This window comes from Perna viridis, chromosome 3 (genome assembly GCF_037379345.1).
Source record: "Perna viridis isolate PV_CMFRI_1.1 ecotype Kerala chromosome 3, ASM3737934v1, whole genome shotgun sequence".
NCBI lineage: Eukaryota > Metazoa > Mollusca > Bivalvia > Mytilida > Mytilidae > Perna > Perna viridis.
The window spans coordinates 2,019,191-2,307,548 of record NC_142447.1 but is presented as its reverse complement, the minus strand read 5'-3'; the positions used below and the strand labels follow the sequence as shown (position 1 = coordinate 2,307,548).

The following is a 288,358-nucleotide window of genomic DNA, read 5'->3' as shown; positions in this document are numbered from 1 at the left end:
TATATTTCGCGGTTGATAAAAGTACACATTAATGCGGTTATCATTGTAACGTATATTTATCTCATTAACAGCAGGTAAACAAAAGTAATGACTTATTATTGTTGAGACTCAAGGGCAGATCTGATCAAGAAAATTGTGAAGGGGGATATACAGTTTAACATTTGTTCATGTCTGCAAAGATAAATATTTTGCACAATATTAACGGAATATTTCATCTAAGGGATTGATGTGGTCGGGTGTAAACACCGGAACCTGCACATGTACAGAACTACACTGTATGTAATATGTTTGTCATGAAAATGGTGCTTTCCCCATGTCTTTGTTATACTATAATAAAGGGTCATGTTGATACAACATTGAAGTCAACAATACCGAGTTTTAAGATCGTCATCATGAACTGATGTATCGTTATGCTGTACCCATCTGCACCATGAAACTGATCTGTGCAACGTGTCATAGTTTTCCTTTCCTATTTCGTCTACCCATGACTTGACTTTTTATGAGCAATTCAGAGTGTTTCTAGAAAAAAAAACAGGGGATTCTCACCCTACCGATGCACCTGGTCCAAGTTTTTAGTGGAGTACGAGTTGCTCATATACTTTTGTTACTGTGTATGTATTACTTTAGTGTGTGTCTGTTTTTGCATGTCTGGTCTTTGTCCCTGGATTACATTCTTTCTATTTCTGCTAGAATCTTGGTTCCTTCGATTACTCTCCCAATACTCCAAAACCTCCTTCCCAACATCCAGTTGCCTGATTTCCTCATCACCTCATTTTCTATACTTATTTTTACATTCATATTAAATTTTAATTGTAAGTAGAGGCTCTAAGGAACTTGAATTGCTCACCTGATTCATCGTTCGTCTTTCAAGGACAATAACTCAAACAAGGAATCTGCCTAAAACTTCACATTTTTTAGGCTTAACCAAAAGTATCATTTCATCAATTGAAAATTACTCACTATGTATTATACTTTTTACGATATTGGCTTACACAAATGATGCCAAAAAAAAAAAAGACGTTTTTAGTCTTTTCAGAGAAATTCTCACAAGAGGGCATCCTACAACTTTGAATTTAAAGGGGAATCGAAGGTCTCTTGTAAAGATTATCACATCAATTGATTTTTTTTTATATCTAGTATGGTTTTCAAGATATTGGCTGAAGGCAGTAAAAATCGCAATTCTTTTCCTTTCAATGGCAACAACTCTTACAAACGTTCCACCAACTTCTAATATATTTTTATAGGCCTTTTCATAGAGGTCGTTTCATCATTCATTGAAATATTTTTATATCTACTATAGTCTTCAAAGAATTGACTACAAACTGCAAAGTGTGTCGTTTATTTTGCTGTTCAAGGGCAATAACTCTAACAATGAGTCATCCTCCAACTTTGATCCAATTGAAACTTTTGTAGAGCACCTTCAAAATGATGACCAAATTTGGTAATAATCCACAGAGTGGTTCAAATAAGAACAGTGAATCACGACAGACGACGGACGTCAAGTGATGGCAGTGGTTTAAATGTCCTTTGGTCAGGTGAGACACTAAACACGGGTAATACATATACAGAAACTATTTTATTCCATCATTGGTTATTAAACCAATATTTTACTCTGAAAATTTAATTTTAAAAATGTTTTTCATCAATATCCTTTAATTCAATACCGATTTCCAATCTCCCGTGTCCGATTCTCCATTCCATATGTCCTCCTGCGGCAATTAGCAATGAGTAATAGAGGATATCTATGTAATAAATAGGATAATCAATTGGTTATCGTGAATAACCAAAATATGATCACTCGTGCCGAGATATGAAGTGATTAATCGGAAATTATTGGTCTCGATCTGTTGAAATTGTAGATTGGTTCCCGATCGCAATATTCAGTATGTTACACATATACAAATATCCTCGTGAGAGTGTATTGCTAGTAGCTAATACCTGCAACGTAGTCCCGGGAACCAGGATATTGAAATTGATATTTTGAAAAGCCACGAGTTTCTAACAGTTATAGCATGTTTTGCACAAAATGTCGTAAGTGTAATAATTGTCGCAAATGCTGTTGTAAGTCCCCCGGCTAGAGGACAATATAAGTGTTAGCCGTACCCTTTATGATCGAACACAAACTGTTTATGTTTGATACCTACATGGTTTATACTGAAAGGTGTAAACAATTCTTTCATTTCAAGTACAAACAGGTTTAAGTTGAACAGTTAGATTAATTAAGTGCAGTACATCAAATTAATCATAAAAACTGTTGAAGCCGTAACGTGTTTCACCAACAACAAAATAAACAACAAAACATTAAAAAGTGAAAATTTTGAAAAAAAATTGTGTGGCTCTGAAAAGAGCCGTTTTTTGGAAGTTCATCTTCATATTTTTAATCGTACATCTCGATGTCTGTTTCCTCCGAGGCGATATCGACGACTTCACCAAACAGCTCTTGGCGTAGTTCAGCAATGATCTCTGCTTTGTTGTGGGCATAGTCGTAGTACATGTTGCGCATGCCGTCAACAACCATGATGAAGGTGGCTAGCAAAATGCTCCAAAATTTTATAAACTGTGTTCTTACTATGTATGATCGTAGCAGACAAATAACAATCATCCATCGGAAAATAAAAAGTTTTTTTTTCTGGTGTAAGCCCATATGGCTTTATCAAAGAAAATCTAGAACTTTTTGGGCATAATTGACCATATATATAAGCATGAAGATGTTGAATGGATGCTAAATCCATGTTTAACTTTTTATGAGATATTTATTATAAGCTTATCATTGTAATGTATTGGCGTCACCTAGACTTTTTGCGTTATAATGCAAAACTAAATTCTCTAAATGCTGAAGCTTAGATTCTAGGGGATTAGGGAGTTCGGATTCTATAGCAGAAATTAAGGCTTGTACTATGTAATATTTTCTAGTGGAGTCCGAGTTGCTCATTTGCTTTTGTTACTTTGTATGTATGATTTTAGTTACTTTATGTTCTTTGTTGTGTATGTCTGTTTTCCATGTCTGGTCTTTGTTCCTGGATTACATTCTTTTAATTACCGCTATAACCTTGGTTCCATTGATTACTCTTTCATCTTAAGACAAAACAGCTTTTTACCACTAGTCCCAAGTCAGAATTTTTTTACCTCTATATGCCCTGGTTCGTTTTCACCTTTAGTTTATTTTTTTATGTCGCTTGAGTATATAGGGGTAACTCTTTCGCTGTACCTGTGTATGATGATATTTTAGGGCCGGCTGTATCAACATTAATCTATCAATCGTAGATAACAAGGGAATTCTGTAAGAAAAATTACAACTGAAATAGACAATAGTCATATAAAGTACTATCACTCCTACATTGGTTGTTTTTTGTTTTGTTTTTGTTTTTGTTTTTGTTTTTTTGTATATTGTTTTTGTTTTTTGTTTTTGTTTTGTTTTTGTTTGTTTTGTTTTGTTTTATTTGTATTCGTTCGTTTGTTTGTTTTTTGTAACACCGTTGTATTGTGCAGGTTTAATTATATTTTCATTCGATGGAAACCCACTTACAACAGTGGAGATGAATTATAGGAATAAAAACCATGATACGGGGTATTTTGCACATGCAAATTCACTCAATATTCTTAATTATAAGATTCTCGTTAAAATAAGTCATTGTAAAACTATTTTTATTAAAGTCCTTTTTATCTCACCTGCATGACTTAAACTGTCATATGAGCTTTTGCTTTTCCTCGTATCCGTCGTAGTCATCCATTGTAACAAATTAACTTCAGGTTCATTTAAGAATTACGAATAATAAAAGAAAAATGATGACAAGTAACAATTTAAAATATTTTAGAAAGTCACATTGTTATAAAAAAAAATATATTATTCATTTTTACGCGATTATTTTTTTTCTGTTTTCTGATGTGCTTAAAGTTATTTTTGTCCGCTTGTACTATGACGTGGTAAGAATAGACCAACAGTTATTATGCGGTATTTAATAAAACAATAAGATATCTTGTATCAAACCGTTACATTCAGACGTACCACCATTGCTAATTGGAGATAGATTAGTATTCGACGACGTCGACAGAGCAAATAGTCTTAATGACTACTTTGCTTTGCAGACACAATTAGACGACACAAGAGCTACACTATCTGACATTACAATCAATCGAGAATATAAATTAGAAAATATCGTCTTAGATGAAAGTGATGTCGAATATGTACTTTCTATTTTGAATATTAATAAAGCCTCTGGACCAGACTCCATAAATCTATCTTAAAATACCCCTTTTGTAAACTATTTAATATGTCGTTATCTTCGTCTTACTTCCCAAATGAATGGAAGAGGGCGAACGTAACACCAGTTTTTAAAAATGGTTCTCCGGGCGAAGTCAAAAACTCTAGACCTATCGCATTAGTTAACGTTATTTCAAAATATATGGAGAGATGTGTATACAAACATGTACATAACTGTTTAATACAAAATGAAATAATTACTCCCAGCCAGTTGGGGTCTACCAGTGGCGACTCTGCCATTAACCACTTAATATATATGTCCGACGATATCGGGAAAGCTCTAGATATTGGGAAAAAAATTAGAGTTGTCTTTTGTGACATAAGTAAGGCATTCGACCGCGTATGGCATAGAGGTCTCTTATTTAAACTCCAAAACTACGGTATTTGTGGGGTTAACCGTTAAGCCAGTACATCCGCCTATTTCTATGAATGGCCATAACATTCAAGAGGTTGCTTCTCATATACACCTGGGCATTTATTTTTAAAGTAATGGTTCTTGGCATGATCACATTGAATATATTGTTAAGAAAGCTTTTATAAGAGTAAATATTTTGCGTAGGGTGCGTTTTGTCCTTGATAGGTACGTCTTGGAGAAAATGTACCGTTCTTATATCAGACCTATCCTTGAATATGGCGACGTCATTTGGCAAAACCACACCCAATATCTAGTTAGCAAGTTAGAGAGTGTTCAGTTAGAACCTGTGCGCATCATCACGGGAGGGATAAAATTAACGTCATTAGAAAAACTTTATCAAGACACGGGTTGGGAGACACTTTCGTCCAGAAGCGACAAACATAGACTTATTTTGTTGTATAAGATTATAAACAAGGAGTCCCCAAGTTATTTATGTGACCTTTTTCGTAGTTCAGTTGGTGATCGACGCGGTCATTTCACTCGTAAAGTTTATAACTTTGTTAATTTTCGTACACGCACAAACTTGTACTCAGAATACTTTCTCCCCTCTACAATCCGCTTGTGAAATAGTTTGCCATTGGAAACACGAATGTCTGGTTCATTAAGCATATTTAAGAGAAAACTAGAAACACATAAAAATACATGTCCAAAATATTATTATACCGGGACAAGGCAAGGAGAGATTCTACATGCAAGGCTTCGCATGAACAGCAGCTCCCTTTACGAGCATTAGTTCATGTGAAATCTTGTAGTCTCTCCAAACTGTTCATGTGGTCAGGTCGAATCAGCCTATCATTTTCTTATTCAGTGTCATAAGTATGACCAGCTTCGTACTTTAACTTTAAATACACTTAATTATCCATAGATATTATCTTAATATCAAACATATGTACAAAATAGATCAATTAAAGTTTGACAGACAGGATTCGGAAACAAGCACTAAGCTTTTATTAATCCGTCTCCTTATCAATACTGACAATTTATACATTTTAAACATACAACAAGCATGCTTAGGAAATAAGAAAGATCATGTACATGTACTACTATGTAATGCAATATAAATATTAATAATGAAGAGAAATTAATTTTAAAAAATAATTATTATATATGTAATCATGTTGGGAAGAATGAAAGGAGTATTGAAATGCAGTTCAACAGAAGCTTTTGCTCTGAACGATGTATTTTTGAACAAGTTTAAATACATAAATATTTTCATCAAATGTTAGAATACCTGACCCATACAATAACAATAAATAATAAAACATGTTTAAACTAATAGAATAATAAACAAGAAAACAAAATTAAACTAACACGAGCAGAAGAAAGCAGATTGTGATATGCTGTTCACGTGTTTCGAGGAGTAACCGCTCATCAGCAACATTAGAATCAAATATATATAGGAAGCTCTAAATCCAAATTTTAATTGTATACAAGTAGTACTGAAAAACAATCCTATCAAAATAGGAAGACAAATGCATCTCAGAGAAGTTCTATAATGTGCAATTCAAGGAATGAAGCCTCAGTGTTTTATGTATTACTGCAAATTTTGATAAATAAAATCTGATATTATCCGGTGTCAGACAAGTCTGACTACTAGGTTAGTTGATACCCTCAGTCACCCAGCAGTTGCATCGACCCACTTATTATGGATTACAAAAAATACCAATCAAATACATGTATATAGGTCATTTTGAAATGCAATTTACTTTCAAGGAGTAACCGCTCATTAGCAGCATTAGATTCAAATGTATAAAATCTAACTTGTCAAAAATAGTAATGATAGAAAAACATGAAAAAGAAACAGATATGGTAAAACGAAATAAATGCACCATCGCATAACCCCTATAAAAATAGTAAATTATTACAGAGACCACTAAAAGGTAATCAATAAATGTAAACACATCTTTAAATTATCTTTGAAATGCCCCAACAACAAAGATAACAAAACGATGACATTCCTTCAGAACAATTAACAGTAACAAAACTATGAAACACATAATATCCTTTAAACGAGTAATCCGACTCCGACAGATAATTTGTTGAATACATGTTGAACTAGCCCCTTATCCATCCTCCCAAGTCAGGGTTTTGAGTCCACTCTCGCTCCCTCAAACGTTTGAGGGAGCGAGAGTGGACTCAAAACCCTGACTTGGGAGGATGTCCCTTATCCAACTCCTTCATAAAATTTTGTGATTGCATGTCATCTAGGTTACTAATCTGACCCATACAAACAGTATTTTGAATGCAACTAGGCATGTTCTCCCTTTTTTTAATGCGAATCTAATAACTGATATTTTGGTACATTTGTCTACCAAGCCTTCTATTCAACTCAAACAGACAATTCAGAACATGAATATCGGCAAGGCCATCATACAAAGCCCACGTGTAAATGTATATTGATCAGTGCAAGGAAAGGATGTATATTCTTATGTGTTTTAGAAGTATCATCCGAAATTCTATTTTCAATACAAATTGGAAGGAAGGCTTTCAAATGGGTAAATGATAAAATAAAAATGTTTATGAGATGTTGAACCTAAATACTAGCACGTTTTCGGTTGATATATTTATGTTGATAATTTAAACATGTAAACATATTTTCTTCATAAATTTGTTAACACAAAAAAAAAAAAAAAAAAAAAAAAAAACGAAGTTTTTGTTTTTATCACGTGACTTTCTAAGATTATATGCGTATTTAATTTTAAGATTGAAATGGTTGGTTAATCTAGGTTTAATGGCTAGCCAAACATTCCTCTTCCATAATGGCCATAAAAGTTCCGGTGTAGTTTGTGTTGTGCGATCTAAACAAAATAAATGGGTAAACATTTACACACTAGTTATTGTCTACTAGATTTACTGGTTTTTACCATTTGTTGCCGTTGGGCTTATTGTTGTTCATAGAAAAGCAGAGGACGTTTACCCTACTGGTGCATCTCGTCCATGCTCCCAATATTTGTTTTTTGTTTTGTTTTTGTTTTTGTTTTTGTTTTTTTGCTGTTTCATGTTCCTTGTTATGTGTATCTGTTTCATATGACTGATCCTTATGCTCGGTTCATATTCGTTTGATTTCTGCTCGAAATCATGGTTCACTTGATTACTCTTTTATTTTGTGTGTTTAAGCTTTTGTTCAAGAAAAAAAAATGGAAGCTTCTCCTACCCATGTTTAAAATGTCAATTTCGCGGGTACTATGTTTTACTCTTGTAAAAATAACAAACATTAGTATAGAGCAATAATTTCAACGTTTAAAGTATTATTTTTCTTCTGTTATTTTACTGCATTTATATTTATGTAGTCATTGTCCTGTTATAAAACAAATTTCATTTCATAAAATAAAATGTACAAGTTCCGAATGTATGTTGTGTTTTATCGATAATATCATTGAACGAAATTATACAGTTTGACAATCAATTAAATTAGCAGATAAATAATCTGTGTCAAAATGCGTGGAAAACACTGTTTATATTGACACTACTTTTTCAAAAAAAAAACTCCTACGTGAATTTTTTTAAAAATGAACGACTAAGATTACAAATTTCACAACAATGCCATAATCAGAAAAGGTTGTATCTAATCGGTTATGAATATCATAATTATCATAAATTTCATAATTAATTGAGGATAATTAGGTGACTCTATAATCATTTTTTTAAATCTTTTTGATAATAAAAAAAGGATTTCTGGGCAAAATATATAATATCAATCGTGTCTTAAAGTATTATTATCAATCGCTGTACATTTTTAAAGTTTTTTTTTATTTTGTAAGTCAAAATGAAATGATAAAACTAGATAAAAATGTTCCTGAATTTCAATTTTTTTTAAGTTTGTCTATAAATGTTTACATTTGGTTAAAGATTAATCAAGAGAACAAAGATTTTAGCCGAAATCAAAAGAATGTAATCAAGGGAAAAGGCTAGAAAATGGAAAACAGACAAACACAACAAAGAACATAAAATAACCAAAACAATACATACAAAGGAACAAAAGTAAATGGGCAACACGGACTCCACTAAAAACTGGGAGCATTGGCCAGTTCAAAACGTCAATAAAGAATCATATGATGAAAAACGTAAGTACATATCGTATATTGATACATACAATATCATGCAGAATATCTCAATGGACACGTCTGCGTTATTAGGGATATATTCCATGTGATATTGTCAGTATTAAAATTAAAAGTCACATTTTTATTTCTTTATATCGGTAATCCAATTTTGGAATTATTATTCATTTTTCAAAATTATTCAAAACATCTAGTAGTGGAAGTTCACACTCTAAGATATGAAATGACGTCATAATCACTCCCAATGTTTTGACGGAAAAATTCGAATATATATATAAACAAGAATGTACGTAAAATAGATGAAGTGTCTGTCAACAAGATCAAAGGAAAAAAGTAAAGATTACCGATAACCATTTCTTTTATGGTGATGACTTACACTTAGAAATCGATGGTAAAGGAAAACTATTGACCAAACTTTACGACAAACGTGATGACTTTTCGTTCAGAATTGTCAACTTTCCTTTCATCTGTGGCAACATCCCTTCAGCACCTGCATATGGAGTGTTCATATCACAACTCATACGTTATGCCAGAGCTTGGTCGTCATCATGAACTCGTGGATCGTTATGGTGTATCCATTTGCACCATGAAAACTGATTTATTCAACGGGTCATAGTTTTCATTTCCTCGTTTGTCTACCCTGGACTTGACTTTTTATGAGCAACTCGGCGGGTGTTTCTAGAAAAGCAGAGGACGCTTACCCTACCGGTGCACCTGGTCCATGCTCCCAGTTTTTAGTGGAGTCCGAGTTGCTCGTTTGCCTTTGTTACTTTGTATGTATGATTTTAGTTACTTTATGTTCTTTGTTGAGTATGTCTGTTTTCCATGTCTGGTCTTTATACCTGGATTACATTCTTTTGATTACCGCTATAACCTTGGTTCCCTTGATTATTCTTTTAAGACATACTATATACTCTAAACTTCATATATTACAGAGTTGTAATGAAATACTTGGTACTTAATGAGGTTAGAATACCTATCAAATTTGTCTATAAGTTTATCAATTACTTGGTTATTTTTATGGCTTCTCTGAATTTGGTCGATCTTGTTTAGATAAAATGTATAGATAAAATTCTTTTTCTGTACTTTAATTCTCTTGATTTTGGCTAGAAGCTTGGTTCCCTTATTTACCCTTTCATAATCCCGTAATAACATCGCTTTCCTTTTCTGGCAATGATAATTACAAAATTTTAACCTCTTGCTGTATCCTGGACTCAAACCATTGTTTTCATATTTCAGGTGTTCTTCCAATTTTCTCGTTTCCATGTTTTTATCGGGCATTCCTGCACTACCAAATTTTTGGAGAATTCAAATACCTTACATTGAAATGAAATCAGTGGTTCTTTTCAAACGCAGGAGCAATATATCAGAAAATTATGTTCAAGACTTTTTAATACATTCAGTAAGGTTCCATTCGCATTTTTGTAGTTTTTTGTCTACTGTAGCTTTCAACTAAGGATAAAATTATTGCTTAAGATTCGTTAGAACGTAAAATTATATAACCTTTTATGTTCTTTCTCTCTTTGGAACGCAACAGAAGATGTGTTAGTCGTGATAGTGTTTACCATATCAATTTCATCACACGACTCAAACAGTAACAATAATATACTGGTAATCATAGATGTTCTTCCCTGCGTTTCGATTACTATATATTGAACCAAGAATCATCTTGCAGCCATCATGGAATGCGTGTTCTTTTTCAACTTAAATGTATTTGCCGTATTGATGCTGCCAGAAATGTTCTAGCCTTTTTTTCTAAACCTATGGGCAAGGTTTAATCTGTTCAATGTCATTTCTCTAGGTACCAAGTTTTATTGAAACATATATAAATATTATGAATCACAAAGGGCAGAAGTTATGAGATGAAAACATATAAGTGATTTAGACTTTTAAAATGATAACTCAAAACCATTCTATAGTAAGAAAGACAACTCGAGTCTTTCGTTGTGAGAAGTATGGGAAACCCTCAATGAGTAAAGTTATAGAATTTCTTACCTGGGACGGACAACTTCAGTATTAATAATTTGTTTGGTCTACACGATGTTACATTTTTGGTTCGAACATCTCTTATTATCATGTGAGGCTTACTATTTTGAACATTGTGTAAGGATAGCGTGATCGCCTCGAATTTTCTTAATTCAAAACTCATACAAAATATTTTGGGGAAGGAGAGAAGTAGTGCACGAATACCATCATGATATCATCAGTTACCTGTGATTTGGTTATGGTTGTGCAAAAAATCCTTCACGTGGCATGGGGCATCAAATTTAAGTCATCAAAACTGCAGACAATTGAAAAAAATTCTTTTGGTTCCCTTAAGTGCAAAGACAACTTTTTTTATCAGTGGAAATTTCAGTGATTTTGCTGTATAAAAAAATATTTATAATACAACGATATTTGAAAGATAGTGTATTATAATAAAACATAAGCACAAACTTATTTTTTCAATATAGAGAATAGTAAATTTACAGACAAAATATAAATTATTTCATCTACACTGGACCAAAGTTGGACATGAAATAACAAAGTTATTAAGTTTTGAATATTGGTATGATTATCCTAATATTGGTATGATTATCTAATATTGTTAATTATTTATTATGCTGTTTATTTACCAACGAATTTGACACTAAATGTCATGCAAAGTAGTGAATGGGACATCACAATGAGATTTGCCAATTCGGTCACCCTTCATTTTTTATGATAAAACCACGATTAGTCAGCAATCAGTCACTTTTTTAACCTGTTTGTTTTATCTGTTTCTCTTCTCTGAACAATTGAATTAGTTTTCTGATTTTCCCCCCTTCAAAGTATATTTTTATCCAAATAGCATACACAAAAAAAAATAATCCGTGTAGATTTGATTTACATACGTAAAACACTAAACCTATAAATTAACTCCCATCCATCGAAAGGCCTACCAAGAAGTACATGTACATATTCCATACACGTTGCATTTATAGGTCTATTGATTAATCCACATAAAGAAGGAATATGGTAAAACGTAATAAATGCATCAGTGTATAACCCAAACATGAAATAGTAAATACTTTCCGAGATCACCAAAAGGTCTTCACCAAGTGTAAAACTTCAAAGTCAACTCTGAAAAGCCCCAAAAACAAAAGTAATAAAATTCATAACAGAGTGATGCTAATCTTAAAAATCAAAATCTAAAGTAATATGATGACACAAACAAAGATTTATAACCAACATCTCCTGCCTGTGGACAGGGCATGACATCTGTGGTGGGGTTTCACTAGTTTTATAATGCTTTAACCATCTCCCTTGTATGCAAGGTCAAAAATGAACTGAAACAACAAACAAACACACAATAAAAAATCAAATTCATTCTCTAATGGAATACCTTAACATACATTGTATAGACAAAATTAGAACGTTTGCAGTTTCTGAAAGCTAGATCAGAACATAACAAGGACAGTTCTCTGCAAGGACAAAATATTAAGGAAAAATTCGAAAACAGAAGAGTCCAGTATTGCTTGTTTACTGCATGAAGTCAACCTGGCATGTAGACATCGAAATTAATTAGTTTTTATTTCATTAACCCCATTGCAAAGCAACTATAAAAGAAAATTAGCTCTACTGCTAGACAGGTCATTCCATGTCATTTTTAATTATTCTATTTCCATGGAAACCATTACTGAATTTACCCAATAACTTAGTTCTGCATTTATCAATACCTACATTTTAAAATAATATACACTAATTTTTCATAGTAGTGTTTTGAGGTAAAAAAAAGTCTAAAAGTGCCTTTCAGAACGGCCATTTTTGCATGATAATTTTTTTTTTTGGTGAATATAGATTAGCAACTAGAAAGAAATGCAACCATAGAGAGGGAATTCCTTTAAATGTTACAAAATATAATCTTTACTTAATAATATAAGAGAAAAGAATACAAGTGTTATCTATTTAGAGAAAAATGACCTTGAGTATGATTATAATGGCAAAAAAGGCATAAATATTAATTAATTTTCAAATTATACTCCAAACTTTCGATCTTCAAATATTATGTTATTTCCATCAAGTGATTAAATAGTATCATATAGACAGGATTTATCTTTAAAAACAAGACAAATGTATTTCATGGTGAAAATAAAGGTCATGGCCATGAGAAAAAAGCATGTTCATAAAACAGAAATTATGAAGATGACCTTTTAAAGGACTTTGAAATGAGAAAAGTTGACATTGAAGTTTAAAATCTTGCTTGTTTTAAATTGTTTTGAATTATTTTGTGGTAACTTTTATTTACTTGCTAACTTAAAATCATTTACAGTAATAGTGAAAACCCATGTTGAAAAAAAAACTATTAAAAATTGCTATTTTCTTAAAAAAAAACAAAATAACATAACACTAGCTTTCTATAACATTATTGTCCACTTCTGAAAATATACCCATATCTACGGGTACAATTTTGTACTGTTTGGTATTGAAAATTATATTAACAGAAATTTTAAAATGAAAAAAAGTGACTGCTCTTAAAAACCACTGTAGAGACTTTTAATGCCCTTGTAAAAGTTAAAACTATGGATTTGAAAACTGACTGTATTGTTTTCATGAAGTTGTCAAACTATCTTAAGCATTACATTATAATGCCTGTATAAATGGCTTCCATGGTAACAAGTAGATTGAAAACAGCAAAATTTCCCTTTTGGTTGTTAAGGTAAAATACTAAGTAATGGTTTCTATGGTAATGGGTGTACAAAAACAAAACTTTCTGCAAATTTAGCTGTCAATATGTCATCTACACTTATTTAAGTACCTTAAAAGACATTTGAAAGTATGAGGTTTCCACCTGATCTTGATTCACACAGAAAATGGCTCTTAAAGAATGACAATACCATTAAAACTTACAGCAACAGGCATAATGGGTCATTACAATTCACTACAAGTATGTTAAATATATATATTGTGAATATATTTTTCTGAGTTTATTGTTTACATATAATTATTATTCATTTTAATAACAAAACAATACCCATCCTAATGATTAACATACAGACAGAGACAGGTTAAAAATTATGAAAAAAAAACAATACCTAATTATTTGACCTACAAAATGAAAATAAAAAGTATGTTATTAAATGATTTGCATAATAATTGTTATAAAACGAATTGTCCATTAGCTTTCCCTTTTCTATACCGTTTTGCCTAAAACATATATTCATATCCTCTCTGGACCATTAAATATATGTCCATATTTTTACTTTTCTGTTTACATATAAATAACCCTATCCAAACATTGGCACAAAAAACCAAAAAAACAATGTGCCAAAATCTAAAAACATTGCCTAAACTTCCAAGCAGTTATTTTGGTCATTCATTTATTCCGCCTAAGATTTGACAATATTTAACTATTATTTGAGACAAAATAATGTTGGGCACCTTCCTTTAACATGTATGCTTGACAATTTTTAAATGAATGACTTGCAGCATAAACCAAGCAAAACAAAATTTCCATTTAAAGTAATATAAATTTGAAAATGAACCCTCTTTTAAAGTAAATTATTGCAACAATCCCTTAACCCTAGTTTTTAGCACATTCAATCATAACTTTGATACCCTCGCCCTTAAATGTAGTTTCAAAGGCTTTTAATGTCTCTTCCAGTTTGAATCTGTGCGTAATCAAAGGTTTGACATCAACCCTTCCTGAGGCAACCATAGCTAAGGCAGTAGGATAACTGAAAGAAAACATAAAAAAATAAAGATTGATTGATTAATTGAAGTTTAAATGTCCTATAGCAGATACTACATACTTTTCAGGAGGAGAGCATTTGATCTTTCATACAGACCCTAATCTGAAACTGAACCACAATTTTATGTACTAGCATACAGAGGAAACAAACCATCTAAAGGCATGCAAACGCACTCAGACATATTATTCTGACTAATCTGAGGCATCACCCAATCTCATATATGCCGCAATAAGAAGCAGTGACTATCAAGTGTATGACACAGTCAGGGATTTAAACCATGACAACCTACACTCAAGGCCAGCTAGTTAACATGAGGCCACTGAGACAATAAAATCCAAAAAAAGCATTAAGTATTGACATGGGAATCTAGTGTTAGGACTGAACTGATATAATTACAGATCTGTGGTACTGTTGCAAGTTTTTTATAGCATTTAATTTTAAAATACACAATTTTCTTCCATAATATTATAATTAAAATGTATCATTTTATCATTTTTTCATAGCAGCATAAAAAAAGTTATACTAGAATAATGTACACATTTTTATACCCCTGACTTGAAAATGATAATCAAGGGAACCAAGGTTATAGCGGTAATCAAAAGAATGTAATCCAGGGACAAAGATCAGACATGGAAAACAGACATACACAACAAAGAACATAAAGTAACTAAAATCATACACACAAAGTAACAAAAGCAAATGAGCAACTCGGACTCCACTAAAAACCGGGAGCATGGACCGGGTGCACCGGTAGGGTAAGTGTCCTCTACTTTTCTAGAAATACTAGCAAAGTGTGAATTATATAGTAATACTGGGGTGTCTGTCCTTCCGTCCCTACTTCCTTCCGTTACACAGAAAGTTACGCTTGCAAAGTGTGGGTATATAGGAATAGGGGTGTCTGTTCCTCAGTCTGTACTTCTTCTATTACTTTGGTTACACAGACAGTACTAATTTCTTATCTGTTACTCCTCCATACATCACTGAATTAGTTAAATGAATCTTTGTTACATATTCCCACTGTGCACTGCCCACTGAAGATTTTGATTGAAATCTCAATTTGGAGGTTTGTGTTGCAGAACAACTTAATAAGCATTGCTCACAGTTTTTGTAGATTTTACTTGCATTTACATAAGAGAAAGACCGTTTTATATGGGCAGGTGTCAGATCGAAGACAAAATACAAGTAAGACATAGAAAAAACATGAAACAAATAATTAGGATTAAGAACCAGAGTTGGGGAAAATGGCAGAAATGTAACAGTCATAAATTTCAGGTCTTCCTGGATAAAAAAAATTTCATCATGCTCAAGTAGACTAAAGAAGTCGGAATCAATATCCCCTACAACTAATAAATTCAAACTGTAAGTTCCAAATATTTATCAAAGTCTCCCCTCCTATTTAAAAAAATACATTGATACATACCAATTCACATATCTGAAGATTCCTCTGATATCTACCTCTCTAACAGAGGCATTAACAATAGGTAATGTAACGTCTGATTGTCCAAGACCAACTAACACCACACAACCTCCTGATCTAGTAGCCTGTAACATATCATTCATATAAAATGAAAATATCATAGGTCCTAATATATAGACCCTTTGGTATGATCATTTGTAGTATAACATCTAATTGTTTTAATATACAGACACAACACAAATTCCTGATCTTCAACTCTGTTACAAAATATAATGTAAATAACTTTAAATCACTATATGCCCATATTAACACCATGAGATGTCATTAACAGTAACTACATATGAAGATGATATGATGTGAAAATTAGTTTTACAAAACTTAAGGGATATATAAAATACTTTAAGGCCAAAAAAAATAATATGCCCATTTCCTGCTACCCTACCTACCCATTTTTTGTGCCTACCCTAACATTTTATGGACATTTTGGCTACAGCACCATTAAAGTCTAAATTGTTTCTCCATTAACTCAATGTAAAATGTTTTTGAAAACAAAATAATTTCCCTAGTACATACCTACCCTATATTTTTCTTGTGGGAAGCAAGAAACATTTTTTTGCCAAACTATGTAGTTTTGATATTGGTAAGTATTTGTAAGAATCAGGCAAAATGGGAAAAATCAGAAAGATGCATGTCAAAACCCAACCGATCTTATAACATAATTTCACTCAAAGGATGCTTTCTCTATTTAAAAGGCCATTACTTTTTTTTCTCTGCATCATTCGATTTGCTTGTAATTTTTCCCATAGAATGTTAGAAAAATGAAGTTTTTGACAGTTACCTGCCCTTTAAATGGTCATTTACAGTGAATTTGAATGAAATTATATCTCAATGCACAAAAATGGAAAACCTTTCCCTTGATTCTGATCGTGCAAATAGTCAAATTAAACTGAAAATGATGGTTTTTTTTTTTTATACCATGTTTCACCCACTGCCTGATTCTTACAAAGACTGACACTTAATGAAAGAATACAGGGAAATTACACATGTGAAAATTTTAACAGGCACCATTTCCAAAATTTCACAAATATATCATAAAAAGTATCCTAATACAACTAATACTGCAGTTTAAAAATTCACATTATTCAAAAGTAAAGTTTTATCTTACAAAAAAATGAAGAGTATTTGACAGGACTAGTACTACCGAGAAAGCCATAATAATAATTAGTATTAATTTTATTTTATTTCTTATTCAGAATCAGATATAGACCACATAACTGGTCTTGGTACTTCATTTGGGTGTTGTGTTTTGAGATGAATTTTATATAGATTGTACCTGAAATTAGCACTTTGCAAGAGTAATCGTTCTTGATTTGCTTTGATTTGGTTGGTTTTAGTGAAAGATAAATGTATGATATTCTCAAAAGTACAGATCTGAATACAAAAAGACTTATGTTCCCTAAAAATATAGCATCTGACGATCGAAAAAATATTGTTTGTTCTGTGGGTTTTTCTGCACCATGAATCCCCTGAACCATAGGCAGTGTCTAAATTTTATATGGACTGGTACTTTTAATATGACGAAGCACACGTTATGTAACAAATAATGAATGTTGTCATAAAAATTTAAAAACTTGAAATTTCACATTTACCTATTTTGGTAAAAATCTTCAAGTTAAATATATGGAAGAATTCAGCATATCAAAGAAAACCAAAAAATGAATTTTATTGTAGAAATAAAACAAAGTTTAATTCTGAACCCTCTGAATCTAAGTGTGGACAAATGTGAAAAAAAAATCAGCATATCAAAGAAATCCTAAAAATGACTTATAAAAAGTCTTTAAGACTTATTTTAAACCAAAATATCTCCCACTTACATGAAACATCTAATAATAATATTAGATAAACATAAAAAAGAATCAAGTTGTTGATTTCTTGTTGAAATCAAATTAATCTCATTTTGAATCCTTTAAAATTAAATAAAAGTAGCAAACAAAAGCTATATCAGATTTTTATTTTACATCTGTTTTCACATTTATGTCTGTTTTTACCTCTCTCTATTTCCTTTCGAGCATCTGTTTTCACGTTTATGTCTGTTTTTACCTTCTCTATTTCCTTTCGAGCATGTGTTTGAACATTTATTTGGTGCAAAGCCTGGTTTGTAAAATTTTGTAAATTTTTGCCCAAATGGCTGCTTATGTTTCCATTAATCAAATGGCTTACAACTGCAGAAAGATCTTTAATTTTTCTTAAACGTGATGTTGTTTGAAAATTGAAAAACTTCCCGTTTAAATAATTCACTTTTCCTGATATTGTAAAAAACTTCCGCAATTTCTGTGTGGGATGTGTGAAAAACTTCCCGTTTAAATAATTCACTATTTCTGATATTGTAAAAGACTTTTGCAATTTCTGTGTGTGAAGCATCTAGAGTGAGTAGCAATCATCAGAGGTTTACCATTGTGAGCAGCACATGATTTTTTAAGTCACATGTGGTATTATGAAACACAAAAATCAAGAACTACAGAATATACATGACTCATACTTACATATATAGCAGTTTGAATACTAGGTGTAGCTCCACTACATTCTATAGTAATTTCTGGCATAACGTCCATTAATTCTTCAATCTTTTGGGCCATTTCCATTGGATCACGACTGGTCACCTTCAATGTATATGTAGCTCCCATCTTCTTTGCCATATCTAAACGACCTTGGTCAATATCTTGTTAAAAAGACATAACAAATCATACACACAACAAAGTCATTGTATTAACACTAACTGTTTCGCTAGCCATGAATTTGTATAAAAATCATTTTAAAATTTAATCATTAAAATTATGAAATTTGTTTAAATTGAGAAAAAGAAACCACAAATAAATAAATGTAGAATAGATTAAATGATTGATTGTGAAACTGAATAAAAGATTTTATTTTCATTTACTATGTTGAATATGAATTCTTTTATCAAGAAACTCATGAAAAAAGTTTTAATTCAGTAAATTATAGAGACCATTTTATGTACATGTACTAAAAAAATAAAAATATTATCAATTTCAGGTTTACTTTCACAGATTTAGTGTTAACTTTTTTCCACAAGCACACAACACAAAAACACAAACAATTACGTAGAACTATTTCTGAGAATGTTACCATTCATTGGTTAAATCAGTGATGTGTAACAGATATAACCTGAAAAAATGGTTATGCAGCTATGTAATAACAGTCTTCACATTTAAGCAATAGTCTGAGGCCCAAGGCTTGTCAAAATGGAGGTTGGCCTGTAAAAACTACAGGCCAACAGTCTCTATTTAAAATTTTCTAAAAAAATGTGTATTTTGGGCCTGTAAACTGGGAAGTTAGTTGTGAAGCATGTTAATAAAGAAATATAGTTAGGATTTTGATTTCATAAAAACAAGGAAAGAGTGAGACTCCTCAAAACAGGATTTTCACTTCAAAGTTGGAAGTTGCACACTTTGTTGTGCTAACTTTACCCAATTTTAAGTCCCACAAAACGAAAGATATCTGGCAGCATCCAAAAATTGTCTACAACATATGCCACATCTATATACAGCTAAATACAAAATTTGAAATTAACTCAATCATTTGGAGTCAAGATCAGACAGAGGGATGGACAGATGGAAGTACATGGTGACTTCAATATACCACCAACCACCCACTCTTCAGGTAAACCCAGAATATATGAAAGCATAATACATGTATTTCTAACTTGACTTCTAATACAGTTCTTAACTATTTCATTTGTACTAATAAGTAACAAACAAGCTAATTTGACACCAGCACAATCTAAGACAATGAATAGCTAAAGCATGCTGACTTGATAATTTGAATTTCACAGGAACATCACCCACACAGTCCTTCATATGTCAGTCCCACACAAAACATTAGAACATAGTCTATTGACTGTCTTCCTTTTATTTGCTAATTATGTTGTTCTGGATATTTGTTTGCACTGATCCAGATAGTCACCTGTTTTTGTGTTAAGTAGCAGTCTTTGAAAGAGTCATGCAAATTCTGTAAAATGTGATACACCTAAAAAAAGGCTACATATTTTTATTTTATTTTTGGTTAAGTTGCTTTATAGGTCTATATGATGAAATGTATAATTATTCATTCCAATCTGTCTGATCTTATGAGATAATCCACATGGAAATCCAATAGCTTCTTTTGTATTTCAGTGCTATTTACAGAGTTATCTCCATTAATTTGAATTCTACAGAACATTCTATTTAATTTTTTTCTCCTAAGAGCACCGGTTATATGAAAAGCCATATGTTAATTTCTGTTTACTGAAACATTTTAAACAAAATATCAAAAATAAATATATGTAGGCTTTCCGACCATGTATCACATTTTGCATGATTGTTATCTGGAAGGGTACTTAAAAACAGGATGAATAAAAAAAAAATGTTAAATAAAACTTTCCATTTAGTAAACCTGACACATAACTACATTTTTCAATAAACAATAAAATACTCTGCAAGGCACAATTTGAAAGGCCTAAAGAGGTTGAACCCTAAACAATTGAAGAAAGTATGGACACCCCATTCGAGGTCTGAAGTTTGATTGCTATAAATATTTGACACAGGAAAAGAATTTGACCAGAATCAAAATGGCACTTTTTGGTCCCTTATAACTACATGGTTAAATTCAATACCTAATTATCAATCCAAGCCTTCCTTGGAGGTATATTTAGCATTTATGACTCAAATTCAAAGCGATCCATTCAATGCCTGTACCAAGTCAGGAACATTGAGGTGGTTTCTAACTTCCTGATTTTTATCCTGATATTGCTATTTGTAAAACAAACTTCTAATGCCTACATTTTATCAGTTCAGTAATTTTGTTATAACCCTTCTTCTAGCCAATTCATTATCCAGACTAAAGTAAAATATTTGTTTCTGGTTCCTTTTTGGCCCTAACTCCAAAAAAGTACAAGTCACAAACCCTACATACTTTCCCAGCCTTCCTTTCACAACATGGCACCTTGTGGTACAATTTCATTAAAGTCAATGCAATACACCCAATTTACTGTTCACCCAATGTCTATGGATGATGAGGACCAAGACATTAAGACACAATTATACCAACATTTTTTTTTGTAGTCATATAAAATTGAAATTTGAAACTAAGTAAATGTACATGTATCTGCAAATTCATCACTATTACATGTACTTATAAAAGTCTTGAAATAAGAATAGTTATATAAACAAGGTCTTATTTCAATTTGGATTTTAGAAAATAAGAGAAAAATATATTCATAAAACTTACCCCTACTAAGGGGGTTAGTCTTGCCATCATGACTAAGGGGGTTTAGTAAAATTCCTTGACTTTTATTATCCTACAAACCCTACCCCTTAGCCATTTCTGATGACTTACCCCCTCAGTAAGGGTTAGTTTTACAAATTTATATTTGGTTATTTTGTTAATTCCAAAATAATTCCAAACTCATACAATACTTTGTTTATAAGATTATAGCATTGATAATATTCATGTAAAACATTGTCAAATTTATATTACAATAAGCTGATGTATGCAATATACAATATAAGTACAACAGAAAAGATTATGACTTTGTGTTTTGAATACATCAAACATTTGAAGTATATGTTATGTTATTGGCTTACAAAGAACAAAAGAATATTTTTAATGAAAGAATACCATATACCGGTTGTGGGTAATTTGAGCAAGGTGCTAATTTTAACGTATTTTAGCCGCCTGCCAGAAAATGCCAAAATGAATTCTGCAAAATATCAACCATGAGCTTAGATATTTAATGCACCACTTAGCATCAGCCAAAATAAGATTCAGCAAAAGTTTTTAGCAGAGTTTTTGGCATAAAAAATTGGCAAATTTTACACCTACCAAAATGACCCAGTACATGGTATATTGGGCATGTGCAAAGACTACCTCATTGTTAAGTCAAATGATTTAACTCAAAATATTACTCAGTTAGTACACAGAAACCTTGGAGGTTACAACTTTTTATTTGAACATTTTCAGAAGGAAGCCTACTTAATCCTTTAAACTAATATTGTGTCACCAACCTGTAATGCAGATTACCGAAGCACCATTTGCTCTGGCTGTCAGTAGATTAACAAGACCAATGGGACCTAAAGAAAAAAAAGAAAATAACACAATGGAAGTCCAAAACCCAGCATTGTCTGATCAGACCAGTAAAATAAATAAGATACCGTTTAATGTAGGTCATAGCATTATTTTTTTATTTTATTAATTATAATTATAGTATTAAATTTTAAAGTCCAGAATATTTTTTGGTTGATCATAAGAATGTGTAATTGACAACTATTTTTTTGGTGTTTTAGGGTATCAGTTCAATTTTGCCTATAATGAATTTCTCAACTTATATGCTCTCAAACATGTGTTTTGAATACAGAATCTTATTCTCAGTGAATTATTTTCATGACGTTTTTAATCCTAACAAAATTTTTTTTTTGATAATGAGTTGTTTACAGTAGTTAATAAAAAGCTTCGGGGAGCACAGAATGATACGACTGCAGTTGTAAAACCCTGAACAGTTGGGGCAAGTGCAGACACACTAGTAGTTTTTGACACTCTTAAGCATAGGGACTTACAATTCATTATGGACACAACAACTGGTTTAGACCCTATATTGCACAAAATTTGAAATTCAAATAAAAATTTTCAAAATCAGACCAAAAAATAAATTAGTCCATTATTTGGGTGTGGCCCCTTTGATCCATATTTTACGCAAACTATCCTTTAAATCCTATGATTTGAGAATTTTCAACACATTTACTTTGGAGAGATTCACAACCTGGCCCCCAGCACCACAAAATTGGAAAAAACAGTTTGAGAAAATTCTTAATTGTTTATGATGTCATCAAGCTGAAATACTTTGATCGGAGTTACCAAAGAAGTTAAAAATTCTCTCAGGCTAAAGAATTTTTCAACTTTTGTTGCACAGCGGCCCTTACAGCTATGGATGATCTATAAAAGTAAACTCCCTAAAGTTATCCCTGCTCTCTTAAAAGAAGAAAGGTGCTCTAAAAGAGCATTCTGAAAATATTTGTAAATATCATTTCTCCGCAAATGAGAACTTTACTGCCAAAAGTGACCCCTGCCCTCTTAAAAGCAGAGGGGTGCTCTAAAAGAACACTGGACAAATAATACAAACCTGCTCCACAGATAAGAAATTTACTCCCTGGGGTAACCCCAGCTCCCTTAAAAGCAGAGTACAAATAAATTATACATACCTGCTCCATAAATGAGAACTTTACTCCCAAAGGTGACCCAAAGTCTCTTAAGAGCAGAAAGGTGCTCCAAAAGAGCACTCTGAATAAATAATACATACCTGCTCCACAGATGAGAACTTTACTCCCTAAGGTGACTCCAGCTCTCTTACAAGCATGCACACCAACCGAGAGGGGCTCCAAAAGGGCTCCTTCTTCTGTACTCACATTATCTGGCAATCTGAAAGTTCAAAATCAAAATGGATTATTTATTGTGTTTACACCTCCAGAAAGATCAAACAATCATACCAAAAACATTGTTAAAAAAATAAAATTTGAAGGCACACACACAATGTACAGTAAAAGATCTGCTCACATACCAGTACACATTCAACAGTTTACAATTAAGAGACTGTCCATGTACATGTAAAAACCAGGCAGTTCCTGGTATGAATGGCACATTGAAATTTTATCCCACGAATTTTTTTTGTTCCAATCTAATGTTGATATCGTATGAATGTCAAATAGTACAAAGATTTTTTTAAATCAACAATGGCTGGCTCAGAAAAAGATTTTAAAGTTACCTAAGAAAGCAACCAAATTTTGCTCAAAATGAAAGACTTATCTCTCTTTTTCAATGAATTTCAATACTTTCTATGCAATTTATTTCTCTTTAACTATTACAGTCATTCAAAAACCAACATTAAACTTTAAGAAAGGATGCATTTGCAATATGTAATGGATGAAATTTTTTTGGAAAACAAAATTTATTATGTGCAATTCACTGCCTGGATTTTTGTGGATGTATTGTACAAAACTGCTGAAAATATATCAAAAGAATCTCTCATGTGGATCAGAGGAGTGGCATCCACAAACCTTACAGATAAATGGATGCCTACCATTAACATGCCATTCTGTCACTTCACTATCATTCAGCAAAACTTTCTCTAACCATGTGAATCACTGTCTCTTAAATTTTCATGTGTCACTTCATGTAGCACTTTTCTATGGATCATTTCTAATATACATTTTATTTATACAGTGAAACCTGTCTAAAATGAACCCTGAGCAACTCCGTAGGTGTTTCTAGAAAAGCTCAAGTTATCCTACCAGTGCACCTGGTCCATGTTCTCAGTTTTAAGTGGAGTCCAAGTTGCTCATTTGCTTTTGTTACTTTGTATGTATGATTTTAGTAACTTCATGTTTTTTGTTGTGTATGTCTGTTTTCCATGGCTGGTCTTTGTCTCTGGATTACATTCTTCTGATTACCGCTAGAACCTTGGTTCCTTTGATTAGTCTACCAAAATCTTGTCTCTACCTACAACTTGATATAGTCCCTTAATGTCATTTTTAATTCATTTCAAAACAGAGTAAAGCATAAACCTGTCTAAACCGAAAATACACATATTCTACAGTCCGAATAGGTTTTTTTTTAAAACAGATTTCACTGTACATGAATTTAATACAATAATTTGTTTCTCACACATAAAAATTGTTATAAAATTGTAAAATGTGTATTGTATACCATGTGGTGGGTTATTCAAGCAAGTGTAAAATATAGCAATTTTGAGGCAAAATGGATCAGGAAAAAATTTGGTGTTTCTTAATTTGGCGGATGATAATTGGTGCTCTAAGCACTGAAGACCAGACTTAATATTTTGCACAATTTATTTTGGCATATTTAGCCAGACTACTAAAATAAGCACCCCACAAAAATTACCTGCCTTACAGTATTATATGTACGAAATTAAACAAGAATGAGGTATTTACATTAGTTAATATATAGCACAAAACATATAGCAAAGTAATGTTAGATGAATGGACGATGAATGAGGCAGGAATGCAGATTGGGATGCCACAATCCATGCATCCCTTGATTAGAATTATTTACATCCAAGGGTTGAGACAAACAGGTAAGGTGGACAAAAAGGCAAGCAGTCCCACAAAACCTCATTGATTGAGGGGTACTAAATTTATAAGGGCTTAGATTGTAGAACCCCCTGAAAATAAACCAGTCATGGGATACACATCTGGCGTGTTGACCTCTTGATTGTTTTGAATTTATATGTAAATGTACTAATTTTCGCTGTGTACCAATTTTCGCTTTTTTCAATGTGGAAAGAAAAGTGTGAAATATAATACAAGTTGTTTGTATCACTTTATAACACATTTAATTTCGCAGTTTATACTGTAAACATATTATACTTCACAGATTGTCAAGTGAACATATTCACAGGTATCAATTTTCACAGTTTTTTAATTTATTAAAAATAAATAAATGTAGGCTTTCCAACCATGAATCACATTTTGTATGATTCTTAGCTCGAGTACTACTTAACTGAAAAGGGTATAACTGCTGGAGCTGCCTGTAACATTAAAATGAAAATTTGAGAATATTGAACCTTATTGAGCTCCCTTCTGTAGGCAATGCACATACCTACAACATATCAAATACATATATGTGGACAGACAGACAGACAGGGTGGTTCTTATCAACATTCCAAAACTTTGTTTGCAGGGTACAATAACTAACTCACTTGAAACAGAAATCTGCAGCATGGACATAGAACCTGGCCAGATTACCATGAATGGGAGGTGTAGCACAGAACTTCATGTCAGGACAAAGGTTGTAACGCCCATGTTTACAATGAGAACACAGCCTGCAGGGCACACCTGGCTCTATGGCTACTCTATCACCTAACAATAAAATTAAGAGATTTATAGTTTTAAAACCGAAAGGAGAAAAGATCAAGTGTTAATTTTAGGGTCTAGCAGCTAATCTTGATAACAGTAATTATTCACCTCACAATAACATTCAGGAGATTTTAAAACTGCAAGGAAAATTTTTTTTTTCTTAATTTTACAGGTCTTGCAGCTTATCTTGATAACAGTAATTTCTACTGATCATTTTCTGGTATTTTTCAGTAGGGAATTAGTTGCCTAGCTAAATTTGCAATAGGAAATGCTGCATGAATCCTTTCAAAGCTTTTTTACTAAAAAGAAACCTAAGATATTAATAAAAAAACGGAAGAGACTAGTTCCAAAAGGTAACATGAAACCCAGCATTAAAAATGCTTTTTTTTGTTTTTGTTTTTGTTTTTTTTTATCAGTGAATACTAATACTTTCTTCATGAGAACAAGCCATTTTCTCTTATTTTTACAACCTCATCATATATTTTGTATTTTTACCACTATCAGTAACTTTTATCTAATGAAGTGGTTTCTTTAATTGCTTACCAACTTTAAGACTGGTGACACCTTGGCCCAGTTTACTGACAACACCACTGGCTTCATGTCCCAGTATCATGGGTTCTCGGACAATGAAGTCACCAATAGAACCATGTTTCCAGTAATGTACGTCTGACCCACAGATACCAACATGTTGCATACATAACTGTACCTCTGTAATAATCAACAATAAATAATTTACATTAAGTACAGTGAAACCTCACTAAAATAAACTTTAACTTGACAGAAAACTTTCTATTTATGTCCCAATCAGACATCTTCTGAAATCCTTTTACATTAGATTCATGACCTTGAACCTTTGTAAACTGAACATCTGTCTAAACTGAACAAAATCTTTAGTCAATACAAGGTTTGGTTGAAACAGGTTACACTGTACAAGAATTCATAAGAATAAAACTATAGTTAGAGTTCATGTACATACAGCATCAGTTTTGAATCTCAATAAAGGCTAGAAACCACTAATTCCACTTGCCATAGGCTTCTATGCTAATTTCACAATATTCAATGGCTTCTCTAGACTTTACCTTAACTTTAAGCAGCAGAGGACTATATATCAGCTTGATTCTACATATGTCAGCTCACAATCCTCAGAATGACATGTGGGGTTAGCAGACTTGCAGTGCAGTACTGGTCACCGGAAGTGAAGGGTCTATAAATAGCATGGGAAATCCCAGTGTTTTCACATGATAGTGGTATATTTAGAAATCATTATGGAGATTAGGCTTCACATCACAAGAAGCAAAATGCACCTATAAAATGTACAAAAATGTTTTTCCTTTCAGAAACTGTTTAAATTTTTAAAATAAAATGAGAACTTTTTTCACAGCAATATGAGGAACAGGGGTAATTTCTGCGTAGGACTATTTTTGCGTACGTTCCAAATGCTCATTGGTTGAATTGGTGGTCTGTAACCTAAACCTACTAAAAGAAAGATAACTCTGACACATTGTATTGTCCCCAACTATAAGCTATCCTTCCTGTATGAACAGTACTGTATATGATAATGTATCACCATCTTTATAAAAACAGAGAGTTTGTATTGGCAATTACCCACTATATCTCACTGTTTCTTCTTTAAATTGTTCTACAAGTCTCCAGATAAGGTGAGTAATTGAGTGATTACTAAATTAAAATAGGTAAAGTTCCTATTGTTTTGTTATTGAAAGAGTCTTGAAACCCAACAGCAAAAAAAAGGAACTCTATTAAGAAAAAGTTCAAGAGTGAAAAATATGGTCAAAGAATGCTTCATAACATGAACAACATAGTTGTATGAAATGCGTTTTGATTAATTACTCAATTCATATTATAATGGAATTGTGTTAATTTGCTAAACAAAGTTACATAATGTTCTCACCCAATACAAGTGTGAAATGTTTAGTGATTTCACATTTGATTAATTTTTATCTGGAGCTCTGGTTCTAGACAATACAAGTCGCAGAACCATTTAATGTAACCCTACTTATTGCCTCTTCATCCATATGGCAGATCCAGAGAGAGAAGCAGGGGGTTGGTGCCCTCCCTTCCCCCCCCCATTATTATTGGAAAATTTGTCATTTTCATGTGTAAAATAAACAAAAATTGGCAAATGTCCTAGAAACCCCCTCTATCTGAGGAACACACTTGCATCCCTCCTTTTTAAAGTGCCTGGATCCGCCCCAGGACCAGTATGAGTTTTCAATGTGAGGCATAGAAATGATCTAGTTTAATAATAAGAATTTATCAATACCTCCAGGACCAGGCTCTGGGATTGGTAAATCTTCCTGAAAATACAGAAATAAATATTTCGTAAAAATACCTGTAGGTAAATTGTAGATTTTTGTACAAAGATGGGAGACAAACAATAGCATACAGAAATACAATATCTAATGATATTCTATACAATATTATGTTGTTTTTTTTTTCAATTCTAATCATACATGTAACTTTAAAAAGAAAACCTCTCATTGATCTCAGGTGAGCATACCCGAGACTGCTGAAAGTGAAAGTCTAAGAAATTTCAGACTACAAATAGATTAGATTTCAATTTCTCTAAAGATGCTACTGAGTACAAGAATCTCCATGAGGTATCTGAGGTTTCCTATTAGTATTGCATTTTCTGACAGTGTTTTATTCTCTTTAAAAAATTTTGATAAGTATTCCCAAGCTTTTAAATAAAGCTAAGTATTAAAAAAAAATACTTGAAAGTTATGGCGATGATACATATCTCACAAGGAAATTTATTATCACAAAGTGAGAGAGTAATCAAGGGGAGCAAGGTTATAGCGGTAATCAAAAGAATGTAATCCAGGGACAAAGGTCAGACATAGAAAACAGACATACACAACAAAGAACATAAAGTAAGTAAAATCATACATACAAAGTAACAAAAGTAAAGAGCAACTCGGACTCCACTAAAAACTGGGAGCATGGACCAGGTGCACCGGTAGGGTAAGCGTCCTCTGCTTTTCTAGAAACACCCGCCGAGTTGCTCATAAAAAGTCAAGTCCTGGGTAGACAAACGAGGAAAGGAAAACTATGGCCCGTTGAATAAATCAGTTTTCATGGTGCAGAATGAATATGAATAAATCAGAATGCATGGTGAGAATAATGATTTTCAATAAGTACTTAATGTAATTAATTGCAAACAAATTTATGATATGGTTAAATTGTTGTTGATGATTGATTATAATTTAAATTCCTACAGCAGATATTCCATGCATTTCAGGACACAAATAAATGATCAATCAAACAGACCCTACTTTTTTTCTTTTTTTTTTAATTTCATTTTGAATATATCCAGGGTTTTACATCATCTCCCTACATCACTACCTGACTAGAATGTAATGGGGTCTTGTAAATATGTGTATATTTCTCACTATACTATATATTATATTAATTTGAAAAACTGCACTTTTCATGCTTATCTATTCTCACTCTCTCGTGCCCAAGAAACAATCATTCCATGGAACATACATTTCAATTTACAGACCCTACTTTGTGCTAGTCAGATACATTATTATGACTCCAAGTTTAAGCCAATCAATAATCAGCCTATCCTCTTAAAAACCACATGTTTTACAGAGAAGCAGCAATTTCCAATTTAAAAGTCTTTGGTATGCATGGAATCAAATTCTTTATTTGGATACTATGAGCCAATTTTGGATATATAGGGAAGATTCCACTAAGGAGCATAGCTTTGTTTTAGAGGTAATTCAGGGCAAACAATTTATACCAGACTGACTGGTATATATAACATGAGTTTCTAGTACATTGTACATGTGGAGTAACAGGCTGCTTCACTAAATTACAACTATGTGTACAATTTTTTATGCTAGCCTGAGACTTGTTTATTTGTATCAATTCTGTCCATGTCAACAACATGACTACCAATAATACATGTATGTACAAACTTGAAAAGCCAGAGTTTCAGTTCCAAAACTAGTTTAATTTCACTATAGTTAACTTCAGAACCAATTTGTTCACAGTGCCATGGTTTTCCTTTCCTCCTTCGTCTTTCCCAGACTTGACATTTTATGAGCAACTCAGCAGGTGTTTCTAGAAAAGCAGTGGATGCTTAACCCTACCAGTGCACCTGGTACATGCTCCCAATTTTTAGTGGAATGCAAGGTGCTTATTTACGGTAAATTACGTTTGTCTCTTCATACATGTACAAGTTCTTTTGGTTATATTCTTTGTTGTGTGGATTTGTTTTCCCTGTCTGGTCTTTATCCCTGGATTGCATTCTTTTGATTTCCACTAGAGTCTTGGTTCCCTTGATTACTCCTTCAAGAATAATTTCAAGCAAAATTCTTTACAGTGTAGAAATCATTTATCTTTTAATTTTTTTTGAAAATTTTTGTAATAAAGAGTATATATATAGCTCTTGAAAGCATATATATGATATGTCCTAAAAGTTTTTCTGAAATTTGGTACAGTAGTTTCCTAAGATTTGCACTCACAAAAGTGTGATCAGACAGAAAGACAGACAGACATGGCAAGTGCAATAATTCTCCCTACCAAAACTGAAAAGGGGAGGAAGGCATAATTACTGTCCATAAACTGGAAAATCACCTTTTATTTATATGGTTTTAGACTTTGTCTATAAGGGATGGTGATTGTACGCGATTTGAACTCCTGATGATAGTTACTTGGTAAATGTAAGTGGAGTCTAAAAATAATAAAATGAAAATTAAGGATCTGATATACATATACTATGGGTAAAAAAAATCTACATGAAATTTACTCAATCTCCTGCTATTCCATGACCTTGCAAAAAACAAGTGAAACATCAGACTAAGATTTGATGGGACTATTTCAGGGCTTATTGTACATAGGTTTCCTAAACAGCATTTCCGGTATCACCCATTTCATATTATAGCTATCATTTGAAATGCATAGAATTGTTTCATTTTATAGTTCTATAAGAGACTTCGCCAATCTAATAAGTAATGTCATATCATATCATGTACATATGTATTATTTTTTTACCTTATTTGAAAAATAAATATTTTACTGTAACCAATATATATTTCTATAAATTTGGTTCTCTTTTAGTCTTTGCATATCACAATAATGGTATTGGGTTTTGTTTGCTCACCAGGTTAAGGAAACCAAACAAAATTTTCATTTATCTAAAAAAAACAATGAAATATTTGTTGATGCCAATGTATGGATTTTTGTCAACAACAAAAAACAACAACGAAAAAAAAAAAAACAACAAAAAAAAACAGTGGTAATTGATTACACCACAAAGAACTCTTCTTTAAACAAATGGGAACAGAAATATTCTGGTCATCAGTAAATTTCTCAAAGACTGTTGAAATGTACCAGGCAGTGTATATAAGAGGGAGGAGTCACTTGTAATAATCTATATAGAACACTGCTGTTGCTATTTGGCTGTTTATTAACCAACTTTCTCGAATTTCTCTGTTGAAAATAGGGTAACTTTGCTAAGGGTTTTTGTACAAAACCACTGAATGGATTTTGATGAGTGATGTCCCAAATTAAAGATGAAAGATTGGAGAATGGCAACATATATTTTTTATTTATTTGAATTAAGAGGAATAAAAACATTTTTCATTTCAAAATTAAAACAAATAAGCAAAAAATTCACTTTTTAAAGGTTCATCAAGTATTATTTGTCATTGAATGTTTGTGAAAAATATCGCATTTATTATGTGGAATTAATATAAAATAAAAGATAAAAATCTGCTGAATAACATGCAATGTTTTTTTTAAATAAGTCAAGGTTCATGAAAAAACAATAAAATGATAACTAAATGAATGTATGTATGTCTAGAGAAAGAAATATCAAAATTTTAATTTTCCTTAACTATACCCCAGCTGTTAATCATTGTGTCTTTTTGTTTGTTTCATCATCTAAATTTTACTACCAACTAAAATATTCAAGGAACTTCTGTAAAATTATATAATTTTTATTACATAATAATGAGTTTGAAATACTTCATTAACAGTTAGAAGTGACCAATTTCACTCATTTTCCCTGATAAATAAAAAGTAACTGTTGATTTTTACAGATAATTTTGACATTTTTATTATATTTCAGAGTTTAGAGAACACACACTTCCTCAGTATTTCCATCATAACTTTGTCATTATTAATTTTATAATTTATATAGCTAAAATCCTGAATAATTTCTTTTCCCCCAGTATGCATATGTCAAATGTATATCTTATCGGCTTTCAGTTTAGCTAGTATAAAGACCAGGGAAGAACAGTTATTTTTACACATTATAACACTTTGTTAGGAATGACCAGTCCGGTAAATATAAAAGTCCCTGAATGTACTAACTATAATTGTGACAGTATATGTACACTTTTTATAGAAACAGGTCAGTGTCAACACATATTTACCAGTTGAATATCTCCCTGTTTCTTTAAGATAGCGGTCAAGTTCGTGTCCGACATTTTCTTGGGTGAAAAGATGGGTTAATCTTATCTTACTTAGCTTATCAGACCTATTTTATTTGACATTTCGAGTTGTCAACCCCTGTTTACTTTTAGGTTATTGGTTAATCCATTCTTTAAAATGTTACTAATTACCAAATCGAATATTTTGAAAGGCAAAGCACCAACTGTTCTTTTGAGTGCGCTTGAATAATGTATATAAGGAGTGAAAATCGATGCATTTTTATTGTAACAATTAGTATATGTTGTCTGCAACAACATGATTATAAACTTGAGTTCTAATTATTTGTTAAAGAGTAATCAAGGGAACCAAAAATCTTATTTCACACCAATTATAAACAATTGGGCCATTCTTTTGTTATTTAAAGCAAGGTCTATAAATTTATTACTTTTTTAGTAACGAAGAACAGGGGCCTGCGCGTGTGGATCATACGTCATTCATCAAGGTCAGGTCAGGTTAAGAGGTGTTTACTTCTAACATATTCAATTCAGCTCAACTTTTCAAATATTTTATATAATTTTTGTTTAACTTCGCCATTGTGATTTACTGTACTACATAAAAATCAACGTATGCATTCAAAATTAGATTAATATTTTAATATTGACCTAAACTACAATAAATAAACAGATCTGTTTAATGGTCTTTGGCTTTTCTCTGATTATTTTCTTAACATCAGTAGCTATTTGTCGGGTCCTGAAACTGACGTATGACAAAACTCTGGTATTTTAATTCATTATAATAAATAGAGAAATCATAATTGGTTGGGAATTTATGTGTGCCAAACTTTTGCCTTCAGAGACGAGTGTTAGTGCCATCAAATTCAAACCCCATGCCGCACGCAAAGGGATTATTATGCATCCCTTAGATCCCCCCCTTGCAGTCGATATTTGTCATTTAGAAAACATGCAACTTTTCCAGAACCGATTTAAAAACTATACGTAAGTATTGCTTCGGGACTAAGGGGACGACCATTGAATTCAAAGTGGAAGAGGCAGATTTTGTGGGGTTATCCCGGATCAGCATATTTATTTTTGAAATTTTGCAGGTCAGAAAAATTTATTTTCAACAACATTATATAATTAGGGCAAGATCATTTGTTTCCATTTCACTGTTTTAAATATCTGGACTGAGGTCAGAAAATTATTTATTTTCTATGAGGTCATCTTTTTCAGGGGCATAATTATGTATTTCCAAATATTGTCAGGCCCACCTTCAGGATCAAATGGTTGTCCTCTAACTCTGATGGTCTCAAGAAAGGGAGGGGATGATTTTTCGACGGGTGTTTCTAGAAAAGCAGAGGACGCTTACCCTACCGGTGCACCTGGTCCATGCTCCCAGTTTTTAGTGGAGTCCGAGTTGCTCATTTGCTTTTATTATTTTGTATGTATGATTTTAGTTACTGTATGTTCTTTGTTGTGTATGTCTGTTTTCCATGTCGGGTCTTTGTCCCTGGATTACATTCTTTTGATTACCGCTATAACCTTGGTTCCCTTGATTACTCTTTTGTTTACACCGGAATGGAATACAAACGAAAATATTTTACTGATTGGTTTCAAAAAAGTTTCTGAGTTCTTCAATGTTGTGTTTAAAAAGAAATCATTGTTAATAGAAAGATCTGACTACCAACCACGAGGTCTGAACAGTCTTAGAAAAATAGAAATGTGTGCAGACAAAGCTCACCTTTCCGGTGCACCGGCTAATCTGTCAGGGATGTGGGAAAACAACATAATTATCCTATTGGTGCACCTGGTCTTTCAAAGATGTTGGCGAGACAACACTCACCCTACCGGTGTATCTGGTTTATCAAAGATGGGGGAACAACACTCAACCTACCGATGCACCTATAGCTAATCCACCGTAGATGTGGGGAAAACATTCGCCGTATCAGTGCACCTGGTCTAATATGTTTTTATCTTGAATTTACTGCAGTATACTAGTATATGGAAATATGAAGATATGCTTCATTATTTGCACCCTACCGGTACACCTGGTCCATGCTCCCAGTTTTTAGTGGAGTCTGAGTTGCTCATTTGCTTTTGTTACTTTGCATGTATTATTTTAGTTCCTTTATGTTCTTTGTTGTGTATGTCTGTTTTCTATGTCTGACCTTTGTCCCTGGATTACATTCTTTTGATTACCGCTATAACCTTGCTCCCCTTGATTACTCTCTCACTTTTGAAATTTCTAAATGCGGCTAATTAAATCTCCCGCTTATGTGCCCGTGTCTAAGCGGGAGATTTAACATAGGCTCATTAGGTATTGAAATTCCTGTAGATGTTTGTTCATGAAATATTATCTGGCGACCTGTCATACAGATGCAGACAGACTTTTTCATTATCTGCACTTGGTGAACTGTCCAGGATAACACGCTTGTTTTAAAATGCAATTATGAAATTGCACTTTGTTTGAACAATTTAAAGTTTAAATGTAAATTGCTTGACCGATTTATGTACAACAAGCACAAACTGAGAGACATATCTGAAGTTATGAGATATATATCTCCTTCGATTTGTTGTAAGGTAACTATACCATTCGATTTTTATCGGGGGATAATATAGAAAGGCAGGACGGAAATTTTCAAGAAATAAAAAGCCAGGGAAGGTCAAAAGAACAAAAAGTAAAGGCAAGATTTATTATTCCCCTAATATTTTTTTTGCAGAAGGAAAAAAACGGCACCTATATGACTTAAATTTCTCAAAATAAAAAGGCTAGAACATTTTATTTCCTAGACCCCGCTGAAAATGAAATGGTTGCTCCCTACGAAATGGGTTCCGAAATCAGGGTGAGCTCGATTATTTAAATCCATTTACAATTAAATATCTATGTTGGACCGTACAGACAGGGTGTAATCGGTGCATGGATACGCATTCTGACGGTTCACCATGTGCGGGTCACGAAAAGGGTCGAACGTCTAACTGATGCATGGCAGGTAAACGAAAAGCTTCTATAAACTAGCAAATATGGATTATCATCAAAATATTTTATTTTCACCATGTTGACGGTTAATAATATTTTTTCTTGAAAAATATGTACATTGAATCAGATGACTTATTTTCATTATTAACATCAAACAGATCAAAACATTTCTTTTCAAAGAGATCCAGTCAAACACTCTGCCATCTAATCCCTTTTGGGATTCAGTGTTCTGGGCGGCCAAATCAGAAAATAGCTCCGAACACTGAATCCGAAAAGGGATTATCTTCCATCCACAAGGAATTTGTTCTATCAATGGCGGGTGACTAATTCAGATATGAATATCATACCAAGTCCTCCTAAAATCTAGTGGTTGTCATTTTCACCACCAGTCCAGTAACAATCTAGCTGCCACATAAAAGTCGTTTTTCATTATTTACGAAATGCAAGCCATTTTTGCAAGGTTTTCAAAGGGACATAATCCATCAACACAGACAACCTGGTTGGCAGTCTCATTGGGGAAAGAGAAATCAGTAAACATTTTTCATGGGAACTTTTTTTAAAATTTTTTATTTCTTTTTGAATACAGTCAGGGTTTTACACCATCTCCCTACATCACTACCAGACTAGAGTGTAATGGTGTTAACATGTATATATTTCTCACTATATTATATTATATATTGGAATAAAAGCCTTTGAAACTTGTATTTTTTCCACTTCGGTAAGTACCTGAATGGTTTGAAATGTGTTATATAAAAGTATCCAAGTACTTACCATGGCTCTAATAAAATGAATACTTGAATTTGAAGTCTGCTGCTGTCCATTGCTCCAATTTGACAGTAAACCAGTCTGTTGGATGACAAATTTGTAGAAAGTTACTCTCCTTTGCTAAAAATCTTGTAAAACGAAGCCAAAGTAGGGAATATGAAAAAGGTCTATTATTCAGAACTTTTTTTGTGCTATATTTGTTGGCTAAAGTAAATTTTTAATCACCTAAAAACATATTTTCTCCAAATGAAAAAAATTATCAGAAACCCTATTTTGGGTCAAAGCCAGAATAGTGTGTCAAACAGTCCAAGTGAAGTAACATTCATTCATGTAGGATATTGCTTCTGTGAGCTAGCACAATAAAAATCTGGCTCAACTTGTCAGATTAGTACAAAGCAAGGTTCGTTCATTTGTTGAAATGTAATCATGTCCTGAAATGTATGAAACATTGTCAAACGACCCAAATTCCTCTACTCCTTTTTTTCTGCAGTGGGTGCCACCTTTTTTCTTTTTTCTTTAAAAGTGTTTAGCATTACATATTATCTTGTATAATTTTGTTTCAAAATGAAGCCCAAGGAGGCAGTAGTATTTTATTTTCCTAAAGCTACCTATTTCTTTTCATATCCCGAAAAAAAATGATAAACATGATCCATACATTTTGATTTTTAAGAAATACCAAAATTTCACATATCTAGCCATTGTGTACGTGATACATGTATATGGTGCTTGTGTTTAAAAATTATTTTTACTTGAACAATTTCGTATAATAAAACTTTTCTTATAGAAGCACAAAATTTGGATTTATGCTGGGATCCATAAATGAAGCTTAAAGACTTGTTCTTGTTCAATTCTAATTTATAAACACGATGAATCCAGTGAATAAGATACTTATATGGCATAGCATTTACATTCTTTATTTTGGTTTCCAGATGAATGCGAATAAAAGGCAAGCAATAGATAACAAACAACAGACAGAATGTTGTCAATGTTCATTGATCTCATTGTACTGTATCTAAGTATAGAAGGTTTGTTGTTAAATTTATTATACCAATGTTAGAAACTTAATTTTGAGTCAACATAGACCCTTCATAATTTTATATAGACTGTACTGTACATTTCAAAGGAAATCGAGACAATTTCATTATAGACTTGCTCGATTTTACATAGACTCGGTCTGTAGGTCTACTGCTAATTTCTTTCACTGATTAAACCCCACTCAAAGAGTGGGTGGTACTACAATGTGTATTGCAATCACTTTGTCTGTACAATACACGTCCTATTGTGATTCAGAATTTTATCGCAATTAACTTGGCTCCAAATGGATGAATTGCCTTTAAATAGATGAGGCATATGCTGTAAGCGATTTGGGATGCTGTATGATATCAACTTACTGTTTATGGAACTTTTCCACTTTTCACTATATGAAATGATTTATTTTCAAATTTGTCCGTAAAATTCCAGCTACGAATCGATGGATTGATTTCAAATTCGATGTGCGGCTTTATATAGATGCGGTGTACTTTGAAGGAGGTTTTTGTTGCCTTCTGATTTCAATGTCATGTACAGGTTGGTTATAACTAGTACAACAACTCATGCAACTTCATATTTTGTCTTAAAAATGTACCTGAACAGTCATTATTTATAATGTAAAAGAGAACGGATATGGTGAAGCACAAAAAATGCGCTGGTCTATAAATTAAATCCAGAATAGTTAATTCTTTCCAAGATCACCAAAAAGTCTTCAGCAAGTGTAAACACACCTTAAATTAGACATAAAAAATAAAAGTAAAGTCTGAAATGCCAAAACAACAGAAGTAATAAAATCCATGGTAACAGAACAATGGCAATACATGTACTTGAAAATCAAAGTAAAAAGTAATATAAAGACACAAAGACATGTTAATGACCAACATCAGGCACATGAAATCTGCAATGGGGTTAAACTAGTTTAGTAAGGCTATAACCAGTCAGGTTAAATAGCATTGTGCAAAGTAGATTGATGCCTATTTGTTTTGTGTATTTTATTGCCCGTGTTACCTTAAGCGCTCAAAAAGCTTGTACTGGAAATTATGTCATTTAACTACCTCATGCTGTTTCCATCCTTCTGTCTTGTCATACTTGTGGACGCAACTTCTCTGAAACCAATTGACAGATTTTGTTCAAATTTTGTAGGATTGTTTGTCAGCATTTGTAGTTGATAATGTTGCTTCACCATTTTGATTTGACAAATTTGACTGGAGTTATGGGACTTTTGCGACAGTGAAGGACATATGTCTACGAGTTGCTAATGTTATACTGTAAAATGCATTGTTTACCTGTATTTAAATTTAATCCAGAAACTTATACTTCAAACAATTTAACACACCAATATTTTCTTTATATTTTGTAACTATAGCTGTGTACTGTTTTTATTCATTTATTTCAACACGATGAACATGTTAGATTTTAATGGGGAAAAAATTACAGTAACTGAAAAAAAAAAAATATTGTCATGTTCCTTAAGACCAAATTTAAAAGATAATTTCTTTTAGGCCACCCTATTTTTCCAGATGAAAATAGTGTACTGGAGGTTGGTTTGTGTTATTTATCATTATTTCTATAAGAACTGTTGACGGAACATTTTCCCCAATGTAAACAATAGAAAATCAAAGAAATCCCTACCTTATTGAGCCTGTCCCATTTCTTTGAAAGGTATAATAAGAAACACAGATATCACTTCTTGTGTCTAATTTACTATTGAAAATTGTAAAATATTTAGTTGCAGTGTTTGCTATTAACACAGCCATTCATCCAGATGCTTCATTTTCATATGGTAAGTATAATAAGGTTTTGTTAGTAGATTTATTAAATTTATTTACAGAAGCTCGAGAAGGTCACATTTTTTCTTGAAGTTACCTTTAACTTTATCTGAGTGTAGAAAGTGATGTCTAGGAGGAGTTGTTCTTCAGACAATCACCCTGTAACTACATGTATATTCAGATATATTATACTTCATACAAAATACTTGGTTTGCAACTGAAAATGAATTATTCTGGTACCGGTATACCACCCTCCTGTCTAGAAACCCACCCACTCCATCTGGAAATCTTGCTTATCCTTTTCATTCCATTCTACCAAAACACAAAAACACTAGAGACAATTTGTCAAAAATGGATTTTGCTAATGTAAAAAAGTAATTAAGGGAACCAAGATTTTAGTGGAAATCAAAAGAATGTAATCAAGAGATAAAGACCAGATATGGAAAATTGACACACACAGAACATAAAATAACGAAAGTATTACATACAATTTTAGCAACAAAAGTCAATGGGTGACTCGGACTACACTAAAAATTTGGGAGCATGGAACAGATGTACTGGTAGGTTAAGAGTCCTCTGCTTTTCTAGAAACACCCACTGAGCTGCTCATGAAAAGGAAATAACAGTAATTTATTGGCAAATGAGGATGCAATGAAATGTTCAAAAAAGGAATGGGATGGTTACGTTTTTATTGAAGAACAGTGCACAGGCCTTTCATTAAGAGGCGGTACCAGGTACTTTTATCCTTCTAAACTACTGAAACGTACCTCCAGAATTTTAAAATTTCGTACATTTTTATTAAACAAAATGAAGAAAAGTACCTCCTACAAAAGGTACCTGCATTGCAAAAAAATAATGAAACCCCTGAGTGCATCAGATCATTTTTGAGAATTTATCCAAACAATAAGTTAATTATATTCAGTAAAAAATAACACATACTGCCTGCAGGTTGAATACTAGATCACCTTATACAGAAAAGAATATCACCCTCGACTTTGTGTCGGGCGATATTTTTTCTTTGTCAGATAATCTATAGTATGCCACCCTCAACTGCAGGTAAATGTTAATAACAAGCAACAAAATAAATCATCTAGCTTACATGAAACAATAAGATCTGATCAGCCCCTGAATGAAGCAAATAACATATCATACATCATGTACATATATATAAAAACCTGATACCTTTTTGATACATTATGTCTTATGGAAGACATATGATTACCATTTGGTTTTTTATTAACTTTTCAATGAACTCTTTGTTAGTCGTAAGCATATGTTTTTCATGGTGGTCTTAAAATATGAAGAACATATGAGAAATATATGTTTTTCAGGTGTTTTCAAAACATATGAAAAACATATGTTGCAATATTTCCTGTGTATATGAAAATACATTAAAATTACATTGGTTATATGAGATCTCATCATTTATTTTCATGTCAGGTGATACCATTTTTAAATTAGTTCATAGCATTCAATTAAGTCAACACAAGAAAATAGGAACATTATTTACAAGTTAAAAACAAAAAAAACAAAAAAAATATCTAAGAACCTCTAACCAAGTTTCTGAGGTGCAACAGATATATGAAAATACATTAAAATGACATTTGTTATGAGATCTCATCATTTCCTTACATGTCTGATGGTATAACACACGCCAAAGATGAACAAGTACTATCTTTAAAAAAGATAACTGACGCATTTTCCCAAATTCGATTTAGATTTTATTTCGTATTTCAGTCATTTAATTGGATCAACAAGATATTTACAATTATTCTATAAAAGATATTAAATTCCAGACAACAATGCCCCTAATGAAGCCATGAACTTCATGGTTGCTATCTGGTTTGTCAAATGAAATGCAAGGTTGCAAGCTCCATGTGTTATGTTGCCATGGTTAAGCATCATGGGTGTCATGTGATGCCAAAGAGAATTCAATACCGACCAATGAAATGTGAGTTTGTAAGCTGCATTAGTTATGGTGCCATGGTTAAGCATCATTTATTTAGAGGGGCCATTTGATTTAGTTTTTTCCTAGAAATTTTCATCTCGACATTAAAATTTTCACTTTGGGCTTCAGTGAGACCAACAGTTCATCTTCGGATTTCATTAAGCGGTAAATTCTCGCCCTCCTTTTTCATTTACATTTGATTCTAATCACCTCTTCTTTAAAAATCACTGTTATCAGCCCTATTACAGATGGGAAATATTATGTAACAGTGATGGAGGAGCGGTCATGGGATAATGCTGAAGTTTACTGTAACAACCTGTGGGAAAATGGTCACTTGGTAGTTATTAAGGATCCCATTGTGCAAGGTATTATAAGTCTAGTATGGCTGATATATATTTTTGTATCCAGAAAAACATGCCATTTGTAGCACAGATATTAGCTCCTGCTATCAGAAATGAAGCCTGACTAGTATATTTTCTATGTTTAAAGACTTACACAAAATAGTTTAACTCTTACCCAAATCCAATGAGGTCATAAAATCAATTGCATGTTGTATCAATGATAGCCGAAAAGTTTTGTTCACATTCTGTTCTTTTTTTTTTTCTCCAAAACTTTTTATTTTATTGCTTGTGCCGTTCAAAGTTTATTTCTTGGTTGTCAATTCACTTGCCTGAACACAAATGAGGGAGGAAGGCATTTCTTTTACTTTTTTAGTGGCAAAAAAGTTATAAGGTGTTTTTTTTTTCATTTTTGACAGGGCTCACAGTATTTCTAGGTCTTCATGTAAATTCATTAAAATCATAAGGATAAGTTAAAAGGGCAACAGGCGTATCATGCTCTTAAAGCGCAGCCCTTTATTTAATTATGAGAGTCTTTTTATGCACCCCTCAAAGATGAGAGGTAGTATGGTATTGATGTACCTCCCTCATCAAGATGTCACACTGATACTTGAGCATTTTTTTAAATCTTAACACAGTTTTTGGGGGTTTTTTTGTGGTGTTATGATGGTCTGTATAGTTTTGGAGACAATTTTAGTTGAAGTTTGGTTTCAAAGTTCAGGGCTTTGAATTTTCTGACTTACTTGATGTACAGAAAAAAATTACAGAAATAGATTTATATCGTTACAAATGAGATTTATTAATAAAAAAAAATTAACTGTACTGATTTTGGAAGTCTATGAATTTCAGCATTGGTTATGAAAACCCTTGGAAATATTGTATTGGACATGCAGTTGACTAATATATGGATAGGCCTGTTTAGAAACAACACTAGACCTGAGCAGTTTCATTGGGTAGATGGTGGCAACCTGACCTATCAGAACTTTTACATGGAGCAGCATGCATTTGATCCTTATGGCGATGAACCTAATAATACTCAAGTATATTTTTTAAGGAAGTGACATCATTTTTGCAGGAGTTATTGGATTGAGTAACAGTTTCTGTAAGAATCAGGCAGTGGGTGAAACATGGTATGGAAAAACCCATCATTTTGAAAGTTTGAATTGACTATAATTTGCACGTTCAGAATTAAGGAAAAAGAACAGTATTTCCCATGTCATTTTGGTGAATTGAGTTATAATTTCATTGAAATACACTTAAAATGAGCATTTCAAGGGAGAATAACTCTTGTCAAAAAATCATCATTTCTAACATTTTACTGAAAAATTTCTGAGGAAATCCAGTGATGCTGAGATCATCCTTGAGTAAAATAATACTGTCAGATTGGTGGTTTTTTGATATGCATGTTTCTAATTTTACCCATTTTGTCTGATTCTTACAAAAAATTACACTTGAAACATTTCTCCTTAATAACTACAGTTTGGGGCTTCCTCTAATTAATGATTATTTGAAAGTATTTTTACTATAGATCTATAAATTATCCGACAACCTTATAAATGTATTTGTGAGACTAACTAAAATACAATTTCAAATCATGTTTATTAAATGTCCATCAAGGTTAATAACAACTTTTCAAAGTATTGCTATAGAATGCAAAATTTGAATTAAGGAAAAAAATATTGTACTCATCTTTGACAATGAACCACAAAAATTTTGTTCTGCAAAAGTTAATGTAGATAGGATACTATGCCTTCATTTACGTTCTTCAATGATAGTAGGAGTAGCTTTACACCACACTTCACCACCATTATGATTCAACAAATTTTGTAAGAGATAATAGTCTTAATTAATTACTTTATTTACTAAGTAAATATTCAATGTAAAAAGTCAAAGTGGGGTATACAGGGGTTGGAACTCCCTTTTTGTTGGAATATTTTGTAAATTTCTGTCTATATGTGGACAAAAATGAGCAAATTATAGCCTTGATACTCTCCCCTCCCCCATTTTTCTGTATCTCCCTTTTTCAAAATCTCGGTATCAATCCCCTGTTTAGGAATCCAATATGGTATTTCTTCTAAATTTGATAGATCTCACAACTCCTGGTGATTTGTTGGTATGAAGTGTAGATGTACATTCTTCACCATAATTTTTTGTGTTTTATAACATATGCAGTGATATGGTTATGTGTTGCAGTTTTGTGGTTTGTGACAATGATATGGTAATGTCTTGCAGTTTTGTGGTTTGTGACATATGCAGTGATATGGTTATGTGTTGAAGTTTCGTGTTTTATGACATATGCAGTGATATAATTATGTGTTGCAGTTTTGTGGTTTGTGACATATGCCGTGATATGGTTATGTGTTGAAGTTTTGTGGTTTATGACATATGCAGTGATATGGTTATGTGTTGAAGTTTTGTGGTTTGTGACATATGCCGTGATATGGTTATATGTATGTGTTGAAGTTTTGTGGTTTGTGACATATGCCATGATATGGTTATGTGTTGAAGTTTTGTGGTTTGTGACAGTGATATGGTTATGTGTTGCAGTTTTGTGGTTTGTGACAGTGATATGGTTATATGTTGCAGTTTTGTGGTTTATGACAGTGATATGGTTATGTGTTGCAGTTTTGTGGTTTGTGGCATATGCAGTGATATAATTATGTGTTGTAGTTTTGTGTTTTGTGACAGTGATATGGTTATGTGTTGTAGTTTTGTGGTTTGTGACATATGCAATGATATGGTTATGTGTTGAAGTTCTGTGGTTTGTGACATATGCAGTGATATGGTTTTGTGTTGATGTTCTGTGGTTTGTGACAGTGATATGGTTATGTGTTGTAGTTTTGTGGTTTGTGACATATGCCATGATATGGTTATGTGTTGAAGTTTTGCGGTTTGTGACATATGCAATGATATGTTTATGTGTTGAAGTTTTGTGGTTTGTGACATATGCCGTGATATGGTTACATGTATGTGTTGAAGTTTTGTGGTTTGTGACATATGCCATGATATGGTTATGTGTTGAAGTTTTGTGGTTTGTGACAGTGATATGGTTATGTGTTGCAGTTTTGTGGTTTGTGACAGTGATATGGTTATATGTTGCAGTTTTGTGGTTTATGACAGTGATATGGTAATGTCTTGCAGTTTTGTGGTTTGTGACAGTGATATGGTTATGTGTTGCAGTTTTGTGGTTTGTGACATATGCAGTGATATGGTTATGTGTTGAAGTTTTGTTATGTTTTAACTTTTCCATAGTAAGGTGAAAAAACATGTACATTAAAGTTGAAGTGAATAGTTATTTCTCCATTTAATTAGTGTGTAGTATATTGTCCTTTTGCACATTGGAATTTCATGGCAAAGCTAAATGGATTGATTAATTTCAAAGGTGTAGGGGCATCAAGCGTTAACCTACGAATATTGCCTAAAAATAACAAGTTTGTTGTCATAACATGAAAGTTGTTCATAACATAGTAAAATATATAAATATAAGGAAAAATAATATTTTGTGGCGTAAGTTCATTGTTATGACGAAATAATGGTGCCACAATTTTATGTTGTTCAGAAAAAATTTCTTTAGAATCATTAATTTTTGGGGCTTTTTTTTGGAGTGACAAAAAAGTTTGACAGAATATCTGAATATTGGTGAACTTCAAGCAATTTTTCTGTCCTTTCAATTATCAAAAGTCTATGTTTTCTCATTTGTGATGTATTCAAGTCTCCAAATGCACAATTAAATCATTCAACACTTTATGATTAATTTTCAGTTGAATTTGAAGCCAATAAGTCCCTTTATCGCCCCTTCTTTGGTACAACTGTATATATGGTTTTAATATAGAAAAGACATTATGTTGTAAGCAATTTTGATGCTGTCCAATATCATCTTTCTGTTTTGTTGGCATTTTCCATTTTCTTTGTATTAGATAAATGGTAGAGAAAACTTGTCTCAAAGCTGTAGGAGTCAGAATCATACTCAGAATTTTATTGGTATAATAATCCAAACAAATGGATTGTTGCCAGATAACATATATGCAATTTAACAATATAAATTACAATATTTAAAGTAAGTTGAACATAAAAGTATAATCAATATTTTATTAACTGCATGAGCATGGATATATATATGGCCTGACAATGTGGACAACTATGTGTTTTTTTTTTGTTTTGTTTTGTTTTTTTTTTCAGGCAGAATGTGTTAACCTCTTGGTCTATTCTGATCTTTGGGGTTACTGGAATGTTGATGACTGTACCAAAGGGTTCTTCTTCATGTGTGAACTACCAGGTACATTATGTTCCATTCTATACCTTAGAATTAAAACACTAATTTGCAGTAAAGCAATTGCAAAAAATACACCGTAAAATTTTAAATCAAAGGTAACCATGGTTATACTGTACAAAAACTCGTATCCCAAGGTATTAAGTACTTCTCCGTCTAATAATCAGGCAAAATGTGTGTAAGTTGTGGCACATGAAGGAAAGGAAACACAGAAATTGTATTGCTTTAACCAAGTATTTATACCCGATAACCTCCAAAAATAACCATCAAAGTGTTTGTAAAATTTGCCTTTTACAAAGTTAGGTCAAATTTAGTTGAAATGCACTATGGAAAAATGGCAGGAAAATTTTCCCATACTTTTTTCTAATATAACCAGGCAAAAAATATCTATGTCACAGATGCTTCAGGATAAATTTAAATAGCTTTTGTGGCAAAAAAGACCGAATTGAGAAATATGATGTGCCACCCATAACCTGCTTCTTTCTCAGAATGGTACTTAACTAGCCTATAAAATGGAGACTAGATGTGTGATACAATGCCCTCCATTCTTTATTGTACTACATGCTTGCAATACTGTACTTCCCTTATGGAGAAGACTACTGTTCCCTGATCCATTACATCTCCCAAAGCACCAAATGGAAGTTAATGAACTTTTCAGAGAAAATTTATTAACTATTGAAGATGTGCATCTCTTGTATGAGATTTTATCTATTTTTTGGGGGGGGGTTTCCATAGCAAAACTTTGCTTTTATAAGTATGGAATGAAACTTTCACAGAATATTTATTACATACCAAAGATGTTCAGCTCTTATTTTAGTTTTTGAACTTAAATTTTTTTGAGTTTCCATGCTAAAATATTTACTTTGCTTTTTAAGAATATATACCATCTCTTATTTGCTGAACAGAACTTGAGTAAGCCTTCAAACAATATTTAAATGTATGAATTATTGAAGATGTTCAATTTCTATTTATTTTAACTTTAGGTTTTTTAGCTCACCTGGCCAAAGGCCATGTGAGCTATTGCCATCACTTGGCGTCCGTCGTTGTCGTCCTCGTCAACAATTATACAAAACTCTTCTCCTCTGAAACTACTTGACTAATTAGAACCAAACTTAGTATGAATGTTCCTTGGGGTATCCTGCATAGAACTGGTGTGGGGATTTTTGATTCATCAAAAAACATGGCCGTCGTTACTAAAAATAGAACATAGGGGTCAGACAGAACCTTTTCCCATATATCTCCTGATATCTTCTGAATTCTGACGATGATGAGATCTATCTGGTCAAATTTTTGTTTTAATCTGTTTAGCCATGTTGGAGTTATTGCCCTTTTTCAATGATTTTTGCTATTTTTTATGTTATTTCTTTCCAAAATCTTCTCCTCTGACACTACTTGACCAATTGAAACCAAACTTGGTATGAATGTTCCTTTGGGTATACTGCATAGAACTGATTTGGAGATTTTTGATTCTTTCTAGTAATTGCCGCCATTACTAGAAATAGAACATAGGAGTCGGACAGTAGTTTTTCACATATATCTCCTAAACTGTTAGGTTTATCCAAATTCTTTCAATAGCTGAAATGATCCATATTATTATGACTACAAAAGTCTTCAGGTCTCACTAACCACTTCTAACGTTTCCATTACTTTACATGTTAAAAAAGTAATTTTCAAAGTCTCACTGTGAATTCCCAGGACAAATGACATCTTAAAGCTGCATACCGTTGCGAAGCTTGGAAAATAAGGCTTCCAAAATCATTATGCTAATGGTACGATGATAGTAGAAATTCTTCTCAAAATTTACTTGAATAAATAATACTGAAAATCCACATTTTTACCTGTTCTGCTAACTGACAGCATGGAGGCAAATTACTCACACATGTAAACAATATTCATACACTTTTGTAGTTAATTACATATATGATTTTAAAGTACACATTCTCAGCTTTATTTTGACTACTTTTAATCATAATACACACAAATAATGCACTTACAATGCATATGTCTAAGTTCAGTGTGTTTTTGGTACTACATAGGGGGGTGGCCATTTGACCCGGAAGTGGTTAGTGAGACCTTAAAAACATTTTATGAGTTTTTATGTTTTTCTTTTTTTACATTTTATGAAAGCTTGTGGTATTGTGAGTCTAATAAGACCAAAACTATCAAAATCAGACATAGGACTACAAAGAAATGGTCATTTTTATATCATGCCCCTCAGTGATATTTTCCTTAAATTACAATTTTAACTAACTTGTCACACCAAATTGATACCTATGATAATTCAAGAAGTTGTAATAGTAAATATCATTTATCATTTTGAAAAAAGAACAGATTTCAACAATTTATATCATACCTATTTCATTACTGTGTGATTCCAAGTCTGTGCTGTGTGACTATTTGAGTACATTGAATATCCCAAGCAGTGACGTTGTGTATTTCATGGATGACGTCAAGTTATGAGTCACTGTTACTGACTAAAATCTTGTTGCTATGTTGTTTTTTAAAATACCTTGCACAATGCACCTCTTAAAATATAGCCAGATTACCAATATCACTATACTGATTTTATGGGAAAATGGAAATAATGACCAGGAAAGGCAATTTTCCTCAAATTATGCATTTCTCTGAAATATGCCATAATTTAATTTATGGTCTCACTAACCACTTCTAACGTTTCCATTACTTTACATGTTAAAAAAGTAATTTTCAAAGTCTCACTGTGAATTCCCAGGACAAATGACATCTTAAAGCTGCATACCGTTGCGAAGCTTGGAAAATAAGGCTTCCAAAATCATTATGCTAATGGTACAATGATAGTAGAAATTCTTCACAAAATTTACTTGAATAAATAATACTGAAAATCCACATTTTTACCTGTTCTGCTAACTGATAGCATGGAGGCAAATTACTCACACATGTAAACAATATTCATACACTTTTGTAGTTAATTACATATATGATTTTAAAGTACACATTCTCAGCTTTATTTTGACTACTTTTAATCATAATACACACAAATAATGCACTTACAATGCATATGTCTAAGTTCAGTGTGTTTTAGGTACTACATAGGGGGGTGGCCATTTGACCTGGAAGTGGTTAGTGAGACCTCAGACTCCTTGTAAGAGTTATTGCTCTTGAAAGGGGAACATGACCTTTTTTTGAATAGTTTTCAGTCAATATCTTGAAAACTATGATAGATTAAAAGTAACTTTCAATTGTTGAAAAGATCTTGTGATAGTCCTATCAAAGACTTCTTTAGTCAAAATTGTTGGGAAACTTTTTGTTTAATTTATTGCCTTTGAGAGCCTCTTGTTTTTTTATGGTCTTTCACATAGCAAAACATGGACTAAGGCATTCCTACACACCAGGAAGTGGGGTATGAATTTACTTAGCATTGCTCACAGTTTTTATCTAGTAATGCCCCTACTCAAAGAGTGGTTGATATATTGGAATCACCCTGTTCCTCATTCCATCCATCCATCCAAATTTTTCATTGTAATTATCTCTGCTCCAAATTGATAGATTTACATCAAATTTGTTAAATAGCTTTATCTATAGTTAGAGCATATGTTGTTAGCAATTTTAGTTGCTCTCCTATATCAACTTCATGTACGAGTAGAAGTATGCGTAGCACAACAACATGTGCAACTTCATGTTGAAAGTAGTGAGGATGATATCTGTACATTATCAATAGAATGTTTATTATTCTGGAGCATTATGAATAAAGATTTTATGCTGTTTTCAATAGTTGTCATTTTAGCACTTGCATATTTTCAGCATGTCTTTTGTGCAAAGTTTCATTTTTTTCACTAAAAATGATATATGGACCTGCAAATCTGTACCAGACCAACAGTGATGAAATATGAATTGAAACCAGTATATGGGAAATAATGAAAAATGCTGGTGCTTTGAGGTATTTTCACACGAAAAATCTCATGCGTATTTCACTTGACCGTAATTGAACCACTGTGAGCTTTAATATTACAATCACTCAATCATAAATTGCACTATAAAAGTTATTTACCCTTGATTTTATATTATCTTTTTTCTAGCTATACCTTGTTTACCAGGCTTTATAAAAGTCAGTAAGTATACAGTTATAGTGTGAATTACCGTAAAAAAACTTTTTTTCTAGGCAAATCTGGGTTTTTCCTTATTATTTTGCCAGCAAGAAAAAAAAGGGAAAGTAAATAACTCTCTTTATGTAATAGAATGCATCTTTGAGAGGGTGTTGTATCTGGAAATAAAATCCTGAAAATGAGTATAAGTGAATATAAATTGATTTGTTCTGTAAAAATGATTAGTAGTATCTAGATGTTAAAATCAGCCTTTACATGTGATCATAATTTTGTTTCACCATTGTTTATTGTTAAATAGAGCCCTTTCAGAAGCAGTTGTGGAAGTGTTTTGTAAGAAAGACTTTTGTTAAAAATTGTATAAGATGTGGCTGTCTGTTAAAAAAATATCTTGGAAATAATGGTCTTAAAACCCACTTGAATCTATTCATAAAATTATCACATGGATAAAATCAAACATAGGTAGTGAAATGCTATGAAAAACTCTCACATGGTACAGTATCCAGGATGTGCAGAACATATATTATACTAGCTATACTATTCTGCAAAATGCACCGAAACATTTCATAAGATTCAAATTAAGATTTGAATGTTTAAATTTTTCTTCAGAATCAATGAAAATTTCCAAAGAATTCTTTTTGAGGATAGATCTGTATTAATTAATTCAAGTTGAACAAGCGTTTAAGTATTGTACTTCTAGGAAAGTCACTGCTTCTACTCCAAGCACACTGTTTTAGGTTGACTGATTGTAGGGGTATAACACCTGAGCAGCAATATTTCAGCTATATTCAGGCGATCACTATTTTAGGTTGACTGATTGTAGGGGTATAACACCTGAGCAGCAATATTTCAGCTATATTCAGGCGATCACTATTTTAGGTTGACTGATTGTAGGGGTATAACGCCTGAGCAGCAATATTTCAGCTATATTCAGGCGATCACTATTTTAGGTTGACTGATTGTAGGGGTATAACGCCTGAGCAGCAATATTTCAGCTATATCCAGGCAATCACTATTTTAGGTTGACTGATTGTAGGGGTTTAACGCCTGAGCAGCAACATTTCAGCTATATTCAGGCGATCACTATTTTAGGTTGACTGATTGTAGGGGTATAACGCCTGAGCAATAATATTTCAGCTATATTCAGGCGATCACTAATTTAGGAGATAGAGTGATGATTGGTTGGCTTCTTGTTGATATGTGGCCAACTTGAGGGACATGCATACCCACTGGCTTCTACTTCTGTGGGGTAGCACATTAAAAGTCTAGCTCGGCATCTTGTACTCTTCATCTCTGTCCTGATATGCATGAAATATCTGCAATTCCACACTGAAATGCAGTAAAAAATTTGTTCTTGTTTTTTTTGTTTTTTTTTTCAGTTTTAAAAGGGAGATTATCTGAAAACAATTAGTAATCTCAATGTACAATGGAAAAACTATCAATTTATTTGATCATTCATTGGTTTTAATTCTTTTATTCAGGAGATAATTGCTACAGTGTCATTAAAGAATATTATACCTGGTCAGATGCTGGCAACTATTGTCATTATGTTAACCAAGCTGTGGGGCTTGTGTCTGTAGCTTCTCCTGAAGAACAAGGTACCAGTATACAGAGTAACAGAAGTTTTGAAGTGGAGACTCAAACTTTTAAGTGTCAGTCCGTGTAAGAATTAGGCTGTAGATGAAACATGGTATAAAATAACCCGCCATTTTGAAAGTATAACTTGATTGTTTGTACCATCCTAAGCCAGGAATGAAGATTTTTTATGTTGGTAAAATGAGTTGTAATTTCAATTTTTAAACATTTAAATGAAGTATTTTCAAACATATTAAATGATGAAAAGAACAAACAGCAGTCATTCCAAATGAAAAAAAAAATGACATGACATTAGATTTGAGGGTTTTTCGCATGCATGTTACATATTTTTCCTGTATTGACAAGTACTCTGCTATATTGCAGTCACATTGTCTGTCAGTTGGTCTGTCTGCCCATAACAGTTTTGTAATGGATATCTCGGCTTCTGTAGGAGGGAATGCTTAGATATTTGGTAAATTGCTTTTGTTTGCTGACTTGTACTATATCTTCCTCACCCAGTTTTGACAGAAATGGTTGAATTGTGGCTGTCTTCACATGATGTTTCAAACTAAACAAATTATTTTTAATCTGCCATTGACTTCAAAATTTTGTAGTACTTACAGAAAGAGTAATCAAGGGAACCAAGGTTATAGCGGTAATCAAAAGAATGTAATCCAGGGACAAAGACCAGACATGGAAAACAGACATACACAACAAAGAACATAAAGTAACTAAAATTATTCTTACAAAGTAACAAAGCAAATGAGCAACTCAGACTCCACTAAAAACTGGGAGCATAGACCATGTGCATCAGTAGGGTAAGCGTCCTCTGCTTTTCTAGAAAACAAAGTTTGGGGATATATAAGAATCTTAAAGTCTGTATGTCTGTCCCCTGCCCACATATTTTGTAAGTGCAATTTATCTTTAACACACGATAAAGTTTGATGGAACTTTATGGGAAAGCCAAGCATCATATGAACTTAAAAGGAGACAATTATTTTTCAATGCTTTCAAAGGGAGATAATCCAACTGAAAGGTTTAAAATGTTAAAATCTTTTGAGTGCAAATTTTCAACAACTTGACATATTTTTATAAAATTTCATGGGGAGGATAGGTATCATATGTGCATGAACTAAGACAACAAAGAAAATAATCAAATTTTATATGTTTAAACCTTTTAAATCCAAATCCTGAAAAGCATAGCCTTGTTCTTAATGTAGAGTTCAAACATTTTTCTAGGTGTGACATGCAGACTATGGATCTGCAGATTACGGGTCATTTGGCAGACTTTCAAAATTGATTTTTTTCAAAGAAACTTTAAATACTACTCTTCTTTTCAGCTACTATTGAAAGTTTAGTGGCTGATATAAATGGTTCCGAGTCCAGTAAAATTTGGATTGGATTACAGAAACATCCAGACATAAGCAGTAGCTACATATGGCAGTATGGCTCAGTTGCTGAGTATACAAATTTTTACACAAAGCAGTCAGTCTCTGATCCCTTTGACAATGAGCCTAATAATGCATCTGTAAGTTCACATAACTAGACAGTCTCTGATCCCTTTGACAGTAAGCCTAATAATGTATCTGTAAATACATCTCGCCAGTCAGTCTCTGATCTCTCTGAGTAATATGTCTGTAATTATACATAACCTCTGAGTCTCAGATCCCTTTGGCTTTGACAAAGAGCGTAAACATGTATCTGTAAGTATATACAACTAGTCAGTTCTGATTCTGCAGCAATGAGACTTAATAACTTTAACTGTAAGTACAGATACATGATATAACCAGTCAGTCTCTGATCCCTTTGACAAAGATCCAAAAATGTATCTTTTAATATTTTTATATATGTAATTTCTGCCTTGCTTCTAGAATTTAAGATCAGTATTATTTATACTGATGGAAGCTTCCTTTTAATTTTTTAATTTGATTTCACAAGTTAGAGATATGGAATGTGATCAATAAACAATGGAGAATTTCGTAAGTTTTTGTCCCTTGTCACTGCCCAGAAAGGGACATAGAAATACCCATGTCCAGTCCGACTACCTGGAAACTGCTGGACAGATTTTATTCATATTTTGTAAGAGTGATAGTCATCATTTGTAGTTGATTATATTGCCCCGCTGTTTTGAATCGACAAATTTTACAGCAGATAAGGATTTTTTTTTTGCAGGAGCTTGACGCAACACCTTGAAAACTGGACAGATTTTATTTATTTTTTGTAGGTGTGATAGTCATTCTTTGTAGTTGATATTACCCTGCCATTTTGAATTCACAAATTTTATAGGAGATATAGGACTTTTTTTGCAGCAGCAGTCAGAAACATATGGCTACAAGTTGCTTGTTAGACTATTACTCAATAGTGCAGGGTTCATGCTACTGGGCGATTTGGGTGAAATAGTCATCCTGGAGTGGCTCACTTCTCCTTTAGACAACACCAAATGCGAAGTGAAGTCGCCCTCTCATTTTCAGACATCGCCCTTGATTGGGATGGTACTCTGTCTTTCAGTGGTATTTTGACCAGATTTATCTCTCTTGCGATAACAATTCAAACAAAAATTTTCAAACGTTTAAGACAGTATACGGAATGAACATTCTTCACTTCAGCTTACGATAATTAATGTTTTACTGTTCACATTTCGTTACAAAACATGCAACTTTGTTGTGTGGGTTCTTTGAATTTAGAAGTTAAGTTAAATTTATCTCAATTGATAATTCGGTAGAAAACCTGAAGCATTTCTTTCGATCTTCATGTTTCATGACAAAAAAAGGTTAATTCTCCATTTCGACAGAACATTTCTTGAGCTTGAGATGAGTTTGTACGCGACCACTACAATATGTGTCAATAAAGTTTCAGTCTTGATTTGTCAGTAATGAATTTTTAACATGATTATTGATACTTTTGGTCAACTTATATCAAGAGACTGTATATTTTGAACAGGAAATCATTATGGATTAGCCCCGTGCAGGTCCGGGTGTTAAAAGAATAGGCCTGCAGCAGCGCTAAGCTTGTTGTAAAAGGCGACTAAATAGTGCTCAGAACCCTAGCCAGGGCTAGGGCGCTCTGCCCACAGAGCAACTGGGATGTGTGCCCCAGGTGGCTGAATGGGGTACCCCTGGCGTGTTACATGCTGGGGTTGTCAGGCTATAATACGGAAAACCTGACCGCAAACCATAGTGGTGCCCCGTGTTGGGAAAGATGCCACGTTCCTCGCACGTTAAAGAACCCTGCTGTAGTATTCGATAGGAGTAGGAACCTTTGCGCTCCGCCACAGGAGGCTAAATTGCCCGACCTTACCCATCCCCCTTTTTCCAGTGGCAATAAAATTTGTCAACCCTATTATCCTTGTGACCCATCTTTTTTTTCATTTCATGTTCATTTCATCATCCATTTCATGTTCATTGTCTGAATATAGCTGAAATATTGCTGCTCGGACGTTAAAAATATTTAGTTACTTACATATGTAGCTTAAAGAAAAAGTAACATTTATCTCAATAAAAGAAAATCAATATATGGAAATGCTTGCTTATACTGTGTGCATATAAGTAACAAGTAACACATGATTTTAAAAAGCTTTAGTAAATGTTACACGTACGCATTCACTTCGTTCGGTTCATCCCCACTTCTCCCTGGTGTCTCTCTGAAAGAGAAGTCACTTCTCCCTGTTTTTCTCAATTAGCTTGAGCCCTGATAGTGGTTGCACTAATTTTCACTTCTGTGAGTTGTTTCTTTTGGTTGATGAGTGCTCCCTTTTATTTTTATAAGTTTTTGGATTTTTCATTTTTGAGTTAAGGGACTTTATTCATAAAAAAAGGGTAGAATTTGCACTATAACCTTAAAATGCTTCAAGCAATTTTCTTGAAACTTTGTTGAATTGTTTGTTTATATTAGTGTAAACTCTATTCTAATTTTTATTACCTGCTTTTGCCAAAGGCAGGAGCAGGTCTAGGAGTTGTGTCACTCCGTCCGTCAGTCCATCCATCCATAACACTTCAGCTTGTCTTCGCAACTCCCTGAAACTACTCATCAGAATTCCTAAAACTTGATATTGAGCAAGAACACCACATGTAGTTGTGCATATTATCAGAAATTTTGATTCTCTAATTGTTATAGGAGTTATGCCCCTTTGAACATAAATATTTACTGAAAATCATCATGTATCAGCTTGTCATTGCAATTCCTCTAAATCTACCAAACACAACTTACAGAACTTGATATGTAGCAAGAAAACCATTTGTTGTTGTGCATATTGTCAGGAAAGTTTGATTCTCTGATTTCTATGGGAATTATGTTCAGTAATTCTGTTCTGTCCATAACACTGTCGTCACATTTACCTCAGCAACTATAATTCAGCTGTATAATTCACAGCTGCAGTACAATGCAGGTCCAGACATTGATAGGTCTGTGTTGTATATATTAGATTTTACATTTTTGACTAAATTTATACATATAAGTGGTACCGGTAATTTCCCTTTTTTGGACTTTTCTCAAAAATGCTTCCACCAAGTGTCATGGCATTATTAATTGTTTGTTTCTTCTGATTTAGGCTTTTGATATTTTATCATGCCCTACAAATACAGAAACAAAATTCTTGTTTTCAGCTGTTTATAACTTCACTATTTCTGCCATACCAATAATATATCACTTATTTTGTTTCACCAATACTTATAGCATCACTGTATCAACATATTTAATGCTGACTCTAGGAAGGGTTACTGGAATGATGACGAATGTGAAGCGAGATTTTATTTCATCTGTGAAGGCCCAGGTAAAAATATTATAAAAATTATACTGCAAAGTTGGGTGTATATAGTTAATAGGGGTGTCCATCCTTCCTCCCTTCCTTCTGTTCTGCAGAGGGATACCCATCTCTTATCCATTACTTCTCCTAAACCACTAAATGGAATTCAATGAAACTTTCAGATAATTCACACTGTGAAATAGTAATTTCACTCTTGGACTTTCTGCCGCCAGAGCATCACAACAAGAATAACAATTCCTCAATCACAAAATTTTAAATTTTTGTTGAAAATAACAATAAGTTATGAAGAAATCTATATGATAAATAGGATAATCAATATCCTATCATGAGTATCCAAAATTTAATCATTCTTGCCAAAAAAGCATTAAGATTTAACTTTAGGCATTTTACAGCACGTGTGATCATATTTTGGTTATCCTCTCTTTCTAGTTAGTTATCCAATATTCCTACTGTGAACTTCATATTTTAGCATTTTTATCAAAAATAATTTGGAGATCAAAAGGTACATTTTATCAAATGGGGGATTATGGTTATCAATTTAGTGCGCATTGCTTATAGTTTTTTTTCTGGTTTTATTCTGGGCTTTAATTTACTCTCACTGTATTTGTTTTTTTGAATATTACATGTATTTCCAGTTTTGCAATCTTTTGACCCTCAATTCAAACTCTTGTATCAGTATCAATGATATTTTGTAGCCATTCCATCCTTAGAAGGTATATCCAGTTCAGTTATTGAAACCAGGGGAAACACAGTGACCTTGAGATGCAATTTGAGGTCAAAAAGGACTGATTACTACATTGTCTGGAATAAATGGATGGATGAGTTCGATAACTTTCAACCACTAATAACAAACGCATTCATTTCTTTTCCTGACCCTTTAACTATGGTAATAAGTAGTTCTGATTATGAAGATAGTGGAAATTACATTTGTTCCGTTGCTATGGAAATGGGGACGATATACACCTCACTGATCCATGTAGTTGTTGGCGGTGAGTTTGCCAAATTTTAACTTTTCCTTTCTATTGAAAATTGAATACTAAATATATTTAACTTATAGTGCTTAGAAATCTGTCAAAACAAAACAATTGAGGCACTATATATTGATTGGATAAGTTTACTGTGTGGAAAACATGGTTCCAAAGTATACGTCAAATTTTGCATTCCTTATTTGAAAAATTAAAGGGTATACCGTATAAGTGGTTATTTTCACTATAGTTGCGGTCAAAGTTGGAACGTGGAAATTAAATCACATGAAATATTTATGAAGATAAAATAAAGTTATTCATCCTTGTCTAATTCATTGAACTATTTGCCTGCCGCAAAAAATAACATTATGCAAAAAAAAAACTTGCCAAGTTTTTTAGAGAGAAAAAATGTGAAATTTTATACACAAAAAAATAAACCAAACTTATACAGTATTTACTCTAATAATAATCTAATAAATCTGGCTAATTTCATGACCTTTTGATCAGTGTTTAATGAATGTTTTTTCAGTGTTTTTTTTCAGTAAAATGATTTGGTTTTTAGGTATTTCACGAATTTGTTATTTGAAATGCAGTGAAACCCGTCTAAACCAGACACTTTTCAAAGTACCTTTACATCAATTTAAATGGATTTTGAACCTTGGTAAACTGAGCACTTCTCTAAACTGCACGCATTTCAAAATGCAAAAGGAGTTCATTTTAGACAGTAATCACTGTAGTATAGCAAAGAACTACTGGCACAAGATGCTTTGTTTTGTTTAAAACAGATCTCAAGAAAATTTTCAGATTCAAGTGGTAATTACCCCCTCCCCCTTTTTTTAGTAGGATTGGCATATTTCCTATGCAAGAGCTGTTGTAATCTATACTCTAGAAAAAATTGCTCACACCATGGTAGTATGATATGTAGACAGAAACTACAACGATTCATTGGTACTTGTTAATCATATCTATCTCCTATAGCCCTCCCATAGTTAGGTCACATAACTAATCTGCATGTTATTGGTAAAATCCCTGTTTGTCAGATCTGTGATGTGCAATTCTCTGCCAGGCACGATCGTAAGGTATTTCAGGAATAATGTGATGACTGTTCGGTTTCAAGTCAGAATAATATGTTCCAGTGGGGTGACATGCCTACCTAATGGCTTTTGATTCTGTGAGCTTGACAAGTACAAAGCAGGGTCTTCATGGGTCCAACACCTTCATCCTGAAGTGCATGAAATATCTGCTAAAGGAGGATTAATAACAATGTCACTAATCTATATCTAAATCATTGTGTTGACTATATTAGGAATAAATACTACATGAAAAATAATCATGTGATTGGATTTTATTATACACAGATTATCCTGTTGCTGTAGTTCCTGATGTTGTGAATGCAACCATTGGAGACAATGTTACTTTGAACTGCTCTATTACTGCCCAGCCTCCTCTAACAGAAGTCAATTGGATGAGGAATAATGTTGGTTTAGAATTTAGCTATGTCTTCACCACACACAACAGATATGGAGGATCAACCATTGAAAACCCATCATTGACCATTTATTCTGTCAATATGGATGATCAAGACTACTATGCATGTGCACCTGCCAATGCTGTTGGTGTTTCCCTAAGTAACTTATTGTCTCTTGTAATAAAGGGAGGTAAGTGAAGAGATTTGTTAATTCATAGTAGATCATTTCTGTACCATTCCAATGTTTGCTATTGTATTAGTGTGAGCAATCAGCTCCGTTTTTTTTTTTTTTTGTGGGGGGGGGGGGTAGTGGATGTAGGGGAGATAATAGAAGCAAGGTATGGAACTTTTGGGATGTCTATAAAGAATTTTTTTCCAGATTTAAGGGATGGTGTACACTTGGTTGGTTCTTCTTGAATCTGCTTGTTTTTGGATAATCAGAAAAAGTTCAACAGAACCTTAGAATAGGATTATGGGGAAATGCATGGACAAAATATAAGTTTGGAACATCAAAAAGATATGTTTCATCTTTCATATTAAAGAAAAATTTATATACAGTACAACAACCTCATTTTCTCTTTAAGGAATAGTGTTCTGTGTCAGGAAGAGTATCACAGCTGTGTCCACTAAAGGGAAACCTCCCTAAACTGAACCACTTTCAGACTAAAGAATTCGGTCAGCTTGGACAGATGTTCAGTTTATCCATGTTCAAAATACATTAAAATGCACACTATGGGATTTCAAAAATGTGTCTAGTATTGCCAGGTTTTTGGTTAACTCAGAGTCTGGTTTAGACAGATTTCACTGCGTTTTAATTTTGTTCTAGGATATCCTATTGTTGAGGTGCCAGCAACCATAAATGTGACTTATGGAAATGATGTGATCTTGAAATGTTCTGTTTCTGCTGATCCTCAACACACAGATGTCGTGTGGAAGAAATCACTAAATGGTTTACAGTATGAAAACATCCTAGTTTCACCTGATAAGTACTCAGGATCTACAGTGGAAACACCATCCCTTCTTGTACAGTCTACTGATTTTAGTGATCAAGGGTTTTATATATGCATTGCATGGAATTCTGCTGGTGAAGGACGCAGCAACTCGTTGCTTTTAACAGTGTTAGGGGGTATGTATGATTATTCAGTCTCACAACTATGAAAAAAGCTAAAGATTTTGTCAAGTCATAAGGTTGATTTTAAATGTATTCATTATTTTAAATTACAAGCAATTCAAGTTTGAAGTGATAAAATTACATGGTTATAGTTATCATAACTGATAGCCATTTATACTTATGTCCTAGATGTCATGCAGGCATTTATACCTATGTCCTAGATGTCATGCAGGCATTTATACCAATGTCCTAGATGTCATTCAGCCATTTATACCTATGTCCTAGATGTCATGCAGGCATTTATACCTATGTCCTAGATGTAATTCAGCCATTTATACCTATGTCCTAGATGTCATTCAGCCATTTATACCTATGTCCAAGATGTAATGCAGGCATTTATACCTATGTCCAAGATGTCATTCAGCCATTTATACCTATGTCCTAGATGTCATGCAGGCATTTATACCTATGTCCTAGATGTCATTCAGCCATTTATACCTATGTCCTAGATGTCATTCAGCCATTTATACCTATGTCCTAGATGTCATGCAGGCATTTATACCAATGTCCTAGATGTCATGCAGGCATTTATACCTATGTCCTAGATGTCATGCAGGCATTTATACCTATGTCCTAGATGTCATGCAGGCATTTATACCTATGTCCTAGATGTCATTCAGCCATTTATACCTATGTCCAAGATGTAATGCAGGCATTTATACCTATGTCCTAGATGTCATTCAGCCATTTATACCAATGTCCTAGATGTCATGCAGGCATTTATACCTATGTCCTAGATGTCATTCAGCCATTTATACCTATGTCCTAGATGTCATGCAGGCATTTATACCTATGTCCTAGATGTCATTCAGCCATTTATACCTATGTCCTAGATGTCATTCAGCCATTTATACCTATGTCCAAGATGTAATGCAGGCAATTATACCTATGTCCTAGATGTCATTCAGCCATTTATACCTATGTCCTAGATGTCATGCAGGCATTTATACCTATGTCCTAGATGTCATGCAGGCATTTATACCTATGTCCTAGATGTCATTCAGCCATTTATACCTATGTCCAAGATGTAATGCAGGCATTTATACTTATGTCCTAGATGTCATTCAGCCATTTATACCTATGTCCTAGATGTCATGCAGGCATTTATATCTATGTCCTAGATGTCATTCAGCCATTTATACCTATGTCCTAGATGTCATGCAGCCATTTATACCTATGTCCAAGATGTAATGCAGGCATTTATACTTATGTCCTAGATGTCATTCAGCCATTTATACCTATGTCCTAGATGTCATGCAGGCATGATTTTATTTCATATTTGTGGTGATGGGTATTGATAAGAAACTGTGAACTTTGAGCTGGTCCATCATTTCAGTTTCAAACCTACATTATAGATAATACCTAATTTCCATTATCTTGCAAAATCATAAATATATATACATATTTAAAATATACAAGTATATATTGAAACTATATATATGTTAGTTAATTGAAACTATATACATGTATATATAGTTTCAATTAACTAACAATTAACTAATTGTGTTTAAATGATGTAGAAACATTAATTGTAAAAAGACATGTTCAGGGGGAGATAATTGGCAAGAATGGTTCAATAGAAATGTAATGAGGTAAATTTTTTTTTTAATATAGCAGAAGAAAGAGTTTTGTGAACCCCAATTTTCTATTTTGAAATATAAAAGAAAACAATTTTATTTGTTCTGTATATAAATTTATAAGAATTGTTTTAAATAGTTTGCTATATAGTGAAAATTCTCCCTACAGAATATAGAGATTTCATTACTTTTTTGGCAATGCAGGTATTTTTTGTTTTGAAGGAGGTACTTTTCATCATTTTCTTTTATTAAAATGTATGAAATTTTGAAATTCAGGAAGTGCCTTTCATTAGCTTATTACCTGGTACCGCCTCTAAATGAAAGGCTTGAGAATCCATATAAAATGTTGTTATTAAGGCTCTATTATCACAAAATTTAATTTGGGGAGCTATGTGTTTTACATTAAAATTTTGAAGTATGTTTATTCAAGGTCATCATTGAGGAAAACTATGAAAATCTATTGACTAGAAATATTAGCTGTAATCGGCCTTAAAGTTTTTTTTTTTCAATATGGAAATATTGGGAACATGCTTTAACAATCTAAAGCCATTCCTTGACACAATTGCTAGGATTTGTATGGTTAAAATATCTTTAAAGTTGTTGACACATTTTATCAATATTGCCAACTTATAAAATGTGTCCTAAATTAAAGTGATCAACTTGTCAATTTTGACACATTTTGGCTCAATTTTGCACTTTAGTTTCCATGTTATTCATGCTTGAATTGCAAAAACAAATCTTTAGTTAATAAAGTAAGCGTACATTTTCTAAATATTTTGCACTATTCATGTTGGATTTAAGGGTCTGATTTCTTATCATGAACATGCTCCTTACTTGATGTGGTCCAAGATGTATTTTCATCTATGCATTCTCATACTCCTCCTATATTTTAAGGTTACCCAATTATAGATGTGCCAGATGATGCCAGTGTAGTGTATGGAGAAACTGTGACCTTGAACTGTACAATCCACTCATCTCCTCCTCACTTTGAGGTCAAGTGGCAACGGTCTACTGACTTTTCGCACTTCATCGACATTGACTTGACCCTGAACAAATACAGTGGTTCAACTTTGGATATGCCATCTTTAATAATCAATAATATTGATTGGGATGATGGAGGTTATTATCAGTGTACAGCTAGAAATGATGTTGGTTTGGGACAGAGTTCCCCATTAATTCTTACTCTCTTGGATAATATAAATATAGGTAAGTTTGCCTGACTTTTAAGGAGTCATGTTTGTCTTGATTTATGTTAAGTCTCTCTTGTTTGATACACAATTCAATGTTTATATCAAGGATCTAGAAGTCAACAGATGTCACTGAAATGTAAGTGTTTGTAAGAATCAGGCAAAATGGGAAAAATAAGCAACATGCGTGTCAAAACCCCACTGATTTGACAATGAAATATCACTCAAGGATGCTGTCTCTATTTGGAAAGACCATTATTTGTTCTCTGCATCATAGGATTTTCTCAGCAATTTTTCAATAGAATCTTTAGAAATAAATTTTTTACAGCGTTATCTGCCCTTGAAATGTTCATGTTCTGTTCATTTCAATGAAATTGTAACTCAGTGGTCCAGCATGATATGAAAAATCTTGTCTGTTTTCCTTGATTCTGATGGTGCAAATAGTCAAATTACACTATCAGAATGACCCTTTTTTTTCATACCATGTTTCACCTACTGTCTGATTCTTACAGGGACTGACATTTAATAAGTACAGCTCAGCCTTTAAATCAGACAGAAGCTTATAATTAGTGGTTTATCAATTTGTCCATCCTAAATTATTTTTTGATTGGTAATCCTTCTGTAGGCATCATTGAAACTCTATTCAAAAATAAAAGTGCAAAAGAAAGTTGCCCACTTGAGATATTGGTTATATTATACAGCAGATAAGTGTGGAAAAATCTCACACCAGAATCAGTCAAAAAATATTTCACCATATATAACAGGTCCAAGGAAATTAACATAAAAGTTGTTTTTGGGATGTAACAAATGTATTTGAATAGTTTCATTTATTACCTTGAGATCAATCACCCCCTGCCTGGATTTTAGACAGAACCATATCTAAGTAGGGTGTTCAATCATATTAAAGGTTCTCATAACAATGACCTGTTTGACCAGAGCAGGATGTCCATTTTCGATTTAATTTAAGGAGGTAGACCTAGGGTTAGGGACATAACTCTTGAAATCGGTGATAAGTTTTTATCATATTCAATTTCACCAAAGCCTTTCAAGCTTACATTTGAAACAGAATGAAATCAGTCCAAGATACTTTGATGCTTACATGTACATGAGATTGATGTAAAATGCTGAATACAAATGTTCCAATGATTTGTAAGAGTTGTGTCCCTTACCCTACGTCTACCTCCTTAATTATACAACACGCAACAAAGTTGTAATGGGTATAATGTTCTTGACCCGTCAGTCCATTAGTCCATCTTCAGTTTTCTGGACTTTTTTTTCTAAACGCTTGCAGATATTGACATGATATTTGGTAAATAAGTTCACCATGATAAGTTACAGGTCAAGTTTAACTTTTGTTCTGCTCCAATGATTTTTACCGAAATTACGAGCCTTGAACTTAGCAAATTCACAGAAAAAAAATGTTTTCCGAACTTTTTTTCTAAATGCTTGCAGATATTAACATGATTTTTGGTATATAAATTCACCATGATAAGTTACAGGTCAAGTTTAATTTTCATTCTATTCTGATGATTTTTATCGAAATTATGGGCCTTGAATCAATTAGAAATTAAGTTATAAGGTGTGTTTCTAAATCACGGTCAGGTTACATGAAATAATGTGGTCTGGGCAAGTTTACACTTTTCATGATCTGACCTCATCTACACTGTTGGTGGTTTTACCTGGAATACATTTTCTAGGTAAGACGACCAATATAAGATGAGGTCACATGGTCTGGGCAGCCAACATATGCATTGATGGTTGATCTGACTTCGGCATTTTTCTATAGTGCATCTCAACTAAATTTGATCTATGAATATCTTAAAAAGGCAAATTTTACAAACATTTTGATGGTAATTTCTGAAGGTTATTGGGCATAAATACTTGGTTAATGCCATAAAATCTCTGTGTATTTTTTCTTCATATGCCACACCTTATATATATTTTGCCTGATTCTTAGATGTAGAAGTACTTAAAAGTTCATTTATTCCCTATACATGTTGTTTTGTTATAATTTAAATTTTCAGAATTTAAAAGTATGTTTTGCTTTTTAATTATCAGGTTATCCACTAGTGGAAGTTTCAAATGACTCTAGTCTATATAGTGGAGAGATGGCTATTTTATATTGTTTTGTGAGGTCCAGTCCTCCCCACACTATCGTCAAGTGGCAGAAATCTACAAATAAATCTCAGTTCATTGACATTGATTTGACCTTGAACAAATATGGTGGTTCAACAGTACAGAGTCCCCATTTGATAATTAATTCGGTGGGACTTAATGACAAGGGTTATTACAGATGTGGTGCTAAAAATGATGTTGGTTGGGGTCATAGTTCTCCTATGTTTCTAAATGTAATATATAGTAAGTATGGTTTATGGGACATTTATGGGTGTAAAATTTTGCTTTTTAGCTCACCTGGCCAAAGGCCATGTGAGCTTTTGCCATCACTTGGCGTCCGTCGTCTGTCCGTCGTCTGTCGTCCGTCCATAAACTTTTACATTTCAATCTTCTTCTCTGAAACCACAGGGCCAAATAAAACCAAACTTGACACAAATGTTCACTGGTATGAGGGGATGAAAGTTTGTGATTTTGGTGCCGATCGGAAATTCAAGATGGCCACCACCGAGGATCTTAGTTTAACATTGGACCCTATGGGAGAAACATGTAAAAATCTTCTTCTCGGAAACCACTTGACCAAATTAAACAAAACTTGACACAAATGTTCACTGATATGAGCAAATGAAAGTTTGTGATTTTGGTGCCAATCGGAAATTCAAAATGGCCGCCACCGAGGATCTTAGTTTAACATTGGACCCTATGGGAAAAACATGTAAACATCTTCTTCTCGGAAACCACTTGACCAAATTAAACAAAACTTGACACTATTAAATGTTCACTGATATGAGGGGATGAAAGTTTGTGATTTTGGTGGCGATCAGAAATTCAAGATGGCCGCCACCGAGGATCTTAGTTTAACATTGGACCCTATGGGAAAAACATGTAAAAATCTTCTTCTCGGAAACCGCTTGACCAAATTAAACAAAACTTGACACAAATGTTCACTTTTATGAAGGGATGTAAGTTTGTTATTTTGGTGCCAATCAGAAATTCAAAATGGCCGCCACCGAGGATCTTACTTTAACATTGGACCTTATGAGAAAAACATGTAAAAATCTTCTTCTCGGAAACCGCTTGACCAAATGAAACAAAACTGGAAACAAATGATCGTTGGCATGAGGAGATGAAAGCTTGTGATTCTTTTGCCATTTCAAAATGGCTGCCACTGTGGATCTTAACTTAACCAAAGTTTCCGCTCGAGAAAATATACATCTAGAGGTCGCCACATGATCTTCAACAAGTGGGAAATTTCCTCCATGTAGCAAGCTCTAAATTGCCCCAATAAAAACAAAGTGGATAAATCAGTGAACACAATACTGAGGGGGGGCTGGAGGGGGTCTGATCCCGGAATCCCGACTTTATTTTTACTAAATCCCGAAATCCCGAACAACAAAGGAACTTAAAAACTGCTAAAATCCCGATTCCCGGTGGATTTATTTCCCGAAATCCCGGGTTTAATTCTCAGAAATCCCGAAATCCTGAGGTTAAAAACCTCTGATCCCAGCATCCCGAAAAAGGTCCGGCCCTTCCTCAATACTATATCAGTTTATCATTTATGGTAAGAAACTAAAATGTTTTTAAAAAAAGACAACTACATGCCAGTGACTATATTTCCTGCCTTGGGACAGGCGCAAACAATATGCAGCGGGGTTAAACTAGTTTTGTTGGATCCAAACCCTCCCCCTCTATACGGTCAAAGGCTAAAATAAATACAAAGTTAGACACACAGTAAAAATCAACCTGAAATACATCCAATTCATTAGAAAAGTACCTCAACAATTATTAACAATAACATAGAAGACAAACAAATGAGGTATAAACAATGAATGCTCGCAGTTACTGAAAGCAAGCTCAGGACACAAATAAGGATGACAAATCTTCAAGCCTCCCAACACAAAAAATATCAGTTACAAAACTTCCAAAGGATTTAGAACTGCAACATCATAGACTATGTTGGTCTAGCAAGAAGTTGTGCAATGACTAAAATGCTAAAATATGAATGATTTAGTTATAATGTAATGATCTAATAATTGTATCAATATTTTTTCCTACAAAGACAAGATTTAATGATCTGACAACAATGTTGAATTTATATCCTTTATGAATCAGTCTATTTAAATAATTCTTAAGATTTGATGACATTGTTTGCATTTATGTGCCTTGTAAACTATATTTCCATACAAAACTGGATGTGAAATGCCTAGTTTAATAAGATTAGTTTTTTAGCAAAGTAATCATGTTGGAGGCTAAGAAACGCTGTGTTTTGCAGAAATTTCATGGATTCCGCAAAACAATGGCAATTTCTGCATTTTTAAAGGCCTGGTTCCGGATTTTAGTATGTTGGGGTTGCAAACTATGCATTATGTCCCCTTTCCAACCTGTCCCATGCAATAATTCCTGTTTACCAATGCTTTAAATTGCAAGAAAATCTTCATCTAAGGAAAATTCCTTGTAAATTTACGCAAAATTATATGAAATATTTAGCAAGTAATTAAACCAGGTGAGCGATACAGGCTCACGTGAGCCTCTGGTTTCAATTGAAATTACTTTATGTTGTATATTTATGGGTGTATGTGTGTAGAATAATATCATAAAAGGCAAAAATGGGTAAAGTTAATTTAATGTTAAGTTCACATTTAATACAGGTTAACTTAACATTAATTTAGTGTAAGAGGAGCTTAACGTTAAATTAAGAAATAAATCATTGAATCTCCATTTTATCCTTGTTTTACCACAGGTTGGCCATTTATGTCGCATTGTTTTACCCTGAGTCAGTGATAAAATGGAGTTTGCATGATTTATTTCGATTCTAATATGACTAGTTTCTTCATAATTTTGAATAGACCCATCATGTGTGTTGTACGAAGTATTTGTCGTGTGTTTATCACTTTTTTACCATGACTGTGATCTAAAGAGTTTTGAAGCATGTCATAACAAAATTAACAATCAACAACTCAGTTATAATTAAAGTTAATTTAGTGTTTAGCTTATGTTAAGTTAATGTTGAATTCTAACAAAAACAATCAAGGATTTAATTATTGATTACTAATGTTATTTTTTACCATCAAGTTAGTACATGTATTAATTTACAGTTAAGTTAACCTGCCTCCATTTTGCCTTTGCACATGTTTTTCTTCTTCTTTAAATATTATACGGAATTCCACCTTTTCATATCTTGATTTTGCATTTCCATGTAGTTTTTTACTGTTTGTTTTTGCTAATTTCCACTTTTTTGTTTGCTTTGTATAATCACGTCTAAGAATTATTCTCTGAAAAATGGCATTGAGGAATTTTGTGGTTTAATCTTTGCTGTTTTTACACTATGACCTGTAACACAAAAATAAAGCTGTCATAAATATGACATTAGAGAAGATTATGATATGATGACTAACTAGGGGCCCACACATGAAACCATATTGGTATAAAATAAACACAAAGAAGTCCAAGAAAATTTCTACTAAATTTCACTTTGTTCAAATTGACATAGATAACATTTTCTGTAGTAATTCATTTCGCTATGGTATTTTATACATATTTCATAGAGTAACTTGCATGGTGTTCTATTGTAACTTACACATTCTTCCTATGGTAACTTACACACTGTTTTATGGTAACTTGCACATATTTCCTAGGGTAACTTGCATGGTGTTCTATGGTAACTTACACATTCTTCCTATGGTAACTTGCACGCAATGTTCTATGGTAACTAACTCATTCTTTCTGTTGTAACTTGGACATTCTTCCTAGGGTAACTTGCACACTGTTCTATGGTAACTTACACATATTTCCTATGGTAACTTACACACGCTGTTCTATGGTAACTTGCACATATTTCCTATGATAACTGTTGCACAGTGTTCTGTTGTAACTTACACATTCTTCCTATGATAACTCTTGCAACTTGTTCTAGTGTAATTTACACATTCTTCCTAGGGTAACTTATACTGTTTTATAATAAATTACTCATTCTTCCTATGGTAACTTACACAATGTTCTATGGTAACTTACTCATTCTTTCTGTGGTAACTTGCTCATTCTTCCTAGGGTAATTTGCACACAGTTCTATGGTAACTTACACATTCTTCCTATGGTAACTTACACATGCTGTTCTATGGTAACTTGCACATATTTCCTAGGGTAACTTGCATGGTGTTCTATGGTAACTTACACATTCTTCCTATGGTAACTTGCACACAATGTTCTATGGTAACTAACTCATTCTTTCTGTTGTAACTTGGACATTCTTCCTAGGGTTACTTGCACACTATTCTATGGTAACTTACACATATTTCCTATGATAACTCTTGCATACTGTTCTATTGTAACTTGCACATTCTTCCTATGATAACTCTTGCATGGTGTTCTATTGTAACTTACACATTCTTCCTAGGGTAACTTATACTGTTTTATAATGACTTACTCATTCTTCCTATGGTAACTTGCACATTCTTCCTAGGGTAACTTACACAATGTTCTATGGTAACTCTCTCATTCTTTCTGTGGTATCCTGCTCATTCCTCCTAGGGTAATTTGCTCTGTTCTATGGTGACTTACACATATTTCCTAGAATAACTTGCACACTGGTCTATGGTAATTTGCACACTGTTCTATGGTAACTTACACATATTTCCTAGGGTAACTTGCACACTGGTCTATGGTTACTAATACATATTTCCTAGGGTAACTTACACACTGTTCTATAGTATCTTACACATTTTCCTCGAGTAACTTGCACACTGTTCTATGGTATTATAATATCAAACTTTTTTGTATGGTAACTTACACATTTTTCAATTGCAACTTACACAGTATTGAGGAATTAACTTAGTGTAGTGTACTGACAAATAGAAGTTGGGAAAGAATTATATATTAAAGAATTTTTTTCTAATATTTCTTTTTCAATACTAATGTACTTCAAATTCTAAAGGATGATCTTCATTTATGATTTCCATGTACCAATGGGTTCAATGTTGTTAGGCTATAAAACATCAGAAAAATGCTGGTGTAGGGGTAATTATGTGCATTATAAAACTTAATTTCTATTCTTAGGCTTCCTTAATGTAACAGTACCACAGGAGATGTATAAAGTCACCTACAGTGAGTCTATCAGGCTCCAATGTTTAGTTGCTGCTGTACCTTCTCCTTTGTCTGTCACATGGCAAAAATTGATAAATGGTAGTTATAAAAACATCACTTGGGATCAGGAGAAGTACAGTGGATCTGCAGTACAGGAGGCATCTTTAATGATTTCCTCAACAAATTGGGATGATGGAGGATTCTACAGATGTACTGCTACAAGTTCACTTAAGGAGAATCAAAGTACACCATTAAAGCTGGCAGTATTTGTTAGTAAGTGTATTGCTGCTTTTTAATTGTCCCTGCCACAACACAATGATACAATATTTTCAATTCTGCAGCAGGGGACATATGGCTACCCCACTATGTATAGCAATCTTATTGTTTTTGAAGGGGTATATATAATCAGTGAGTATGTAGTAGATTTTAATAGCTTGTTGTATCAAAAATGTCATTGCACTCAGGGCCTTAAATCTAGATAGAGAGAAGGAGAAGTTTTAGTGAATTCCATTTGAAAAATAATGATATTGACATTTTTCTCTTTGTGTTCTATCACAAAAAACTTCTCCCTGTCAAGGAGGGGTGAACACAAACAAGGAGAAGTTTTTACTCATTTTTATATCTAGATTGAGCCCTGAACACTTCTACAAAATGTGTGAATTTATTCAGGAATCATAGAGGGTAAAATCATGTTGTATATTTTTATAATTACTAGTTTCATGGATTTTTTAAAAGTCATTTAAGAAATAATTCGTTGAGGGGGTAGATTTGTACTGTCCCTTTGTGTTAAATAATAGAATATTAAGGCCAAACCCATGTCAAATTGAGTATAAATCTATCCCCAGAAGGAATTATTTCTTTTCTAATATGACAAATACGGTAATTTTTGTGACGAAAATTTCCCTGGCGGTAGCCAAGATAACGGCTGTTCCATTTAACCTCCCCAGTATGGATTAAATTTGTATATTCATATCATCGTATGTGTTAAATGTATGTATTTATATAATTGATTTCAATTAGATAACCTTTCAGCCGTTAAATCATCCCATAAACGTTTTTAAATGAGTATATTATCTCTAAGTGACAGCGAAAGAAGAGAGACAGTGTGCAGGTGCTAAAGATGGGGTTGTACAGACACATACTGTTTGACGATATCAAGACGTCATATTAGAATGTTTTTAAGTTTGTGGGTTTACTTTGGTCATAACAGTTATAGTGGAAATTTAACTTTTCATTTAGAATTTTAATTTGTGGTCTGACCTAGCCACGAAAACTACAAAAATAATAACATATAAAAAAAAGGTTTGTCAACAGTTTTTTGTGTAAGGATAATAAAAAACCAAAAAGTTGAGGTTTTACAATATTAACTAATATAAGATGTATTTGGTAGAACCCTATGGCCCTTTAAGGAAAGGTCTTACCCAGCCAGAAATGCCATTTATGATAACCAAATTGTCTGATGCATATGATAACCATATTGTCTGATGCATATAACCATATTGTCTGATACATATGATAACCATATTGTTTGATGCATACAACCATATTGTCTTATTATATACAGTAAGCTTATTAATATAATCACATTTTCCAAATGGTTTCCATATGCATCACACAACATGATTATCATAAATGGCAGGAATTAAATAATGTGTAGATTGGCATCTTGTAATCCTCCATTCCAAAGAGTAGGTATTTTAAATTTTAAAAGGTGGAGGGTAGTCGTGGAAAAGGGTATTTTTTTATTCTCATACCTCCTACAAAGCTTTGAATAATTTTGATGAAATTTACCCCATCCACCAGAACTGCGGCCCCATTTTTAAAAATTTTTTTTAGAGGCTATAGGGAAAGAGAATCTACTAATTACATTTAATTGGTGTAAGGGGAGGAGATTATGATACATTGTTGATAAAACTACACAGCACATAGTAATCAAGTTTTTTTTCTCTGTATTTTGTTAGCTAGCCCATTGACAATGTGTCAGCAAATTTTCTGTGATTTACTACTATGTTCTTTTTCTTTTTTTCAGTGGCTCCAACTTTAGAAGTAAAAGTTGTAAACTACAAAACTCTTGTAATAAATTACTGGTACAACAAAATAACATATTACAATGAAACCCAGCATTTTATCCTTCACATTAATGGAACAACAAGAGAGCTTCCTGTCAATGAACAGAATTACTCAATCTCACTAGCAGAGAATACAGTCTATTCTCTATATATAAAGTCATATACAAGTTATGGAGTTGGTTCATCCCCCATCAAAATTGTCAAAACATTAGGTATGTTTATTAATCCACTATATACATTGTGTGGTTGAGTAGGAATTGCTCTGTGTATCTGTCCCTCCATTACCCTGTTCATCTGTATTCATATCTTGTTGAATGTTAGTCCTGTTGTAATGGTGTTTTTCAGAAGAATCCCCTGTACCTAATTTTCAGATCTATTGTCACATTAATGATTGAAATGACATATTAGGAAACTACAATGAGAAGTAGACACAATTGACCATACTTTTGTGGCTTCTCCAAAAACGGGAAAATAAATTCAGTGAAATATTACTTTGAGCCCAAGAACTTTGTGCACTACTGAGCATTGGCCAAGATAAAAAAACACTAAAATTTTGGGATTCCTTTTTTTCCTAAAATCGTGATCAAAATCCTACACCCACAAAAAAAACCTGCAAATATGGTAGTCTTGTTTACAGGATACACTAATTCACAGTACCTGAACTGATCCGCATAGCTATTTAAAGGATCAATGACATATGGTTGAATTATCGCTGATGGATCAAAAACCTATGACTGATCTGATTGTGGTGTTTGTGAAAAGATGGATAATTGGTTCATGTAAATTTCAGAATTTTTATTGGAATGAATCCAATAAAGTGACATACAGTATTTAATTTACTTTGAATTATAAATATGACTTCCACAATTTTGTATTTCATTACAAAAAAATGCAAATAAATAATAAAAAAAAAACTGAAGTGAACCATTCTGTAAAATTTATTAACCAATCAGCAGTCATGTGGTGTAAAATAGAAGCAATCACCTGTTTAATGGATTGATTTGATGGATTGATGACTGATCGGAAACTGATCAATGATCAATTATGGATAACAACATTTAAATTACTTCGGTTGGTTCAGGTATTGTCAGCCTTGTTCTGCTTATAGGAATATCATTGTAGATATGTGTAAAACATAACCCCTTTACTGTTTGGTGAAGTGCTATTAATTTTGTGGCAAAACAAAAACACAAGATGGAGTCAGGACTAACTAGCACATGAACAGCACAGTATTGTACATTTGATTCAGTTATGTCTATAGAAAAATAAAAAAAAGATTCAAAAGTTCAATATGGCAACTATCATAGTGATTTTCATATTAGTATACTGTGAAAATACTATTGTTTGTGGGGTTCCAATTTTTGTGGGTAAGCCAAACTACGAAATGTGGTTCCCAAGGGAAGGAGATTTCCATTGATGTGTATACCTATAACGTCAATACAATGAATTCAAGAATCCTGGAACTTGTGTTTCTTCCCTAGTCCACAAATTAGAGAACTTTCATTGTAGTAAGAACTGTCTTCTTCAAACTCCTTTTGCAATAGAAGTCAACAGACTGATTTTTTGTGCTTATGCTAAAAATCTGTATATCTAATATAAAATCCTTTGGGACTGAAGAGTTGATTAAGACAGGTTTGTGATTTATACCAGTTATGTAAGAACTTCAGTTAATATTTGTTTTCAAGAGTAATCAAGGGAACCAAGATTTTAGCAGAAATCTAAAGAATGTAATCCAGGGACAAAGACCAGACATGGGAAACGGACAAACACAACAAAGAACATAAAGTAACTAAAATAATATATACAAAGTAACAAAAGTAAATGAGAAGCTGTGTTGATTTTCACAAAAAGTCGTAAGTGTAAAGTTGATCATAAGTAATGATGGCACAACCTAAAATATCATTGTAACGTCATAATTAACGAGTAATTTCACACTTACAACTTTTTTTGAAATTGACACCTGGGACTCCACTAAAAACTGGGAGCATGGACCAGGTGCATCTGTTTCCTGTTTATTCAGGGTTTTGACATGTTTTACGTACTGCCACATTTGGTGTGAAGGTCTGAATTATTAATTTTTTTTTCACCACCTCGGAAAACTTAATGAATTATCTTAGGCCAAAAAAAGGAATATATCTGTTTCTAGGTACTGTGCCTACCCTATAAATTGTATGGCCATTTTGGATCAAGTGTGGTAAATGTTTCCTCATTAACTCAATGTAAAATGTTCTTGAAAAATAAAATAATTTTCCTACCTACCGCCCTATTTTTTCTTACTGGTAGTAGGAAACAAGTTTTTAATTATTTTTTTTTTTGCCTTATCATTTCTTTCACAGTTATTCCAGTGTTTTCCAAATGTATAGCATCCATTAAGATTACAAGTCTTTCATTTGATGACAGTTTGTTGGACACAGAATCCTATGGTTACAGAAGTCTTGTCATGAATGTCACAAATAGTGTAAGTTTCTGACAGTAGACAAAATAACATGACTGTTTTTGTTCAAATGTAGTCAAATTTGTTTCATTTATATAATGTAAACCAACTTATTTTCACATTTCAGGATATCAGTTCAATTTTGCGATGCAATTAAAAAAATATTGCTTGCATTAATTACTGCAAATTTGAGATTGAAGCCAAAAATGTGAATTTAATTTTTGCTGTCGTTAGAAATATCATTTATCATTTTAATATATATTTTTTAAATTCTATAATGCAAGTTATAATTATTGTGATTAAAGTCATTTATATTTTTTTGACAATAATATATCATCACAATTATTTCTGAACTTACAGTATATCACTGATGAACTTGTGGTTAATTTTCCAAAATTAAGGGATTTATTTTTGTGTCCTTTATTTTTTCTTAAAATAAGTTGGTTTTCAGGATATTAGAAATTAAACATATTGGGAATATTTCTGCTTTTATTTTTTTCTTTCAACCTGTTACTTTAACTCCACTTTAACAAATACTTGTATGCCTCCGTATGTTGTAGCTGACCAACATTTAATATTTTATCTAACACTTTTAACAGTACTTGCACATTTCTTTTAAAACAAGTTGTGGTAATGGATCTCCTGCATGATACCAATGTTTCCAGATAGAATTTTAACGTGACTTAGGGTGAGTATTGATTATTCCAAGCATAGATTTCACTTTTGCATACTTTAAGCTGTCTTTTTTTCACCATTACACAATTCTGCAACACCACCTCGGACAGTAGTAAATTCTAGATTTTTTCTAGAATGGTATGTCTGTGGTTTAAGAATTCTCTATTCAGTCCTGCCACATGTACTAAACAATGTTTGTGGGTATATAGGGCTGCCTATCTGTTTGCCTGTCCATTAGTCTGTACACATTTTATTAATGCTGTTACTCCTCTGCTCTGACTAAACCAAATGTTGTTTGATACTGGTTTTACTTAACATGTCCACAGAATCTTGATACAAACATAATTCTCTTGATTCCTATTTATTCCATCCGTCTGAAGTTTTTATGATAAAGAATTTGAATTTAATTTCTTGTTTAAAGGTGGAAAGTGCTATGATTGAAACACCAGGATTTGTGTCTACTGAAATTGTCACGATCAGGTTTGTGGTGTAGTAGTTGTCTCTTCAATTCTATCTCCTTGCCAAGAAAGTTGTAACAGGTATGACATAATTTTTCTATTGACATGGTAGGTCTGTTATGGATTTTTGTATCCTTATCATGTAGCCAAATCATGTTTATGTATTAAATTTTATTATAAATATTCAGTGTTTAAAGTTATGTCCATTTCATCATCTTTTCATGGAGTACATGTACCTTGTCATAAACTTGAATTATAATTGACAAAGTTCACCTATTGGTTTTTAGGGTTTTCTTTATTGTTTTTTGTTATTGTAAAAACATGGTATCATTTGTGAGTAAAGGCTACCCATACATGTCTTTTTTCTCCATTTTACTAGGTCAGGCAGTGTGATTGTTGATACTGTTATCACTAAGAATCAGTTCGCAAGTTTTCAGCAGATTTTTGATGCTTTAGAACCTGCCGTTAGAACAGGCAGTATTGGCAACCTGATTGTTGATCCAATTTACTATCGATTCCTCATTGGAGGTAATTTTGGTGTGAATTAAGTTCTACAGTAGAACCTGCTTATGATCAGACAATAGGGACTTGCTTGTGACTTTGTCCAGTGTGATTGGTCTGTAGTATGGATCAACTTCATATCTATGAAATTCTACAGTAGAACCTGCTTAAAGTAGATCATACCTAATATTTCTTGTATATAGATTTTCCTAGCTTTCTCAAAGATGTAATTGAACGAATATGATTAAGACTTTTAATGTAAAAAACATTGGTCACCAAACATGATTTCAGGATAGTTGAGCCTTAATAAAGGCAATTTTTTACAACATTTTATAAGGATTTTAAGAAAATTTTCAGTGTTTCATGAACTATTAAAATGCTGGTATGGAGAATTTCTTGTATATTTATATTAAGAACATTTGACTGACATATTTTCAAATTTCCAAAAAAATAGGGGTCACCAAACTCTTTTTCTTGTAACACTATTATAACTAAAATTCCAATTACATTTCCATAGATCATTTTCTTGCCAATTATCTCCCCGTGAAAGAGTCTTTTATGTCAAGGTATCAGTCTTGTATTACATATTCCTGAGTAGGTGTGTCAAAACATTGAGGCTAAAAAATATAGTGCGCTTCCTTTTTGCCTGTTCCTGTTTTTGTTTCTTGGCCAATGACTATCATTTTTCATCAAAAGTACAGGGTAAATATCAAGCTATGACACAAAAACTTGTTTTTGAGGAAAAACAGTATTTTCATGGAAAATAATATTTTATGAACTCAAAATAAAAGTGAAAGTAGAAAAAAGTCTTTTTTTAGTTTGACCTGTCCTGGTGTACCAAAGTTTGTGCCCTTTTTTTCTAAAATGGACCTAAAAATTATTTTTGACATTTCCGTAATTGAAAAACATGGTCGAAAGTTAGATTGAAACTCCTTGTCTATTTTTTTTTAAAAATCATGAAAATTTAAGGTATACTATAGAAACCTATGGGGCAAAGAATACAAGACTGAGACCTCAAATACGTCTAATAGTTAATTGAAAATATTTATGTCTGAATGATTTTGCAAGACAACAGAAAAGAAGGCTCTGTTTTAATACGTATGATCTACTTTAATTAGACCATATTGACTTGCTTGTAGCTTGTCTAGTATGATCTATTTATAATAGTAATCAGCTTCATATAAATGGAACATTTTTGTTTGAGTTAAGACAGCAATGGGATGCACATGTTCCGTTGACATATTTCTTTTAGTTCATTTAAGCCAATCCTCAAAAATGGATAAAAAAAATAATGTCACCATTGTGGAGTGTTCTAGAATTCCACTTTCACAAATGCAATTTTGGTATGAGAAAGTTGTTTATCCCTTTCCCTTTGGCAAGTAGAAAACCAAAATTTATTTTGACTGATATGTTAATTTTGGAAAGCAAACTTCAAGTGTGGGAAAATTAATCTTCAATTAGACTTTTCTTGTGCAAAAATCCCAGAACACTGATTGTGTCTAGACTGTATAGTGGTAAGCTTTTTTTAACTATACTATATTTTTCTTGGTCGTTAATGCATTTGAAAATCTTTCTTTATAGGATTTAACATTTTTTTTACTGGGATCCATTATAGCTAGTACAAACTAAACCATTTCACTAACAATTGATTTACATACAAAGGACTTATATTATCACTGCAGTTTAGTTTACATTGATAATGAAAGTAAAACATCAATGTTGTGCTTATCAAATAACAAGAACAATCAACTTGAAGAAACTTAACTGGAAGCTTCTCAGCCAATCATAAGACAGTATTCCCCATGTGATTATACTGTTGCTAGAGTTACAAGCTATATGACATACTGACTTGGGTGTCTTTTGCAAATAAGGACGGATTAATTTTATGGTATGCATAAGTATTGTAAATTGATTGTTTTAAACTGCTTTTTCAATTTTTTTTATTCAAGATGGAGGACTGAAGATAACACAGTTTTTTAGTCCTACACAACTTATAGAAGAAACACCAGCAACATTCATTTGTATAGCAGAAGCCATTGGTCTGACAGGGGAGATAATTGTTAATTGGAAATTTAACAATTTGTTGATCAGACCCACACTGACATCTAGGTGGAGCTACAAGACTGCATCTATCAATCCCATGATGCCTCAGTTTAAACAGTTTGAACTGATGAATTCGGGCTTGAAACTTAGAGATGAAGGTATATATATTAAACCTTCCTTTCATCGGTGGCAACATCCCTTCAGTACTTTTTGGTGGACTCTTGAGAGAGTTGACTACACTGATGATTTTGGTTTTTAAGATTACGATTGTTGTCAAATTTCTTATGTTTTTGCAAATTTTCCGATTTCAAGGTTTCAATTTTTTGGTTTTGTTTTGTCTTTTATATGACTCTGTAACTGTTGTACCAATAGTCATTTCCTGTTTGAAAACATTGAACAAAAACTATGTCCAAAAGTATTTCTGAAGAAATTAATAATGCGCTTTGCAAGAAATAACATAAAACAACATGATAAAGAGTACAATTGTATTCATTTTATTGATATATTCATCCATGGTATTTGGTGGTTTCTGTCAATAAAATCAGCTTTTTGCAACAATAAAAATGAAACTTACGATTTTTTTATCTCAAATTACTGTTTCTTTTGGTACACCTTACTATTTTCATTTGCTTTTGTTATTTTATGTTCTTTGTTGTCTGTTTTCCCTGTCTGGTATTTATTCTTTGTTACCTTGATTACTTTTCCATACCACACAGCTATTTGTTAGATAATATGTATATTTTCAAAAATATTTGTATAGTCCAACTGTACATGTATAGGATCTTGTATTCACAGGCAAGTATTGTTCACATGAAATTCATGTAAGTCTGGTTTCATGTTAAATTAAGTGAATGCTTTCACAAAGTACTAGGAACGATGAGGCCCACCTCATGACTGGAAATTAGAAATTTCTAGAATGTTGGAATAATGTTTATTAAATCACATTTATAAGCATATCATCTTTCAATGATTGAAAATGTGATAACCCAATTTTGTGAATCTCCAAACTTTCTGAAATACTGTTGTTTAAAATTTTACTCCAGAATTAAGAATTTGTTTGAGGAAAGTCAACATATCTCATACACCAACATAGATTTTTAATTTGTATAAGAAAGTTAGGCAGTACATGTACAATTGAAGGGAGATTAGTTATTGCCTAATTCTTGCAAATGGTAGTAATTAACTTATATATTTTACTTCTTAAATTTCTTAGGCACTATTCCTTAACTGCTTCATGAATTTTTATGACGTTTAAAGGGAAAGTTATGTAATTAAATATGTAGTTGTGTATATAAGAAAATAATGATTGTCTGTTGCCTGCAATGAGAGATAATCCAACTTTGGGTTTTGACAAGATAAGAAGTGGATATGGTTCTCTTTGTCAGCTTACTCATAGTATTTCTGTCTTACATATATCAGATAAAAACTGCAATCATTAATTCATTTGGCTGCTTCTAGTGATTTATTTTACTGTAGGAAACATTACATGTGAAGTTTACAATGACAAAGGGACCTTAAAACACAGCAAGACCATAAAAACAAGAGTGATTACCAAGCCAGTAGTTGAGATATTTCCACTGACTGCTACTGTTCGACAAGGAGGAAATGTAACCATTCGATGTGACATAAGTTCAGCAGTTCAAAGTGCAACGTTGTACTGGGTTAAGGATGGATCAGGTTTAGTTACATCACAAGGTATGTAACATTAGTTCTATAGTGAGTGGTGCGACAGACTGATATAAAGATGGATCAGGTTTAGTTACATCACAAGGTATGTAACATCAGTTCTATAGTGAGTGGTGTCGCAGAGTGGTATAAAGATGGATCATGTTTAGTTACATCACTAGGTATGTTACATCATTTCTATAGTGAGTGGTGTGACAGACTGGTATAAAGATGGATCATGTTTAGTTACATCACTAGGAATGTAATATCAGTTCCATAGTGAGTGGTGTGACAGACTGGTATAAAGATGGATCATGTTTAGTTACATCACTAGGAATGTAATATCGGTTCTATAGTGAGTGGTGCGACAGACTGGTATAAAGATGGATCATGTTTAGTTACATCACTAGATATGTAACATCAGTTCTATAGTTTTTTTTATTGACATTAGATTCACCTTACCATATAAACAGCTTCCTCGTTATTCATGTGACATTAGAAATGATGTATTAATAGACCTTATTATTAAAATGCTTCAAATGATATGCAAGTGAAATAATTTTCATGTTTATATCCCAAAATCACAATGTTACACACTCTTTTTCCCAATGATATGGATCCTTGGCCCTTTCTAAAAAAACACAGGGAAAAACACTGGGTCTCCTGGACTAAAACTTTGGTACTCATAGAGGTGTAGCAGCCCAAAATTGATTGGTACTGCAGAATATCTTTTTTTACAGAAATTTTACATACTGTATGCCGTATTAATGAAGTATTTGCACTAGCATTATCTGCCGTACTTTGCACTACACCCGGACAACATATAACGGGATGTTTCATGGTTGTGTTTTATGAGACTTGATTTGTTATAACTTAAATACATGTAATTCATTTAAGTTGCATGTTTTGTTTTTTTATTTTTATTTCTATTAATTCTGCATTACTTAGATTTTTTACATATCTAGATGAGTCCATAGAGGTTAGAAATAAAGGCATGACACAGATTTTGACAGCTAATGATATTCAAAGAAGTACTCTATATACATGTGTGGGGAGTAATATTGCAGGGGATAGAAATGTACTGTGTAATGTAACTGTCATCAGGGATGAAGGTTTGTTACAGATATTTTATTTATTCATTATTTATATAAATCAATATAAACACAAATTTAATTTAAAAAGTACCAAAGACTCAGTATTCTTGCAAGTAACAAGATTTATAATATCATTAAGTTTATTTACATAAAAGGACAACATTCAGTTTCTACAGGGCATGACATTTTCATTGCTGCCATGCAATTTTTGGAAATAAAAATCTTGGCCCTTACAGCTTTTTTATATATAAACTGATTTCTGCCTCTTAAAATAGCTACAAAGTTTTATTTTTAAGGGAATGTTAGATTTGAATAAAAAAAGTTCATGATTTACTTTATGTAAAATACCAAATTATGCAATATGACTTTTTACTTAAGATATTAAGTGTTTCTGAAATACAGACCTATTTTTTCTACTAAAAACAGAATTATGTTTTGTCTTATTCCATCTTCAATGCTTCTTGTAGTATTTTATATTTGTCTAAAATCTTCCGGACTAAAACTTGGGTACATTCTCACAGTATGCTTGCCTCATGAAAGTTCAATCCTGGACCAAATCAAATCACTGACGTAAATATTGGTAGTTACTGCTTCTTACCCCAGCATGTAGGACATTAAATGATATCTGGTTGGCTCTGAGTCAAAATGATATGTCTAAGTGGGGTTTCTACTTGGGTTTGATATACCTACCTGTAGGCTGTTGTACCTGTGAGCTAGCACAAAAAATCCAGCTCAGTGTCAGACTAGTACAAAACATCTTTTCAATAGGTAAAACATTGTCCTGAAATGTATGAAATATCTGCTATAGGATGTAAAATCTTACTACTAAATTTATATTCCGAGAACTCTGGTCTGGGTTGGTAAAAAAACTCAAATCTTTGATATATTTCTCAAATATTCAATTCAATCTGTTTAATGAAAATTTAAATTAAATTTATTTTTTGATACCGGACCATGAATTATTTGACAGATTTAGTGACATCTTGTCCAGAGACTACAGACAGTTATGGTACACTCTGGGAGGAATCAGTTGATGGTGTAGTTGTAATCAAACCTTGTACTGGTGGGCAAATAGGTAATCAAACCTTGTACTGGCGGGCAAATAGGTAATCAAACCTTGTACTGGCGGGCAAATAGGTAATCAAACCTTGTACTGGCAGGTAAATAGGTAATCAAACCTTGTACTGGCGGGCAAATAGGTAATCATACCTTTTACTGATAGGCTAAAATTAATCTAACCTTATACTGATGGGCAAATAGGTAATAAGATGAATATGAGGGATAAAAGTGTTAGATTTTAGCAATCCCACATGCCCAAAACTTGTTTGGTCTGTTTTTGTTTTTTGTTTTTTGTTTTTTTTAATTTTGTTTTTAACTTTTTCTTCAATACAAAGTGACAAAATAGATGAACATATGTATATATATATATATTGGTGCATAGCATTCATTTTAAGTAAGAAAATTCACTAACAATGATTTTTTGTGTGTTTTCTAGGTAATGTATCCAGATTGTGTGTTAAAGGTTTTGTTTTTATTTTGTGTTTTGTAAGCAATGGATCTTGGCTGTGTCTAATTAGTTTGTTTTTTACTTTGAGTAATGTAATTAGTTAACAAGACTATGTGTTAATGATTCTGTTCTTATTTTGTGTTTTGTAGGTTATATATCCAGATTATGCATTGAAGGTTTTGTTTTTATGTTGTGTTTTGTAGGTAATGTATCCAGATTATGTGTTAAAGGTGTATGGGAGGAACCAGATTACAGTAAATGTTTTAGGAAAGATCTACTTGATTTACAGAACCAGGTAAGAATTGTTTATGAATGTGTTTTTTATTTTAGTTCTTGGTTTAGACAAACATTTGATAGTCATTGTAATCTTTTGAAGATTGTGCTGTTAAGATATTTTTTTAAAATGTAAAAAATTAATGTGTATATAAAAGTTTCAGCTAAAATGTGTTGTAGAAAAACACTTGGTGTATGTTATTGCTGTCTTATAAATTTCAGTTAATTATCTCAAAAATACATGATATGAATATTTCTAATACCCCTGGGTAAGATATGACTGGTCTCAATTTTTTTTTAATCATTGTGTCATGTTTGTACTATCTGTTAATGTAAGCAGGATGTTAATAGTAATCATGCCGTCTGTCTGTCTGTTAGTTGTCCTTTTTCATTTCTATTTCACAGCTTCTTTGAGACCACTTAATGGAATTTGATGCAACTTTCACAAATTCTTTATCACATAATGCTATTTTGACTGGTGGCAACTTGATGCTTTCATTTGTGTTGAAATATACTGGAAATAATGAACTGTAATAAGTGGAAGATTTAGGGCACTATAACACCTTGTTTAACCCACCTGTCATTTTGAAATGCCTGTACCAAGTCAGGACAAATGCGGTGGTTTTTTAACTGTCTGGTTTTGCCCTGATGGTGCTATTAGTTACATAGAATTTCCTTTTGACTGTTGCCTGGATTTTATCAGTTTAGTAAATTAATTTGTTAATACCATTCATTGATATCATGTGTCAAATATTTAATTTTTCACAATCCAGATTAGGGTTTATTAAGCTTGAATGGTTTGCCCATTCTTGCCCCCACTGTTCAGGGTTAACTGTCTATGTCATATGAAGTTGCACCCAGCACCCAGGGGAATTTTTTTTTTAAAGGCATTTGTCACACCCCTTTTTACTTGTTCTATTTAGGCAGAAGATTTAAAACAAGGCATAGGAGTTGAGGAAGTTGATAAGATCCTGACAGATTTGAATAATTTAACAGCTATTAAGCGTGGAAAGTTGACCTCTGGTGACCTGACCACTACATCCACTACATTACTCAGTGTGGCAGAGCATGCATCAGGAAGGATTGATACAGTATCAACTAACCAACTGGATGTAAGTTAACTTTGACTGTTAAAAAACTGTTTGGACGTTCTGGGAAATAATGTTTCTTTTTCAGTAGAAATCGTTGTTCATTACTAATCTGAATCTGTTTTGTCTCTAGTGGCTACAATATCAGGGTGTCAAGTCCCTATAAATTGTCTCTAGTGGCTACAATATCAAGTCCCCATAAATTCCTATATTTTTCTGTAAATTTGAAGGTCCCTATATTTTTCCTATAATTCATTAAAATCCCTATAAAACCCTATATATATTCAGAAAAATCTGTGATATTTTTTCCGAAATGATTACAAACACTGATATATGAAGAATGTATGAATCATTAATATGCAATGTGTCTCATTACTATTTTGTATGCAATTAAGATACTCATATATATGTATTAAATAACTGTTTCTGGGAAAGTACCTTATAGGTATGATATTCTATCTAGTGTAATCAGGGCAGCAAAATTTAAGCCATGCTTATTGATCAACATATACTCATGTTAGTAAAAAGACTTTACAAAGAGATATATCGTCTTTGATTTGGCATATCCTTGTTGAAAAGTTAGTATTTAAGTCATTGAATCCTTTTGAAGAATTTAACTTTATCTTTAAGAATGACTTGCTTTAAAGATTTTAAAAATAGGAAATTTCATAAAGCCTGAACTAATTGAGGGCAAACCAGGCAAGAAATTGTTGAGCATTGATGTCATTAATGTAAAGAATTGCTTAAGTGATCAGAACATAGTAATAGGTTATAAAGTTAGACATCACATGGTTAAGTTTAGTTCTGAACAGCAGAGAAAGCAAATGCTAGGAATTTGTGCATTTGACCATAGATCAGTTGAGCAATTACAGAAGAGACTGCCACTAGGGAATGCCCTTATCATGAGTCTTAGTTGTTTTATTCCATTGAAAAAGACTGGAATAGTCAGTGAGTCTGTCAGACGTATTCAACAAATAACCAGACACCCAGAACCAACAATTGATCTTGTTTTGGTTAGTGATGAGTGGAAATGTTGTCAACAGGATAGTAGTCTGACTGTAGCAGTGGATGAGCAGAGATTTACCACTGCTGGCAAAACTAAGTACAGACTATTGGAGAAAGTAATTAAAACAGCTCAGGTATTGCCCAGTGGAAGTGCAGATGTAGAAATGAGTTTGTCAGTGAATATTGATGTGGTCACTGATGATAGGACTTCGCTTTCAGAGCAAGCCATTACTGGCATACAAATGGTGAAGGATGCAGTTGCATTTTATGATCCTCAACATAAACAGCCAAGAAACATATTTTTTAAAAAGGAATTGATCAAAGCTTTGAAAACTGCACATGCTTGTTACCAAGCAAGGCTTGAAGAAGGAAGAAACAAAAAAAGAACTGGAATTATCCAAAGCAAAGGAGAAAAGGGAAAATGAAGAAAAATAAAAGAGAAAACGAGAAGAAGAACTAGCAGTTACCAAAAAAATTGGACAAAGAAGGCTACATTTGTAGAACTGTCAGAAAGAGAAACACATGTTAAGATTGATACAGATGCAGGCAATGCCCTCCATAAAGAAGGAAAAATTAAACTAGAAAAGATAATGAAGTAAAGGACATAGATAGTTCATCTCTTCAGTTTACCCAAGTGATGATTGATACAGGTACCAAGCAAATCAGCAAAGGCATTGAAGAAGGGGAAAAGCTCGGTGTTATGAAAGGTCACGTCTCTTGGGGAAAAAGATGATACAACATAAGCAAAGCATGGTACAAAACAAGATGACAAGGGAAGCAGTTCTAAAGTAAGGGAGAAAAATCAACTAAGAGAAAGAGTGAAACTACTGCAGCACATGAAGAAGATAGAAAGAAACAAAAGCATTAATGACATTTTTATGTACTCATTAGACATTTTGAATATTTGTTTCTTTAATTTTAATGTGATTTTAAAAGTAACTTTATAATGGCATAATGTAAATTAGGAAAAATGATAAATGGGAGGAAAGGAAATGGCTGTAGAGGAGGGACCATAATACATGTATTTAGAATTGAGGGTTATATATAGGTATTGTATCAGAGATATAAGAGCTGGACAGGAAGCTAATCAAAGTCAAATGTCTTTTTATTTTACATTATTTTTGTCATAATATTCCAGTTTTTGTTAAATACCAAATTTTCTAGGTTCGTGGCTAAAACCATAGACTTTCAACACAAATCCTTCAATAAAAACCCTTTGAATTTATTTAAAAATCCATATTTTTACCCTATAAATTAGAAAAAAAATCTCTATATTCCTATAATTTTTAGGCCAAAAGTGGCTTGACACCCTGCAATATGCTTTAACAACTCAAAACTCAGGGGAAATACTTACTTTGCAACCCCTTGTTAACATAATTGTTCGAATTCTAATTCTAACACTGGAACCTGAGTCATTGTTGCTCAGGACTAAATGAGATAAAGTCAAAGAGTAATCAAGGGAACCAAGGTTATAGCAGTAATCAAAAGAATGTAATCCAGGGACAAAGACCAGACATGGAAAACAGATATACACAACAAAGAACATAAAGTAACTAAAATCATACATACAAAGTAACAAAAGTAAATGAGCAACTCGGACTCCTAAAAACTGGGAGCATGGACCAGGTGCACCGGTAGGGTAAGCGTAGTTTCAACATTATTAAAATTTAAATTTAAAATTAAAAATGAAGATAGCAGTCAGCCAGAGTAAAATAATTTCAAAGATGTCTGTTGAAGATATGTACAGAATTAGTGTGTCTGAAGGGACAATTTTGTAATGCAAATTAGGGTAGGTCTTTATAGACCTTTGTAGACCTTGGTGCCTCACGAGAAGTTGACTCTTGTGGTAAATGCACTGCATTTCTGTCTGAAAACACAAATTCCTAGACAGTAATGTATCATAGTAATTGTTAATCATAATGTAACATAATGTTTCCCACACTTTTTTTTCGTCATGCTTGCAGATAAACATTAGATATTTGGTACATTGCTTTACCATGACAAGTTCCAGATAAAGTTCAAATTTATTCCGGCCCATTGATTTGTTTTGTATGAGTTATGGCCCTTGGACTTTGAAAATTTATGAAGACTCAGCATTAAGTTTGCATTCTGTTCTCTTCAACAATACTCTCAGTATGTTTGCTTTTACTTGTGGTAAAAATGTTTAAGAGGTACTTCACTTTATTTCTAGTAATATTAAACTCATAATTTCTACTGGTAAAAGGAACAATTAGGTCCATGGATCACTACATTTTCTTCAAATGAAAAATGAGGAAAAAAGTGTTTGGTTTTTAAGTATAGTAGTAATAGCAAGTAGTTAAGAAAAATTGTCATCTTATTGTTTTTTATTTGTTTTGTAGGAATTTGTTTCATCAGCCAACAATGCATTAGAATCTGACAATGTTCAGGGATGGATACAGTTGAAAGGAAAGGTATGACATATTTTGTGAAAATTAGTGGCAGCAGTACTTTTATTTTGTGAGTATTAATTTTTATTTAACATTGCAGAATGGCAATTACAATTTCATGCAATAATTTTGGAACTTACAGATTTTCATTTGTTTTAAATATGCATGATTAATAGGAAATGTCTCTCCACTTTGGTAGAAACTATTATTAATCTTCTAGATAGGGCTAAGCAGCCAATGAAAAAACTGCTCGGACAGTATTTCGTCAATAGATTAGGGTCAGTATTCCAAAAATTCGTCATGATCCGATTGACAAATACAGAGGGTCTGTTTTCAATATGACAAATTATGTGCATTTGTCAAAGATATATAATTTAATTTGGTTTGTAACAAGCTTACTGATTTGTTGGTTCTCTTTGGGCAAACCAAGTTATTTTGTATAACCTGGCTTGGTACTATGATATTATTAATGTCATCTGGTCTGCACACTGTGATTCAAACAATCCTGAACAAAATAACACTTTGATTATGAATCAATTGATATTTTGACTCTCATCCATTAGAAATTAAATTGTAAGGAATGTTGCTAATTTTTAGATCCCTGGCTGAAGGCCATGTGAGCTATTGCCATCACTTTGCTTTCGTCGTCATCGTCCATTAACAATTTTTTCAAAAATCTTCTCCTTTGAAACTGCTAACAGGAATTATATGAAACTTTGCACAGATGTTCCTTAGGGTATCTTGCAAAAAATTTGTGTGTTTAGATTTTTGATCCTGTCAAAAAACATGACCACCATTACTAAAAATAGAACATATGGGTCAGACTGTCGTTTTTTGCATATATATCTCCAAAAGCATTATGTTAACCAAAATTCTGATTGGGTTAAAGTGTTCAGCATGATGAGATCTATCTGTGGTCAAATTTTCATTCTTATGTTAAGCCATGTATTGATCCTTATGATAAGTCCTACCAAAGTCTTCTTGAGTCAAAATTATTAGTAAACTTCTTGTTAAATTTATTGCCATTGAAAGACAAAATTTAACAAGGTATGCGATTCTGGGAGCCTCTTGTTTAAAATAGTTTATACTCAATAACCTTGTTTGGGCAAGTTTACATGTTTTATTTTAAGTGTAAATGGCCACATACCAAATATTTTCATAAGAAAAAATTAGATACATTCCTAAAATAGTTTCACTGAAATTAGCCACTGGATACAGCTTCTTGTCATTTTGTTTGTAGAATGAGGATAAAATTGGTAATCTGCTAAAAGCAGTTACTACCTATACCGAAGCTTACACTAAAACTGAAGATCGAGAATTCAAAAGAGCTGTTGAAAAAGACAACTTAGGTGAGCACATATGGTTTCCCCAACTTAGGTGGGTAAGCATAAAATAACACAGGACACTTGGTTTGCCCAACATCTTTATTATATTTCCTGCTTTGAAGGAAGGAGGTACTAAGTAATCATTGTCTCTCTGTTGGTCCTCACTTTTTCTGTTACAATTTTCTCTACAATTTTCTCAGCCACTTGATGTTTTAGAGAAGCTTTATTTAGGTATTGTGGGATTTGATTTCCGACTTGAGCAACATCAACTTCGAGTTTAACGACTATATTTTGTCCATGTGGGGAGCAGAGGTATCTTCAATTGAGCTTTGCTCACAATTTTTTTCTTGTTTTTTCCTGTTTTTTTTTTCTCTCATTTGAAGACTTGTCTTCATTATACCTTTTCAAAATTTGTGTAGGGCATATCTGAATCACTCCATCTGACTGTCTTTTATAGTTTTGTATAAGGACATCTCCTCTAAAAACATTCAACAGATTTTGATGAAATTCTGTAACAGTATTGTGAGTTGATTATCCTAAAGTCATGTGCATGTACATACAGCATTTAAAGTTTCTAATCTATAGAACTGCTCTAAAATATAATAATTACAGCTCTTGGAAATCCCAAAGTGGACAAAATTGAGTGTTTTCTAATATTAATTTTTGTCCATTTTGGCTTGCCGTAGAGATGACTATAACAACTGATGTATTCCTTGAATGAAAAATAATGAAATTAATTAAAACTTAACAAATGCAGTTCTCAAAACATTTGTAAACTTTTAATACCCCACTCCACAAGTGTGTGGTATATTGGAACCACCATGTCTGTGCGTCCTTCTGTCTGAATTTAATTATCTCAACTCTCATTGGATACGTTGATTCCAAATTTGTTATTTGGCTTTATATGAATAGGCATATATTAAGCAATTTTGGTGTCAGTCCCATGTCAACTTCCTGTACAAGTGGGAATTTATCTCAGAGTAATCAAGGGAACCAAGATTTTAGCGAAAATCAAAGGAATGCAATACAGGGACAAAGACCAGAATGAAAAACAGACACAAACAATAAAGAACATAAAGTAACTAAAATAATACATACAAAGTCACAAAAATAAGTGAGTAACTCAGACCTAACTACAAACTGGGAGGATGGACCTTGTGCACCGGTAGGGCATGTCATGACAATGCATGCAGCTTCATGTTGTAACTGACTTTCAGTGGTTGAAGTTGGGAAAGTACAGAATAAAGATGTAGTCTTCCCAGACAAAACAAGAATTTTGGCTGCCTGGATCAGAGACTTACAAACAGTTGTAAGACTCCCAAGGTCTTCTATTAAAGGTTAGTTGGTTTTTGGACACATATTGTTCATTTAATCAGTTTGCCACTCATCAGCTTAGATTGAAGCTTTTTCTCCAAAGATTTGGTAAATCCATCTGCAGTCTTTATTTGTACTCTGTTTTTAGATCATTTTTTATGTTTGGCCATCAGTTCATGACATAAGTGTCATGTTGACAGCCCACAATTTAATTGTTTTTACTAATCACAGATCATTTAGTTTAGCCTCAAAGCATTACAAACTTAAACTGTACTCTTGTTTAATTATGTATAGACAATCTACCTATTTATTCATTATACCCCTGCCCAGAAGGAGAGGGGTGTATGTACTGTTTTACCCTTGTCTATGTTTCCCTCCGTAACAATGTTTTCCATTACACTTTTCTTAGCAACTACTCGTGACAATTTTTTAAGCAATTTCTGTAATTGAATTTTTTTTTGAAAAATTTAAATATACCTATCCTGATTCAAATTGTTACATATCATGTGATACATATCATGTGATACATATTGTGGGAAAGAGTTGATAAGGAAAAACACTTCCCTCAAAGTATCATACTTGACATGAAATTGATGAAAATAAACTCTAACAAAAAACATTATTTTTATGGAGTTATCTCCCCTTCATAATGTTAATTTACATATGAAATATGAAATGCATATTTTGAGGTTTCCGCAAATTAGATTTTGTTTGATCTATTCTGTGTTTATTTGGGTCATTCTGCTGCATATTTTAATAAAAGCATTGTTTAAGTTCAAAATTTGTTTTGCCTGGACTTTATGTGTACTATATATATATCATTCCAATAACAGTCAAAATTCTTGTATCCTAGGCAATCAGAGAATTGGTTATGAAGGTGTTTACTACAGGAACATATCCCAACTGTTTCCATCTTATCTTGTTACTGATGGGTAAGTTATAGAGTACCAGTAGCATAAGTCATACTGACAGGGTACCAGCAATGTAAGTTATATGGAGAGAGCACCAGCCATGTAAGTTATAGGGACTGAGTACCAGCAATGTAAGTTATATGGACAGAGCACCAGTGACGTAAGTTATTGGGACAGGGTACCAGCCATGTAAGTTACAGGAACAGAGCACCAGCAGCGTAAGTTATAGGAACAGAGTACCAGTGACATAAGTTATAGGGACAGGGCACCAGTGACATAATTTATAGGGACAGGGCACCAGCGACATAAGTTATAGGGACAGAGCCAGCCATGTAAGTTATAGAGACAGGGCACCAGTGACATAAGTTATAGGGACAGGGCACCAACGACATAAGTTGTTGGGACAGGGTACCAGCCAAGTAAGTTATATGGACAGAGTACCAGTGATATAATTTATAGGGACGAGTACCAGCGATATTTCATATGGACAGCACACCAGTGATTTAAGTTATAGGGACAAAGTACCAGTGACATAAGTTATAGGGACAGGGCACCAGTGACATAAGTTATAGGAACAGGGTACCAGTGACGCAAATTATATGGGCAGGATACCAGCAACCTAAGTTATAGGGACAGGGTACCAGTGACATAATTTATCGGGACTGAGTACCAGTGATATAAGTTATATGGACAGACTACTTACGACATAAGTTAAAGGGACAGAGCACCAGCAATTTGAGTTATAAGGACAGAGTGCCAGCAATGTAAGTTATGGGGACATACTACTAACATAAGATATACGGACATTATATCAGGGACAGAGTACTAGTGACATAAGTTATAGGGACAGAGTACCAGTGACATAAGTTATAGGAAAAGAGTGCTTGCCACCTAATTTATAGGGACATAGTACCAGTCACTGAGTTAAAGTGACAGAGCACCAGTGATGTAAGTTATAGGGACAGAGCCCCAGTGATGTAAGTTATAGGGACAGAGCACCAGCGATGTAAGTTATAGGACAGAGCACCAGTGATGTAAGTTATAGGGACAGAGCACCAGTGATGTAAGTTATATAGACAGAGCCCCAGTGATGTAAGTTATAGAGACAGAGCCCCAGCCATGTAAGTTATAGGGACAGAGCCCCAGTGATGTAAGTTATAGGGACAGAGCCCCAGTGATGTAAGTTATAGGGACAGAGCACCAGCCATGTAAGTTATAGGGACAGAGCACCAGCCATGTAAGTTATAGGGACAGAGCACCAGTGATATAAGTTATAGGGACAGAGCACCAGTGATGTAAGTTATAGGGACAGAGCACCAGTGATGTAAGTTATAGGGACAGAGCACCAGTGATGTAAGTTATAGGGACAGAGCACCAGCCATGTAAGTTATAGAGACAGAACATTATCAACAAAGTTAAATGCTATTAACATACAAATAGCTCCATCCTTGATAGACAAAATAATTTGACATGATCAATGCTATAATCAAAATGATAACTCCAAATACTAGTACATGTACTTCTTTTACACATTTTCACTGTTCAGAATTACAATAAATACATTCATGTATCTGACATTCTTCCATATTCTTTTAAAAAAATGTTGGGTCATCAAACTTTTTGTGTGTGTTAATTTGAAAAAAAATAGTTTTAATTCCTATTACATTTTTGTATAACATTTTTCCATCAATTATCTCACCTTTCAAAAGGAGTCTTTGTAAGAATAATTGTGAATATATTTATTTGCCAAATTGAGTTTTATGTCAAATATACTTCTAAAGAGGTTTAAGGTACAATTTATATACATTATATCAAGCAGGTATTTGCTATTTGAAAATGCATATTTTGATATGACTTAGCAAGATGACTGAATCATAATTGCTTTTCTTTTTAAATGACCCTAGGAAGGTGGAGTCATTTGATGAGAGTTTAGATGTGAATTCTAACATAGTTGATTTCTCTGTTGTTCCTGCTCAAGAGCTGTTGGACCCACCACTCTCTATTACATTTGAGTATCTAAATGTAAGTGATAGCTGTTCATATAAAATATGTCAGGTTTTGAAAAACATTTAAAATTACTAATATATGTACATGTACATTTCAATCTGATTAAAGGGAGTGTAAGGCATTGTAGTATATCCTAACAGCTGATTTGAATCAGATTAATGTACATTGTAGTTTGATATATTCTTTGAGTATATTTTGTGGTAAATAATTTGTATACTTATTTACTTAACTTTTTTTATGCATGATTTCCTCTGTATAGTGGTACTGTAGCCAATGTTATAATCTACAACATTTTCCTTGGAAAGTATTTCTGATGGTTAAAGTTTCATTACAGAAAAATGAAAACAACTTTTTCTTACTATAGTAATTTGGAAAAAAAGGTCAAATTAAATACTGTATCAAGCAGAATAAGACAAAAGTGATTGGATTAATTTGATACAAGTCCATAGGGATTCAGGATTACATGCTTTTGGGTAAACTGGGCAATATGTTGCAAAACCATGTATAGTTATTAGTCCGAGTGGGTCATAACTTTACTGTCCTTAAACCTTGTCCAAAAATATTGGATGTAATAAATAGTATCTAAGTGTGTATATATTATAAACTTTGTCCTTGACCTTTTATCACATTATAGAGACTTAAACTTCTTATAACCAATGCGAAGTTGGATGTACGTCTGTTCCTTACTTCATTCATCCATCAGTCCTCCTCTTGTCGTTGCAACTTGTCTTAAACCACTGAATAGACTGTACTTGGCATTTATTAAGGACACACTGTGTAGTGCATATTGCTAGGTAATTTTGATCCCCTAACTTTGTGGGAGTAATGTCCCTTTGGACATAGTTTCCTGAAATGCATTACTGATGAATTGAGAGTAATTCCTGCCATTAAGTAAAATGTGGTCAAATTAATTTTATTTTCATCATCAAGGTTTGAAAATCCCAACCATAAACCAGCTGCTCCTTCTATATGGAGGTATGGGTATGTGAGAATGCTCACTAAGTTCTGTCACTTTAATTTGCTCCTGTTTTCAAAGAGAAAATTGCTTGTTATGTTATCAAGTTGATATGTTTCTTATTGTGTATGAAATGTTTGTATTAGAAATTAATTGAATTTTAGGGATGGTACTAGGTTTTCAAATGAGTTTGTGGCATTAGCAATATTATGTTATGTTTGCTTTCCATTTAGCAAATTTATCCTGTGTAAACTATTAATATTCATCAAGAAAAGTAATTTGTCAAACATACTCGAGGTATGCCCCCTGTCAATTCTGTTTTGTCATGTTTCTATGTTTTTTTTCTCACCAGACTGACAAATCCAGACCTCTCTGTGTGTTTTGGGACTATAATCCACTGTGAGTATTCTTTGAATTATGCATGGGGAAAACATACAAGTTGGGAAATTCCTTCTTTCCAACTTCTTATTTTGGATTTTAGAAATTGAGTAAAATTAGAAATTATTAAATATAACCCTAGACTAAGTGGTTATTCTTCCATGGAACAATTCCATCATATTTGCTGCATTTTTTAATTCCTAAGCACTCACAATCATATTATTGATCAATTTTATCAGAGATGCAAGAACTGGTGCCTGGTCAACTGTTGGAGCAAGACTACAAAGTTTTTCTAAGAATTCTTCAATCTGTGAATATGACCACACTACTAACTTTGCCATACTCATGAGTCCTATGGGGTCAAAGGTGAGAGCTTGTCTATGTTCATAAATTTATCTTCTTAATGTTAGTACTTATCAGAATAAGAGTCTGATGTATTGATAAAGCAAAAGAAGAAAAGGACCAATTAAACAAAATAAAGATAAAAACAAATAAAAGTCAATTTGAGCAAAAATAAAAACACAGATAAACTGAAAGACAATGTGCAAACTGATTACTTTCAAAATTTGGGGCTATGGACCAGGTGCACTGGAAGGGTAAAAACGGATCATTGACCTAAGGCACTGATAGAGTAAAAAATGGGATGATCAACTAGGTGCTCTGTTTGGGTAAAACTGGGGTCATGGACCAGATGCACTGATTGGGTTAAAACTGGCATACTGTGATCATTGACCAGGTGCTTCTCTTTTGAATTACACTACCCTTGTATGTATTTGTTGTAGTCTACTGGTCATGAATCTGGAGGAGGTATCTGAAGTCTTACCTTTGAGAATCTGTGATCTTGAATCATTGAATCAGGAGGTGGTACCCTAAGATTTGATTCTTGCCCATTTTATTGTATGTATTTGTTGTAGCCCACTGGTCATGAATCAACACTGAACATTATATCAGCTGTAGGGATTGGTATATCGCTTCTATTTCTCATCATTACAGTTCTGGTTTACATTGTCTTTTGGAAGTAAGTATATACATTGTGAAGTTAAATACTGTAAACATATTAATTTTCACGATTTCTAATTTTCAGTTTTCTCTCCAGTGAACATATTGTGGGTTTCGTTTTTTTGTGGTTTCAAAAAAAAAATGTTTAGCATAATACAGTGTAAAAAAAACTATTTTGCAGGTACTATTTTTTGTGGCTTTTTGTCCACCAATGATAAAATGAAGTTTCTGTGATTTATTTCTAGTATCTTCATATATTTAATAGATGCAGTCCACTTGTTGCAGGAAATGTTGGTCATGTGTTTAACACTTTTTTTTACCATGGCTGTGGTCTAAAATGCTTTGAAGCACATCATATTAGAATATGAAATAACTTAACTCATGAAACTTGAAGACGTTTTTCTGTGCAACATTTTCATTCCCCTTATATTAGTATTAGAAGAGTTTGAAATGGTTTTACAAAATGATGGTTGTACTGAGATGTTCGAAATACTTGATAGATGAAACAAACTTAATTGTTGCATACAGTAGTCATCTGTCCCCCACTTTAATTGGAAAACATATTGTTTTTTCCTTGTCTGTCTGTCTGTCACACTTTTATAAGCACAAGTCCTCAGAAAGTATTGCACCATGCTTAATTTAACTTTGTAGGCAGTTAGGACATGATATTTTGTTGTGCTCGTTGCCATCCACTGAATTTTGTGGGAGTTATTCCCCATTGAACTTTGGAATGGGGAAATCTACTTTTTTGTAGGCATGAACAGACTTTTAATTTTTTATGTCCTTGTTATCTGACAATTAGCAAAGTAGTTTTGATTGGAACTTTAGGGGGTGAATATTTTAGACTCTTCATGGTTATGATTTTTTAATTTGATTTGCAGTATTAGGATGATAGATTGTACTGAGTGTGTGACTTACGTCTTAGTCACAAGTCTACTTCCTGTTCACTAAACGAGACAATTATCGTGATAGGGTAGATCAGCTGCATGTATGTCATGTAGAGACTTTTTAGATCCCAACTTAAGTTTTATTTGTATCCTTTCTTTTTGTTTTAATTGATGGATTGTTGGGGTTTAACGTCCGAGCAGCAATATTTTAGCTATATTCAGACGAACTTTTTGTTTTAATCTTTTTTTAATCTTTTTTTTAATCAATACTTCATGGTCATCACACTTGGGTTTCATAAAAAGAAATTCTTAATTACAAATTTATTCAAATCATTCCCAACTCAAATTTCAACCAATCAGCTTACTTGACATTATAATTTGGTGAAAAACTCAAGGATTTGAGGAATCTCAATTCGAGATATTTTTTTATGAAACTGGGTCCAGACTTCTCTAGCTTCTCTGAAATTTTTAATACATTATGGTAATTTTTTTTCTCTTTTAGTCATGTGAGAAGTGATAGAGCCAAAATCCTGATTGTGTTATGTATAACTCTGATTGTTTCCTATATTATTTTCCTGTTTGGTGCACAGAGAACCAGTAGTAAGGTTTGTATAAAGTTGCAAAATTAAAAAAAATCAAAGTGGGAAAAAACTGGAAAAATACTTACTTGTTTGTGATGTAATAAAATGATACATTGAAACATGTCTATACCAAATGCCTTTTGGACTGAAGAGTTTGTGTGATTGAAACAGGTTCAGATACATTTGTAGAAGTTTAATTGTTTATTGCTTGAAATTTGGTGGTTACTGTCTCATTAGCAATCATACCACATCTCCTATTTTTATATTTAAATGGATAAGAAGAGACTTAAAAAAGTGTCTTATTTAGACAGGTGTTTGGTTTAGTCAGGGTTTGGTTTAGACAGGTGTTTGGTTTATTCAGGGATTGGTTTAGACAAGTATTTGGTTTTATTCAGGGTGGTTTAGACAGGTGTTTGGTTTATTCAGGGTTTAGACAGGTGTTTTGTTTATTCAGGGTTTGGTTTAGACAAGTATTTGGTTTTATTCAGTGTAGTTTAGACAGGTGTTCAGTTTATTCAGGGTAGTTTAGACAGGTGTTTTGTTTATTAAGGGTTTGGTTTAGACAGGTTTTTGGTTTGTTCAAGGTTGGTTTAGACAAGTTATCAGTTAATTTGGGGTTGGTATAGACTGGTGTTCTGTTTATTCAAGATTGGTTTAGACAGGATATTGGTTTATCCAGGGTTTGTTTAGACAGGATATTGGTTTATTAAGGCTTGGTTTAGACAGATAGTTGTAGGGTTTATTTACCTAACTGTTTTAGAATTAGAGACTCAGAGTGGACCAGAAATCAACGTGTGTTTAAACTTTATATGAATTGCTTATTTCATATGTCAAATTGCAAATTTAAAAGATTATTATTTTTATTACATATCATTTGTATAGCACACTGATAATACAATTATTCTAAGCACTTTACATGTTAAATAGGTATGAAATACATTCACAATATATCAATATATAAAAATGAAAAAAAACTTCAATTTGTGGATACCAATTTTAGTGGATCAGGGAAGATACATAAATTCGTGAATTCTTGAATTTGTGGTTTTTAGGTTTTCGGTACATACATCGAGGCTCACCCATGAAAACCATGAAAATTGGAACCCCACAAACAATATACTTTTACAGTAGCATTTACATATATAAAAATAATCAAATGAAAAACCACGATGAACAAAATATATACTGGAGTCCAGAAATAAATTAGTAAAAATACTAAAATGAACAGAATATTACCAACATGTCAATGAACATTACGTTAACTTAAAATGTTGAGAAATTAAAATAAGATTAAATTGACTAAGAACATTGAAATTAGATTTATATTTGACAAAAATAAAGAAGATGTTACAGATATAATAATAATCAATAAAAAGTAAGGTATAATAAAAGATTAAATTAAATACAACTTATATATTAATATACAAATTTATACATGTACAATGAAAATATTAAAATTATCACTTAAATATGATAGATGTAAGATTATATTGGGTTAGGAAAGTCCATTCAATGGCAAGAAAAAAAAGAGATCAGACCACATTTTCTATTTAAAATTTATGCTGGGTTAAACATTGAATAACAATCCAAATTGAGAGATTTATCAAGCTTGTCTATAATTGCTCAAACTTTTCTGGATTAGACCTTTGCATTTGTATCGCGATGCACTCTGTGAATCATTGTTGTCTCAGGCTACTGTCATTGCATTGAAAAATTGTGACAGCTAGTTAGACCACATTTCTTGAACTCAACTGTAATTTTGTACGTTTGATGTCAAGTTTTGAATATCTCAACAGGATATTAGATGGTAACTGCTTTTATAAAACCTTCTTAACTTCAAAATATTCTGATGAATGTCCTTTGTGAAGCAATACCAAAAATATTTCTTTATCTACTAAAGAATGCTTGCACTGCTTTAACTTCTTCCTGTATTTTATATATACTTGTAGAATTCTGCACTACTGGTTTTGTGTTGCTACATTATTTCTTCCTTTTGTATATTTGTAGAATGCCTGTACTGCTGTGTTGCTACATTATTTCCTGCCTTTTGTATATTTGTAGAATGCCTGTACTGCTGTGTTGCTATATTACTTCATCTTTTTATATACTTGTAGAATGCCTGTATTGCTGTTGCTGCATTGCTACATTATTTCTTCCTGGTTGACTTCTTCCTGATGTTATCCATGGCTATAGAAATAGCCTTCCAAGTACTATATGTGATACCTACTGGGGTTTCTAGAACTAAGAAATTTTTCTTACTTAGTTTTGGTAAGTAAATGTCCCTCAACTCCTGAAACCTCATAATGAAACTTGATGAAACTTTCGCACATTTTTTATCACTTGATACTATTGCGCACCTCATATTTTGAATTACCATCTGAATTAATTTTGGTATTGTATGATTCATATTGGTATTCATATACAAAATTGGAGGAGGGTGGTTTTAGTAAATGAACTATGCTCTAGTATTGTTTCATACAGTATGTACCATTGACATGATACCATGAATTGTTAGTCTGTTTTCAATTGTTGGAAAACTTGATCAGTATTTTTATGAGTGGGTACCACAAGCAGAACATTGTAATCTACCTTGTCTCTAATTTCTCAGGAGGTCCACTAATAATTGTTGGTGCATCAATGGGGGCTACACAACTTGAGGGATATGGAAATTCTTATTAGTAAGTAGGACAGAAGGTACATGTAGTAAGGAATGATTTTTTTGGAGAGATTTAATCATTGTGTTATTTATTGTTGGAGTTTGTTTATTTATGATTATTAATCGAGTGGTTTACAGAAATATAGTGGGTCAACTTGCTTCCACAATTAGTTGGATGAATTGCTATACAACTTCAATTTGAAGATGTGTAAATTGGCTCTGCTATTTTAATTCAGCAAGTTTTATAAGTTAACATTTTATTATGTAAGTTTCTTTTCATCTTTGATTTAATTGAATTGTCACCCTTATACATCAACATTTTTCAATATTACAGTTGCTGGTTAGCAGTGGATTCAGGTCTCATTTGGGCATTTGCAGGTCCAGCTTTACTTACTGTAACTGTGAGTGGGCTTTAATTTTATGATCACTTACTAAGCTCATTTTGCTCAAAGTTAAATTTGAGCTATAACATCAGTTTTCATACTGTTAACTAACTTTTAAGGTCTATGAATTCACAACAACTGTTCAAATTATTTTCCCTGCAATGTATGTAAATTTACAAGTAAAAGAAATTAGCTATTATCCATAACAGCACATTTTGAAGAATAAGAAATATTCCTAATATATTTTAAAATTGGTATATAGTTATTGTTCCTCAGCCATCAACTTTTTAAAAGGTGTTATCTGAAAGTTTACACTAAATGTGAACTATAATTATTAAAAAAGTGTTCAGGTTACATATTTTACAGGAGTATGGAGAGGGTCTTCTTAGTTTCTAACTTTTTTAACCATTTATATCTCATTTTATACCAAAATCTCTGTAGTTTCTATGTAACATGCATAGATGTAACCCTCATGCATTCAAAATATCATTACCATTCATTTTTTTTCTTCAATATAATTGCTTAATGATTTTGTAAATTTTTTTAAATGATGTTTTGCTGAATAATATAACAACAGAGCAGATGTAGCTATACAAATGTATGATTTTAAAAATTACAATAAATGTGCATATCTCTACATTGGTCATAGACCAATAATAAACTCTTGTTTGAATACTATTATGATTAGGGCAATTTTAAAACTTCTCAATTTCTACCATTTTATTTCAGATAAACCTTGTGATAATGGTACTTGTAATGAGGACCATGTATTTATCTATGACAAGTAAAATTGGATCTAAAAAGTCTACTAAAAAAGATATTGCCATGTAAGATTATGTGAACTGTAATTTATGGGTACCAGTTTTTGTGTATACAGTTGATGATCTCCAGTATAGAATAGGGTTTTGAACTTGTAGATTTCATTTATGCTGCATACCAGAGTTTTTTTTTCTGATTTCTGCTTACAGTTAACTAACTTTTTGCAAGGGTTTTATTGGGTTTCTGATCCTTTAGGATCAAAATACCTTCTGTCACTGGTTCATGCTAGGAAATTCCTTTTTGTTTCTAAACACGACATAAAAATATGGTCCAAATGTTCGTTTTATATGACATTCAATACATCTTTTATAACCTGTAAATATGTTTTTGGCAAATATTCAGCTCAGTGATATTCTATTATTTCTACAAGTAAAATTAAGATCTATATATAGTCTTCAAATGAACTGAAGGTTTCAGGGACTTACTTTTTGGCCTTGAAAGATGTTTAGTAGTAAATTTGCATTTAGAGATTGAAGTTCTTGCAAGTAATGCATCAAGATGTAGCATTAAATGTGCTGCTCCATTTGACACAATTAACACTCAAAATCACCATCCAATCATTAATATTTTATGATTAATAAACTGGTAGTGAAGAGGATTGATTTAAACTTAGTAAAATGGCGGGAAAATTCAAATTGATAAAAGATGTCTAGTTTTGGAAATTCTTATGTTCACCAAAGCAATTATTTTCTTCAGCTGAAATTGGTTTTATATGAGTTTAATTTCAGTGTATGATAACATTCTGTTGTATTATTGACATTCAGTTGATGTAAAAACCCCAGTGCCAACAGCACTTTGATATTTGCTAATTTAGCAAGCAAGAAAAAAATGCATAGATAAATCACTATAAATTTATTATGAAGTAAATGTTAGACAGAATGTCATAAAATAAATACCAGCAATATTGAATTGATTCCACTGAAATGTGAAAATAAGTTTGTGAACAGTATACATTTCCTGACAGGTGTGAGAAAAGTGTTCTCCCCTAATGATTTGGTTTGAATTCCATTGTCATCAAACATATTGTTTTGTTTTATAACACCCTGTGTAGGTGTTAAAAGAATAGGCCTGCAGCAGCGCTAAGCTTGTTGTAAAAGGCGACTAAATAGTGCTCAGAAACCTAGCCTGGGGCTAGGCACTCTGCCCACAGAGCAACTGGGATGTGTGCCTCAGGTGGTGGAATGGGGTACCCCTGGCATGTTACAGGCTGGGATTGTCAGGCTATAATACGGAAAACATGATAGCAAATCGTAGTGATGCACCGTGTTGGAAAAGATACCAATGTTCCTTGCATGTTAAAGAACCCTGCTATGGTATACGATAGGAGTAGGAACCTATGCGCTCTGCCACAGGAGGCTAAATTGCCCGATCTTACCCATCTCTCCTTTTTGTCTTGTGGCAATCAAAGTTTATTGACCCTATTATCCTTGTGTCCCATCCCTTTTTTCATTTCATCATCATTATTCATGTTCATCGCCTGAATATAGCTGAAATACTGCTGCTTGGGCGTTAAACCCCAACAATCAATCAATCATGTTTTATAACATTACACATTTATAGCACAACATTTTTGGACATTGTCAAGATGAGGACCATACATGTATGAAGATATAAAGTCATTAGAAAAACATTCATACAATGCATTTTATGTATTTCTTGAAAGTTAAATTTTCAACTTTTGTATGCTTGGCTTGCCTTTCTTTAAATTAGAACATTTTTAAATCTGGATTGTGAGTGAAGAAATATTGCTTTAATGAATTGGGCACAGTTTTAAGATTATACATTTCTCTTAAAATTTGACTTGCCAGGTACATTTGAATTTGTGACTTTTTTCTTTTTTGTCAAAATATCTAAAAATTTTGCTTCTTCAATTTCATATTATTTTCAGAAATATCCACAAGAAAATTGCTGAAAATAACGTAAATATGAAAATAAAGTTCAAGGATACCGTTATAAAACAATCAAGCATTAGAGTAATAAAACTAAATAGAAACAGCTAATGACAGATTAACTGTGGAAATGCACTGAAACTCATTGAAAAATGTATGATTTGGTGAGCTAATCAGACACAGATTTTAGATCTTATCAATTACAACACTAAGACATACAAAGGAAAAAAGATATTAAGTCCTATTCATTAATATTTGATGATAGCCATCGGTGATTGGAGGGACAGCATCTGTTTGTCTTTTTATGTTGTGGAATTGTAAGGATACCACAAAGGCTAAATTTTGATATCCTATCACTATCCAAATCTTTGATGTTTGATACTAGATATGGTTTTACTGCCTTAAATACATAATGTAATGAGAAAAGGTATGGTGTATATGTCAAAGCGACAACAACCCCAATGTGATTAAAATGTCAGCCCAAAGTCACCCATTGGTCTTCAATGAGGAAACCCTCATACCACAGGGTAGGCTGCAGCTGCCCTCAAAACATCATTATACACAGGTGCAGGGAAACCCTCATACCACAGGGCAGGCTGCAGCTGCCCTCAAAACATCTTTATACACAGTTACAGGGAAACCCTCAAACCACAGGGCAGGCTGCAGCTGCCCTCAAAACATCATTATACACAGGTGTAGGGAAAGAGTTGCCACTATATACTCACGTAACATAAAAAATAAACTTGAGGTGAAAACGAAACAAGACATACAGAGGCTGGAAATTCCTGACTTGGGACAGGCACATAAAATGTGGTTGGGGTAAAGTACTTTGGCATGATCACACCCCCCCACCTTAAAATCTGGCCACTGTGGAAAAAATGTTACACAATTAAACACACCTAAAATCAGTTCAAAAAGGTCCGAGTTCCTTTGGAAATAATGAAACTGAATATGAATTACACAAATGTACAAACTAAAGACTACTAGCAGTTCAATGACATGCCAGATCCAGACCAAATAGTCCCCATCATATGTAAAATCAATCCCAATTCTTCAATTCTTCCCGTGTGGGGTTGAGAATCACGGTATATCATGAGTCGTACAAAAAGGACACAAGTTTGTATGTATGTCTATTTTCTTTTCCCCATCATATGTAAAATCAATCCCAATTCTTCAATTCTTCCCGTGTGGGGTTGAGAATCACGGTATATCATGAGTCGTACAAAAAGGACACAAGTTTGTATGTATGTCTATTTTCTTTTCCCCATCATATGTAAAATCAATCCCAATTCTTCAATTCTTCCCGTGTGGGGTTGAGAATCACGGTATATCATGAGTCGTACAAAAAGGACACAAGTTTGTATGTATGTCTATTTTCTTTTCCCCATCATATGTAAAATCAATCCCAATTCTTCAATTCTTCCCGTGTGGGGTTGAGAATCACGGTATATCATGAGTCGTACAAAAAGGACACAAGTTTGTATGTATGTCTATTTTCTTTTCCCCATCATATGTAAAATCAATCCCAATTCTTCAATTCTTCCCGTGTGGGGTTGAGAATCACGGTATATCATGAGTCGTACAAAAAGGACACAAGTTTGTATGTATGTCTATTTTCTTTTCCCCATCATATGTAAAATCAATCCCAATTCTTCAATTCTTCCCGTGTGGGGTTGAGAATCACGGTATATCATGAGTCGTACAAAAAGGACACAAGTTTGTATGTATGTCTATTTTCTTTTCCCCATCATATGTAAAATCAATCCCAATTCTTCAATTCTTCCCGTGTGGGGTTGAGAATCACGGTATATCATGAGTCGTACAAAAAGGACACAAGTTTGTATGTATGTCTATTTTCTTTTCCCCATCATATGTAAAATCAATCCCAATTCTTCAATTCTTCCCGTGTGGGGTTGAGAATCACGGTATATCATGAGTCGTACAAAAAGGACACAAGTTTGTATGTATGTCTATTTTCTTTTCCCCATCATATGTAAAATCAATCCCAATTCTTCAATTCTTCCCGTGTGGGGTTGAGAATCACGGTATATCATGAGTCGTACAAAAAGGACACAAGTTTGTATGTATGTCTATTTTCTTTTCCCCATCATATGTAAAATCAATCCCAATTCTTCAATTCTTCCCGTGTGGGGTTGAGAATCACGGTATATCATGAGTCGTACAAAAAGGACACAAGTTTGTATGTATGTCTATTTTCTTTTCCCCATCATATGTAAAATCAATCCCAATTCTTCAATTCTTCCCGTGTGGGGTTGAGAATCACGGTATATCATGAGTCGTACAAAAAGGACACAAGTTTGTATGTATGTCTATTTTCTTTTCCCCATCATATGTAAAATCAATCCCAATTCTTCAATTCTTCCCGTGTGGGGTTGAGAATCACGGTATATCATGAGTCGTACAAAAAGGACACAAGTTTGTATGTATGTCTATTTTCTTTTCCCCATCATATGTAAAATCAATCCCAATTCTTCAATTCTTCCCGTGTGGGGTTGAGAATCACGGTATATCATGAGTCGTACAAAAAGGACACAAGTTTGTATGTATGTCTATTTTCTTTTCCCTACTTAAACAGATCTGGTGCCAGAAGTATCTGTGTACTAGCACCATTGTTTGGAGTAACATGGATATTTGGCGTACTCTCAGTCAACAAAGATTTACTGGTCTTTCAGTATCTGTTTGCCATTTTGAATTCTCTACAGGTAATTTAATCGTATATTCATATTCATGTAGATTGTATTAAGTGTGCACAATAGCAATTTCAGTCTCTCATCTTGATGCTTGAAGATAATAAAGTTATTAGTTCTTCTTAATTAAATAAAATATATATCAGTTATATAAATGGTAGTGTTGTGTGAAGAAATGCTTGGAGTAGAGTGACTACTTCTGGTAACAGTGGCATATTTTCCATTCAGTGAAAGAGTAATCAAGGGAACCAAGATTCTAATGGAAATCAAAAGAATATAATCCAGGGACAGACATGGAAAACAGACAAACACAACAAAGAACATAAAATAACCAAAATAATACAAACTAACAAAAGTAAATGAGCAACTCGGACTCCACTAAAAACTGGGAGCATGGACCAGGTGCACTGGTAGGGTTAGTGTCCTCTGCTTTTCTAGAAACACCCACCAAGCTGCTCATAAAAAATCAATTCCAGGGTATAGACGAAAGAGGAAAGGAAAATTATGACATGTTGAACAAATCAGTTTTCATTGTGCAGATAGATACACCATAACAATCCACAAGGTTCATGATGATGACCATAATACTTCAGTAGTGATGACTGCAATCTTGTAGCAACATAACCCTATCCCAGAACCCTAATTGTAAGAAGTCTGGCATGATACACAAAGTCTGCATGGTTACAGCAAGCTCTGGCTTAACGTATGACTTGTGATATGAAAACACTATACTCAGGTGCTGAAGAGATGTTGCCACAGATAAAAGGAAAGTTGATAATATGGAATGAAAATCACCATGTTTGTTGTATAGTTTGTATAATTTCTTAAATTACAGTGCTTTTTAACTGAAAATTATTTTTCAGGGATTCTTTTTGTTTCTGTTCCATTGTTTGCTTGATAGAAAGGTAGGACTATTTTTAGAATTTAAAGTTTGTTAAAAAAAGGTTAAACAAAATAAACTATTATTGTTTTATTGTCAGAAACTGAAAGACATTTGTAAAATAATCTTATCATATAGATAGCAGTTATTTATCATATTTTCCCATTGTAATGACTTCAATATTTCACATTTGAAACCACTTTTTTGTTTTCACTCCTGGTCTTTGTTGGTCAACATGTTTTTAAGCACAAAATCTGAAACACACCATACTTACTGGATTGAAATTTTGTTCATTTTATTTCCTAATAAAGATATTTTAAAATTGTCCTTTTATTTGGATGCTTCAATACCGGTATTTTTTGGAGATTTTTGGTGAGATTTGGATGAATATTTTATTTTTTTTTTAAATTTTACACAGATTTTAAAATTAGATTTTCCAATTAACTTAAATTTTGGGCATTGTTATTATATTTTCAGGTTAGAGAATCTTTTAAAAAGAGAGGTAAAAAAGGCACTCCTTTCACCTCCTCCTACTTTTCTCAGGTAGGTAGATAGTACAGGTCAATATTGTACTTATTACACGAAACAGATTTATTAAAAAATATGTATAGTATCAGCAAACAACTATTATTTTACTGATGAACCTTTAATTAGCTCATCTGGCCTGAACAATTAACATATTTTCAAAACTCTTCTCTGAAACTACTAGACGGATCGGAATCAATCAGAACTGAATTTGATATGAATGTTCCTTAACACTGATGTGTTGATTTTTTATTCAACGACAAACGTGGCAGCCGTTACATAAGCATATAACATAGGGTCAAAACTTAGGTATGACCTACCTTAGAAATCAAGAGACTGCAACCCAGATCTTCGGCGGATCAGTAATTTATGAAAGGTTGGGAAGTGGGGTCCAGGTAATAATATGCTTCTTTGTGCCAACATATTTCACAATTTTAACAATATTTTCTAACAAAACGGGGCACCCAGCCCCCAAAACCAGCTTCTGGATCCATCACTGCAGATTGTTAACATATATTCTTTTTATTGAAAAGTTCTGCTCTAAATATTGCTATACATGTAAGTTGCAAAAATAAAATGAATTGATATTCTGAAACACAAAAAATATCAGTTTACAGTACAAAAATGTACTAGTAAATATTTGACAGAAACTACAAAAACAATCTGCAGATTAATTTATTCATATGTACCAAAACCCAAAGAGAAATTAAAAAATGTTTATATTTTTTCCTACTTCCTATGTTTTAGAAGTCTCCGAAAACATCACAGAAAGATGTGTCTATCGACAAGAATAATAATGATCAGTCTAAAGGTAAAAACCAGGTGTAACTGTGCATACCTGTTAACCTTGGAACAGTTTGTGTGGGAGATTCTCCCCCATTGACACTGTCTCATGTGGGATATTTTTATATAAAAGCAATTTTTATGGTAAAATTTGATTACTTTGTATTTTCGAAGAGAAAGTAATGATTTTAACCAAACACCTCCCAAAATCTTACATTTTTAGGCTAGAGATTTTTCGTTGATTTTATCTCTCCCCTAAGGTATGTATGTGAAAACATAGTGCCTGTTCTATATAAAATAGTCAGAGATCTTTTAAAGGCAGTATGTTATTTCTGTTGTTTGTGTGTGTATATGTGACAGTTTGTATTGGCTGTTTTATGTAAAACTGTCGGAGATCTTTTGAATGACTATTTTAGTATCTGTGGGTTTTTTACCACATTTTTATTGTATTCATTTTGGAAAACTTCAGTGAATGATGGTATTGAAAGTAGTGCCTTCAAGGTCCCCCTATCCTTTTGACAGCCCTTACATATTACTTTTATTGAAATAGAAGTATTTTTATGTAAGTGGCATATAATGTATCATAAAAATCTGGTATTTTACAGTATGTAAAGTTAATGATTTTTATTTTACTGTTAATCTAAGTGATTATATACCTTGTAGCATTTTTTTTTAATGTAAGGAATCATAATACATGTGTAATGTGTTAGAGTGGGGTGACCTCTGTGTGCTAAGATAAGCGCAATAAAAACCTCAGGACAAAGCAGGGTTTGCCAAAGGACTTTTAAAACCACAATCAATCAATCAACCAATGCTTCAATTTCAGATTTGAACAAGAATAACCTCCAGATGTTGAATAATAAGGTAAGTTTTTCAGTAGAGGCATTATATAATTTAATACACTATAAATTCATAAAATTTCTGTAATTTTTCAAAAAATGTGATTAGATTTTTTTTTGGACATTGAGAAAAATCATGATTCAGTAATGGTAAAACTTTAATGTATGAGTTTCAATTTATGTGATAACAATATATTTGCATTATTGCAAATAATAAAAACATCCCAATAATATCAGAATTTACAGAATTTTAAATTAAGCCTTGGGGGAAATACTTTTTGATTTCTGTGTATGTTTGATAATGACATATGTGAACCCTCCCACATTATGTGAAAACTTACACATAAATATTTAAAAGGAGGATATTAGTAAAGGTTAACAGGTATGTAAGAGTAAAATTGGAATTACATTTGGAGAGCAAACATCTAGGACAGACAGCGAAGAAGCTTATAGTAGATACATAAAAACTGATATAGAAACCAAAGACTGTTCAGAATTACTGAAAACAGAATTCTTTTTACATGTATCAGCAGAAAATGATCTTCTCATGATGTAATACAAAATTCTGCTCCTTTTATCCCTGTTTCAGCCTGTAATAATGGATAACAGATTAGTTTAATTTAAAATGTCTTTAATCACAACCAAAATGTGAGTACATGTATAATAAAAAGACTATAATGATTTAGAATTATTACTACAAGCTAAGAGTTATGTTAAGTACTTCTGTGTCTAAGAATCAGGCATATGTGTACAAGATGTAGCACATGAATCTATAAAATGCAGATATTTTATTGCATTATCCAAGTATTTATAACTGATCATCGTCAAGGTGTAAAGTTTGCCTTTTTAAGATATTGATTGGTCAAATTTAGGTTAAATGCACTTTAGAAAAAAGGCCAGCAAAATTTTCCCGCACTTTTTCTGATATCAGCTGTCAAAAAACATCTTTGTCACAGATACTTCAGGATAAATTAAAAAAGCTTTCTGGTTGCTTTGTAGACATATTGAATATATTTGAGGTAAAAAAAATAAAGTGAGAAAAATTATATGCCTTTGTTCGATATTGGAAAATTGTCGTCGGTCATTAGCAAATTTTGTCAGTCAATGACCGGCATTTTTTACCGTTTCCGGATCCTTGATGCCATCAATTGCCTGCAGTTCTCTTCACAAAAAATCTTAAGTGTCAAATTAGCCATATGTTATGACGTCATAATAGAATGAAGTATAGTGATGTCGTAACTTACAACTAATTTTAGACTAAGATTTTTTGTGAAAAGGACTGCTGATCCTTACACAGAATGGTACTTCACCTCCAATATATTATAATATTAGTGGTCATATCTAGCTGCACTCTATGGAACGTTTCATTTATTTACTATCTGGTTTAATTGTAGACTGACAAAAACAACAATGAACCAGTAGGTTACAATCCATTTGGTGCTGACCCCAATAGACTGTCACCACGAAACTTATTCCAGACAACCTTGTCGCCCAGCAATAATCAGACAGGAGAGGTGTTCATGACTGCCCCTGATATAGGCACATTCTAATTTATGTCAAACTTCCAGTTTTTGGTTATTGAACATAATTAAATGCGGCTAAACCAAAGTTGTATTATTGGTTTTCCATACCTTGATTAACATCTCATTGTTTCTTTTTTCCATAGTTTTGAGTACTTCTTGTATACAATTAGTATTAGGATTTAGATCTTCCTACATATTTACTTTTAATGCTTTTGGTGAATAATGACTTCTTGAAACATGTGTACAGCATATCAAAATTCGCAATATTAATATGAATGGTATTTTTGTATTTGACCATGCTCATTTATTTACTTCCGAAGATCAATCAAAGAAAAGATTTCAAGAAAATGCTACTTGATATTATCCTTTTTACTACATATTAGCCCTTTTTCTACTTTTCATTTAAAGTCCCACAAATTGTGGAAAGGTAATAATTGATAGACTGATATGCAAGGTGTTAAAGATTCTTAGAAAAAATAAATATGGTAAAATACAACAAATGCTCCAGTGTATAACCTAAATACACAATAGTAAATACATTTAGAGGGCATTAAAAGGTCTTCAACAAGTTAAAACACACCTTTAAGTAAGCTGTGAACAAGTAATAAAATCCTCCTTTAAAGAACGTGAAAATTCGTCAATATCAAACTAAGAGGTAATATAACAATACAAAGATACGTTAATGTGCAATATTTCCTGACTACTGACAGGCACAGAAAAAATCTTTGGGTGGGGTTAAACTCCATAACCATCTCCTTTTAATGTAAGATCAACTGAAACAACTAACAAATACACCATAAATTCATCTAATTCTCTCCATGGAATACTTCAACATCACCATATAGACAACATGAGATATCCACGTAAACTGTATTTATCTATTAATATTTCCTTTGTTCAAAATGTTGCTACTGTAGACTATGGTTGTCATACTGTACTTGGCATCATAAACAAACTCCTTTAAAGCTAACTTGAAATGTTCTCACAAATCTCATTATAGTCACAAGTAGTCTGTGAGCTATAGTATGCTTTAAATTTCTTGTACGAACACACTTTACTTCCACATGCAGGGATATTGACAAGTTCTTCATTGACAAACATTTTTACGACAAAGTCTGTTTCATTACACTTGTACAGTCCGACTGCAAAATTAGCAGAAAATGGGCAAATTTTACTTATTTTGAAAGTTCGGTTTCCATTTAAGTGCATGTTGCTTGCAAGGAGTTGTCCAGAGTCCTTGAACAAACCAAACGCTGAGTAGATTGGAATTAATGTATAAGAGTGGGCAAACTGAATATCAGCTACATTTAACCTAAATAAAATTGAACTTTTTTATATAAACATTATTTTATTTATGTATCAATATAATAATTAATGTTAACATTTTCAACACCAGTTATCAGGTTTAGATGAAGTTCTCTAAGAATATTAATGATCTAATCTATTTTTAAATAATGAGCGTTAGTATCATTAATCTCATGTAAGATTCAAAGTAACTTGGACTGATTTCATTCTGTTTCTAATGATAAGCTTTGGTGAAATTGAATATGATCCAAACATATCACTGATTTCAAGAGTTATGTCCCTTACCATAGGTCTATCTCCTGAAGTATTTCTTTTATTGTGATTTCCCTTTCATTTCACATTCAGAATACTACAATATTGAAACAAGTACTTACTGTTTGGTATTGTTATTTTTAATGTTGTTTACCACTTCATCGAATGTTTTGAATAGATGACTTGTAAAAGGACATGACATGTGATAGTTCAGTTGATACCCATACCCTCTGTGCCAGTATGCCTACAAATGGAAATGGTAAAGGGTCTGTATCTATACCATTATGATTACAAAGTAAGTAAGGGTAACAATAAAACTACCGAACACTAATCCGATCCATTACCAAGTCAGGTCCAAAACTAATCTGGCAAAGTAGATAATATACTACCAGAGTAGCTGGTATTGCAATGGTCCTGAATTGGAACATGCATTTCACCTCTTCTATTGCAGCGTGAATGTACCGGTGATGATAAAATAGCATTTGCATGCTATTGCGTCATAATAGGTAAGAGTAATCAACGAAAACCAAGATTCTAACGGAAATCAAAAGAATGTAATCCAGGGACAAAGACCAGACAAAAACAGCAGAGCATAAAGTAACTAAAATAATACATACAAAGTAACAGAAGTAAATGAGCAATTCGGACTCCACTAAAAACTGGGAGCATGTACCGGGTGCACCGATAGGGTAAGCGTCCTCTGCTTTTCTAGAAACACTCGCCGAGTTGCTCATAAATCAGCGGTCACATCAACACAATGAACAATTTACAGTAATTAAAATAATCATTACTCATTAGTTTAGAAGAATCTTTAGTATATTTCAACCAAGGACAGATAATAAAAAAACAATTTGGTAAGAAACCTTTTTAGACGCATTTCCGCATACCTCTGATTCAGAGATGTTATGAAGTTGTTTTTGGCGTTCAAGGAAATCCGAGTAGTTAGTACTTGCTCTCGCGTAGCGAATCAATTGTGAAATATAAACACCGTATGTAGGAGACGAAGGTATATTGCCGCACAGGTAAGAATAATTTATAATATCAAATTTAAGTCTTCTCTTCTATCATAAATCTTTGTGCTGAGATGACCACTGTTGTCAAATTCGAGATGTAGGTCCTATAGAACAAGCTATAGTCTCCTTTTTTTCGAGCTCTGGTGGATATATTGAAGGTAACCATTTACCCTAGGAAGGGTTGTTGATGGACAATACATCATCAATATATCTGTGTGCCAATATTCTTACAAAAACGTATTGTATACCCAATGTGCCAGTATGCTTACGAAACGTAGATTGTATATTCTCTGCGAATATGCTTACAAAACGTAACACAATTTTTATGAAGATTTTACTGTCGGTGTTCTTGCATTGAGGAATCAAATGAGAACCAATTTTTGTTAGGGGGTTTCGGTCTGTTGGGGGTTTAACGTCCGAGCAGCAATATTTCAGCTATATTCAGACGATGAACATGAAATTGATGATAAAATGAACATGAAATGAAAAAGGGATGGGACACAAGGACAATGGGGTCGACAAATTTTGATTGCCACTGGAAATAGGGAGAGATGGGTACGGTCGGGCAATTTAGCCTCCTGTGGTGGAGCCCTATGGTTCCTACTCCGGGAGAATACCACAGTAGGGTTCTTTAACGTGCGAGGAACGTGGCATCTTTCCCAACACGGTGCACCGCTATGGTTTGCAGTCAGGTTTTCCGTATTATAGCCTGACAACCCAAGCATGTAACACGCCAGGGGTACCCCATTCTACCACCTGGGGCGCACATCCCAGTTACTTTGTGGGCAGAGCGCCCTAGCCCCCGGCCAGGGTTCTGAGCACTATTTAGTCGCCTTTTACGACAAGCTTAGCGCTGCTGCAGGCCTATTCTTTTAACACCCGGACCTGCACGGGGCAGGGGGTTTCGGAATGTTAAGAATTCTTCGAAAATATCTTATTTCAAAAATAGCCGAGCAATGTGTGCAGTAAAGGCTTTAGTCTACTGAAATTTAGTTTACCAATAACTATGTGGAAATCTACATGAGTAAATACCAAACGGCATACTCAATAGCAGGTGGAGACTTGCTTGAGCTTTGTGCAACCCATTCCAGTATCAGATAGTTAAAAGGCCTAAGTGAATTATAAATCTGAGAATTAATATACAGTTGATGGAACTTTATGTTGAAATTTATGATAGTCAAAATATATGTTCAGTTTTGGTTTTTGATCGATAAGAGTTTCAACAGATGATTGACTTCCTGATGGGCACCAATTGTTTACCTCTACTTTCTGGTCCTTTTCTACAGTTATCACCCATAACTTATTCAAGCAAAAGAAATACGAGTGTTGGCGGATTCCAAAAAATTCATCTCGCACTTATACGGTGATATTTCATCATTAAATTGTCTTTGATTACTGTCTTAACTTCAACTATCCCAAATCAAAGAACGTTACTGACACGCTGACGCCTGATTCTGATATTGACCTTCATTATTCAGCTTTCAATTACATTCAATAAAAAAAATCGAGGACTTTAACTTTTGAATTGTCAATTATCCCTCCTTATATAGTACTTGTAATATCCAAGTTTACGTTTACTGCGGTAGTGACCGTGATCTGAATGACTACTAGTATGGAGTTTCGGTTTCCAACGTTACGAATGGCGGCCTTCTGTCACGAGAGTTTCTTCCTCTTTCAGCGGGCGGGATCTTCAACCAGCAGCGCAGCAACTAGATGCAGGAATCGCTCACCCACCCTTGCAATGCAGCAACGCAGTTACGTCCCGCTTTTTAATGGTGTTTGTTCCATTGTGCGTGTATTTTTTAGATTCCCCATACTCAGTTAAAATCCCGACTTAAAAACATTATACGTCGTTGTTTTTCAAAAAATAATGTTACACCTAGATACAAATATATAGTTCTTGGTAGAGATTCCTCATACTGTGTGAGAAATAATTCCAAATCATCTTCCAAATATACAGAGGAAGATGTTTACAAAATGCTGGAATTTTTAATCGATAACATATTTGCCCGGTGTGGTGAACGTGTTTTTCAACAAACGGTCGGCATTCCAATGGGAACAAATTGTGCTCCTTTACTTGCCGACCTATTCCTTCACTTTTATGAGACTGACTTTATAGCTGATCTGATCCGAAAGAAAGAATATCATTTGGCTAGATCCAATTAATCTCGGTTTCCGCTATATACCCCAAAGAACTTGAGATAAAGGATACTACAGACACTGTGAAGTCAGCCTCATATCTTGACCTACACTTAAAAATGGATGGTAAAGGAAAACTATTGACCAAACTTTACGACAAACGTGATGACTTTTCATTCAGAATTGTCAACTTTCCTTTCATCTGTGGCAACATCCCTTCAGCACCTGCGTATGGAGTGTTCATGTTACAACGTTATGTCAGAGCTTGCCGAAACTACGCAGATTGTTTGTATCGCGCTAGAACTCAAGAAATAGGCTTCTGGAACGGGGTTTTGTTGCTACAAGATTGAAGTCATCACTACAGAAGTTTTATGGTCGTCATCATGAACTTGTGGATTGTTATGGTGTATCCATCTGCATCATGAAAACTGATTTATTCAACGGGTCATAGTTTTCCTTTCCTCGTTTGTCTACCCCAGACTTGACTTTTTATGAGCAACTCGGCGGGTGTTTCTGGAAGAGCAGAGGACGCTTACCCTACAGGTGCACCTGGTCCATGCTCCCAGTTTTTAGTGGAGTCCGAGTTGCTCATTTGCTTTTGTTACTTTGTATGTATGATTTTAGTTACTTTATGTTCTTTGTTGTGTAGGTTTTCCGTTTCTGGTCCTTGTCCTAGATTACATTCATTTGATTACCGCTATAACCTTGGTTCCCTTCATTACTCTTTTAATTCCTTGTGTTGTGTGACTTTTTTTCCTAGTTTGTTGTAAATTTGGTATTCCTAGTATTGCTTAATCCTCAATGTCTCCTCATTCGAACTTTTGGTGTTTCTACATCCGTCACGGGAAAATAATACATTTTTCGGGAGCATTTTAAGAATATATGCATGTAGTTTTATCATTATGACTGGGAAATGGTCATGTGATGTGTATATTACCCCGCAGACATGTACTAGTAATTAAACTAACTTAATTTCATCGCCAGATATATATCATAATAAATAAATGTTCTAGATTTACCATAATGTCAAGCATATAATCCACGACACGGAGATCATCCTCGGTGAAGAAACGACACCAGTCTGACTTGTTGAAGATACCAAGCTCAAATGCACAAATCTGGTGCATGGTTAAAATCTGTTCTGAAAAAGAAAGATGAAAAAGGAAGTTTGAACACGTGACAAAACCTTTTATTGCAAAAATAATGATAAATGGTGTAGGGGTCGACTCCAAAACCAATCAGTAAAAGCATGGCACAGGGGTCTACTCACAACCCAATCAGTAAAAACTCATTCGATTTCATAAAGTATATACAGCTGAGGAGTGAAAATGCACAACTTGTAGGTCACTGGCATGTACGGGTCGACCATCGTCCCAAGTTAGGATTTGGAGTCCAATATGCTCCGTTTCAGGGAGCGAAGGTTGACTCAGAGCCATGACATGGGAGGATTGGGTCGACTAAAAAATTATCACCAACTTAAGGGGATGTCCATGGAAGACCCAGAGAGTGGGTGGAACAGTCATGCCAAATTTTATTGGTTTGTTTAAATCATCCATTAGAGATAACTAACCCGTGTTTTCTTAGAAATGAATGTTAGTTTGTAATTTTCCGGAATAATTAATATAGAATGCACTAGAAAATTCGAATAAAGGGAAATAAACCTTTGTTCTGTTCATAATATAGTTGAACTTGTATTCCGAGTCATCCATTTCTGGTACAAAAATGTTCCGTTCTTTCTGATATCATATTGAGTTAAACATTTCATTCTGTTGGAACAGACAGAGTTGTAGGATAACCTCTGTCTGGTTTTTACATGGACAATCTCTTACACAATCTAAAAAAGTTTACGACTTGTGGTTTTCAGTTCACAAGCCTATGGCGATTAGGTTGCAACAAAATACACAATAGTGGTCAAAGTCTAAGACTTACATTACATGGAAACTGTTTTTCAGTGATAAATGAAAAAATAGTATGCTGATAGGATATGCAATGGAAGTACTTATGTTATTTGTTCGCACTCTACCCATGTGTTTTGCAGCTATTCTGATTTACCTGGATTTACATATTTGCCAAGGTTTAATCCTACTTTATTCATTAATTTCTTCATTTCTGATGACTTCTGAAATTGGTTGTATTCAAAGTCCAAAATGTTTGTCATTTTATTGTGTTTCTTGCATTTGGTAAAGTAATGGAGTCTCTTGTCGTCTATTTCAGGTTTAGCGTTTGTCAAATTACCGTTCACAGTTTGGTTTAAACCTCTGATAAACTCTTTATAACTTTCATATGTGATCTCCCTGTTGGTCACTGCAAATCGGACACGTTCATTGCTGTCTTGCATCAGTTGACTGAATCTCGTCCCAAAATTTGTTCCAAGAAGAAACATTTCCTCGTCTCCTTCTTTTGATTGTGAATACTCTTTCTCTTCAGGAAACGGAGAAGTCCAATTTTCTAATTGTGGATTTCTAATTCGCACAACTGGATTTCGAAAAACTCTCTTATGAAAGCTCTTCATTCGTTTTATCCAATACAAAGAGGGATACCGCGCGCCATGGCGCAACAAAACGTTCAATCTTTCAATCTTACAAGATGATCCCTCATGAGTGAAAAGACTTTGTTCATTATCCGTGACATTTCTATTCATGTCATTAACCCAGAAGTAGAGTGTCATTGTATTGAATTCTTTTCCATGATGAGTTAGGGTTTCACTGGACAGAATCACAATAAATAATATCAGCATTAAATGAACTCTTAATCCAGAAAACATGTCACAATTTTGAGCCACAAGTCATGCATCGCCTATATTTCTCCGAATTGGTGTAATCAATTATAATGTCTTTTAAACATAAAGGTCAGATATTAATGCATTCCTAGATTGTTGATACTTGTCATTTATAATCATTTTATATGTTACATAGACTTAATACCTTCCATCATGATGTAACTTTGACTAATTAGAACTTGATATATGTTAACCCCGGAAATATTAACTGAATCTTTCAACCAACATATTTTCAGGTAAATAAGTACATTAAAATATTGTCACATTCTGTAGAAGATTTTGAAGTGTATTTTGATGGACACATTTAACTTTAAAAGTTCCGGATTATACATATGCTATTCAGTTAATTAAAATGATTATAAATGACAAGTATTCAATTAACTGTATTATAAAGTTCATTATTGACCAATTAGAAGCAAACTTTGTATAAATGTTCCTATGGTATACCTAGGGATTTTTTATTCGTAAACTCAAATGTATAATCCGGAATTTTTAAAGTTAAATGTGTCCATCAAAATACACTTCAAAATCTTCTACACGACGCTTACCCTATAGCTACCGGTGCTCCTGGTCCATGCTGTCAGTTTTTAATGGAGTCCGAGTTGCTCATTTCCTTTTGTTACTTTGTATGTATTATTTTAGTTGCTAATTTTTTGTTGTTGTGTTTGTTTTCCATGTCTGGTCTTCGTTCCTGGATTACATTCTTTTTATTTCCGCTAGAAACTTGATTCCCTTGATTACTCTTTCACATAAATCCCCAAGACCGTTATGTTTATATTTGTCAATTTCGGACATTGGTGTAAAATTGTTCAGCATGAGCAGATCCATCTGTGGTCAAATTTTCGTGAAAATTCATTTATCCATGTTGGAATTAGTGCCTCTTTGAATGGTTATTACTTTCAAACATCCTTTATAGCCTCTCGTTTACCAAAGTATTATATGTGCAATTTGCTATACTTTTTGTGTGTGTGTGTGTGTGTGTGTGTGTGTGTGTGTGTGTGATGACTTAAGACAGACACAAAGGAAACGGACTATAACAACATTTATGTGTCACCAACAAACATCATTTATATGGAACGTTCTTTAATTTCAAGATTACGAAGTTTGGAGGTGATTTTCCGATCCGGATATTTAAGCCATAAGCCTCAACAAACTGGATATTGTGTCAAACGTTGTCTTAATACAATTGGCTTTTAAAGATTGAATATTAAAGCTGTCGAAGCATGTGGCCAAACTCACTGCTAACAAAAATGTGATCTCATTGCCTCTGTTTTGCACAAGGCTTCCGTGTAATATCTGGAAGAACTGCAATACAATTAGCAAAGTACACTTATTAAAGTTAATATTATGCAATATCCATACTGATTTTCAAGGCCGAATTTAATATTAACCATATAACATAGCCCTGTTTTTAGAGCTTTTTAAGGTTTTTCAGGTTTTAAAAATATGTTGACTAATTCTTGGACTTTTTAATTTCTACTAGTGGCAAAACAATCAACATACATTGACAATGTTATGATGTATTATCATATTGTTTTGTAACTGGTATTTCACTTCATACTGAATTATGATTTTGTCACAAACAAGGAAACATGAATGAAAATTGTTTCATATGTTTATGATTTATTATTTACAAACTTGCAATGTTGTCGATAAAGATAGAAATTGTGGCCACCTGAAATGCGATTAATAAATAAATGAAAAGCTCTATCGCGGTTTACAATGTTGCTCCAATAAACTTTGTGGAAGAGTAATCTAGGGAGCCAAGATTCTAGAAACAAATCAAAAGAATGTAATCCACGGACAAAGACCAGATATGGATAAGAGACACACACAACAAAGAACACAAAGTAAATAAATAATATATACAAAGTAACAAAGGTACATGAGCAACTTTGACTCCACTAAAAATGGGAGCATGGATCAGGTGCACCGGTAGGGTAAACGTCCTCTGCTATTCGAGAAATACCCGCCAAGTTGCATATAAAAAGTCAAGTCCGGGGTAGACGAAAGAGGAAAGGAAAACTATGATACGTTGAACAAATCAGTTTTCATGGTGCAAATGGATGCACTGTAATGATTTGCGAGTTCATGCGGACGACCATAACACTTCTGTAGTGATGACTTTAATCTTGAAGCAACATTACCTTGTCCAAGAGGCCTAATTGCAAATGCACCAGCAATGGCAAAAAACTAGTTTAGTTTTCTGCCTATCAAATACAGTCGATCAGGTGGAATAAAAAAATCTTTTTTTTTATTTGCGAGCTGCATTCAGCATCTAAGGTGTCAGTACCAAAAAGCGAGCGTAAATCATTGAATAAAAATACACATCCTGTGGTATTTGAAGCGAATACCCATTCAATTAATTAAAAACACGGATATTTAAATAGTGTGTCCTGTGCCGGAAGGTAAGCAGTGCCTGCTTTTTTTGCAAGACACCCATGGGGTATCTCGTAGAAGTTGAAAATGACATCAATCACATATCAATACAATGGAATATATTTACTGTATTTCAAATGAAGTTAAAGAATAATAGAAGGATAAATATAATGAAAGAACCTGAATTAACTGCTTATCTAGTGCATTTAACACATAAGGTATAACTCCAGCTTTGTATTGCCCCTTGTTTGGCCCGCCGTTTTCAGGCAAACACACTGATACCAGAGACGGTGTATTGGTCGTACTTCAACTATCAGAGATGTGCTAGTGTTGGGATTGAAGTGTGTGTAATCTTGAATTTATTAGACAATCATTTCTAAGGAGAGATCTTCCATCATGCATGCAGCACTATAAGTCTGTCAACAATGGCGCATAATTCAAAATAGTTGCGCACAGACACTTATCTGGCCAAATCTCGAAACTCTCATGAGAATTTTTGTTTAACTATAAAGATATAGAAGTTCCTGCTATCACCGGTCTTGTTGGTTGTCTGTATCAAGGATGGTTTCAATTATCACGAAATGGTGGACACATGGGGTTAAAAGCGGTTATTACGACTACAGTCACAGCTACGAAACAACATAGTTTGTGGGCGGGTCGGGTGAACATAAAATTGTAAATGCATTTTCTAATTTTGACCTATAAGTATAACAAATACCAGAATACACCCAGTGCATTCGTTACGTTCTCTGTTATGAATTGACTTATTAATTATGGAACTGGGTTTGTTTACATCTAATTAAAACTTACTTAAAGTGTAAATTAATGTAACAATTAGAACTGCCAATTTTTTCGTGAATTGTTAGATAAAATGCGTTTATAGTATGACTTTATTTTATATGAATGTGAAGGGCTATTGTTTTAAGTGTTAATGTGACAAAAGCGTTAACTAGCTATAAAGGGATTTTTATTCGTTAAAATTTTTTAGTGAATAGCGTTGATTTCTTATACGTTCAGAACGCACATGACGTGCTATTTTACAGCTAAATCTAAATAAAAAACATTGATGTTTTACACTTAAGTAATCGAATTGACAATAATGACACTTTTATACAAATAACTTTGAAGGACATATGATTTGATAGACCACAAGCCGTATAATAATTCAAAACTGCTTTGGCGATTTTTTCCCACGATGTTTTAAGGTCCCTTTTAATTGCATTGCTTTCCAATTTCATATTTGCGAGTTATTATAATTAAACAAAGAGTAAGAAGAAACGTGTTGTATGATGTGCTGCAGTGCAGATGTTTGATATCATAGAATTAAGAGAACGTTTGATAATTCCCTGATTTTTTTCATCTACATGGTTCTTTTGGGGAACTGTATTTGTTATATTGGTTCCGAAACATATTTATGGTATATCGTCGTTTATAGTTAATAAAGTAATAAGATTTGCAATTATAGTGATGTTTTTATTAGCATGCCATTGAAAGAGGTATTTGGAAATGAGAGTTATTTTTTTTTACGTCTGCAGTATAATAATGGTCCGGTCAATTCTCGAACAAAGTCTATATGAAATAATGATGTTGTTGGTTAAGTATCTTGATTGGTTTTCTTTCTAATGTTGGAGTGACCATAAGTTCTGATTCAAGTGATCTGTGTCATTGTTCAAAATTCCACTTCGAGGAAAAAGTTCTGGAAAAACTTGTCAGGTTGGAACACAAAATGATGTACACAAACAAAACGAGAAATTGAGAGTAGTTCAGGCATTGATGAAGTGGTGAATTTTTCTTGGTTCAGCATTTGTAAAACTAACCGAAAAGATTCAAGAACTTAATGATACTGTTCGGTTGTTGGTAAACGATTTTCTCAGCTCAGCATCTACAACACTTAGATCGGAAGTGATTAATTTCAATGAAATTGTCAAGACGAAGATAGAATTGTTTACCGTTACACTCTTTGCCATGAAAAATGAAGCTTGGTCTGTTTAAATTTAATTATAATGGAGTTAATTGGTGATGCCGCTACAGCTCTTGTGGGTTGGTTGAGTTAAACGTAAAACGCCAAGTGTCACAAATTATCATAACAAGGGCTTTTAAGGAAAAAAAACATTGCAAGCAAGTGGTTGCCAAGTCTGCATAAAGAATAAACACCAGATACCTTAAGTACAAGTATTCGTTACACTCTATGTCATGAAAAATGAAACTTGGTTTGTTTAAATTTAATCATAATTGAGTTAAACGACAAATTAATGCAACAGTTATATCTGCTCAGTGTATCTCCTAATCTTTTTCCCCTTTGCACGTGCTTGTAACACAGTATGTTTTTACAGTATGATCCGATTTTATATGAATGCAAATTCCATTCGTTTAAATTTTAGTGTGAAATTGCGTTTGCTATAGGATTAAGGATATGTCAGGTTTGTGAGTGAATAATCCGATTTTAGGCTAGAAACCACTTATTCCACTTCCCATAGGCTTCTATGCTAATTTCACAATATTCAATGGCTTCTCTGGACTTTACCTTAACTTTAACCTGCAGAGGACTACATATCAGCATGATTCTACATATGTCAGCTCACAATTCTCAGAATGGCATGTGGGGTTAGCAGACTTGCAGTGCAGTATTAGTCACCGGAAGTGAAGGGTCTATAAATAGCATGAGAAATCCCAGTGTTTTCACAAGATAGGGGTATATATAGAAATCATTATGGAGATTAGGCTTCACATCACAAGAAGCAAAATGCATCTATAAATTGTACAGAAATGTTTTTCCTTTCAGAAACTGTTTAATTTTTTTAAATAAGATGAGAACTTTTTTCACAACACTATGAGGAACAGGGGTAATTTCTGCGTAGGACTATTTTTGCGTACGTTCCAAATGCTCATTGGTTGAATTGGTGGTCTGTAACCTAAATTTACACATCGATATATAATTCTGGAAAAACAGTGTTTAATCCTTAAATATCCGAAATATAGTAGTATATAGGTTTTTTTCTTGTTGACTCTCATTCAGTGAAATTGACATTGCAAATGGCGGCATGGTTGTCAATTGCAATATCAAAAGTATTTACGGGCTACTGATAACTATGTTTTTAAAAGAATTTTTTCTTTTTAATATACCTTGTCGAAAATGAAAGGAATAAAGCAGATAATACTGATTTCTCCCATTCATAGGCTTCATTCACACAGCACGAGCGAGTGATTAAAAATTTGTAATTTCCCGCTAGGTGCCGGGAAATTAAAATGTCGCTTGAAGACTCCCACGCTTTCCATATTTACCATGTTTACAGTTGTTATTTATATTGTTGATCAATTAAATACTTGTTATTCTTATTTTAAAAGATTAGTTGGTAGTATATCAACAAATCATAATGATAGCGATATCGAAGACGCAATGACTTGATGACTGGAGGGGGTCATTGATGAAGTAGTTGATGTTGGGAGAACGTAGGGGTTGTTTAATTTATCTTTTAATGTTTTATTCAAGGGAGAAACATATTCTTCTTTATTTCTCTCGGGTATTAAAGGATTTCTCCACTCTCCGGAGTTAAATTTTAGATTTAACTATCTCGAGTGGAGAAATCCTGTAATCCCCTCGACACTGAAGGAGAATCTATATTTAAGTCTCTAAACTGCTCTATCTTTTGTCGAAGCGATGGTAGATACATGTTACATGGAATTTCACTGTTGTAAGAGAGTAATCAAGGGAACCAAGGTTATAGCGGTAATCAAAAGAATGTAATCCAGGGAAAAAGACCAGTCATGGAAAACAGAGAAACACAACAAAGATTATAAAGTAACTAAAATCATACATACAAAGTAACAAAAGAAAATGAGCAACTTGGACTCCACTAAAATCTGGAAGCATGGACTAGATGCACCGGTATGGTAAAATATTATATTTGTAAAATATGTCATCGCTGAGGTCAATTTCCCGATTGCGGATTATTGGACTTTAAACACTGAAACGAAAGGATTTGGTTGTATGATGTTCTCCAAACAGTGTAGCGGTTTGTAATTGTAGAATACAGAGAACAATCGACACTAATCACAAGAATCCTTAAACTGATACCTGGTTCTTTTGTGGATCTGTACTTGATTTATGTTATTATAGAAACAGTTCAGTTCTAATGAAGTAAATAACACCTACATTTGCAAAATATATAGTAATCTGGCATACGTTAATATTTTTATACCCACAAAACATTGAAACGTCATTTATTTTAACGAGTTTGTAGTATAAGTATATTACGATCGTTTCAAAAAACATCTTTAATCAAAGTCTGCATGAAATAACGATGCTGTTGGTTTGGAGCCTTATTATGGTTGTATTTTTACATCACAATGCTGGAGTGACCATTAATTTTGATTCAAGTGATCTGTGTCAATGTTCAAAGTTTCATTTCGAGGAAAAAGTTCTAGAAAAACTTGTGAAGTTGGAGCACAGAGTGGAGATGTATACGGACAAACTGAAACAACGGGAAATCGAATTCAGTTCAGGCATTAATAAAATGGACAATTTTCTTGGTTCAGCATCTGTAACACTCACTGAAAAGCAGCAAGAACTTAATGATACTGTTTGGTTGTTGGTAAAGGATTTTCTCAGCTCAGCATCTACAACACTTAGATCGGAAGTAATTAATTTCAATGAAATTGTCCAGACGAAGGTTGACGAAATTGGCGATAAAACTGCTGCCTATCATGTCTTAATGGAAATGTTAAACAAAACAATATCTGGACTGGATGAAGGTGAACGAAAGCGGAATGACCGTACAAGTAAGAAGGCTGTGAGAGCTACCATTTTGGATGTTGTGAAGAACCATAATACCAATCAGACAGGTACAGATCATGCAATGCAATAGGACATATAATAATTATTTGATAAACGTCGTCTTCTTCAAAAAGAAAAGAAAAATTCATCAAGGTTAGCATTTTGTAAACAACAAAAAAGCTAGCTCAGACTTCACATAAATTGTAAAAAAAAAATCCTCGTTTGCAATTTGCTAACAAGTCAAGAAAATTACTCGGTATTAAAAGTGATGCTAAGACTGCTAAAATGATCATATCCTCCCCTCAGGGGACTGTGATTGGAATAATGAAAATTTGAATTTGAATTTGGTATATATCTATAAAATCTTGGATGAGATTGATTTTCACAGAAATTTATCAAGGGAGACTTGGTAAAAAATAGTGGTTTAATATTGTCGCCTGGATAGCACCTCCATTTTTTTGGCTGATTTCCTTAAAACTTTGGTAAATAGTGATAAAATCTTGGATTTGATTGATTATCACAGAAATTGGTTGAGGGATCGTGTAAAGAGAGTACAGTTTTTTTTCGGAGTACAAATGTCTGCTCACGGGGTATTGAGAGTGTGTTCACTAAGTTTCTTTAACATTCCTCATCATTTGTAAAATGAAACGTTGAACTGCAATAGGCCTTTTCATATTAATTTTCTGAGCGGGCGCAGTTGATATTTCTGTGAGGTAAATGCTACACCTTCCCGTAAAAACTCAAACATTTTTTCATCATTTTTACTAGAAAATGTGGCACCTACCTCGCTGAAGTACCAAAACGAGTCTGCTAAAAAGTAACTAAAAATCATAAAAAAAACATTTAAAAGTATACAAGGACATATTTTTTTTTCTGGGTTAGGAGACATCACTACAGACGTTTTATGGTCGTCATCATGAACTCGTGGATCGTTACGGTGTATCCATCAGCACCATGAAAACTGTTTTATTCAACGGGTCATAGTTTTCCTTTCCTCGTTTGTCTACCCTGGACTTGACTTTTTATGAGCAACTCGGCGGGTGTTTCTAGAAAAGCAGATGACGCTTACCCTACCGGTGCACCTGGTCCATGCTCCCAGTTTTTAGTGGAGTCCGAGTTTCTCATTTACTTTTGTCACTTTGTATGTATGATTTTAGTTACTTAATGTTCTTTGTTGTGTAGGTTTTTCGTTTCTGGTCCTTGTCCTAGATTACATTCATTTGATTACCGCTATAACCTTGGTTCCCTGGATTACTCTCATTTAATCTTGAGGAGGACTACTAACAAATATGCTGTTTTATCGTTACATTGTACCAAAGGATGTGGGAAGTAGGATTAATGAATTTTTACGATGTTATCGCTAACCATTACGACAATGGAAGAAGAACTAAATATAATTTTATGAAAAGTTTATGAGACGACAGACTCCCAGGATACACATTCAATCCAATCTGGAAACATATTTGACACTAGATTTTTTGCTACTGTATTTCAATTTTTTTTCGTTGCAATTAACCAAAATTAAAATTTAATCAAAGACAAAAAACTAGGAAGCATGCGTACACCAATAAACAACAATATGTGACTATTATTAGATGGAATTTGTACCAGATATCAGACATACATCGAACTCACATTTTATTTCTGTGTATATTTCAGTTGCCTTTACTACCTGTGCAAACCAGAAAAAAATGAAGACAGGTGAACCAATATTGTTCGCCTCAACTATTGCGGTATATGGAGTTCGGAATCTTAATTTGGCTGATAAAGGTTATTTTAAATGTGAACGTCATGGATTGTACTTCGTTAGCGTTTCAGTATTAGCAAAGGCTCCTGACCCCTTGTTCTATATTTACAAAAATTCTAGAAAACTGGTGATTGTCTATCCAACAAATGTTGGTTCCAAACATTGGTACAGTGGTAGTGCATCGGTTGTGATTCAGCTTGATATTAATGATCAGATATCAGTAAAAGCTGGTAGAAATGTTGAGATCTATGGTGATGAAGGTTTGCGGGGTACTTATTTTTCACTGATTAAGATCGCTTAAATAAGATGACCAATAATAAAATTAACCCGAATAATTCATTCCCTGTCCGTTTCCGTTTCGCTTCTCTTAGTATAATGTAAAATTCCGGTTAGTAATTTCTTCTTTTATAAACCTTGTGCGTAAAATACCGCAAGTAAAAATACAAGTGGCTTGTCATCCTGGCCTTACTGGAATATTCCTTTCTTCACATTTTATAACAAAACGCAAACTCTTTATATTTGGCAATTTTGCTTTATTGTTTCGCCCATCAGACAATTAGTTCTACAAAATTGGAAAACATTTCTATTCAAAGCAACATCATATATATCTTATCAAAATAACGATGAAAATGAAAATCAATAATGGACAGCAAACGTTGAAATTATAAGAGGATGGTAACAATGAAGCATAGCAACGATATTGTTACAGAGTACTGCAGTGCTGCAACAGAATCAGTGTCACAAATATCATCAAAGTCGCACTCGACTAAGTCGTTATAGTACTTTTTGACATCAGAATAAGAGCACACCTTTTGACCGCATGCAGGTATCGCGATAGGTTCTTCGTTGACGTAAAATTTCACAAGAAACTCAACCATTTCTTCACATTTGTACAATCCAACCGCAATATTTGCTGAGAATGGAGCTATTTTGCTTGTGCTGAAAAGACGGTCGGCGTTTTTGGCATAGTTTTCTGCCGTGTAGGACTTCGAGTCTTTAAAGAGACCAAAGGCTGTATAGATAGGAACAATTGTCTCGCTGTGTCCAAAGAAAATATCAATGGAGGCAGGTCTGAAATAAAACGAAACAGAATAATTTTATTCTAGTGAAAAAGAATACAATACAAAGTAGAGTAATGTTTTCATTTTTTTTGTTTGCTTGCATAATTGCACCAAATACATGTATTAAAAAAATAAAAGGGTATCCCTTTAAAAAATGAGGTTTAGATTTGTGCATGCCATAGGCTTTTTAACAGTTTTTTTTCTTAGAATGTGTATACTAAAACAAAAGAGTTGTCGCATACCTGAGCATCTGATAGTCCATCTCCGTCGTTGTTCACTTTATTTGAGGTGCATACATGTATCATTATGGAAATGTGTGATCAGTAGAGTAATCAAGGGAACCCAGACCTGAGCAGAAATCAAAATAATATAATCCAGAGATACAGGCTAGACAGAGAACAGACACACACAACAAAGTACATGAAATAACCAGAATAACATGTACAAAGAGACAAAAGTAAATGATAAACTGGGACACCACTAAGAACTGAGAGTATGGGCCAGATACACAGGTAGGGAAAGCGTCCTTTGCTTTTCTAGAAACAAATCGGTTCTCATTGAAAATTAAGGCGCGGATTCAAAGGGGGGCGTACGCCGCATGAAATATTGGATTTTATTTTCGTCTGTGGGAAATTAGGATTTTTTCCCAAGTAATACCATAAAAAATCTCGCTTGGGTCCAAGTAAATCTGTTTACTCCCCTCTCAGGGATAGATCCAGACATTTGTAAAAGGGAATTCACTACAAAATATATAAAAGAGGATTCCAGGCTATCATTCGCTCACCTCATGCCAAACTTTTGCACAAAATAATTTTTTACCAAAAGTGGGGATTCGATTCCAACCCTCGACCCCACGGGCACCTGTCTCAGAAGAAAATTGATCCTTATACCTTAAATAATTTAAATTGACCCCAATACCTTACAATAACTTATTATAGAAAGGTATATGGGTCGACTTTTTTCTGAGACAAGTTCTATGTGATCGACTCTCGAATCAACCTCTTACCCATGCACCTGGGTTGACTCTTGTAATTTATACAATTTTGCAAAATCCACCTCATTCGTTGTACAATTAAAATAACAATATAGCCTACCTGGTAGTACCATCATCAATGACGTCATCAAATCTTTCAAATAAATACGAAGTATATGGGCAAGTCTGTTGGCTTGTTATTGGATATCCGTACCCACCTTCAACATAGTCCTGTAAAAAATACCAAAGGCGAGTTTACTCAGATGAATTGACAACCATTCCATTTTTTTTTTTCACTTTTAGTGCAAAGGCCCGAGAAGTCCTTTAAAAAATCTATGTACCTATCATTTCCCAACCAATCAATCAATCAATCAATTAATCAATCAATCAACATTTTAATTCCCCCTTTAGTATGTAATTCAATTTTGCAACACAATCTTTCTGATTGATTCGTTCTTTGTATTATTTTGTATTACCTGGCTTTGTACTATGACGTCATTAACGTCGACTGGTCCTAATACTGCGATTCAAATAATCCCAGACAAAATAAGTTAAACGTTTTGAATACAAATCAATTATCAACATTTGGACTTACACCCGTTAAGAAAAATGCAAGAAATGTTTCTAGTTTTTTAACAGGTTATACTCAATAACGTTTACACTTTAAAAAAAAAACGCTTCGCGGTTTATTAGTGTAAACTGCCACAAACCAAATTTTATCGTACATGTATATATAACTAAAATGAATATGGTGAATATGTCAAAGTGACCAGAACCCAACGGGATGAAAAGTGTCAACTCAAAGTTAAAAATTAAAAACATTTCTTGATATCTAAGTATATATATATTGTCCAATTGGTCACAAGTAGAATGTTACATTGGGATATATAGTCTATAGATACATGTAGGAAATGTGATAATCCGTTGAAACCTAGAAGATCGCAAAGTTTATATTAAGGAGATATACCTAGGGACACAACTCTTACAAATCATTGGAATGTTCGTATTCAGCATTTCACATCAATCTCTTGTCCGCATTAACGTAACTTGGACTGATTTCATTCTGTTTCAAATGAAAGCTTGATAGGCGTTGGTGAAATTGAATATGATACGAACATATCTCTGATTTCAAGAGTTATGTCCCTTACTCTGGTCTACCTCCTTGAAGAACATCGTCTGAACATAACAGACTGTTAGCATTTGTCTTCTGATTTCTTATGTTCGTTAGTTTGTTTGCTAGAGGTTATTGTATCCATTGTGAGGCATGCTAAAGAGGGGAAAACTACAAAAACCTAGTTCGGATTGTACAGTTGAGAATACTATGCAATCTATAACCTTGTGATACTGCAATCTGATTTTTAGTTTTCCTGTCTTCGTTTGACGTAATGTTAACAAAACCTTGGAACCTACCAGAATTAGTTCTGAATACAAGTTCACCCAAGAATCGTGCAAATTAAGTAACTTGCTAAAAGTCCATTTTTGTTCAACTCTCTAAATAACATAAAAACTTACAGAGAGTCATATTTATGATAAAAACAGCAATTAAAATTGCATCTAAGTTTGAGAAAGAAATTAAATTAAATAAGTCAGTTAAGTTCTAATGGAAAATATTATCCGCCACTTTTTTTCAATTCAGGTCACTACATTTATATAACCCGTCAAGTTTTTCTCCCTTCATTACTTTATGTGTATTAAAAGCCTTTATAGGACATACTGCATATATTTACACAATTAAGATTTTTTAATGTTGTCATCCTCTGCATGATACTTAGATATGTTGTTATTAGAAAGTTAAGTTGGTATGATTTATGGGAATACCTCCAAATCATTTAGGTATGCAATTATCCGTAAGTCATCCATTTCGAAAAACTTGCACCATTCAGATGCTCCTTCCAGTCCAAGCTCAAATGCACATAGCTGATGCATGACTTTAACTTTATCTGAAAACGAAAATTTGGTAAATTTGATTTTAAAGTTATTTGTAAGAGACAAAACCCTTCTTATACTTCTAAACGGTTGTCTTCAGGCTACAAACCACTAATGTCACTTCCCATAGGCTCAAATTCTAACTTCACCGAGTTTAATTTGTTAAGGAGTACCTACCTTAAGTTTAACCCGAAAATGACTATATATCAACTAAATGCCGCATGTTCAAACTAGTAGCTCTGAAAATAGCATGGAAGGTTTAGTACCGTGCAGAGCTACACTGGCTCCTAGACGTCAGTGAGGTAAAATAGAACGGGAATTCTCCTACATTTCACAAAAGGGGGGTCTTCATGAAGAACTAAAACAATTTTTAAAATCAGTCAGTTACAATGACCATTTTATGTCCAAATAAGAAAAATATGAATCTCTACTAAAACAGGTTCGCATGTGCAGATTTGATAGGCGCTTTTTCCACAGAGACATAACACACGTGCATTAAGATTTGTGTAAGACTAGACTATGATTGTATAGGTTCTAAAAGCTCATGGTTGAATTAATGATGTGTAACCTAAATATCAAGTTATTCAGAAAGATATAGTTCGTTGCTGCCAATTTTTTTTTTTTTTTTTTTTTTTATTTTGTTGGTGTAGAATTGCTTCACAAATATGCAGTATTCCCAGAGCCAGCGGACGGGGATCCTCTTTCAACGATCTAGGTACTTAGAGTAGAAGGAAAGGAGAATATGGCAAACCTTGAAAGTGAAAAATTATTTAAAAAGGGGGTGTGGTAATTTTGAAATCTTCTTTTTATATTTATTTTTCATCAGGTAACAGATATCATAGTCTGCACATCGAAAACATGCCAAGAAGTTGCAACATGTTGACGGAATCGACGCTGCTATAGTTATTTGATCTATAAATGATTGAACTCTCCCTGGCTGCAAACACACTGCATAGAATAGTTACCAAACACATATACGATTTAAATATATGCCTTCTTCCTGACAGACACAAGCAAATTTTCTATTCATTTTACATTATACTAATGCTGCATATATTTCATACAAAACATGGTAGCCTTGAACTTGTATTTACCTTAACATGTAATGTCTTACCAAAGTCAATAGAATTGTTCGACCCTCCCAATTTATTTCGTACTTTCTGCACTACAGTGTTGATCTCGCGACCATCTTCAAAATCGTCGCGTTCCTTGAAGGCGTCGTCTTCGTCCTCTACCTCGTCGATGTACTTCGAACAGAAATCATAAAATCGGATTTTCTTATTATCGACAGTTGCCGACGGTGCTTCCCCAGGGGTGGGAAAAGTGTTGTTCAGTCCTTTGTAAAAGTTGTCGTAGCTTGATTGTGTTCTTGCCTTTCTCGATACAAAATATTGTACTTTGTTGATACGGTTTTCTAATGTAGATTTTAATCTTTTCCCAAACCTCTGGCCAAGCTCCACCATTTCATTTTCTCCCAACGTACTTAGCAAGCCTTCCTGGTTCTCTCGAAATGGGTTATTGTACTGTTTCAAAAACGAATGCTTGGTAACGATGTCATTTTGTTCTTTCAGAGCTGACAACAATCCTGATATCCTTTTAATCCATTTTAACGTCGGATATCTCGACCCATGTCTAAACAGAATATTAATACCCTTCAAACTACATGTCTTGGAATTGTGATTAAATGTACTAAAAGCATTTTCTTGTATCACATCAGATTTGCTCCGTACCCAGAAATACGGAGTCTTTGTGTTGAAAATGTCCTTTTTGAACGATTGGTTACATTCACAAATCCCAGAAACAAGAACACAAGAAAGAAACAGCCTCAACCAATCCATGGTAATCCTGGAGGTAAAGTTCTCTGTTTTTCTCAAAAAAAAGTAAACACAAAATTCGCACTAGTAGCAAGTCGGTGACAGGTTTCCCGAGCACAGATTCAGACCATGTGATACAACTAGGCCTTCGTCATTTTTACCTACCCACTCTTACATTTGTTGCAATAAAATATTCAAATTTATGTTTCATGTATTTTAACACAAATTGCACCAGACACTTTTATATTGTTTGGTTGTTATTTGACCTCGACCTCGAACAAACATCTTGTTTTGGCCCGGGGCATTGTAACGTCTAGTCATCATTATTTTAAACCAGTCGGAAACTGACATTTAAAAAATGTTTTCTATTATTTTTTTAATATTATTATCATTATCATTATTATTTGTTGAAGCTAATTCTTAAGTTAGATTTGTAGGAAAACTGTCTTAAATTGCACAGTGAGCAAATCGGAAACATGCATGTAAACCCAGTTAATAAGTTAAAAATTTAAACTGTAAATTTCAATTTATTTCAAATCCCACAACCATGTAAACCAAAGTTGAATTTATGTAGAAAATAACTGTAATTTTAGACAAGTTTCATTGTTCATGATCAAAGATTCACCGAAATTGTATTTGTTCTACGAGTTAAAAAAAACTTGAAGGCTTTTTCTTCAAACATTCCATTCGGCACTGAAGCAAAGAAATGTTTTATGACGATAATTTATTAGGTCGACCCCTAACAGCATGTATAAAGGCGGTGTCTGCCTGACTTGCACCCTCCAAAAATGGGCAACTCGTGTATTTGAAACAGTTAAAATTAAAGACATGGAGAGCAAATCGGTTTTAAAGAACTACCATTTGATTTTTTTAAGGGAGGGGCTAAGATAAAATTTGCAATAAAAAGGCAAGATTGAAATGTTTAAGAACTATAAAGCCAGAACAGGCCACAAGAAAGAAAATAAAAAGACAGAATCTACTATAGCCCTACGGGAATTTTACAATATTTCATTTAAGGGGTATTCATGCAAAACCTTGAGGCAGGACCTTAATTTTCTCAAATTACTAGGGCAGGATAGAAAATTTGATCCTAGATCCCACCCTTCCATCCATAATCATCAAATGGTTACTCCCTTAGTAATTTGTTTACAGAATATGCATTAACATACCGTACCTTCATTTTGTACGTCAATTAATCAGTCTCAAAAAAAGTTTCGACTCGATTTTCTTGGCAATCTGCACCCTCTGTCTTGTAATCATTGACCCATCTTTCCGTAATTCATTAAAAGCAGATCATACAATGTCAGGTAACATTCTTCACGTTACTAAGCACTCTTGATCACCTAACGTTCAATTGTCTCCCTTGAATATATTTCATACAAAACATGGTAGCCTTGAACTTGTTTTTACCTTAACATATAATGACTTACCAAAGTCAATAGAATTGTTTGACTCTACCAATTGTATAAATATCGGCAAAATATACCGAAAACATGTCTTAAATGTCAATTCAGATATATGTTTGTAACAGACCCCAAGAACATGGCCTGAACGTGAAAATAGGAAACAAAAAACGATATACAACAGTAAACCGAATAAGAGAAAATACATATAGAAACTGAAGACAAGGAAAACAAGGCACAACAAAACATAAAGCACGAGCAATATATTACGAGAATGGAAATAGTGAATATGTCAAAAAGACAACAACCCCTACCGGGATGAAAAATGTCAGCTCAAGGCCACCCATGGGCAGGCGCGTAGCCAGCCGGACGCACGGAAGCACGTGCTTCCACGTCGTTTCGGCAATTTTTTTTTTTTTTTTTTTTTTTTTTTTTTTGAGAGAGAGAGAGAGAGGGTTAAATCCCTTAGTTACGTGCATAAACAACCCTTATTTTTATATGACTGTCTGACAGTTTATTCTGACATGTGTCAAAACAAACCATTTCATTTAGTTTTAAATTGACACTTGATTGTATGTCACCTCATTTCCGTCACATCACCTGATTTATCGCACGTGACTGATGCAATTCTGGGTACCATGTACCAATAGTAGTCACATTGAGTTGAGCAGTTGCAGACGCACATTGAACAAATATCCTACTCATAATATGCAGTCCAAGCTTGACAATTTTTTGTCAAAGGAAAACCTAATAATGTCTCCAGTTCCGAGCAAACAGACACTACAAGTACAAGTGCCACTGAACAACAAGCCAACCTTCCCTCTGATGCTGCTGGGCCAAATTATTTTGATCTTGGGAAAGTGTCCACAGAGATGATATCACAAGACAAGTTTAAATTAGACCTATTGGCGACATCCTGGGATGCCTCGAAATTTAGCTTTCCTATGAGGTAATTTACCTGGATCTTTATATTTTAAGTCTTTGTATCTAAACTCCAAGAATTTATGTATGATTCTATTTACAACATTTCCTCCATGTCCCTTCTTTGTACATGTACATTGTTATAAAAAAAGATAAAATATTGTGAAAAGATTTTAAAATGCACATCGGTTTACTATTTATTCTATGTCTACAGAAGTTTAGAAGGGTGTGCTGAACTTTATTTTACTATTTATTTAGGGACTGACTGCGATCTAGCATTGGGTCTCCTCACCGTTCATTGAAGACCTTAATTATGGTCACGGGCTATGTGTTGTTTTTCTCCCCTTTACGTCGTTGTCTCTTTGACATGCTCTCCATTTCCCTTCTTATTTAAAATGTAACAAGAAACAACCTAATATCCGTCAAACTGTCCGACATGTGTTTTTGTAATCTTTTAATGACGGATATATTTCCTTGAATTACAGGAAAATCAGAGGTGTAAACAGAAGCTTGAATTCAACATGGTTATCGAATAATCCTTGGATGCGTTATTCCGAGTCATTAGATGCAGTTTTTTGTGCACCATGCGTATTATTCGGACCAAAGAGAGATGATACAAAAGACAAAACCTTCACTTTGACATCCAAAGTAGATGACTGGTCAAACAAAGGTCGTTCGGTGGAAAGACATTTGAAAAAAGGTGCAAAACACCACGATTATGTAATGTCGACAGAGGAGTTTGTGCGTATACAAACACGGAAATCTTCCGACATATGGGAATCTATGTCCAAAAGCTACAATGAACAGGTACAAAGAAACCGGAAAATTTTACACTGTATCCTTGAAGTAATCATTTTGTGTGGAAAGCAGAATATCACATTAAGAGGACATGAGGAAAAAGACAGTAATTTTGTGGCCCTGCTGCACGACAAAGCGAAATACAATGATATTCTAGCTGATCATTTGGCGCATTGCGATCATAGAGCAAAATATACTTCACCACAAATTCAGAACGAACTGATCCAAATAAGTTCAGAACAAATTCAAAATGAGTTAGTCGACAACTGTAATAGGGCAGTGTATTTCGGGTTCATTGCTGACGAGGCAACAGATAGCTCGACTAAGGAACAAATATCTTTATGCGTTAGGTATTACGATCAGCAATCACAAACTGTTCGCGAGGACTTCTTAGGATTTGCTGAGGCAGAAAAAACTACGGGCGAATCACTTGCCAATAAATTTCTGGCGGAATTGGAGTCGATCGGAATTATAGTTGGCCATATGCGCGCTCAAGGGTATGACGGTGCTGCTAATACGTCAGGTATTCATCGTGGGGTTCAAGCCAGGATAAAAGAAACTGTTCCAGAAGCCTCTTATGTGCACTGCAAAGCTCATAATTTAAACCTGGCCATAGTACACGCGTGCAAAGAACCACTGATAAGAAATCTTATGGACACGGTGCAGGCAATAGCCTTTGCATTCGATTACAGCGCGAAAAGATTATTAAACTTCAAAGAAAATCTCGAAACTACAGATGATAACGTCAAAGAAGGTATGGGAAAACGACAAAAACTGAAAACGTTGTGCGAGACGAGATGGGCAAGCCGGTCTGACTCTCTTTTCACGTTCTTGACGGCCTTTCCTGTTGATGTGAGCTCATTAGACGATTTACAACAAGATGGTGACGCTAAGGCCCGTAGCTACTACAGTTCAATTACAAAGTTTGACTTTATTATCGGGTTGGTGGTTGCTCAAACGGTGTTGCAACCTCTGGTTCGCCTGTCTGCGGTTCTGCAAGGAAAAGACTTCGATCTAATTCAGGCTGTTGGCGAAGCTAAAGTGGTGGTAGCGGTTCTACAGGATATGCGAGATAATGACGCGGAATGGGACTCTATCTATGACCGCGCAGTTGCTTTGGGAAACAGTGTTGAAGTTGATCCAGCTATACCTAGGGGAGCCGCAAGGCAACAACACAGAGTTAATGTCCCTGCAGCAAACCCAAGTCAATACTGGAAAAGGGCTTTGTTCCTGCCATTCGTAGATCATCTTTTACAGGAATTACGCGACAGACTCATTAAAAATGAGGACCGATTTCTAGCCCAACACATCGTTCCGTCTTTAATCGATGGTCTAACAGACGATGCTATAAACAAGCTGCATGACACTTATAGTTCTGATATGGTAGACATCACATTAGAGGAATTCAACCTAGAAGTTCGGAAATGGAAAGCCCGATGGAATGGAGTTGAGGTGGCCGATAGACCAAGTACCTTATCAGATACATTGAATGTGACCTCATCTGACTTATATCCGAGTCTGTATAAGTGCATGCTCATCCTGGTTTGCATGCCCGTCACAACAGCCACAGCCGAGAGGAGCTTCAGTGTGATGCGCCGGGTAAAAACCTACCTCCGCTCCACCATGACTACTGAAAGACTCTCCGCTCTTTGTATGCTACACGCATACAAAGATTTCTCTGTTGACATTGAAAAAGTTATCGATTCATTCGCTACACGTAAAGACAGGCGACTGGCTTTCCTGTTCCGGGTTAAGGAGAATGATTAAATAATGAATCAATAATAAAGTAGATCACAAAAGTTTTTAATATATATTAATTACACCAAGTCCCGTGTATGCGCTAGAATGTTCTCAACAGAAGTCACCTACGTAGTTTTCACTTTGTCTGTCTGTCCGTCAATTTGTCTGTCTGTGACCAGACGTTACTCACCGAAATATGCATATCCACATACCCAAATTTACAGGTTTTTTTTGACATTTTGGTAATACTTGTTTTCTGTTTGATTTGAAATTTGTCACCATGTTGCGTATATTTGCATTAATTTACATCTTTCAAAAGAAAAGAAAAACATAATTTTCGACCTATTATAAGCATGTTCTAACGTCTCATTTTCTTAAAATCGAGGAGCTTCCGGGGGGGCTTTGCCCCCCAGGGCCCCCCACCAGGGCTTTGCCCTGGACCCACTGGGGGCCTTAAGCGGCCCCTAGACCCCTCGCTGTAGGTTGCTTCCACTTCTAAAAAAGCCTGGCTACGCCCCTGATGGGTCTTCAACGAATGACGAGGAAATCCTCTCACCACTGCAGCTGGCCCAAAAACATACTCAGGTACAGCGAAATGGTTGCTCCTATATACTACAGGAACATAAAAGTAAACTGAAAGTGAAAACGAAACAATACAGAGGCCAAAAATTCCTGAATTGGGACAGGCGCAAAATGGGGCGGGGTTAGTGTACTTCGGAGTGATCACAATCCTCCCCATTTGTAATTAAACACACCTGCAAATTAGTTCAAAATGGTCTGAGTCCCCTGTTTTTTACATAAATAAACTGACTATACATTACATAAATGCACAAAGGACTACTACATGTAGCAGCTGACATACTAATGAGCTCCAGACCAATTCAACACAACAAAAAGTTATGCCTTCACTGTATGTAATATCAGTCCCAATTTTTCCCATGCGGAGTTGAGAACCACGGTACATCAAGAACACAACCCTGTCATGCAGAAAATTGCTTTCAAATATAGTGTGATAATTTCTATGTGAAGACACTATGAGCGAATCAATATTGATACAAAAAAAAATGGTTTTTTTTCAACGATTTGACTTCATACATACATGTATATGCCTTACGAATTAACCTATTCAGCTTTTTGGGTGAGTGTTGAGCTCTATGGGTTTCTATAAAATGTAGATTGGGAGATACCTGTATATATGAATCGTTTACAAGTAGATCTGTTTTTGATAATGAGTTCCTTGTATTGGTTGGAAACAAAAATCAGTGACATCAGAAAAAAAGAGTAATCAAGGGAACCAAGAGTCTAGCGGAAATTAAAAGAATGTAATCCAGGGAAAATACCAGGCATGGCAAACAAACAAACACAAACATAAAGTAACCGAAATAATTCATACAAAGTAACAAAAGTAAATGAGCAACTCAGACTCCACTAATACTGGGAGCATGGACCAGGTGCACCGGCAGGGTACGCATGCTCTGCCTTTTTAGAAACACCCGCCGAGTTGCTCAAAAAAAGTCAAGTCCGGGGTAGACGAAAGAGGAAAGGAAAACTACTAATAAAAATACTAAAATGTCACCAGGAACTATATAATACAAACAAGTAATATCAAGTCTGATACCACTGATACCGACATGGATGAATGTAGAGAAGTTGAAAACACAAAAAAAAATCCTTCAAGTTTCCGAGCGAAAGTTACGGTGAATATGTACAAAAAGCGTTTCACATTGTGTATGTACATGTATTTCAAATGTTCTTCATCCTACAGGAGGTGGGTTCGTACTGTTTTCACAAATTTTGTCAAAATTACAGTTTGCAAGACTGTTATAAAAAGATTTGAAATCGCTGTATGTACAAATGTTTTGTCCGCATGCCGGAATCGTCACTTCCGCTTCATTTAGAAAGATTTTTATCACGTGGTCGTTACTAACAGAACATCTATATAAGGCAATTGCAATGTTTGCAGAGAAGGGAGCTATAAGAGATTCTTTGTACTTTCGGTCCTTGTTGAGGTGGTAGTTATCAGCTAGAAGTGGTTTACTGTTGTTGGATAAGCCAAAAGCGGTTACGATAGGGAGAACAGTTTTCGCATGACCAAAGTCCAAATTAACACTAGTTTCTCTGAAAACAGATAAATGATGAACACGATAAAAAAAACAGCTCGATAAAATATAAGGCAATACCAACTTCAAATTAACACATTTTATACATGTTTTTTTTAGAAATACGCATATACTTTTGATGTTTTTTTAAGTCCATCTAAAAGTTATATAGATAATTGTTCGATATCTTGAATTTGTGACCAATTATAGTAACTTTGGAAATTCTAAAAATGCATAGATCGTATGAGTGCATTCGTTTAAAATAAAGTTTGGTTAGGTAGATGTTAATCAAAGTTTAAATCTTTATATCCATATATTCATTTTTATTTTATTTTTCGTGAACATGGATACATGTACTGTCTGTTGTTATATTTGATCAAATTAAGTACACCTCTGTCTAAGAATCCGGCAATATGTGTATAAGTTGTGGCACATGAAGACAAATAAACGCAATGTTTATATTGCATTATCCAAGTATTTATACCCCATAACTTCCAGAAATAACGTCCAAAGAGTTTGTGAAGTTTGCCTTTTTAAGATATTGATAGGTAAAATTTAGTTGAAAATGGCAGGAAATTTTCCCTCGCTTTTTTCCCAATATAAACAGTAAAAAATATCTACATCACAGATGCTTCAAGATAAATTTAAATAGTTATTCGGCTGTTTTTTTAATGCATTGAATATATTTGATGCAAAAAGATCGAAGTGAAAAAAATGATGTGCCACCCACAGAATGGCCCTTAAATGACACTGTCTTATTAAAAAGGGGTTGAAATTTCTTTCAGACATAAATCCAAATACATGTGAACATAACCAATGGGTGAATGGTCTGAAACAACTTCTCAAATGCCAGATGATTATCTAGGGCAGTTCACCAAATATTGCCCCTGGATATCATTATTGTATCTACTGTTAAAGTATTTTGAATGTTACCTCAAGATGTATATCAATGACCATGAATCACTTAATTCACAGCTTGCCTAAATCTTCGGTAGACCAGTATTAAAATACACTAGTCCTAAAGAGGAGAAAAAATACTCCCTGTAGTATACATGTATTTGGTTTGCTTTGCACAGTATTCAACAGACAAATAACAAACTCAAGAAGCTTGTCTTTGAATTTTGATGTTGATTTATACCAGGCAATTTTACAAGTATCCATTTCACAAAGGATTTAAGTTTTTGGTTATATATTCACCTATAGTTTTGCTGATTTACAATGACGTCGTATTTCCGGAAAATCTTTGATGTATAAGGACAACTCTGCTGCCAGTTAATAGGATAAGCATATTCCAATTCATAGAAATTCTATAATGAGATAAAATTACGTACTTCTTTAAACAAAAAATAAAAAGGGGTATCTGATACGGTAAATTAAGCGGCACCGGCTGGTCTTTCGAGAACCCTACTGCTAATGAAGGGTGGTATTGATAAAATCTAGGCAGTAGTCAAAAGGGATAGTCTAAAAGTGTACATGTAAAGTATATGGCCACACATGTATATAGACATTATCATTTTCACGGAATTAGTAAAGGAGCAAGTTTAGAAAATAAATAATCTGACAGACCTTCACCACATTTTTTGGTGCAATTAAGTTTAACATGTAAAATATTCCTTAATGTGATCTGTTTCATCTTGTTTCACCACTTAGACTTGAGAAACTCTACCTCTTTTTTGAATACGGAGAAACACGGCAGCAGTACTCATTAAATGCTTGTAGATTTTCTTGACTTTCATTACGCCATTTATTTTTAAGAAGTCAGTTTAAGGCTGTTGTTTTTTATAGCCAAATATGGTAAGTTGGTCACAAAATAAGAAAAATACGGAAGCCCATTAGTGCCAGGTGTTCACTTATTTTTAAGTCGTTGTAACGACTTAGTATCTCGTTTAAACAACATAGCTAACTTGTTTCAACGACTTAGATTCTCGTTTTAACGACTTAGCATCTCGTTTAAACGACCTAGTATCTCGTTATAACGACATAGCCAACTCGTTTAAACGACTTCGTATCTCGTTTAAACGACTTCGTGTCTCGCTTAAACAACATTGCTAACTCCTTTAAATGACTTAATATCTCGTTTTATCAACATAGCTAAGTCGTTTAAGTGAGATACTAAGTCGTTATAACGACTTAAAATAAGTGAACACCTGACACTAATGGGCTTCCGTAGGAAAAGTATTTGTAGTAGTAATTTTTTTCTAGTTTAAGCCTAGTTCATGTAAGATATGATTGACAAAGAAGCCTAACAATTCTCCAAAGCCTCTATCATTCGTTTAAGTCCGTTTGGATAATTCGGGTCAGTAAAGCAAGGCTGATATAGACAATCAAAACTTGCGACTGAAGAGTAAGAGTATAGTTGAATGTTCTACTTCGGAGTAGCTTACCAGGCGGATCCTTAGATTTAGAAAAGGGTACCAGGACATCCAAACCCTTGACCAGGAAATTTTAACGTACATGTACCTGAATACTCTGCATGTATTCGATCACAAATAGGTCGTCTATATCGAAGAGTTCGCACCAGTCTGACTAGTTGAGTATTCCAAGCTCCATAACACAGATCTGATGCATAACAAGAACTTCATCTAAAAAATGATTAAACATTAAAAATTTGAACTGAGAGGACTACAGAGGGTTTGGTGTCACTGTACTTGTATTTTAATTTGTATTTTTTATATGACTGTGTATATATAGAGATATTCTTTATAGGTAGTTCTATTGGGTAGGAACTAATAATTGGCCAAATAATAGATATACAACCTGTAAAAATTCAGTGTGACCGTTGCATTGTCTGCGCAGCTCATTTCATGCAACAATGCAGCGGTCACAGTGAATTTTCTATGAAGCCTAGTAATTTTCAAAAGGGTAACCATGTTATAAAGGCCACTGTAAGATTAAAAGCTCGGACCTTTATTTTATTCTATTATTTTTTTACAAATGTAACCTTAAACAGACGTTTTTTTCCTTGGCCCTTAGTGTTTCAAGTAATCGTTTAATTTTTTTTTAATTTAATACACTTTAAATTACAATTTAAGAGTTTATTTCTTACAATTTTTAAAAATAGTTTCAATCTCAAACATGATTACACAGGTACAATTATTTCATGACTTTGAAAAGGAGGGGTGCTAGGCGGGTTCCGCAGAATAAGGGGGTCCTAGAACATTACTTGCACTTTTTTGTAAATTTTACGCATAAAAATGACAATTTTTTCAATTAAAAGTCGGGGTGCAACCCCCTGCACCCTCTTCTGGATCTGCCACTGTAATATAAACTTGGCTATATTTTACCTGAGGTAACATCGTATGATCCTAGTTTGTTCTTTATTTTGCGTAAAACTTGTGTCATTTCCGGGCCTACAAGGAATTTGTTATATTCATATTGAGTCCTGCTACTTCCTTCAACATCTGTTATATATTTATGGCAAAAATCATAGAATCGTAGTTTCATGTTGTCCTCTTTCGCTGTTGCGTAGTGATTTCGAAAATAAACCGTCTCATTTAGTCCTCTAAGAAAATGTTCAAAACTAGTCCGGGTCCGACTCTTACGGGTAACTGCAACAGCTAAATTTCTAGATTGATCTTGGTTGATGTCAAATGCAGCTTTAAATCTACGACCAAATCTACGTCCAAGGTTTAGCATCTCATTTTCACCGAGCACACTAAGCATGGCTTGTTTAGCTAACGGGAATGGGTTTTTCCAGATTTTAATAAATGGGTATCGCTGCACTACATTAGGATCCGCCCCGAGTTTAGTTTTCAATGCAGTCATATCCACAATCCAGTGTAAAGTAGGATATCTTCCTCCGTGACGAAAAAGTACATCAAGCCCGTTCAATTGGCATATCTCGTCATTGTAAACCACCGAGGAAAACTGATTCTCCGGAATCGACTCATTTAGATCCTTCACCCAGAAATACGGAGTTTTTGTATTGTAGATAGGCTTTTTGTAGGTTTCCTGGCATAACAATATTGTGAAAAAGTCCAGGGAAAAACAAAGGAACAAAACATGTTCTATTGACACCATGACAAAAGAAAATGCTCATTAAAATCGCATTACTTAGAAAGGGTTTAAATATTGTGAATACGACTTGTAAAAAAGTCACGCATGCTATTCAACATGTATCTTTAATGTAACGTATGTTATGCTGTTCACTTATATCTTAGCAACATTGATATTTGTGTATTTGGGATCACTGATGATAAAATTTACCATTTGAATTTTGTGACAAAACTTCATGACCTTGATAAATTGAAATTAAAAGATTCTATATAGTTTTGACATGTTACAATTATAGTCTAATAAAGGCCATGTTAGCTTAATCAAATGTGATTCACAGCGGTTTAAAATCGTATATATATTTATTCTTTGTGTTTGGTGTTTGTTTCTGATCTTGAAACAGGCATGTAAAACAAACCAAAACTTGCAATACTTAAATAAAGACGGTACTAATGTTTCCGTTAAACAGTCAAAATCAGACTGAAGTCATCGAAGTCGCTAATCGACAAATATTCTATGCCACTGATTTTGGCTTGCTTGCAACATCCGAAATGGCACGAATGCGATATCGGGTGACTTCCTACGCTAGAATCTTGGTTCCCTTGATATGATTACTGTTTCATAACCGTGATGACCCGAATGTTTTTTTTTTCAATCAAAACAACTGGCTACCAGGAAATGCAGGTAATGATTGACAAGAGAATCTTAGGAACCAATGTGGAGTAGTAATATATATCTATTTATTGTAAAATAAAGGATTGTACAACGATACCGATAAAGATGTTAACACACTATAATAAAGTATATACTTTATTATAGTGTGTTAACATCTTTATCGGTATCGTTGTACAATCCTTTAGACGTATATAATTATTTTTGTTTGTGCTGCATCGTCATATATATATACAAATCATATACGAATGTAAAGTACCGAAATTACGAGACTTAAAAAAAAAAACCGCATAAAATAAATAACTAATAACAAACAAAACTCGAATGTGTTGAATATGAACTTCGAATGTTTAATGAAATACTGTTGAGGTCACAACATTAACACATGAATCGATGTAAGGACTGCTGCTATTAGAAAAAATACCATGTTTGATAACAAAGATACACTTGAACTAGGTTTGACTGAACACAACTTTTCAAAATCACAGTCGACAAGACGATTGTAGCGTTCGACAAAATCTTGATACAGACACGGTTCCGAACTGTTACCACATTCCGGGATATCTACTGGTTCCTCATTCACGAACATTTTAATCACGTGCTTATCTTTCATATTACATTTGTAAAGTCCGAAACCGAGGTTGGCAGAAAACGGGCCAATCAAACTCGTTCTAAACTTTCTATTTCGGTTGGCGTTGTAATTGTTTGCTAGAAATGGATGAGAATCGTTGAACAACCCGAAAGCAGCATACAGAGGAAGAATAGTATCAGTATGTGCAAAATTAATGTTCATAGTGTGAAAATTCCTGAAATAAAATAAAAGAAACATTCACACTTTTATTCTACAGTTAACAAAATGCATAGAAATATACCTTAGATGTGTGTGTGTGTGTGTGTGTGTGTGTATTTTCGTATAATTGATTTATTGTTTTCATGAACTGTGGTGTCGTAATGAGTCTTACTAACTGCAACACAATCGAATTAGACGTAACACTTTGTAGAAATCGGTTTTTATGCCATTATTCCATTTCCAACTTTGTTAAATAAGTTTGGTGAATCAGTAAAATAAATTTTCTGTGTTATTTGCTGCTTGATCTGCGAGAACATAAAAAAAATAGAATATTGTTACACAACCTTTGTTGTCTTTTTCGTTTATAAATTACTGAAGACCTTTAGGTTACAGACCACCAATTCAACCAATAAGCATTTGGAACGTACGCAAAAATAGTCCTACGCAGAAACTACCCCCTGTTCCCCATAGTGCTGTGAAAAAAGTTCTCATTTCATTTAAAAAATTTAAACAGTTTCTGAAAGGAAAAACATTTCTGTACATTTTATAGGTGCATTACGCTTCTTTTGGTGTGAAGCCTAATCTCCATAATGATTTCTAAATATACCCCTATCTTGAGAAAACACTGGGATTTCCCATGCTATTTATAGACACCACTTCCGGCGACCAGTACTGCACTGCAAGTCTGCTAACCCCACATGCCATTCTGAGGATTTTGAGTTGACATATGTAGAATCACGCTGATATATAGTCTTCTTCATGTTAAAGTTAAGGTAAAGTCCAGAAAGGCCATTGAATAAATTGTGAAATTAGCACAGAAACCTATGGGAAGTGGAATTAGTGGTTTCTAACCTTTATAGCATTTTCCGAGATATTGTTACTTGCACGTAATACTTAGTTAGCTATCACTCCAAAATAAATAGAACTCAAGGTTTGTTTTCTCTTTTTTTGAAGTTCTACTTTGTATATAAATACCAAAACAGTAACTAATGGCTATTGTTTCCTGTTATGAGTAATTCAATAAAGGCGTATACTGAACTATGCTAAAGCTAATTTAATAGTCCGCACCACTGTTGGAGGTCTTCTACTCATCAGTCTTACTAAGTTTGGTTACTATTGGCTTAGTACTGGCCAAAATGTGTATTACAAAGAAAACTCCGAAAAAGTGGAATAAAGTACCGTTACATCCTACATGCAGTGACTACATGGAATTATTTTTACGTCTAATTGCAATTATACTATAGTTACCTTGATGCCGGTCCGTTATCTTCAGCCCCAATAACCTTGTCAAACAAGTCAAACAGTCTTAATTCGGTGAAACGACAGGACATTCTCCAATTTATGTCATAGGCATAACCCATCTCCCAATAGTTCTATAATTTTAATTAAACGAAACATCAGAAATTGAAACCCGGCATGATGATGTACAAAAAAAGTGTGGCAAACCAACTTCTCAAACGTCAAAATCATTTAAAACTATAGCCATATTAGAAGTTTCAAATTATTAATCAGTCAAAATTGACCCGTTCATCAAAATGATTCCAGCGAACACGGATATTCAATAAACGGCGAGGACAGTCTCACGCCATCGGGGCAGACTGCAGCTAGCATGTAATCAGCAGGTAAATTTTATTCTTTCATAACGCAGCAACCATTCAATTTTCCGCAATATGTAGACATGTACTACTTAAAATCATTCGACAAAGCTTGAAAGACCCTATAGTCACTGTTGCTCACTATTCTATATTGAAGTTTTGTTTTACTGTGCGACCTCGCAAACGTGAAAAGTTTTAACGCGATAAATTCGGTTTTAACGTGTTAAAGCAAATAAATTGTATTTTTTGTTAAATCAAGCTTTTGAAATTAAGTTAACACGTAAAAACGAAACTATTATGACACATTTGGCCACTTCATATAGCAAGTTTCGATTAAAATTTTACGCCCTAAAACGAAGTTAAGTCGAAATTAGACATTTATTCATGATATCGCGTTAAAATAATATCAAACACGTAAAAAATGAACGCGTTAGTTTATCGCGTTTTTTGTTTTTTGTTTTTTTGGTTTTTTTTTACATGAACGGCCTTTTATAAACCTGTCATGCTGTATTAGAAAATCAGAAAATCAGAAAAAAAATGGATTTAGTTTAGACAGGTTTTACCACGATTAGTCTAACCCTTTATAAACACACTGAACGGTCCCACCCACTGAATATCAGAATATCAGGAAGTAATTTAGTCTTTTCGATAATGAAGACACGTTCTTTAAAAATCTCAAAACATGCGATGTGTATGTCACAGCTCATCAAATGTAATCGATAAACATTTCTAGTATGACGTCTTCATATCGTCGAACAGTATAGGTCGGTTCATTGTACAATTCCACCTTTAGCACCTGTGCACTGTCCCTTTTCTTTCGAGACAAAACACTCATTTAAAACGTTTAGGCGATGATTTAACGGCTGAAAGGTTATCAAATACTATACTGATACTGATACTTATTCAATAGACGGTTTACTTGGATATGTGGTTTATTTCTTAATTAATCCAACTTCCATACGGGGGAGGTTAAACGGAACAGCCGTTATTTTGGCTACGCCTAGGGATATTTTTGTCACAAAAATTACCGTATTTGTCATATCAGAAAAGAAATAATTCCTTCCGGAGGTAGATTTGTACTCATTTTAACATGGGTTTGGAATTTGTATTCTGATTTAACACCTCGCTATCGCTCGGTGTTAAATAATCGAATATAAATGCCGTACCCATGTTAACATGAATACAAATCTACCCCCTCCAGGAATTATTTCTTAAGTGTTCATATGAATCTACTTCGACCACGGTGATCGATTTTCTTTGTATTACTAAGTGGTATTACTCCGCCAGCTAATACTCTGAAAGAGGAGGGGTTTAATAGTGTATGTAGCAAAAGTGTTACAGCTTTAATATAGATAATATATGCTACCCTCCGCGCAGGATATTGAATACAAAGTCAGATTCAATTCTACGAACGAACAAACCCTTCTTTTTAAAATGTTGGTGACGTCACAGTTACATTCCAAGATGTTGGACATTTTTTATCCAATCAGAAAGCGTGTTACATTTGTACTTCTGAAATTAAATTATTAAGGGAATCATCAATACACGTGACACCAAAATAATACATACCCTCATATCGATAAGGTAATCGATAACTTCCAAATCTTCCTTATTAAATAGACTACACCAGTCAGAACTATTGAACATGCCAAGTTCAAACGCGCATATCTGATGAATGGTCACAACATCCTCTGAAAATTATAAGTGCAAGTATGTATGTTGCAGGCACAAATAAAAAGGAGATAGGTTTCGTGATAACAACATACGTGTGGTCTGCAAAAGTATACTGAAAGTCAAATTCATTCATGTACTTCTGGATATACAGAAGTTATTAATCACAATACCTTTAAGTGAGAGTGCTGAAATTAGACAATTAAATTTCATGTCATTAAAAAAATTTAAAATAAGTTCTTTATGATCACAGGCACTTGAGACCAGGATTTTTTCTCTGACATGTCCGCTTGCTATTTATTGCTGTTTATACTACTTTTCATCTATACACTTCTCTATATTGATGAAAAGTAGGCATAGTATAAACAGCAATAAATAGCAAGCGGACATGTCAAAGAACACGCATAATAACTTAAATATGGAAACAAAATGATTTAATATTTTTGAGGAAAATTTTTAAAAAAAATCCTGGTCCCAAGTGCCCGTGTTTATGATAGGTCAGTTAATTTTCGCATGATTTATTAATATGTGATTATCTAATTTAAGACCAACCGTTCAGTGTTAAAAGGTTGAATTGTTCTGTAAATATAAAAGCGCATTTTTTGCCTATTCAAAAGAATAGGCACACAGAAGCGCTAAGCTTGTAAAAGGCGACTAAATAGTGCTCAGAATCCTAAGAATCAGGCAAAATGTGTATAAAGGTGTGGCACATAAAGGAAAAAACACAGAAATTTTGTTGCATTAACCAAGTATTAATACCCTATGACCTCAAGAAATAATCATCATAGTTTGTAAAATTTGCCTTTTTAAGTTTTTTTCTTTAAATAATCAAAAAATATCTACGTTACAGATGCTTCAGATAAATTTAAATAGCTTTTCAGTTGTTTTCGAAATGTATTGAATATATTTCTGGCAAAAAAGACCAAACTGAGAAATATGATTTGCCATCCATTGCCTAGTTCTTACACAGAATGGTACTTAATACTTTTTTTTATGAGCGATAGTGTTCATGTTCCGGGTAGATGTTCTAACCGAAACCAGTGGTCTCTGACTAGCTATACTTGGCTTATTATTCTGGTTGGACAAATGGACGAAATAGCAGTGTCGAAGGAAAACACTGCCAGAACCCAATAAAATCTGAAAGTACAGTAGGTATCAATAAGTTCTACTCAAGTTATCGTTCATAGACGAAAGTTAACAAACGAACGACAATGACGACATGGCGATACCATTATACGATCAAAACAGTCTTCCTTTCAATCACAAACTAAAGAAATTATGGGTAAAGCTTACTAGGTAATATCACTGCTCCCCATGTCAGAAGCCCAAAAAACTGAGTCACATTCAGATAGAAAAATATGAGGTGCACAATTGCATCATCTGAATCAGATGAAAAATGTGTACAATTTTCATCCACATCTTTTCAGCGAATTCAAAGAATTGTGGAAGGAAACTGGAAAAGGACACACGGGCTAATGAACGGACAGCATGGTCACTATACACCCGGCTGTTGTAAACCTGCAGTATAATAATCACGACATCAATGAACAAATAATCCATAAAATTTCATGAAGGGCAACGGTACTCAATAAAGCATTATTTCTCAATATTGTTAATGAAACGTATCATGTATACCTGCAGTAATATCTGCAAATCCGAGTTTCTCTTTGACATTGTCAGTAACTATGGTCATCTCATCCCCGTTCAGGAACTTGTTCACTTCAGTGTGTGTTTGTTTGTTATTCTCTACTTGAATTTTGTACTTATCACAATAGTCATAATATCTTAGAATCTCGTTGTTTGAACCATATGAGAGTTGCTTTAAAGTTACGTTTTCTGCTAACCATCCATTAATAAACGATAAATAACTAGTAACAGTTCTCCGTTTAGAAGTTGTCAAGAACGACACGTTATCTTTATAAACGTCGACTAATTTCTTAAACCTTTTATAGAATCTCTTCCCGAGCTCTTCCATTTCGGTATCGCCAACTTCTGACTGTTGATATTCTTTAATCTGTGGAAATTGACTGGCCCAAGTGGCTATAAATACATTTTTCGTCACTACAGCCGAATCTTTGGCTAGAATCGAGTGCACACTTTCCATTTTCTTAATCCACTGGAGAGACGGAAACCTTGCGGCGTGTCTATAGAGATAGTTTAATCCGATAATCTCACAAGTGTCATTTTTATATGTTGTATAAGCGAATTCATTATTCATTATTCGCTCATTGACATTTTTTACCCAAAAGTATGGTGTCATGGCGTTAAATAATGGCTGTCCAACAAATGAAACCGCTGTGACCACGGATAATAAGGCGTAAAGAGAGACAACTCTAATCCAATTATTTCTCAAATCCATTTCTCACCAGAACACAATCATCAATATTATAGTTAAGCTACAGACACTACAATCCTGCTTTTATGTGTATTGATAACAATATTCGACGTACTTATTCTTACATTTCAATGAATAAGATCAGTATTATAATAACACTGCGAAAAACGTGTATTCCTATAATTTACCTGTGTAAATGTGTAATGTCTACTATATAGCTTCAATGACATGTTGAACTCATGCGTATTGCATACATGACATCTAGTTAAATTGGTTACCGTGGAAACAGTATGATTAACATATATTTTTTCATACGTGTTTATCCTTTCAAATTAACCAGTGAGAGCGAGAGTGAGAGTATTCTATTTATGGTCTCTCAGGGGGCAATTAACATCCATCAGATGATACAAGACATTACACAAAACATAATATGTATGTTACATGGTCTTCACGTAGTACTATAGATGAATCTTTTGTATATGTGTAGTCCAGGCAATACTGAGAAAATTATAGTTGTTTTATATGTCATAGATATTACTAGTTAAAACGCCGTAATTCGCACAACTACTAAGTAGCGGCTGGGCATTTACTTTCTGATGGGGGAACTGGGGAAACTTTCCAATTTTTCCATTTCTTCAACAACCTTCCATGTAGATAGGACAAAGAATCAAGACCCCCTTTTTTCCAGAATTTAATAAAATTTCACCCGCCCCTTTTTTATCTTTTCCAATCAGTTTAACTCATAAAACATAATTCAAAGCCCCCTCTTTATAAATCTCAAAATTTCAAGACCCACCTTTTCCTAACCTCTTCTACATTTATAAATGATCAACTCCTCACGTTGTATCATTGCATGTCATTAACTAATGACATATACTACATAAAGAGTTTCTTTTTACAGAAATCTGGAGAAAACAAAATGTCAGAATCTAATGAGTCACTTCCTTATAATAGCATATGATGAACGCCCTGTAGTAATTACTTTCCTCTTTGCGCTGGAATATTTTCTTTGTGTGTAGCAGATGTGACGGAAATGCAGTCGTTTAAAATCTCAAATTAACTCCGATACAGTTTACAACTTGGGCGTTTTCAGTTATCTATCTTTAAGTTATGGCATTTTCCGTTTAGAGTGAAGTTGGAAATTTATCCATTTTTTCATCCCAGTCATTCAAAGTACTTAAGTTATAGTTTTTCAATTGTTTGGAGATATATAATAAATAGAATGTTCTGTAGAAATTCAAAATTAAGGGAGATAACTCTGCAAATGACACTAAAATACAAAGAAAATTTCACAAAACAATCGCATATGCGATATTGATTGTCGATTATTCGGTTTTAATATCGAACAAGCGATATCAAATACCGGATATGCGACATTATATCTCAATTAATCGCTACTTTGATACCGGTCAATCACCCTTTTTAACCCACAAATAAATACTTTTGAACCGTTTGGTTCACCATAGTCAAGGGCTTTAAGAAACCCTTTAGTCCGTCATTTATTACAAATACCACATATGAATGCAAACCGGGTCTAATAGTATTATATATGTTAGCACGAAAACGACTATTTAACCAAGTATAAGAACAGTCAGCTGATGATCAGCGTCACTCATATTGTGCAATCGATTGGCTAACACTGTGTTACGAACGAATTTGGGGGATTTCAGTGGTTTATATCCAAAAAAGACAGTCAAATTATCTGCAAGAAGCAAAGATATCCTAGCTTTATAACGCACGAAATGAAGGGTGTACTGGATATACGGAAAGAGGTATCCTTCTCTTTTTTATTGTTATAGTGTTATTTAATGAAGGCATTGTGCAACTCCTATTCCGTTTTTTTTTTTTTCATATGAATAACATTTAAGGTTCCCTGATGCAAACTATGGAGTTTATGATTGAGAATAACGAGTATGTTAACAATAGCTTCGTTTAAAAGCAAAAGGGAACTGCATTCAAATAAAATACAAAGATGTTACGCGCGCTGTTCGTACATACAGTGGTAACACAACGTTACGACGTTTTTGGGGAAAATCAGAGGAAATGTGGACGCTATTTTTCTTTGATAAAAAGTTGTCTGATAAACAACCACGAAAAAAAATCATAACTTTCTGTGACTAATGATCAACCATACCATGCAATCTAGAATAGCTTTGAAGAACTCAGTCTAATGTTTATAATGTATTATAAATTATAAAATTGGTTTTATAAAGAAATAAACAAGAGAGCAATACTATCATTAGTAATACTCTCGAAATAAATTAACATTAAACGTTATTTTATTGTAAGTGAGTTTTGTATTTGTGACATATTCCCATGTCCTTTCTTTTTCTAAAGACATATTTAAAATATTTTTGTCGGTGCCTCATTCAGTAATATTTCTGTTTGATTCTCTCCTGTTGAAAGTTTTCATGGGGAGGAAACACAAAAAAAATTGTTTCTGCCTTGGTTGATGTGCTGTGTATTTAATATAACATTTCCCCATATCCTTTCTTTTTAATGATAGCTTTTTTTTTCACCGAACCCGTGTATTAACGTTATCACTAGGAAAACTGTGATGGTAAAAATAAAAAAAAAAGTTTTTATAGGCCTAGTTGCGAATATTTTTATAATCAAAAACTTTCAGCAACATACATGTATATTTAATTTAATGGTTAATCTAGATAGATGTGTGTCTTTTACTATAAGAATGACATTTTCGAAACCGCACTCTTTTTTTTCTTTAAAAATACAATATTGCATTTTAATTGTTGTTTTGAATAAAATTCTAACTTGATAATGCAAATTGTAGCTGTTAATTGTAAACTCATGCGGAAAAAATCGCCAACCACACTTACGGAACGTCGCTTTTACTGTTATTGAAAACGTGATTTTTATGGCGTTGTGAAAGTTTGTAAAATTTGTAAAATATGCTGTTGTAAGAGCAATAAGAATCAGAAATTAAAAGTCTAGGACTTAATGAAAAGCTGAGAAAAATAACATTCAGAAAACAGTTGTTGTTGGGAAACGGAATGTAGCAATAATATACATGTAAAAATAAGACGTGAACTAGCATAAAGGCTAAAAACCACTAATTCCACTTCCCATAGGCTTCTATGCTAATTTCACAATATTCAATGGCTTCTCTGGACTTTACCTTAACTTTAACCTGCAGAGGACTATATATCAGCATGATTCTACATATGTCAGCTCACAATCCTCAGAATGGCATGTGGGGTTAGCAGACTTGCAGTGCAGTACTGGTCACCGGAAGTGAAGGGTCTATAAATAGCATGGGAAATCCCAGTGTTTTCACAAGATAGGGGTATATTTAAAAATCATTATGGAGATTAGGCTTCACATCACAAGAAGCAAAATGCACCTATAAAATGTACAGAAATGTTTTTCCTTTCAGAAACTGTTTAAATTTTTAAAATAAGATGAGAACTTTTTTCACAGCACTATGAGGAACAGGGGTAATTTCTGCGTAGGACTATTTTTGCGTACGTTCCAAATGCTCATTGGTTGAATTGGTGGTCAGTAACCTAAATTGCCGTAATGCGAAAAAGAGCATGTGTGACATTTTGTAAGACTCAATAAAAAGTTGCCGTTTTTCTTTTAACATATGTTGAAATTTATGATTTTGAGTAAAATAATATTACTTAAATGTAAAAAGAATGTACCTCTGTCCATATATGATACTCCTTTTCTTTGTTTGCATTGGTTTACTAGTTCTGTTGTATTCTGTGGGACAGTTTTGTCCTTGGTATTTCTGAACAATTGCTGGGGATTGAGGTCACCATGACGTCAAAACAACATTAAAAAACGTGGATATTTGCCATTTCTTCAAACAAAAAATTCGTTTTATTATGAAAAACAAATTTTCTATGTCATTTTGAAATTATTCATGCGACTAAAAATGTTACCTGGGACAGCTGAACAATTACAGATTTCAACATTTTTAGGTTGTATATATATGACTACGGCGCTTTATTTTGACATTTATCCAGCTGTATATATTGCTACACCCACATTCTTCAAGAATAATTCATAATTCGATAGATTACTGCAGGTTAATTAGTTTTATCGGATTTTTAATGGTCGATTACGTCGCTATTTTGAAACAAGTACGAACAGAGCGCGTTAAGTCTAATAAAACGTAAAAATATAAAGAATTTCGGCCTTGCGGCCTTCGTCAGGGGCAAAAAGTATTGAAAAGTAGACTGGCAACTGGTGTCCTTCAAAACTGATCTTTATAATTTGGTTCTCCAAGTGGATATATCTTCTAAAAGTCCTCGGCTCCTGTAAAACCGCTTAAATCTTTATCCCATAATGCTTTGTCATAATTCCATAATTCTATAGTGTACCTTCTATTTGTGTTTACACCATGCACTGAAGAATAAACATTAAAGACCCTGACCGTGGGATAGTCGATGAGCATGCGTAGAGCATCCTCAATATACAGTCTCGCGAAGAAAGTTCTTTTGTTCTACACATGCACTACCTCGCGGAAAAGTATTTTGAGCATGCTCATAAACTTACCACAAAAAGGTTATTAAAATAAGTCTGAGTGAATTCATTTAACAAACACCAATTAAGCTTAATATAATAATATGAGAAAGGAAAATTTAAACCTTAAACGCTCCCGAAGAAACAAATGAATTCAAACATCTAAGTCATTCATAATTTTTGTCAACCCTGTTATTATTAACTTCCAAAAATAGTAAAATTTATTGATATACGGTTTTATTGTCCTTATGCACTCTCTATTGTCATGATCTGAAATATGTATTGGCCGAAATGTCTGGCTTGGGTAAGGAACTGTGGGTTGCAATGACACATATCTTTGTGTCAATTGTCTGGTATTGATAAGCAGATTACGTCATTTTCGTCAGCATTCGGATGACATGTGTTGACCGTCACTATCTTTGAAAGAACTAAGGCAGTACAATATGGTTAGGTCAATTCTGAAATTTCATCGAAATTTCGAGTGTTCTGTGATAAAAAAGTACATATTTTTCTAATCCTTGGTGTGTGAAGGTTCAAGTAATTTATGTAATTTAGTGATTATTGTTATAAAATCCGATGGCCATGGTAACATACTGAAAATAATATTACTGAGTTTTAGTACAAATTAGGAGTGCCTTTCCAAGACTAACAGCCAAATACTTTGTTTTATGAAATATCAGGCACTTAGACACTAGCACAGAATGAAAGCATGCATGGAGGAGGTGGGAAAAGGGTAAAAATAATTTCACCCTTTTCGATTCATTTTCTCACAATTTTAGTTCCAAAAGTTGGTGCAAAATAAGGTATTTTGAAAATCAGCCAGTTGATGCTGAGAAGAGAACCTAATACGGCTGGGAACTGAAACGTTCCAGATACCATTCTTCATTTAAATTATACTTGTTTGCCATTACATATATTGCATCTGTCTATGCATAAATGCTTTACTACACTTATACAATATATCCACGGCACCAAATTACAACTTTTAATTTTAAGTTTTACAAAATTTGACCGGGTCAATTTGTTGTGCGAAACAGTGCGCCTAAATGCAACTGTATAGTGCAACCTAAGATTCCATTTGTCTATAAAATTGACTAATCGAAGCTAGCTTTTCTAGACTGGTTTGGTTGCAATTGCAATTGATGTTATTTTTAAGTTCCCGATTTTACATGTACAAACGGATGTTGATGTTTTTTTTTCTTGCCACAAGTATACTGAATCCAATTGGAGCGAGCGTGTTAATCATAACTGCCGATAAATATTTGATCATGTATGTAATATATTATAAGTATTCATGATTATATCTTTAATTTTAATATGATGACGGCGAAGCCTTTTAATTCTCCCGAAGAAACAGTAATCAAAAACATGGTCCGAAATGTCTTTGGGTCGAATTATGAGACACTGGTAAACATTATTATTTGAATTAGTTTCGTTTCATTCTGTTTCGATTTGTATCGTTAAATTCTGTTTTCATTTCGGTTTGGTACATTTTTTTCGAATTGTTTCGTTTCCATTATTTCTTTTATCGATTATTTTGTGCGTTTTGTTTCGTTATCGTTTTGGAATTGTTAAGAACCTAAGAATTATAGGTAATATCGATCACGTAATTTTCGTAAACATTTTGCGCCATACTGCAGACTGTTAGGGCCAACCCTAATTTGGAAAAGGTATGATTCCATTTGTATTTCATCATCTAAACTAGCGATTATTTTCCGAGACTGGTTTGGTTCTCAATTGCATAAATACAAGTATACGCAAATGAAGTTGCCATGATGCTGTTTTTCAGCTCCTGAAAATGAAGGTTCAAAGCGGATATTGATACTTTTTCTTGTCATAAATATGTAGAAACAAGTTGATAATACAAACTATTACACTCCTGAATTACGCCCCTTCATTCAATTGATTAACTAGAATATTTGGTAATTAAATAGATGAAAAATAAGTTTATTGACATGAAAGTCACATATGATTTCAAATATTACAAATTAAATTTATAATATTACAAAACCCCTTTTAAATATTTAAAAATCATTTTTTAATATGAAAAAGTCGATTGAATTTCTGATATTAAAAAACGATTTTTTGATATTAGAAATTGATTTTCTAATATTAAAAAAATGATTTGTTGTATTTAATTACGATATTAGAAAAACATTTTGTAATATTAAAAAAATGTAACAGTTTTTGCAATATTGCAAAGTGATTTTTTAATATTACAAAATGAATTTATAATATTAAACAATCTTTTCTAATATTAAAAAAAATGATTCTGTAATATTAAAAATAATTTTCTAATATTACAAAATATTGATTTTTATCCACTTTGGATTGCTATTTATATTAGTGTTTAATTGTGTTTGTAGCGGTGGACTTTTTCATATACATTGTGCATTGTATGTCAAAATGTGTATGTTGAAATGCACTACGAAATTAATTGTGGTCTCGTACCTACAGGTGCCAATTTAACGAAGTGTTCAACTGGTTCAAACAAAATAAAATATATCCGAGGCCCAAGGTTTGTCAAAATGGAGGTGGACCTGTAAAATTAACTTCTTCAGGCCAACAGTCACTATCTAAAAAATTCTGAAAAATGTATATTTCGGGCCTGTGAACTGGAAAGTTAGTTGTGAAGACTGGATCGTATCCAACATGAAACCAGTACAAGAAACTGACTTAAGTCAAGGTCACCTTGATTTGTCATGGGTCTACGGCAGCATGTTCTTGTTTTGGTCATAGTTTCTAAAAACATACTTGTAGTTCGATAATTATCACTGTATGTAAATGTCATATATGCCCCGTAAAGGGTCCTTTAATTGGAATTAAAAATATTCTGTTCTATTATATTTTATATTGATGTATCTTTAAGATCTCTCCATGTTTAAACAGTCACCCCTCGTATAGTATACAAAGGGATCTCAATCTCCCGAGCTCAATCTATATCCATGGACGATATAATATAAACAGTATAAAACCCATCGTGTCAATATTTTTGGCATCGGAATAATTAACATTAGAAACCTTCGTTTCTTATAATTACAGGTCAGTTAATTTAGTAAAGATAATTCTCGATGAAGTTATTAATAAATGACAAATGTAAATTAAAGATTTCTAAATTAATTTTTTTGAGTTTAAGACATTTTTCTAAAATACTTAAATCCATAAAGAATAAGGGTAACAATTAAATTACCGAACACTAACCCGATTCATAATCAAGTCAAGTCCAACATAAATTTGACAAAATAGATACTACACCAATTGAGCAACTGGTACCGCAATGGTCCTGACTTGGTACAGGCACTATTGACGAAATGGTGGGTTAAATCTAGGTTTTAAAGCGTGCCAAACCTCCCTTTTCCATTGCGGCGTGACTATACCAGTGGTGTTTAAAAAGCATTTGCATGCTATTGTCATGATCGGTAAATCACTGAAAAACAATTTTTCACCGATTTCAAATATAATGCGTTTATCTGTTTATCCATATTGGGGTTTATATCTTACCAAGTTTTATCATTATTTCATAAAAACATTCTTGACATCGGCATAATACACATTAGAAACCTTAATTCGTTTCTGTTACTTTGCTACGATTTGTACCCAACCGATTTATGGACGATATTGAACGTGTTTTAAGTACCATTGTATGTAAGAATCATCGAGCAATGGGTGGCACATCGATATATTCAATTTGGTCTTTTTTATTCAAAAGCATTCAATACATCTAGATAACAACAGATTAGCTACTTAAATTCATCTTCAGGCATCTGTGGCAAAGATATTTTTTGACTGCTTAAATAGGGGAAAAATGTTGGAAAAAGTTTCCCACCATTTTTCCATAGTGCATTTCAGCTAAATTTGACCTATCAATATCTAAGTATTGCAAACTTAATTTATTATTTATTGTTGTTTTCTGTCTATCCATATTGTGTTTTATATCTTACTTTGTTTTGTCGTTATATCATAATTGTAAATAAACATTCTTGGCATCAAACATTAGAAACCTTCGTTTCTAATTATTACAGACATCCCACCCAAAGCCTTAGTGCAAGGTTTATCTTATAATCCTTTGTGTCCATATAACATGAGAAAAACATTTGGTTCTTTGCATTTATTTTTATATATACTATAAACCTTGTTGAAAGGTGGGGGGCAAGTCGCTTCCTTCTTATAATTGCGATGGGAAAACAAAGTTCAATAAATGAAGAAGTGCATTTGTTATTTCACATTGTACTGTTAACACAAGTGATAATACATAAGGCTCGTGCACGTGGGCCCATGTTTTTTACCCTAATGTAATGCATAAGGCCCGTGCATGTGGGCCCATGTTTTGCTCTAATATAATGCATAAGGCCCGTGCATGTGGGACTATGTTTTTTCCTTTTGTAAGTCTTTGAACCCCCAAATACAACAGTACACTTAATTACATGTATATATAAAGCGCGTGCAATAAGATTCATCATTACCTTTCCAGGAATATGGCCTCAATTTCACCACAATTTCCCTCTGACTACAGACAATCCTGTGCATATAGAAAAAAATAATGCATTATATCTCCTAGATATGAAAAGTTACATCAAGTTTATGTAAAATTATATCAAAAACGGAACCTTATCATGATAAGAAATATGAGTTTAAACTTTGGTTGCATTTTAACATACCCCTTCGTTTGTTTCCTTCGTCGAATCCAGAAGAAAAAGGATTTTTCATATGAGAATTCCTTCTACGTATTCAAACTTATTTTGTTTTTGCTGACTGATTTCGAGATCTTGGGTTTAAGTTCAAGGTCACGATAATTTCTTTCAGAATACATGTACCATTTTTCAATACAATGACAAAATATAATTATTTGTGTTCACAGTTATGTTCATATTTTTATTGTTTTTTTTGTAGTTGAACCCTCAAAGTAACACCAAGAACCTGTATATGCGTCTCGGAAAACAGGTACCGATTACCTTAACTTCGAACGTTTTTGTTTAACACTTTAAAGATGTCACGACTACGTTCTTTTAGACATATTAAATACTATACATGTTTTTCTGTGGTTGTTATATTTTTGGTGTTCGAATTGATGAAAGTCAACGTGTCGAATCTAAGATTTACTAAAAATTGGGATATTGAAACAAGCCAGGATCACTTTCCAACAGCATTTATTTTTTTTGGTACGCGACCAGAAATAATAAAACTAGCCCCATTGATTATCGAAATGCAGAAATCTAACAAGTTCATGGTAAAAACTGTATTTACAGGTCAACACATTGACATCATTGACAAATATCTACGCCTATTCAATATCAAAGTGGACATTTGGTTCTCAGACACTTTTAAACGAGGACAGACATTGAACATGTTAATAGGAAAGATTCTGTTAAAAACTGAAAACATACCATCTTTTGAAAACGACATTTGGATTGTTCAAGGTGATACATCGTCTGCTCTGGCGGTCGCCATGGTTGCATTCCATAAAAACATACGAATTGCACATGTCGAAGCAGGTCTTCGTACGTTTCACATGTATTCGCCATTCCCAGAGGAATTTAATCGTAAAACAATATCATCAATTTCTACATTCAATTTTGCACCGACCTCTTTAAATGCCAAAAATCTTGTCAGCGAGGGCATAAGTAGGGACAAGATTTTTATTACAGGAAACACAGTAATAGATTCCACCAAATTCCTAAACGAGAACGGGCTCATCAAAATGCCATCCTCGTTGAAGTCCGTTAAAAGTGGACAACTAGTGTTAGTTACAATAAACAGACGCGAAAACCTACCAAGGTCAAACGAACTTTATAGGTACATATCAAGTTCTAAATGCTCCGAATGTAAGTTTGTTGTACCAGTCCATCCTAATCCAAAGGCGGGAAAGTCAGCTAAAACTATATGTAAACAGGATAAGAGATTTTTCTGTGTCCCTCCACTTCCCTACGAGGAATTACATTGGGTGTTGAAACACGCAAGAGTGGTACTGACCGACTCTGGTGGTATTCAAGAGGAAGTTACGTGGTATAATACCCCTGTTGTAATACTCCGGAATGTTACAGAAAGGACCGAGTGTATTACTGCAGGGATCGGACAAATAGCTGAAAAGGATGGTATACCAATTAAAGTTGACGAGATTATGAATACAATGCAAAACAGAAGCAAAGAAAACACTTTCCCATTCGGTAAAGGTACAGCATCCAATAAAATAGTTGAGATTTTATCAAACCATAACTTGTCCACTAAGTTAGACAATATTCACCCAACCTCCACGGATGGTTCTTTACAAACAGTTAAACACATGATTTACTCACTGAAATCGAAATCGAAATATACGGTTGCTGTCATTTTACAAGTTTACAAGCGAAACACCACTGAAAAGCAGTTGGAAGCAGTGATCGGCCAAAGTCTTCAACCCAAAACTGTTGTAATTGTTCAAAATGGCCATTACGTTAATATTACTGGGATTATAAAGCAATATCGTAAAAATTATACTGATATTGAGTTTATTCATATTGCTTCTACTAAAAATCTCCGCTTCCATGGACGATTTCATATTGCCTTCATGCAGAAGGAAGATTATGTGTCTATTTGGGACGACGATATGACTGCCAATAAGCGTTATCTTCAGTACGTCGTTCAATACTCTTCATCTCATAATTTTGCCTTAATTGGTGCTAATTGTAGAAGGTTTAAGGAGCTTATATCAAGACCTAAATCAGTAAGAGTGGTGCAAGAGTTGAACAGAGTGGGTAGATGTGATTTCGTTGGCCACATCTGGACCCTTCCGAGGCAATTTCTTATATTTTATCTTTCAATGACACCTATAACATTATACACTGGTGAAGATGTACAGCTTTCATTTGCTTTACAGAAACAGGGAATCCATTCTATATACCCACCAAGGAAGCGGGATAATTCTGCTGCGGAAATTAAATATGCTTACAAGGATGTGAATTCTTCATTTCGAACAAACCAGTATCCCAGAAGTTTACTTTTTTGCAAGTTATTATTACAAAATTTTGAAACAATCGCTTGCAAAAATTGTAACAATGGCAGTGTTTTAACTAGATGTACTGAGTTGTTTAAGAAACCTGCCTTAAAAGCTGAAAATGCCGCTTATGATAAAGATAAAAGTGAAAACATTAAAGAAATAGTTCTGATCTGAAACCATTCTCGATCGCTGATGGACAGTACTTTATAAATCGTGGGCCAATGAATTTAAACTATTACCGTGCACCGTGTCTAAATTCATACAGTTGTTTTTTTTTTTTTACATAAGTTAAGAAAATGGTTTGAAAGTTGTTTAAATATGGCTTACGTCGTGGTAGTTTATGGCGCGGAAGGTGTGTCATAATTCAATATTAACGCAATTACACAAATATATTTATGCGTATGTATTATTGATTGTGTACGTGCATAATTCTATTTTTTGCAATCGCGGAATTTATAAAGATTCTGTATATGCTTAATTTTATTTGTGCAATCTCGTAATTAATTCTGCATATGCGTAATTCTATTTATGCAATGGCGTTATTAATTCTGCACATGATTGCATAAATAGAATTACCCATATGCAGATTATACGCGATTACGCATATGCAGAATTAATTATGCGATTGCGTAAATAGAATGATGCACATACAAAACTAATAATGCATACGCATAAATATATTTATGTAATTGCATTAATATTGAATTATGACACACATTCCGCGCCATAGGTGAAATCTTCAGACCCGATAATGTGCTGTTACGTTGTGTTTGAAATCACATAATGACTATTGTAACTCTTTCTATTATTATATACCCCACTTTGCAAGTGGTGGTATATAGTGATTGGAGTGTCTGTCTTTCCTTCCGTCTGTACTTCCTTATTTCCTTCCGTTAAGCAGGAGGTTTCAAACTGCAAAATATGGAATTTTTTATTTAAGATTACGTGGACATATCGTACCCACCTGTTACTCCTCCTACACCACTGAAAGGAATTCATTGCAACCTTCTCAGTATTCTAATTTAGTACTGAATATATAAACCTTCTCCTTTCAATTTAGATGTGAAGTTTTTGAGATCTCACATCAGCAAACATGAACTTTATCGTTCCCTCGTGTCGGATACCAATCTCTTATCCATAACTCATTCTACATAACTGAATGGAATTCAATGAAACTTTCTCAGAATCTTTATTACAGATTACCTTTGTGCAACCACTTTTTAGATTTGATTCTAATCAACTTACATGGTCAAAGGTGCATATTATCAAATTGGGAAAGAGTAATCAAGGGAACCAAGGTTATAGCGGTAATCAAAAGAATGTAATCCAGGGACAATGACCAGACATGGAAAACAGACATACACAACAAAGAACATAAAGTAACTAAAATCATACATACAAAGTAACAAAAGTAAATGAGCAACTCGGACTCCACTAAAAACTGTGAGCATGAACCAGGTGCACCGGTAGGGTAAGCGTCCTCTGCTTTCCTAGAAACACCCGCGGAGTTGCTCATAAAAAGTCAAGTCCGGGGTAGACAAACGAGGGAAGGAAAACCATGACCCGTTGAATAAATCAGTTTTCATGGTGCTCATGGATACACCATAACGATCCACGAGTTCATGATAACGGCCATAAAACTTCTGTAGTGATGACTTCAATCTTGTAGCAACATAACTCTGTTCCAGAAGCCTATTTGTTATGGTTCTAGCGCGATAGAAAAAGTCTGCGCAGTTTCGGCAATCTCTGGCATAACGTATGAGTTATGATATGAACACTCCATACGCAGGAGCCGAAGGGATGTTGCCACAGATGAAAGGAAAATTGACAATTCTGAATGAAAAGTCATCACGTTTGTCGTAAAGTTTGGTCAATAGTTTTCCTTTACCATCGATTTCTAGGTGTAGGTCAAGATATGCGGCTGACTTCACAGTGTCTGTAGTATCCTTTATCTCAAGTTCTTTTGGGTAGATGCGATGTATCAAATCCCCGAAATTAGGATTGTTTAAAGATAATACGTCATCTATATAGCGGAAACTGAGATTGAAGGATCTAGCCAAACGATATTCTTTCTTTCTGATCAGATCAGCTATAAAGTTAGCCTCATAAGAGTGAAGTAATAAGTCAGCAAGTAAAGGAGCACAATTTGTTCCCATTGGAATGCCGATCGTTTTGTGAGGTATCAATTCAGTGACCATTGCTCACTTTTCTAGTTTCAGATGTTCGAAATAACCTGGTTCGCGGCAGTTTGCACTTATAACTCCGCGGAGCGGTTATAAAAAAGCGTTAACTGGCAAAATGGATCCCTGCTATTGAATAAAAACGATCCGATTATCTCAAATTCGTAACGATATCAAAATAATGCCAAAGAAAAAGTTGCTTTTACGTCCCCCTTTTTTAAAGACATTATTGGACTAGTAATGAATGATCATGAATTGTTATATAAACACTAATCAATATATATGAACGTATTAAGTGCCATTCTGTGCTTGACCAAGGAGATTGTCATTTTCTATTTTGTTTAGTTATTTGCATTGTTGTTTTTGTTCATTAACAAGGTGGGGCCGGGCGGTGAAAATGATTTTTCATAATGTTATATTATGCGGGTAAAACATTGAGTAATACTTCAATGTGGTTCCGGGTTCCGACCCCTATCTACCAGTGCATTTATAAACACCAAACGCTATTTCGTAAGAAGATTTAAACAATTGTTGTTAATTTTGTTTTACTTTTATTTTGTGTCGAATCCAGAAGAAAAAAATTAAAAACATTAAGTTCCAGGCACAGAAAATTTGACTGTATATCCTATGCGTAAAATTCCTCTCTCTTTCTTACACACGTGAGAAGGGAGTGTCACTTAAAATAGTTGACATATGCACACCTACGCCCTACAATGATCTGACCTTGATGTCAGTAGTTCGTGTTATCTTTAAAGTGTATAAATGCACTATACTACAATTGTGTTAAAACCGTATCATTCATGGCCTTGATTTTAGTAATTCCCAATGCCATATGTAATCCCTTAAGTATAGCTTAGTTTGTGTGAGTTGATACTTTATAAAAACTATCAAGATGTTTGGTTCTTTAAAACTTGTACTGCCAAGGGTGTTCATTTTAACGCAGATAAGATGAAAGAATATTGAATGGGCTACAATTTGGGGTAGTTGAACCGCGAAATTACGCAACATAGGTTGTAGTTCCGACCAGTTTTTGTTTAGATAGGGGCCTTTAATTCTTCAAAATTGTAAACGTATAGGCCAACTTCAATGGCATTGATTTAAGAATGATTTATTTCTATAAGCACAGGGGATGCAGGATATTTAAACTGTAAGAAATGTTGGATACATAAAAAATTCAATATAAATTGTTGGTAGAATAGCTAGCTCGAACCTGGTCAATTGGAATAAATACTGACACGACATTCAACTTGATATTGTTCTTGATTGGGAGTCGTGAATTATTAAAATTGTCTGACAAATTAAGTATCAGTCTTTATAAAAGATTATTACCAGAAGAATGAACGTGTACAATTAAACATCTTCAAAATTTATCGGTGGACATGAGCAATACCAGATTATACGAAGTTCGAGATTATGCTTATTTCGTATCCTTCTCAAAGGGCGAAGATCAATAACCTTTTTAATAAAGTAACATATTTCTTTTGTGATATGGAACATAGTACATTTTTTACTTCTGCAAAGAGGTCCATATCTTTCCCGGAAACAGTTTTTCCCTATTCAGGTCCCACGTTCTACATAGAACTATGCAGTAATCACAACTTCGGTGGTATGAAAGAAACCTTATGATTCAATTTAGAAGAGATGAGTTTAATTAAGTCATGCATATTTAGTCTTTAAAAGTCTTGCATTTCTAGAAGAAAAAAGATGCAAAACATTAAGTTCAAGCCCCAGACAATTTGACTGCCCTTTGCGTTTAATTCTTCTCTCCTTTTTACGCAAATGAAAAGGGAATGTCACTTAAATTAGTTGATAAGCACACCTACGCCCAACCAAGAGCATTGGCCTCACCTTGATTTTAGTCGTTCATATGATCTTTAAAGTATGGCTTAGGTTGTGTGGGTTGATGCGTTATAGCGAAAAGTAACAAGAATTTTGGTTGTTTAAATCTCGAGATGCCGCAGGTGGCTACATTTACTACCACCAAACTGAATGCGCTATATTACTAAGTTGTTACACAGTATAGTTAGTGGACTACCTGTGGGCATTTTTGGTCTTAAAAAGTAATAAACTTGGAAAACTTATAACATTCAGATCTACGAACATAGGTTTATAAGAGGCCTCTAACTAAATAGTAATGGTTGTAACACCAAAAACAAATCTTAACCTTTCATTTCTGATATGTTATAACCCCACTTCTAAGCCCCTAATTTCTAAACGCTGTTGGTCAAATCTCCAAAAATCAAGTCTGCATTTTTGTACAGAACATTGTGTTATTTAAAACAGTTGCATGAGGCAATAATCCGAAAAACTTCTATATTGTATTGTTTTGAGTCTTGTAAAAAAATATCAAGGGCCACCAGAGCTCTCCTTGATAACTATATACGTAATTTTGAATTTTACATACACGTATGAGCAAGAAAATATAATATATAAAATTATAAAATTATCGAGTCCGATAAAAGAGTAAGCCTCAGTGACCCTTGTCGCAATATATACATTCTATCGTTCATGAGTTTTATTTCTGTAAATGGTAGCGAAGGAGTAAAGATACAAGTGGGTGATATGGAAAATATAATTGGAAATACTACTAAAAGACACTTTTTACCCATAATTTACACAGAAATAAAATTATCAAAATTTCCCAAACAAAGAAAAATGGGTTCACACCACCACTCGACTTAATTTGGCCAAAACTCAATTACCCAATAATTAATAATATCAGGATCTCAACTTCAGTAAAGAGGTACGAGTCCAAGACCAATACGAGGTTACACTTGTAATACCCTTGATCCTTGAGTAAACTTGCTGAAGGGAGTTTTAACGTCTCACATATGGATAGCATATTCTATAATCGGGGTGATGGTAAGGACAGATGTTTGTTTGTTTGTTGGGGTTTAACGTCCGAGCGGCAATATTTCAGCTATATTCAGACGATGAACATGAAAAAGATGACAAAATGAACATGAAATGATGATGAAATGAAATAGGGATGGGACACAAGGACAATGGGGTCGACAAATTTTGATTGCCACTGGAAATAGGGAGAGGTGGGTAGGGTCGGGCGATTTAGCTTCTTGTGGCGGAGCCCTATGGTTCCTACTCCGGGAGAATACCACAGTAGGGTTCTTTAACGTGCGAGGAACGTGGCATCTTTCCCAACACGGTGCACCACTATGGTTTGCGGTCAGGTTTTCCGTATTATAGCCTGACAACCCCAGCATGTAACACACCAGGGGTACCCCATTCCACCACCTGGGGCACACATCCCAGTGGCTCTGTGGGCAGAGCGCCTTAGCTCCCGGCTAGGGTTCTGAGCACTATTAAGTCGCCTTTTACGACAAGCTTAGCGCTGCTGCAGGCCTATTCTTTTAACTCCCGGACCTGCACGAGATGGTAAGGACAGAAGGATCTCCTTTTTTCAATGCATGACCAGATTAACTTATATCCTTGTTTACATATATCGAAATGTATACAGAAAAATTAACAACGAACAGTTGAACTTTTCTACCGATCTCTGAGGATCTCTCTTCTTCCTCCCGCCCTTTGTCTTATATTATCCAGTTAACCGTCCAAATTATATATTTTTCTTTGCATTGTATTTAGCAAAAGATTTGCATGTGTCACATTTTTCTGCTTTCTGCTAATATGTGTGATTCTTATAAGTGATATGTCCAATACTCAGTCGCGATCCTCCCAAACTGAATAACTGATTTCTCCCATTAGGAAATTTGTCTAAAAATGCCAGGATGTAAATATGTCAAAAAGACGACAACAACTCTACTGAGATGTTTGTCTGTTTGTTGGGGTTTAACGCCAGAGCAGCAAAATTTCAGCTATATTCAGGCGATGAACATGAAGTGGATGATAAAATGAACATGAAATGATGATGAAATGAAAAATGGGATGGGACACAAGGACAATGGGGTCGACAAATTTTGACTGCCACTGGAAAAAGGGAGAGTTGGGTAGGGTCGGGCAATTTAGCCTCCTGTGGCGGAGTCCTATGGTTCCTACTCCGGGAGAATACCACAGTAGGGTTCTTTAACGTGCGAGGAACGTGGCATCTTTCCCAACACGGTGCACCACTATGGTTTGCGTTCAGGTTTTCCGTATTATAGCCTGACAACCCCAGCATGTAACACACCAGGGGTACCCCATTCCACCACCTGGGGCACACAACCCAGTTGCTCTGTGGGCAGAGCGCCCTAGCCCCCGGCTAAGGTTCTGAGCACTATTTAGTCGCCTATTACGACAAGCTTAGTGCTGCTGCAGGCCTATTCTTTAGACACCCGGGCCTGCACTGGGCTACTGAGATGATAGCCACCCATTGGTCTTTAATATACGACGAGGAAACCCTCATACATGTACCACAGGGCAGGCTGCAGTTGTAGTCCAAAACAACATGATACCGTGACAGCCGGGTACAATGAAATAAGTGTTCCCATAGCCTCCAGAATGTAAACTGAAAGTGCAAACGAATTAAGTCATAAAGAAGGCAGAAATTTTTATTCGGGCCAGGCGCAAAAATAAATCGGCAGGGTTAAAGTACTTTGGCGTGATCACATACCCCTTAAAATCTGGCCACCGCGGAAAAAATATTACACAATTTTAAAACACACATGTAAGTCCGAGCCCGTTAAAACAGAAAATACCCACTGAGTGTAATATTTGTTTTCTAACTTCGTTTCAATGGTGAGTAGTTGTTAAAGAAAATTATTACATTTGCTCAAGGATTTTTATATATTTAACTCCTTGATTTGATTTAGGGGAACATTTACTGTTTTACTAATCCCCCCTTTTTCCGTGCCTTTCTTGACTTTTATTTGCCACCAACCTTAATGGACGTTTTCTTAATGTCTTCAAACGTTTCAGATGTAAACCACAAATCAAACTGTGTGAAACTTGTTTGTGACCGTTTTTACAGGTGACCTGTTGAATGATAAAAATATAAATGAAGCATAAAACTGTAAGTAGTAATAGTCTTTGATCACGTGGTTGAAAAGGCGCGTAACCCACGCCAATTCGCCATCTTTCACAGCTTCCGGTACCCGGCACAGGATCATTGGAAAAAAATTCCAAGGAAGCATGGCGACTAAATCGAAAAAGACAGTCGTGACGACCACCCAACGAACTTCAAGCGCTTCAACTTCAACACCAGTAGTCTCATCACCCGGCAGGCGTGGCAGATCACCATCACCGGCTCGTATCTCCCGTTTGCAAGAAAAGGAGGAGCTTCAAGGGCTGAACGATCGCTTAGCTGCATACATTGATAAAGTCAGGCACCTTGAAAATGAGAACAGTCGGTTGATGGTGGCAGTGAAATCCACTGAAGAAACTGTGACCCGTGAAGTTACAAGCATCAAAAGTTTATATGAGAATGAGCTGGAAGAAGCCAGGAAAGTTTTGGATGACACCGCAAAGGAGAAGGCTAAGCTGCAGATTGAAGCATCTAAACTGAAGGCTGATGCTGACGAATGGAGATCTAAGTAAGTGGAACATTCCCACTTGAATATATTTATTCAGGTCTTCAGATTTTGAGAAGCTCTTTTCTTAATGTCACTGAGATTGGCTAAATTTGGAAAGGTACGTGAAAAACAAAACAATTTATGAACTCACACTTGTCATTTTGCTCCGAATAACCCCAGATTTGTCTCTGAATAACCTTTTTACGTCAATGAAACTGTGTAATTATAAATTGATCTTTCAGTTGAAGGAGAATTCAGTAAGAAAACAAGGGGAAAATGTCCTCAATGCAGTCCTCAAGTGTAGATACGTCCAATACTGGTTAGAGAGTATACACTGATCGCACTGTTTTTGAGACTGAAGCAATTTTTGCCAATCTGTTCACCCAAATTTTATTTATTAATGAAAATTGTTGTATGATAGCTCATTTTTGAGAGGGAATATTAGAAATCTGATAGACCTTTTTCCTGAAATTATGGACTTGAACTTGTTTCTCAGGAGAGGACTAAAAATTTAGTTCACAATTATTCCTTGCCGGTGAGCACTACTCCTTGACCAGTAATTGCTCAAATATGTGGTCATTGTGTAATTTTTTTTAAGTTCACAACAAGCCTGTTACTGGCAGACAGATTAAATACTATGTTTAAAAAACTTATACTGAGTAAGCATTGCTTCGTGGCTATTATAGAAGTTAGCACAATGACTGTGAGTTTCACCATGCTTTGTTTTATTTTTACCTGTGCATTTGGGTCTAGACACGAGACATTAAATCAGTTGAAATTACAGAAAAGGGCAGGAAAGAAGTGTTTATATAATGTTCAATTAAGATAAAGAGTTGATTGCCTTTCCTACATGTATTTTAAAAAATGTGCATGTATGCCTCAATTGGGTAATACGATCAAGAGATATGTTTTTTTCTGAGGCCTGTTAGGCTCTTGACAACAGAAAGTGGAACAATGGAAGAGCTGAGAAGCATGCCAGCGGTGGATCCAGCGGGAGGCTGTAGGGGTTGGCACCCCTTCCCTTTTATTTGAAAATTTGTGTAAAATTAATAAAAGATAGCAAAGAATATTAGGGATCGTGCCGGGCTTCCCAATATTACAATTTGTGATTTTTAAAATTTCATCTGGTTACAAAAATTACAAGTGGGCGATTTTCTTGGCACCTAGGTTTTGTATATTAAATTTAACAGTAAGTTTGTTAGCAACGCCATCGGATATTCTCTCTAATTAAACAATTGTATAGACACTTAGTCAGGGTTAATTGACCATAACCAATTTAAGACAGGTGACCCTGACTCACAATATCCCTTCAAATAACTTTTCATGGGAGATGTCAATCAGATGTAAATATATAATCAAGCCAATCAAAATTCATTTTTGGTTGGAGGTAAACACAATCATGGCCATGTGCATGTGGGTACATACGAACTTGACAGTCCTGTTAAACCATGTAAAACATTCAGAAACAGATTTACCTTATAAAAGAATATTAAAACCTAATTAAGAATGTTTATCTTAATAGGAAGTGTCTAAAACACTTCAAAATGCATGAATTGATAAAAAAAAATGGATAACATTTTTTGTCATTTTTCTCTATTAGCCATGTGGCTTTTTTGGTGGGAAAATTGGTAAACAAATAGAATAGGGATTCGCGAAGTCTCATTAAGGAAATACTGAAGGCATTAAGTGATAATATTTAGATATTGAGCAGGTGTATAAGAGTACAAGCAATAATTAGAAAGGGACACAGTTAATGGTCCATGGTACATGTAGTTTCCTAAAAATTTTACCACTTGAAAAAAGAATCAAGTTTGTTGAAAATTTATAAATAAAAGATCAAATTATACATTAAGATAAATTTAATTAGACCACAAAGGGCAAAAGTCAATATGTTTTCAAATCAGGTACTATGTGCAGTGATTTAGCTAGCGCTCGCCATTTTCACCATTGACGAATGATTTTCGAAAGTGGCGAATTTTTCTCGTGCAGGATTCGTCACTTGATATTTCGCTCCCCCCCCCAAAAAAAAAATATCAGTAAAAAAGCCTCTGATGTTCCCATGACCCCATAATTGACAACTTTATTACCTTTCCCAAGCCAATTAGGATTTTACAATAAACAATCATGACCAATGTTTTGATTGCATCACCTTTGATCACACCTTGCTTGATCACCTGGTTGAGGCTAATTATCCAGACAAACAAATTAATTAACGGTAATGATTTGTTTGTTGAGCGCTGTGACACGTTCTCAAAGTACTCAAAGTGTCATCGTATGTATTTAAAATGGAAAGATGTTTGGATTTTTCAATCACAGTTCGTCGTCACATGACAACGTACCTAAAGGTCAAAAGTCTAAAAATAAGTCAACTACTACAAAGAGTGGCAGTGATCGACTATAAAAGTCAAAATTGAAACCAGAGTGGTCAATGATATTTCCATGCATATAATACAAAGATGGGGCGATGTACTGCCATGTCTGCCAAGATGCTGGACTTACCAATACATTTTCTGTCGGAAGCAACCCATTCCTAAAAGATAATATACAGAAGCACATCAACACTGCTGATCATAAACGGGCAGTCCAGACCAAATCCATGAAGCCTGAATTTGAGCAAGGAGTGACTTCAGCCAATAAAACACATGAGTCAGATGTTACTAGCGCACTCAAAAATATATACTGGTTGGCGAGCAACAACTTACCCAACTCAATGTACACCCAAGTGAATGACCTTCTGATACATCATGTACATGGTAGTTTATATGAAGTTATATTATTTATTAATAAAATAAAAAGATATATAAAGTAATCGTACATGAGATAAAAAACACGAAAAAATGTGTAATTGAAAGAAAGAAATTTTTATTTGATACACATGCTCCCATAATTTAGTGGAGTCCAAGTTGTTTATCTGAATATTTTTCTAGTATACAAAGTATTTTTTTGCATTTTTTATTCATGAATAGTTGCTAATGTAGAAACTGTATGTTGGTATATATTTTTTATTAATATGAATTATCTGTTATTTATATACCAGTGGTGAAATAGAAATAAACATGTTATTATTTATAATATAGTTGTTATAAGTATATATATATACATGCTTGCTGATAAATTTGTGATGCGAAAAGAAAAAACAGTATTGAGATATAGTCTTATGCAAAAGTGACTAATGGGTTGAAAATCCTGGCTAAATCCCTGCTATACGAGTATAGTAATATAAAGTTCTTGATAGAAATAAAGCATCTGTTTCTTGACTACATTGCTTTGTATTTTGCATATGAAAAGTGAGTAATAGTTTTTAGACTCTGGCTAAGACTACAGTGTTTTTGTTACCCTTTTATTGCAGACAAATATCAGCTGTTTCCTCTGGAGACTTCCCAAAATGTTGGAAAATATTTTCCCCAAAGGGAGGAAAATTCCTAATTGTCAAGCACATTTTTTTTTTTTATAAATCAGGTAAAGAAGCCAGTGAAATGTTCCTCTAGATGTGTTTCCAGGCCTGGTTCTTTGTTTACTTCAGGGGAATCTGTTTTGGCAAGTCGTAACCAAATGAATATTTGTCAGTTTGGTATTGGTTTTCAGTTCTGGATTGGCATATGACAAGTTTCTGTCCTCCATACCATACTTCCCCAATGTTTTCAAAATACGGCAAAAATTTCCCAAAAGTAAAGGGTTGGGACTGCTTTTAAAACAAGGAGCAAAATCACTGGACTAGAGCTAAAAATCTGTTTTATACACACATCAAGAGTGAATCTTTCGTACATGTATGTCACGAATGAAGGGGTTATTTTGATGAATAGACAAAGATTACTCATCAGTGGACTTGATACTGTCATATTTAAAAAAAAAATTAGATTAATTTTTTTGGCACCCGTTTTGGCTTTAATTTCTGAAATTGGCCAAAAAAATTGGCAGTTGGGGATATTTTTGGCGACAGCATTTTGGGAGTCAGAGCAGCCCTTGAAATGTTATTTTTTTCTCAGAGTCATTAAGGTAATTTTAGTCAAAACACTAACACTAACAGATTTGTGTAAAAATATGCTATCATTAGTTTCAGCGGCTATGATGACCATAAATTGAATCGTCCCAAAAAATACAGTGATCTCTCCACATATGTTGAATGTTTTCCCCTTTTCTGTTGTAGCAGTCTAAAGGATGTCAAACCACAGTCGGTCATCTGTTTTATGTTATAATCTGTAGGTATTACAAAAGAGACAAAGAAGCCAAGGATGCTGAAGGACAGTTACAGGGACTACAGAAGGAGGTTGCTGATTTGGAAGGAAGATTATCTGTATCAGAACAGCAGAGGAAACATTTTGAAAGAGAGTACAATGTATGAATTGGTTAATTTGAAAAACAATTTGATTTGTCAGTACAGTGGTCTCTTTATTACCCATTAGTTTTTGAATACTGTATAATCATTAATGTTTGTGGGGATACAATTTTGTGGTATTGTCTTTTAAACTTATTATGTGGGGACATATTTTGATACTTGATTTTTTTTTTTTTTTTATTACTACTCATTCAAAGGTCCAGTAATAAATCAAAATTTGATAGTGTCAACTAGGAATTATTTCACAAGTTAACAAATTTAGCTTTGCAGTGGGTTGTAAGTAGAAAATATATGTACTTATCATTATGCAGTTATGTTGTAAACACCACTATGAGCACATTGTTAAAGATTGTAGAATGAAAATTGTGCATATAATGTTACTTGAAAGTTTTCTAGCAGAAAATTTGTAATAATGTAAAATTTTGTTTAGAAAATCAAAGGAGATATTGCCAGTTTGGAGAGACAGTTAGCTACAGCAAAGAAACAGCTTGAAGAAGAAACTTTGGCTCGTGTTGATCTGCAGAACAGGTTGCAGACACTGAAAGAAGAATTGAACTTCAAAAATCAGATGCATGAACAGGTAGAATTGAATGAATGCATACCTGTAAAACTTTGAAAGAGTTCATATGGGAGATTCTATCTGTTGACAATTTCTCATGTGTGAGATTTTTACGTTGAAGCAAATTCTTTTTGTAAAAATTCAATTTTTTAGTATTTTCCACAGAAAACAGTAATTTTTGCCAAATACTTTCCACAAATCTTACATTTTTCATCTGGCAGATTCTGAATTTTTCCTGATTTTTTGAGAGTCTCCCCATAAAGTTGGAGGGTTAACAGGTATGATCAATGCAAGCTTCAAATAATATATAAAAACAAAATTAAGAGCAAAAATATTTTGGTAATCTCGACCCATTACATGTGGATAAATTGAATTAATGTATTCGCCATCATTAACAGTTAATTTTAAAAGAAGACAAAAGTTATGGTTCAATGACTTTCTGTTTTGTAAGCTCAACAAACTTTAATGATACATTAATGGGGAGTAACTCCTCAGGGCTGTTCCATTTAAATTTACATGGGGAGGGGGTGCTACTTATAAAAGACCCCCCCCCCCACCACCAATATAAAAAAAATGTTACCTACCCCCAACATACTATAGATCCCACCACCACCAGAAAAAAATAAAATCAGAGCATCAAAATCTCAAAACCGTCTAGGTGTATTGAAATTTCATTCCTACCAACAGAATTCAATTTATCAAACATACCCCTACCAACATACAGAAAAATATTTTTGAATCTGTGATCTTTTATTTTAATGACATGCTTTTCTTATCAAAACTATACAAGATTATATAGAGGACATGGGACACTTCCATTTTTTTCCATTTAATATAACTGACATTTTTCTTTCCACTTATTCAGATCAATATTTTACCTTTTTCTTTTTCTTTTTTTTTTTTATTGTATGTTTAATTCCAATTTTGCCTATTTTTCTTCTTTTGTTGGTTTCATAAAAATCATGTCTGATATAAGCTTTAAAGTCATTTTTCTAAATAGTTTCTTAAAAATGGTTACTGCTTGAGTTTCAGAAGTTTCATTATTTAGGCCTCACTTAAAGTAATGTGTGTTTCCCTTTTACCTGGCTTTGGGTAAGTAGGTAGGAAAATTTTTTTTCCCACAAGTTCAGTGAATTATGTAAAAACGATGATCAAAGAAGGGAAAAATGTTGCTTTGAAGAAAATATCTTGTCCGAGAATGGCAATAAAATTTATTTGGGTAGAGCCACTTTTTATGGGTAGATGGGGTAAAGGGAAACAAACCTTAACTGTTAAATACTGTAGACAATGGACATGTTTGATTTAAACGTCTTCGGTCCTGCAAATAGTATTGTTTTTTTTTAGTTGCCCAAATAAAAGAAAAGTTCGGAATATGAGATTTGGTCCAGTAGTCTAAACCAGTTTCCTATACACTGCGTAATTTTTATTTTGGCCTTGTATTGAAAGGAAATGAATGAAACAAGAGTGAGAACCACTAGAGAGATTGAAGAAGTTGACTCCAGTGTCAGAATGGACTATGAGACCAGATTACAGGATGCATTGCAGCAATTGAGACAAGAAAGTGATGAGAAGCTGCTGGCGGGCAAGATGGAATTTGAATCTGTCTATGAGAGAAGGGTTAGTATGTTATAATGGTGGTAAAATATCTCATGATTTACATTTTAAACAAACTTTTTTCTCATGATATAGAAACTTTTAAAGTGTGAAAGTATAGGTATGGTTTTGATGAATGTGATAAATTTTTTGCATAGATTGTGTATTTCGTATACAGTGAATCATTTGTATTGTACTGATTAGCTGTTATGTATCTGTCTTTGTAAGAATCATGCAAAATCTGAAAAATGTGACACACCCCAAACAAGGGTACATATTTTTATTTTTGTAATTCAGATGTTTTATGGGTCTATACTACGAAATGTGTATTCATTCAAATCTGCCTGCTCTTAGGAGATAATCGACATTGAAAATACAGTAGATTCTATTGTATTTGAAAGCCATTTACAGAGTTACCTCCCTTAATTTTGAAATCTACAGTGCATTCTATATAATTTTTATCTCCTAAGAGCATGGCTTATATGAAAAACCACATGTTTATTTCTGTTTACTATGACATTTCAAACAAAATATCAAAAATAAAAATATGTAGGCTTTTTACCCATGAATCACATTTTGCATGATCCTTAGCTGGAGTGCTACTTAAATATATATTGGTGTAGAAAAAGTCAAGTCCATTTCTTTTTGTCCATGCCTAAGAAATCATTGATTTTTTTTAACATTCATTTGTAGCAGTGTAGTAGAATCCTTTGTTTTCAATAACAACTTGCAATAGACTTTAATTTTTAAGGGCTTGGCAGGGTGATACCTTTGTTTTACTCTGCTTAAATTCATTTGTAATTGTCAATTTTCATACAGATTGATGAATTGAAAGATCAGCTGGAGAGGACAATGAATGACTCCACTGTGCACATACAAGATACTTACACATATCGTAAGCAGGTGGATGAATTGAACTCTGAGATATCTAGATTGAAGGATCAGGTAATTGCATAGGCTACATCACAAAAAATACCAAACTGTGTACAATTGGACAATTTAAATACGTCAAAATCCATATAACATGAAAACAGGAAACAAGGACAGTCTACATAAACATGTAGCAAACCATATGTTATGGATTACATATAAAAATTTATATACATGAAGATAAGGAAAACGTGGTTATACAAAAAATAATGCACTAGCAATATAAACTGTCCAAAAAAAAACACGAGTGACATCAGGTGCTCTGGAAGGGAAGCATGTCCTGTTATGCCAGCAGCACTCATCGAATGACAACTAAGTGCAATCCGGTATTAGTTTAGCAAAAATAATGCAGCTCCCTGACACAAGTCACAAAGGGGTTCAATTAAAACAAAAATTAAGATGATTTAAAATTACCTTAAAACTTGAATTCACAGAAATATCTTATGATTATTTTTGATGAAGAATGAATTGCTGATCTTTTTTTATTAGACCACTGATTTCATGTGATAACCTAGAGTAGAGACAGGTTCCTGTTTACTAGTTGATTTTCACTTTTTAAAAACTTTGTTATACCGTTATAATTCTTCTATTTTGCTAGTTTCATTTATCTTTTGTTCTCAATTTGTCTGTGGTGAGATAGGTTTATACTTGAGCCAGTGACACTTTTGATAATTTTGTCATGAAACTGATTTCATGGCTTGATTTGTGAATACAGAATTGTTTGTAATTTGCTATAATTATTTAAGTGTTAATGCTATTTTTTAAGAACAAAGCTTTGAATGGCAGAATCAAAGATTTAGAGAACCAGCTTACTAAGGAGCAGGAAGACTTCCAGTCCCAGCTTGCTAGAAAGGACCAAGATATATTTGGTCTACAAGAACAGCTGAATGATTTAACATCAGAATACAGTGAACTGTTAGAGATCAAAATCAAGCTAGATATTGAAATCGAGCATTACAGAAAACTTCTTGAAGGAGAAGAAGAAAGGTATGAAGATGACATCAAATGTGATATTCAGGGATGATTTTTTCCCCCACTTTATAGCTGAATTCGTCTACTTCAAGTCCGGATTTTACTGTTATGATTCTTTTTTTACTGTATATTTCCTTTCAATTTTACCAATTTGTTTGCAGACCTCGTAAAATCATCCCAGGATATTTCAGTTGATTTGTGGTTTTCAGCTTTTTTTTGCCTGATCAAGTCATCCTTAATATCACTTACATGTTAGTCGATATAACTATGTCCTCGTTTCCTTTGATTTTGTAGTAAATTATAATTGGTTGTTGGTAGCTGGCAGTACATTTGGTATTTATTTTATTTGCATACAAACTTGAATGATTTTGAAATGCAGAATTTTACTGTTTCATTTATTACTGTAAATTTACATTAGGTTTCGTCATTTTCTGATGTTTTTTGCTGGCTTAGTAAAACCATATCTGTAAACTGTTAGAGTACAACTTACATGTTCATTTATAGAAACAAACAAAGAAAAAATCTAAACAGATTAACAGAACAAATAGTTGAATCAATTCAGAACTTGGAAGTGTAGATGTTTATCTTGATTAAAATCTCATTATAGCATCAGACAGAAATTGGATATAATGCCTTGTCACAAGTAAGGGTATTCAGTGAATTTGTTACCCTTTTATTGCAGCTGAATATCGGCTGTTTCCCCTAGAAACTTTTCCCAATATGTTGAAAAACATTTTTCCCAAAGAGAGAAAAATTCTCAATTATCTGCAAGTCAGAACCTAATGAATATTGGGAGTATGTATATGTCAGTTCAGTATTGTTTTTCAGTTCTTAATTGGCATATGACACGTTTCTGTACCCTGTAAAATATTTTCCCAATGTGTTGAAAATACGGCAAAAATTTCCCTAAAATAAAGGGTTGGGGTTGCTTTTAAATCAAGGAACAAAATCACTGGTATTTATGATCAGTTTTATTGTCTATTTTTGTTCTGATTATTGCTCCAGAGTGCTAGGAGACGAAAGACTGTGGTAAATTTTTTGAGGAGACATGTACATGCATTTAGATAGATTTTTTTGTCAGATTGAATTGTCTACCATTTCGTTGCAATGACAATGCTGTACAGTTTCCACAAATTTTTTCATTGCCATTCAAGCATTTAAATTCATTTATGCTTTGTGCACTTAACATTTTATTGTGACAGATTTAGATTAAGATTGAAGGGTAATGCTTAAAAAGACTGCATCATATGTATTCCAGGGTATGACATTAAAAGGTCCTATTGCGTGGGGCAAGTGAAACCACCATTTGGACAAGTAGAAGTTAAATTACACTTGCCTGGAGGACAACCAAATCTGATTTATTTTTGTCCCCCGCGACATGTTGAGAGGGGCCATGGAAATGCCGGTGTCCGTCCATCTGTCTACATTTTCCACACTTTTTTGTGTAATGCTTTTACCAAATAAGTTTGTTTTTGGTATGGAGGCTTATTATAAAGAGTTTCAGATTAAGTTCAACTTTGGTTATTGTTGAATGATTTTTATGGAAGTTATGGTCCTTGGACTTAGAAAATTTCAGTGAATTTAGTTTTCTGCCCTTTTTTAGCTCCCCTGGCTGAAGGCCAAGTGAGCTTATGCCATCACTTGGCTTCCGTCATCGTCGTCGTGGACAAATTTTAAAAAATCTTCTCCTCTGAAACTACTAGACTGACAGGTTTTAAACTTTGCATATTTGTTCCTTAGGGTGTTCTGCACAAAATGCCGGTTGTGATTTTTGTTCCATGAAAAAACATGGCTGCTGTTACTAAAAATAGAACATAGGGGTCAGATTGCAGTTTTTTAAAAATAACTCAAAAACCGTTGCCTTTAGCATATTTCTGGTGTGGGTAATATTGTTCAGCATCTTGAGACGGACCCATGACAAAATTTTCAAAACAATTGGTCAACTGATGTAGAAGTTACGTCCCCTGAAACAGTTTTTTTTTTTCATTTTTCGCATGTTCAACTTTGAAAATCTCAAAATCCATTACACAGAATTCAATGAAAATTGGCATATATGTTTCTTAGGGTATCCCACAAAAAATGATCTTTGGGATCGTTGAATCATGAAAAAACATGGCCGCCGTTACTAAAAATAGAACATAGGGATCAGATGGCATTTTTTGCAAGTAACTCGAAAACAGTTGCCTTTAGCAAATTTCTGGCATATTGTTGAGCATCATGAGATGGACCCATGCCAAAATTTTCAAAATGATTGGTCAACTGATATAGGAGTTGCGGCCCCTGAAACAGTTTTTTTTTTGCATTTTTCGCATGTGCAACTTTGAAAATCTTCTCAAAATCCATTGCACAGAATTCAGTGAAAGTTGGCATATATATTCCTTAGGGTATCCAACACAAATTGACAGATGGGATTGTTGATTCATGAAAAAACATGGCTGCCATTACTAAAAACAACATAGGGGTCAGATGACAGTTTTTTGCAAAAAACTCAAAAACCGTTGCCTTTAGCAAATTTCTGGCTTGGGTAAAATTGTTAAGCATCATGAGAAGGACCTATGCCATAATTTTCAAAACCATTCATTGACTAATGTAGGAGTTATGTCCCCTGAAACAGTTTTTTGTTGTTTTTTTTTCACATGTACAACTTCTTCTCTAAAACCATTTAAGATCATTGAATGAAAATAAGATTATAGTTCTTTAGTGTATTGAGCTCAAAATAACTGTTGTGATTTTTAATCTGTGAATAGATATGGCTGCCTATACTAAAAATGGAACTTAGGGGTCGGAAGACAGGTTTTTGAAAATAATTTAAAAAATTTTTGCCTTTAGCAAAATTCAGGTTCAGGTCATGAAAATGCTATGAATAATTTTAGTTGATTTTGACTTAGCCTGTCTCATTCCTCAAGTTTTTCAAATAAGCAAATGGTTAACTAGGTGAGCGATTCAGGCTCTCTTGAGACTCTAGTTTTGTAATGCTTTTACCAATTGATTTTATCTTTTGTATGTAGTCTTACTATGAGAAGTTACAGGTCAAGTTCAACTTTGGTTATGGTTGATAGATTTTTATGGAAGTTATTGTCCCAGGCCCTTGGACTTTCAGTGAATTTTAAGTTTCGCAGGGGTTATTGGAACGCTGTTCTTTTTTTCAACATGCATTTACTAAAGGATAACCTAGATTTCAATTTGAGCTAGTAGAATTTTCATCAACTTGCCTGAAGATTGATAATATATTAATGTCATACCCTGTTGTCATGTGCTTTAAAACATACCAAAACATGTGGAAACCTTATTCTATTAATACATTGAAGTCCATGGAAGACATAGTATTCCCATATGATTTATATTTACTCGTTTTTTCATACTTAATTTGTTTACCTAAAACATGTTTTTCATGGTGGTCCTAATCATGTTACAATTTCTCCCATAGAACTGCAGTCATTTAAAAAAACAACATTGAAATAGAATAAGTATTAAGTATTTAGTATTGATGCTTCAAAACAAATAACTTTGTGACTTGCAAATGTCTGATTCATTTTACCATGTTTGGTTTTTTATGTGCATGGAATTGTCATTGACCCTTCCAATCTGTATTGTTATCAACTGGCCTGAACAATATAACAAGAATAGGTATGGTGAATATGTAACAGACAACAACCCCATTGGGATAAAAATGTCAGCCCAAGGCCACCCATTGGTCTTCAATGTATTTTTGAGTAAAAGTTTCATATTACATGTTTTTGGCTAGTGAAAATTTGTGAAGAAATTTTATTCAATCTAAATCCATCACATCTCATTATTTTAAAGAAGCTTTACTAGCACTTAAAAATGTGCAGAGATATGTTTTTTTTTTTTCACTCATGAATTATTTGTTGATGATTTACCTGAACTCAAGTTACGAAAGGGCATTTAAGGCTCTTATTGGCCTTCAATACAGGTCTCACTAATCACTTCCGGGTCAAATGGCCACCCCCCCTATATAGTACCAAAAACACACTGAATCTAGGCATATGCATTGTAAGTGCATTATTTATGTGTGTTATGAGTATTATAAGTTGTCAAAATAAAGCTGAGAATGTGTGCTTTAAAATCATATATGTAATTAACTACAAAAGTGTATGAATATTGTTTACACATGTGAGTAATTTGCCTCCATGCTGTCAGTTAGCAGAAAAGGTAAAAATGTGGATTTTCAGTATTATTGTTCAAGTAAATTTTGTGAAGAATTTCTACAATCATCGTACCATTAGCATAATGATTTTGGAAGCCTTATTTTCCAAGCTTCGCAACGGTATGCAACTTTAAGATGTCATTTGTCCTTGGAATTCACAGTGAAACTTTGAAAATTACTTTTAACATGTAAAGTAATGGAAACATTAGAAGTGGTTAGTGAGACCACAACTGAATTGAATCATTAAGTGTTAAAAGTCTTATCTATGAATTTAGAGACTTGAATCCATACTAACTAATAAAATATTAATAATTCTAAAAAAGTTTGCATTAAAAAGACAAAATAATTGCTTTTACTTCATAAAAATTCAGATATTTTGCTCATTTATACTTTTTGGATACTTTCCAGTCATATTTCTGGCAAGGATATGGTGTCCACACTCAAGAAACAACCTCATATTTAGTGAATAAATTCATTATTACAAAGTTCATCAAATGTAAACATATAAAGATGATTTTTGGGTGTGGACTTTTCTTAGATTTTTGGATGTAAATATGTCAACAACAAAAAAAACCAACTGAAATCACATCAGTTTATGTTACATGACATATAACTGTGACACTATTGTGATGTTGTTATAATGAACTGAAGCTGTAAATCATTTATGTTCCTAAAGTTTATATATTTCACTATGTTTTTAACAATCTTTATGTTTTAACAACAAAATTGATATTTTGGGGCAATATTCATTGCCTAATGCCCCTACACATTTACTACATTCTATCTTTTTTTTTTTCTTTCTCTTTTAAATCTGTACTGTTTATGCTCCCACTTTATAAGTGTACTGTTTTCTTCCTGGTATTTAGCACATCCTATTCTTGGCAAAAAAGATTAACTTAGTTTAATAACTTTGTAAAACTTGCATTAGGAAATGAAAACAAATCATCAGCAGAAGACCACATTGAGATGAAAGGCTGTCCATAAAATCCCTGAAACGCATATTCTTTTATTATGAATCTTTTGAATGAAAGTATATCGCATATGTTCCTGCACTTGTTAACTATTTATTGATTAAAATACTAGATGTATCGGTCATTGCTGTTATGTAAATTTGAAACATGACACACAGGTAAAGTAAATTACAACGGCACATTTGAGAGAGAAAAAGTCTATGAAATACAAGAAAATGGCATTTATAGATAAAACAACAATTATTAAATAACAGTTAAATCTTATTTAAAACTGTTCTTGAAAAACAAAATAGATATATTGTCATTTGTTGATGACTTTTGTTCTTATGACAACTTCTTCCCGAAGTGTCTACAGTAAAAAAAAACGTAGAAACTCCTTGTTTTGGTACCGTCTCATGGAATTGAGAAAAAGTTGAAAAAAGGTGCACAGAATAAACTGAAGAATATGGTACATGTACATACACAGATTTGGCTGTCAAAAGTGGAAGTTTTCTCTTCTTTTTAGATTTGTCTCCAATGTTGTAGTACAGTTAACAAATGTCTAAAGTTAAAAGACTGAATATTGAAAATAGTTTTAAAAGTGTGTTTTAGGGATTATTTTCTTTTGCATTTATAAGTTAAGTGCTATGTCTGATTAAAATACACTTGTTTATTATAGACTTAACCTTAGTGCTGTAAGTTCATCTCCTGGTACCCCAATCCGTGGTGTCAAGAGGAAGAGGGTAACATTATCTGAGCCAGCCAGGGAATTCAGTGAGACCTCAAGTGGCATGTCTTCATCCTCTGAGGCTAGTGGAAATGTTGTCGTCAGTGAAGTGGACTCAGAAGGAAAATATATTAAACTAGAAAATAAGTCTGATGAGGTATAAACGTCAGTTTGTTCTTGCATATTTAAACATGACCTTCAGGTGGGGTATACTGAAATGGGTAGTCTATCATGACCTTCAGGTGGGGTATACTGAAATAGGTAGTCTATCATGACCTTCAGATGGGGTATACTGAAATAGGTAGTCTATCATATTGAAGTTCAACAAGGAAATCACCTTTTATGTTAATATGTTATACAGCTCATTGAAAGAAAGTTACATTTCTGTGATTTGAGAGATTGTAAGAATTATAATGATGAATGATGGACTTATTATTAAAAACAGGAAAAGCCAGAAGTAAAGTAAAAAAATAAATAAAAAATACCCAGTCAGCTATTTAGGTAAATGTAGTACCTGTTTTGTCACCACTGTTAAAAGTTCAATTGATACGAAAGGTTTGATACGGCTTGTTTACAATATTTTCTCAAATCTCTGCTTAATCAATAATTATATGTATTTTTCATTATACCCCGCCACATCAAGTGGCAAGGTATCTTGTGATACCCTGTGATAAGTTGCATGTTTGTCAGTCTGTCCATTCCCAGACGGTTTCGAGATAATAACTTAAGAATGGATCAGTGAATTTATTTAAAACTTCACACAATTTTTATTAATGTACTATGAAATAGAGGTTATTTTTTTTGGGGTAATCCCTCATGTTGTTTTTGAGTTAGGACATTTTGAAAATTGTGCCATCCATAATGTGGCAGGATATTGCTTAATGCTCCACTTGTTTTGTTACTAGCTATTTATCATGTTTAACTTTCAGGACATTGCTATTGGTGGTTGGCAGCTTAAACTTAAACACTCAGAAGATTCGGATGCAGATGAAGTGGCCCATTATAAATTCCACCGAAGTTTACAGCTGAAAGCTGGATCAACTTGTACTGTAAGTTCACATGCCATTGATGTTGGTATTAGTTCCAACCTTGTCATTTGTGGGAAGTTCTTACAGAATTCAATTTAAGTGAGAGAAAAAAATCTATTTCTTCAGATTGCACTCACGGAAAAAGGATACTTCAGGTTATTTAAAGCAATAAATCAATTTAATGTGTGTTTTTTGCAGAATGTGAATTAATTGTTGTTCCTTGTGACTTTCCTGTTAAGGTCAAACAACTAGTTAAAAAATTCCAAATGAAAAACTTTTTAGACTTTACTCTAATCAACAGATTAAGAACTCAACAGTTATCAGAATTTTGACTTAACTCCACAAACGACGACATTTGGACATGTAATATGATAAGTGATACCTGCCTTAAATAGGGTGTACCTTTACTATGCATTGAACAGACATCTTCTTCCACTTAAAAACAGAATTCAATGTTTTCAAATCCAGATATTACTATTATATTTCTTTTTTATCTGTATTTTAACTTACCATTTCATAAATTACTGTTCTTTATGTTGGGTTTGTAAAATTGTGACTGAATAATGTTGCTTGTTTTGATTATTTAATGACATTATGTGCCAAGGCAAACACATCTATAAACTCTCATAATAAAAAAAAAGGATATCTGAGGGGTTATTAATAAGGATGGATTTCATATCAGAAGATTTTTTTTTTTTTTTTTTGTATGTCGTATAACATGTTTGAAATACTGAGCGGCACCAAGTGCTTTAGTGAAATTTATATTTATTTTTTCTACATCGAAAATTTCATAGTTCATAACATGCTGTTTTGTTGGACTCACAATCAGGAGTATCATCAAACCATGTGCTCTTCATTATTACGATAAAATTTCAAATTCACTAGCAAAACAAATGTATTCATTGAAATACACTTACTATCGTCTTGATGTTTCTTTAAAGTCAGATACTATTACAATTTATCTGTATTTAAAAAAAAATTATCAAAATATCTGATATCACTGTTAGCATGAATTCCAACATGTAATTAATACAATTCGTTTCTTTTCAGTATAAGCGCAATTTTAAATTAATTAAATACAGAAATAAAGCCATAAAGACTTAACTTAATCCGCTTAATCTCATAGGGACATAGGGCGACCACCATGGCTTTCCATCTCTTCCTATCTTTTGCCCATACTTTAATTTCTTCCCAGTCAAGTCCAATCTTCTGGGCTTCTGTATTCAGATCTTGCCTCCATGTGTATTTTGGTCTACCGCTTTTTCTGTGGCCTTGAGGGTTCCACTCTAGGGTGTGGCGTGTTACATTTGTACTTCCTTTTCTCAACGTGTGTCCAATCCACCTCCATTTTCTTGATGTAATCGTTTGCATGATGTTGTTTGGTCCTTTGCCATTTGTTGTTATTGCTAATTTTATTTGGCTACTTTATTCCAAGAATGTTTCTTAGGTACCCGTTTATGAACACTTGTATTATTTTGGTGGATGCAACAGTTGATTGCTGAGTGTCTGATCCATATAAAGGCACTGATTTAACATTAGAGTTGAAAATTCGGATCTTTGTAGATGTTCTTTGCTCCTCCAGATCGGCTTGAGGATAGCAAAACCTTGTTGTGCTTTCTATTTCCTATGCTACTATGTCTAGATCTGTCCCTCCTGTTGTACTAATGATACTTCCAAGATAGGTATATTGTACCACATCTATTTCCGAACCTCTTATCTGGGTTTTATTTTTTGCTTTTAGCATTGATCCTCATAGATTTTGTCTTTGTTGGGTTGATGTATAGTCCAACCTTTTTGGCATTTGATTCTAGCTTGGAGGCCTGTTCTTGCGAGTCTTGGTGGTGATGTGAAAGTTGGCAAATATCGTGGGCAAAGTCAAGGTCTTCAAGACGTGATTGTAAGGTCCATTTAATTCCCTTAGGTTGACTATATGTTTTGCTGACCCAATCTATGACCATCAAAAAGAGAAGAGGAGGTAGGAGACATCCTTATTGAACTCCTGTAAACACTGGAAAAGGATCTGTTAGTTTCCTAGTGTGGATAACAAGTGAATCCTTCATAGAGCTGACGAATGATGGATGCAATTTTCTCTGAAATACCATAGTGTCTGAGAATGTTCCATAGTACTTGATGGTCTATACTGTCAAATGCCTTCCCAAAATCAATAAATGTGAGGTATAGTTATGTCTACCATTCAATGGTTTGTTCTATAATGAATTGTAAGGTGGCAATTTGGTCAGTACATGATCTTTCCTGTCTGAAACCGGCTTGTTCATCTCGCAATATTATATCAACTTCATTTTTCATTCTGTGTAAAATGATATGGCATAGTACTTTGCTAGGGATGGAAAGCAAAATTATACCTCCCCAGTTTCCACATATAGTCCTGTTTCCCTTAGTAGGAAGTTTGACCAAGATTCCTCTGCTCCAGTCATCGGGTATTTGTTCTTCCTCCCATATTCTGTTCAAAAGATAGTGAAACTTGTCGATTGAGATAGAATCTAGTGCTTTCATTGCTTCCCGAGGGATGTTGTCTATTCCGCCTGCTTTGCCATTTTTCAGATGTTTAATTGCAGTGGTTACCTCTGTTCTAGTTATTCGCCCTGTCTTAATCCTCAGATCTTGTCCATATTCTACAGTTGGTGGATATGTAGGAGGAGGTCTATTCAGGACTTCTTCGAAATGTTCTTTCCAACGTTTCAATTGTTCTTCAGGTTTTGTGAGTGCGTCTCCATTCTTATCTTTTACAGATGTGTCAGTGTTGGATGTTCTGCCACTCAATTTACGTGTGATGTTGTAAAGTCTTGATGTCTCCTTTGCTGCAAGCGGTTTCTACTTCTTCTGCAAGTTGTTCCACATGTTTTTTTCTTGTCATCTTTGCAGCCCTTTTTAACCTCTTTATCCTTTTCTATGTATAATTCTTGGGCTTGTCTTGTTTGTTGTCTCATGGTGGCATTCAGTTGTTTCTCTTTACATTTTCTTCTTACTTCAGGTATTATATGACATCCAATACGTTTGTGCTGTATGTATCCAAAAGTTTCTTGACATGTCTCTATTATTGCCTGCTTTGTTCTTTCTCATGTTAAGTTGCTGTTATCATCCTCGGTCTCAACATCTTATAGAGCAGTAAATTTATTTTGGACAGAAAGTTGGAATGAATCTCTCACAGTTAGTTCTTTCAGCTTAGCAACATTGAATTTCTTTTGTTTGCTTTCTATCTTTTTTTATGGCTGAGAGCTCAAGATTGATATGCCATTGTACTAGATGATGGATTGATGCTATATCTCTTCTCATTTTACCCTTACATCCTGCAAAGTTGGTCCTCTTTGTCATCTTTTTCAGTATTGTTTGTTGGTGCATATACTTGGATGATGGTTGTGTTTTGGAACCTAGAGTTGAATCTGGCTGTTATAATTTAAGATAATATGGGATTCCACTCCAGTAATGCCTTTTTTAGAATTTCTTGTCATCAGGAATGCAACTCCCTTCTCATGTGGATTGTCTTGGTTGGTGTTTCCAGAGTATATAATTGTGTGACCGGAGTTGATACTTGTCAGATCAGATGAATTTCATCTCACCTCACTTAATCCTAAGATCTCAATCTTATATCTGTCCATTTCTTTAGCAGCCTGTGCACATTTTCCACTTTGGTACAACGTTCTTACATTCCAGGTGCCTATTTTGGTGGTATGTTTCGCTGAAAATAGCTCCGTCAGCTTTCGCATCATCTGCTGTTTTCAAGAGTTGTTGGTTTGTTCTTCCTCTAGTCTTTGACGAGAAAGAGTGTTTGCTTTTGTGATCGTTTCTGTAATCAACATTTTTTTCCAAGGTTGGGTGATTAACCTTACGCTTAACCCCCTGGGCTCGGAGGGCCAGCATTTTTTCTGTAGGGGTTTTTTCTCCCTTAGACGATAGCTTTTGCTGATGAATTCCATCTATCCGAATTTTCTTTCTGGATTTACTGCCATAGCCTGTGACTATCCAAAGTTTCCACAAAGCAGTGGAGCTATTTGACCCATAGCTGGGGCAAGGTTGATGATTGTTAGGGCATATCCACACGCTGGTGGGCCTACACACTGCATCTCTGGGGTCCTTGCTGCTCCGAGACTCCCTTCAAACCTAACCTGAGACACTGGATCCCAGTTGACATGCATTTCCACGGGGAGGTGTTGGAAAGAGTCTTGGTAGTATAGAGGCATTGTACTAGTGGGGGCAAGATTTATGTACTCAACTGTCCCTTTCGCCTACAAATATACTAGCCAGCAGCAACCATAGATCTACAATTTTGATCCCAGTCGCACTAGACATATTTCACTACCCTTTGATGAAACACCACCAAAACCAAGCCATGAAGAGTGTCAACAAATTAATTTTAAAGGCCACGCTAGTAGTTGTTAAAACACACTCCAGTCATGGTTTGTAATAAACCAATCAGTTTTCCGACTAATTAGTCGACTTGGAGACATCAGGGTTCATTAACCTCGAAGTCCTATCGAGGGGACTGATTGATTACCTTGAGTTATCTGAGGTTTCGAGTCATCCGAGGTTAAATTGTATTGGAGTAAGGGATGTTTTGCTGTGACTTTGTAATTTGTTTGAGTTATCCGAGATTTCGACTTATCCGAGTTTAACGCATCGAGGTTCGACTGTAAATTATCATTCAAACTGTAGAATGCTCAAGATTTGGGTAGAATGCTGAAGCTTACATTTAAGGGTAATAACAAACTTACTGAAATGATAAATTGTGGATGATATCCTAAAGGAGTAGTTAAAAAGAATCTTCATTGGCAATATTAAGGCTAAAAGCGTAAAGTTGGAAACAGCTGCAATAGTATGTGCATTTCTGATGGAAATGGTTGAGTTTACCTGTCTTTTTAAATGTGCTAAACCTCCCACTTTCATAACTGTTGTTTCTGGTTGGTGTAGTACTAACAGGCCACACAAAATATGTCTCAAATTAAAGTTAGTTCATGGCTGTCATTTATATGTACATGTGTATTGTAAGATGGGGTTTCAATGACATTAATAATAAATTCATTTTACTTTCTTTATGTAATTACAAGCTTTCAAAATATTATTATATTGTAATGTTAGGCCACAATAAGAATATATTTGTTTCCCCTCTCTAGACCCCACTTCAAAGAATAAACGAAAACAAAATACAGAAAATCTATTAATAGGAAAAAAGTAAAACTTGTGGGTGCAGATCTTTTTCAGTGGATAGGTAGGGAGAGGTGAAAGAAAATATGTTTTTTTTTTAATTTTGGCATTATTTATTTTACAGGTATGGAGTTCAGGTTCAGGTCAGACACATTCACCTCCAAGTGATCTAGTGATGAAAGGACAGAAGTGGCTACCAAATACAGAATTCATGAAAGCAGAGCTATTTAACCCTAGTGGGGATGTAAGTTTACTCCAAATTTAAAGAAATAAACATCTTGCTATTTGGCATTAAAAATTATTGCAATACTTTTCTTTATTTTTGTGATCCCTTTTTTTAAAATAGAATTATCTTTGAAATGTTCAAGATGAAAGGCCAGATTTTTTCAGGGGCATTTCTGAATTTCTGTTAGTATATGTGTCAGTCATTGCTAAGGTGCAGGTGAGTACTGATTTACATTCCTAAAAATCTGAGAACATGAATTTGAATTTTATTCATTTTCAAAATATAACAGGTCAAGCCGAAATAAAATACAGTCGAACCTCGTTAAGTCGAAGTCGAAGGGACCATGCAAAAATGTTCGAGTTATCTGAGGTTCAAGTAATCGGAGGTCAAGATAAACCGTATATACTAGTAGCTTGGTCCATGATTGTTTCTGTAGTTACATCATTTGTTGTGCTTGTACATGTACATGTACTTCACTTTACATGGTACTTCGTAATGTCAAGTGTTTCACATCGGAAGATATTTTTTTGTATGTTGTATATCATGTTTGAAATACTGAACGGCACCAAGTGTTTTAGTGAAATTTCCTTTTTATTTTTTCTATATCAAAAACGTCATAGTTCATAACATGCTGCTTTGTTTGATTCACAATCAGGAGTATCGTCAAACCATGTGCTCTACAATATTACGATAAAATTTCAAATTCACTAGCGAAACGAATGTAGTCGTTGAAATATCCTAAATATCGTCTGTTTGATGTTTCATTAAATAGTCAGATACCATTACAATTCATCTGTATTTCTTAAAAAAATTTTCAAAGTATCAAAATATCCGATATCACTGTTAGTGTAAATTCCCACGTGTTATTAATAAAATTTGTTTCTTTTAACATCACACGCAATTTTAATTTAATTAAACAAATCAAACCATAAAGAGTGTCAACAAATTAATTTTAAAAGCCACGCTAACTGTTGTTAAAACACACTTCGATCATGGTTTGTAATAAAGCAATCAATTAGTTGACTAATTTGTTGACTTCGAGACATCAGGGTTAGTCCTATCGCGGGGACTGATTGATTACCTTGAGTTATCCGAGGTTTCGATTCATCCAAGTTCGAGTCATCCGAGGTAAAATTGTATTGAAGTAAGGGGAGTTTTGCTGGGACATTGTGATTAGTTTGAGTTATCCGAAATTTCGACTAATCCGAGTTCTACACATTGAGGTTCGATTGTATGTTTCTTATTGCCAAGGAACTTCCAGTTCGTTAGATTAGGACATTGTAAAATCATGCCTGGTTTTAAAACAGGTTTAGTGAAACCTATTTGGATTTATTCCCAATGATCTTGTAGAGATAACTGAATTAGCTTCCATATCCCTGCTACCACAACTGACTATTTTGTTGATTAAGCCAAACTAGATCGAAACTGGATACAAGATATTTTCAGAAACTTGGTAGCAGAACAGATTTTTTTCTTGTATTTCAATCTGAATATTTCCAGGTTGGTTGAGTAACAGGAAACAAGTATACTTTTGTTTGCCTCAGTATAAATTTATCAATTGTAGTAAATGTTTGTAGGGTGTTGCCAGTAGAACACTACAGAAACGAATGTCTAGAACAACAACATCATACATATCAAGCTATGACACTACAGATGGCTCTAGGGTAAGTTCAACTACCATATGTGGTTCTAACTCACAAATGTTTCTCTACAAAAAATGTGTTTACCTTGTAACATAAAAGCAGAGAAACTTCAATATTGCCCATTAGATGTAGGTACATCTATCAATAAATTTGGATAAAAATATTGACAGTATTAAGAGGCAGTTTCTGATTTTGAGCTATTAAAAGAATATTTTATTTGGATAAGTTAATACAATTAAGTTGAATCTACTGAAAAGTGCACTTCAAAATTAGGCATAGGAAAAAAAATTTGCTTTGCTTCCAATAAAATGTACTAAAATACAAGAGTTGGTTGGTAGGCAAAACTTTTGGGGACACATTCAGGCCTATAATGTGCTTGTAAAAAAATGCCAAAAAAGGAGGGTGGGCCAAGAAATTTGGGGCTAGTAGGGTTTATCAACTGAAACAGGTATTTTTTAAGCCTTATGTTAGATGATAAAGTTTCCTGTTTTGTTTCAGAGAGCTGATGGTGAAAGATGTAGTGTAATGTAGAGAGGCTCTGCTTATTATGTGCTCACACTAGGTATTTGTCTTCTTTCACAAACATTTTACTTATCCTTAGAAAAGTTTGGTTGTAGACTGTCATGGGCCAATTACTTTTGAAAGTAGTTAATTACATTCAATTACAATTACATATTTCAATAACCCCATGTCTGGTATCATATGCCATAGAAGTCTTAACAGTAGGTTTTGTTTGATTTTAATTATAAATGATCCAGTGTGAGCAAAACAGCTCTAAGGAGCCTCTAGTTTAGAGATTGCTTTGTGGACCAGTAGCTGTTAGGCGTACTGTGCAATGGTACCTGAGGAATGTAGCAGGCAATTAGAAGTTAGAAACAAGAATATTGGACGCTCCTTGACATCATGCTACAATGGCAGCTCACAAACAGTTATTTCTGAAATACTTAAGTCTTATATGTGAATTTAAAATACATGTTCCAAGTATTTTATTTCAAAAGCTATTTATTGGCTAATGGCAAATTTACGTTTCATGTATATGCATATAATAATAAGTGTTACATGGTTTTGAATTGTCAAGGTTAGTTCCTGATTTATATTTCAATGTATGTAACAATTATTTCTGTTGAAAAGTTCATTTTAAGTAACATTCCTTGTAAGAATTAGGTTTAGGGTGAAGTATTGTCAGTGAAAGTTACTCTTGTGGTGTAAATTTATGATTTGTACCATCAGAATGCAAACTACATAATAATTTCAAGGCTGTGGTGAACAAATGGTGGTTGGTCCCCTGCTAAATAGACCATTTAGCAGGGGATTGTGATAAGATATTATTATGAACCACACATTCTTTGGGTTGTGGAAAAAAAAGCCATTTAGAAAATTGCATGAACAATTACCTCTCATCCCCAAAGTGGTTCCTGACTTTGAATGACAATTGTCATACTGAAGTCTTATACTGGAATATTTCAGATTTTGCCCCATTCTTACATAGACTTGCACTTACACAAATTTAATTGTAATAACTATTGACTGCTGCTTGTAACATCTAGATCTAACTGCTCAGGGACATGATACCTCATATAACATGTGTTCATTCAATCATTTCCTGTCCTTGCTGAAGATCATATTCCATTTGAATGCAGAAAGGGAATACATTGTAAGGATCTAAGTTCTGTGAATCTCAAAGATGCTCTGATACCTGTATTTATTTTTGTGTTTTGCTACCAGAACCAGATCTTGTGTTATAAAACATCCAGTTTAAGATTTGTGTTGCGTTTATGGTATTAATTTGAAATCTTTTCGACTATTGAAAATATGGCTGTGAATACATTATCTGAAGCCTAAGATAAAATATTTTTTGTTTCCTCAATCTTGACACCGCAAATAAAAAGTCACTGTCTTGCCCAAAGTATGTCTGATTTTTCTAAGTGTTCATTTTAAGTCCCATTATTAGGATTTAAAAAAAAAAAGCTTTTTTCTTACATTTTTTTGGGGGATCAGGAATGGGGAAATTAACCATTATTGTATTCTTATTGGCTTTACAATCAACCCAATCTCTGATTGTAGCTACATTCTTCTTAGGTTGGTTGTGCATGCAGTACTGTAAGATTATATGTGATAATTTGTCTTTAATGAGTAAAGTGCAATTAGCTTTTTATGTGGTCCAATCTTGTATCGCATTTGTTATCGTTTTTTGTTTTGAGATTAATTTCGTCCCAAAACTTGGTTGTATAGATGCCCCATAACTTGTGACTATTAAGTAGATTTCAGAGCCTGTCTGCACACTGTTTTCTGTGTTTTATAGCAAGTAGATACTAAGTGGAATAAATATATGTAAGCTTAAGATCTTATCATAGATCAATTTCAAATTAACTTATTAAATGATGATGATATCAATATTTTCTGTGGTGAAGTTCTTCCATAGTATCTCAGATTTGTATATATTTAAACCAAATTAATTTACACAAAGTGCATTTCCTGCAGAATAGGTTTTAGTTTTTAGTGGAAATGTGTATTTCTTGGACAGATGTAGAAATGATAATGTCTCAGAACATTGCAGAGTTGTTGGTCTCATACCATTAACTGCTTTATATATATATTTCTTTAGTTGTGCTTAGTTACTGTAGTAAATTGTTACAGGGTTGTAGTGGAGACTAATTAGAATATTCTTGTATTTGCTATTTAGCAAAATGAGTAATTTATAAAGGGGCGTTATGTACTAAACATGGGAGGGAATACGTTGAAATTTGATGCTTTAGAATTGAGATGAATGTCGTTGAATTTGATACAATTTTTTTTATGGAATTTATTTTATACAGAAGAGTATTGAGAACTTTTTCATTTCATATCTTTTTTTAAAAAACATAATAAAGATCTAATTTAGATAAATGTTGCATGGTTAATTTTAATATTACAAAGTTTCCATTGTAATTCTTTTTTCAATAGTATGCCTCTCATGATGTACCATGTTATGTAAATAGCTTGGAAATATTTTTATTTTGTTTATTTTATTTTTCCAAAGTATATAATTGTTTTTTATGCATAATTGGTAAATAGAAGTAAGTTTAGCCCCCAGTCATTTCTACTGTAATATTGGAGAAGATTGCATTTCTACTGTAATATTGGAGAAGATTGCCTTTCTACTGTAATATTGGAGAAGATTGTCATTTCTACTGTAATATTGGAGAAGATTGCCTTTCTACTGTAATATTGGAGAAGATTGCCTTTCTACTGTAATATTGGAGAAGATTGTTATAAATTCAGCAAGAATTGGGTTGTGATATTTCAAAGAAAAATTACTAAGTTAACTGCAACAGTGAACTGGTTTTAAAGGTCTGCTAAAAATGTCTTCACTTGTAGCTGAATGTAGTTGAGATAGCTTGCTATTTTTTTTCTATTACATGTATCTGATTATATTGTATTTTCTTCTCACTTTCTATCACAATTCTTTCTGAATTTACACAATGTTTATCATTTTTAGCTTGAGTGTAGACAGGGTAGCTTTTTAAGGATGATATTTTATTTTTTTATTCTTGCCATATACATGCAAGTTAAGGCTTATTTCTTTGTATCAATCTATATCAGTAACTTTTTTTTATTTTCTGTAAAAAGCAGTACCTAAATTTGCTCTGTACAATACAGGATTACTATATTAATGGCAATGTCATTTATTTTACACCTATTCAGGGGTCGACACCAACGGTAGTCCGATAGTCTGGTGCCCCCTTGATTTTAAGGAGGACCACCTGAGAATCCGTAATAAATAGTCCTTTCGACTACCTGAAATTGTGTTAGTAGTTACTGAATAAGTTTGGTGAAAGTTTTAATTTCAGTGAAAAATTGTGTCTCTTTGAAAACGTCGGCAAATGATTAGTTTCATACTTTATTCTGGCAATTCCATGCACTTTTCACCTCTCTGAACTCGTCCATAATGAGTTACATTCTGGTCATTATTTTGTTCATTCTCGGGTTATTAACTTCCATTTATTGTACTAAGGTCGACACGTGCTTGTGGCAACTAAACGCCTCTTGCTTCTTAACAGCATCATTCAAACGCTGTATTCAACGAAAATAATGATATAAAGTCATGATCTTTTATCAATACTGATTGTAAACGAAGATGTACAAATTTTTGGGGTTAAACCCCCACCAGCTAAAAAAGCTAAAAATTTAAGAGATTCATTCAACTCTTTCCTATTTTTAATTTTCATTATCCTGGAGAAAATATCCATTCCAAAAGCTCATTGTATAGCCACCCAAAGTGCTTAAATGACAGGATTTTGCTTCTAATTTTTAAAAAAAATCTTTGGGGGGTGGGGGGAGGCGCATGCCCCCAAACCCCACTAGTCAGTTCAGGCAGCTTCGCTGTCCTCAGGACTACCATGCAGCAAACAGGACTACAACATCTAAAACTAACTAGTCCTGTGGACTACTAAGGTAAAATAGTTAGTGTCAAACCCTGCTATTATCTGTGTATTGTAATAAGTTGTCATTCACATACAAGTCTTGTATGCTTGCTGCATAGAGGAAAAGTCTTTTGATAGTGACCTCTTTTTGTAGAAATCATTTTGTTCCTTCTCTATCTGGAACGAAATTTTTAAAGTGCCAAACAATCCTAATCAAACTAGATATGTTTTGAATTTTAAAAAGAAAATCATAGTTCTAAATTTAAGATGCTGAAAACTCATTCAGGTATTAAGCTAGAATCTCATTTATTGATATTTTTTTTTACAATATGATTCATTACTTCTGCTTTGTAGAATATGACACTTTTTTTTATAAGCTATGTAATATGAGAAAATGTTTTGAGGGATTTATATTGTTTCTGTACTGTGAAACTAGTTTAAACTGAACATCTTTCAGGCTTTACAGTTAATCCAGGTTTAAGGTACATTTTATTTAAGTGTAGGGAATAAAGGTATAGTCAAGGACATGTTTTCTGACTATAGACAGATGTGCATGAAAGCTATTTTTTCTTCATATGATGTAAAAATGAAATTCTTTGCATCCCCATTTTGGTTTAAGTGTTGTGGACATTTAACCACCACAAAAAAGGGGGCAGATGTATTGTGGGCTTTAGTGCCACAGTTTATGAAGAATGTACGAAAAATCATTTGAAGACTTCTTGAAATTATTTTAGGCTTATTGTAAAAGGGTTTTTGTGTGTTAATTTCTTTTGTTTACTTTAATGGTGTTTTGTTTCAATAGTCACATTTATTTTTCTTCTTTTTTACAGTAAAAAACGATGATAAAAATAAGATTTTCAACATCTTTAGGAAGTCATCATAAACAACCTTGTGTCCATTCAACAATTTGTTCTTGTCATAAAAAAAGTGTGTTTCTGATTTAGGTCTATGCACATTTTAGTTTCTAACACTTTAATGGTTCTGTTTATTATTGTAGCAGTTCATCTGTTTGAAACATGCTAATGCTTTAATGAAGAAAAACAAAATCTGTTGTTTGTCCCAGCTTTGTTTATAATCATGCTTTACTTGTGCATTATTTGTTAGAGCAGTACATGTGTTAGCAGATATATTTTGTTGTGGCTTTGGACAACCAAGTCCCACCTTCTAACACTATACTCCACATTTTTGACATTCTAAAGAAAAAGTGTTATGCATTTAATTTCATTTTCATTGTCATGTTTTGGATATATTGGTATTCATAAATCAGATCTGGTGTTGGAAAAATAAACTAGAAATTGAAGGTGGGTCAAGTCAGAGTAATTAATAGCAAAAAAATGTATTGAAAGAAAAAGCCATAGAAAATGAAATTTCGATTATTCTTTGGCATTGATAATTCTTATTTTTGGCTGAAATTCTTCACTCGTTGATTAAACAGGCTTGATTTGTTTCGTTCACTGTCATGAATATTTTCTTCAACTGCATATTTCATCTTGGTTTAATATTTTTTGATCTCTTAAAATCAAGTCTAGTAAAAATTTCATTGGAACACTTTTTTTTAATTGGTTATATTTATAAAGGGGAAATGAAACAAAAAGGCTATTGAATATTTTTTTTGGTACTAAACCAACTTGATGGTTGTGATTTTGGTTTTCTCTATATATTTACATGAGCATTGTATTTTATCCCATTTATTTTGTATCAGTATCAGAAATCACTGCCTACATTAATAAAAATTCTTACTTCATTACTGTCTTTATTTATTGACATTAATTTTCAATTCGCTTTCCTGTAAAATTCATTTAATTAGTACAAGACAAGAAATTTTTTGGTGAGCAAACTCACAGAAGAAGACATACAAACTTATATACAATGACGACATAGGTTTTTTATAAGTTGTGGTCTGGAGCAGGAACATGCATGTCACTCAACTGCTTGTAGTCCTTTGAAGAGATTGACAATCTGTTTAAGGCATAAATAGTTTCTTTAATTATGTTTAAACAAGGAAATATGACCTTTTTGAACTGATTTTTACACTCCTTTAGACCTTCAGGTTTTCCACATGAACGATGTGCAAACACATGATAAATGAACTCTTCTATCGTGCATTTAAATGAACGCTCCTATCATGCATGTAAACGCACGATAAACGAACACTCCCAGCATGTGTTTAAATGCATTTTAAACGAACGCTCATATCGTGTGTTTAAACGCACGATAGACGAACTGTACAAAATAATATTAACAAATAATGACAGAAGAAAAAATAGAAAATAAAATTATTAAAATCATATGAATTAATAATAGCAAAAAATATAAAAATAACAGTTGAATCAGGAACATAAAGTACCAAAAAAAACGCTTCCATCGTGCGTTTAAACAAATGCAAAACGATGTAAATGCACGATAAACAATGCACAAATGCTAAAATGGGAAATATGAACGTCTCAAGGAGTGTAGGTTTAATTCCACAGTGGCAAGGTTTAAAAGGCAGAGGTATGTTAACCTTAAGACTTAGAACTTCCTTAACTTGTAGAGGTGTTGACCATTACACATTTCCCATAGTTACTACTAATATTAACTGTAAATTACTGTCTACAGATAGTATGTCGGTAGTGCATTGGTAAAAGTTCTCATACTTCAGGAATTTTTTTATTATTTCTATAAAATTTGGCCAAAAAAAATAATCTTGTCTTTAAGGAGCACTAGCATGTCGGAAGTTAAAAACATTTACCATTTACCGTTATAAGTATCTCATGATTATTACAATGCCTTCTTCATTTACATCTTAATTAACTTGTTACAGTGACATGTTCTGCATGTCGTACATAATGGTAGTTGCTGTTATTCAATATTTGATAGTGGCAGCAAGGGCGTATCCATGAAATATGGAATTGTAGTGCAATGATCTAATGAAATATAGTACTACATTAACATTGATGTAGCACGAGTAGATCATGTTAAACTGACCTTATCAGAAAACTTAACATTAAAACCTTTAAGAAATTTCTTTCAATGGACCGTGACTGCAGGGGCATATGCATCAGATATGGCACTGGGATAAAGTAATGCTAATGCAATTGCATACAAAATATGATAAGCTACCACATGTGATTCATGTGGAAATGACCAAAGCAAAACTTAATAATGTTGAAAACTGAACTAATAAGAACTAGAGGCTCTAAAGAGCCTGAGTTGCTCAAATGGTATGTTGGGCAACATTCTATTTTTAGCTCACCTAGCCATAGGTCATGTGAGCTATTGCCATCACTTGGCGTCCGTTGTCGTCGTCATTAACAATTTTTCAAACATCTCCTCTGAAACTACTGAATAGATTTGCATGAAACTTATAATGATTGTTCCTTAGAGTATCCTGCACAAAAGACCATTTAGATTTTTGATCAGTTAAAAAATTTGGCTGCGGTTACTAAAAATAGAATATAGGGGTCAGACAGCAGATTTTTGCATATATCTCCAAAACCGTTAGGTTTAGCCAAATTCTGACATCGGGTATAAGTATTCAGCATGATGGGATCTATCTGTGGTCTAATTTTGGTGAAAATCTGTTGACCCATGTTGGAGTTATTGCCCTTTTTGGACATTTTTTGCTGTTTTTCATGTTATTACTTTCAAAAACCTCAAAAACTACAATACAGAATTCAATGAAAGTTGGTATTTTTGTTTTTTAGGGTTTCCTTAACAAAATGGCCGTTAAAAAACATGGCCGTCATTACTAAAAATAGAATATATGGGTCAGAAAGCAGATTTTTGCATATATCTCGTTAGGTTTAGCCAGATTCTGATTCAGGGATGAAAGTATTCAGCATAATGAGATCTATCTGTGGTCAAATTTTGGTGAAAATCTGTTGACCCATATCAAAGTTATTTTCCTTTTTGGACATTTTTTTGCTGTTTTTAATGTTATTACTTTCAAAAATCTTCTCCTCAGAAACTACTATACAGAATTCAATGAAAGTTGGTATTTTTGTTTTTTAGGGTATCCATAACAAAATGACCGTTATGATTTTTGATTAGTTAAAAAAGATGGTCGCTGTTATTAAAAATAGAACACAGGGGTCAGACAGCAGTTTTTTGCATGTATCTCCAAAACCATAAGGTTTAGCCTAATTCTGAGTAAATAAAAGTATTCAGCATGATGAGATCTATCTGTGGTCAAATTTTGGTGAAGATCTGTTGACCCATGTTGGAGTTATTGCCCTTTTTGGACGTTTTTTGCTGTTTTTGATGTTATTACTTTCAAAAATCTTCATCTCAGAAACTACTTTACAGAATTCAATGTAAGATGGTATCTTTGAAAAAAACATTGCCGCCTTTACTAAAAATAGAACATAGGAGTCATACAGTAGTTTTTTGCATATATCTCCAAAACCGTCATGTTTGGCCAATATCTTTCAATTGCTGAAATATCCTTATTATAAGGTCTACAAAAGTCTTCAAGGGATCAAAGTTGTCAGACAACTCCATGTAAAGGTTATTGTCCTTGAGAGGTGAAAAATGACATTTTTTGAGTTTTTAGCCTATATCTTGAAAACTATGGTAAATAGAATGACATTTTCGATTGCTGAAATGATTCTTATTACAAGGCTTACAAAAGTCTCCAGGGATCTAAATTGTCAGACGACTCCATATAAGAGTTATTGCCCTTGAAAGAAAACAAAATTTTTTTGCAGTTTTCAGTCAATATCTTGAAAACTCTATTAGATTGAATGAAACTTCTGATTGATGAAATGATCCTCATGATAAGTCCCACCAAAGTCTTCATGGAGTCAAAATTGTCGAACAACTTACTCGAGTTGTCCTTGAAAGGCAAAAATTTAACCAGCAATTCAGGCTCCTGGTAGCCTCTTGTTGTAAAAGCGGTAATTTTTTTCTTGGATTAAAATTCCTAATGCTCATACTTAAGAAACAATCATATTAACTTCTGTAGAATTAAAAATTTCAAAAATATCTTAATATGGACTCTAGAACAGCAATACCCGTCTTACATTTTGCAACTTTTGTCACAGACAAGACAGATCCATCAACATAGTTGACATGAAAATAAGCATAGAAAGAATATACATATAATTACCCTATCGGAACACCTGGTCCATGCTCTCAGTTTAGTGGCATCCAAGTTACTTATTTACTATTGTTGCTTTGTACATATTGCTTTTGTTAATTTACATGTATGTTCTTTGTTGTGTGTGTCTGTTTTCGATATCTGGTCTTTGTCCCTGGATTACATTCTTTTTCAACTAGAATTTGGGTTCTCTAGATTTCTTTTTCTGCAAAATATTCTGGTGAGTTTCAATGCAAGTGACATCAACTATAAGCAAGTTCAGTATAAAAGATATGAGCACATACATTATATCCCCATGCAGAGATCCAACAACAAATATCTTACTTCAAGTACATCTACATTTATATGTACGATGCCTAACCTACAACAAACATAAATACTGTCTGAGCTCTTATGGATTTCTGTGGCTGTTCCCTTGCCATCTCAGCCTGTTGCTTGCCATTGCTTCAGCCCTCTGCTATCCAATAAAGTTTCATCAAATTTTTAGATTAGCTATTTTTAATAGGCCATTTACACCAACTTGAAAAACGAACCATGAATCTTGGAGATTTCAAAGCACAACAAATATCTTGTACAGTGAAACCTCTTTAAAACTAACCCAGAATAATCCTCTCGAAACCAGACAAATTTGAAATATAACGAGAATGGATATGGTGAATATGTCAAAGAGACAAAAACTACTGGAATGAAAAATGTCGGTTCAAGACCACCCATGGGTCCTCAGTGGACAATGAAGAAACCCTCACAGCACGGGGCAAGCTGCAACTGACCCCAAAACAGTACTTTTAAACGTCCTTTTATATCATTTCAAATACTACACAGTATATTTTAAACCTTTGTAAACCAAACAAATGCATTCTAAAGTCTAAAAATGGTTCGCTTTAGACAGATTTCACTGTATTTTAAAAACTCAATGCTAATTATGTTAAAGTAAGAAAAGTTTTAAGGATACTTAACAGGAATCAACTGCAGTGCCACTTCCGACAAGAAAGAAAAGAAGAAATCCAGAAATGAAGACGGTAATGTCACATTAATAGTACACACACCTCGCTATGAATGCTTTTTATGGATCTGATTGATGTTGGACAGAAAATGTGATAGAATGAGGGGTATCATCATTTCATAAAAGTTACCAAATCTTATACACTCAAGATCCGAAACTCCTTCTAACAAAAGAGGCCTATGATACATTGTATGTAAAGAAAAAATATATGAAAAAAGAAAAATTTATTTATTTTTTGTTTTCATTTTTGACCTGTTTTTATACTGTCTGACCAATCGATTAACAGGTTCAATGACTGCCTTTGGATTTCTATACAACATGTGTCTATCTGCACTATTTATCACTATATGGTTGGCTTTTTGATAATGCTTCGTCAATAATGTCTGCTCAGACTTGGCCCATGCCTGCAAAAACAATGAAAGAAAAGGTAAATCACAAACAATCAAAGGGAAATAACTGAAACTTTGTCCAAAATTATTTCATCTGAAATGTGATGTTAAGAGTAATCAAGGGAACAACGATTCTAGTGGAAATCAAAAGAATGTAATCTAGGGGCAAAGACCAGACATGGAGAACAGACACGCACTACAAAAAACATAAAATAACCAAAGTAATACATACAAAGTAACAAAAGTAAATGAACAACTCAGACTCAAAAAACTGGGAGCATGGACCAGGTGCAACGGTAGGGTAAATGCAACAAATGCACCAGCATATAATCTAAATACAAAATAGTATGGAGTAGGCATTGTCTATACTCAGTATGCAAGCTTATAATTTTTCATACCAGTATAAGGTTTTACTGTGAATGACAAATAGTTGTAGGCACATGCATGAGTAGTACTTAGCAGAAAACATAGACTTTTTATATTTATTTGAAATTAAATTGTCATTAAAAATATTAATTAATATATAAATACATGTATATATGTGTGCTTTGAACAAAAATGCATTTGTCCATTCACCTAAAATATTGTTTGTCATCATAACTTAGTTTGGAACTAAAGTAAAAGGAACAAAATTGATTGCAATGTGACATTCCCATAATGTTAACATTGTAGGGTACTTCCAATCCTCTTTTGCTTATTTAAGTTAGATTAGGAAGATGTAAATTGTTGGGGACACTTATTGCTATATTACATTCTCTCTGTGACATATCAGTTCTGGACAATAAATTTTTGTTCTAGTCATTCTGCACTCTTCAAACTGGCATGTGCATGTTGCCGTAGAGCTCTTCGCTCTTGCCAGTAAATACATTCACCAAAAGGTCTTCAACAAGTGTTAAAACATCTTTAATAAAGTAATCTATTCTAATTCATTCCTTGCAAATATTTCTTCCAATGTTGGCACTTTGTTCTTACGAATATTTTCAAGAAATGATAGATAAAAGACCGTTGGTTTGAAACCTGTTTAAGCTCAAGATTACCAGAGACACAGAAGACAGGACTACTTTATATTTGTCCATGTCTAAATTCAACAGTGAGACTAACTCATCCACCTTGCAGGACAGATCTAGACACTTTGAAATGGAGGGGTGCCAGCCCGAGTTCCTCAGAAAAGGGGGTGGGGGTGCTAGGACATTATATGCCATTTTTTGTAAATTTCACACACGAAAATGACAAATTTTCCAATAGAAAGGGGGGTGCCAACCCACTGCTTCCCTCCCTCTAGATCCACCACTGCCCTGATTATATAAACTACTCACTTTGTTTAAGTAACTAGGCATCTGTTCATCATAATAATTCCCTGTTATAACTGTGACTGTTATATTATCTGGTAAGGATTTTATCATTCTCAATGTTCTTTAAAAATAAGAAGAGAAAATGGATAATATATTGTCATGTTAAGGCCACTGGAAAAAGGAATTTTTGGTTCTTTAGGGCCCCTCGTCTTTTTAAGGGTACCTATTTACCCATTAATCGTCATCTTATCAAAAACAAAAACAAAATAAGCACATCCCTCTTCACTTTTTAGGCAAAACAATTTAAAAAGAAACATTTCTTCACTGGAAAAATGTCCTGAAAACCAAGAAATCAACTTTACGTGGCCTAATTTATATGTTGTTTTCCATGTTAGGTTAAACTTAAGTAAATGATGGTGATATCAGAAGGGCATTGAAGTCAAGGAAGAAAGTCTTAAACAATAACCGGTTTCTCCGAGTTTTCGAGTCACATGTACATGATCTAACATACATGTACATGTAAATACATTTATGCTTATAATTATATTACAACAAATTAAAAAAAATATCAGCCCTGATTTCAGACATTGGAAGAACATTGTTAATTCACAACCATTCTGTTCTTACACTACACCTACTACTACAATAATCACTGCAGTTTCCAGCTCATACTTACTTCATTTGTGAAAATGATTCATTGATAAAATGATGTTCGTCTACAACCGAGCTTAGATGTTTTGGATGACACATTTGATGTTTCTGTAAAATATACATTATAAATAGCAAAATTTAAATAAAAAAATTGGCTAAAGGATAGAAATAGCCTAGCTGCTGTAAAGTTGAAAAATACACAAAGTCAATAGTCAGAAAACACACATGTGACAAACCTGAAATCATTTCCCACTATATGAGTCCCCATACTGATTGAAGTTGTGGACCAAATATTTAGTGACTGCAGTTTATAGTTGCTGAGAAAAATGTTACGAAAATATTTTACCCATCCGTTCAACATTCACTGAATTGTAATTGTGAACAACATTTTACTGTATAAGTTTTGCTAAAAACCAACAGATAGATGGAAATTAGGATTGGGGAACAACCAACAGATAAATGGAAATAAGGATTAGGGGACAAGGTTTAAACCCTGAACCCCAACTTCGATAACCAGGAGTTTATCATAAAACAGTTACAGAATTGTGAAATAGTGATGCTAATGTGACTGCATACAAATTTTTGACTGACCTAGCAATAGTCTAATATCAAACTGACTTTATCAGAAATCTTAACATGGAGGCTGACGCTTATCCTAGAAAAGTAATACTTTAGTCTCACCGTCTGCCACATTTATCACAAGGGAGACAAAAATAACACTATACAAGTGTGGATCGGGAGATAATGGAATGTTGGACTCCAGGCTATTATATACTCATTTTTGCCAATAGGAAATTAAAATTCAATATGGTGTAGAGAGGGAATTTAAATTACAACCCCCAGAAACCCTTGGTTCCAAACTGCTATAGTAATAAAACTGTTTAAGACCTGTACCTGTCTATTTTCTACTTTTTCTGGAAGATCTACTCCTGACATTGGGTGCTGAAGTAGCCCTAACAGTAATGCTAGTCTAGTTATACCCAGGGCTGCACCAAGTTGTAAGGTTTGGAAAGATGGGATGATATAGTTGTACCTAGAAAATCAAATCATTATTATATGTTATAACCCTTATAATACATGTACCAGTATGTGTAGAAATTGATTAATGCAGTGCATTACCGTCAAAATAATGAGGTTGCCTGAATGTTGAAAATATATGGTTCTTGAAAGGAAATATAATTCTAATATTTCATGTTAGGTTGATTTTGGTAAACTCATTACCATGAACACCTGTGTCGTAGTATCTATGACTTTCTCAGTGGACAATGATTGCAGATCATATTGAACATCTAAAAGTTAATGTAGTATTCGTCAAATTATTTGTCAAATGTACTGTAAACTTGGGGAAATTTTGCAGCAATGTAATTTTGCTATTTTAGTGATAAGACCTGTAACACAAAAATTAAACGGTCACAAATATTTTCTTGCTTATAACTTTTAATATCAAGGCAGCAGTCTGAGATAGAAAGTATTAGGCAGCAAAAACAATGGTAAAATGATCAAGTTGCCAATAGATAATAATATGTACTATGTTACCAATGCTGAAGCCATGTTCCACTGTCTTGTTCAAAGAGATTCTCGGACATTGGGTTTACCAGTACCATACCTATTACTTGTCTGTAAATATAATACATGTATTGTACAAAAGTGAAATCAGATGAGCAATGGAACGACAGTAGACAAATATGACTTACCAGTAATTCTAATATGACGTGCATCAAAACTCTTAAGACTACAGCCATGGTAAAAAAGTGATTAACACATGACCAACATTTTGTGCAATGCATAGGCTGCTTCTTTTAAAAAATATGAAGAAACTAGTCCTATTAGAATCGCAATAAATCATTGAAACTCCATTTTATCATAGATTTAACACAGGCTGGTCATTCGAATCGTTATTAAACCCCTCGCTATTGCTGGGGTAAAACAATGGGATATAAATAGCCAGCTCATGGTTAAACAATGCTAAAATGGAGTTTCTGTGATTTATTTCTTAAATATAGAGAGCATTCCACTTCATTGCATACCTGTTATTTGCATAGGGACTTGAAAAACAAAACCATTTATCTCCTCTTATTTGCATGACATAGGCCCCCAAATTAGAAAATTCCTCTTGATTGCATAAAAATTTTCAATAATTTACCAAGACATTTACCTATATAGGTAAAACAATAATACATCAATTTTCAAGTTTTCTTAAGAACTTTGTTTTTACAATATTCTCACTGTTCTTTGACTTTACACTACAGCAGGAATCAAATAAGACATGAAAAAAAAATTATAATCCACTAAAACATTGGGTATTTCCTTTTAAAATGTTAATTTCTGCTTGCATATTCCTATTATTTGTGCAATTTTTTTTCGGACAAGTAGGTTATGCAATTAACACAAATCCACTGTACTAGTATGGCATAGTATAAAATAGAAGTACAAAATGTCAATACTATCAGTTGAATTAGAAAGCTCTAAATGAGCAACACAGGACGTAATCTTGAATATTCCATAAGGATCATAAAACATGGAAAATTTGTTCATTCTTAAACTCTAATACAAAGTTGTGATATTGAATTTAATCTTATAAATTCAGGGCATTAATTCTTCAACAGACTGCCTCAATTTTGTTTATGGATATAAGTACATTATTTCAAAGATTAAGAAAAATAAGGTTTTTGACAGATTTATCTGCCCTTGAATTGTTCATTATCAGCTGCATTTCAATGAATTTGTAACTAAATGATTCAACTTGATATGGAAAATCTTGTCTGTTTTCCTTGATTCTAATGATGAAAGTAGTCAAATTACACTATCAAAATGATTGTTTTTTTCATACCATGTTTCACCCATTGCCTGATTCTTACAGATAATAACACTTAATTTGTCATAGATTTGAGAAAGCTGTATTGTATTTGAAAATGTCTTGTAGTTAATCCGAATTTGATGTTCCCAAATATTTGCTTATTGCCAGTATACTTAATTTGCACAGAAATATCCATGATTGATGGCACCAATGATGGCTTCCAAAATATCCATGATTGATGGCACAAATGATGGCTTCCAAAACTTACAATACAATACAGTTATCCAATAGCAGAAATATTTCTGGTGGTTCTATTTTTCACTATATTCACAAGGTTCACAGAATTTTAAATTTAAAATTAAATTTAAGGCAAAATATTTCACAGCTATCTTCTGCAAACCATATCTATGGCATGAAAAATATAGACCACAAAAATTTAATACCCATATTCATAGAGCAAATCGTGAAATTTGGCACCTGCCAAAATAACAAGTTTATCCAAGAACTGTTTAATAATCGATGGTCATTGATGGGTTCTTATGCAACCTTTGTTAAACATTTAATTCAGCCTAATACAATTATAACAGGTTTATGGGTAAAGTTTTCTTTTTAACATGTATACATCTACATTTAAAAGCAAGAATACACATCTTTTTGTAAAAATTTACTTCTTTTATTGTCATTTGGAAAAGAAAGAAGTAATAGTGAAGGATGAATGATCATTATTGAAAAGAGTTAAAATTTAAAATTGGTTGGTTATCAATGTTTGATACATGTAGTTGTTTTACCCTTCAAACATCTGTGCATAGAACTGTGACACTAGAGCTCCTAGTTCAGCTCCTACTAGTATAAAAGGTTGTGGTTCCTGACTACTAATAGACATCAGCTGGTATAGGTCATCTGCCATTCTATAAGATAAGAAAATAATAAGACGATGCAAATCTATTTTTATCAAGAAAGTGAATAACTGAAATACGGTTACAAGAGCCAAAGAATGTCAAATTCAATGAGTGCATGATGAACTTTATACAAAGGTCAGGAAGTTTACTGGGATAGTAATTGCAACCTTTTTCAACTCATATAACGTAAAATAAAAGTTAGCCATTCATTGATACATGTATATAAGTACTACATTGAGGTTTATTTTTTACCTCAATTTCCTCAGTAATAAAATCTCGTACATGCCAACAGGAAATAAATGCTTTGTTGAGAGCAGCTTGATACAACAGCATATGCAGGTTGAAATCTGAATAGTTGGGGCAAGTATGGACACACCATTCAAGTTTGATACAGTTCTAAAATTTTTGATTCTGAATAAATATTAGAAACAGTATAATAATTTGACCAGAATCTAAATGGCCCCTTTTTGGTCCCTTACTCATAAATGGTTCCAGTTACAACACCAAGAACCAATCCTAGTCTTTTTTTGGAGGTATGGCACTTCGTCTTCCAATTTCACAATGATCCATTCACTTTTAGTCAAGTAATTGTCCAGACAGCCAAGTTATTGACAACATGAAAATGTATGTTTATGACTACTTTTGGGCCATTATTTCTACACAATTCACATCACAACCACTTAGGTTTTGGATAATAACTGTGTAAGTACAATGACATTACCTTTCTACAGTAAAAGGGAACCATTTGTTCTTATAATTACTTTTAGCCTCAGTTCCATCATCTTCTGTTGTGTTCTAAAAGAAAATACAAACATCACTGCTTGCTTGCACTCATAAAAAAATAAAATGCATTGTAATTCTGCAGATAATGGACTGATTATTGCTAGTGCATTTTTTTTTAACTAAAAACCCTATTTGTCTACAAAAGCTAGAGAAGTCTTCCTATATGAAAACACGCTGGTGATCGTTTTCACAAAATTTTCTTAATAGTATGTAATACTGTTGCTACATGTCATTTTACCTCCATTACTTTTGGTGAAATCCAATTTTACAATTCAACCATCACAGCGTAAACTGACAAAACTAGACGTTAAAAAAAGAATCATAAAAGTACAATCAGTGTTTGAAATGAAAAAGAAGAATTCCATTTAACTATGGAAAAAATTAACCTAGAAGCCTGAGTAATATTTTTACTGCACTACAGGTATTTATCTCAAACAAAGCCCTGGGCTTTTGTATTTTGATTGATAGAGTGGCTGTCATTTTATTTTTTTTTACAAGTATTTTATTCAAATCACTTGTATTATCTTTTGATATAAATGTACGATAAATAATTTAACTTCAATTATTTGTTTTAATTTATTTCATAAGAGGCAAATTACTCATAAATTGTGCAAATTCATAATTATTGATCTACATTTCTGCCATCCTAGGCTCACTTACGATTCTGCAATGCTAGGCTCACTTATCATATTGACCAGGAACCCACATTTGGAAGAAAATTAGGTTTGATAATAACTAGACATTGCCCTTAACAGGACTAATTTTCCCCAACGCCTGTTGAACCCTATTAATTTGGAGACCAATGTGGACACGATTCATATTGGACACAATTTTTATGGCGGTTAGACTAAACACTTATGACAATCAATTTTGCTATCATTTTCAAAACAACAAACTCCAAACCAAAATCAGTCCATTTTTTTCTCAGTTGACAACGCAATGACAGAATGTGACTGCAAATTTACTTCAAACATAAATTCCTGACAATATGCACACCTCCATATGGCAATTTAACATTCCATCAAGTTTCATGATAAATTCGGTAAGTCATCAAGGTGAAGTTGTGGACAATGAATGAGACCAAGTTTGCTGAAAAATATCCATCAGCTGTCATTTCTATAATTTTTGCTCTAACAAAAATTTCTGATAGTATGCACATCGCAATGCCACATGTGGTTATATTACATCCCAAAGAGTTTCATAACAATGTTGCAAGCTGCTTAGAAAACAATTCGGACAGAAGAACAGACAGATGGACGGACAGACAGGGTGTAACCTATAGTTTGCAGGGGATATAATAAGTATTACTTACCTGTATAGGTCTTTCACTGAAACCTAAACCAGCTCTATCATATATACATACCTACAAATATAATATACCTATTAATTACAATTAGTGAGCACTTGCCAAATTGGCAAGTGACCATTCCCTGACTTAGTCAAGTATTTTAATGACACTGGACAATACACTTTCATTTTGGCCAAAAATATCATGTCTGCTACCTGTTACCCTATCTACTCTAAACATGTTATGGCCATTTTGGCACAAGCATTAAAGTCTATATTGTTATCCCATAAACTCATTGTATACTACATTTGAAATATAAAATAACTTCCCTACCTATTTATACTCTATTTTTTTTTGTTAGTAACAGGAAACAAGACTATTATTCTTTTGCCTTATCTTAAACATTCCAAAACATTTTCTTGTTAAGAATAGAAAGTTTGTATTTAAACCAAACTGGCTAATGAAATGATATCTTGCAAACTGAGATGGAAAAGTATCTAGCTGATTTGGTAAGATATAAAATTTAAGGTTTCACACACCTTGTTGTCACCAGATATTGCTGACATTTCTTAGTATCACTACAGAAGCCTAAGATAAAAATATCAGGCAGTAAGAACAAAAGAAAATCATTCAAGTTGTTGATAATATAGTTATGTTACAGTTCTAAAGCTAAACAACATCTTCATCCATTATTATCAGGGACATCTTGTATCTTCTTTTTATTTAAACTAAATACTTACTCTAGCAAATTTAGAAACTTCAGGCCATATCAGAGACCATGCATCTGATGTCATGCCTCCTGGGGATTCAAATATTACTGTAAACAAAAAAGATAGAAAATAAAGCAGTTTCAATTCTGTGTGATAGCTATCAGGGAAGTAACTTATATTAAACATACAACACAACATTATTTCCTATAAATTTCCTCTTTTAGCATCAAAACCAAAGTAATAACATGAAGAAACTAATTCTGTGTTCTGTGGCCTCAGATATAAAGTATCTCTTTTATTCACCTCGGTGGGCCAGTTCCTTCACAAAGTTATTCACCTGTTGGTGGGCCCTCACAAAGTTACTCCCTTATTGGTGGGCCAGTTCCTTCACAAAGTTATTCACCTGTTGGTGGGCCCTCACAAAGTTACTCGCTTATTGGTGGGCCAGTTCCTTCACAAAGTAACACCTGTTGGTGGGCCATTTCCTTCACAAAGTTACTCACCTGTTGGTGGGCCTGTTCCTTCACACAGTTTAAACATCTTTTGTCCCCATCCTATATCATACAGATTTCCTATAAAAATACACATAAAACAAATTTTAATAACTCTAAATACATTTATCTTTTTTGTTGCAGATTCATGTAATTGATATGACTTGAAACAAGTTTTTTTCTAATCTAATATTCAAGCTGAAAGGCACCTGTTCATTCAAAATGACATATTCTAATTGGGTCTAAATTAAAATATTGTTTACCATTTCTCACTCTGTATGTTCACTACAGGTACAAAGATAGGAAAATAATTCTATTTTACAATATTCATGATCCAAAATTTGGATTTAAAAACAATCAATATTGGTGTTTAACACATGTACAAATGTATCTATTCAAAAATATTTATTAAAAGATAAGAATAATTTTTGGTGGGTAGGTCCATTTTTCAGGGTAGGAAGGAAAAGGACAAATAAAGATAACTTTGATTTGGGTCTTACCCTTTTCAGGCATCAATTCTCTGTTTTCTTTCTGTAATGCTGCATAGTTCAAGAATGGTGGGATGAGAACAATTAATAATAAATACTGAAGAACTTTACATACAATTCTACATACAGTTACCCCTTCTCTTCTGGATGTCTTTACATTAGTTGTTGACTGAAAATGAAGTTTAAATGTAGTGAAAATCCCTTGTTGGTAAGAAATGCCTGCAGTATTTTATTTTATTTTTAGTTAGCAAACTAGCCAAACAGTTTTTAGGATATTGAGAGTTAGAGCCCCTGTGATTATGATTTACTTGTAAACATGTACTAAATATATAGATGTTTTTTTTTTTAATGTTATTACTTATCTTCTTGACAACTTAAACAGATCTTGCGCAACCCCCCCCCCCACAACAATTATTTTGATATCCTTTAAATATACCCTGTTTAACTAACTATTGCTTTTGGCAGAGCCAAGCCTTCTAGATATCCAACTGAAAAAACTTGGTCAGAGTAATACGAACACCTGGGCTGGTGTCAAGACACACTGGCCTACTCCCAGATCCACGAAGCATTTCCCAGCTATAGTTTATCTGCTTTTGATAGACTCCAAGTGTAGAATTCATGCTCTCCATTGACAATCTTATAAGTAAATAAACCTTCAAATTATTATTATTACTCTCATTTTAAATCTTGAAGTTGAAAGAAGAGATATAACCAATATAAATTGAGCAATGAATTTACAGACTGTGTAACAACCAACATTTCATTCAAATCAATAACAGCACGAGTGGTAATTGTACCACCAAACAAAACCGAACAATTCAAGAACTCAATACAGAATGGAACCACCTAGAAGACTCAATAGTGACTATAGTGTGCATAAAAAAATCACTTATCAGTCATAATGATTAGACCATGCATACCACCCAGTACCTAAGTAGCCAAGCAGAGAATCTGATGTATAGTATATTGTACTTCTACAGAACCACATAACACAGTCCACAGTGCGGCGGGAGCACCTGAATTCCTGATATAATTTATTTGTGATTTAAAATACCTTTGATTTAGACACTTGAGTCGTATTAGAGACAGTTTCATTCTGATTAGAATTGTTAACAATGTCTTTAGGCCGTGCAAGCGTTCTTTTCCTCATCGCTATACGTTAAATAAATTTACAGAAAAAATGTATTTTTTGCCAATTTTGGTCATTGGTCATGTGGCAGGGGAAAATATGGACAGGGAAGCGAAGCGAAATACAATGTTTGAAGTTGTTTGAAGTTGTGTCGTCCCCTGGAGGTCGTCCAATATATTTCTGGCGATTTTGAATGATTGATTATAGTTTAAAGTACTACTTCTAGAATACTTTAGAAACTATTTTGGATGATGGTAACTATATCCAAAGAGTAATCCAACTCTATATTGATTGTCCATTCGGTTATACCTTCTCTCTTTCCGTGTTTGCAATTGAAGTTTATATCTGTCTTGAAATCATACTTAACATCTTCGTGTTCCCAATGTTTATATAGTCCTATTTCAAATTGATTCACTGTTTTCGCATTCATAACATCGTTTTGCAAACTATTCCAAACGTCCACTATCCTATTTGTGAAGGAATATTTCCGCAAGTTCAGACGACATGTTTTCTTTTTTTCTTTTTTTGCTGTGTCCCCTTGTCCTTATCCTGGTTCCCGGTATTACGTTCCTGGTAACAGCTACTAGCAATACAATCTCACTACATGTAGGTAAATTGCAACCTGAAATAATGGGTCTTCGTAGAAAAGTTTAATAAAATTCAACATGAGAGTGATGTCGCTGCGATGAAGCCATTTTCGCTATTACATGTATGTTGCTGTCGCTACCAGCGAATAAACCTGCCTTTATTCATAATAATGAACACTACACATCTGATCAAAGAGTTAAATATATATAAATCTATGATCCGATGAAACAAAAGTCACACCAGTTAATTTGTATTTGTTGATTTAACCCACCCGCGAGGTACATGAGGGGATCAGTTTATATTCTGATATGATTTATAGTATTGGCACCATATTGACTCAGATGCGGATTCATAGGAATTGCATGATACTTCACTAATACTATAAAAAAATCTTCCCAGTATGTGCATCACTGGAACGATAACAATATTTTAAAAGTAGCCATCTTGGACTTCAGCAAGACATATTTAACGATATATCGCATTGCTGTAACCCCGTTACCCGTGATCCTGGCCCAGTGATATTTAATGTCTTCAGTCAAATGATATTTTTTCCTTTATTTATCACTATTGTTTGTACAAGTAAGCAGACTAAACATATGACGACTCCTTTATCTACATTATATCATAATCTCAAAAGAAAGTTAGAAAATATCCTTCGATATCTTCCGTAAAGTTAACATCTGGAAACCGTTAACGCTGGGGGAAGACAGACGGACGGATAGTCAACTGCAATATTTTTGGAGGATATCACCTATTATCTCTGCATAGTCTTGTTGTTCTTATTTATGTTCTTTTTTACAACTTAAGTGTTTTGACTTATTTTAGAATTAGTCGTTCCTTCTGGTAAAAGCGAAAGCCATCGACCAACGTAACTGCACGTTAGTCTTTATGACGTTAAAACAAGTCCTTAACGACAGAACAGAACAGCGCTTCACCGTGCCATTTGTAAATTTTCTTCCATCAAACATTTTTAAAAACTTAATGTCGTGAAGAAGATGGCTTTTATTTGGTTAGCTAACCTGGTTAAAGATCTAGCTTTGCGATCCTTTGTGTGTATCAAATCGAGTTTCGAATTAGGGTGAGTATTTATTTACATACTCATTGAGAACTGAATTTATGATGTAAGAACTTCTTAGTCATACCCGGTGTTTGTAGATTAAAATGAGTAGATAAGGATAGTAGGATGCTAAATCGTAGGATTAAGTGTCGCAGCAGCTTCCAACCGAAAATAGATGAAATACCAAATTTTTTACAGCTGCCCTTAAGCTCAGTTGGTAGCAGGGTTTCGACTTACCGTACCAAAGGGTGCGGATTCGACTCCCGATTGGTACTATTAGGTATTACACCGAGTGCATTGGCTTTAAAAGTTCCTGATGTAAATCTTGATTGAATGATAATAAAAGGTTTATCTATGTGTTACTAAAATTCTACTGCGACACAACCTCATCATAAGTGAAAATTAAATACAAACCTTTCAATCGTACCGTATACAAAAGAGTAATTTATATGAGTGACATTTGATCCTTGTGTGTGGTACCTGCTTGCATTATAATGCGGTGTCACATTTTGGGTTGATTGAAATAAATACTGTAATAAAGCTGAACGACTGAATTTAGTTATCTCTAGAATACGTTGCAATAGCCACGATTTGAATAAAGCACCCGAATCTCTTTTTTGCAGAAATTTGTCTGGCGCAGATCTCGAATTTCTTCCGTATGAGGTAAGTATAAAATGATTGTAAACACCGGTACAGAAAACAAGACGCGTTTTAATAATTAATTTTGTACCTTACATTCGCCGAACTTTTTTTTAAATGTTGCATATTTTATATAAGATTAAATTTGCCAAGTTATATTTTCTTTAAAAAATCCATTGTTTTTCAGGTTCGGTAAAATGTATCCTGACTACAATAAACTTAAGCTGTTTCCTTTGTTTTATTGTAGAACGCATCGTTGTTCCCGTATTATTATTCCCGTAAAAGATACCATGGTTTTCGTTTTTTTGTTTTGATCTTACTGTACTTTGTTTTGACGCAGCTGAACTTTTTCTAGAAGAAAGGAAAGGTAAAAAATATCGAAATGCCAGTGCTACTTAATCATACATCAATATTGAATTCTTTAAAACAATTTTACCATGTCAAGCCGATGAAATACATTAATTGAAACTACCGTTGGACCGATATTCAAACCTTGGAGGAGAAGTAACGACAAACCCACCATGTACCAAGTGAATACGAAAGACAAAAGAGCAGTCAGGTCTTAAACTCTTCTGTAACGTCAAGTCTGGGCAAGCTAACATGTAGCATTTTAAATTTAGGAGACGGGGCCGTAGCCAGATTTTTTAATGGTGGTACGAACTGATCACTGATAAGCAATTTTACTTGGTTATCTGGTATGTTTTTTTTTAATTACAGGCTAAGATGTAAATCAAAGTTTTTTTTCAAAAGGGGTGCGATCGCACCGGTCGCATACCCTGGCTACGGCGTTGGGAGACATGGCTCAATGTTTTATTTGTTTGCATATAATATTTCGTTCTTTGTTTTTTTTTTTCATATAGAGGCTGCTGTGATATGGAAACCTCATCTAAAGTTTTAAAGTTCACTACTGGTATATTTATTACTCATTTTCACTATGACGTTTAAAATTTCAATCAATAAATGCAAAAAGAAAATTTCATCCAGGCTTTACCTTGCAAATTACACACATTATTGGTCAAGCAAAAACATATATGCAACACAATACAAAGACATAAGACATGTAATGCAACAATTGTTCAGTTTTACTCTTTGACGCCTGTGGACCCTATTTCAATTCTAAAGGTACTGACTGTACAACCACATCGACAAAATTTTTTTAAAATATTTTTATTCAATTAACGGTGACATATTTTCAAAACCTGAAATTATTTTTTTACATGTCTTGAAAAGTTCAACTTGACAATGTTTATTTTTTTACGTTAAGGAAAAAAATGGTATTCATCTTCTAGTATGTCGCAACTTGAGCATATTTTCTGCTCTCGAGGTACATTATAACGTCGGTTTCGATGTTTAAAACAGGAGTGGGCCAAATAAATAATTTATTTGGGTGTACATGCAAGTCAAATAAGTCACACGTAACGAGATATATCTTAAAATATGCCATAGAACGTCAATTATGTCACACGTAAAGAGATAATATGCCATAGAACGTCAATTATGTCACACGTAAAGAGATATATCTTAAAATATGCCATAGAACGTCAATTATGAATGGTCTGTGATTCTCAAAAAAAGGTCGATAAAGCCGGGAAGTGAAACAGGCAAAAATTTCATACCTATTTTATACTTATTAGTAAGTCGTTTTGATCTTTACCAATTTTCAAATTAAACGGACTGATTTTTTTTAAATAATTGAAAATTACTACATTCTTATTTACTTAAACAAAACGAAACCTTCAGTATATCTATCTAACATTTTGTTCAGTGGCGGATCCAGAGTTTTAGGTAAGGGGGTCCCAAAAAGATTTCTTGACAGGATCACCGGTGTGGAACACGAAGCGATCTGAGTTTGCTATGGGGGTTTGAGGGCATCCCCCAAGAAAATTTTGAAATATTAAACCTCAAATCCTGCATTCTGAGGGTATCTTGAACAATTTTACAACAATTTTTAAAAATTGCAATTTTCTAAAGGGGCCGCCCCCGCCCTCCCCCCTTGGATCCGCCACTGTCGTTTCTCTTTTTTTGTATAAATAGGAACAGAAGGACTCGTGAAAGAAATAGGAAACAGAAACAAGGCATTGTAAAACCGTAATAAAAAGGCGGAATCAATGACCAAGAACAACTCAGAGGGTGGAACTTTTTGATATTGAGTAAGAATTTGGTTAGAGGAAAATTGCTTGATTTTTTCTACGATTAAGGAAAATGAAAATGACAAGAATCTGTTTTGGGGATGTGAATACAAAAAAAACCCAAATTTTCCTAATTTTCATTTGGAGGCAAGGCTCTTTGATAATGATAATGTTACATAGTGTATTTTAATCAGATCGAGTTTAAAGCTTGCCATAACCTAAGGCAGGACTATGGTTATATCTTAATGCAAAAAACACTTGGGTATATTGCTTCTTTCCTCGCAGTTTACTCATTCTTCACCGTTTTGAATTTAATAACAACAGGGTTCATGATGTGTCATTTTGTAGGCCATTTTTTTCGAATTAGCAGCGTTGCATAGTATCGTCTTGTCATCTGAAACAATACAGCATACGTTTAAAAGTCAACAATTTCAATCATATATTTTTTTATTAACAGTGGGTGTCGTTTGTTTGATTGCAGATGCAGTCATTAATGAAATTAATGGAGACGTAAAGGAGATTATGTGTGTAGAAGGAGAAGGTGAAGGGGTGCTGGATGCGGTTAGATAAAGCGAGAAGTACATTTTTAATCAAAGTCGATAAATATAGATTAATAAAAGGGAACGTCCGTATACTGAATTTCCAAGCTGCATTCCGATAAGTTACTTCACTACAGCCCATTTGAGTTTTAAAAATCTTCGAGAAAAAAAGATTTTCTCGAAATAATTCAATTTTCAACTGCATTTGGTTTCTATAGTGCAAACGAACTATGAGAAATATTTCCAAACCTAAGAAATTCTCATTAGACTTAATACAATTTTAAAATTTAACTATTTAAGTAGCAGTCTTTATAAAAAAAAATTAGACAGATGGTGATTCATACATGTCAAAAACCCACCGATTTTAGTTATATTTCTTGTTTAGAAACCGTTATAGATCACATAATCTTAATTTTTCATTTGGGGTTGCGCTTTTGAGATTAAATCTTTAAAGATTGTACGTGAAAGTAGTACTTTTGCTACTCCAGCAATGCTAGAGGTTGTCTTGCAAGCTATTTTCTGACTTGTTGCCACCCTAACCTTTAGCATCATGTTGAAAGCCATGGCAAATGTTAATTAGCTAAACGTGTTTTAAAATACTTTATGTCTTTTAGTTTAACCTACTGGAAATCGAACGATAAAAATCCTAATTATTTGTTAAATACCTAGAAAACATTTGTATGAAGACAGTTGTCAAAACGACCAGCAATTTTGAATTAGATCACTAATTTTACGGTATACAATATATTTTTGACAAAACGAACTTTAAGTTGGTAAAGGCAATTCGTTGGTTAATTTGATATGTTCGTTTCGCAAATTTTAAAAGCCGTAATTTTATCAAACGGAATTACAAACCCAAAAAGCTAAAAACCAAATATGAAGTTCATTTTAACTGCTTTTACAAAGGATTTCCAGGATTGCTGGATATACTCATCAGGTAGGTCATTGTTTTTCTTAGTTAAGTCACCTTCTCCCGTGTAATGGTAAAGAAACTGTATAAAACGTTTTAAATGGAAAATAATTTACTATAATTCTGCCGATTGCAATGAACGGTGGAACGAGCGTTATGCAATATGACGCTTGGAAGTAAAAGGTTTGGGGTATGGAGGAACGGAATTCCAACCTCTTACGTTGTAGGAGTAGTACTTTTTCAAGAGTTATCGTTATTGATTTGGTTTGACTTGCTTAATTTTAGAGGGACTTTAAAGTGTAGTTTTCTCAAAAGTACAGGTCTAAATAAGAAAGGACTATGTCACATAAAAAATATAGCGTATGTAGACCAATAAAGTATCGTCTGATCCATGGTTTTTCCTCACGGAACAAACTAAGTGGAGCAGGGGCAGCAGTTATATTCATGTTTGTAAAAAAAAATAATAACAACATGTACATAACGACCAAAAGGAAGAGGTAGGTATGGAAAAAAATAATCAGCGCAAGTGGAAGAAAACATCGACGCAAGAGTAATGCATATCGGTGCAAGTGTAACGCAAATCCATGAAACGGCGCAAACGCAAGACGCCGCACTTCAAGTAATTTGAATATCAATAGTTGTCAATACAGGATTATAAAGGATGATTAATTCCTCATGACTTAATTATTTACCCAAACATTCAAATAGCTTTTCCAAATGAATACTTAGGCATACAAACAATATAAAAATATATAAAATAGAAATTATTTATAGCCTAATACAAAAGTTGTTTAAATTATTTGTTGATAAAGTTCTGAAAACATTTCCCAGAGTTCACTCTACTTTAGAAAGGTTATGCAGTAGAAAAGTTATAAATATTTTGAAAAATAAATTTTCCTCGGAACCCTCCCCTGGATCCGACACTAGCTGATTGTATTTGCAATATATATTCGAAATGAAGAAGTTTTTATCGACCTGTTTCACTTTTGCATTAAGGAAGGAGACATAGGTAAGGGACACAATTCTTACAAATCATTGGAAAGTTTGTAGTCCGTATTTTCCAACAATATGTAAGTATCGTATAAGTAACTTAGATTGATTTCAATATGTTTCAAAAGAAAGCTAGATAGGATTTGGTGAAATTGAATATGATACAAACATATCACTGATTTCAAGGGTAATTAAGGAAACCAACGTTCTAGCGGAATCAAAAGAAAGTTATCCAGGGACAAAGACCAAACATGGAAAACAGACATACACAACAAAGAAAATTAAGTAACTATATTATAATACATACAAAGTAACAAAAGCAAACGAGCAACTTGGACTCCACTAAAAACTGGGAGAATGGACCAGGTGCACCGGTAGGGTAAGCTCCCTCTGCTTTTCTAGAAACACCCGCCGAGTTGATCATTAAAAGACAATTCCGGGGTAGACAAACGAGAAAAGGACAACTATGACACGATGAACAAATCAGTTTTTTTATGGTGCAGATGGATACACCATAACAATCCACGAGTTCATGATGGCGACCATAAAACTTCTGTGGTGTTGACTTCAATCTTGTTGCAACAAAACCTTGTTCCAGAATCCTAACTGCATGTGAGAGTCCTAGCGCGATACAAAAAGTCTCCGTAGCTACAGCAAGCTCTGGCATAACGTACGAGTTGTGATATGAACACTCCATACGCAGATGCTGAAGGGATGTTGGCACAGATGAAAGGAAAGTTGACAATTCTGAATGAAAAGTCATCACGCTTGTGGTAAAGTTTGATCAGTAGTTTTCCTTTACCATCGATCTCTAAGTGTAGGTCAAGATTTGAGGGTGACTTCACAGTGTCAGTAGTATACTTTATCTCAAGTTCTTTGGTGTAGATGGGATGTATCAACTCCCCGAAACTAGGATTGTTCAACGATAGTAGGTCATCTATTTAGCGGAAACTGAGATAAAAGGATCTAGCCAAACGATGTTTTTTCTTTCGGATCAGATCAGCTATAATGTCAGCCTCATTAGAGTGTAGGAAAAGGTCAGCAAGTAGAGGAGCACAATTAGTTCCCATTTGAATACTGACCGTTTTTTTGAAAAAAGCGTCCATCACACTGGACAAATATGTTGTCGATAAAAAAATTCCAGCATTTTGAAAACATCTTCTTCTGAATATTTGGAAGATGATTTGGAATCATCTTTTTACAAAGTATGAGGATTCTCTACCAAGAATTATACAATTATATCTAAGTGTGCTATCTTTTTTTGAGAAACAACGATGTATTATGTTTTTGAGTCGGGATTTTAACTGAGTATGAGGAATAGAAGTATATAGTGTTGAAAAATCATAGGTTTTAATGCTGTTATATTCTGATAATAATCTTGAATTGTGGGTCTCCAAAGGATCTTTCGAATTTTTCAGGATCTACTTTGAATTAATACCACTACTGGAGTAACGAGTGCTGCGGTAAGACTGGAGACCCTCTTTGACAGCTGTGAGTATAGAAGTTACAAATTTTGAAAGAGGTTTGGTGGTACAGTTATGTCCCTTACCCTAGGTCTACCTCTTTAAACCAGTGTAAATCGGTATAATATTTTCAAATTAAGTTTATATGCGATTGACTCATTAACATGAGCCTATCAGCATCCTCCCAAGTCAGGGTCTTGAGTCCATCGAAGCGAAGATGGATTCAAAACCACGACTTGGGAGGATGGCCTGTCGGGTACGTAAGACAGTCAATTAACTTTTTTTAAGTAATGATAATTTTATGTTGAAAACTCACGTAATTGAGTTGACTCAATTGCAATTAAATCTTGTTAGTAATAAATTTTACAAAGGTCCCCCATGACACATTTATTTTAAAAGTGGGCTCTTTTTCTCTTTTCTTACAGATGAAGGTAGAAAGACGAAGATATACACAACATCCATAAATACAAATGAGAAATGAGAAATCAAAAGACTGTGGCCATACGATGGAAGCCATGATATCATTTAGATTGCTACTAAATACATATTCGTAAAAAAATCTCTTGTTTTGATTAGATCAATTCAGCCAGCCCCCCCCCCCCGACATACACACAGAAAATCAAATGTTCAGTCTCCAAAAAAAGATGACAGGCCTGTACGCAGGTTCCGTAAATATAATGCTGATTTTCAACTAAGAAGTAAACTGAAAACAAACATAGTCTTGACATGCAACTTGCATAGATATGTTGAATATTTTTTTTTTCAATTCTTTGGTTTCATGGGTTTTGTCACGTAATAAAATGGTGTATATTTGCACATTTTCATCGAAGTGCATGATCACAACCGGGTAAACCCGTCCATACTAAAGTGGTGCTTGTCGCAAATGCGGTTGATAAGCAAGTTCACGACAATTGACACAAAATGAATCCTTAGAAAAAGTGGTGATTGTTTTTCAAGTAAGCCTAACACCATTCCCTCGATTAAAGGTTTTCTCATTAGCAAGTGATTCAAATATTGAAATAATTCTTGTAGATTGAAAGAATTTTTAGTTCAAGGTAATAAATTTCCTTTTTTTTTTCATCTGAACTTTTCTCAAATATTGTTTTTCTTGGCTTTTTTTTTTATTGTAAACGGACAAGTCTAAACACAAAAATGATCTCATCTGTATCTTCTTTGTAAAACAAATTTATAGAAACATTTTCAATTCCAAGTTTGAAATAATTTTGAGATGAACAACGATTTTATCAAAGCACCGAAGCCGAGAATGTGTAGCTTTTAATACGGTTGATGTGATAGTCTAAAGCGGTTGAGAGCATAAATGTTGTCGCAAATGCGGTAAATTTTTAGTATTTTACGACATGGATAACAATGAAAAATTATGGTTATGCTTAAAAACTAGTTTATACACATGAACCGAACTTATTTTTACTATGATATGCTAGTTATAGAAGAATTATATATGCATATTATTGTTTTTATAGTCGTTTTGGCTCTGAACGTATGTCCATATATAACTTTGCAGGATTTGTTATGTTTTCTATTGTGACGAAAAGACTAATGACTTCGAAATGCTTAGTCAAACATTGCATGTCTGAATACAAGGATAGTGAAATAAAATAGAGAAAGCTAGTTTTAAATAATCAGAATATAAAATTTCAGTACCAAACATACATTCAAAAACGTGCTAATTGTGTTACAGGTGCAACGCATGAAGGAAAATTTTGCAGGTCTATATGGCACAGTCAGAAAATTCAAAGTTCATTGAGTGTATGATCGCATATATGTTGTATGTGCCCAAACTAAACACTTAAATAGTACATCTACATTTGCATAATGTATCTCCTTCGTGTAGAAAAAAATAACTTCTATTTCATTATGAGCATCCTCCTCTTATCTTTTTAGCGGTGTTGCCTTCTAAACTCGACTTGTCAAAAACGTCAAAAGTCTGTAAATAATTTGAGAGAATATGTTTATAGTGAGAAGGATATCAATGGACTTTTACCTTGTATATATACAACCTCGGCGCCAAATACCACACAAAAATTTACAAAAAAGTTACATGTTTAATGCATTTTTTGTAACTTATTTTGACCCGTACAAGCTTGATTCAGAAAGGGGTCCGGGAGTTTGATCCAACATTGTTGTACATTTCATTCACACGGTGAAAATCTACTTTCCAATGGTATGTATCCTCCTGTAGGTCAGTTTTATATCTTGAAAAAAAGCAGCACCAAAATACTTGTAAACACATGTATTAAACATTTAGGATATTCCAGAAATTAATCGAAAATCATTTTAATTTTGGATTATATATGTTTTGTTAAACGACATGGTCTAAAATTATTTTCTCAGGTTTAAAATTTTCCTATATTTATCATCGAACATCGTTTGACTTGATATCATCAACCGCATTATACGAGAACCGCTTCATCGAAAAAAGTCTTATTTTCTCTTAAAACAATTATTTTTCACGAATAACTGATATAAAAGTATGAATACCATGATAGGTACATTAGCCCCATGAAAAATAGCGTTAGAATACATTAATATAGAATGATATTATAAGAGTAATCAAGGGAACCAAAATTCTAGCGGAAATATAAAAAATGCAACCCAGGGACAAAGACCAGACATGGAAAACAAACAAACACAACAAAAAACCTATAATAACTGTAATACTATAAACAAAGTAACAAAAGTAAATGAGCAAATTGGACGCCATTAAAAACTGGGAGCATGGTCCAGGTGCACCGGTAGGGTAAGCTTCCTCTGCTTTTCTAGAAACATCCGCCGAGTTGCTCATGAAAAGTCGTTCAGTGTAGATGAAAGAGGAAAGGAATAATGGCCAAAATTAGTGTAATGTACAGACAAAAATGAATTGCACACGCGTCTTATCAGCTTACAGCATATATCAAACTATTGGAAATTTATTATTTGCCTTTTAATGAGAGAGGATGCATCCCAATAATTCATACTTTTCATATTTAATCGAATATTACAATATAGTTAACTCACCTCAATTCTTTTTAACTTGCTGATCAACCGTATTTGCGATAAGCACCGCTTTGGAATAATCAAACCGGTTTACCCGATTGGTTCGTCCGAATCCCAAATTTGACGTACTTGGTTTAGGATGACTTGTCTTTGAACTAATTAAATATTGAAAATGTTCAATTGTTTAATTGAAAATTTTGGGACTACGCAAGCAGATTAGAACTACTCATGCGATATGTTGTGTGATCCGTAGTGTCCATTGGTATTTGTAACACAATAAAATAGAATGTCGTTTTAGATTTGAAATTGTTTTTATTTCTGCATGGACTTTTGGTGCAAATTAATTCGTATCTCGGTTAAAGTGGCAAAATAAGGTTTCTTTGAGTTTTACCCTAGCATTTTGAAATATATGCATGTGCTTCTAGATGTTCTACTAGTTGGCTTTTTTGGTAGTTTTAATGTTAAGGCAGTGACAGTTGCTATCCCGGACTTAAATTTTCATGTGTAAAACTGACCAAGAATGGCAAATAATGTCCTAGCAACCCCCTTTTCTGGGGAACCCCGATTGGCACCCTTCCTTTTTAAAATGTCTGGATCCACCCCTGCGACTAGTATGTAAATACAGGGGCTTGCTCCACTATCAAATATGCAGCCCGACTAGTATGTAAGCGTGTTTATATTAATAGTCGGGATGCATGTTTGATAGTGGGCCAAGCCCTCTGCGGCTTAAGAAAGAAATTAAAAGTTCATATAAAATTAACATTAAAATATAGAATTTCAATGACTTAAAAACGAAAGAAATAGGCGCGATGCTCGACTGTAGGCTATGCCTAATTTTTGGCTTTTGGTAAAAGTGACAGGTTGGAAGCGGAAGTCGTCGATCTACGTAACTGAATGTCACGTCAATCTTTATGACGTTAGAACAAGGCCCCTAACGATAGAACAGAACAGCGCTTCACAATGCTGCGTGTCGACCTTCTGTCACCGAATACTGGTATTTAAGTAATGGAAATTTAATGTCGTGAAGAAGATGGCTTTTATTTGGTTGGCTAACCTGGTCAACGATCTACTTTTGCGACCCTGGGTGTATAACAAGTTGAGCTTCGAATTTGGGTGAGTGAAGTTACTTTTCTATAATACATGTCCATTGACTACGAAATTAACGATGTTATTGTTTCTTTGTACAACGCATTGGGTTTGTAGAGTAAGCAAGTATAGTTGGTATACATGATGTTTTGTGGGTAGTATCTATAGTTCATGATAGAATGCTAAATCCTGGGGTATATTGTTACAGCGGCTACCATCACAGATAAATTAAATATTGCGCTTCTTCAGCTGCCGATTTACAGTACCAAGTGTTACGGGTTCGATTCCCAGTTCGGGTACTGGTAATAACTGTGTCGAGTGCATTGACTTTAAAGGTTTCTGCTTATGCAAATCTTGATTGAGTGATAATACATTTTCTAAAAGGCTTGTCTAAGTAATACTAACCTTCCATTGTGAAAACCATCGTCTTTTGATTATGAAAATAATTTGTTTATGAAGAAAGATGTCACGTTTGTATATCTAAAAGCAAATTTAGTAGTACTTACTAAATAACTAGACAGTATAGTAAAGTTGAACCACTGAATCAAATCATCTACAATATACGTTCCAATAGTCACGACTTTATGAAAGCACTGTTTCCCAAGAATTACTGACAATGCTTATTTTCTTTTCTTTGTAGATATTTGTCTGGCGCAGATCTCGAATTTCTTCCATATGACGTAAGTATAAATGATTTTTGACATTCATCTACTTAATTGGGTGTATGAGAGAGTAATCAAGGGAACCAGGTAATCAAAAGAATGTAATCCAGGAACAAAGACCAGACATGGAAAACAGATATACACAACAAAGAACATGAAGTGACTAAAATCATACATACAAAGTAACAAAAGCAAATGAACAACTCGGACTCCACTAAAAACTGGGAGAATGGACCAGGTGTACCGGTAGGGTAAGAGACTAAGAGTCCTCTGCTTTTCTAGTAACACCCGCCGAATTGCTCATAAAAAGTCAAGTCCGGGGTAGACAAACGAGGAAAGGAAAACTAGGACCCGTTGAATAAATCAGTTTTCACGGCGCAGATGGATACGCCATAACGATCCACGAGTTCATGATGACGACCATAAAACTTCTGTTGTGATGACTTCAATTTTGTAGCAACATAACCCTGTTCCAAAAACCTATTTGTTGGAGTTCTAGCGCAATACAAAAAGTCTGCATACTTTTGGCAAGCTCTGGCTTATTCAATAACGTATGACTTGTGATATGAAAACTCCATACGCAAGTGCTGAAGGGATGTTGCCACAGATGAAAGGAAAGTTGACAATTCTGTATGAAAAGTCATCACTTTGTCGTAAAGTTTGGTCAATAGTTTTCGTTTACCATCGATGTCTAAGTGTAGGTCAAGATATGAGGGTGACTTCACAGTGTCTGTAGTGTCCTTTATCTCAAGTTCTTTGGTGTAGATGGGATGTATCAAATCCCGGAAATTATGATTGTTTAAAGATAATACGTCATCTATATAGCGGAAACTGAGATTAAAGTATCTAGCCAGACGATATTCTTTCTTTTGGATCAAATCAGCTATAAAGTCAGCCTCATAAGAGTGGGGGAATATGTCAGCAAGTAAAGGAGCACACTTTGTTCCCATTGGAATGGCGACCGTTTGTTGAAAAACACGTCCACACACTGGACAAATATATTGTCGATTAAAAATTCCAGCATTTTGTAAACATCTTCCTCTGTATATTTGGAAGATAATTTGGAATTATTTCTTACAAAGTATGAGGAATATCTACTAAGAACTATATATTAGTATCTAGGCGTACCATCTTTTTTGAAAAAACAGCGATGAAAAATGTTTTTAAGTCGGTATTTTAACTGAGTATGGGGAGTAGAAGTATACAGTGTTGAGAGGTTTTTACTTTAATCAGTAAATTTATGTGCGCGTTTTCCATTCGCGATTTTTTAATATGTTGCACATTTACTTTGCGAAATATCAAATTTTAGTTTAAAAGGTTCTTTGTTTTCAAGACCGGTAAAAATGGTATCCAAAATACACGAAACAATTCTAATTTCTTTGTTTTGTTGCAGGATGAAACGTTGTTGAATGTTATTCCCATTAAAGATACCCTGGCCTTCGTTTTTGTTCTTGTCTTACTGTATAATGTTTTGATACAGTGGAACTGTTTTCAAGGAGAAAGAAAAGGTATTAAGTATATCGAAACAACATTGTTAATTTCGAACGGCAGTAGTGGCGGATCAAGGGAGTCCGTTGGTTGGACAACTCCTTTTTTATTGGGATGTCTTTTTACTTTGGGCAAGATTTGGACATAAAGGATCCGCTCATGGGTTCTCTACACACAATCGGCCTCTTGCAAAACCATTGGTGTGATCAGTACGAAAATTAATTTAAAAAAAAACACTGAGGGCAATTTTAACGATTCCGAAGAACCGTTGTTCAAATCTACAACAACAGAGAAGTGAGAAAAACGTATATCAAGAAGCTCAAAAAGTCGTACACATGGACACAAACAAAGAAAGAACAATCGGTTTTAAAATATTCCGAAAGGATGGGGCACAAAGTCGGGTATCTGTCATGTCAAGTCTATACCTGTTAACATGTAGCATTTTAAAATTTGGGATATATTGCTTAATATTTCATTTTGTTTTACACATGATATTTATTCTTTCTTATTTTAGAACTAGAACAACTATATAGAGGCTGCTGTGATATGGAAACCTCATCTAAAGTTTTAAAGTTCACTACCGGTATATTTATTATTCACTTTTACTAAGAAATTAAAAATAAACTAAGCCACAAACGCACAAAGAAAATGCGGCACATTCTATTTTTACAGGCACGTAGCTGCCGTTAGGCAAAAAATCTTTTGCATGCACTTAATTTTGGCAATTTTTTTTTGGAAATAAAATACATCCAGGAGAGGCATAAATGATGCTCTAAAACGCTATCTCCGCAGACCCCCTGCCGTAATTTTGCCTACACTTCAATTTGGCCTCAGCTAGGCGCCTGTTTTAGAACGTGTGTGGGCAAAATAATATCTTTTTGGGGGTTCAGGTCAGTCTAATAAGTCATGGCTAACAAAATAAATTAAAAATATGTTTCCCATATAGGATGTTAAATAGGAATGGTTGACCCGCGTTTTCCGAAAAGAGGTCGATAAAACCGGGGAGTGAAACAGGCAAATATCTCTCGCCTATTATATATACGTAATCAAGATAATTTGATTCTTATTGATTTAAAAAAAATGACTGATTCTGAAAAAAAATTCAAATAACTACATTCTTGTTTACTTGTTAAAAAACGATATCTTCAGCTAATCTATCTATCTATCAAAAGTTTTGTTTCTCCTTTTTGAACATAGAAACAGAAAGACTTATAAAAGAAATAGAAAACAGAAACAAGGCATTTGAAACCCGGTTTAAAAAGGCGGAATCAGTGGTCAAGAACAACTCTTTTTACGAAGCGTTCAAAGATGATCTGGATGAAACCAGAAGTGTATGGAATTTGAATTTCTCATCTTTTGGCCTCATTGACTTGAAGGCTGACAGTGAGTGCAGTGGAGAATGGGCTCAGAGGGTGGAACTTTTTGATATTAAGCAAGAATTTGGTAAGAAGAAAGTTGCTCGAATTTTTACGATGAAAAGGGGAGAGGGATTCGGCGAGAATGTTTTTGGACGGATTTAAATGTAATTGAACTTAATTCTTCACTTTCACATTGGTGTCGAAAAACTTTTTTGAGGATTGCCAGGTTCTTTAGAAAATTGTGCTTAATTTTACACAATTCACTACCTGGTACCCTTGACTTATCACCTAAAAATGAAACTATAATGTGTATACGAACCTGTGGTTAACTTATTTGTTGCAATGCAGTTGAATCTCTCCTGTTATTCTAAAAATAACCCCTTATCATACTGCCGTATTAGCCATCTTTCTGAAAAAAAAAATCAAAGTAATCTCAATTCACTCCATTCTTCATAGTTCCATATAGTACTTCAAGCTAAGACTGTGAAACTTAATTTGTAGGACTGAGCAGCACGTAACACACTTTATTTTCAAAGTTGTTGTCGTTGGTTTCTATTGTAGATGCAGCCATTAATGATATAAATGGAGAAGTAGATCAGATGATGTGTGGAGGAGAAGGATAAGGTGGATGCGTTAGATAAGGCGTGAGGTACATTTTGATTTAACCATTTGATTTATTTCTCTATGATTACATTTTTTATCCTTCCTTTTTATTAGACTAGTTCACCTGACCCGAAGGCCCATGTCAGATATTGCCATCACTTGGCGTTGGTCGTCGTCGTTAACTTTTTTTCAAACTCAACTCAACTTGACAATGAACTTGGTATAAATGCTCCATAGTGTAATTTGCATGTAGAACTGATGTGGGGATTTTTTATCCGTAAAAATATGGCCGCCGTTACTAAAAATAGAAGATATAGGGGTCAGACAGCAGTATTTTTTACATATATCCCCAAAACCGTTAGGTTTATAAAAATTCTGATATGCAATAAATGTGTTCAGTATTATCAAATCTACCTGTGGTCAATTTTTCGTGTAAATCCGTAAAGCCGTATTGGAGTTATTGTCCCTTTTGGCCGTTTTTTCGTCATTTTAATTGGCATTACTTTCAAAGGTCCTGCCTAATTTGTTTTTCGGTGAAAAGTGCTAAATAATTTGATAATTTCATGTTGTTAGGGTTGACTCAAATAAAATAAAATCTAGAACGTTGCCATTTTAAAAAGGTCTTCCATGGCACATTGTTTTGAAATGGAACTCCTTTTCTCTTTCCTTACAGATGTAGGTAGAAAAATGAAGATCTACACAACATAGCATCCATGATTTGCTGAGAATTGAGGACAACGGGTCCACATGATGGAAGATAACACATCGCTTTTATTTGATATTATTTTTAAAAATTGTTCAATACATATTTGAATTCAATGTTTTGATTTTGAGTATATTATCCTTCCTCTCACAGAAAATCAAATGGTCCCTGTCTGAAAAACGAGAACAGGCCTAGGTGCTTTAAAATTACAAATAGTACAAAGGGGACTAAGATACGAGCGAAAATCAAAAAAATATACTGTACGGATAAAGAATATACAGGGAAAATAGACACACATAACAAAGCAACAAAGAACATGCATGAAATAACCTAAACAACACGTACAAATAAACAACAGTAAATGAGCAACCTGGTGCCAAACTTTGCATTAAAGAGATTATAAAATTAAGAAATAAATCACGGAAACTCCAATTTATCACTGTTTTACCACGGGCTGGCCATTTATGTCGCATTGTTTTACTCCGATCGATGGCGAGGGGTTAAATAACGACATAAATGGCCAGTCCGTGGTAAAACAATGATAAAATGGAGTTTCCGTTATTTATTTTGATTTTAGAAGGACTAGTTTCTTCATATTTTTTAATAGATGCAGCCCATGTATTGCACGTAATGTTGGTGATGTGTTTATCACTTCTTTGCCATGGTGTGGTTTAAAGAGCTTTAAAGCGCGTCATATTAGAAACACGAATAGAACATACAGCTAATCTGAACTTTGGAAACAAATTAACAAATAACAAAAATGGCAATTCGACCATCTTTTGATTAAATGTGCATGTATTACAAGTCTAATGTAACTAAGCGTCCTTATTCAAACTTGTACATATATACACATAAATTATTTCAAGACAGCACCAGACGTTTATTAAGAATATAAAACGATTTTTGATTCTAGTGCGGATATCAAACTGAAATGCTTTACATGCACTTTCTCCTCTGTTTGAAGACAAAATACACAAGAAATTGTCTAAAACCACCCCCCTCCAGTCTCCGAAAAAAAAATGTTTGTAAATTGCTGTAACAGCCCCTTGTGATCGCATCTGCTTTCCGTGATTTTTTTTTTGGATCTAAACATGTTAGGGCGTTCATTGAGCACAGAAGGTTATCAGTTCAGCAAATTCTTCGTCGTGGAACACAGGCACCGCTTGTTTATTTATATTATTCAAAAGCTAAGAAGGGGTTCAAAATGAAAATCTGTAATGAGAGGACGGAACTCAGGCAACCGGAAAAAGTACATCTTCTGTGTTTCAAAATATTGTGTTATCTTTTACGACTACATATTTTGCACATGCGTGTTTGGAACTCAAGATTCTAGCAGAAATAAAAATAATGATATCCAAGGACAAAGACTAGATGGAAAACAGACACCCACAACCAAGAGCATAAAATAAACAAAATAATACATAAGTAAAAAAAGTAAATTAGCAAATCGTACTCCACTAAAAACTGGAAGCATGGACAAGGTGCACTGGCAGGGTAAGCGTCGTCTGCTTTTCAGAAACATCCGCCGAGTTGCTCATAAAAAGTCAAGTCCAGGGTAAAGGAAAGGAAAGCTATGACACGTTGAACAAATCATGATTTTCATGGTGTAAATGGATACACCGTAACATTACGCGAGTTCATGATTAGGTATGCAGCCCGACTAGTATATAAGCGTGTTTATATAATAGTCGGACTACATGTTTGATAGAGGGTCAAGGCCTCTATGGCAGATGAAAGGTAAAGGTCATATTAAATGAAAATTAAAAATATACTGTTCTCATTATTTTCAATGACTTAACAACGCAAGAAATAGGCGTCATACTCGGTTGTAGGCCGTGCCTAATTATTAGCTACTGGTAAAGGTGATAGGTCGGAAGCGGAAGTCGTCGATCTACGTAACTGAATGTCACGTCAATCTTTATGACGTTAGAACAAAGTCCCTAACGATAGAACAGAACAGCTCTTCACCACGCTGCGTGTCGACCTTCTGTCACCGAATACTGGTATTTAAGTAATGCAGATTTAGTGTTGTGAAGATGGCTTTTATTTGGTTGGCTAACCTGGTCAACGATCTACTTTTGCGACCCTGGATGTATAACAAGTTGAGCTTCGAATTTGGGTGAGTGAAGTTACTTTTCTATAATACATATCCATTGACTACGAAATTAACGATGTTATGGTTTCTTTGTACAACGTGTTGGGTTTGTAGAGTAAGCAAATATAGTTGGTATACATGATGTCTTGTGGGTAGTATCTATAGTTCGTGATAGAATGCTAAATCGTGGGGTTTATTGTTACAGAGGCTACCCCTCACAGATAAATTAAATATTGTGCTTCTTCAGCTGCTGAATTACAGTACCAAGTGTTACGGGTCCCAATACCGGTTGGTATTGCTAAGAATTGTGTAGATTGCATCGTCTTTAAAGGTTTCTGCTTATGCGGCATCTTGACTGAATGATATTACTTTTTCTAAAAGGCTTGTCTAAGTAATATTAACCTTCCATTGTGATAAACCTCGTCACAAGTGATTCCCCAATGTCATTCCTTCAATCGTCAGCAATTTGTAGGAGTGACATTTGTACTGTATTTGTGATACAGTCAAGACTGCCGCGTTTACTAAGTCTTTCTGCCTTTCTGATACCTTGTCATATTTTGGTTATCGAAATAGTTTGTTCATGAAGAAAGATATCACGATTGTATACTTCAAAAGCAAATTTAGTCGTATTTAGTAAGTAACTATAGTAAAGCTGAACGCCTGAATCAAATCATCTACAAGATACGTTCCAATAGCCACGACTTTATGAAAGTATTGTTTTCCCAAGAACCACTGACAATACTTATTCTCTTTTCTTTGTAGATATTTGTCTGGCGCAGATCTCGAATTTCTACCGTATGAGGTAAGTATAAATAATTTTTGACACGCATCTACTTTATTGGGTATATGAGGGTTTTTTACTTTAATCATTAATTATATGTACGCGTTTTACATTCGCGATTTTTTAAATATGATGCACATTTACTTTCAAAATATCAAATTTTAATTTGAAAAGGTCTTTTGTTTTCAAGACTAGTAAAAATGATATTCATAATTCAGGAACCAATTCTGTAATCTTTGTTTTGTTGCAGGATGAAGCGTTGTTGAACATTATTCCCATTAAAGATACGCTGGTTTTTATTTTTGTTCTGGCCTTACTGTACAATGTCTTGACACAGTGGAACTGTTTTCAAAGAGAAAGAACAGGTATTAAGTATTTCGAAACGAAATTGTTATTAAATCGTACGGGTTGTATAGGCGGACTTAGGGTGTCCGATGGTTGAACTGACCTATTTTTGGGAATGGGCATAATATTGGACAAAGAAGGTCCGCTCATGGGTTCTCTACACACAATCGGCCTCTTGCAAAACCATTGGTGTGATGAATACGAAAATTTAAAGAAAAAAAAAACAAACAACTTAGAGCAGTTTTAACGATACCGATGAACCGATATGCAAATCTACAGTTACAGTGAAGTGAGAAATACGTATATCAAGAAGCTCAACAAGTCATACACATGAACAGAATCAAAGAGTGAATACTCTAGTTTCAAATATTCTGAAAGGATGACACGAAGTCGAATATCTTCTGTCATGTCAAGTCTATGCCTTTTAACATGTAGCATTTTTTAATTTGAGATATATTGCCCAATATTTCTTTTTTTTTTTGCACATTTTTCTTCCTTATTTTAGAACTGGAACAACTATATAGAAGCTGTTGGGATATGGAAACCTCATCTAAAGTTTTTAAATTCACCACTGGTATATTTATTATCCATTTATACAAAGAAATTTTGAAAATTCTTAAGCCACAAACCCGAAAGGAAAATGTGATACATACTATTTTTACAGGCGCGTAGCTGCCGTTAGGCAAAAAATCTTTTGACTGCACTTAATTTTGGCAATTTTTTGTGGGCAAAATAATGTCTTTTGGGGATTCAGGTCACTCTATATGTCAAAATGTATTTAAAATATATATCCAATACAGGACGTTAAATACGAATGATGGACCTGTGTTTTCCGAAAAGAGGTTGCAAAAACCGGGGAGTGCAACAGGCAAATATCTCCCGCCTTTTATATATACTTAATCAAGTTCATTTGATTCTTATCGATTTTTAAAAAGAAAAGACATATTCTGAAAATAAATTCAAAATAACTACAATATTTTAATTTACTTGTTAACCAAACGAAATATTCAGTTTATCTAAACTTTTGTTTCTCCTTTTTGAACATAGAAACAGAAAGACTTACAAGAGAAATAGAAAACAGAAACAAGGCACTGGAAAACCGCTTTAAAAAGGCGGAGTCAATGGTCAAGAACAACTCTTTTTACGAAGTATTCAAAGATGATCTGGATGAAACCAGGAGTGTTTGGAATTTGAACATCTCTTCTTTTGGCCTCATTGACTTGAAGGCTGACAGTGAGTGCAGTGGAGAATGGGCTCAGAGGATGGAACTTTTTGATATTGAGCAAGAATTTGGTAAGAAGAAATTTGCTCGGATTGACATTTTTTTTTTTACGATTAAAGGGGGAAACATTCGGCGACAATCTGTTTGGGGATATGTATATATGTATTCGAATATTCCACTCACCACATTGGTGTTGAAAAAAAACGTTTTTTGAAGATTGTCAGGTTCTTTAGAAAAGTGTGCATAATTTTTACACATGACTTATCAGAAATCAAAGGTATCTCAATTCATTCCATTCTTCACAGTTACATGTAATACTTCAAGCTAACACTGTGAAACTTAATTTGTAGAGCTGATCAGCATGTGTCTTAAAGTCAACACATTCTATCATATTTTATTTTCACAGTGGTTGTCGTTTGCTTTATTGTAGATGCAGCCATTAATGAAATAAATGGAGAAGTAGAGGAGATGATATTTGGAGAAGGGGGAGCAGGAGAAGGTGGATTAGATAAGGTACAAGATGAGGTACATTTGTTTTTAATCCGTAATTATTTGATTTATATCTCTGGGATCACATTTTTATCCTTCCTTTTTATTAGCTCATCAGACTCGAATGCCCATGTGATCTATTGCCATCACTTGGGGATTTCTACCAACCAAAAAAAAAGGCTGTCTGACCGCTAAATGTTCTATTTTTAGTAACGGCAGCCATATTTTTTGCGGATAAAAGATCTCCACATCAGTTCTATGTGCAGATTACACTATGGAACATTTAAACAAAGTTAATTGATCAAGTTGAGGAGAGTTTGGCATATTTGTTTTTAAAGTGAATTCCTTTTTTCTTTCCTTACAGATGTAGGTAGAAAAAATGAAGATCTACACAACATAACATTCATGAGTTGATGAAAATTTAGAACAGTGGGTCCACAAGATGGATGATAATTATTTCATGTTATTTCATTTGATGTAATTTTAAAAAATGTTCAATACATATTTTTGAATTCAATGTTTTGATTTTGAGTAGATTAACCTCCAACTCACAGAAAATCAAATGGTCCCCGTCCTAAAAACGAGAACAGGCCTAGGTGCTTTAAAATTATAAAATAGTTCAATGGGAACGATACAAGTGGAAATCAAAAGAATAAATTTCAAGGTTAAAGACTATACAGGGACAATATAGACACAAACAAACAAAACAACAAATAACATGCATGAAATAACCAAAAACCACACGTACAAATAAACAAGTAAATGAGCAACCCCGCGCCAAACTTATAAAATAAAATATCTTTGCTGATCACACCCCTGAGGATGAACAAGCAGATGGTACATTTTACTGATAGCTTTTTAAGCACTGATCATCATCAGAAGAAATAATTAAAGTGTGGTTGTAAGGTCATAGCATGACTTTCTTATCCTTCGTTTTAAAACCTTGGCGTTAAATTGTGGTGTTTATATTCAAAACACAAAGAAGTTAATCTGAATTTTTGAAACAAATTAATAACAACTAATAAAAAGTGCAAGTCGGCCAACTTTTAACTGAACGTGCGTGTAATCATGGTAATACTCGCAGAATAGTTTATGATTGTGATGGCTGTCACAAAATACAGACTGCCCAAGGATAGTGTTATGGACCGTGAAAACTGGTATCCTTTTTTCTGGTCCATATCGCATCCCACGGACAGTGCTTATTTTATGATATACCCACAACCACCATCTACTATTCTGTTTATTGCATGTTGGAGAACCATGCGTTAACGTTCTTCACTAGTAAGTAGAATAATTCACCAATAAGAAGTGGTCCGAATTTTTGGTATTGACCGTCAATACCGGATAATCTCTAAATATCATTCAGCTGATCAACGTTTAACCAACAGTAGTTTATTACTGATCTGCAATAAATACTGAATATTACATGTCAAAATCTGTAATGGTTAAAATATATGATATAATGGAAATGACATGTTAAATTCACATGCTGTATCAACCCTCGACCTATATCATCCACGGGATGATATAGTTCGAGGGTTGATAAAGTATGTGATTTTGACATGAAACGCGAATGAAACGCGGTGATGTCGCATTTTTTAACAATAAAACGTAACCAAGAAATCCTAGAATTGTGTGGTTCTGTAGAATAACTGAGCATAGTACGTGGTACATAAATAAGTACTAGATTCTCAATGATTTCTGTATATATTTGGTGTACATATTCTCGGAAAAATGTAAGACATATTTAAACGGTACCCACAGTGGCTTGCTACCACTATCAAATATGCAACCCGACAAGTTACATACTATAGTGGGGAGCAAGCCATATATATAATTTGATATACCACCCCCCCACAAAAATAAATACACACCCTCTTCAAAGGTTGTCAGAGGTCGAACTTAATAATGTTGGCGTTAATTTAAAAATTTATTGAATAATGTGTATTGCAATCATGTTTTAAATCATCCATTATATGTACTGATATACAACTTATTAACCGTCAGCCATATGATCCGAAAAAAAAAAAATTTCTCCGAACTTGGTTTTTGTGTTATAATTTTCAACCAATCAAAAGGGTTTTTACAACGTTTAAAAGAAAGGGCGCCATCTTTGATATTTACTTTTTTCAGCTGATCCAAGGAGGAGTTAAAACAAGTAGTTATGATACGATCTGAACCTTAATCAATGTCACACAGTACCATCTCATAATTTTGTGCTGTTCCGTTTTATTCGTGAATATTTGTTGCCATATATGGCCCAAGCCCACTCGTCTCAGAAATAAGTGAAATCGACCCCTTGACATAAATGTTATGACATAGTCATAGTTAGTGAAACATGCCGTTACATGGCCAGTACTCGATAATGACTTGTGCTTGATAACAAATAATTTGATTTTATTGTCCCTTTTTTTCATGTTCCAATATAAAAGTTCAATAATAGAAAGAACTTTTATTATCCATATGAATGGGCCCATGAGGGCATGATACATATACATTGCATGTAATAAGTTATAACATCACATTACATTGAACTTACATTATAAACATAACAAAGAACTATGATGACTGATTTACCATATTGTACAGTATAGTATGAAAACATGGGATATCAGGTACAATAGAGATGAGGTGGGGAAAATTTATATATATATATTCTGATAGGTGGTTTTTACAGTTTTTGCTGTCCTTACGGATCTCGCATGACAGCCCCATTCGCGGATTGTGTTAGTAGTTGGAGGTAGCTGAGCCCAGCCTTCGGTATACCTGACCAAAGAATTCAGAGAATATGTCCTATTAGTGACAGGGCTGTTGATGCTCAGGCCTACTCCCAAACCCTACGTGGGTTTGAGAACTTTCCCCACTCTAACTGTTTGGGAGTACATCAACGTGTAGATTGTGGTATAAGTTCCAACCACAGCTACCTATGTATATTTGAGAGTTCTTGATGATGTCATCAGTAACCTGTGTTTGGTTTTGGTTGGCAAAAAATCCATTAAGTGGCATGGGGCATCAACTTTAAATCATCAAAATTTTTTTTATTTTTTGAAATAATTGAACAATTTTGAACTAATCTGCAAATAAAACTCTTATCTGTGGAAATTCAGTTATTATGCTGTATAAAATAAACTTTAAATTACAATGGTATGGGAAAAATAGTGTACACATGTGATATAATGAAACATAAAGTACAAACTTATTTTTCAAGTAAGAGAATAATAAATTTACAGACATACACATGTAATATGAATTATTTCATCTAAATAAAACATTTTACAGAACCAAAATTGGACATGAATAAACAAACTTATTAAGGTTTGAAAATTGGTATGATTATCCTGATATTGGTATGATTATCCTAAAATTGTTAATTGTTTATTATGTTGTCATTTTTGTCAAAATTTGCAATATTCGACGATAGGAGTTTCTGTCCCCGATCCCTCCCCTAGATCCTCCACTTTTTGTGATGTTCTGTTCTTTTTTTTTGTTAATTTGACTGTCTCCACTGAAGGATGGGTTTGAAAACTTCCCATTCTCTGAATTCCATTAACATATAGAAATATGTAGCATAATTGTCATACAGGTATTGATGTAACAAGATGTGCATGAATAAATATGAACATATTTTTGATTGCCACATGAGTAACTTTTTAATGTGTAAGTCTCTGTAAGAATTATTGAGTGGGTGAAACATGGTATGAAAAAACCCATCATTTTGATAGTGTATTTTGACTATCCAAGGAAAAAAGACAAAATTTTCCATATCATTTTGGTAAATTGAGTTTTAATTTCATTTACATGCTCTGAAAATGAACTTTTCAAGGTTTGGTAACACTGTCAAAAACCTATTTTTTCTAACATTCTATTGAACAATTTCTGAGCAAATCCAGTGATGCAGAGATAAAACAATGGTCTATTCAAATAGTGAAAGCATCCTTGGGTGAAATTATATTGTCAGATCGGTGGGTTTTTGACATGTACATGTATGTTTCTGATTTTTTACAAAAACTAAAACTTAAACATGTGAAATGATGATGTCTGTTTCAATATCTTAAGATGTACTGATATTTTATTGTATGGTAGTGATGTAATGGGAGGTGATAGGAAGGTGAAGACCTACAGTCGCCATCATGGCAGCCGTGTAGTCACAGTTGACAAAGGTTTATGGGATTCATCTGAAGAACAGCAAAAACATTTGTTCAGCTTGAGCTCTGAATCCAGTATTAATTCATCTGACAGCCATGACTTTAGAAAAACACAATCAACACGAAAAAATGGGTATAGTTACATGACTATTAGTAAACCATTAATTCAGTAGATTAAAACAGAATGAGATGTTCTGAATCTTAATGTCCTGTTCAGTTTACTACTGACAACACAAACTTGAATTTCTCCACTCTCTGCAGTGGAGATGTTTGAGTGAAGTCACAGCATCTCCACTCTCTGCAGTGGAAATGTTTGAGTGAAGTCACAGCATCTCCTCTCTCCACAGTGGAGTCACCATTTCAAAATTTGTCTGTAATTAACTTTAACTGTCTTTAAAGATTAAACCAAGGTGTATTTAACATTTCTAGCAGTTTAATAGCATTTCAGTGAAGGACAGAAAAAAAATACTGAAAACTATTGAAATGGAGCAATTTTATCCTGTTTTTTACTTTGTTAAAGTCACAGTAGAGGAGGACATGAGTGACTCCAGCATACACATTCACTTCTCCCTGTTCATCCCCTCTTCTCCCTAGTGCCTCTCTGAAAGAGAAGTCACTTCTCCCTGTTTTTCTCAAGTAGCTCCACTGTGAAGAGTGGAGAAATTAAAATTTTGGTTTGCAGTAGTGTAATTGGAAATAATTTGAGATTTCATCTGAAGCTTGACTCTGTAACATATGAAGTATTTTGTTGTTGTATTTCAGGTATTCCATATGCATTGAATTAGTTTTAGTTATATATTGAAACTCGTGTCTCCTTGTATGTTATCCATCTTTCAAACTAGTGGAATTAGAATTTCAACTAAAAATATTTCAGTCATACATGTATATTGTTAAACTCAAAGAAAATGCTTTACACTGTTACATATGAATACAAGTGAAGTCTGAGATTTAAAGTCTAAACATGGAATTTATTGCTTTAAAACTGTAGAGAAATAACATGTATTTGGCCCTACGTGACCTGGAAAATTGGCAAGGTTAAGGTACATTTTGTATCCTTGATTGCAAGGTCAAGTTTCTTTGCTTTAAGAAGTGATAAAAAATGTGTAAAAAATGGGCAAATTAATGTTTAGCCTCTATTAGCATTGTAGCATATTTTGATATTTGAACATAGGGCATACTGAATTGCTAATTTCTGTATTAAGATATGAATACCTTGGTTTTTTGTGAAATTATGTAAAATATATTTTCTTGTTCTTAGTGGAAACAAAGAGAACCAAAGGAAAAGAGGAGCAAGAAAAAATGTACTTAGAAAGAAATGTGAAGCTGATATGGTTTGTATACACTACATAAAGAAACCTACCATGACTAATCACTGACATAGTCACATCACTCTGTGAGTGGTAACCCATTTTTTTTAATCAAAAGATATATTCCCATTTTAAAAAAAAAATTGTTGAATGGTAGGTTATTCCCAACAACTTCCAAGAAGAATTTTTAGGAAATCTTTTATTGGCTACCACTCTCAGAGTGGTGTACCACTATGTTGGTGATCAGTCATGGTATGTCTCCTTCTGTACTGTACCTATTACACTGTCAAATCTCAAGCTAAGGTCAAAATATAAATACCCATCCAATCCTATTTTCATAGCCTTCTCGAATCTGCATAATGAATTGAATGCAAGCAGCAGGGGTTTAAATTAGTTAAAGATTTCCCTGGACCAAGAGTAATCAAGGGAACCAAGGTTATAGCGGTAATCAAAAGAATGCAATCCAGGGACAAAGACCAGACATGGAAAACAGACATACACAACAAAGAACATAAAGTAACTAAAATCATACATACAAAATAACAAAAGCCAATGAGCGACTCGGACTCCACTAAAAGCTTGGAGAATGGACCAAGTGCACCGGTAGGGTAAGCGTCGTCTGCTTTTCTAGAAACACCCGCCGAGTTGCTCATAAAAAGTCAAGTCCGGGGTAGACAAACGAGGAAAGGAAAACTGACCCGTTGAATAAATCAGTTTTTATGGTGCAGATGGATACACCATAATGATCCACGAGTTCATAACGAAGACCATTAAACTTCTGTAGTGATGACTTCAATCTTGTAGCAACATAACCCTGTTCCAGAAGCCTATTTGTTAGAGTTCTAGTGCGATACAAATTTAGCATTGCTTTGTACCATGCCTTCATCTTCAAGCACCATACTGCCTTCATCATGAATTCAACAATTTATCCCCAATAAGTCAAATCCAGCTTTCAGTTGTAGTTATATTTTATATTTTTTTTTATCTCATTTGCAGTTTAATACCCATTTATGATACTTTTACATCACACTATTAAGGTGAAGGCTGTTTATTTTAGAATTTAGAAAATAAATTACCCTCATATGTAAGTGGGATGCCCTCAGAATAATCTTTGGTAGCGTTTTATTTGGTCAAAATACATTAAAGCACCATGCCCTCACAAATTTCCTGGGAAAACACTTACAGTGGTGTTACGAGGTCAGGGCCCTCAACCCTGACCTAAGACCTTGGAAATTTAGTTAACCTAAGTACTTCAGTTGTGTTCATTGCTACTTTATTGTGGAGTTTTTGTTGTCTTCAAGTGGAATACTATCTTAAACTTTGGAAATTTCAGAACTTTCTACTCTTGTTAGTAAATTTGAATCATTAAATAAGGAGTCATACCAGTAAAACACATATTTCAAATGAGAAGATAGCCTATGTAAGAACTTACTCTGATGTTGAAAAAGATGTGACCACATATTTTTTAGTCTAATATTAAATTTTGTATAGTATTTAAGGGTCATTGATTGTGGGTACTGTACTAATTTTTAAAGACTTTGAATTTATATTATTGTTACTAATGAACTTGTGTTTAAAAACAAAGAGAGTTGAAAACAAGTGTTGCATTATAAATTGAAGCAAATTTCAGACGTGCATACCTCGTTAAAGAATGAGTAGAAATATACCAAAGGTTAAGGTTGGGCAAAATCTGTGGATGTAACAAGGTCATAAACATTTCAAGGTCAATAGACAAAGAGCAAATTTTATCACATGAAGAAATTAAAATGTACACACCAGTACTGACAAAAGCTCAACTTGACTTGTATGTATACACCGGTATTGACAAAAGCTCGACTTGTATGTATACACCAGTACTGACAAAAGCTCAACTTGACTTGTATGTATACACCAGTACTGACAAAAGCTCGACTTGTATGTATACACCAGTACTAAAGCTCAACTTGACTTGTATGTACACACCAGTACTGACAAAAGCTCAACTTGTATGTATACACCAGTAGTGGCAAAAGCTCAGCATGGCTTGTATGTATACTTTAGGAATGTACCAAATTCTTAGCTTAGTGTGCATATGTTTATTTCTATATTTATATTTCAGGAGAGCTCAGGAAGTACAGGGAATGATAGTTTGTTTTCATCATATCCCAAACGGAGAGCTCTTCGTGACAGAAGTAACACTGAATATGCCGGAAAAAAAACAGGCAAACGAAAGCGACAGCCAGCCTCTCCTGTTGTTATCAAACCTGCTCAGAAAAAGTCTGAAAATTCTTACAACTTTAGTGAATTTGATGATTATAGTCTATGTATTTCTGGTTCACCGCCAAAAGGTGCTAACGATAAATCTGCCACTAATAAATCCTCTAGTGTATCAACAAGAAGTGCTGCTCAAAAATCAAACTTGATAGAAACGAGTACACCCTTAGCTAAACGGACACGATCTTATGTCTCATTTTCTAAGGACGATACTGGGCAGTGTGCTGACATCTCTTTAATTGATTCAGTTGAAAATAGTCCATCTGTGGCCTCAGAACCTGAACTTGGATTATCAACCATGTCAAGTATTGTAGAAAGTCCTTTAATTGTTCAGTCAGAGAATGAATCAAAAGGTCTAAAACCTGGCAGGAATGGAAATGTGAATCATGATGATAGTCAAATTCAGCTGCAGAATTTGCGGAATAGTTTGTTAATGATGCATATATCGGGACGAAGGGGTAAAAAAGTTTCTATTAGTAGTCATTTTGACCAGTCTGCTAGTCTTTTTAGTAATGTTTCTGACAGTCACATAGATACGTGTGAGACTAGTGAGGAATGTGGCGAGGAGGAAGATTCAACAGAAGAGCAATCAGATGAAGATGGAGAGGAAAGTTCTGATGAAAACGATGAAGGCAATCTTAGTGACATTCATGAAGATGAAGAAGCTGAGGATTTGGAAGATTCATCAGAGAGTGCAAGTACAGAGGAGAGTCAAAATTCTACAAGATACATGTTAAATAAAGACTTGTCTGAATATGACACTGCGGCTTCTAGTACCACTGATAAATCTTATCTTACTGCTGAGGAACGATCACGCCATCTACTTGATATTAAAAGCCCTGATGTGATGTGTAGTCCATGTGTAACTCGAGGAAGATTAAAAACTCCAAACCATACACCAATCCTTGAAAACAAAAGTTTGGGAAACTTGAGATCTCTTAACTCAAGTCTAATTGTAAGTATTTTTCATCATATGTGAATTTAAATTTTTATATGACCCTTGACAAATACAAAAAATGTACATGTAATGGTTTCATGATGATACCCTCTACCCTGTTGTCTTCATTGTTGTTTGATTATTTACAATAACTTTAGTAAAACTTATCTGATCTTATTGAAATTTTATTGTAAACCTAAATGAGAGTACAATGTGTATCGAGGACAAACATGCACGTTAAATAAAATACTATAAACAGTCTTTTCCTTCAAAATTCTCAACTAGCGTGAATAAAAGTGAACTGTATAGGATTCAACTAGCCTGAATAATAGAGGACTGTATAGGATTCAGCTAGAATGAAACAAGAAATGTACATATCATTTCATCAGCCCAAATCAATTTTTACTAGCCCCAGGCTTTGAGCTAGTGGCTAAAGGCGAGCAATGTATAAAGTAGAATTCAGTGGGCAAGCATGAATGAGAAATAAAAAATAAAATCTTATTGAGAATGAAATGTCAAAGGTTGTATTAGCTTTTAAAATTGATGAAAAGGTCTGCTTTCACCAGGGAGACTGATCTCCCAGTATTTGATGGCAAGAATTTAGCTTTTGGAAAGACATTACTAAAATATTAATGCAAACAAAGAAAAAAAAGAGTTTGAACATCTTAAGTGTAAGTATTGTATAAGGGGTAATCTTAGTCTTAATGTTGTACAAATTTTACAACTTTCTGGTAGGAGGTTAGTTAGGATGTACCGATGTACCAGAAGAGCGCTGTAGAACTTTAAAATATTTTTTTTATCTTTTGAAGGATGTAGAATGGTTTAAATATTCTGAAGAATTGACATGTACATGTACTTACATTAATTTCCTTGTGCAGTTTTTGTTGTGGTGGAATAAAGCTCCATTTCTTTTTATAGTTTTTCCTATTTTTTTCTCTAAGTAATGGGACTTTAAACACTGAGAAAGAGAGGAGAGAATGTCTTGTGCTTTGTAAGGATGGTTTTTTTAGTTTCATTAATTTAATATTCAAATGAATGTGAATAATTTTCTTCTTTATGCATACAAAAATGTACAATATTTATAGGTAATGTTAACACCAATTAAGAAAAAAGATGCAGACAGGGTTAAGATAGAGATGTCTCCTAAATCAAAGGTCTTTCAGATCTGTCAACAGGAAGACCCTGTAAGTTTCCAGACATGCATACATCAAAGGTTATTATCTAGAATGATTCAGGTATTTTGTTGAGTTATTTCTACAGCTAGGTGAAATAGTCCAGTTCCAATTTCAATACAATTTTAGGTAGGCTAGTAAGTAATTTTAATAGTTCTTTAGGTAGAAATCTACCCTACATTATACCAATGTGTCCTTTTTAACTACCACAGAACACCTGTTTGATAATTTGGACACAGTCCTTTTAAGTTTGAGTAGCTGTCTGTTATGATGGTGGATGGCAAATTTAAAGGTTAAGATCCTTCATAATCGACAGCTATTACCTGTCTAAACTGAACCCCTTCTGAAATTGAAAATTGGTTTGGTTTAGACAGATGTTTGGTTTACCAAGGTTAAAAATACAATGCATGGCACATACAGAATAACTACAGTTTTTAATTAGTCTAGAAAGTATCACAATGAACTAGTTACATTGAGATGTAATGTTCTGTTGAGATGTTCAAAACTGGCGGTATTCTTTTAAACAGTGATGTCACAATCAATTGGATGTAACATCGTCATTTGACATTGTTTCAATCCTTTAATGTCATTGCAATAAGGGCTATTATTGGATGGTTGCATGACACATCTTATTACAACCTACCACCCATACAATTAAAATAAAATTGTTCACAAAAAAGTATTCCTATGTGCACTTTGAAATACCTGCATCCATACAAGTTTTTGCTGTTCAACCAAACCCCCCTCCCCCTGAACCTTCTGTGCATTTTTTACTGGAAAAGCCCTAGCCTGAAATAACAAAAATCAGATTGTAAGAACATGGAACAATGATAAATTTGGAGATAACTTTCTTTATGGGGAGGAGATCTACATGTTATACATGTGTGTATTTTTGTATCATATGATTCCTTTGATTTGAATGTAATATTTATTTACTGCTGCTTTGCTGTCTGTATTTTGAAGCCTGGGCAAGTTGAAAGTCCAGTCAAAGGAACTTATATGTACAAATTACAACAGAAAAAGTTTTGATTCAGATATATAGCATTTTCCCCCCATACATGTATAAACACAAAAGAAAACTTAAAAAATCTATGTTGCAGAAAGCTCAGTAAAGCATTTCAAGATTCCAATGGAACTTACATCCGAAAGAGGAGATAACTCAGTAAAAATAATGTTTTTGTCAGATTTTTGTTCCATTTTATTCAATTTCATGTCAAGTATAATACTCTGATAGAACTTCTTTCCCTTCCTTACTTTCTCACATTAAGCTGTCCATGATATGTAACTCATTTGAAGTATGGTCGGTGTACTTATTATTATTTTTTTTTTGTAATTTTCAGATTACAAAAAAATAATATTTTCTGGCATTTCCATCATTTTGATTTTTTTTTTTATTAAAAATGGTATTGTTTACATCTGCACACTATTTATCAACAATTTTGTCTTTGATAAAAGAATATTTAAACACAAATATTAGGATATTCATTAACATTGGAATTCTTAGATTTTATTAGACTTGTTCCTGTGTTTATTTGGGTCATAATGCTATTGATTAAAACTTAATTTTTTGTTGCAATTTGTTAAGACTGTGGCTAAAGTTTTGCTATGTTGACTGGGCTAATATTTCACACTGCTTTGCTGTTACCAAGTTTGTTGTTTTTTTACAGTATGATGAAGATATGTACTAAAGTTGGTGAAGGTGTATATGGCGAAGTGTTCCGAACACTGAACAATGGGCAGTCTGTTGCCTTAAAGGTAGACTTCTCACCTTACCAAATTTCTGCACTTCAACCTTTGATAATCTAAGCCACATTGGTTGGTATATTATAGGTACCATATTTTCCACACTATACGTCGAATTGCCTAATTTTAACCAAAATCGACGAAACAAACATAGATAAGTTGAATTTGGCAGATAAGTCGAGGGTCAGGCGTGTGCATTTACATGTATATCGTACTTCCTAGGTGTCAGCGGAGATCAGATTTGAGCAATTTGTTTTTAACAGCATATTATTCCAGCAATGTTACTTTGTATAGTATTTCTGAATTAAATTAATATTTGTGTTTTTGGTAAAGTGTACCTTGTCCATGAGTTAAATTATTTGTATTGAATGATGTGTCAATGGCCCTGAAGCTTTAGATCATCAGGTGTACGGAATTGTAAACATGTCAGAAGTGGGCACCCATGTGTGAAATAAGTAGGATATTTGTTTGATGAGTTGGTCATAATTACTAGCGGTAATTAATAGACAATATTATCTGGTATTACGAAATACAATAAAAAATAATAATTATACCTGTAAATATGATTGCAATTAGCCATTTAGATGACACCGTAACTGATTACAATTTGAGCCATGTGCGAATGTGTTACGACATACTGTAAATGGGTGTAAATTTGCATATTAAAGGACGGATAACTATGGAACACTTGATAATGTCTTTCCTGTTAAAAAAGGAGTTTTGTTAACATACATGTATCATTTAGAGTTTGTTTATATAATTTATATATTTTAACAATTTTCGAAGTTTCAGCTTTTATTAACATTGTTGTATTCATTCATAAAGGATAGCAGCACTGATCTTTGACTTTGATTGCCTGTTTGACTGTTTGAGTGACGGCTTTAGTTGATTGCAGTTTACCCAAAATTTTGAATTAAAGCAATCAAAAGTGAACTAAACAAATCTAAGGAAACGCATTGTAGATGAACATTTTTTTTTCAAACTCCTTATATAAGTTGAAGTGGACGATAAGTCGACGCTGACATTTTGCTGAAAAAAAATATCAACTTATAGTCCAGAAAATACTGTATATAATTTGATTTGTAAAAAGGTTATCATAGACTGACTTGGAACTGTGATGTTATCAACTGGTCCACAATTCGTATCATAATTTCATGTATTATAATTATGTAAAATTTACAATATTTTCATTCTAGATCTTATTCAATGTAAGTTTCCCTTGAATTTTACCGGTAGTCAGGTAAAAAAAAAACCTATCCCTTTTTGCCATTCTGTTCCTCTACTTGTCACACAGTTTTACAGTTATTTATGAACAGAAATTCATGGAATGGCATGATTTTCTTCCACTTTAAAACAGAATTCCACTTTCCAGATTTGACCCTGACATTTCTTTTAAGGACACCATATGTAGTTGAACACATTACTGAAAAGTTTGGTTGCCTAAACTTTGTGGGAGTTTTTCCTATTGGAAATGAGGTTTTTTTTTGGAGACCAAGGGAACTTAAAATGTACATGAATTTTTCCTTTTACCAGATCTTATTCAGAAATAGTGATCAGGTTGATGACCATATGCCAGTGTAGTTTTGATGCATGAGTTACATGCACTTTTTTTTTCTTGCTATAGGTAATTCCAATTGAGGGTGACTTTGATGTTAATGATGAACCACAGAAAACATTTGAGGGCATGTTACCAGAGATTGTAATATCAAAGTAAGTCACCTGTGAAATCATACCTTCTTTTTAAGGCTGCTTAATTTCAAAAGTCTCATAAGTTGGTTCTTTTGACATTTAGTTTTCATATGGTTTCTGTCCACTTTGTATTCATTTATTTCCTTTGGTATCAGTTTACCATTTATTTAAGGTTAGGGGAAAAGACATTTCATTGAGTACTTAGTCTGTCTGCATTTCCAGTATAATTACATGTTTGTCCAATTTCCAAATCAAAGCTTTTTTCATCATGAATTTTAACAAAAAATTTGTTAACATCTAGTTTTTGGCTTATAGGTGTTGCATAACACTGACATTTAAAAAGCACTTTTTTACTCAGAAGTATGTTTAACCTAAACTGTTTCTGTTGGAAAGTATATACATGTACATGATACATCCATTTGGAAAGTATATACATGTACACGATACATCCATTTGAGTATTATGTCTCCTGTTAAAATCTACATTGATCACAAGAAAAAGGACCAACATTAACTGTGTAAAAATTTAAAAATATTTTTTTGAACAATGACTGTTAAATAATACATGAATGACAGGTTCTGCCACAATGATTGTGTTAGTATTTGTAAGAATCAGGCAGTGGATTAAACATGGTATTATAAATTAATTTGAGATAAATACTGTAATCTGATTGGTTAAAATAATTTTGTTTATATCTCATTGGATAAAAAAATATTGACACTCCCTTATTCAGTTATATTCAGAGCTACTTTTCTCATGTTTTAAAGATAAAAATTTGTTTTAAAATTAATTTATACGAATTTGCTATGATAAAAACTTTGTCTATTGAAAAATAACACAAATTTTCCATGTGCATATTTTGTTTATTGCTCTTGATGCATTAAACAATATACACATGGAAAATTTATGTTATATTTCAATAGGCAATTTTTATCATAGCAAATTCTTAAATCAAGTGCACCATTTTAAAGATTAATTTGACTATTTGCACCATCAGAATAAGCAAAAAAGACAAGATATTTCATATCACTTAGGGTAGGTAAATTGAGTTTTAATTTAATTTGAAATGCACTGAAAATGTATATTTCAAAGACAGATAACTCTGTCTAAAACCTCATTTTTCTAATATTCTATTGAAAAATTTCTGAGCAAATCCAATGATGCAGAGATCAAACAAATAATGGTCTTTTCAAATAGAGAAAGCATCCTTAAGTGGAATTATATTGTCAAAGAGATGTGTTTTTGACATGCATGTTTTTGATTTTGCCCATTTTGCCTGATTCTTACAAAGACATACACTTAACATCTAACATCCACAGATATCAATGTTCTTTGAATTCTTGGTTTTGTGATTCTGCACCACCCATGAACACCACAAAAATGGTACTTCACGAGTATAAGACAAAAAGAATTTCACAAAACATGCACTTGAAATTTATAAAAAAAAATTGTTATTTCTGGTTATCTGTTTTCTGCATATACAAAAAAATGTATATGCAGAAAAATTGATCTAACAATATATGTGTGTTTCATATCAATGTAAAAAACTTATATGCTGAATATGAAAGGGTAGTCAAGGATATTAAAATCTTAGTTGAACCAAAAAAGTCAATACCCGTAAAAATGTACTTTAACTACAGTCAACTGTCTATTTTGTCTTACTGAGAGGCAAACCAATATATGTTCAGGGCTAAATCTAATGGGAGAAATGAGCAAAACCTCTCCATGTTTGTGCTCATTTCTCCCATTTGTTTTTGACAGGGAGAAGTTTTTGTAATAGTTTACATAAACAAAAATGTCAATATTGTTATTTTTCCCACAGAATTGACTCAAATTTCTCTTGGTCCTTGATGTCTAGATAAGGCCCTGGTGTTCTTTTTTATCCCCCCTTTAAAACATAATTAAAATGTAAAAACTTATTTTCTAATTTCAGAGAGTTGAGTTTATTGAGAATGAACAAGACTGCCCAAACAGATAACTTTTGTGAAGTCAACAGGTAATATACTACAATATCATGCATATAGAGTGTTTCTTAGCTAATTGTACATACATTTACCTAATTTCATTGACAAAAATTGCTCGAAAGAAAATCTGCTAATATTTCTTCTGTAGGTTAGTCTTTTTCAAAATTATATTATAATTCATCTAACCAATTTGGGAGATATATAGGAATCATCCTGTCTGTCTGTCTGCCATTCATCTGTTCTCGTACATGTAATGTAAATATAACTTCATTTATAGATGGGACATACATTGAAAGCACAGTGTTCTAAGATTTTTTTTTAAATTTTAAGACCATGAGAAGACTACATGAAGATTTACTTTCAAACCTTTAACAAACCTTTTAAAAAATCCAGGTTTTTTACTTGCCAAAGGGAAAGTGGGGCATAATAATCAACTTGCCCACAGCAAAATTGCACTTGCCCTAGGTGATGGGAAAGTGGAATCCTAGAACACTGCAACAATTATACATGCTGTCTGACTTCCTATACAATTGTGGTTATGTAACTTCATGTTTTTTTGCAGTGTAAGCTGTGTTAAGGGAAAATATCCAAGAGAATTATTAAAACAGTGGGATGTCTTTCATGAAGAGAAAGAATCACAGAATGATAGACCTGGTTGGTAGTTTCTTACAGATGTACATTTGAGGCAACAAAATAAGTTTTGGGATTTTGAACTACGTTCTTTATGTACATTTTGTACACGAATGATTTAAAAGTGGACCTTCCATGTTCAGGTATAGAAATAGAAATGTTTATCTGCACTAGGAGAGTGTTTTTTTTACAACATAATTGAAAAGCACAAAAATATCCTTGACAGAAAATCAAAATTTGAGGTTTCATTAAGTACTAATATGCTGAAGGAAATATACATACATAATTTATAAATCACTTATATTCTTACAGTATGGGGCATTTTTAATTAATCTAATCCAAGTATGAAAAGTATGACTATTACTTTATTATTTTTTTCAGATGTTTTTACTGAAGATCAGCTATTCATAGTGTTTGAGTTTGCTGATGGTGGGAAGGATTTAGAATCAGCTAAGGTACTGTTGTTGTTTTACTGTAAACGAAATTGGAGACTGCTATGTTAAGCCATGCAAAATAATGTCTAGGTTCTCAGGCCACTTAGAAAAAAATAATGCTGGAAAGTGCCTTTTTTGGTTTAGAAGCAAATAGACAAATTCATGTGCAAGTTTGAAAATCTTCTTCGCAAAATCCATTGCACAGAATTCAATGAAATTTGGCGTGTATGTTCCTTAGGGTATCCCACACAAAAGTTGGGATTTTTTATTCATGAAAAAACATGGCCGTCATTACTAAAAATAGAACATAGGGGTCAGAAGGCAGTTTTTTGCAAATAACTCAAAAACTGTTGCCTTTAGCAGATTTGTTAAGCATCATGAAAAGGACCTGTGCTGTAATTTTCAAAACCATTCATTGACTGATGTAGGAGTTATGGTCCCTAAAACAGGTTTTTTGTTGTTTTTTTTTTCACATGTACAACTTTTTCTTCTCTAAAACCATTTAAGATCATTGAATGAAAATAAGCATTATAGTTCTTTAGTGTATTGTCCTCAAAATGACTGTTGTGATTTTTAATCTGTGAATAGATATGGCTGCCTATACTAAAAATGGAACTTAGGGGTGGGAAGATGGGCTTTTGAAAATAATTAAAAAATTGTTGCCTTTAGCAAAATTCTGGTTCAGGTCATGAAAATACTATTAAAAGCATTTCCTGCATTTGACAATTTAGTTGATTTTAACTTAGCCTGTCTCATTCCTCAAGTTTTTCAAATAAGCCAATGGTTAACCAGGTGAGAGATTCAGGCTTTCTTGAACTTCTAGTTTAGAGTTTTCAGCCAATATTTTGAAAACTATAATAGATAGAAAGAAACTTTCAATCGCTGAAATGATCCTTATGATAGTCCTACCAAAGTCTTCATGAGTCAAAATTGTTGGTTAACTTGTTAAATTTATTGCTCTTGAAAAAACAAACTTTAACCAGGTCAGCTATTCAGTCTCCTGGGAGCCTCATGTTTTCCTGATGTCATGATTGAAAGGAGGGTAACACAAGTAAGCCATCGCTCACAGATTATTTGTTACTTCTGCATTGTGATGATATATCAATTTTCATTTCCAGTTCCATAACATTTTTGAGGCCAGAAGTGTTCTTGTGCAGGTGGCCTTCTCATTGGCAGTTGCTGAAGAGGTGTTACAGTTTGAGCATCGTGATCTCCACTGGGGAAATGTCCTAGTTCAAAAGACGAAAAAGTCCCGTTTACAATATCAGTTGATGGGACAGCAGTATAAATTAGACAGCCATAATGTACATGTCAGCATTATTGACTTTACATTGTCACGGTTACACACAGGTATGTACAGAATTACAAGTACATGTATGTACAGAATTTAATCTATCTGTGACTTGTCATTTCTTAAGAAAGATTTTAAATGTAGATGGTTAGATAAAAACTCAATGAAACAACATTTTGTGCAATACCAAACAAAAAACAATCATTCTGTGGAAGTATCATTGTTTGTGGGGCATCAATTTTTGTGGTTTTTGTTGGTATGCCAAACTACGAAATTTGGTTCCCCATGAAAAGGAGATTTCCATTGATGTGAATACTGGAAACCTCAAAACCATGAATTCATGAATCTAGGAAGTGGAGTTTCCTCCTTACTCCACAAAAATTGGTATTTACAAATTATAGTACTTCAGCAGTAATTCGTTTCTATTGTGAGATAACCCTGGATATTTTCGTCGGCCACTCATTAATCAAAAAACCTACATATTTCAATTCTATCGTGAGATAACCCTAGATATTTTGGTCGGTCACTCATTAATAAAAAAACGTACAGTTTTCATTTCTACTGTGAGATAATACTGGATATTTTGGTTGGCCACTTATTAATAAAAAAACCTACATATTTCATTTCTACTGTGAGATGACCATTGGTGTTGTGGTCTGCTTTAATATTTATGACTTCAGTCATACAATTGATTCATTGAAAGTGGACATATTTTAAAATGCTCCACTACTCTGGGTTCCTGGTCAATATCATAAGCAATCCTAGGATTGCTAAACTATAGACCTATGTTACCATCAGTGTTGGATATGCACAATACTTAAGTAAATTGCTGCTTATGAAATTAAATAAAAACAAAAGATTGGAATGGTCCAAACTAACTCAATTATTGTACATCTGTTTCAAACGATGACAAAGACAGAAAAAAATACTTTTAAAAAAATTTTTTTCATAATTTTAAAAGTAGAACATATATAACTAAAAAAAAATAACCTCTTATCTGCTAAGCCAATTAAAAGAAAGAAGGTGTCAATGGTGAACTGGGTTGTATTTGAGAGAAACTTGTGGAATGACTATAGGTCTTTTATAAAGGTGATACGATGTTGAATTTATTGTGTTTCACCATATCTGTTCATTTTTATATTGAGATTGTATAAAAGTACCAAATCATAGAGAATATGTACTGATCAAATTTGTATACTTTTTTTATATTGTTTTAGAGGGTGTTACAACGTATAATGACTTGTCAACAGATGAAACATTATTTGAAGGAACTGGAGATTACCAGTTTGACATCTATAGAAAAATGAAGGAAGAAAACCAGTAAGTACCGGTACATGTATGGAATAATACAGTAGAAGTTTGTGGAAGTTCAGTCAAAATTTGTGTATTTTTAAATCATGATATATTTTATATTTATGATATTCTGTGGATAATGTTGATGTAAAATTGTCATTTAGTATTAATAAAATAATTATTTCTTCAAGTATAAAGTATACTTGTTTCAATCACTATTTTCAAAATTCAGGCCTAAATATATTTGTATGTACATTTTTGAATATCTGGAATTAATGCATTTCTTATTGAACATTTCTTGAATCTTCGGAGTTAAAAGATTTCATTCTTTTTTACTATGCAGTGTCATATATATGTATATGTATTTTAGATATTCATAAATCCAATATCGCTTATTAATAAATTTAAATACTTTCATCGTATAATACTTTCAATATCTAATTTTATATTCTTTTAAGGAACAATTGGAAGAAGTTCAATCCTAAATCTAATGTCTGGTGGCTCCATTATCTAACAGAAAAACTTCTTAGGAACAAGAGATACACAAGAAACACAAAAGAAGATCAGGCTATGTTCCGTGAAATGAGACTATTCATGAAGGAAATTCCAAACTATACTAGTGCTTGTGAGCTTGTTACTTGTTCCAATTTCTTTGAATCTTCATAGCAGTCATGTTTTAACTGTATATTTTGTCATATTATTTATATGTTAGGTTTTTAGAGGTATGAAAAGAAATGTTTTCATGATGCAAAACTAGGGTGGAAAAACTCTTACGATTAATACTAAAACAAGCTGTTACAGCAAGTTAAATACATTTAATTAACTCCAGGGAATAGAGTTGGTGTACTTTGATAGAATGACCATCACTTGATTTTCTCCCTTTAATTGGGCTGCTTAGGAGATTATAAGTAACACTCCACATAAGAATCACGCAGAATGTTATTCATAGTTGGAAAGCCTACATATTTTTATTTTTGATATTTTTTGAAAATGTCATAGTAGACAGAAAGTAACATTCAGTTTTTCATATAACCCATATTCATAGGAGATAAAAATGATATAGAATGCACTGTAGATTTCAAAGTTAAGGGAGATAACTCTGTAAATGGCACTCAAATACAATAGAATCTATTGGATATTCAATGTTGATTATCTCCTAAGAGGCAAATATGAATGAATAATTCATATATAATATAATATATAATATAAATATCATATAATATAATTCACAATCTAGACCCATAAAACAACTTAATTACAAAAATAAAAATATGTAGCCTTTTTTTGGGGTGCATCACATTTTTTTCATATTTTGCATGATTCTTACAAAGACTGCTGCATGACTTTCTATCAGACATAGATTCAGAAAGGAACAATAAAAAGTTAAATCCACCATGTCAATTGCCCTAGTTAACTACATAAGACATTTTATTAAGTGATAGTCATTTAATCGTGGGAAGATCAACTTCATTCCCTGAAATTATCTATTTCATTTGCTGTAAAAAAATTTTTTGGTATGATTTCTCCTATTTAGGTACTTAAACTTTATCTCTAAATTTGTATTCACACATGGATGTAGGAGGGAAATGCTTTGATGTCCAGTGTTTAAACATGAACTGTATTTCAGAAACTGATAGATAGATTTGTTTGGTTTGCCATATTATATTGAAATTATGGAAGAAATCTACAACCAGTAGAATGTTTTGGTGAACACATGAAAATATGAGCATGCCTAGTACAATGCACATGGACACACTTATTTATGATTTGCAGAACATATTTTGTAAATATTTTCAACCCTTGTGATATTTATAAAATCTTAATCATAAAAATATCACAAGTCAACTGAAAAGTCCCTGCCTTAATGCAGCACAGGGTTGTAGAAATTATGAGTACCGGTATCTTATAATGTTAGTATCCAGAACCTTCCTTTAAATTTTCAAACCCGAATGTGATTTAAATGGCTCTAATCCACTTTGAACTTGGAATACTGTGGTGTCATTTTGGTAAAGTTACTGTTCTTTGTTGACATGGTAGAACACTAGTACTAGTGAAAGATAAAATTTCATAGCACAATATTATTTCCCTGTATAAGTTATAACACCTTTATGAATACTTTTTAATTATTTTGAATAATTAGATTAAACCCCAAATTCCAAATTACAATCAGATTATTGTCCTCTTTAAAGCTGAACTCTGCTTTTTTAAATCCAGTTATCAGGAGGATTTTTTTTTATGTATATTTACTTAGTTTTTCAATCTCTTTTTTGTTGACCTACTAAGATCAGGCCTTTACAATTAAAGTTTGTTTTATTTTACAGGGCCACTTTTTGGCAGAATTCTGCTATTCTGCCGCATTTTTCATTACAGTTCTTTTATTTACTTCTGATTTTGCCAATTTCCCCTTTGTTGACATTGTAAAATTTTAATGTATTTATTATCATGTATGGATCTATCTAAAAATTGGGCAGGGGGTAATTCATCACATATAGATAATTGATGACACTATACATTTGTTATGCTCTATAAAAGACTTCTTGCATTCATTTCCTTTGGTATCCTATATACATGTATCTTGAAAGATATTTGACAGGTTATAGCATAAAAATTCTGGAAGAAAATTTTATAGTACTTTTCTGTAACCAAACTTTAAGTGTTAGTTTCTTTAGTTACCAACTTTTATTTGTACTCTTAACACTCTTATTGTCAAATACAGTTTCTATGAGGCCCACTGAAGATTTTTAATAAAGAAAATTAAGAATTGGAATTAAGAAATGCATGAATCACTTACATGTATCATAAGCTTCTGGCCAGTTTTAAGGCAGAGCAGTATTAAGCATAAATTTGTATTTAGAGTAGTTCAATCTGTTGTAGTTGGATTACATGAAAAAATAAATGCATGTAGATTAATGTACACATGTACATGTGCATTAATGATATAACTCCTCTTGCTAGGTGAATACATTGTTGAGAAAAGGATATATTGCAAGAGGTGTTCCAAACTAACCCAAGAATTTCTGGTTTCGTTATACAACTATTTTGATAGTGAATGGGAGGATGAATTTTAATGTATGTTGAATTGGTAAATATGTGTGGATGAGTTAGAAAGACTGCTATCATATTATGATCATTAAGATACAGATATTAATTTGAATGTTTCAGAGTTAACATTTGTGTGAAAGTTCATATTTTTATCTGGTGCATATAAAGAAAAGGAAAATTCATCTGTTTATAATTTTTCCATCATGTTTTACATACATACATATGTGAGTCTGGGACGTTTGATACATTTTATGAATGCAATATTTTTATTGAATGTGGATGTTATGTTAGGGAGATTTGTGTGTAATTAAATCCTGAGAAACATATTTCTATTTCATTACTCAATGCCCTTAATCATGAAATTATCATGGTAGTAGTTTCTTGTGTTCTTGGTCACTATGTGACAATCACAAGATTGATAAAGAAACAACTACTAGTTTTTCAATATTGTTTCACATCCGTCCCTGACCTGTATTTTAATTTGTCTTTTTATTTCATTCCGTCAGTGTTTTGGCAGTAGTGATTGATGGTTTTGTACAAGTTACTGGGTTGTATATTGCAATCACCTTGTTTGTCTGTGTTCAACTCCAACTGGATGGTTTGATTTCAAATTTGGTATGTGGCTTTATACAGATAAGGCATATGATGTGAGAGATTTTGTTTACAGTTAGGTGTCAACTTCATGTTTTGTGGTATTATGTCATTTTTCACTACATGTATATGGAATGATAGAGAAAACTGTCACAAAAATCTCAGCTGTCCCTAAACAGATCAAGTTCAAATGTATTTTATGGCTTCATATACACACAAATTCTCAAAATTCTTTTTTACAGTGTATTATTTTATACTTTACAGTTTGAATTTCGAACATTTCAGAAAAAATAACTTATTTGTCAAATGGTCTTTGGTCATTTTTTTCTATGTCAAAATCTTCAAAATAAAATGTGTAGTATTTTTGCATTTATTACAAAACAAAGATACAAAACATTTCACACTCTCATACATGTAGTAAACACTCATCTGCCTTGCATACACAAATTCAAAGTTTACACTTTCACAGTTCTACAACAATATTGCAGGCATTTTTATTATATGGAAAATATCTGAAGAGGGTGTAAGTGAAGACTAAGGCAGTGGGTGGCACATGTGAAGTTTTGTTTACTTAAGAAATAAAGGGAAATAACAGTTTGATATATGTTTATTATGATGATTTATTAGGAAACTTAAAAAATATATCCTGAGTCATCCACTTCTGATACTGCAAAATCACTGTTGTATCTGACATATTGAGTTTAACAAGATTGGAACACAAAGTACATGTAGTGGGATAAAATTTATTATGTGCCAGCCATAATACTAGGATCTGTCTGGTTTCCACCTGGACAGTCTCTTGAATGTTAAGAATACATACATATACACAAAGTAAAATTTCTCTCACTCACACAAACATTTCAGGACTAAGCTGAATGCCTAAACTTTTCTGATGGGTTGCTCCCTTACAACCCATTCTCTGATGTAAACAAGACACAAAATAATAATATATTGGAATAATGATTTAAAGACTGAAATTAAATGCATACTTAATAATACGTTATACTGGTATGTATAATTCTGGAAAACAGTGAAATCTGTTTGAACCAAACCACTTCTGGACTGCAGAATTTGTTCAGGTGTTTACTTTACCCAGGATGAGAATATACTGTTAAAGTACTTTAATTCATGGATTAGGGAAGAAACACAAGATTTGTTGATCCTTGAATAAATGGTTTTGAATTTTTCAGTATACAAATCAGTGGGATTCTACTATTTGTTGAGATCCAAATTCCGTTTGACTTACCCATGAAAACCATGAAAATTGGTATCCCATGAACAATAGTACTTTCACAGTATTTAAACTGATATGAAGGGACTTCAAAAAGTGTCTGGTATAGACAGGTTTTCGGTTGTTCAGGGATCAGTTTAGACAGGTTTTTGGTTTGTTCAGGGTTCAGTTTAGAAAGGTTTGTATATACAAAAATTCCTTACGGTAGAAAAAGTGGCATAAAAAGGTTACAAACATCAAACATTACCAATGTGTCCTTTTGTATTGTTGAAGCAAAGATCTAACCAAAGCCATACCATGTTTAAATGTAAAACAATTTACCTGCACAATCAACTCTCTTCTTCTTTTTAAGCCTATGACATATGATCTCGAAACAAGAAGTTCTAACCTTAGCTAATTTTAAATTTAAACACCATTTTATCCAGCAATATGTGTTAAAAGTATAAAACCAAGTTACAAAAAATACATGTTATATGGAACCAAGTTACTGTCATCAATTTAAGCATAAAGTTAATAGTATGGAACCCAATTACTGCCATCATTTGGTAAGAGAATTCCATTCACCAGTAAGACTATATCAACAATCCACCATACTCCTAATCCTCCTAAGGTCAATAGTTTCCCAACTGCTGTTCCTGTAAAATCAAAGCTCATAGTGATTCAAAACATATAACATTACATGCAGGCAATAGAAACCACCCAGCCTTTCTGGTTACATGGAGAAATAAAACTTGCATGCACAAGTCAGAAGAATCTGTTCGGAATTCATCATATCTTTCTATCTTTCTCAAATTATAGCTGAACTGGTTGAATTTTTTACAATAACTTTAAAAAAAAATTCAGTGTTGTGAACAGACTTCATTTTACTGAAATTTGAAGTATTTTATGGAAAGGTAAACTATTTGTGAGCTGAGTTTAAAAGTTATCAAACTTGTTTTTTGATTGTATGAAATAATGACATTACATCAGTGCATCATTTACCTTATCATTTTGATTTTTTAAAATTCTTTCCTTTGTTATTTTTTATACATGTGCTCTGCCACGGTAATATGATTTCATTGACACAATGTCTTTTATCTTTTGTTACACACTCCCTATATTACTTCTATTTATTCTCATATGAAGAGCTTGTTTCAATTAATAACAACAGAATAAAAAGTAGACAGGCGGCCGACATGGCTGCCGCCATAGTATCATACCTATAAATGCTTAAACCAGCGGACAGTAAACACCAAAAATCCAGAAAAAAAAGTTTGGAAAATTTGATATTTTTTTAACAATTCTGAGAAAAACTTTGGAGTCAGTGTGGTAGCAGCAAAACAAGACTTATTTTCTTTGCCTTAGGGATGGGAAAACATGAAAATTAATACTCGAGTAATCAAATAAAACTGAGAAAAAAGTTGATTTTTGTTTCTGTGGAGTTTGGTATATTGACTTGTCCCATCATTTGTCAACAAAATACTGGACTTCAAATTATTTGTACTATATGGTACATGTATTTTATGTAAATAAATAATACATGTCAATCCAATACTAAACACATTGATTAACAGCAAGAGTTAATTGGGTTTATGGTTTATGAGTTTATGATCCATGAAAGTATTGATCTGCATACAAGCACCTTACAAAAAAGTCTCTGATCATTTGCTTGTACTGTATTTACCATGAAAATAGATACTGGTATTAAACAGTATAATGAAAGGAGATATTGCAAAAGTAATTTCCTAAGGGGATTTGTGTCAAGATGTTTAACGGCAAACAAGTTTGAGAACTAAAACTGTACTCAGCATTTAGAGTAAGTGCTTGAGTACTGATTCCCATTCCTAAATGTAAATTTCATATACAGAAATGAACATGTATATGCACAACAAATTACCTGTTTGACCTAGGCAAAACCTGTCCATTCCAAGAAAACCCAACAATACTGAATAGATTAAAGTCGTCAAGAAATAGTGCCCTGTATATCTGTCAAAAGAAATAGAGTATTTAAAATAACTTACAATTACAATTTAATTATGACCACTATTGGCAAAGACCATTTTCTTCTTGAATATTGTTGCTCAACCCCAAAAATCAATCAATCAATCTTCTTGAATGGAGTTTGATTATGACCACTATAAGGCAAAGACAATTTTCTTCTTGAATGGAGGACCTGGGATTTCTATTGAGTTCAAAAAAAAATTTTCACACAAGCACAATTATAATTAACTTTTTTTCAGCAACAGCCACAGATACTATTTTTTTATTTGTATATCTACATTATTAAGAAATGGGGGGGGGGGGGGTTAATGAATCATATTTTTTTTTCTCTGCATGGTTGAGTAAAAAAACCTTTTTGGCTCAAATTTGGAATATATATTTTTAATTAACCGAGGTCTCCTCACTTAGCATAAAATGGTAGGAGCCTTTTGATTGCAATTATTACACTTAAGTAAAATAAATGTAATCTATAAAAAGAGAGTGAATTGGTTCAACCCTATAAGCTACATGTATGTTACAATACAAATTCAGGGATTCCAATTTACTTTTAAGAGTAGAGACTCCTGGAGCTAATTTAAGAAAAATGGTAAGTGTTAAGTTGATTGTCAGTTATGATGTCAAAAAAATATAGCATTGAAACTTAAAAAATTATGAATTTTACATGTACAACTTTCCATAAAATTGATTATTGAACTTTTCCAAATTTCAGTCAAAGATTCATTGAGGGAAAGCTATAGTCCTAATAAAGGATCAAATAAAGGATTGAAGGTCCAGGACCTAGGAAAATAAAATTTCAAAGGACAAAGGTAAAAGAATGGGGCCAAAAACTTAGATCAGTCTTATTTGAACTCCATAATTATGACTTAAGTTGACTTACTTGACACATGGAAATCCATCCTTCAGAAAAAATCTGTCTCCATAGCATTCAATCCCAGGCAAAACTGAACAATTTACTTTCGTTCTTTCCACATCTTCATATCTTCTTCCACCATACTACAATAATAGCACAATGTTGTCAAAAACATTAAAAATAAAGTATTAAATATCTGATTTACTGAAAATTCTTACACATTTGATAATTCACTACTATTTATATGATAATGTACTTTATTTAATTTAGAATTGAAGAAAACATTCTGTCAACCTCTGCTGAGCATATGAACTATGATACAGGATGAATATTATTGAACTAAAATGTTTGTCTCCTAATTTAATTACTGATCGTAATTAAACGGAAGCTACATTGATGATTGAAATTATGCTACACTAATCAAATTTTGAGGACAGAGATTACTTTTCATTGTAATATACATTTTTGTAAGTCTATATACATTTACAAGAAGCAAACAAATCATGACAATATATTTGCAGGTTATAATTAGATACATGTACACAGTTGTACAGTGTATTGTAATAATTAGATACATGTACACTGTTGTACAGTGTGGTATAATACTTAGATACATTTACACTGTTGTACAGTGTAGTGTAATAATTAGATACATGTACACTGTTGTACAGTGTAGTATAATGTGAAGAAACTATTTGAAATCTTATTGTTATATTTACTTTTGTACAGCCATAGCCTAATTCATTACGTCTTGTTAAATTTCCATTTAAATCAAGGGGATCACTGCAGTTCAAAAACTCCAATGGCCTATAATATAAATCATGTTTTCATTAAATTTCTCTTTGAGTGTGCTAAAGCACAATACGCATACAATGGAACTTTTAATATACAATGTACACGTACATGCATAAAACAAAAAAAATAGCATTTATCATAGATACATGTATCAGATATTGGGATGATTAATGATTATATTGATTTGAAAAAAATATGTATACATGTATATATAAGCTATGATAAATTACAGCTAATTACTGATTACAATTTTAAAGGGGGCCTTATTTCACATTCTTGTGGCAATGAAAGTCTGAAACTAGATGAAGTTGTCTGTCTTAGTGGTTATAAATTATTACTATCAACAATATTTGTAATAATTATAGACATTTCAATGTTGATACTGGCTTTTCTTTACAGTACTTTGTATTCTCGATTTTCAGAAATGTTTTGAATGTATCTTAATTTACCGTTACTGATGACAATTTTGCAATTTAAAATATGAAAGGAATCCAGGATACCATTTGATATGTTTGCATTGAATTTTAAGGTTATGTTAAAATTCTATGATAAATGACTTTTCCATAAAATCCAGTTACTTCACAATAACCAAAGGTATATGGCAGGTGCTATACCAGTTACTGTATAGAGTATAGTTGTGATGATTATATTTGCATTGCTATTTTCGTAGCTTCTTGTTAATGTCCCTGTGTTCCAATTCCAACATCGTGTTAACAACGGGTTGCAAGGTAATTCACATTAAATTTCCCTGTAGTGGAGTTGTGAGTTGTTAAAATATGACAGAAGTCACTGAAGATTAAACTTTGAAGGGATATAAAATATATTGAAGACAAAAATATTGCTTGACAGCTCTCTCAAGACGTTCAAAACCCTTGTGTTACAAATTTACATTATTTTTTTCTTGTATGGATGGAGCATTGTAGCAACATAATATATATGTATCTTCCTGCTGAAAGTAAAATATTTTGAAAAAAATGTAGTAAGCGAGCAAAGCTTGTTCTTAAATGTATAGAAATCTGTTTTAAAATTCACTAAATTGACCACTTCGGAAACTTTCGTCAAAGCAAAAAAATACACTGATATCTATAGAAGCTTTGAAATACAGTCAAAAACAAAATGCTTCAAAGATGTGTTTGATATTTGATTGGAACTCCTCTGACATTTTGGAAAAAGTTTATTCATTTGCAGAGGTAGTGACAAAAGCTAGCTTCCAATTCCAAACAAGGAACTGTTAGACCGGTAAAATAACACATCAAAAGTAATAAATGACATTGAAAAGAGAAGCTTTATGCTTCTCTTGGACCTAAAGCTAATGACTTCCCCATATTAAGGAAGTCAATGGTTTAAAGTGCAGAGGCACAGCGAGTATCTTAGTCCATAATCATTATGCCATCTTGGGAGGCTTAATTTTATTTTACATGGTTGCCTCTCTTCGAAATAAAAGCAAGATACAAAATGCATCAGCAAACATCATTATCTGCCATCCGGACTATGAGTGTTCACAAAGTCTAGCGTGTACCTGTTGGTCGAGACATTACTCAAAACAAGTACTATTAGCCCCCATAAGCTAAACCTTGAATAGTATTAATTTCATACAAAAAGCCATTGCAAGATAATTTTTTAATTAACTCACAAGTTTTTACACAAAATCAATGGTGCATGGGGAACGTATATTTCATCACACTTTTCGTCGTAACACTCTTCCGTGTTCACATATGGAACTGCTAGAAGCAAGGTAATTAAATGGAGGATTGGTTTACTGTTGCCCATTTCTCAGCTTATAACTTGTCATTTTCATTTCAATACAATTTTTTTTTGGTGTTTTGTCAAAACGTTTCTTCGTAGTTATTAATTCTCATATAAACAGGAACAAGTTACAGATTACTTAAAACGCAAAAGCGATGTAGACAAAGTTTATCCGAAAACCAAAACAGAAAAGGCGAAATAGAAACGGTTTCAAATCATAACAAATCACAGACATATTTTTTTTTAACTTGGTCAGATTTATAGTGTTTTTTCCTGTCAGCATTCAATCAATTTATCTTGGCCCTTTTCATACATTGTGATAATAAAACAATTGGAAACCAGGACCGTTTTCAAAGAAAAGGTTTCTCCGAAAACCGAAAACTGCCAGCTTGGAACAGCAGCCGACTGTCTTAAACCATGTCAGATGTAACAAATCTGTTCAAAGCCACTGTTAAAACACTTAAGAGTAGAAACAAACTGACTAAAGATCCAGAGAAAAAAGATCTTCCAAACATATTCCCCAAACACAAGAGTGATTTTGAGTCAACAGCTAAAGGACTGGTACTGATTACTGTCACTTTTCAATCTTTGCTTGAACTTGATTGCCTTTGAAAACAAAATCATAACTGTAGCTAACCTCCATAAATTGCTGAAGGAATTGAATTGTCACAATTAAAAGTACTACGTGAAATTAGTCTACATGTTTAACAGGGAGAGATTTTAGCATTAGTCCTGATGATCATGACTTTTCAAAAAGCATTTTTTAACTCTGTTTATACTGCAATCATTTTATTTGAACCAAAATGCATTGACAGTATATATGGTCACTGACATTATATATCACTTTCGTGCTGCCTACTTCCTCCCCTTACCTGTTTATAGTAAGGTCTCCATTGGAGGCCACTAGTAGGGAAGAAATATAATATGATATACACGTCTGTATGCAAATTAAACTTGATTTTAAAAATGATAAGGATTATAGTATAACGATAATAAAAGTGTATTGACAAAAAATAAAAATGATATATGAATTTGGCACAAATCTAAAAAAGAAAAGCTCAATGAAGCCTCTTGTTTAACCTTGATGTTCAGCCTCAACTGTATATTGTATTTATTTCAAGTCAGTATGCTGTTATTGTCTCTTTGATCTGACATTTGCATGAAGGCAACCAGGCAAAATAAAAATTATCCTCCCAAAGTGGCATAATTATTTGGAATTATATATATTTAGAGGTTTACAATTAGAATGTATGTGGCATGCTAAAGGTGTTTTTTAAAATTTGACATATATGCCTTGGTATCCCAAGGAGGTGACCAAGGTGTGATATATAACAGCTGAAAGTTTGTATCGACAATATTTAAAAAATGACATGATTGTTGAGCTAGAATCAATGGTTATTTCTTATTACTTTCATTTTCATTTGATTTTCTGTTTTAATTCTATATTTCCCTACCCAAAATCCAAATTTCTGAATTTTTTTTTACACAGGTTTTGTGATGGTTGGGTTTACTGGAAATTAAAAAAAAACCAGTTGTATCAGAACTATTTTTATTTCAGGTACAAACTATTACACAACTGAAGGAATATTTGCTGAAGCACAGAAAAGATTACATAAATGCTGGCAGGTAAATGTATACCTATTTGAAGGTTGTAACATTCGGACATTTGACATGGTTATGAGGCCAAACAAATGATATGTCTGTTTCCTTCTACTCTAACTGCACTCTCGTTTTGTGCCTAACATAAACATTTAATAGCCATTTTGAACCAAGCAGTGTTAAAGTGTGGATTGTATCCACATGAACTCAATGTAAAATTATTTGAAAAAATGAAGTAATTTCCCTACCTTCCTACCCTGTCTTTTGTTTGTTGGTAGCAGCAAACTTGACTATGTTTTCGCCATACTGGTTATAAAAATGCAAACTTATGTAATACTTATCAACAATATCTAAGATTATTACTTCGAATGAATATATTTCTGACAGATGTAATGTATGTAACAAACAATGGCTGTAATAATGAAAACAATTGCTTATAACTGTAACATTACCGATATGAAGAACAACCACAGAATTGAAAAGGGAACAGATTGACACCTTTGTATAATCTTTATAAAAATAGTAAATACAGAGATTACCAAAAGGTCTTCAGTAAGTGTAAACATACCTTTAAGTAAGCTATAAAGGCCTTGACAATTAAAGTAATAAAATCCACAGTAACAGAACTATGACACTTCTTTCAAAAGAAACTAAAAATTATAATAAAGACACATTAATGATCAACATCTCCCGTCTGTGGACTAGTTCCATAAGGCTGTGTAAGTTTTCAAGGTCTTGACAGAGAGTATCACATTAAAATTTACATGTAGACCTTCATATCTGTCATCATTATTTATTTATGTGATAGTAATGATCAAACAATGAATTTCTAAATAATTCTTTTACTTGAAAGAAAAATTGACTCCACATTCAACAAGAATTAAAACAAGAGCACCATTCAACTTTCAAAAATGACATAAAATAGGAGCAGTTTGTAGCAACTTACAACTATATAAACATGACAGAAGAAAGAAAAGTCTAAAAAATCTCAAAATACTTTCAATTCCTTTATTCATATCTAATGTTTATTTTTTTTCAGTTTTTTGGCATCCGATGCTTACACACTGACAGACACAGAAAGAGACCAGATTGATTCAGAGGCTCAAAAAGTCATCAAGAAATGCCAACAAACCATTGCCACATTTAAAAGTGATGGTAAATATGCACATCATATCGTACAAAAAATGTATGTCAGTTGACACTTTCCATCTGTCTGTCAACCCAGAAGGCTAAGGGGTACCTACTTTGTGTAATCTATTACCAAAAAAAAGTATTAAAGTATTTAAAAAGCAATATTATTCAAAATTTGTGCAATTATTACAGGTATATACACATTGAAGATGTGGTTCTTATTTTATGGAGAAATTTAATTGATTTTTCCTTACATTTGAGAATGCTCAACTTTGTCATTTTTGTTACTTTATGTTGTGATTGGTATCTACTTTGTGTAATTTGTAATTAAAAAAAAATGAAAATAATGTTATTCAATCTTTGCAAGTTGATTATATGCATATGAAGATGTCCACCTCCTATTATGGAGAAATTTGATAATTTTTTCCTTTTTAGCATGTTGAACTTTGCCATTTTTCAACAGTATACAGTATCATTAGGACATTACACATAGAAATTGGTAACCCCCACTGTGTTTTAACTTGCTTAGTGTTTATATACATATATAAAGACTCTTATGTGCTGATAAATATGTGACAGTGACGCAGGTCGAGACACGTTTTCGCCTTGGTTTTACTGAACAAAACAGTCATTGAGTCATTTTATTGAGATGTTTAGGTCAAATGTTTTAACTAGGTATTAGAATACACACAAGTGAATTGGGCTTGTTAAGTTATTCACAAAAGAAATAAGTAAAAATACCGAGGTTCTTAAATAAGGGGAAATTTGTGGGCAATTCCAGAAATAATGAAAAGATTTAAGATGAAAATGAACAATGCACACAACACAAAGGAACAAGAAGAAAATTGAACATTTTGAACTTCATTAAAGCTGGTGGGTGAAGTCCAGTGCTCCAGAAGGGTTTGTTGTTCACAAAATAATTGTAATGTAGATGGTTAGCTCAATTTTTATGGCCCTGTGCAGGTTCGGGTGTCAAAAGAATAGGCCTGCAGCAGCGCTAAGCTTGTTGTAAAAGGCAACTAAATAGTGCTCAGAAACCTAGTCAGGGGCTCGGCGCTTTACCCACAGAGCAACTGGGTTGTGTACCCCAGGTGGTGGAATGGGGTACCCCTGGTGTGTTACATGCTGGGGTTGTCAGGCTATTTACGGAAAACCTGACTGTAAACCATAGTGGTGCACCATGTTGGGAAAGATACCACGTTCCTCGCACGTTAAAGAACCCTGCTTTGGTATTCAATAGGAGTAGGAACCTTTGCACTCCTGACCCCACCCATCCCTCCCTTTTTGTTGTGGCAATAAAAATTTGTCGACCCTATTATCCTTGTGTCCCATCCTTTTTTCATTTCATCATCATCATTTCATGTTCATTTTATCATCCCTTTCATGTTCATCGCCTGAATGTAGCTGAAATATTGCTGCTTGGGCATTAAACCCCAATAATCAATCAATCAGTCAATTTTTATGTATTGCTTACATCCAGGAAAATGGGGAACACCGGTCCTCATAAAAGTTAAAAGTACAATATTCCTCACGTTTCTGACAACTACATGTATGTATTGTTACATTCACAGCTCATAACCAAGTTGTTCATCCTCAAGTGAAAGAACATAGAGATCATGTGATCAGGATTATAGAAGACTATCTGAAAGGTACTTATCAGGAACATGTTCTTGTAAGGAACAAATATTGCCTCTCTCCCCTGATCTAAAAGGTACAAGAAACAAGTACTAGTAGGGAACAATTAATGACCAGATGTAAGAATTTGATTATCTATTTTTTTTTTCACAGAAAATGCAGTAATTTTACTTAAAAAACCCCCACAAATCTCACAGTTTTATGTGTGATATTCTAAAATTTCTTTGATTTTGTGTGAGTCTCCCCTTAATTTAGGAGAGTGGACAGATATGTTAAATAAAGCACTGCATGGTTCTTTTGACAGTGGTATGTAAGATCTACAGTGAACAGAGAGCTGTCAGAGTAAAGAGAGTTGTTGATAAGAAGAGAATGTAAGTAACATTAAGGAGGTAGACACTACTCTTACAAATCATTGGAACGTTTGTATTCAGTATTTTACATCAATCTTATTGAAGCATCAAAGTGATTTGGACCAATTTCATTCTGTTTCAAATGAAAGCTTGATAGGCTTTGGTGAAATTGAATATGATACAAACATATCAATTGATTTCAATAGTTATGTCCCTTACCCTAGGTCTTCCTTCTTAAAATCAGAATTGTTTAACACCAGTATCTGAAAGTATTAAAACATATAAACATATTTCAATAAAAAGACATGCCATTTTGCTCTTTAAATGACTTGTATTATAATCAATGAGAAATAACTCATAATTAATTTTGTTTATGAATATTTGAGTTGCGGAATGTGAGACCAATGAAAGTTAATTACATCACAATACTAAAGTATGTTATACAAACTAACTTGGTTTGCTCAAAGAGAACCAATTATTCAGAAAGCTTGTTACAAATCAAAGAAAATTAATCGTGGAAGTTTATATTACTTTGAATTTTCAGATCCAAACTTGCACCAGAAAAGAAAGCAAAGCAGCGGAAAATCAACACAAAAGCTGATCTTGAAGAAGGAAACAAATCTAATTCTTCAATCGGTAAAATTTTACTCTAATTTAAAAAAAAAAATCTTCTTCTGGATCTCTCCATTTTGAAAATTCTCATTCATTTCATATTTGTTCAGAACTTATCTTGACTGAAGCATAGCTGAGGTCATTGAATTTTTTTGGCAGCCAACTGGTCCATATATTGCCATTTGACCCAAAGTATCATGGATTATTTGCTATTTTATCTTTTCTTGGAGTTAGGAGAAAAACATAATCACTTTTTAAACCTGATGTTACATTCATGGTCCATACAATTTCCTAGTGGTATAATATTAATTGAACTGGCAGATATATCTAATAATTTATTAGAATTAAAATAAAAAAAAAAATTGTAAGATTAATGTACAGGTATATTTGTTATTTATTGTTTTTTATCGTGCCCTATAATTTAGTCCCTCTCTAATATTGATTCACTTGAAAAGGTTGAGTATTTGGAAGCTATTTGAGATCAATGTAAATTAGCAGGGATTAGCAAATGATGTTTCTGGTGTTAAAAAATTCAGGACTTATGCCATAATCTATTCCATAGCAACAAAGTTATAAAAATTTGTGAATGATATTATTCAACTGGTAATTTTGATACATGAACAAGAAACCCAGAGAGAGGTCTAATGTTCGGTTTCTTTCTTGTTGATTGAACAGAGAGTTCTGTTTTGTTATAAGATTTGTCTTTTTCCTTTGCAGATGCCATTCCAGCACGACCATCTGATATAGAAATCAACCATAACACACCAACCATGGAGGATGATAGCCTTTCTCCTGAGGAGGCTCAAATGGTTTGTACATAATTCCTGTTAACCTGAAGTCTGAATAATGTCTTCTATGTTAAAAAGTGAAATTTGTTAATGAAGTACACTTATTGGTTAAAATAATTTAGTTTTAGCCCAGGGTTAGCAACTCATGAAAATATGAGGTTGCCAAAAAGCGGAAGATAAACAATTCTTAATTTTAAAATAAAGATTTTAATGAACAAAGAGACTGATTTGATGAACCATAGATTGTTTTTGAGAGAACCATGAGGAGAAACATGTAGTTTTGAACATTTTTAAACCATAATTGTCATCAGCGTTTCACAAAACAAGCTTTCTGTCTGTCTATAATTTGTCTTCACCATATAGCATTAGATTACCATGTTAGTTTTAAATGAAATATGTACTTGAGTTACGATGAAGACATATGTTGATTGTAAGGTCAGTAGGTTGAAGGCTAATGTCAGGATTACTGAAACAATAGTGAAGATTATTTGCATAAATCTCTTGTTTTGTTGGACTTTTTATCCTTCAGGATCAAAATACCTCATGTCACCAGTCCATCAAGGGAACTTCCCTACTATTTCTGAACACTACACAAAAATATAGTCCAAATGTAATTCCTTTTATATCATTCAAAACCTCTGTTATATCCAGTGTATATGTTTCTTGCAATTAATCAGCTCAATAATATTATACTATTTCTGCAAATAAAATTAAGAACTAGTTTTCATGTCATCTCAAGATTTGAGGGACTTCTTTTTGGCCTTGAAAGATATTTAGTAATAAATTTGCATTTAGGGAATTTATTTCTTTTAGAAATGTGTCTTAGAAGCATAAAATGTATTAAGCATGTCCACTTTAACACATATATCAGTCAAATTCTCCAGCCTATAATTACTATTTTACCATTTATAAATAGAAAGTGAAGAGCTGATTTAAACCAAGTAAATTGGCTGAAAATTTCAAATTGATAAAAGTGTCTGTTTTTGAAAATCTTGTGTTAAGGAAATTATTTTCTTAAGCTGAAATTGGTTTTATTTATGTATAATTATAGTGTAGGATGAATACTTTGTTAATATAGTTTTTGAATGTAAATGCACATTAACTTTTGGATAGATTTAAAATTGGGGAAAAATATGAAATGGAACAAAATTTGTAAATGAGTGTGAAGTTGGATCAATAGTATGGGTTGACTATCAGTTTATACATATTAGAAAAAGACAGTTCTTTATAATATTTAAAATGCAAATGTATGATCACAATTTTATTTATTATCAAGTAATCTTTGACATTTTGTTCATGCTATAATTTTCACATGAGCTAAAAACCTTCAGTGCTTTCAGCACTTTGATTAAATCACTAACATTGCCTAGAATTACCATTTTTTGAATAAATATGATACTTAATGAACAGATGTTTAAATACCATAATACCATATAAAAGTTAATTTACAATTTAGCCAATGGAATGTTTTAGCCAATAGAATGTTTGAGCCAGTGCAGTGAAATGGTTAGAACTTTGGAATTAATCACTAGTTGTTCTTCAAGGATTTGTCATCATCTGAGGTGTATTGAAAGAAGTTGTGTAAAAGACTTTTTAAATATTCAGACATTTCAATGCAGTTAGATCATGACTCTTTGTTTTTGAATTATTAGTTTTATCTAAAAAAAAACCCTTATTATCAACATAATTGTTATACTCTTTTTTTCAGTTTGAACTGGAGAATTCAGAGTTATTTAATGAATTGAACAGTCTAGCATCAGAAGTCAGGTATGATTTTATTACTCCTTTATATCATCTCCCTACAGAAAACAAATTAACATTGCCTAGAATAAAAAAAATTGATTATTTGATTATAATCAGTTGATTCTTTTCATTTGAAGAATTGCTCTAAAAATGCAGGATGTAACGATAAAATATCTCAAACATACTAATCCCCTCTCCCCCACAAAAAAAAAATCACTTCAAGATCCATCAAAATAACTGCCATTTTTTTTTTTAAAGTAATTTTTTACTTTTTGTTAAACTTCTTGCATATCCTTTCAATATTACAGATCTTGTTCCCATATATAACTGACAAGAAGTAAACAGTATGGGGTCTATTTTATATTTTCAGTCAAATTGAAGGCAAAGTACTGGAGATAGCTAAGTTGCAGGAAATATTTGCAGAAAAAGTATTAGAACAGGTTTGTTGAATGACTTATTGAAGTTGGGCTTTGTTTGAACAAAAAATTGTGTATATGACATTTCCTTACCGGTGCACCTGGTGCCAGTTTTTCTATCATTAAAAATGAAGTTGATATATAACATGTCTTAAAATTGGAGAAAGTAAACAAAACCCTGAGAGCTGAATATGATAGCAGTGAACTTGACAATGCAAATTAGTAATCAAGGGAATCAAGATTCTAGCAGAAATCAAAAGAATGTAATCTAGTGACTAAGATCAGACAGGAAAAACAGACACACACAACAAAGAACATAAAATAACCAAAATAATACATACAAAGCAATAAAAGTAAATGAGCAACTTGGACTCCACTAAAAACTCAGAGCATGGACCAGGTGCACGGATAGGGTAAGCATCATCTGCTTTTCTAGAAACATACTTCGAGTTGTTCATAGAATGTGAAGTCTGGGGTAGATGAAAAAGGAAAGTAAAAATATGACACGTTGAACAAATATGTTCTCAGATGGAAACACCATAACAATCCACAAGTTCATGATGACAACCATAAAAAAGGATAAAAATAAGAACTATTCCCATACATTGGATTTATATAGTTATGGTTTATTTTTGATCATTTAAGTGATAAAATGGGATACATAATAATGAAATTGATAGCTATACTAAAGAGGCAGTTCTTAAGTCACCAAAAATTCACAATAAACTGTAACAGAAGTTATTTTCAATTGAAAATACAGACATTTTTATACATTTGTGAATAAATAAAAATATACCACTTTCCATTTTTCATTCAATTTATAAAGTAGAGAAATTATGATATGACATTAAACATTTTTGCAGGAAAAGGACATAGATTCTATAGAACAGACTACAGTCGGCACCACCGAAAATATTACTAAAGGAAATGAAGAAATTCGGGAGGTAAGATCACTACTATAGTTTTCATACTATAATATATTTATGACTTAATCCATGTGTGAATGAATAAAATTTTTGATGAAGAATTATACTGTTATTTTTAGAGATGTTGTTGCAAAAATAGAAAAATTCTTAACTTTTTTCTTAAGATGTTGGAATCTATATCATTAGCAGAAATGAAAAAAAAAAACAAAGCAAATATGTTGCTTATAAAAAATCCCTATCAGTAACCTATTTAAAAAAATTAAAACAGTAGGAAAAATACTATAGAAGTTGCAAATAAGTTTGTCTACAATTTTCCTTAAGAAATTTAACATTTGCTGTGTAATTTTCTATTCTGGTATTTATTTTTATTGCATTATATTTTTAGGCTATTAAGAATAGTGCAGGATTTCGAGTGTGGATTCTCTTCTTCCTCATTACGTGTACATTATCATTACTATTTTTAGACTGGTATAACACATGAACCAGCATATGTGGTATTTGTATATTTTAAATGAATAAAGTTTTAATTTATATGTGCAATAAAAGAAGTTGTATTTATTTTTTTTCTGTAATTTTTCTGGATTTTATGCTGGTATTGGTGGATTAAAATGTTTGTATACTCATCAAATTTTGTGTACAAGTGCAAAAATTACCCATAATAATCCGAAAAAAATGTAGTCATAAAGACTAGTTAAGTCCATCATAAAGATTGTACATGTATTAAAGGTATGCTTTACCTGTATATGATTAGGTGTAAAATTAACAAATTTCATATCTTTCCATGGACTCCTGCTCATTACATTGATATTGTATATTCTCTGTGTAATAAACTCACGCTCATGACATAGATATTGTATATTCCCTGTGTAATAAATTCCTGCTCATTACACAGATATTGTATATTCCTTGTGTAATACATTTAAATATTTTAATGTGAAATCACTCTTGCCAAAATGTTACATTTTGTTCTAATGATGTAAACATTATAGTATTTGACACCAGTGATAATTTGGATTATGCATGCTCCTTTTTTTAAGTTCATTAAAAAATAACAATAAATTATCAAGAAATTCTAGGTAATAGAAAGGATAATCAACTGGTTATCATGGAAAACAAAATCTATTTTTTTTAGAACAAAACCAGTGATTTTCTAATCCTTATTGAATTTGGGCCACATCCCCAAAGAAAAATATTCTCAAAATTTCCCAATTTCTGAAATTAATTTCCTTATAGGGACTTGAAACATCATCTCAAAGTTTGTACATGATTAAATTGGATATTTGTAAGTCTCTCCACACTGTATTTTGTGGTTCTTGTGGACTTCATAACAATGAAAACTGTGGTCCTCTTCATGACTTTTAATAAGAAATTATTTTTTTTTAAATACTGAAAAAAAAAAATTTTGCCTGCATGTTTATAGATTACTTCCCAAAGTCTCAATTTTCACTCATTTTTTTTTTCAAATTTCAAAGGCCCCGGGCCCCTTCCCAAATACAGTAGGAAAATCGCTGACAACTTTTGCAGCCGCCTCTTATTCTGTAATTCATTGAAATACAAGAAACGGTAGCAACACAGAAGGTACAAACAAGGGAAAATCAGTCCAAAAATGTCAGCAGCACTGAAAGGACACAGATGAAGTGTAACTTCATTCACTTGGGTAGCTGGAATTCAAATATTCAACATCTGCCATAGAAGACATGAACGTGATGTAAAGTGGCAGACCCAACTCAGCTTTCATCAACTCAGATAAGGCGTTGATTTTCTCATGTTTGCTCATTTTCCTTGAGTATTTTTTTATTGCAGCCATTTGAATATTCTTCTGAGGTATTTAGGCCAGTCGGCCACGTTATTACAAAAAACCAATATCTCCGATCATCATGAAAATGACGTCAATGAAATGGAGAATTGTGACCGGAGCAATCAGAATGTTTTTAAATATGTTCAGTATTTATTGTCATTTTCATCCCACATCCTACACCTACACCAAACCAATTGCAGGCACGTTTTTCAATCATAAAACAAGTATCTCTAACTTTGCGCCTTTAAGTCCAAAACTGTTCCTCTTTCATAACTCTTTAACTTTGTGCATGCTGGACTTACCATCACTAGTGACCTTAGTGTCGTTGATAATGCTGCTTTGCAAGACATTTTTCCAAAAGGTCCTAAATACCGTGAACCGCACACATCAACTGGAAAGAAAGCTTAAAAAATTTGGATAGATCCAGTTGAGAAATATGCAAGGAAATGGATTGGGGAGAAAATTAGAGGTCAACTCTCGTGCACTCAATAATTTAATAACTTTTATAAAGTTTTTAATACGAATTTTACGCCTCATATCTCCAAGGAGTTCCAATGCCAACTCTATTTTGAACGAACCCCAGATGAAGAGGACTGTCGATCTCCATGACAAATTCGTCGTCGCTCCAGCCGGCAAAGCTCCTAAGAACACGGTATTTTGTGTGCAAAAGACACTATATTGCCTGTCTGATTAAGGAAATTGATCTTGACAATTAACTTGGCAACCCAACATACTCGCTTAGTTCTGTGCCCAAGGAAGACATAATTAACAATCACATGTCTGTATTAACGTCATGTATTTCTTTAGGTCCTACTGCCGACTGATTACTGAAAAGTGTTCTAACAAAGAGAGGTATATTGCTGGGTCTGCCAAATGCATGACTAAACCTTTTCAAAACTGCTGGCAAGTGTACTTACGGTGGTCAAAATGCACATGCACATTTTGTATTTCTCAGTCGATAAACTCAAGTGCTACAAATTGTCGCATAGACACCTATGTACAGTCAAACCTGTATTCAGCAATACAGGTTTTAAAAGACTATGATAAAATAAATTTCCCATGTAGTGTATGTAAAAATAACCTGAATATAAAGATTCTTGTCTTGTCAAAAATGGTATTGCCCACCGAGTTTTTTTATACGGAAATATAGTTTAAAAAGCACACTCTTCAAAGCTATTTCTACCAAGCAGAATGATTATTACATATAGTTATAATTCATGATTGCAGACTGACAACATTACCAAAATACCATGTCATCGTCTAAGCAAAATTCTTTTTATAATCTCATCTTTTTATAATTTATCATCTCAGTCCGATGTCATGAGGCAATAACCGTACTAAAATCTGTTTAGATTATGATCAGAACACAATTTTTGTTTTCAATCTAGCGGTCACTTTATAGTTGGTTTAAAATTGATTCGTTTTTTTTGGTTCAGAGGTCTTCTGTAACCGTGTTTTGGGCATTCCAGAACAGCAACATTGATACAAAATTGAGCCTTATTTGCATTAGACCGTTATACCGAAAAGCGAGTTATAGACCATTATATGTACGTACTAGATCATTATACCGAAAGGGTACGCTATATATTAATAATAGAACGTATACTTGCCACGATTGCTGCTTGATCAAGTAAGTAAAATATCTCAGAGAGTCCGGTGACGCAATCTTAAATTGGTTTTTTCTCGATTATGATTACATTTTCCCTAAAATTTATTACATGTACAGGAAATCAAAATCGAAAATAATTTGTTGACAATTTTGTGTTTAAAGGGCGACTTTTAAACTGTTAATTTCGTTAAATGAATCTTCAGAAATAAAATACTACGCTCACACCATGAATGGTCCATGAATGGCAGACGGGATCGATTTTGGATTGTAAAATTCCAACGGAAACAAATGCTGGTATGTCCCCACAGTAAATAAATGATTAAATGAATGATCGGAAGGTTCCGTTGAACTACTGTTAGACATATTAAGGAATTATTTACATACAAAACAAAACAAAAATGATTACAAATCACACTAATGTTTTCTGGAAAGATCCGGAAATGCCCTGTACGCGATTCCGAAAGAGTAATCAAGGGAACCAAGGTCATAGCGGTAATCAAAAGAATGTAATCCAGGGACAAAGACCAGACATGGAAAACAGACATACACAAAGAACATACTAAAATCATACATACAAAGTAACAAAAGCAAATGAACAACTCGGACTCCATTAAAAACTGGGAGCATGGACCAGGTGCACCGGTAGGGTAAGCGTCCCCTGCTTTTTTAGAAACACCCGCCGAGTTGCTCATAAAAAGTCCGGGGTAGACAAGCGAGCAAAGGAAAACTATGACCCGTTGAATAAATCAGTTTTTATGGTGCAGATGGATACACCATAACGATCCACGAGTTCATGATGACTACCATAAAACTTCTGTAGTGATGACTTCAATCTTGTAGCAACATAACCCTGTTCCAGAAGCCTATTTGTTAGAGTTCTAGCGCGATACAAAAAGTCTGCGTAGTTTCGGCAAGCTCTGGTATAACGTATGAGTTATGATATGAACACTCCATACGCAGGTGCCGAAGGGATGTTGCCACAGATGAAAGGAAAGTTGACACTTCTGAATGAAAAGTCATCACGTTTGTCGTAAAGTTTGGTCAATAGTTCCTTTTTACCCGAAAGAATGCTTTATGGTTATGCACCGTGAATTGAACTTGAAATTTAAGAGACGACCGACACTCCTTTCTGCTTCATTTCCAAACCATAACTGATACAAACACAGGACCTTGGAATCGAAACTTAATGACAAACGTTATGATTTTGATTTCCCAATTGCAAACTCTCCCTTTCGAGCGAGGATATTGTAAAATGAACTTCTTAATCAGGGGTACATTCAGCTTACTAGTATTCTATTTTTATTTTAACAACTCGGCTGATGTTTCTAGAAAAGCAGAGGATGTTTACACTACCGGTACACCAGGTCCATGCTCCCAATTTTTAGTGGGGTCCGAGTTGCTCATTTACTTTTGTTACTTTGTATGTATGATTTTGGTTATTTTATGTTGTTTGTTGTGATTGTCAGTTTTCCTGACTGGTCTTTGTCCCTTGATTACATTCTTTTGATTTCTGCTAGAATCTTGGTTCCCTTGATTACTATTACCATCATCAAAACGAACGTTTTACAATTGTGGTCAAAATTTGATTGACCGATATGAAATTTATATATCATAGATGAGAAAAGATATCTTCAATTAGCCAATCAGAGTGACAACTACCGAACTTGACACTTACTAGCTGCAGTGGTTGGTGTATCTCCTTGACATAATTGTATCGGAGCAAGTCTAATAACTAGGTCATATGATAAACAACGGTATTTTCAGCTGGAATAGCATGTAGTAATAACACTACCACCATTTGATGACGTTTAAATTATACAAAGATACATTTTATTTCCTTTCAAATCGTCTATTCTCAACACGATGTTATTTATTTTGCATGATTTATTGCCGTTTTATCAAGTTCAAGAACAAATGATGTTTCTGGGTTTTTACATTTATAGCTGATACTGTACATTGTTTTATTGTGATGTTTTATTGTATTAATTTAATTAGTCTTTTTTGTCCAAGGATAATTTTACGGTGATATCCGATTTCTTCATTTAATTTGTCTAATTTGTCTATTGATAATTTCCCGCTATTTCCACAGTGTTTACTTATTTACATTTGTATGAATGATATTGCCCAAACGTGAATTGTTCTTGAAAGGGCCTCTTTGTGACTCGTGTCTGGGAGCTGCATTATTGTTGCTGGTCTATTACCAGATTACACCCACTTGCAATATGACGGTTTCCGCTGACGAAGCTGGAAATGCTCACCCTTCAGGAGATCCTGATGTCACTCCATGTTTCTTGTTGGAGTTCATATTAGTAGCGCATTATTTTTGTGTGTTTTCCTAATCTCCAGTATTTATATGTTATCTGTTTTATTCGGTTCAGTACATTGTGTATGTAGATCGTCTTAGTTTCCTGTTTTCACGTTCTGGAAATCATATTTGGATTTTGACGTTTCTAAATTGTCCCAATGTTCACGCTACGGTATTTTTTGCTGATATTTATAAGAACAAAATTCTTAATCACTTTCAATGAATCTTGGTCAGACGTGGGCTTTTGCATATATTCCAGAGTTTGCTAATTTTTGTCAAAGCCTTTGTAAAACAATGCTTTAAATGTAGTTAAACGTTCTCTCTTCACCATTGTTATGACTTTATTATGGATTGGATTATTGTTCGGTAATTTTGTTGTTACCCTTATTCATCCACTGAAAGTAATTTTAGATGGATCAGAAAAGTAGAGCAAGCATAGACTTCTTACCATAGTAATTTTCTTCGGATCGATTTCTAAAAAGACATGCAATATTGAAGATAAGGTTACTATCTTTGAATACTGATATAAGAATCAATTACCTCCATGTTATTTAAATGTATTCTTTGAAATCTCAGTTTAGATAATACCAAACCTGGTTTATTTTTTTACCATAGTGTAAGTAACTCAATAATGCTGCGTACAGTAAAAGCGTTTTCCGGCTGTCTTCGGCCTGTAAGTAATCGCACATTGTTTTAATTCCTGAAGAGCCCTTGGTATTCTCTCTGATAGTTTTCTAATATTTGTTGATAAAAAGGAAGGTTGTGTATTTTCAACAAAAAAAAAAAAAAAAAAAAAAAAAAAAATAAAATAAAATAAATGAAATAAAAAATATAGAATAAATAATAAATAAATAGGTAAAATAAACAAATAATAATAATAATAATAATAATAAAATACACACAATCTGATATCCACTTCGTTTGATGGCTTTGAAGCCTTAATTTTAGTGTGCATGTATTCAGTTTGGTATATTATCCAGATCTCTTCATTTGCGTAAATTCAATGGACTGTTTACTTTTAACAAGTTTATAATGTGTACAAAAATAACAGCACTTGTATGAAAAAACCAAAAGAAAAGAAATTATTCATAAATTGTATTTTTCAAGATAGAAAATTGATGAATTAAACCGTATTTTCAAAACATAAACCATTGAATTAAATCACAAAAAATATTATTTAAGTGTTCGTTTTTGTAAGAATCAAGCAAAATGGTAAAAAATGCATGTCAAAACCCCACCGATCAGAAAATATATTTTCACTTAAAGCTGCATTAACTGTCACTTTCGTCATTTTTTGTTTATGTCGAAAAATAACGTAACTTTTTATTATTTCTACTAAATTGTACTTTTCCTGTATAATTTCATTTGAATTCAACAAATAAAATACATTAAATACAAGAAACTGGTGTCAATGTATTTATTGTCTTGCAAGACAAAAAATCGACCTAGATAAGTTCGTATGCATGTGACTTCTTGCGACCTTAATCCGCGCATGTGCTGTAAGGGTCGCTTCTTTAATAACAAATCTGATTGCAAAGCGAAAGTGGTTATTCAACGGTAAGGAAGACCGACGGACTCTAGCCGTAAAATAAAAAAAGTTCGAAAATAACGCAAGGATCCTTTTGAAATTTACCTATTGTGACATAATGTGGCCCAATTATGGTCGTTATTTATTTAAAAGTAATCAATAAGTAGATGAAATGGAATGTGCTTACCTGTATATCCCTGATTGTTATTTTTTTTATAAAGGGTAAAATATTTTTAACCCAGGTGAATGCTTTGTCGACAATCTTCGGAAGTAATGGCGAAAAATAATTAGATCAGTGCTATCGATCTTCTCTGATTTAGAAAACGTTGTTTTCACAATATTCTGTAGGTATTATTGGCATTTATTGCTTAAATTGCATTACTACTAACTTATTTCATTGAATCAGCAAAATTCAGTAGAATCAAAACTGATCAAATTTGGCAGCTAATGCAGCTTAATTGAGAAGACCATAATTTGATCCCTATAACAGTAGATTTGCACAGAAATTTTTCAATAGAATGTTCAGTAGAAAAATGGTTTTTGACAGTTATCTCCCCCTGAAAGGTTCATTTTCACATAATTGCCAGTCTCTAAGAATCAGACAGTAGGTGTGAAAAAAACCCATCATTTTGATAGTGTAATTTGAATTTTTGCACCATTAGAATCAAGGAAAACAGACAAAGATTTTCCATATCTTGCTGGACCATTAAGTCACTAGTTCAATGAAATGCACTGAAAATGAACATTTCAAGGGCAAATCACCCTGTCAAAAATCTCATTCTTCTAACATTTTGTTGAAAAAAATTCTGAGCAAAGCCAGTGATGCAGAAATTAAATAATGATCTTTTTAAATATAGAAGGTATCATTGAGTGATATTACATTGTCAGATTAATGTGGTTTTTACATGCATGTCTCTGATTTTCTCATTTTGTCTGATACTTACTTACACTTACAATTAAATATTAAAATATACTTGTAAAAATAGTTAATTAACAGTTATTGTCGTTTGTCTTTAGCTGCTTCAAAAATGAGAAAGAGCTTAACTGTTAACTAAAATACTTCCTTTGAAGATTTTTTTACACCCCACATGAAGTGGCGATGCATTATGTGATACCCCTGAATAGTTGCATGTCCCGTGACCGCCCGTCCCTCCTTTCCATAACGATTTCCAGTTGATAACTTGAGAACAGGTCAATGATATATTTTTTTTTAACTTTGCACAATTATTTTGTACAAGAAAATACATATAAAGTTTAATTTTCTGCAAAATCTAAAATGTATTTTTCGAGGTCATTGTTAACATTTTGCAATCTGCCTTTATAACCATTACGTTGCACGGTATCACATAATGTTCCATTAATGCACCATTTTAGATCTTAGAATAACAACAATGTTACACGAAAAGTATGGTATATAATTAAATTTTACACGAAAAGTTTGGTACATAATTGAATGTTACACGAAAAGTATGGTATATAATTAAATGTTCCAATGCATTATTGATTTTGATTATTGGTATTTTATATTGTTTTGTCAATATATGAACACATTTTTAGCTCACCTGGCCAAAGGCCAAGTGAGCTATTGTCATCACTTGGCGTACGTCGTCGTCCATCGTCCGTCGTCCGTCGTCGTTAACAATTTTTCAAAACTCTTCTCCTTTGTGACTACTTGACCAATTGAAACCAAACATGGTATGAATGTTCTTTATGGTATCGTGCATAGAACTGATGTGGGGAATTTTGATCCGTTGAAAAACATGTCCGCCGTTACTAAACTAAAACAGGGGCAGACAGTAGTTTTTCGCAAATATCTCCAAAACCGTTAGGTTTGCTAAATTCTGACACGGGGTAAAAGTTTTTAGCATGATGAGATCTATCTGCGGTCAAATTTTCATTTTAATCCATTAAACCATGTTGGTGTGTCCCTTTTCAACGTTTTTGCTGTTTTTAATGTAATTTCTTTCAAAAATTTTCTCCTCTGACACTACTTGTTTCGCCAAATTCTTTCAATAGCTGAAATGTACCTTATTATGATGACTACAAAAGTTTTCAGGAATAAAAGTTGTTAGACAACTCCTTGTAAGAGTTGTTGCTCTTGAAAGGGGAATAATGATGTTTTTTTTTCAAGTCCTACTAAAGTCTTCTTGATTCAAAATTGTTGGACAGCTTCTTGAAATTTATTGCCTTTGAAAGGGAAAATTCAACAAGGAGAGCGATTCAGCCTCCTGGGAGCCTCTTGCTCGTATTTTCTAGAATCTTGGTTCCCTTGCTTACTCTTTGACATTTCAGTTCAAGCCACAATAAGCAAGTATTATAGTTACACATTGATCAGTTTGAATCCTCACCAAAAATCTAAAATTTGATTTGTTTTTCTGTGTTAATAATGCTTCGTTTAATTGAATTCATTTCTAAATGTTTGTACACTATCTTTTGATTATCTTAAACAAGTAAGATGAAACTACGTATTTTAACGAAAATGGATATGGTTATTATTTCAAAGAGACAACGACCCCACTGTGATGAAAAATGTCAGCTAAACTAATTTTACTTGGGTTAACAGGTACCATGATTGTTTTGGTGTACACTCATAAAGCTATGACGTTCTCAATTCTTTGCTCTTTTAAATATTCGAAACTTCTACAGTATGTCTTATCAAAAATATGCTTATTACCTTTGAATCTTGATATACGAAACAAATACATTAATGTTATCTTTCGAATGGGGTTTGTGCTGTTCCTTTGAGTTGTACTACTTGATCGTCATAACGTTTATTTTTGGATTTCTTGGCATTGTTGTGTACTGTCAGCAGATCTGGTATTGCAGTCTCTTGTCAAGTTTTTTTCCGACTCAGTCGGTATAGTTTCGCTTTTTACCCTTTGACCTTAAGGACACTCTTCTATGGAAACGCAAGTCATCTGATCACAATTCTGTTTCCCGATTGGCCAAATACTGATAACTTAGTGGCGTTCGAAAAAAAACTATATCGAAAATTTAAAATGCTTGCCATGTGTTACTTTCTAGAATGAAATGTAGTAAGAACAAAATTTTACTGCGTCGGCTATCTTTTTTTACTATAGCACTTTTTTTTAATAAAAGAGACGATGGACCATTTCATCATTGACACAATTTAATAACTATTCGTTCTCTAGTAATTAGTAAGGCACATATACAAATTTGTTTAACATGTCCACATTTTTTTCTTATATACATTGTTTTTCCATTTTTTGTTGTTGTTTTATTTTGAATATTATAATTTTTAGGTTTTTGGCGATTTGAGTTGATATTGCTCTGTTAACATAAATGTAATTTGACTTACAGTCCATTGTTTCTCTAAAAATTAAGACAGTGAAATATAACGGAAGATATAAAAATGGGAGATGTTGTATGATTGCGCTTGCCGATCATCCACCGAAAGCCAAGTAACGAACAATTAAACTTGTCTTGAATGATTGGCAAAACCCATATAATAAAGCAAACTGTAAAGAGCATCACATCATTCTTAAGTTTTCACTGACACATTCAGTACCCCCATTCATGCTCAAATTCTAAATGAACATTTCTGTTCGGATATCTCTTAGAATTTGATGATAACAAAACTATTTAGTATCTTTATTGACACAAAAGCAATGTCATCTTACAATTTAAGTTACATCTTCTGTGTTGTGAAGTTCCAGTGTAAACTAATACTAAAGTACATATAGTGTTATTTATAGTAATCCATATTTATATTATTTTTATTTACAGATAGAGATAATTGGTTACAAACGATCAGAAATGCTTACAAAATTTGATTGTAAACATGAAAAACTACCCACCAACCTATATGTATATGTTTACAAAGTAATCTGTTCTATCTGAAATGGACATCTCTACAATATTACTGAAATACTAGTTTGACCAAGAATTGCACAAATGTTTACTGCGTTGATGTGTGAAATCTGGTCTTGCCTCCTCAAAGTTGATGGTGCAAATATTATGAAAGAGTAATCAGGGGAACCAAGATTCTAGTAGAAATCAAAAGAAAGTATTCCAGGGACAAAGACCAGACATGGAAAACTGACAAACACAACAAAGTACATAAAGTAACTAAAATAATACATAGTAAATAAGCAACTCGGGCTCCACTAAAAACTGGGAGCATGGACCAGATGCACCGATAGGGTAAGCGCCCTTTGCTTTTCTAGAAACACACTGAAATTGTCAAATAACTAATTAAATGAAATTAAACTATATTGACACTAAGAAATGCAAAATACTAAAAATAACCTATACATATTTAGCAGTTATATGTAACTAAAACACCATGGTCTTGTTAAACCATTGAAATTTATTTAAACTTTCGCAATTGCAAAAGTACCATCTTGTCAAAGAGAATGGCTGCAGCAATAAAAATACCTTGAAAGCTGCAAACTACTACGAACACATATTCAACAATAAGTGAGTTAACACACCCTGTTACAACTCCTGATATCCAAAACACTCCTGTTATAATACCAATTCGTCCGAGAACAATCAAGCTATGATATGAATTAGATTTCCTTAGAAGGGATGCTTTGAAGGACTGTTTAGTGACCGACAAAGCAACAAAGAGGAGGCAACACATGTTTATCAAAACAGATATACCAATGGGAGCTGATAGAAATACTATATGTGCAGGAAAGCCTGTCAGAAAACACATTTTGCCACTGTACTTCAGGTTAAGATCCTCGTGTACGTAGGAATCCAAGAAAACGGCTGGGACAACAACGATCAGAGGTAATAACAGTCCAAGGGAAGTGTATTTAATGTTGGATTCCCGAGTTTGTTTATGAGCTCTATTAGCTAAAATTTTTCTCAGATTATGGGTGGCATATATTAGAGATATACTTATGAATGAGAAGATTGTAAGCCAGAGATAATGAAGAGATACACCTATATAGTAACACTTGCGAGGATTACCCCTACTGCTTACACCAACAGCGAACAAAATAGTTGATAAAATTAAAGCGACAGTAAGATTCTGCATGTTTGATCCCTGGATTGATTCATTCAATCCCAAAACTCTATTGATTATTAAAGAAACAATTAAGCTGATAACAGAAAGGGCCATTCCGGTATATATCCAAATTTGGTTTTCAAAATGTTTATGCAACTGCCCATACGCTATCGTATCTAAACAAATGACGTCGGTAATCGTAAAACCTGATTCAACCGTTTCATTATGAAGTTTACATTCAACATAATATTGGTCACATATTCTGGTTTTGTACGACATGTCACGGATGAAAATCTGAACGTTAGTTTCGTTTGCAAGATTTTCGATATTTAAATCATTTGATATATCGAGGTTTTTCTTCGACTGAATCGAATGATTTTTTGATACTGTCATCTTTGTTCCATTTATGTTCACTGCTGTATTTATCATATACTTTTGACTGTGTCCGAAAACCAATCGAATGTACCAAATGATGTTTTGGAAATTTTCTATTGTCTTCAGCATTTCATCGCCTCTTAAATAGGTAACTATGTTTCCAGCTAACTTCACCCAAATAATATGTTGTTCCTCGTGTACATTATCTGCAAAATACTCTCCTACAAATGCTTTAGTCAGTTGTATCGATTTTGGTAAAGAGTACCACAGGAGCATTGCCAACTGGCCTTTAAACTTCTCCGTCAACTGCTCCGAACTTGATAGAAGGTACTCGGTCGTGACAGGAAACATAGAGAATTTAGGTTCATCAAGGCAAAGACCACTAACCTATAAAACAGAAAGGAATAACAGTGAAACCTTCCAAACCTTACCCCTTGAGACTTAGCATGGTTCAATTTAGACAGGTGTCCAGTTACAAGGTTGCAAGTACATTAAAATTATTAGAAAGGAACATCAATAAGAGGTCTGGTGTAAGTAGGTGTCCAGTTAACAACAAGTAGCTGTCTTTGTAAGAATCATGCAAAATCTGAAAAATGTGATACACCCCAAAAAAGGCTACATATTTTTATTTTTGTAATTAAGTTGTTTTATGGGTCTATACTATGAAATGTGTAATTACTCATTCAAATCTGCCTGATCTTAGGAGATAATCAACATTGAAAATACAGTAGATTCTATAGTATTTGAGCGCCATGTACTGAGTTATCTCCCTTAATTTTGAAATCTACAGTGCATTCTATGTAATTTTTATCTCATAAGAGCACAGGTTATATGAAAAGCCACATGTTTATTTCTGTTTACTATGACATTTCAAACAAAATATCAAAAATAAAAATATGTAGGCTTTTTACCCATGAATCACATTTTGCATGATCCTTAGCTGGAGTGCTACTTGAATTATTAAAAAAGGACGCCAAAAAAGGTCTGTTGTAGGCAGGTTTTATCAGGAGTTTGGTTTTGATAGGTTTCACTGTACAGTTCTATATAACAACAAAATTACGGAACACTTATCCGATTAATAATCAAGTGAAGTCCAAAATAAATCTGGCAAAATAGATACCACCACTAATTCGATATAGATGAAAATGAAATTAATATATTGATATTTTTCTGAGGTGATTTCTTAACTAGTTTTATGCTGGCCTGATAAAAGGGCTTATCAAAAGATGCAGTTATTTTTTACAAAGAAAAACTACAAAGATTAATTAGGGGAACCAAGTATCTAGCAGAAATCAAACAAATGCAACAATGTAATAAACGCACACACACACACACACGCACGCACGCACGCACGCACGCACGCACGCACGCACGCACGCACGCACGCACGCACACACACACACACACACACACACACACACACACACACACACACACACGCACGCACGCACGCACGCACGCACACACACACGAAGTATATGTAATAACTGGAATATTACGAACAAAAAAGTAAATGAGCATCTGGGAGCATAGACCACGTACGTTGGTAGGATAAGCGTCCTATTTTTTTCTTTGAACACCCACAGAGTTGCTCGCTCATAAAAAGTCAAGTCCTGGGTAGACGAAAAGGCAAATGGGAAACTATTAACATGGTGAATAAATTTGTTCTCATGCTGCAAATTGACACACCGTAACGATCCACGAGTCCATGATAACGACACTAAAACTTCTGTAGTGACGACTTCAATCTTGAAGCAACATAATACTGTTCCAGAAGCCTAATTGTAAGAAGTCTAGCGCGATACAAAAAGTCTGCGTATTTTCGGCAAGCGCAGACATAACGTATGAGTTGTGATATGTAAACTCCATACTGAAGGGATGTTGCCACAGATGAAAGGAAAGTTGACAATTTTGAATGAAAAGTCATCACGTTTGTCGTAAAGTTTGGTCCAATAGTATTCCTTTACCATTGATCTCCAAGTATAGGACAATATATGAGGCTGACCTCACAGAGTCTGTATTTTCCTTTATCTCGAGTTCTTTGGGGTAGATGCGATGTATCAAATCATCGAAACTAGAATTGTTTACCGATAATACATCTATTAAGCGGAAACTGAGATTAAAGGATTCAGCTAAACAATATTCTTTCTTTTGGATCAGATCAGCTATAAAGTCAGCTTCATACGAGTGAAGGAATAGGTCAGCAAGTAGAGGAGCATAATTTGTTGCCATTGGAATGCCGACCATTTGTTGAAAAATGCGTCCATCACACTGAACAAATATGTTGTCGATAAAACATCCAGCATTTTGAAAACATCTTCTGTATATTTTAAAGAAAATTTGTAATTATGTTTTGCAGAGTATGAGGAATCTCTACCAAGAACTATATATTTGTATCTAGGTGTACCATCTTTTTTGGAGAAACAACGATGTATAATGTTTTTAAGTCAGGATTTTAATTGAGTATAGGAAAAGAGGTATTCAATGTTGAAAAAGCATAGGTTTTAATGCTATTATATTCAGATAATAATCTTGAAGTGAAGGTATCCAGAAGATCTTTTACATTTTCCAGGTTTCCATAGTTCCACAATACCACTACCTCAGTAATAAGTCTTGTGGTAGGTCTGGAGACCCTATTTGACAACTGTGATTACAGAATTTAAAAGTTTTGAAAGAGGTTTGATGGGACATTTTGCAGATCCAGCTATGTAACGTTGTTTGTATGGATTCTTGTTGAGTATAGGAATTTAGTATATATCATCGTCATCGGTAGAAAGACCAAAAGAGGATAGAACAGATTTATATTTTCTTTGGAGAGTGTAGTGGCAGTATAGGTCTCATCACTGCTATCATTGTCTACGTCTATCTCTGATAATAAACATTTGATGTAAAACGTTTTGCAGACAAAAACAATGTTGTTTTGAACTTTGTCTGTTGGTACGACAATATATTTGTCATGTATAGTGGACGATGTTTTTGCTACATCAGGGTCTTTGAAAATTGATGTACATTGACACTCAATGACCTAATTAAAATTAAAGACCCCACGGCCCACTCTGTATTCTTGTTCTCGTTTTATCCATTTTCTTGCATAGTCCTCCACAACATCAATTAGAACTTTACAGGTATTATTTCAATTTTTTATGGAGCGTTGTTCACGGTACTTTGGACCTTTGGAAAGAAGGACCTTACGTAGAGATTCGTAAAGAAAACTTAGTAATTTCGGAAAATGATAAAATGTGAATATTTGCTTCTTATCCATAAAAAATATCACATTATTGAGTTGATATATTGACATATTTGTCCAGTGTGGTGGACGTGTTTTTCAACAAACGGTTGGCCTTCCAGTAGAAACAAATTGTGCCCATCTACTTGCTGACCTATTCTTTCACTCTTATCATGCTGACCTTATAACTGATCTGATCCAAAAGAAGGAACATCGTCTAGCTAGATCATTTAATCTCAGTTTCCGCTGTATAAATGACTATAGGCTTCTGGAACAGGGTTAC

The 288,358-nt window shown here is 33.4% G+C and overlaps 15 protein-coding genes, 2 long non-coding RNA genes and 1 pseudogene across 31 annotated transcripts; 10 read left to right on the top strand and 8 right to left on the bottom strand.

Moving 5' to 3' along the window:
* Window positions 1–12,069: 12,069 nt before the first annotated feature.
* On the bottom strand, window positions 12,070–32,358 carry LOC148620631 (sorbitol dehydrogenase-like). Of its 2 annotated transcripts, none has more exons than XM_088574300.1 (9): window positions 32,196–32,358; window positions 28,070–28,103; window positions 26,332–26,496; window positions 25,632–25,791; window positions 23,217–23,335; window positions 21,928–21,993; window positions 18,409–18,584; window positions 15,869–15,990; window positions 12,070–14,433 (listed from the first exon to the last, which is right to left on the bottom strand). In XM_088574300.1, the coding sequence occupies exons 1-9, from the start codon at window positions 32,247–32,249 to the stop codon at window positions 14,280–14,282; spliced, it is 1,050 nt and encodes a 349-aa protein (XP_088430426.1). In that variant the 5' UTR covers window positions 32,250–32,358; the 3' UTR covers window positions 12,070–14,279. The 2 variants fall into 2 exon arrangements, with proteins under 2 accessions (XP_088430426.1, XP_088430427.1); XM_088574301.1 differs by lacking the exon at window positions 32,196–32,358 and adding an exon at window positions 30,811–30,953.
* An 840-nt stretch (window positions 32,359–33,198) lies between these two features.
* On the top strand, window positions 33,199–108,961 carry LOC148620630 (adhesion G protein-coupled receptor L3-like). Of its 5 annotated transcripts, XM_088574295.1 has the most exons (29): window positions 73,713–73,787; window positions 74,389–74,451; window positions 74,860–74,918; window positions 75,276–75,424; window positions 77,347–77,598; window positions 78,917–79,135; window positions 80,071–80,217; window positions 81,170–81,274; window positions 81,910–82,001; window positions 82,903–83,091; window positions 86,433–86,504; window positions 87,721–87,829; window positions 89,023–89,142; window positions 89,973–90,051; window positions 91,935–92,052; window positions 93,345–93,391; window positions 93,610–93,736; window positions 94,285–94,388; window positions 95,759–95,861; window positions 97,952–98,105; window positions 98,446–98,515; window positions 98,828–98,894; window positions 99,606–99,703; window positions 104,181–104,307; window positions 105,156–105,197; window positions 105,650–105,715; window positions 106,445–106,508; window positions 107,307–107,344; window positions 108,714–108,961. In XM_088574295.1, the coding sequence occupies exons 3-29, from the start codon at window positions 74,872–74,874 to the stop codon at window positions 108,867–108,869; spliced, it is 2,961 nt and encodes a 986-aa protein (XP_088430421.1). In that variant the 5' UTR covers window positions 73,713–73,787; window positions 74,389–74,451; window positions 74,860–74,871; the 3' UTR covers window positions 108,870–108,961. The 5 variants fall into 5 exon arrangements, 3 of the variants coding, with proteins under 3 accessions (XP_088430421.1, XP_088430423.1, XP_088430424.1); XM_088574297.1 differs by lacking the exon at window positions 73,713–73,787 and having other exon boundaries at window positions 74,178–74,451; XM_088574298.1 differs by lacking the exons at window positions 73,713–73,787; window positions 74,389–74,451; window positions 74,860–74,918; ... (1 more) ...; window positions 77,347–77,598; window positions 78,917–79,135 and adding an exon at window positions 79,154–79,211.
* Window positions 108,962–109,350: 389 nt separating this feature from the next.
* LOC148620629 (multiple inositol polyphosphate phosphatase 1-like) lies at window positions 109,351–116,251 on the bottom strand. The gene is made up of 4 exons (XM_088574299.1): window positions 115,604–116,251; window positions 114,571–114,692; window positions 110,522–110,643; window positions 109,351–110,154 (listed from the first exon to the last, which is right to left on the bottom strand). The coding sequence occupies exons 1-4, from the start codon at window positions 116,217–116,219 to the stop codon at window positions 109,809–109,811; spliced, it is 1,206 nt and encodes a 401-aa protein (XP_088430425.1). The 5' UTR covers window positions 116,220–116,251; the 3' UTR covers window positions 109,351–109,808.
* A 6,697-nt stretch (window positions 116,252–122,948) lies between these two features.
* On the top strand, window positions 122,949–126,370 carry LOC148620628 (uncharacterized). Its single transcript, XM_088574294.1, has 2 exons — window positions 122,949–123,551; window positions 125,143–126,370. The coding sequence occupies exons 1-2, from the start codon at window positions 123,011–123,013 to the stop codon at window positions 125,529–125,531; spliced, it is 930 nt and encodes a 309-aa protein (XP_088430420.1). The 5' UTR covers window positions 122,949–123,010; the 3' UTR covers window positions 125,532–126,370.
* On the bottom strand, window positions 125,741–131,332 carry LOC148620627 (multiple inositol polyphosphate phosphatase 1-like). Its single transcript, XM_088574293.1, has 4 exons — window positions 130,305–131,332; window positions 129,083–129,204; window positions 127,386–127,495; window positions 125,741–126,301 (listed from the first exon to the last, which is right to left on the bottom strand). Exons 1-4 carry the CDS (start codon window positions 131,026–131,028, stop codon window positions 125,893–125,895), a joined length of 1,365 nt encoding a protein of 454 aa, XP_088430419.1. The 5' UTR covers window positions 131,029–131,332; the 3' UTR covers window positions 125,741–125,892.
* A 972-nt stretch (window positions 131,333–132,304) lies between these two features.
* LOC148620626 (52 kDa repressor of the inhibitor of the protein kinase-like) lies at window positions 132,305–135,893 on the top strand. Its single transcript, XM_088573864.1, has 3 exons — window positions 132,305–132,311; window positions 133,149–133,356; window positions 133,814–135,893. Exons 1-3 carry the CDS (start codon window positions 132,305–132,307, stop codon window positions 135,891–135,893), a joined length of 2,295 nt encoding a protein of 764 aa, XP_088429990.1.
* Window positions 135,894–137,235: 1,342 nt separating this feature from the next.
* On the bottom strand, window positions 137,236–142,668 carry LOC148620625 (multiple inositol polyphosphate phosphatase 1-like; annotated as a pseudogene). The gene is made up of 4 exons (XR_015920928.1): window positions 141,250–142,668; window positions 140,426–140,547; window positions 139,163–139,272; window positions 137,236–137,984 (listed from the first exon to the last, which is right to left on the bottom strand). The product of XR_015920928.1 is annotated as a multiple inositol polyphosphate phosphatase 1-like (transcript).
* A 282-nt stretch (window positions 142,669–142,950) lies between these two features.
* LOC148620624 (multiple inositol polyphosphate phosphatase 1-like) lies at window positions 142,951–149,269 on the bottom strand. Its single transcript, XM_088574292.1, has 4 exons — window positions 148,322–149,269; window positions 146,585–146,706; window positions 144,669–144,793; window positions 142,951–143,436 (listed from the first exon to the last, which is right to left on the bottom strand). The coding sequence occupies exons 1-4, from the start codon at window positions 149,043–149,045 to the stop codon at window positions 143,001–143,003; spliced, it is 1,407 nt and encodes a 468-aa protein (XP_088430418.1). The 5' UTR covers window positions 149,046–149,269; the 3' UTR covers window positions 142,951–143,000.
* Window positions 149,270–154,941: 5,672 nt separating this feature from the next.
* LOC148620622 (bifunctional UDP-N-acetylglucosamine 2-epimerase/N-acetylmannosamine kinase-like) lies at window positions 154,942–161,327 on the top strand. Of its 2 annotated transcripts, none has more exons than XM_088574290.1 (2): window positions 154,942–155,179; window positions 158,400–161,327. In XM_088574290.1, exon 2 carries the CDS (start codon window positions 158,497–158,499, stop codon window positions 160,654–160,656), a length of 2,160 nt encoding a protein of 719 aa, XP_088430416.1. In that variant the 5' UTR covers window positions 154,942–155,179; window positions 158,400–158,496; the 3' UTR covers window positions 160,657–161,327. The 2 variants fall into 2 exon arrangements, with proteins under 2 accessions (XP_088430416.1, XP_088430417.1); XM_088574291.1 differs by lacking the exon at window positions 154,942–155,179 and adding an exon at window positions 155,926–156,551.
* On the bottom strand, window positions 155,173–158,258 carry LOC148620623 (uncharacterized). Its single transcript, XR_015920927.1, has 3 exons — window positions 158,168–158,258; window positions 157,973–158,028; window positions 155,173–155,301 (listed from the first exon to the last, which is right to left on the bottom strand). It is a non-coding gene; the product is annotated as an uncharacterized LOC148620623 (long non-coding RNA).
* Window positions 161,328–167,669: 6,342 nt separating the features above from the next.
* Window positions 167,670–196,566, top strand: LOC148620621 (lamin-like). The gene is made up of 11 exons (XM_088574289.1): window positions 167,670–168,148; window positions 172,331–172,463; window positions 172,894–173,043; window positions 174,469–174,639; window positions 175,435–175,560; window positions 176,312–176,532; window positions 182,315–182,519; window positions 183,292–183,411; window positions 188,675–188,794; window positions 190,354–190,440; window positions 190,918–196,566. The coding sequence occupies exons 1-11, from the start codon at window positions 167,748–167,750 to the stop codon at window positions 190,948–190,950; spliced, it is 1,767 nt and encodes a 588-aa protein (XP_088430415.1). The 5' UTR covers window positions 167,670–167,747; the 3' UTR covers window positions 190,951–196,566.
* A 4,548-nt stretch (window positions 196,567–201,114) lies between these two features.
* On the bottom strand, window positions 201,115–211,941 carry LOC148620620 (uncharacterized). Its single transcript, XM_088574288.1, has 12 exons — window positions 211,748–211,941; window positions 210,706–210,862; window positions 210,218–210,286; window positions 209,745–209,821; window positions 209,029–209,079; window positions 207,655–207,728; window positions 206,823–206,942; window positions 204,774–204,854; window positions 204,132–204,270; window positions 203,263–203,345; window positions 202,611–202,707; window positions 201,115–201,309 (listed from the first exon to the last, which is right to left on the bottom strand). Exons 1-12 carry the CDS (start codon window positions 211,841–211,843, stop codon window positions 201,130–201,132), a joined length of 1,224 nt encoding a protein of 407 aa, XP_088430414.1. The 5' UTR covers window positions 211,844–211,941; the 3' UTR covers window positions 201,115–201,129.
* Window positions 211,942–213,315: 1,374 nt separating this feature from the next.
* On the top strand, window positions 213,316–220,719 carry LOC148620619 (uncharacterized). Of its 7 annotated transcripts, none has more exons than XR_015920920.1 (7): window positions 213,330–213,488; window positions 214,091–214,130; window positions 214,354–214,473; window positions 214,967–215,016; window positions 216,141–216,256; window positions 216,717–220,165; window positions 220,563–220,718. It is a non-coding gene; the product is annotated as an uncharacterized LOC148620619 (long non-coding RNA). The 7 variants fall into 7 exon arrangements; XR_015920921.1 differs by having other exon boundaries at window positions 216,717–216,813; window positions 220,563–220,713; XR_015920919.1 differs by having other exon boundaries at window positions 216,717–220,718.
* Window positions 220,720–224,080: 3,361 nt separating this feature from the next.
* LOC148620618 (uncharacterized) lies at window positions 224,081–229,092 on the top strand. The gene is made up of 7 exons (XM_088573918.1): window positions 224,081–224,244; window positions 224,858–224,897; window positions 226,273–226,387; window positions 226,882–226,950; window positions 227,565–227,810; window positions 228,287–228,374; window positions 229,002–229,092. Exons 1-6 carry the CDS (start codon window positions 224,162–224,164, stop codon window positions 228,346–228,348), a joined length of 615 nt encoding a protein of 204 aa, XP_088430044.1. The 5' UTR covers window positions 224,081–224,161; the 3' UTR covers window positions 228,349–228,374; window positions 229,002–229,092.
* Window positions 229,093–230,989: 1,897 nt separating this feature from the next.
* Window positions 230,990–234,407, top strand: LOC148620617 (uncharacterized). 2 transcript variants are annotated; one of them, XM_088574287.1, is made up of 7 exons: window positions 230,990–231,150; window positions 231,889–231,928; window positions 232,158–232,272; window positions 232,758–232,826; window positions 233,300–233,545; window positions 233,905–233,987; window positions 234,328–234,407. In XM_088574287.1, the coding sequence occupies exons 1-7, from the start codon at window positions 231,068–231,070 to the stop codon at window positions 234,331–234,333; spliced, it is 642 nt and encodes a 213-aa protein (XP_088430413.1). In that variant the 5' UTR covers window positions 230,990–231,067; the 3' UTR covers window positions 234,334–234,407. The 2 variants fall into 2 exon arrangements, with proteins under 2 accessions (XP_088430413.1, XP_088430412.1); XM_088574286.1 differs by having other exon boundaries at window positions 233,905–233,999; window positions 234,328–234,400.
* A 1,650-nt stretch (window positions 234,408–236,057) lies between these two features.
* Window positions 236,058–256,189, top strand: LOC148620616 (uncharacterized). Its single transcript, XM_088574285.1, has 13 exons — window positions 236,058–236,121; window positions 238,047–238,241; window positions 239,367–239,439; window positions 241,514–242,623; window positions 243,691–243,818; window positions 245,445–245,532; window positions 247,145–247,230; window positions 249,143–249,205; window positions 249,736–249,827; window positions 250,185–250,258; window positions 251,356–251,587; window positions 252,746–252,848; window positions 253,280–256,189. The coding sequence occupies exons 2-13, from the start codon at window positions 238,054–238,056 to the stop codon at window positions 253,485–253,487; spliced, it is 2,445 nt and encodes an 814-aa protein (XP_088430411.1). The 5' UTR covers window positions 236,058–236,121; window positions 238,047–238,053; the 3' UTR covers window positions 253,488–256,189.
* Window positions 256,190–256,808: 619 nt separating this feature from the next.
* Window positions 256,809–263,219, bottom strand: LOC148620615 (TM2 domain-containing protein 2-like). Its single transcript, XM_088574284.1, has 5 exons — window positions 262,944–263,219; window positions 261,235–261,322; window positions 260,543–260,658; window positions 259,562–259,650; window positions 256,809–258,320 (listed from the first exon to the last, which is right to left on the bottom strand). Exons 1-5 carry the CDS (start codon window positions 263,078–263,080, stop codon window positions 258,196–258,198), a joined length of 555 nt encoding a protein of 184 aa, XP_088430410.1. The 5' UTR covers window positions 263,081–263,219; the 3' UTR covers window positions 256,809–258,195.
* Window positions 263,220–263,405: 186 nt separating this feature from the next.
* LOC148620614 (syntaxin-18-like) lies at window positions 263,406–272,814 on the top strand. Its single transcript, XM_088574282.1, has 11 exons — window positions 263,406–263,617; window positions 264,615–264,682; window positions 265,695–265,810; window positions 267,358–267,435; window positions 267,726–267,792; window positions 268,316–268,407; window positions 269,101–269,192; window positions 270,880–270,938; window positions 271,285–271,354; window positions 272,194–272,274; window positions 272,642–272,814. Exons 1-11 carry the CDS (start codon window positions 263,474–263,476, stop codon window positions 272,735–272,737), a joined length of 963 nt encoding a protein of 320 aa, XP_088430408.1. The 5' UTR covers window positions 263,406–263,473; the 3' UTR covers window positions 272,738–272,814.
* Window positions 272,815–288,358: the final 15,544 nt, after the last annotated feature.

Bases quoted from the DNA above. Each gene is read 5' to 3' on its own strand.
- LOC148620631 (XM_088574300.1), bottom strand. From the start codon at position 32,249: ATGTCGGACACGAACTTGACCGCTATCTTAAAGAAACAGGGAGATATT. The intron at 23,336-25,631 runs GTGAGTTAGTTA...TTGAACTTTCAG, and splicing joins GCTGCAGATTTCTGTTTCAA to ATTGCCAGATAATGTGAGTA. The intron at 18,585-21,927 runs GTTGGTGACACA...CTTTTTAACAAG, and splicing joins TTCGGTAATCTGCATTACAG to ATATTGACCAAGGTCGTTTA.
- LOC148620630 (XM_088574295.1), top strand. From the start codon at position 74,872: ATGATTGAAACACCAGGATTTGTGTCTACTGAAATTGTCACGATCAG. The intron at 95,862-97,951 runs GTTTGTATAAAG...ATATACTTGTAG, and splicing joins CACAGAGAACCAGTAGTAAG to AATGCCTGTATTGCTGTTGC. The intron at 106,509-107,306 runs GTAAAAACCAGG...CTTCAATTTCAG, and splicing joins TAATAATGATCAGTCTAAAG to ATTTGAACAAGAATAACCTC.
- LOC148620629 (XM_088574299.1), bottom strand. From the start codon at position 116,219: ATGACACTCTACTTCTGGGTTAATGACATGAATAGAAATGTCACGGAT. The intron at 114,693-115,603 runs GTAAATCAGAAT...TTTCTTTTTCAG, and splicing joins TGGCAAATATGTAAATCCAG to AACAGATTTTAACCATGCAC. The intron at 110,644-114,570 runs GTAAATCTAGAA...TTCCATTTGTAG, and splicing joins ATTATATGCTTGACATTATG to GCATACTGGCACAGAGGGTA.
- LOC148620628 (XM_088574294.1), top strand. From the start codon at position 123,011: ATGCTGTTGGTTTGGAGCCTTATTATGGTTGTATTTTTACATCACAAT. The intron at 123,552-125,142 runs GTACAGATCATG...TGTATATTTCAG, and splicing joins CCATAATACCAATCAGACAG to TTGCCTTTACTACCTGTGCA.
- LOC148620627 (XM_088574293.1), bottom strand. From the start codon at position 131,028: ATGGATTGGTTGAGGCTGTTTCTTTCTTGTGTTCTTGTTTCTGGGATT. The intron at 129,205-130,304 runs GTAAGACATTAC...TTTCGTTTTCAG, and splicing joins GAACAATTCTATTGACTTTG to ATAAAGTTAAAGTCATGCAT. The intron at 126,302-127,385 runs GTAGGCTATATT...GTTTTATTTCAG, and splicing joins ATTGATGATGGTACTACCAG to ACCTGCCTCCATTGATATTT.
- LOC148620626 (XM_088573864.1), top strand. The intron at 133,357-133,813 runs GTAATTTACCTG...CTTGAATTACAG, and splicing joins AAATTTAGCTTTCCTATGAG to GAAAATCAGAGGTGTAAACA.
- LOC148620624 (XM_088574292.1), bottom strand. From the start codon at position 149,045: ATGGATTTGAGAAATAATTGGATTAGAGTTGTCTCTCTTTACGCCTTA. The intron at 146,707-148,321 runs GTATACATGATA...TATAATTTTCAG, and splicing joins ATTTGCAGATATTACTGCAG to AGGATGTTGTGACCATTCAT. The intron at 144,794-146,584 runs GTATGTATTATT...TTAAAATTATAG, and splicing joins ATTACCTTATCGATATGAGG to AACTATTGGGAGATGGGTTA.
- LOC148620622 (XM_088574290.1), top strand. From the start codon at position 158,497: ATGTCACGACTACGTTCTTTTAGACATATTAAATACTATACATGTTTT.
- LOC148620621 (XM_088574289.1), top strand. From the start codon at position 167,748: ATGGCGACTAAATCGAAAAAGACAGTCGTGACGACCACCCAACGAACT. The intron at 172,464-172,893 runs GTATGAATTGGT...AATTTTGTTTAG, and splicing joins ATTTTGAAAGAGAGTACAAT to AAAATCAAAGGAGATATTGC. The intron at 182,520-183,291 runs GTATAAACGTCA...TTTAACTTTCAG, and splicing joins TAGAAAATAAGTCTGATGAG to GACATTGCTATTGGTGGTTG.
- LOC148620620 (XM_088574288.1), bottom strand. From the start codon at position 211,843: ATGAGGAAAAGAACGCTTGCACGGCCTAAAGACATTGTTAACAATTCT. The intron at 206,943-207,654 runs GTAATGTCATTG...CTTATCTTATAG, and splicing joins TTCCCTTTTACTGTAGAAAG to AATGGCAGATGACCTATACC. The intron at 204,271-204,773 runs GTAACATAGTAC...TTGATTTTCTAG, and splicing joins GGAACATGGCTTCAGCATTG to GTACAACTATATCATCCCAT.
- LOC148620618 (XM_088573918.1), top strand. From the start codon at position 224,162: ATGGCTTTTATTTGGTTGGCTAACCTGGTCAACGATCTACTTTTGCGA. The intron at 226,388-226,881 runs GTATTAAGTATA...TTCTTATTTTAG, and splicing joins TTTTCAAGGAGAAAGAAAAG to AACTAGAACAACTATATAGA. The intron at 227,811-228,286 runs GTAAGAAGAAAG...TTTCTATTGTAG, and splicing joins TGATATTAAGCAAGAATTTG to ATGCAGCCATTAATGATATA.
- LOC148620617 (XM_088574286.1), top strand. From the start codon at position 231,068: ATGGCTTTTATTTGGTTGGCTAACCTGGTCAACGATCTACTTTTGCGA. The intron at 232,273-232,757 runs GTATTAAGTATT...TCCTTATTTTAG, and splicing joins TTTTCAAAGAGAAAGAACAG to AACTGGAACAACTATATAGA. The intron at 232,827-233,299 runs GTATATTTATTA...TTTTGAACATAG, and splicing joins AGTTTTTAAATTCACCACTG to AAACAGAAAGACTTACAAGA.
- LOC148620616 (XM_088574285.1), top strand. From the start codon at position 238,054: ATGGGAGGTGATAGGAAGGTGAAGACCTACAGTCGCCATCATGGCAGC. The intron at 245,533-247,144 runs GTAGACTTCTCA...TTCTTGCTATAG, and splicing joins GGCAGTCTGTTGCCTTAAAG to GTAATTCCAATTGAGGGTGA. The intron at 250,259-251,355 runs GTACTGTTGTTG...TTTCATTTCCAG, and splicing joins AGGATTTAGAATCAGCTAAG to TTCCATAACATTTTTGAGGC.
- LOC148620615 (XM_088574284.1), bottom strand. From the start codon at position 263,080: ATGGGCAACAGTAAACCAATCCTCCATTTAATTACCTTGCTTCTAGCA. The intron at 261,323-262,943 runs GTGAGTTAATTA...TTTATATTATAG, and splicing joins TTGATTTTGTGTAAAAACTT to GCCATTGGAGTTTTTGAACT. The intron at 258,321-259,561 runs GTAATTTGTTGT...TTGATTTTACAG, and splicing joins GTTTTGCCTAGGTCAAACAG to GAACAGCAGTTGGGAAACTA.
- LOC148620614 (XM_088574282.1), top strand. From the start codon at position 263,474: ATGTCAGATGTAACAAATCTGTTCAAAGCCACTGTTAAAACACTTAAG. The intron at 267,436-267,725 runs GTACTTATCAGG...TTCTTTTGACAG, and splicing joins TATAGAAGACTATCTGAAAG to TGGTATGTAAGATCTACAGT. The intron at 267,793-268,315 runs GTAAGTAACATT...TTGAATTTTCAG, and splicing joins GTTGTTGATAAGAAGAGAAT to ATCCAAACTTGCACCAGAAA.